A 210,224-nucleotide genomic window follows, 5' to 3' on the forward strand; every position below is an offset into this window, starting at 1 on the left:
ATATTGATAAACAGTATTTTTTGAAAGTAAGAGAGGGAAACTACACTGAAAGTATTAGTGCAGCAAGACTTAAGAAATGACAAGAAGAAAAGATAACCTAAAAGATGAATAGTAAATGATAAAAGAGACCCAGTGGGTTTTACCTAATACCATGATGATACTCTGGATCTGAATCAGTTTTTCCATTCTCCTTAATTCAGCTTTGAGAAGTATATTACCATATTTCTATAACAAACCTTTCTGAAATATGCCATTTTTTAGATTATTTCATTAGTAATACTCTCAATATCTGATGAAACAACATATCATGACTAGCTGTTAGAACCAGACATGGATTTTCTGATATATCATTCCCCAGATGGAAAATGGTTTTCTGTGAAAAAGAAAGTACTCATAGGAATACTCTGATTTGATTTGAAATGAAAAAAGATTTAGGTTCAGATAAAAATATTCTGATCAAACATTTGCAGACTAAACAGCAGGTTTTTTAATAATAAATGATAAAAGGCTTATGATCTATAAAATTTAAAGTAAATTTTTTTAAAGTATATTCTTCTATTTTAAGTTTCCAGAATTGTGAAAGGAGATGTTGTTCCATTAGATGAATTTCCATATGTCCTTTTATATACCTGAGAAATTCTCATTTAATTTTAGAAGAAACATTGCTGAGCTTGGTGCAATTCTAAAATACGATGCTAAAGAAATATCAATTTATTACTGTCTTATTTTCCAGTATCATGCAACGGTCAAATATGTCACAGAAAATTTGGAAAAACTATTGAGATATAAGAGGGTTTTTAACAGAAGTCTAGTGTTAATTAATAGAGTTAGGAAGTTAGGATATTGCACTATTTCAAAGGAAAAAGGAAGTCAGCACATTGTATATTTGTTAAAGCTTTGAAATTTGTTGATATTATTGATATTAGGTTGAAATATGTTGATATTTAATATGTTTATAAAAATATGTCTGTATCCACCTCAATTTCAAATTTTCAAAAATACATTATCATGCATTAGCAAATACTAATGAGGACAAATGTTAACATTTCAAAAGAGTTTTGGTCATTCAAATTGTCTTGCTCCATCTCCAAAATCCACAGTAATCGCTTTTACAGTTCCTTTAATTGCAAGTACAATAATCACATTAGCAGCAGAAAATAAGCACAAGCAGGCTTGTTTCAAGGTTAAGAAAACAAGGCACAACATAATCATTCTGAACGTGATCCAACCCTCATTAGGAATTGTTATGTCAAAGAATTCTTATCTGTGTGTTTAATACAGCACATATCAGCACTGAAGCAAGTGGCAATATGATAGTTTGGGGACTGCACTGTCTCTGTAGAACAGGAGCTAATGAGATGCTGTGAGAGCACTTAGAGAGAGCACAGTGATAAAAGAGGCCTGTAAGGTGTAACTTCCTCATTACACCCCGAGATTGCACCACATTCAGTGGCATGGCTGCTAGTAAATCAAAAGTCACACCTTGTATTTACCTGAGACATTTGTTACCTTCATGTGTCGCTGTTCTATCACTCAGCAATCCCCTCTCCTGTGGGTAGGCAGGGTCTAGGAGGACTGCAAATCAGGAACTCACTGTTCCAGCCAAATCACACATGATGTGTGCTCCTGCAAGAACCAGACACACAGATGCTTCAGCTGCACATCCCTGTCAGTCCTGATCAAGAACAGGTGATTTCCACCCCTCAGTACACCACAAGAGTCACCTCACAACTTTTCTTTCTCTCTCTGTATCTGTGCTGAAGCCCCTAGTTTTTAATGAAGATTCTTCCCCTATCAGACCATTCTTCAACTCTGTTTCCCTTCATAATGCCAACAACAAGCATCCCTAGTTTGTCACCAAGTATCTCACCTAATTTAGGGTCAGTTTGTCTCATGACAAGAGATTGTTTTATTTCCTTTAGGTGTTTAACAGTCCCATCTATTCTCCAGGAGAGAGGGAACTTCTTGCTTGAACAAAGATGTAACTTTCTATATCTTTCCTGTCAAGCTAATTCCAACCTTCTTTCCATGGCAAAAAGTCATTCCATCTTTTTGTTCTTGCTTACTAGCTTTTACTCACCCTCACAAAACCTGCAAGTAACCACAAAAAGGCCATTTTAGTGGACCTTTTCATAGACCTCAGAGTGGGATTTTCCATCTCGTTGGTCTTTCCATTTATTACTTCATCATTCTCTTCTGCATAAGGTGTAATGGCTCATCCCTGTCCATCTTAAAAATGAGATAATGAGAATGACTTGTAATTCTGACCTCCAAACTGCACTGCTCTATTTGTACTGTCACATACATCTGCATTTCTCCTTAAGCAGAAGGAACTATAACCTTGCATTTTCAGTTTAGAGCTTGTTTTCCTGCTTAAATCTCTTCCTGAATCAACCAAAGCATTTGACAATGCTTTGCCCAGACTAAGAGATGCAACTTTCATTGAGTTCCTCGAGGTTTTGTTTTCACCTTAGCCCCAAGTACATCCAGCATTACCATATATATGCACAACCTATAGAGGGAACATCCAATTTTACTTTCTGTAGTTCAATATACTCGGGAACAAGAAAACAATAGTATTCTATTGTTTTCAACTATCAAGACAGGCAGTTCTCATTTAGTATAAAATCTCACTAGATTTTCTAGAAACCCCCAGAACTCCTGAAATGCTTCCTTTAATCTGTACTCCAGAAGCTGATGTGCTGTTTTTTTTATATCTTTCTATCCTTGGGCAGAAATTCTCTGTATGTTTTTTATTCCTGCTTTAACCTTTCTCATATTCTGCCATGTTATCTTGGAGATTATTAAATACCATCTGAACATTTTGCTGCTTAAACATCATACCACCCATTTTTTTATTTGAAAGAGAAGAAAAATCAATCAAATAATCAAAATATTCTGATGTGCTGTTTTTTAGTCTTTGCTTACAAGTTTCATTTTTAATTTTGTTATAGATAAGGGTGTTTTCTCCCAAGTAATGATACCCTAAAAAAAAAAAAAAAAGTTATATGACAGCTTATGAGGAATGTTTAGACCACCTAAAGACATTCTTCCTATCAATCCTTATCCAATGACTCTATTGAGATACATAACTACCACAGTCTTGAAAAACATTTTGAGAGAATGGACTGGCTTACCACATTTAAATATTTGCTTAAATAATAATATTCTGAGACACAGAATTAGCCCATGACCAATGGTATATCAAGTAACCACCGTTTCATTATTTATTGGAGCTTCACATCATACATGCAGTATTCTGGTTTTGTCTCTGTCCATACCTAGTATGGTTGCTTAAATCTGTACAGACTAAATATGTAAAGTTAAGCAATTTTCAGATGTTTTCACTGGGTGCTGACATGCTGATCTCTCAGGTTCCGTATTTCTGTTACTTATAGACAGAATCATTATAAAAAAAAAGAGGGGGGGGAGGCTTTTCTAAGTGATTTTCTGCAAGACAACCTAAACTAAAGCCTAGGAGGTAATGTAACTGGCGGCTGCATAATAAAGACTGCATCACAATGTGCACACAAGAAAAAAGGAAACTCAGGAGACCAGTTTAAACCTACTTTTTCCAATGTTAAGGCATGGTTATGTAAATTCACTGTTAGATTAACACTAAAATTAACTGTGTTTTTAACTTTAAAACAAATGAACAGTCAGAGAAAGTGAAGAATCTGTCATGTAACAATGAAGCTGACTGCTCAGGAGCCATTTACACCATCAAGAAAGAAATAGCTGGGACCAATAATAAGCTGTTATCCTTCTTAGTGATTAGCTAATAATTGACAGAGCAGATGTATTTAGGAGTTTTGGAACCCAGTTCTAAATTCTGGAGGTCACAAGTCTCTTACTGAGACTCTTCGGAAAAACACATCTGGATCTAAAGAGGGGCTTGGGGAGCCATCAGAAACTATCTGGAGTTCTTTTCACTAAAACACCCTTCCAGCCTCCCTAATCTCCAATATACCCCCATATCTTGTTTCCTGCTGTATTTCCTTTCCTTATGGAGGAAATACAGCAACTGATGATAAATGTGGGGGTCAATATGCAAATATGCTCCTCACACAAACCTTGAATTCACAGGATCTGCTTACTTTTCTTCTAATTTAATTAGCACCAAACTTCACTGAGATAAGGATAATTGAATGAATAATTTTGTCTTCATTTTTAACTTCAGATATGAAGACATTTTTATCTTTCTAAAATGCAAAAACAATTTTTCAGAAATTATGACAGTTTCTAGATGGGATACCTGTGGTTTGCAATTTCCTTTGGGTAGAATGTTAGGCTGTATTTTGTAGTAGAGTTCAGTTCAGTAGTAAATTTTATTGTGGAAAAGTATTTCCTTAAAACAACTGTTGTTTTGAAACCATTGTGTCAGTGTTTCTATTTCACTCTAGTGGCTAGTATTTTGTCTTTTTATTGCATTAATAGTAAGTAATAATAAGTCATGGAAGTTTTATTCAGAGAAAGATGCTAGGGAGTACCCACTAAGGGATAACAGACTGGAAGCACTAGGGACTCATTTATTTCAAATTTCTCTACCAATTCAAGATGCCAGAAAAATGGAAATAAAAGACAAGAGTAAATGTAAAAACAGGTATTCCATTATTCCCAGATTTTCTAAAAAGTCAGTCAGGTTTTATGAAAAGAAGAAAGATCTGTTCAAATAAATAAGAATATTTGATATTGAGCTATAGGAGTAACACAAAATGTAATAGGGAATAACTACTAGAGTAGACCATGTTAATTTAGTTTGATGAAATGCCATCTGATATGGCCTATAACTGAAAATATTAATAGAAGAATAATAAAACAGATTAGTCTGAAACAAATTTTTATCTGAATGTTGTCATAATTAATCTGCACTAATGAAAAACAGTAAGCAATGAAAAAGCACCAGCAACACCAAACTCTTCCTCTCCTTTCCCCCTCATGCACAGAGTCTGTTCTGTCAGTTAGAAGACAGAACCATGCTGCCAGTTTCCAGCAGGTCACACAATGGAGAAATTCCTGTGTTCTCTGCCTTCTGCATTGAGAAAATGACAAAAGGTAACACTAGCCATTGGGACGTGCAAGGCGGACGGCAGAGGCGGGGTTTGGGGAATTCTTTGACTATAGGCCTCTTCCTGCTAGGTAGGATCTCTAAAAGCAGGTTCTCGGGAAAAATGCTGGTTTCTTTATCACCTGTTTCAAGTCTAGAAGTTGCAGAATTTGCAAGAAAATTTCTCTGTGAAAGAGAGATGAACTTGTTTACTACACTGAAGCGGCGAATTGCTGGAATGAACTTTCAGTTCCACTTTATGTTGACATTATCCATTTCTTTGCTGAGTCTGAATGTAACATGTCACTGATATGAAACCACTGACTACCGGCTAAAAACCTGTGAAAAATGAGGAATTTTTTCAGTCATGGAAATATGACTTCTCTTCTTTAAGTTCTCTAAGTTCCATTGCACATTGGGTCCCTCTGAATCATTGTGTTTGAACCAAGAGCTGGGAAAAAACATATTCTATCCCACATATTAATCTAAAAAATGTACACAGATTTCTTCTTTTTCCCAAGTCAAGAATTTCATGGAATAATTTCTCAAAGATCTTTCAACATCAACAGTGCATAAATGAAGGAGATCATAGAAAGAGAGCTGTAGTATAATGATGTAAGAATGACTTTTTCACTACTTAGTCGTCCCGTACAATTCAACCATCTGAGCTGCTTTCTTTTGACATTGCACAGCAGGCTCACCTTTATCCTTGAAGAGCAAGCCTGCTGTGCAATCAGCATATACAGCCCTCCAAGGCTTGCATGGCCTAGAAGGCAGCCTGCATTACCCGTCGGATAGAGCCCTCAGAGACTATTTTCAGCCGTCATCAGTCACAGTAAGTTCAGGTCCACATTTCTTAAGCCAAAGAAAACACAAAAAGGTGCATTGAATCCTCCATTAGTTAAGGATGCAACTGACCATGAATACCATCAGAATTCTGAAAGCAATTTCAATGACCAAAATTCAGTTTGGTAGACTGACAATTTCTCACTAATAATTTCGACAGATGCATTTAAACTACAAGAAGTTATCATACAAAAAATACTCTCAAATTATTGATGAAAAGTACATATTTTCTAGAAATAATACTGTAAAATGACCATCTTTCACAATAAAGTAAAATTACTAATTTACTGTTATTAATGTCATTTCTTATCCTTTAAAATTCAAGTAATAGATAGATCTTACCTTAAATCAATGAAGATTTTTCTGTATTGTCTATCTGTTTTTGTTTCATGTTCCATAATTAACTTAGTTTTTTTACATTAATTCTTTAGGTTTTCGATAGTGTGATAGTTTTTAGCAAATCAGCTAGGAATTTAAAAATAACCAACCAACCAATGCCATCAACAGCAACAAATCTCATACCATGTAAATTAGGCAAGGCTAGATTTCCAAGTACTGTGTTTTAAGCACATGCATATATGTGCAAAAATTCATGACAATATATACCCAAAGAAAGGGAAAATTTTTCAGAGAAGGCACTTAAAGTACTCAATGCAACTGGCAAAATTGCATTTATGTAAGAGAATAGATTCACAAATCTAGTCAGGATTCTCCAGCTTGTCGCACAGTTCTTGTAGTATATATTAGCACAGATAATAGCACAGATTTTGTAGTATATAAGAGCACAGATTTTTTTATAACACCTGTATTATTGCAATTGCCCATGTTGCATGTGGATTTATGCATATTTGTAGGCCACTTTCTTCAAAAAATACACACCCCTTATACTTTTTTCCCTTATATAAATTCTTTGTAATTAAACTCTGGCTTGCACAGCAAAATCTTCGCTAATGACAACAAAAAGTAACAATATTTGCATGTGATTCAAGTGTGGGATTATTTATTTCAGCATGTGCAGTCAGTATCAAGCTTTCAATGGTAGACTACTTAACTACTTACAAAATAAAATGCTGTCTTAGGATGATACCTAAACCACTTGGATTTTAGGAAAAATCAGTATTTTGTTGCCATTGCCCAGAGCATTTTTCATTTAGTTGCCTAAATAGAGAGTTGCCTTCTTTCAGATGTCAAGTTTTTCATAACATTTTTGTCCATACTCCACAGACAGTGGAGGATTAAAGCACAGAGAATGACTCCTTTCCTCAGCTGCAACTTGAAGTGATGCTGACATTAAGCTGCTGAAAACCTTTAAATTATAAAGTGTTTTCACTAAACTCCCTGCTCTATGGAAGAGAGGTTAAATTGCACTGTCTTTCTTGTACCAAATGTGACAGATGGTCACAGGACCCAAAAACTGTGAGCATTCACAACACAAGAAAACACTGCTTTCAAGAGCAAGAGTATCTGGCAAACAAAGCTGCAGCTTCCCCACAATGAACAAGGTAAACATAAAGCACTGTAGCAGTTCAGCAGTAATAAACAGGTGGGAGTCTTCTATTTCGTGATACTTGTAAAGTGGTCTTGCTGCATTAGATTTTGTAACCCAGACTAATGGGCTGTAAGCAGCTATCTAAATGGGTTAAATTAAGAGGGAGGAAAATACCTTTTGATTATCCTTATATATACACATAAATACACATATAAGTTAAGTGCACACATGTAAAAATACCAGATTTCAAGACCTCATCATAGGCAAAGACTACTTCATAGTATTTTAAAATCAGTGTTTTAAAAATTTCTTCTTTAGTCACAGTCCCATTTTCTTTGGAGCAGTAGTATCATGCATCGTCTAAGGATATTTTTCCTTATGAAAGGTATACTTAAAAGGTAGCTATAAAAAATAACTAGGAATCAAAACTTTTGTAACAGATGTTAGCACAGATATATGAAGTAGTGCAAGGATATCAGATTTTTAAGACCTTCAGACTTTGTAAATGTGTAATAAGTATCTGTATGGGATTAGATGAAAAGGTCAGATTTCTTGCAGAAACATAGAATCATGGGAAAGAAAATTAAGGTATAATAATTGATGTAAATTCCTATGTAAATGAACTGCCAGTAGGGAGTCTCAGGTTTTTTTTCCTCAGGAAAAGTTTTAGGCTCAGTACCAGGAGGGCCTGATGCAAGGTGATGCCCTGTCATATATGGAATTTCTGTATGATCTGTCCTGGCCTTAAACTTTGCAAACCTGAGATGATTCATATATCGTGTCCAGATATGAACATGCACACAACCTGCCATGGCATGTTTTGTACCAAAGACTCAGGTTCATGTTTGAGCTCAGTTGGAACAAAACTGCCAATGAAATAGAATTTAGCATCTTTGACTTCCTGCGCTTTTCTCAGGACTTTTTAACCAGGGCAAGCAAAACCTGAAAATGTTGGCTTCTGAACATATAGAATGCTAGCCATTGAGTCAGTGCAACCTGGTACCTATTACAGAAGAGAGTATTCACCTTCAGCTTTTGGAATAAACAAACAAGAATGGTGAGATACTCTAGATTCTGTGATCCAAATATCAATTGACTGAATATCTGCCCTTAACGGCTTGCTGTAGTGGATAACAGTCCACTGTCCTGCCTAAGCTGAACAAGTCCCTTGGCACTGGGTCATTCAGCTGTTCAATATATGCACAATATTCTTCATTCCTGCTAGTTGCTGGACAAGACCACTTGTGCTTTATGAGGTAGAATTCATATGCTGTTAACAAGGTATTTAGCTTTTTGACATTTAAATGTCAGCTGACCAAACTAAGTCCCTCCAAATTCAATGGAATGATGCAGTAGCCTCCTACTTGCGATTCAGCTTGACTTAAAATAGGCAATCTATGAAGCACTGGGTGAATTGCTTGGTCAGTTGAAAGCAGGAGAGTCTACACTGCACGTGTAAGGAAAATCCTATAAAATCATAGCCATTCTTTCCATAACATCATGTAAGCTACACACTAGCTTTAACAAGACAATGTCTTAATCACAGAAGAGCAATAACATCTCTGAATACAACTTCAAAAAACTTCTTCTGAAAAACCAAAGAGCCTGATTAGAGGAATTATATAATATAATCCTGCACAACTAGTGGTAAGAGTTATTGTTAAAAATAGACAGAACATTTTATAAAACTTTAATTTCTACAATCAAGGAATTGTGTCAGGCTCTAAAAATGCAATGTTTAAAGTATCCAAGTGCTGTTACCAGTTCAGAGCTCTACAAATCTCATCAAATAGGCTTTGTACATTGCTTTATTCCACTTAGCAGCCCTGTGTTCCTCCAGAACACAAACTCAAATATTACTCAAGTAAATAATGGATGCAGTTATTTAGAGTTACTAGGAGATGCAGCATTAAAAACAACAATAAAAAAAAAAAAAAGTATAGGAAATAAATGCCCTGGAAAACATTGTAGAATTACTGCTTATCTGCATGCTGATTCATCAGTCATTCCCACATGTTCTAAGATCTCCTGGTAGACCTGCAGTTTGATAGAGCATCACCTTTAACAGAGAGGGATATATAAACTTCCTCTTCCCTGTCAAATTTAGAAACCTATGTGAATCAATGAACTTCCCCATGCTTAATTTAAGATTCTGTGATATATAAGAAGTCTTGGAATTTTCCCATAGAAATTACAGGATTCCTAAAAGCTATTCTGAACAACATGAAAGCTTTTATTGTTTTATATATGTATGTACATGATTCATCTTTGATGCTGTAATATCTAACAAGTTTATACAAGATGGAAATAAAAGAGTAATAAAAATTAACAGAATCTTAGGGAAAATTTTTTGTTTCTTCTAATAACATGTTTATACAAAGCACAATGTTCAGTAATGAAATTCAGTAATTCACTTTCGTGGATTATAGTTTAGCAAGTGATACAGCAGATACGAGCCATCATTTACAAGAAGATGCCATCTGCTGAGCAAACATGCAATCAGCAGGCACTTCCTATTACACTGGAATCTTTTTTGTCCTTTATTGATTTTCTCCCTTGCATTTCTAAAGCCCCTCAAGCAATCTGAGCCAGTGCAGCAAATGAAGAAAGCAAAGGACTTCTCAATGACCCCAATATCAATTCTGCTTTGTGCTTCATGCTGTCTCAAGGCTATGGACCTCATAGGTTAGTTCAAAAGAGACAGAAAATAGTACATAAAGTGTATGTATGTATATAGTTCCAAGGCAACTCTGCAGAAATGACAGCCTAACCTATGAGATTAAACACACTTCAAAAAAGCTTTACAACATTAAGCATACTTCAATGCAAGCATTAAATTATTCACCCCTACTCCATTTAATTGTTGCTTCATAATACTTCGCTTTTTTTGTTCCACTTATTCAGTTTGCTTCTGCTCTTTATCTACTTCATGTACACTCTGATGCAAATAGGAGACCTTCTGAAAAATGTATGCATACATAGATGTGTTAGTATTCAAAAGTTATTGTCCTACATCTATAGATGTCAGAAAAAAAGCATTAGTCATTAAATACTTTCACAGTTACCATTCCTATGCTTCTTTTCGTTTTCCCTTCCATACTTATTTTGGCATCATGTATGTTTATATACTGTATGCTTTGAATGATAAAGTCCGTTTTAAAATAGAAAATACCTCCACTGCTTCATAAAACACTTTTCATCTTGCAGAAAAACAAATTAAATAAAGTTCTGAAGTCAAAATATATCTCATGTTTCTCTTTTTCATTAATCCAGTTTATTATTAATTGGCATCTCAAGAAAAACAGTTCTTGTCTATTGTGTAATTTCATTTGCATCATTAACACGAGCACCAAATATTAAATGGAAGAAACTATGATTAATACATGTAGTAAGGAAAATTTTGCATTATTAAATATGCTTAAATGAATTGCATAATATTTATACTATTCAAAGTTTAAAATTCCATGTAGAAATATAAGAAATATTAAAATAGGTATTCATATTTCCATTCTGAAAAGCTTTATACAAGGAGAAAGTTCTCCCTGGAAATTACCACTATCTTTTGGATTTCATTTGCATACCAATCTGCTTGTGCAAACTCTCTCCAAGCTTTTAACACAGAATCAAATACACAGGTGTAGACCATGATGTATAACTCTTACCACACCTCTCTAGCTTTCCACAAAACTAATGATGTGATCTTTGTCACATTGTTTCTACTTAGTTTCAGTTGGGGAAGGGCTAACAACATTAGTCACTGCCATTAATGCCTTGTTTTGAAAATACTATTAGGTATTAGAAGAATCTTCTTTTTTTTTAATTTTTCAATTTGACTTATTAAGTCTGCATTAAAAATAAACTACCATATAATCCATTATGTGAACTCAAACCATTCAACATCCCCCATCTCTCATCCAAAAGTGGGGAAGTATTGCTGCATGCAGATCATGTCAAGAGCCCTTCAAATAGAGTAACACTAAAAACCTGAAGATGATATTCCATGACGAGCTGTGTACTAGCAGCTGGATAACAGAACTATGAACCTACAGACTGATTCTGAAAAAAAACACCCTCCCTGCTGATACAGTAGAAATTGTTGTGTCTGGGCTTTGAGAAAAAATAAAAAAATACTGTATCTAAACTTAATAAACTCAATAGACGCTGATACTTCAATGTTCTCTAACAACTACATGGCTCACAGAAAACTCCTTGTCTTAATTAATAGCTAGTTTTTCTACTCTGCTTCACATATGACATAAGACTGAAAACAAATTAAATTTTTCCCACATTTCCTGTTGCTTTCAGAGCCAATTCACAAAAGAAGAAAAGGAACAAGCCCCTGCCGAAGAAAAAGACATTCCAAAAGTCTAAAGATCAGAGTCTAAACTGTTGAGTTTTTTAACAATGACAGAAAAAATGCCAGTGACTGGTCTGGACTCTACTACTTTTACTTTGTGGCTGTCTTGAAATGTATCTTCATTTCTAAATCAGCTACTTGTCTCTCAGTCTCTTCAATGCTCCTCCTATCTTCATAGGTTCATCAAATGTTAATGGACCTTAAGGATCACCTAGTCCCAATTTTCTATTTTCAAAATATAGTGGTTGGTGGTAAACATATCCATTTTGTGTTTTAAACCATGGTCTACAAACATAGTTATGCTTACTGCGAGTCTTCCAAGCAGGAAGGACAGCATAATTTCTGAATCCCTATAGAACGGCACAATATTAGGTAAAGGTACAGATGTGACAATTTGGTTAGCAGATGGAATGGACAAGCTTCCCAGAAAATCACTAACATTTCTTGGTCTCTGCTGCATTATAAGTTCCCCTTTGGCTGTCTCAGAATAGAGTTTTATCGAAACCACTCTGCACTTTGACCACCACTAGTAAACGATAGCTTTTGTACTTTCCACAGCCTTTGATATCATTATTAAATTTAGTTCTAATAGGAAGAAAAAGCCTCTTGACATCAAGGATATGAATGTTGTCTAACACAGAGAAATAAGGCTTTGGAAGAAAAATAGGAGAAAAAGGCTTAGTTGAAACAGATCTTAAAAACCACCCTAAAAGAAGCACAACAAGCATCTCAAGGAGCCTTTATCATGACAAAACATGAACTACAATTAAAAAAAAAATATCTTGAGAACAAAATTTAATTCTGATTAGGAAAGTGTTCTCTTGCTTTTGTCTATAAAAGGAAAAACAATGGGCTGAAAATGCCACTTAAGGATCTAGCTCAATAATCCAGTGAAGACAAAGGAGCCTTTTATTTTCAATGAGTAATCCAAAAGAATGAGTATTGAACAAAAAAGGGAGGAAGATATTTGGAATCAAACCTATCATGTTGTGTCAGTCAGGCTTAGAAATGTTCCTTTCAGCCTTCTCTAAAGCAAAGCCTGAGAATCTGAGAGCAGCTCTGCATCAATCACAAATACATGTAATGGAGACTTTGTGCATCACCCAGCTTAGAAGAGGAACATTCAACACTTTCTGCTAATGTCTTGGACAAACAGGAATTTCAGGATCTCTCTTAGGCTTATCTTTCTATAAATGGGACATGTAGATATCAGGTTCTAGTCTGAGTTCTTGCGCAGTTCAAAGTCACAGAATGGAAGGGAACATGTTTTGTAACGAAAGCAAATGGAGATTGTCACAGTTCAGAAGAAAATAAAAAAGGTTCAGGCTTCTCTCCAAAAATGGGGAGAATAAAAATCTTAGGAGGACTTCTGGTCATCACAGTAAATCCAACATTCTTTTCTAATGCAAAATAGCTTTTGATAGCTCTCAGAGTAAATCTCTCCTATCTGAGACCACTGCAAAAGGATCCAAATGGGGTTCTAACTCAAGGACTTGTAGTAGAAGACTGAAATGGCTCCTTCCAGTTTTGTCTTGCTCTTCTGATCCCATAAGATGTTGGAATCCATCAGAACACTCACAGCATGGCTGTGTTCATTTCAGGATGAGCAGGAAGGAACAATGGAACCAAAAAAATCCTTTATTACATAATGTTAAGTGTGGGAGAATTAATAATAAATATATTTCTTTCAGAGGAATTATAGGTCTCCTTTATAGGAAGAAAGAGCTGACGAATCTCAATGGCACCCACCTACCAACTGTGAGAAGTCTCTCAGGATGTCTTTCTTACACACTGGTGTGCTAACAATGCATCAGAGGAGATCTTTTCCAGCCATTAGGGAGAGTTTGGATGAGAAGAATGTATTTAATTTTACTGTTTATCTGGTATCAAATTTTATATAAGAAAAAGGCCATGCTTTTACTTTGTGCAAGGGTTCTGTATGCAGCCAGTGTTGGCTGAACAGCCACTGTCATTGCATCCTCCTCATCTTCCTCTTAGGAGATGCCCAAAAATAGCAGCTGGAAATCTACTGACTGCCCACAGCTTGTTACTGGGCAGTCATCTCTGATAACACAGTCAGTTCAGCAGCTGCTGACTTTTCCATGTGTGTTGGGTTTGCATGGTAAGCTTCTGGCAACAATGGGGCCAGAAGCTTACCATGCAAACCCAACACATATGGGAAAATCAGAATGAACTGAGAATATAGGAGAACAACAGCTCGGTAAACATCAAGGTCAATGGAGAAGGAGGAGGAGAAGGTACTCAAGGTGATGGGGCAGAAGTTTCCCTACAGCCCATGGAGGTTCATGTTGGAGCAGATATACATCCACAGCCTGTGGAGAACCCCATGTTGGAGCAGGTGGATGCCAGAGAGAAGGCTGTGAACCTGTGGGAACCCTGCACTGGAACAGGCTGCATGAAGGACCTGTGGAACTGTGCAGAAAGGAGCCCACAACAGACCAGGTTTGCTGGCAGGACTAATTCTGCAAAGAACCCATCCTGGAGCAGTCTGCTCCTGAAGGACCGCACCCTGTGGAAAGGAGCCATGCTGGAACAGTTTGTGAAGAGCTGAAGCCCATGGTAAGGACCCATACAGGACAATTTCATGGACAACTGACTCATTGCCTCCTGTGGAACACTGTCTACACTGGAACAGGGGAAGAATGGGAGGAGTCCTCCCACTGAGGAGGGAGCAGCATCAGAGACAGCGTGTGATGAACTGACCACCAATTCCCTATCCCCCTGTGCCTGTGCTACTCTGGGGAAGGAGGTACAGAAAATTATAAGTCAATCAGATGCCCAGGAAGAGGGAAGGGATGGGAAGAAGGTGTTTTTAAGATTTATTTTACTTCTCCATGTCCTGTTAGGAGATTTAATTGTAAATAAATTCAACTGATATCTCCTTGTTCAGTCTGTTTTGCCTGTGACGGTGTTCAGTGAGGGATCTCTCCCAGTCCTTATCTCAACTCATGAACCCATTGCTATATTTTCTCTTCCCTGTCCAACTGAGAAGGGAAGTAAGAAGCTTGGTGGGCACCTGGCATGCAGCCAGGATTAACACACTAAACTTGCAAAGACATCTTAAAGAACAACAAAATCCAAAAAGTAACACTGTAGTCACAATAAAATTTAAAAAATAAAAGAAAAAAAAAAAAGAGGTTTTATCACAATTATTATTCAAATAATTAAATTAAATTAAAGTTTATTAAAAACTTTATGGTCCAACATCTAAAAATAAAATACTTGCAAGCCAAAGAGAGATTACTTACAGATACACTATTGGAGGCTTAAAGGACATGTGAGCCAAGCATTGACATACTTTTTGGAAATATCAAGAAAAAACCCAGTGTTGCTAACAGAAGGGGAACTTTTAGTAGAAGACAAAAGGTTGAAAATATGTCTAAAAGACGAAAACAGAAAACAACCTGATCTTTGCTTATTTAAATATAAAAACACAATCAAGCAAAGTAAACAAGAGTATTTAGAAATACCAGCAAGAGACATAAACAAACTATTTCTTCAAATACATCTCTGACAGGAATTCTGCTAGAGGCAAAGGAAGGGCAAACAGATGATCACAAGGACTTAGAAACACTTATCATGAACACTCAGAAAACCAAGCATGATAGAGGGGAAAAAAGAACCCAAATTCTAAAAAAGATAAAATCTATAAAGTCTTAAGAAGCAATCTCATATTATTGAATTATTATGGAATAACTCATTAATTATTGAATTGCTACTAAAAAAAAAAAAAAAAAAGAATTTGCTTCCAAATGGACAACTTGATGCACAGGAGAGGGATCAGCATGACCAGGCAGCAGTGCCTCAAAATTCATCCATTTTCTGAAGGATTCAATTAGAATGTGAGAAGGGATATATGGGTGATAGAGTCTACTTGGACTCCTAAGTGGTATTTGATAAATACATTTTAATAAAAGATGTAAGACAGCAAATAAACAGAGGGTTTTTCTGAATCACCTCTAAAATCCTAATTTCTAAGACTAATAATTAACAGTCCTTACATACTTAAACCATAAAATTCCCCTGATTGTACAGTGGAGCATCCATTTGTGTAAATACTTCAGCACACAGCAGTGGACCCAAACTGACCTTGTGCCACTGAGCACCACCTCTGGGCTTGGCCGTTCAGGTAATTTCAGTTCACCTCACTGTCTGCTCACCTAGCCCTTGGATCAATAGCTTGTCTATGAGAATCTTAATGGGAGACAGTGTAAGTCCAGGCAGACAAAATCCACTGTTCTCCCCCTGCCTACCAGGCTAGTCACTTCTGTTTGATAACTGGTCCAGCACGACATTTTTTTGGTGAATCCATGCACACTACTCATGAAGACTTTCTTGCCTTTTTGAAACATGCCTGGAAAATGTTTTGCAGGATTAGCTGCTCCACCATTTTCTGTGGATTAAAGCAAGGCTGACTAGCCTGTAAATCCCTGATTTCTCCTTCTTGCCTTTCTTAAACACAGGAGTGACATTTTCCTTTCTCTAGTCCAGCAGTACTTCTCCCAGTCATAACCTTCCTCAGCATCCCGGTAGCATCCCATCAAGGCCCACGGAATTACGAATCTCCAGTTTGAATAAGTACTGCCTGATCTACCCACAAAGGGTATGCATTCCTTTCTCCAGCCTTTCCCTTTGGTCTCTGGGACCCAGAATTCTGGAAGGTTGGCCCTTGCAGAACAGACTGGAGAAAAGAAGGAATTCACCACTGCAGCATTTTCCTGTGCCATCAGGTTTCCTGCCCCAAGCAGCAATGGGCTCACATTTTCTGCAGTCATCCTTTTGTGATTTCTGCACTTACAGAAGTCCTTCTTGTCGTCTTTGATATCTCTTGCCTGATTCAATTCCATTTTGGCTTCAGCTTTTCCAACTGCATCTATGCATGCTCATACAATGGTGCTGTATTTCTCCTAGGTTGCCTGTCCCTGATCCCACTTTCTATATTCCACCTTCTATATTCTTCCTTTTTACATCTGAGTTTTGCCTGGAGCTCCTTGTTCATCCATGCAAGCCTCCTGGCATTTTTGCCTGACTTCCTATTCATTGGAATGGACGGCTCTTGTGTATGAAGGAGATGATATGTGAATACTAAACAGCTTTTTTTGGCCCCTCTTCCCAAATATAATATAAAACTATCAATTTTGGATGAGAAGAAAGTGTCAAGGACAGCCCTTATATCTGAAAGTGTTAAATTGGTCAAAGACTCTCAGTTCATCTCTTTTATGATGAATGCTGTGTATAGAATATTTCATACCAATGCAGAGGTATGTTAGTTATATGGTTGATAAGTTCAAATTACAAGTAAGTCACAATTTCCAGAATTCTTAGGTCACATAAAACAATTTATTTGCATAAAAGCAAACTTTAAGTAGAAGTGAACTCTTTAACAGAAGCAATCTAAAAATACCACTCTACACCGTTGCATTACACACAAAAAACCCACGGCAACTCAGTAGCCCTGCCCAAAATTCAAGCAACAAAACACACAAAACAAAAGACAGAATATATTGCCAAAACACACCTTCATGACTTCCCCCAAACCTGTGGTTGTGGTACACTGCACAGGTTGGAAGTTAGGAATTTCATTGCACCAGCTGGGAATTGAACCCAGGTCACAAGAATGGGAACCTTGCATGATACCACTACACCACTGGTGCTTCCCTGCACTAGTCTTTTATTCAGTTTATTTCACTCTAAGCAGAGGCAGGTCATAATAAGGACTATGCAGGAAAAAGAGTTTTCTACCTGAAAAACATTAACTGAAGAACATAACCCATATCCTAAAATACTGACAAGAGGTCACTGGACAATTAACTACTTTTTCCTAGGAAGTTTTGAAAAAGTAAGCATGGAAAACCCTAAAAAAGTCTTCTGTTTGTTTCTCACAATATATATGAATAGTCAATCTTCTTTTGGTGAAGGCAAAGCTAAACAGCTTCACAGATTCCTTCCAAAATGTCTATGGTTATAAAAAGACTTACATTTCAAAACAGTAAAGCCAAGACAGTAATTTGTCTCAACAGTGCAGAGTAAGCAGATGTGTGCTGAAGCTGGAAAAAAATGAAAAGAACCAAACAATAATTGCTCCATTTTAACTGCTAATACCTTCCATGTGGAGCAAATTTTTTTTCATGAATACATGGCTACCCATGACTCTGGAAGTCAAAGCACTTCAGGATGCAAGAAAAACATAAATATTCGAGGCAGAAAACCAAGTGGACTGCAGCTGAAAGAAGTTCTTTAGTGCAATGTCTTCCATGGTCCACTTCATGTACAGGTGCTGAAACTTTTATCACAGCTTCTGCAGCTTACTCAGGAACTCTGCCCCATTTGAGAAGCAATACTAAGTGTTTAATTTTTGAAATGAATTTATTATTAATTTTAATTAATTAATTAATTAGAATATTTTCCAAATATTTCATGCATTTAGCAGCTGTACATAGCATGAAGACCTGAGATTTCCTGGTCAAATAATACCTGTAAGATGTATTCAGTCTTCATGGAAATTGAGTTAATATCAGGTTAAATGCACTGCTTTTCCTCAGCTCCTTTTATTCAAGATATCTAACATAATTTGAAGGAAAGGTAACACAAAGGAAGTAATTAGTGGAAGACCAAAAATTTAAAGGTTTCTGAGCAGAACCAAATATTCTGCCTCTCTCATAGCATTGAATGGCAACTCCTCAACCATATTTATTTACAAGCTTTGTTTAAAACAAATTTCTTATTCGGTAAATAACTCCAGAAAAGATGAAAGGCGAATTTTAAATAAACAGACCTACAAAAAACTCTCTTTCTTTGTCCTTGCACTCAGTAATATATAGAACAAATGGACATAACTTTTACCTTTTAGGAGAGATTAGCAATTGGTTTCTTCCTAAAGATCAAATATGTCAGATGCCAGGTTGGTGGTTTTTAAAGTAAAATCGAGAAAATGGAGGGGTGCAATAAAACAGCATTCCAGAAAGTCCATGTAAGAGTTAACTTACATTGTCATAAGAAAGTAATAAACAGAAATCTGGGATTGTATTAGAAGCAAAATCCTGTTTTTACACTAAAGCAAGATGTAGAAAGCATTTCTTCTGAATTGAATACTACATTTAGCCTACACTCATTATTTCCTGTGACTAGATTAAATGGCACAGACTATCTGAGGAGATATTTCCTTCTCAAAGGATGGTTTCAGATCATCCTTTGAAGACATACATAGAGCTCCTGGAATCCCTCATTACTGGGAACTTTTCAGAATTTGTCATTCTCTGGGACTTGAGTCTGAACTTTCACATGCACTTCCTGAATTCCCAAACATGTGGAAGGACAATGACCAGGACACACACACAGCAATACCAATTATATGTGATATAGACAATACTCAAAGGGTTTCTCTTGTGAATGGCCCCAGTCTTTCTATGATCTCTGTAAAGTTTTAGTATACAACATGGTCTTAGCACTTCTCAAATCTGCTTTCTGACAACTCGCCTCTCAATCCTGATTCTCTCCATTTGTCTCTAAAAATTCTTACAAGCCTGAGTTTCCTCTTTTAGCTTATCAGTTAATACTTCCAAAACAGGTAAGATCTCTCCCCATTATTACAGATACGATTAAATAAAAATTCTGTCAATCAATAAAGATATCTATTAAATTGAAAATAATAAATTTGGAAAGCTGTCACTGATTTCAAAATATTCTAATAATCCCAATAAGTAGTTCCATCAACATCAGAATTAATGAAGCCTGGTTTATTACTCATTTGTGTTCCATCATTGATTTACATTGGTGTGTTAAGGCATGAGCTCTGACTTGAGCCATTAATAAGGATTCTGGACATAACTCCTCCTTTCTTTCGTCTTTTGATCCCCTCTCTTTTCCCACACCTCTTATATGGCATTTTTGGCATCTAATAAGGAATGTTTTCATGCTGACAGGATGTATTTATTCAACTCAGTCATCAATTTCTAAAAATACCTTTAAGAATCTAATTATTTTCAAGAACTTTTTTTCAGATGTCTTTGTTGCAACCAGACAAAAAAATCCAAAGTTTCTGGGGGGATAAAGACAACAAGCTGTCAGATAAGTAAAGCCAGCATACAATCGGAGCTCAAAAGAAGAAGGAACTAAAAACATTTGATTTTTTTTCTGTACTGAAAATATTATATACAGTATTGTTTAAAGTACAGATATTTGTAATCAATAAACTGAAGAGCTAAAAAATATATGTGCATATCTTAAAAGAATTCACAGAAAATACAGAAAAATAGTATTTCAGATTCTCTGTTTATAACCATCACAAATGAAAAAAAAAAATTATAAAAGCTTTTACCAAAATGTTTTGTGGACTGAGGTTTCTGTTAGCAAAAAACCATTTCAGAATCTTCCTCATTTTCAAGGTATGTATTTTCTTTTTGCATAATTTTAGCTTTTTTTATTTCAAGTAAAATCAAAAAACGTTAGCTGATAAGTTTCAGCCTGAAACAATTTGAAATTGTTGAAATGTGATTTTACAGACAGACTTACAATAAAAGTAAGGTTCATTTTGTAGGCATGCTTCAAGTGCAAAATATTTATATTTATCCTATATTTATATTGCTGGTATTACCTATTTCTTATTTTTTGCACAAACCCTCTATTTTTTACCCTCATGTTCCTAATTTTTATATTTCAAACTCCCCAATGCTTCATTAATATTTAGAATCCTTTGATTTATGGCCAGTAGATTGCTTTCTTGATGGATTTCTAATGAACATTAAACCATTAAGACACCTTAAAATAAGCTGAAATTATTTCAGGCCAACACAGTCGACATAAGTATGCAAGTATTTTTAATTAGTTTACATTAAAAAAAGAAAAGAAGGTACTGATTCTTCCACAGTTTTTATCATTTAAGAAGCAGCATCTGATAATTCTACACTCTCATCTCCTTGGGCTGCTATTTGTTATCCAAATATTCTATACAAGAAATATTTTGTAAAGCAAGCAATACAAATTTCTCATGCTTTATTGTGATAATAAAAATATTTTAACAAAAAAAATTAAAAGGAAGACTATTAAAGAGTAATTAGGGATGTTTTATGCTGTTGTGTGCATTTGTGCATTGCCCTTGCAGGATATCCATGCAGAATCTTTAGGCTTCACAGTCTCAGTGAGAGCACAATGACTGCCTGCTAATTCACATATGACATATGGGGTATAACTAAGCAGAATACCTCAAGTTTTTCTCAGCCTTAAGATTTTCCTTAATATGTCAATACCTCTCTGCATTCAATTCATAGGGTCACATAATGGTTGTGGTTGGGAGGAACCCTGAAGATCATCTGGTTCCAAATCCCTTGGCCACAGAAAGGGACACCTTGCACGAGATCAGGTGGCTCAGGGCCCCATCCAGCCTGGCCTTGAACACTCTCATGGATGGAGAATCCATAACTTCTCTGCTCCAATCAATGATGGATCAATCAATAGAGCTTAAGGAAAAATGAGGATGTTAGGGAAGCAACCATCTAGAGGATAAGGAAATAATTTGCAGTGGTTTTAGGTGGAAAAAGGCGTAACTTTTCACATGAAGCCTAATAAACTTTGTTACCTTCTCTCTCCTTCCTCTGCAAAAGTTCAAACAACTCCACATCCTATAAAATTCACATATTGATGAGAGTCCAACTGGAAAATGGCAGGCAACAAACATATTGGTTGATCTAGCGGTATCAGTATCAGTACTCATCTAGCAGTATGAGTAAGACTCATAAGTCTTAGAGAATAATACATGTGAGAAAATCAGGACAGAATTAGGATACAGGTACTTAAAATGGCATGTAATTTCCTACTGGTATCTCAAGCATCTGATGAAGAACAGATTTACGTAATAACCTTTGTGACTATGTCCCAGCAGCTAAGGAGGGACTTTTTATCTTGACCAGAATGTCACAGCTCTGCTTTACTTCTCTAGGGTTCTCTCAATTGTCCATGGATGGCTGTACCTTCCTAAATAGTTGGGGACTGAAAGTCCTAACCTGAATGATTATGGATTGCAAAGCATGATCTGAGAAAAACCTGCAATGAAGCACTTTTACTAACATAGAAAGGGGAGATTAAAACCAAAATATTTAAGCCTCCCAATATGTAAAATACTCTGAGAAATATAATGCCCCAACCCTGAAAATGTTCAAGGCCAGGCTGGATGGAGCTTTGGGGAACCTGGACTAGTGGGAAGTGTCCCTGACCTTAGCAAGGGGCTAGAACTAAATGAACTTTAAGGTCCCTTCCAATCCCAGCCATTCAGTGATTCTAAATATAGTTCAGTGATCTGTGAGAAAGACAAAGAGTTGGCTGTATATATAGGGGAAAAAAATCCAAACCAACTGATTAAGTATGAGCAAAATGTCCTAGTTTTCAAATTGCGAGTACATAGGAAAAACATTATTCAGAAATGTTTTTCACTCTTTCAATGCTTTTAGAGCAAACATTTTGACAGGAGTTACTTGAAATAATGTCACACTGTGCAGGTAATTAATGAAAACAAAAGAATAAGAGTTAAGTATGTGAACAATTTTAAAAGAAGGGTTTCTTCTAATCTTTCAGAAACAAAGCCCAGGTAGATACATAAAATAGGTTTAATCCGTACAGATACCTTTTGTAATGTAAATCTGAGTAGCATGATAAAAAGAAAACTCACAATTGTCCTGACTATGTCAAAAGTTGTAACACTCCTAATAGATCAGATATAACATTTAAAATCAGCATGAATTAACACAGAAAAAATATCTACAAGAAACAATGCCGAAAAACTGAATACAAAGCAAATATTTTCCTAATTCCTAAAATAACTCAATTACCTCTGAAATATTTTTATGATGGTCAGAAGAATAACTTTGTTTTTGAAGGAAGTTTGCAATAACAAATCAGATTTTTGCTAAACTTAATTTGGCACACCTTTAGGAGCAGTTAGGAGTGGTCACCTAATGGAGCAGTTCCATGCTCCACATTATCCCTGTTATGCATATCTGTCTTTGTATTGTCTTGTTCTTAATAACCAGGTGGTACCTGCTGAAGTACATCTGGTCATCAATCCCAGATGGAAATATATGTAGAAAGAAAAATAAAGGGACAAAAAAGGCTTATTAATAAGTATTGGCTGTATTGAATATACCTGTGTTCTCAATATCTGTTGGTAGCAATTGCTGGCACTACTAATAGAAAAAAAAACTGTAATACACAGCTGAAAAAAAAAGGGCAAGAACATGCCCATTGATGGCTGTAATATCACTGTATCTTTGCTTTTTTTTCGGCGGGGGGGGGGTGCTTTGGGGATTTTTTGTTAAATTCTGGGCATGCTTGGTACATTCAGCTTCTCAGAAATCCTCCATATTGTATATTCTGGATTCCAGTTGATCGTTAGCAGAACTTATTTATCAAGATGGAAAGCCCACAATGGCCCTGAGCACATACCAGAGAATGAATTTCATATTTATTTGCACTGGTACACACACACACACACACACACATATATATGCACCCAAATTCTGTTGTGAGCATCTACATTTTCTAGGCATTTTCTACTGGCTCAACAGGAGCTGTCAATTAAGTGAAATCTCATAGTCAGGCTCTGTGAGGAGCTCCAGTTCAGATTTTAGACTATAAAGTACAAGATTTAAAAATTAATTACAGGAAATACAGCAGAAAAAGGGGAAAATTGTAAATAAAATAGAACAAAATTATGCATGATGTAAAAGTGTATCACATGCCATCTCAGATTAAAAAATCTGCTAACTTCAGAGAACAGTTATGCTGTCCCAATACATGCACACATCACTCCAGATGGCTTAAGAAGATAAGAAATATAAGGCAGATATCTGCCCTGAAACGAAAAATATGTTGGTAACATACAAAACTGTAAAATGGCTATGATTTTTTAATAATTAAAGCAGAAAAATAATACTAAAACAAAATAATGAACAAGAGATCTCTACTGAATCTACCACCTCTAATTTTAAAATCCATATTTTTATTTTTACTTTTACAGAGGATCTTAACTCTTAAACATACAAAATATTTAGGCATTCATGTACTTTTCAATAACATATACTCATTTACTTGCTTGTTTATAAATATTCAAGACTCACTTTGCTGTTCCAACATTTTACATCTTCATGGATTTCTGCTTTTTGCTTCACTAACTCCTCAAGGTGTTTTTCATCCTTTATAATCTTCTCTTCTGTTTCTTTTAACTTCATACAGTATTTGGTCCAAATAAATTCCGAATGCTTTACCTCATTCCTAATAGAAATACACACAAAATGAATCTATCTATTTGGAAATACTCCAAGGTAGTCCCTCTCCATAAAGGAAAATGTAAAGCAGACTTGAATTAGTAAAGATTTATTATGATTCTCTACTATGTTCCTTGAACAGGTAAACATGAGATAATTTCAAAATTCCCACCCTGGGAAGTTCATGCAATTTCAGCCAGAACTACTCATGCTACCAGTTCACTCTCCCTTAAAGCCTGCCAACAGTTCAACTTCCAATTGGACCTCTGAGCAGGTATTGGAATAGTCAAAGAAAGGCTTTTTTTCATACCTCACATGTCAACTAAACAAAATAGGAGTCAGCACTCTGCTAGTGGCTGAATCTAGTTCAGAGCCATCCTCACTTAATCAATCCACTGCGCTGTAAAAAAAATTTTGTAGACAAATGGCATTTGTGAATTAAATTTTTCACTGACATAATTGTTCATGCTGAAATGAACTTGAAGGCAAGGTCAAAGGAGGGGTTAAGGACTTTACTTTCACTCTGAATAGCAGATTTAAAAGCATTACAGGAAGGAAAGCTTGCCATAATTACAGAACAAGACACTAATAACTACAACAATTGTCAGGAAAACACTCCCATGAGACATGGTTATAGACCTCATTATAGGCTGCAAAAATGCCTTTTTTTTTTTACATTTGTGAATGGATTTGACAAACAGGCAAAAGAAATAGAGGCATATCAGGTAAAATTTTTACAATGGCTGCTGGTGTTTGTCCATTATTTTTATCATTGTTTCAGCAGGCAGAAAAAAGTTTCCTCCATGCTGCCACGAAAACTGTTCTGGTCAATAACATATTCCAAAGTGTGTCATATATTGTAAAAGAAATCCACCACTGCAGAAGTAAGACCAACAGTACCTGAGTTTTAGAGACAACTATTGCAGTACACCCCAAAAAAACCCCTGCAACAAGACAAGAGGAAACAATAATAAAGTTGCTTCATCACTAACTCAAGAGCATTTTCTGCAAAATTGTTTAAGAGACATTCTTCATTTACTTGCTTCCAATATTTCATCTAATGCTGAAGTAGACTTGCCAGGTGTCACAGAGTATGTATAGCACGAGCATGAAGCCCAGAATTTTGAACTCCTCCACTTCCTTAGGTCCCACCACTCATGAAAGAGACATATAAATAGTACTTGGCACTATTCTAACAACAGACATGTAACAGTCATAGGCTGTAATTTTCTTCTCATATTGCCTATCAGCTACAACTTTCTGAGTCGTAGCTGTCATGAAAAATTACAGCACCATCAGCCACAATGCGTGTGTGCAAGGCACAGACTGTGCCGCGTGATTTATAACAGCCTCGGTATTTTCGGTTTCGTGCAATCTTCATCATTTTCTCACCGATGGCACTGAACATAAAGAAAAGAGTATGAACTGCAGAGCAGTCTTTCCAGTGTGTGCCACTACAAATCTTTCTCATGCCTATCAACTCTACGTTATTCTAGTCCCCCCCTCAGATGGCAGCTGAAGGGATCTACTTTCTCTGTAATGTAAGCATGACTTTTGTTACTAGTTTAGCAAATGATACCAAAAAATTAAAATTAAAATATTCAGTAAAAAAACCAACAACTAGCCAACCAACCAAAAAAAGCCACCCAAATCTTCCTCCCAAAAAAACGCCAAAAAACCAACCTACAAACAAAAACCCCAAAAAATCTGAACCTTTCAAAAACCCAAAAATAAATGCTTCACTGAGGGATAGAAAAAAGAGTTTTCTACTTGCATTTTTCTGAAAATACTGATATTCCTAAAACCACTGGTATCATTAGCATTTTCAGTTTAATTCACAGTCAAAAAAAGCAAAGCAGGTTACAGGGTGCACACAAGTCAATGTCACTGTCATGTGATATGAAAAGGAAATTGTATAGTTAGATGAAACAGAAGATATACATGGCATATGTATGCCTGTATGCCTATTCTGTCAGTATAGATGACTAATTTTGGTACTATTTGCCTATTGCCATTATCATGGGGATTTTACTTACATAATGACTTCTTTCAAAAAACCAAATTTTAAAGTATCTCAGAAAAAAGATTAGCTACAGGAAAACACTGCACCTCCTCTCTTGCACATCAAACAATCTCAAGCACCCCAATCTCCGCCAAGACTACCAAAACCCCCAGAAAAACTGCCCATGCTGCCCTACAACTACTAAGCAAGCTAACAGCTGTAACATAATGACAGAATTTAGAGGGAACTGAACAAAATCTTGCACAAAAAACCATTAAAAAGTGAAGTAGTCACAAGACAAGATGAAAAAATTCTAATATTTATTTAAAAATGAAGTACAATCAGATTACCAATTTTCATTGAAAAAATAGGTTGGAGGATGGTATCTCAAAATCCTATATCTGTTGTTTTGATATATTTACAAATTATGTGAACGGGCAGGAGCAGTGAAATTAAAAGTTTGCATATAATGTGATTACAATAGGAAAGGTCAAAATAAGCTAAAAAACTTCAGAAAAATTTTAGGACAAACTAAGCCACTGGGGAACAAACCAGCACATACCATTTTGCGTCCAAACTCGAAGTAAAAGATCAGAGAAATTAAGTACATCATAAAATTCTAAATTAACTGTTTCTATTTGAGAGAAACGTGTACATGTTTCCACAAACATGTCCACTCAACATTTAGCACAGTTAAAGAAGCTAAGAAGATTAAATTAAGCAAGAAATGGGATGGAAAATATTAGAAGAAACAAAAGTAATACCTTCCTCTTAAAGTCAGTGTCATGGCTTAAGTTGGAATATTCTTTGTATTACCTTTCAACCCATTTCAGGAAACTATATCACAGAAATGAAAAGAAACCAGAAGGCATCTTAGAAAGGTCCTAAAATACAGAATTCTTCTTAAAGGACATTGAAAATAATGAAAATTTCTTTAGAAAAAAGAAATGAATAATGAACAAAGAAGTCCAAAGTCACAGACCATATAGCCTAGTGAAGAAACCTGACAATACACAGAAATATTTATTCGTACATACACCTTAAGACTTCAAGCCCTAAACTACAGCAATTTTTCCACAAACTTTTTTTTTGGGGGAAAAAACCTTACAGCTGCTGATCACACTCTATAAATATGAATCAAAAAGGAAAAAAGTTTAATAGTATGTATATGACGGAAGGGTAAAAAAAAGAGAAAGAAAATAGGAAAAAAATATAATTTTAACAATATTTTTCCTGGTGTTACATGATAAAATCACCTTCAGCAACCGTTACTATAATCAGAACATCTGAATGCATAGTAATAAATTACATGACATTTTGGTAATACATCTTACTCAGTACCTGATCTTTACCATAATTAAAATCAACATGAGGTTTGCAATGAACTTAACAAGTTACAGAATCAAGGTCCATGCTTTCTGATTTCTCTCTGCTGGAACCCACAAAGGAGCTAATGAGTATTTGATCCGTTTTTCTCCATATACATATTTAAACAATAATCAAAATTCCAAATATTATGAAGACATTGTGAAGCTTGCATTCCCAGACTCATGTACACTAAAAACAAGTGTTATTTCTTACTCTTCACATACCTCTTCTTTTGCTTAGACATACATTGTGATGTTAATTGAAGAATTATGTGGCAATTTTCAGAAGTCACTCGAGCTTTGTCAAGTGTTATTACAAGATTCTGCTCTCAGGTTTTTTGTAATAAAATACTTCCACTTTAGCTATATATCTGACCACAACTTTAATTTTTCATGTACTAATATTCTTTTCAGACTGTAAAATAGGTTCTGAAATTAAAAAGTTAAACCTTAGTTAACTAAAACCAAATATGTTGACTGTGGATCTACCTTAGAGGTAATAAAATATAATTAGCAAAAATATCTCCAATATAATGTCAAAATTATCCTGACTCAATAAAACCAAGCCTTAGAAATTCACTGTAAATGTTACGATCGAAATAGGAAAAATTTAAATATGGTGAAAAAAGAAACAAGTCAGTCAGAGACACTTAGATCTCCAGTATTGCTAAGTTATCCATCTTATAGAAAAATACAGGTTTTGATCCTACACTGACTCATCCTTCCTGAAACATGGACAATTTGGATCATATTACAAGTGTACCACCACTTTGCAAATGCAATGCTAGAACTCCTCAAACAGCAACATTATTTGTGTGAATGCATGTTACCAAGATGCCTCCTGTTCCTGTACTAGGGGTGAACTTGTTACAGACAGAGCTGTGATCCTTCTTTAGTTCTGCTGTTTAGTGCCAATGACAAAGAGATCCACAGTGATGTGATATCTCAAAGAAATGGGATTATTGCATCTAGGCAACCTTCCCTTGCTCAAAAATGTGTCGGTAAGGTTTCTGCTGTGACCTGCAAGCACAGATCTCCCTGTTCAGCAGACATCAAAAGCACCCATCTTATTAGCTCAAGAAATGAGTTCCTGATGTTGATAATACCTAGGTCAAAATATACTGTAAGAGTGCCCTGCTTTTCAGGGTTACTTTCTGCTTCAAGTAGAAGTAACTTCTAAGATTCTGAGGCAGGCAGCAAGTGCTCCTGTGGGACTAAAAGTGGTGTTTCAAGGTCCTGAGCAGTAAACAGTTTTTGAAATAAAGTTACTGATGCTTTTAATCTAAACAAACTGAAAATGACACAACCAACTCACATTATTTTAATCAAGTACAGCTCTTAATTATGGCATATATAGTACCATAAATAGTGAGCAAAACAACCACAGTTATTAATTCCAATTATTTCTTGAAGAAAGAACTTAAAATTTAAAACCAAGAGAAAATGTCTGCAGCTACTATAACATCTTCTTTATATATCTCTTAGAATAGGTCCTTTTACAGAGGCGGCCAGGATACCTTACTCCCAAATTATACTGTGCATCTTGTTTTATTCAAACATATCTTATTAGAGATGTTGACATACAGTTTAAATAAAATAAATTTTTTTCCTATTTGGTACATCAAATGGAAATGTCACTCATGGTACCCTCTACTCTCTCAGTTACTTGATTTTGTTTCATGGTAGACACATTTACAAAAGAGATTTCACAGACTGAATGCAGGCATTACAGTGGGCAATGTGTAAGTATACTGGTTTGGGCTGGGATCCAGTTAATTTTCCTCAGAATAGCAAGCATGAGGCTTTGTTGGGGTTTTGTGCTGGAAGTGGTGCTGTTTCCACACAGGGATGTTAGCAGGGCTTACACAGAGTTAAGCCTTTTTCTGTGCCTCACCCTAGCAGAGAGCAGGCTGGGGGTGCATGAGGAGATGAGGGGGACACAGCCAGGACAGCTGACCCCAACAGATCAAAGGGATATCCCACACCATATGGCATCATGCTCAGCATATCAAGTTACAGGGAGAAAGGGGTTGTTTACCAGTGATGGTGTTTGGCTTCTCAAGCAAATGGCAGACATGATGGATCCTGGCTTTCATGGAGATGGCTGAACACCTGCCTGCCCATAGAAGTGGTAAATTGATTTCTTACTTTGTTCTTCTTGTGTATATGGCTGCTTCTTCTTCTCTTAAACTGTTTTTATTTCCATCAGTGGCTTTTTTCATTTTACCCTTCTGATTCTCCACACCATCCTGGTTCAGGGGAAGAGAGCGAGATGCTGTGTGGGGCTCAGGTGCCCACTGAGGTTAAACCACAGCAATCAATTATTCACATTGCTTACCTTTTGTCTTTTTAGAAAGTCTGGCTGTGTGCTGCTGGCTTGTAGACAATGAAAATGACAACATTTATTTCTGCTAACAAGCTCTGGACTTCAGTGGTTTCTTGGCAGAGATGGGTTGGCCTATGGCATAAGATTCTTAGGGATATACAGATGAGAATGAACTTTGGCAAATAAGGATTCACTGAGCAGAAGTGAATAAAAGCTCTTACAGGTTTCACACCTGTGCTGATGGAAAGAGGAGCTATCATAGCTCTCAGTCATATTTAAATGCTTAAGAAAAGACTGTCACAGCATTGTGGAATCACCCAGTTGTCTCACAGACACAGATAGCCCATCTCCTTGAGGAATCTAATGCTATTGCCAGGAGCTTCATGAAATTCCACTGTTAGTCCAATAAACAGAATTCTCCTCTACAAATGATCTCTACAAAACATCAGTATGTTGCATTCACAGCACCTCCTGTGAGCAGAATGGATCAGTGTATGGAAACAGAGATCCTGCAGTAAGAGAACATCAGTGCCTTCATTTTGAAGAGTCATGGCAGTAACCTGAGATGATACATGGATCTGTAGATAACAGACACCCTTCAAAGTCCTCGTTTCTTCAAAAAATAAGAAATTCAGTAACAAGAAGTATTTCTTCAGCTCTGTAAGTGCTCCTTTACAGCTCTTAGGTAAACTAACGAGGCAAATTCTATAGTGACCTCAAATGAAAATGATTCTTTAGAAGAAACAGAGAATGGATGATGGACAATCCCTTGCAATGATTGTGCTGAATGGGAAATGGACATTTACTGAAATGGGGTTAACAAGGACACCAGTTTGCACATACAACTCAATCATTAGCATTAGAATTACTGCCTTGAATGAAGCATCAGCGATCAGGACAGGTTTTCAACCCCTGCTGTAAGTGAGGCACTTTTTAACATCAACACTCCAGAATATCAGAACAGTGAATGCTGACTCAACTCAGGGAGTGCAGAGCACAACCTGAATTATGAAACTGGCCAACAAATTCCTAGTGAACCTAGGTAGTTCTGAATGAATAAGATGGACCAAATTTCATTACTAACTGAGAAATTTATATACTCCATAATTACCATGCAAAGTTTTTTAATACCTGATATTTGAAGAACAGGTGCTGTCACATCGCTGTGGTACTGAAATGTCTGCTTTGGTCACTCAAGATATTTCAAAAATTTATTACTGCCTTTCAATTATTCCTGTGAGCTTTCCTCATCTCAAGTGAAAAAAAGAGGCCACTGTGTCACTTGCTACATTGCCAGATAAAAGCTGGCAATGAGCCATGGGCATGTGCAGCAAAGTCGAGTGCAACCTCCTACCAAACATCAAATACTTGATATTCCTGTTCTGTGGCACACTTATTCTTGGAGCTGACTCTTTGTCTGTATATTCAGAGATGGAAAGGAAGGATTATTTGTCAGTGACTGGCCATTAGTGGTGTCCAGATGTTACTATAGCTTTACTTGATAATCCAGCAGTTAATAACCTGACAAGAGCTTACGGCAAGGAAACTCCAACAAAAGCCACTGACATATAGAAGCCACATTGCAATCCAATAAAACAATTTTGTTGGTTTGTTAAAATAACAAAAAAAAAAAAAGGCAGAAGAGGTATTTTGATAAATTCCAGTAATTTGTGCAGTAAATAAGAATGATAGCACAATGTTGTGTCAAAGGGATTAAAATTATTATTATTATAATTATAATTCTGGATGTCATGTCTTCCTTATTGTGCTAATGCAGGCTGAGACAAAAGAGGGAAGCACTTACGTATAATTCTATTATTTTATTTGAAGAAAAAAACAAAAGAATTTAAAATAATTTCTACAAGTAAATTTTCTATAGTTTGGTTGCCTTTATTAAAACCAACAGGGAATTATAATGCCATAGTGGAGAGCTCTTACTTCTATTGACTCAAAGCATCTCAGGATATTTAATTTTCTCATACATACATGCATCTTTAGATTATTTATCAATCCTTTTAATTGTCTTTTGTGTTTCTATGAGTTCACAATAAACATCACTGCATATTTTTGACGTCAGAAAACAAGTTTTCTGAAAGTTTTTACATAAAAAGCATACATAATGTTCGAAATAAAAAAACCTCCAAGATTTATCTGATCCTTGTCAGTTTAAAAATTGATGTTTAAATTTGAAGTGCCAGAGAAAGACAACAGAATGTGTTGGAAAATTGCATAATTAAAAAAAAAAAACACTAGCAAGAGGGCTTTCATTCTGTTGGAGAATTTTGGAGTTATTTTGAAAAGGTGGCTACTTTCATGGGAAGATAGTGACCTCTGGAGCAGAAAGAAAGAAATTATGTGCAAAGAAGCCACTGAGGTTTCACTCAGTAACCTGACAAAATCATTACTGAAGCATCTCCTAGAGGCTGTGCAGCCTTTGCAGACAATTCAATGACCATATTTTTTAATGGGATAGATAATATTGGGGCACTCAGCTTTTAACAACTCTCAAAAAGAGATATGCATGTCTGTTTTCTCTGCTTTTTAAAATACTACAAATATAAACAACACAATATAAAATTTTTATTAGAATCTAGCTTAACTTTGCTGCTTAAATTAGTTCTCTGGATATTAAAAACTAGATATTAAAAATTAAATAATTATTTTAACTGCAAAAGTAACTAACTATCAGCTGCTTTTTTATGATCATGGCAGGAAACCCCAAACCTGAGTAATAAACAGTTAAATCAGAGCACAATCAAAGTCACAGATAATTTACTTGACATTTAAAAATTCCTTTGAAATGAAATATATAAATAAGATAAATACAAATCTGTAAAGACATACAAATACAGTAACAAGAAGTCTATCTCCTTGTGATATGCAGTACCAATTTTTGGAAAGAAAGAAAAAAGTGGATTTTAAAATAGCCTTTAAAAAATATTTTAAGTCTACTTCTAGTACATCTCAATATTTTAGCTGCATATATTTTAGGACATCAACACACAAATAAGATATCCAACTTGAAAATGTTACCAGCTTGATTTTTAATCAGTATTTCAAACACATAGCCCTGATAGAATGGTGATGTGTTTCATAACTCAGAACTAATTCATGATAGTTCTTATATTATTTGCATAATAGGCAATTAACTTTTCCATTTTAGAAGTATTTTGACATGACTTCAGAGTTCCCCAAAATTGAATTAAAAATAAAACAAAAAGACACAACGTTATAAATCACTTACAAAAAACCTCCTAGACTGTAAGACTGTAAGTACCTTGAAAAAGAGATTGTGCTCTAGATTTGCACTTAAAAGATATTATAGAAAGTATATTGAAAACATTATAATTGTTCCTAATATCTGAAGTAACAAAGTATCCATCCAGCTTTAGAAATCAATTTTAAGCTACCTGCAACTTTGTTCAACTTTGATTCTTTAGACTGGCATCCTCCACATTAGGCATTTACCATAAAAAAATATTATACATATTAAAATCAATAAATACCTTAAGTAAATACATTAGGAAAAATGCATATCAGCACTAAAGAATAACTGAATCTCACAAACTTCTGACCTCTCCATAATCTGCAACACAGATGTCTGCGTAAAAAAGTGAAGAGAATCAATGGAAATATCCCATATGTGGCTTCTACCTTTCTCAGGGAAAACCCCACATGAAATCATCTTACAAAGTCAGAATTACATTCCATGTTTGCCTCAGAGACATTCATTAAAGGCTGGCAGCATTGTCTTCCCCAGGCTCTGCTGCACTGAGTGCCTGTATGTAGTGATATAGGTGTACAAAATGTAAAGCCGACTTTTGTACTTCCAGGACATTGTTATATTCTCCAAAACGTGGAGAATATATCTATTCATGGCGAAAAGAAACTAAGAGAAACTTTTGTGTATGATCTGGATTTACCTTTCCATGCATCCTCCACAGCGGTGCCCTTGGATTCAGCTTTTCTTCCAGCAGAGGGCTGTGTTTCTTCACGAAGTCTGTTCCCTCCTGAATCTCTCTGTTGGCTCTTTCTTACATATTTGGTTCTGTACCTGCAGCAGCTGACAGCTTTTACTATCAAAATGCCTCCATAGCTCCAAGGTATCTTAAACACACATGTAAAATTCTGCTGAAAAGATAATTAGCATAACAAAATATGGGTATCTGAATGAAACCATGAATAACTAGTGAGATTAGGAAATATCTTGTCATAATGCTAAGGCTTGCAAAATTTTGCTATAAGTTTCTTTGAAGGCCGAGAAAGGACATTGATGAGAAAAGATCAGCAGCTATTGCATTAGGAGTGGATCTGGTTTATAAACTCACACTTAGTTATCCCAGTATGTAAGTCAAGCAACTGCTCAAAGCTGGGGTGGTTTTGTTTTCATGGAGGAAATGAAAACACCTCGCCTTAAGGCATATGTAGAGGAGGCTATTATGACACAAGAACAGCTCCGCCGAGCTGCCTAGCCTCCAGCTATGTTGATGTATGACATATGTTGGTGCAGAGAAAGAACAGGGCAAGCACAGATCCAACATCCTCTTGAAACAAAAACTATTTTCAGTATGAGGACTCTTCCCAAACTAAACATGGTTTCAGGAAAGTTAAACTAAAGATACAAACTCAAAACCAACAAACAAAACGTTCTCACTGTCACACAGGAATTATCTTGCGACTGCCACACAGTCAGTCTTAATTCAGTTTGCTGCATTTTCTTTTCTGATTTGGCATAAATTTCCTATGGGTCTTTATAAGAAAATAGGTGACTAGACCACTGTTTGCTGAATAGCAATATGTATTTTATCTTATTTTGCCTAGGGAAAAAAAAAGTTTATTACAGCTGATGGGAAATTTATTGGTATAAAACTACAGAAAGTAAAGTAAGAATATCAGATGAGAAAAAAAATCAGATAATATCTCAAGAACAGTAAAGTTTGCCATAAATCTGAGAGAAGCACATTTTACTGATGTAAAAAACCCTCCTGAGAAGTAGCTGTGAAATATTCAATGCAATCCCTTAAGTCAATAAATCTTACTGTGTTAACAAGACATAAATCCAAAATTTGCAAAATTATTATTGCATTGCTACTGAAAGTTAGAAATATTGCAAGAAGAAGTGGATTTTCTATTTTGTACAAAGTGATGCCTAACATTAAGATGAATAAAATGTGGTTTATATTGGATTTTTGTTCTATTTCAGAGAAAGTAACTTCTGAAGATTGGTTACATCATTGTAATTACCTGAGTGTGCTACAGGACATAGATGCAGCAGGTACTAGGAATAATAGAAATCAAGGTAAGTCTGAAGACATAACTGGATTCAGTGTCTAATCTGAATGGGTCATGCGAAATCTTAATTAATCTCCTGAGTTTGTAATAATTAGATTAGAGATAATTGTAACATCCCTGAATTCCTTTATGCTCAATTCTATGTTAGTATATATTTTTTTTAAGATAATACTATGAAAAGTTATAATCCTGAAAAATGACAGTATTTACTCCAAGGACATGACATCATACTGACATAGCTCGCTGATAAATAAAGGGAGAAGAAACTGGTCAATTTTCACAGCTAAACTTAATACTGCTTTATTTCACCTTTAAAAAATGCTGCATCACTGCTTACATTAACAGACCAGAAATGTGCTAATTATATTCTACGATTCTAAACTTCCGTTATTTATAGAAAATGCTAAACACGAAAGAAAAAAGCAACAGAAATGTATAGCAACACACAAAGATAATTCACAGCTACATCATCATAGGTAAAAACATCAAAAAGTTAAAAGTAACACCTCTGCAGCTCAAATCTTGAGCTACTATCCTCACAGTTCTTTACTTCTGTAAAATTGACCTTTCACTGCCACAGATTTGCTCCTGAAAACATTCTCTAACCTGTCAATGATTTTTAGTTCAGAGGCTTCATTCAATCTCTTCCTCTGTTTTCAGGGCATCATAAACTGTCTGTAAGAAGCAATCACTTTTTAGGGTGAGCAACCTGAGCAGTCTGGGAGCACCTTAACACAGGTTTCCAATTTCCAAGTCAAGAGTTAGCCACTGACTAAAGCCAACAAACATTTTTCTCCTATGCTGTTGGGGGTGTGTACTATTTGACACTGCCTTCAGGGAAGGGGGCAGAAAGGATTTGGACTAAACAACTGGCTCATCTCCATTACACACTGATCTTCATGCAGTGCTTGCCCATCCCCAAACACAGCCATGGAGGACTCTTGCACTGCCACCACACTCTGCACTGTGAGATTTTTGTCAAAGACCTTTAGGGGCTTGCACCAGACTATCCACAAATTCAACCTCGATTTCACATCTAGCAACTTCCTGTGACAAATTATGCTACCTTCCTAAAGCCTAGGTGCAGGCAGAATCTGCTTTTTGCCCATAAGCCAGAATAAAAACAACAAACTGCTAAGTAGCTCCATTTTTACTTATCTTTTTTTTTTCCTTTAATTTTATTGTGCAGATACCTACAAAAGGTAATGCAAAAGTCCTCAGAATCTGGGGTTTTAAGGACCCAATGGTTACATCCAAGAATTTGTATTAAATATGTGAGAATTTTGTTGAAATGTATTACATTTTAATTTTTCTCAAAACAATTTTTTTTAAATTTCTGGTTTAATCATTAGTTTAACCCAAATGTACTATTTTATAATTATGTTTCAGTTTCTCACTTCTTGCCCCAAACTAAGTACTTATTATCATCTAAAGTGTCTACTCTTACATTATTTCTCAGAAAATGCTGAACATTTCATAGTATTTCCCACTGTTTTCCCAGAAATATATTCAAGTGTAGAAATATCCAAGTTCAGAAATGTAAATATTGTGATATTTACCTTTTACAGTAAACACAACTATAATCATGTCTGGATTTTTACTCTTGGTAATGAGCTGACTGAAAAATTACAAATATTCTTAGTTTCAATATCAGTACTCTTTTGCATGGCTGCAAGGAGTTGCTGAAGCCTCCGAAGTGACATACAGACAATTTTCATGCCAAGCTTGTTCCTTCACTGTTTCTCCAACTCTAAAGAATTTTCTCCCTCATGATCAGCCTTCATCTGCTTAATTAGCTCAGTAACTTCCAATAGCAAAGCTTCTGTTTCCTGCTTCAAAGTTAACATCTTCGCCGTCTTTAAAAATACATTAGAAATATTTTTTAATGAAAACTTAATCATATTCTCTTTAGTTGAGCTTCATTCTCAACACAAAGCTGGCCTGCTCGCAGTAAGCACAATTGGTTACATTTCTGTCTTTAAAAGTAGATTATAATTGTTCCTTATGAGGGCTTAAACACACACTCTGAATTCCAGCTCATTTCTCAGGATAAAGCTGACTCTTCACATCTATCAAGGCAAGCACAACTGGTTACAAACACAACTTTCATGTTCCCCAGCTTATTTCAAATGCAAAGCACAACAAAAATGTGTTAATATAGATGGCAGAAAATTTTTTATCTTTGCGTCTTTCCTTGGGTAAGTAATATCCAAATAACAGTACAAGTTCCTAATTATCTCAATTTTGTCAGGAAAAATTATTTAAATTAATTTTTCTACATAAGCTTTAATTAATTAAATAAAGTCTTTGGCGCTCTAAGAATATTCAGTATAACACCTCAACAGCACTATTTTACTGGTGATACACCAAACAATCATTGCATTCTGTGGCATTTGGTTTGGGGTTTTCTTTGGGATTTTTATTTGGCAAAAGATTCTTAGAAATCATCATTATTGTGCTGATCTACAAAAAAATCGGAATTATACAAGCAAGGTTCCAAGACAATTCTCTTTTGATTTCACAGTCAATAATTCCCTAAATTATTTGGATTAAAATCTGCAAGCACTTAAAAGAAGGAAAAGTACTTAAAATCTGAAGTGAAATTTTAGCCTTACTGTTATCAACAAAAATTTTATCACTCAATTTACTGCAGATGGGATTGCCTCAGGCTAGTACTACTTAAAAGGTTGCACACTGGTTTAAAAAAATGCACACAATCTCTTTAATATTTAAAACTTAATTTAAAAATGCATAGTCTGACTAAAGATGCAAACCATATGAAACAGAATTCTTTGCTGGGAGTATATTACAAATATCCTTTAACAGACTGTAGTTATTTTTTTCAACAAAAGAAATGAAATGAAAAAAATTCTAGAGTTCCAATGCCCAACATAACCAGCTTAGTTGGCTCAAATCCAAGAGAGGTTAAAACAAGGCATGGATCTAAATAGAGAGATGTAAACTATCTTCTTGCAAATAGGATGACTTAACAGTACTTAATATATCATTTAAATGTATGTGACTTTCAGCTTGACAGATGATACACACAGATTTCAAAGGATACTCACATCATTTACAAAAGACATGGACCAGGGAACAAAATTAATCTGCAAGCAAGGATGGGAAAGAAGTAGCACAAGAAGTCAAGAACACAAGCAAATCATTGCAATGAGCATTTAAAAGGCTCATTAGCCTATTGGAGTTGAAAACCAGGGGAGGAAAGATAATTGCCACCCACTTATGTCCACATGTGAGGCTTAAAGGGCACATAGCAGTCCTTCATATGCAGCTAAGATGGAACAAAACCTCTGGTCACAGGGTTACATCACACACACACATCCCTAACTTGAGCAAACATCAATTTGAAAGAACTCTTGGAAGAGCACCACAAAAAAAATCTCTTTGTCATGAAGATACGGCAGATAAAAATCCTACACCAAAAACAGACCAAGAGAAATGCTATGGAAGATTTCCTAGCTCAACACAAAATACAGGGAATAGGAAAAAAAAAGACCTGTGCAGTAATGGAAAACTGCAAGACATTGGACAGGAAAACTGGGTCCTGAAAAGGCATCAAATTAGTTACCGAAACAGCAGTTTGATAAACAAGAATTAAATAAGTAGGCAAACAGAAAATAACTCAATAGGAGTATCTGACATGAAGTAAAAACAGTCAGGTTAATACAGGGTTTATTGAGCAAAACAGCCAAGCTTGGTGCATGAGATACAAAGATTAATAGAGGAGCTTGAAGAGGAGAATGTAACTAGAACTACACCATAAGGTACTCTGCATCATGAAAAATTTAAAGTGACAGATTCCGGCTTATTTCTTGTTCTTTCTGAGTTTCTGCCTTTGAAATATACCTGTATTGTATTGTATTACATATCTACTGAACACATGGCTAGAAATAATTTATTATCAAATGTATAAATAAATTAATCTATAAACAATTAAAATCAAGCCCCTCTGTATTTGTAGTATAGTTATATCAATCTATATGCCTAATTCTTATTTTTAAGTGGATTAATGAGACATTCTTACTATAGCAAACCTAAATTTCCTCCTTTTAACTTGTAGTTATAATAAGGCCACCATCCAAAGACTTCAGAATATTTTAAATCTCTGTATATAAAGTAACAACAACTTAGAAGAGATGTAGAAAATGTACACAAGACTAGCAGAAAGAATTTAAATTAATAGAAGGAACAAACATCTGGACCTGATAATGCTTATCCAATTAATGCATATTGATGAGAAATTATGACAGTGAAATAATTTCACTGTTCTAACATTATTTTAAATAAAAGTGAATGAGGCAATATAAATTTTCCAGTAAAATTAATGTCTATACTGTAAATCTACATGTAGTTCATGCACCTTGGATTCTTGTATCATCTCTACTTCAGTTGCAGAAATTTCCCTGCAGAGTATTTAACAGCATTTGTGGAATACTAATCTGAGACAGCTTTCCTGATGTGCTGCTATGATGACATTACTGCCAGTATTGCAGATAAATTATTTAAATATAACTTGTCTGTGCAGGCAGCTATCAGATCTTCTTGCTGCAGTATAGACATATGCAAAATTTATTAACATTTGGAAAACACTTTTCCAGTAAAAGCGAATTATTTAAATTACACTAATCATGTTCTCAGAGAGGTTAATGGGAAGACTTTACAACACTGGAAAATTATATATATATTGGATTGTTTCTTCCTATACCTACCCATTTTTTAAAGTTTCCTTTATTCTTGTTTCTATTCATTTCTATGAATCCATATAGAAATGGAAAAGATCATGTGCTGTTACAGAAAGAATCACAACATTTTCAATTTTGTCTTTCTACAATAATGAAACTTTTCAATCAAGGAATCCTTAAGTAGTATTCACGAAAAAACATTGCTCACTATAAATGAGAGAAAATGTCACTCAGCTCCATTTAATGCCCTATTCAAGACAAGTAACAAAAATTATTTTACAGATGATATCACTGAATCAGCTTGACTCTGACTCATTATGCATGAATCTATTAATCTTGATGATATATGGATATTGCATTATGATATTGTGCTATACTGATTGCAATAAAATATTTTCATTTGCCAAAACTGTTAAGTAGATGAAAAACATAATGACTAGTAAATTAAATTCTCAGACACTATTTCAGGGAGTACATATCATATGAAATTAATATTTTTATAAAAATCAACATAGTAATTCTAATTAATATATATCTGATCCTATAAGGATAAAAACGTACCCTGAATGTCCCAGTAGGAAGCATATTTCCTACCTTAATTCTAATTGTTTAATATGTGAATAACTTTGTTAATTCAGGGTAACAGAGTATTTACAAAAGCACAGCAATGTTGCCTTGTGGTGATCCATTTATTCTTGTCTGGAGAAAGCAAGATAATACAGAAGGCAGGCTGATATCAGATTTTGTCATACCTGATTTTCTTCCTTTAATTTGCAACTTTACTAACTTTAGTCTTGAAAGTGACTAACCAGAATGTAACAGCTATGTCTATTACTTTGCTCACAATTTGCCCTCTTATTCCTTTTCTAATACAATGTCAACCACAAGGAGGGAGATTAAAAAATTCTTGAAGAATTTGAAGGAATAATTTCAAAGCAATGAGATATGATAAAGAGGGCTAGGGTCAAAATACAATTCACTGTAACTAATTTTACATAATTAATCCCAAATGAAAAGATTCTTGTGATTTTACATTAGTCCTCAGCAAGGATTTTGTCCAAACAGAAAAAAAATCACAATCCAAAAAGGCAAATGTGGCAGCTACTAGAAAAACACCCAGAGCAAAATCGAAAAGGTCACAAGGACTTAGAGACAAGCTTAGACTACTCTTATGTACACAATACTTAGTTCCAGCAAATGTTTGCTTCCACCTTATGAAGGGGTGAAGTTTCAGAACAGTAACTCCTGTGATGGGAATTTAAAGCAACGTAACATAAATGAACTGTTTTATGAGAACAAGCGGATTTCAGAATTATGTTTCCTTTAAACTCTGTTAGCCTTGTAGCTACTTAAATAAATGATGCTGTGTCACACTATTGAATGTTAACTATTGAGTTAATACACAGCACAGGATTTTGATTGCAGAGGTCGCTAATGAGAGGTGTCAGGAACCAGAACAAGACACTGAAACCTAGCACTAGAGCTATTAAAAAATCTAAGAAGCTGTCCTACAAACATGAAACATTAACCTAATTAAGTTCAGAGGGATACAGTGCTTCAATGTGCCTTGGAGATGGACCAAAAATAACAACAGTAGTAGAGATTAAACTGTAATAGAGAACCAGACAGCCTTCATATACAGTCTGTAGACTTTTTTTTTGGTTAGGGTTTTTTTCAAAGAATAATCTCAGTATTTTAATTAATTAAAATGCCAGCCGAAAACATTAACAGCCTGTATGTTACATAAGGCTCTTTTAACATAACTTTCTCATAAACAGATGTACTGGAATGGAGTAAAGGGTTTGCACTATTTTGTTTAAAAAGGCAGCCCACAAAAATGGATAACAAATCCCATTTTCTAGACTCTTGCTCTGCCTGTTTTTAGACCCAGAAACCTTCACAGGCTGCCTGCACAGCACAATCCTAACAAAGCCTATTTAGGCTTTGCCCAGCAAAGAAGTTCAGATTTTAAGACCAGCATTAATTTCATTTAGTTTCTTCTACTGTTATGTAATTATATTGATTCTGTTTGCATCACTAGAGCACCTAACAAAATAGCCACTTAAAAAAACCCTAGATTTTTAAAAAGTTTTAATTAAAAAACATTGTTCTTCTACTGCTTTGGTCTTCCTTGGTAAGTGTAAGCAATTTTACATGCAAGTCTTCTAATCCCTTTATAAAAGCAAGCTGGAAATATAAAGTGGAATTCATCAGTGATAAGTATCAGGTATATTCTTAGAGGTTAGCAAATCCACTTTCATTTTTTGTACTAAGGGAAATGCAGCAACTAAACAGTTGATGTCATTACAAATTACAAACTGGACCCCATTTAAGTAAGGAAATTACAGCTAAAAAACAAATAAGAATGAAAACCCAATTTCAAACTATGTGACCTGGCTTTTTAAATTATACATGTTTTTTGGGATCCTATTATAATAGTGGTAACAAATACTAACTGTAAAAATGTGGAAACAAAATGGATAACCTATGAGATGAATTTTAACTATGAAACTGCTAGTGGAAGGGAGGCTCATAAGCTTATAGATTGAAATATTGTTATTTCAGTGCACAGGAGACATGTAAGAGAGAAAAAAAATCAACTTATTTGCATATAAATGTATAACTCAAATTTACTACAATAAAAAATCCACATTATTTATTTGTAATTTACATAATTCAGAAAGTAATACTGGCTGAAAACTTAGGTAGTTAAATCTAAGGACCACAAATTGAGGTATTTTACAAAAATACTTCATCACTTTTCCAGGCAGGCACCTTCAGAATGGTATAATTAGCATATTAGAAGTTCCTAGTAAATTGTAGTTTCCAACTGAATTATCAACCTTCAAAACATGACTAGTAAAAAAGCAAAAAACCCACATCTATATTTCAGTCTTCATCAACACAAAATATTGGGGGAAAAAAAATCAGCCAGATTATAGATTTTAGCAATTTGTATGCTTTTAAGTAATACTGTGAAAAAAATAGAGGTATGTTTATTCCAAACTGTCCGAAATGGAAAATAGTTGCCTATGAGATGGTCAGAGCAAGCTCAAAAAAAAAGCACTTCACATTCTCCACACCTCAGTTTATTGATCCCCCAAACTCAGACTCAAGCCTGTTCCAAAGAAATGCTAGAGGAATGAATGTAAGTGTGCCAAGCTTGCCAGAAGAAATGCTGAGTCCATGTCTGACCTCTGACTCCCACTCACTGCAATGCAGACAGCATTATTGTTCTGTTGCCATCACAAGCTAACTGAGGCTCTGGGCAATACCAAGAAATTTAAATATCTTTCAAACTAAAGCTATGGAAAAGGTATTTTTGAAAGAAATTTATAATATATATAACAAAGCTTCAAGTCACCATATTTTCAACTATACAATTCTCAATTTTCAGCTATATAATATATTCTCATATTTTCAACTATATAATTCTCCCCAGGAATTATAGAAAATGAATTATATGAGTCACTCTCGCATGTCATTTGCACATTAATAACTTTGTTTCGAGTTTGGTGGCTTTTTAAATTTTATGAATCAATTATTTTCAATGGCAGGACTCAATGCTGTTCAAAGAAATGCACTGATTTGTTAAGCAGGAATTTTTAACTGCATTTGTGACAGGATGTCAGCTTCTTGGACTCAGCAAAGTGAAATTAGAATCTCCTAAAGGCTCATCCTGACAGTCAGACCAGATGGACCATACCAGCCTCAACAAAGAGTACAAAAGAATCTGAAATTCTTAGTAAGTAAAACAAAAAAAAAAAGTTATTGACAGACAGAATTGCTCTAGAGAAAGGAGGAAAAATTCGAAGTATCCTATATATGAAAGGATGAAATCCAGAAGAAAAGCTTAAGATAACAGTTTTCATTTGTTGCTCATAATAGAGCCAGTAATACATCCAGGACAAGGTATGAACAGATATTACCTGATGTATGAGCATGTGTTAAGAAAAAGGTAAGAAAATCACTTTCCTGATGAGCAATCAGTTGCACAACACTGATGGATTCCACTGTGCAAAACAATACACTGAGAAAAAAAGATATTGGAAAAATCCACCATTGATGGCAAACACATAATTTCCATGAGGAATGCAAAAAAAATTAGGCAACACACAGCTCACTTCATATCTCTTGACAATCTTAGCCTTATATAGTGTAATATAAATATTACACTATTTTGTTTCACAGCCATAGCTATCAAAATACAAATAGAAAGCGCACTACATTGTCTTACACATAAAAAATACGACAAATCCAGTGAGTTAGCACTCATAATTTTGTAGCATATAGCTCTGACCTTAGGAAATTTTTATTCTGCACAGCATTCCAACATTTTCACTCCAATGAATATAACCAGTACTTTGATCATTTTACTACAGTATAACTTTTAAGTAATTCCATGCAACTCTGTAAAGAAGAAGAAAAAAAGGAGTTGTGAATCTTTCATCAGATACAGACATCTATATATTTTTTGACATCTTTTTACCTCATATTACTAAATATGAATATAACTAGAGCAAACACATACACCATTTTAATTACTTTCTTGGTACTTTAATGTAGAAGAAATAGTAATTCAGCTGCTAAAATAAATTACAATATCAACATCTCAAACAGAAGAATAAGAAACTAAAATTGTGTGTTAAAAGCAAAATCTGTGATAAAAATGTTTCCAATGAAAGAGAACAGCATCCAGATTTTTCTATTTCTATTCACCTGACAAAGAATAGTACTACTATTCTTCAACCATACATGCCATTCCTGAAGCAGAGACTTAGGATATTCATAAATATGCTTCATAAAAAGCTTATTCTACAAGAACCTTTTCTCCATCAATTCCCATACTTACCCCTTCACCAAAAGTCTAGTTCACCATGAAGTAAACTAAGTGAAAATTGAGATAGTCTGCCTCATAAGAACAATTAGTATGCCTTAATATTTGTTGAAAATGTTCTCATTGATTCCTCCTTCATTGTGACTATGCCATTTGTGTTCAAGTTTTTTGTCCTTCCACAAAATTCAGCCAGCCTAAATAGAAGAGATAAACTAATCACAGTTAAAAGGAGCTAACATTCCATGAACAATCTCCGCTTTATCATTTCCTGACCTCCAAATGCTCACTTTCTGAAAATGCAGGACGTGAACATATTTTACCATTTGATTTTAGGTTTCTAGAATTTAGTGCACAATTTTGCCTGTCCTAAAGTGATTCAGTGAATCCTTTCAAACACTGAAATGCAACCCAGGTTTATTACGGAATACATAGAAGAGGGTTAATCTACCTGAAATTCTTGCCTCAAATTACATTTCGTGCAGATATTCCAAAACAGTATTTTGTGGTTTTTAAATAGCAATTTTAAGTATTAAAATCTGTCATGGTAATAGTCTGGTCTCCCACTGAAAAAAAAAGCCTCTATGCAAAAATTTTATAGGATAAGATAAACCATCAAATGTAAGAAAACTATTAGAATTACTATTAAATCAACAAAGGACAAGAAAAAATTGTGCTTTCTTTCTTTTGCAGGAACAAGATCCCAAGAACTAATCCCTTACTAGCAACTTTAAGCTTTAAGCAAGGAATTAAGATTAAACAATATACTCTCACAAACTTCTAAACAATACACAAAACTGAAAATATTACAGCCAACATCTCACTGCTGTCATGAAAATACCTGAAATAATTCTTCATCAAAATAAATTTGATTTTTTCTGAGTCTTCCACTAGTATTGTGGTTCTTTCCAGCTAGACAACCTGCACTTCAAATAAACTTAACACCTATTCTTCTTCCACACACCTTAGTGCAACTCTGAATTCTAAACAAATCAACCTGGAGACAATGACATACAATGAAAATCAAGAACACAGGAAATTTATAATATATAAAGGTACTAAATCCAGATATTTGGTGACAGAGTCATGAATGTCCCACTCTTCTTTATATATTCTTGTGTTCCACTATTCTGTCATGAATTGGAAAAGAGGAATTATACTTCTACCAAGTTGTACTGAGAAAATAAATACCTTAAGACTGAGAGTACATTCTGGAACTTGGGTTCACATAAAACATAATTATCTCTGACTAAAGATGCTACCTAATCTTCTGTTTCAGTGTCCCTCATACATTTCAAAACCAGAAACCAAACAGGAGAACCACTGTCCTCTTCCTCATTCTTGATAGGTCAAAGACACCTGACAGTAGCAGGAGAAAACTCCATGTTCAAGCAAAAAAATGTGATGCAATTGTAAGAAATGAGCATCCAAGATGCCACTACCACAAGAATCACCCAAATATGTTTTAAACATGGTTAGTACCAATGTTCATGCTACTACGCATGTTAGTTATTTGATCTATGTCCTTACACATAAATAAAATATCATGTAGTGTCACACAATATTTTTGAAAATATTATTAAATCTTAAATCTGCCATCTTCTATTCTATTGTATATGTCTAAATGAAATACAGTGAATTTTTGTTACCATAGTAACCACAGAACTGAAGAAATTTAGTTTTGGCATAATTGCTGCATATGTTCACACAAATCACATCTCTTATTCTGAGCATTAGAAATGAAGACACTTCTTAACTCCATTTTTTAAAAATAGAGTAATGAAGAAACAAAAAATGAGATCAAGTATTTATAGACATAACACAACATATTCTTGTTTAATTCACTCATTTGCTTTTCTTTTATAATTAGAGTATATTTTCTTGCATTCTATTAAACCATTAGATAATTACTGTTTAAGTTGTGTTTTTATGTTAATAATTATGCCAGTTCTGTTGTAGTCATTAAATTCAAATTATTATTATAGAATAATAAATACGTTATTAGTCAAACATCCAGGAAGAGCTATAGAAATTTTATCAAAAATAAACACACACAACAGTCTGGGATACAGTTATTTTGTTTTTACCATTTGCAATGAGGTTCACATTGAATAAGGATAAATTTATGTGTGTCTTTAGTTTCAAGAAATATTAGAAAAGGAGAAAGCACTCTAGGCATGCTGACACTCAGTCTTACAATAGCATAATTTTCTCAGCAGCATAAAAAAACATGCATTCAGCAGGAACAAATTAAGTAAATTCAGCCAGCCTATGAGTTATCTACAAATTCCTTTCCACTTCCTTATCAGCTCCCAGAATGAATCTTAAATGTCTCATAAAATCCCCACCCATAAACAATCCCATAACTCCATGGGGCAAAGAAAGAGTAGGTCAGGGGAATTTCCATGTTTTCGCTTCAGAACTAGAATTCTTTCATCCTTTCCCTTCCCTAGCTTTGTTGGCTCAATAATTCAGTACTGATTGTGTTGCTCCAGAGCTACTTAATGCTTATCAAGTTTATTATCATCAGTACCTTTCATTTTAATTTTCAGAAATACAAACAAACCTGGTAATACAGAACAGAGACAAATAAATCATAGTTAACATCAGCACAGATCATCCCTGTTTGAAAACTTTAAGTCTTCAAAACTCAGAAGTTTTTCTATTAAGCCATCTCATACATTGAATGAAATCCTACAATCATACAATGCATTGCCACAAAGAAATGCAAAGTAGAAGTCCAAGAATTTGTTTAGTACACAGTGTAATACTTGTAATTTGAAGGACCAGCAATATAATTTTCAGTTTACCTTATCTCCTCAGACTCTTCCTGGCATGAATGGGCCAAGATTTTCATGAAATTGTGGAAATGATCTTCAAAAAGTTTGAGGAATACAATGGGTTCTCCAAAAAAAAAAAAAAGAAAAAAAAAAGATCAATCAAGAATAATGGACAGATGAATGAAAATTCATATTATTTGAAATAATCACAGTTTTTAACGAGATATCTCACAGATGTTTCAAGTAATAGAGAAACAATGCTAAAAAGATTTTATAACATCCCCATGACCATTAGAATCAGTGCAGGCTGGTGCAATATTTCCTCACAGAAGCCCAGTGTCACTGAGTGTGACCAATCCAGCTTCCCCTGGCATTCCCTTCTGGGCATGTGCATGGGACTGTTTTGGCTGGATGCTCACAACGCGTCAACCCGTCAGCTGACTGCACCCTACAGAATATGCACAGGGCTAAGTTAGAACTTCTTCCTTTCAGATAAGGAATTAATTTGGGCCTGCCAATTTTCATGCAACTTGGAAGAATTTGACGTCTTGGAGACTCCTAGCCATCTGTCAAATCTGGGTGGAAGAGACAAAAACTACCAAAGTACGGGCACTGGCAGACCATATAGAGCGATACCATATACTTTGTTTTCTCAGAAATCCAAAAACCCCACTCCCTCTTTACTTGGAGGATCCCTACAGTAAAGGCTTCAGTAGGGACTCTTTACTGCTGCCATTTGTCACATTACCTTCCCATCAAACTATATTTCAGGATCTTAAACTTCACTATTTCATCAGTAAAAAAGATACACATAAAAGAGAAAAGGATCAGATCTCGTACATACTAAAAACAAAAGAAAAATATAGAAAAAAAAAGACCAAAAAAAAGTGAGAGAACAAAGCAGGGGGTGCTGGCAATAGTAAAGAAAAGCAGGTGGAATAGTGCATTCAAGGAATGAAAGGTGCTTGCAAGCAAAGCTAGACAACATTACACAGAGTAAATACAAAGATGACAAAGTAAATGAGAGGTAAAGGGAAAATAAAGAAGAGACTGACAAAGCCTGTGTGCCAAAACTGGAATGGGACAATTCAAGTAAAAGTGTCAGAGCAACTGTCAGAATAAAAAAGAAATTGGTTACTTAATTAAGCATTTACAGAATTCCATGACAAAGCAAAAGGGGTCAAACTAGGTTGAAAAATTATTTTCTCTTTAGTGATAACAGAAGTGTAGAAGAATGTTAAAACAGACTGCAAAATGATACCTCAATGGATTGAAAGATCTAAGGTAATTTCAACTAAATCTCTATCCACTTCTGACAGATGCATATCAAATCTGTTTTAATATCTTTTACTGACAGTTTCTACCAGATGTCCAGGCAAACTTAAACCAAGGTTTCTAACCACCTTTGTCACTAGTTAGCCACTCTAATGGATAATATGCTCTCCTTGTCACATCTGTATGGACACAGAAAATAACAGATTGAATTCATCGTGTAAACAACTTCCTAGGGATTTGAGAACTGCTATCGCTTTCCTTCTCTACACTAAACAGACCAAATTCTTCTAAACTTTTGCACACACACCCTCCTACCCCAGAGATTTTGCTTTCCAACTTTTTGCCTGGTCTCTTTCTCCAAGTTCTCCCCAGCTGGCCCAGATGGACATATACCACTAGGAGGCCACAGCCTTCCAGCTGATGCCTCACCTGAGAAAAGTGGGTAATGCTTTTGGTTTCATATCCTGATAAAGCTCTTGTTTCTATTCAAACAGCATGACATGGTTAGCTTGTCAACTTACAGACATTTTCATTCTTTATCTAGCATTTTGTTGTCCTCTGTACCCATTATTACTGCTTACGGATAATACTTAGTGCCTTTTCTTCCTGATTTATACCCTGTTCTCTGACTTCTCAAGACCATTTAATATTCAAAATGATACTGCCCTTCAGAATGCTTGCAGCTCCCCTCCACCAAGACTGTGTCCAAACTGGGAAAGAATTATGCAGTAAGGGCTTGCAGTCAGCACTATTTCATTGTTCTTCAGTGCCATGCATAAAATATGGCTTTGCTGGTTCAGTGTTCTTTCGAAGAAAAAAAAAAAAAAGAAAAAAAGGAGAAAGGAACATTTTAAAATGCTGATCCATCCCTATTTGATTTCTGCTTCCCTATTTGATTTTAAGCTGTATGTTTTTTATTACTTTATGTTTCGGAGGGGCTTGAAGTTAAATAGTAATTTTAGCCATTATGCGTATTATATAAATAGTTCACTTGCAAAGATTAGAGAAACAAAATGAGTTGAAAATTTGGCAGGATCGTGCAATCTATTTAAAATAAGAGAAGGGAACACAACACACCACCAAATAACATGAAATTGCATCTGTGTGTTCTCTAGCTTAAGGAGAAAATCTTGCCAAATTCCATATCAAGTGCTGAGTAACTATATTCTTATTCAGTTGAAATAAGATGTATTTTGTGGCACTGTTCACATCTTAGCAGCTAGTTAAGTCTTGATGTTATATAGAAGACTTGTTTAAAAATAAACTTAATAGAAAAATATTTTTAAATTATATAGTCTCAGACTCCATTTTTATAAGGATTCAACATTAAAGGAATGATTAATTTACACAATTGGATATAGCTACATTGAGAGTACCCTCCTATACCTGACATGCTCATGACCATAAAAAAATTACTGCTCTAAGACAACGCTGTATATGACAGGAAAATTAAGAAAGAAAAAAAAATACAGAAAAAAAAAGACTAGAGAAGAAATTACAGATAAAAATCCAGTAATATCCCAAGATAACTGGAGCTGCTGCTCACTCAAGCAAATTCTTTCTCACCATTGTCCAAAGTGACACATCATAAACCATAAAAATTTTCTATAGGAAATGTGATCATTACGTTTACTGGGTGTTTTTGCTCCACCATTTAGCAATTTGAAGTTTAATTTTCAAACAATGCTAAAAAAAACACCCAGTAAAATTAACCCGGAAATAAATTTTTGACATGGTATACGAAATTTTGCTACATATTTGAGCAAAAAGAATATATGAGAGATGTCTTGCTAGATTCAGTCTCTATATAAATTTCTTTTTTATCACAGATTTTTTCTCTAATACATAATAGCTCACTATGTACACAATTAAAAGTTCATGTAAATATCCATTTTTTGTTAGAGAAAGTTTTAAAGTCTCATCCATGAACAGACTGGCATAATCCTTAGTGTCTTTACTTTTCTTGATGGGAGTGAAGCCAGCGCAAAGCTCTTTTAGATGCATACAAATAGCCTAAAATTTAACATCACCCTTCACAAGGGGATGCCTTCCCTCATTCTGTCTTCACACCAACAGTTTCAGACCTACCTGTCCTATTATGCAAAATATCAAACCTGAAACACTCACCTAGAATGCAGTTACTGCTACCATGTCCTCATTTCATTTAGCTCCATCTGAAGTTCTTTAAAATAAGGCATATATATGATGCTGACTATCATATCTACATCTAAATACCACACCTTAGAGTCAGGAAAACTCAAACCACACAAAGGCTATATAATCTGAAAAGATGAGGCCATTTACAAAATTTGAGATGCCCTCAGTAGGGAAGCAGGCTTAGGAGACCCAAGTATCAATTTTGTACATGATAGTGGCACAGTGGCTAGAGGCAGTCAGGCTGCAACTCCATGAACAATAATCTTAGAGGAGTACAACTCAAACACCTTCAAAACCTTAGTCAATTACCAAAAGCATGCTAAAATTAAAGGATCACATTCAGGAAAAAAATAGTTTTCCAATCAGTTTGAAAGAACATGACCAAGTCCCTCAAAGATGACATTTCGTTTGGGATTAAAAACAACACCTCAACTTTCAATGTACATCTCAATGTGATCAATACAGAAACACAAGAAGGAATTTCTGCTCAGTCTGTGTCCTGATGGAGCACTCAGTGAAGCACAGCACCCATGAGCCCATCCCTAGCAGTGTTCAAGTCCAGGTTGGATGGAGCTCTGAGAAACCTGGTCCTGTGGAAGGTGTCCCTGGCCATGGCAGGGGGGTTGGAACTGGGTGATTTTTAAGGTCCCTTCCAAACCAAACCATCCTCAGATCTGAGGAAACTCACAACCTGCTCCATGCCCCTCTTCTGCCTGATAAATGCTTTCCAACTTCCAGTGCTTGCATGGCTAATGCCCTGAAATCACCTTGATTTTTAATGTTTACAGTTAGAACTTTGCTACTGACATTGAATTTGCAATGAAAGTTTATAATGGTAAACAGTACTCCATCATCCAAAATTTGGGAACTAATATTTTAGAGAATAAAGCCAACCTTTGCCTCTTTAATTCTTCCATATATACATTATTAGTTACTAATAAACGTGCTCCAGAGCAGTTCCCATGGTTGCTACCAGTCCTGATTATTAAAAAAACCGTCCTGGAAATTATTGCATGATGTAAAAAGCCTTTTCACAAAAATTTAAGAAGAGACTAAGACTCATGGAGGGCTCTTAATTAAATCTGGTTCCCTCATGAAAAGTATATGCCCAGCTTTCCATAGTTCTCCTCTACTTTAATGACAGATTAAAATTAAGTAAAAGAAATATGCAGAAGGTGCCTCATTTGTATTTACTCCTAGATTGCCCTTTGCTTCCACTTTCAACACCTTATACTCTACCAGAAAACAAGACATTTAGGGGACAGCCCAAAAATCACTTTCTCATGTATTCTGTGTCCTTGTCATCACTTTCTGAAGACTTTATGTGAATTCTAGTATATTTGACTTTATCCTGAATGTACTGAATGAGAAAAAAGAAAGAGGGGTGATGAAGTCTTTGATTTCACTTTACTTCCTCAGTATAATCTCGGTGAAGACAAGATGTGGTACCTCTAAAGTACTCACATAGAAGCAGTGAGTTTTAAAGTCTCCAGTTTATTAAATCTGTCTCTACAGATATATATATATATAAAATATGAAGACTAACTATATCTGCATTCTGTTGTCCTGGCAACATCTGAGCGGCTGCTGAAATACCAGACACGAATAGTCCACAAACATCAAGGAATATTGTCCAGTTTCTGTGTACTACTACTATCATGCCCATTTACACATCAAAAGGATTAAAAAAAATTATAGATGTGTAACTAAAATTACTTTTAGTAAACATATACATCATGCTACAAAGCAAATCTAAGTGCTATTGTGGCAGCTGTTACAACGTCATCTGGAAAGAATGAAAGAAAGAATCAGCTTCCTTCATCCTTCTGACAGGCTCCATCAGGGGCATGGGCCAGTGCCACCACCAATCCCTTGTACTCTGCTGTAGGTTCAACATTTGCAGCAAGAATCACTGAACAAAGGAGCCTGTAAAACAGACACCAACTTCAAAGCCAGTTCTAACAATGGTGTTTCCAAAGCCAGCTCCTCCTGGTAGATAGAGAGGCAACTTGAAAAGCAGTTAAAACCACACTTACGTCTCCAAGAATGTTGCATTGTGGTAAATATCTCAAAATAAACAGCCTTTTATAGAGAACAACAAAAAAAATCTTTGGTACCCAATAAAACTGTGGGACAACAGTTACCAGGAGAATGAATACCGTGTTCTGATATTTTATAGGCTTTGAAATCACAATATTTACCTTTGCCAAGACTGAAGAAAGGAGATAAGTAAAGGTGAAAGATACTGCATTTTTACTTTTCCAGGCTAAATTCAGGACTTCAGATCCCCAAGCTGTTGTACCTATTTCTCATATTTTGATTAATCACTTCTTCTTTTGCAATACAGTTTTCGCTTTCTTCTGTGCTTTTCCAAGGAAAAAAGAAACTACTCTTGAAGCAATAAAAGTCACTCCTTTGAGTCACAAATATATGACTAGTTTCATCATTACTGTGTTCGATCTAGTGGAGGAGTTATTGATCTTAGTAACCATTGTGAAACAAAGAACGTGTTGTCTAATCCTCTGATCGCTATCATAATAGTCCTGTGGCCATCCTTAGTTTTAGATTTCTCAAACAAATTCAGAAAAAAATAATTTAGATAGCTACCAGCTAACTGGCACTTTTGAAATTTTAGATGGTAGTAAAAACTAGATTTATCCAGAATTTGAGTGCCTTTGTAGTTAGCTGCATAATTTATTAATAAATGGGACGACATCTTCAAGAGTGTATTAATATATTAATTAGTCTCATAAAAAACATTATCTGGTGCCTTTTTTTTCTTAAAATAGCATTAAGATTATTCTTGCAGTTAAACACTACAAGTAATGTTTTAAAAGTTACTGAAAAGAAGCAGGACTGAACACATAATATTTTGTTCACAAATGAACACATAATATTTTATTCACATAGAGATATATTAGGGAGCTTTTTAAAATTTTGCAATTGTGGATTTATAAGCATATAAAAGATTTTAAAAACCCATGTATATCCTTAGCTCCTAGTTAGCACATTACCAGCTAAGTATTTCCAGTGAATGTCTCTTTGGACCTTTCTTATAATCTTTCACCCTTATTAAAGAACAACTAAGACTTTAACAGAACTATGAAATACTGAACATCTGCTAGATCTTGCTGTTTTGTGAATTTTTTGCAGATTCATCTCATAGTCCAGAGAATGTAAAATGACACAATACAGAATATTACAAAAGCCTATTCCATATGCTAAAATATAGATTATTTTACATCTTTGTAGGACTCTTCTGAACCTGCTTTTCCCCCTTTTGTTATTGACAGCAAAATATATGCTAGATCAGTCCATAAAGGAAGTGCAGATGGTCTGTACGGTGTGTGTTGCAGAACAGGAAAATCTGAAAATGGGGGACCAATTGTGCCTTTTTTTCCCAGCCTACACACAAAGCATACACTGCAAACAAAAGCTGCAAGAAGCTGAGCTCATAGGATTGAATGCTGAATTGTGATCTTGAAATTCAGGCTTTGCTTCCTTAATCATCCCTTCTGCAACACAAGTGAGAAATGGCAAAAAAAAAATTTACAAGAGCAGACTTGTATCTTTTTGAATAATGAAGGAGAGAAAAGACCAAATATTGGAAGGATGTTAAGCCACATCAGAAGAAGCACCAGGCCCATATCCATAGCAGTATTTCTACACCTAGCTGCTAACTAGGATCTCAACTCAGTGCTTTCACTTAGAATGAGGTGCCTAAAATCATCTACAATTCAAAATTTCAACATTTGAGTTTATACTTCTCCTGTGCCACCTCTCTGGTCTGCACCTCAAGAAATGGAATGGAATTGCCCAGTCTCAAATTGTCATGGACCAGAGTGTTGGTAAAATAATGCAGATTTTATTATCTTCCTTTTTTTCCTTCCTTTTCATACTTCAGCACAAATAACTTATTAGATGTCCAAGTTTTGGCTTTAATTACATATATGGGAGCATAACTGACTTAACACAAATTTTGCATGGCCTAAAACAATAAACAACACAAATTCTGGTTGCAAGAAAGTGCTACTAATCCTGCAATACTAGGTGAAACACATAAAGCTAAGACTCTGCCTCAATTGCTCATTAAATGTACTAGAAGGGTTTCAGCAGACTCAAGGAGAAAATTTATCTGTTTAGCTGTGCACAATTTTTATTAGGTACATTTTCAGAACACAACTATATGCTGAGGTTTCCTTTTAAAGGGTTTTTGTGTTTTCAGCCTTTATGCTGAAATTATTATGCTGAATATTTTAATAATCCAGTATTGTCTAAAGTGGGAAAATGGAATGTGTGTCCCAGATTCACTTCATAACATCTGCTTTCTACTAATCAAGTAGTGCAAAATTAATTGTATTTAGCATGATGAGTTTCCCATTCTGCAACTTTGAGAAACTCCTAGGGTGATGGAGGAAATTTTAAGTTCCTCCTCTATCACATTTAGAGCTTGCCATGTAATATATAGGGTGGGAGAAAATTAAATGTACTGCAGGATGTACTACTGCCCCATACACAGTTTTTGCAATTACATTTCAGGGCACAATTTGAATAGCCCCCAAAGAAGCAGTGACACTGTTTTATAAAAGTTCATGGAAAATCATGAAACATAGATGTTGTTGAAAGTTTTTTTTATTGAATCTTACAGAGTATTCAGTGAAATGTATTTGCAAATTGTATAATGGTGCGATACAATTATTCAGATCGCATTCATAACTGAAAAAAACTAGTCAGATGCAATCATTCAGATCAGTACTCTGGCAATGGATAAGAGCTTCATATGAAAACTGGAGGGAGAAGATTTTCTGTCAAGTTAGAGACCTCACTTTTTTTTATTATGATGTCAAAAATGTGGTATTTGGTACATAATACCCCCTGTATTGAGCATGGAGTAGGACCAGATGACCTCCAGAGGTCCCTTCCAGCCTCAACTATTCTGTGATTCTCTGTGAAATGCTGAAGTATTTGAGGTAAATTTGATGAGACATAGTTTTAATCCCTCAAGGAATTGCACACATAAGTCAGAGAAAGAGTAGGTATTGGTTTCTTGCACCTGGGTTGGCTGCTTCATTACTGGGTTACTGAATGGGAGCAGTCAACTGTATGTGGATGTCTATAAGCTTTTCTTTTCTTTCAACTGCCAGGAAAAAAAAAAAGTTATGTTACAGTACAAACAATATGTTTAATTTAGCATGATTTTTTTTTTCTCCTAGTGTAAAAAGCCACAAATTTGGTTCTTTATGACTCATTCCCACCACATACATTTTTCACTTTGGCTGAGAAGGCAAATATTCAATTATTCATGCAACTCTCTTTAGAACACACTGCAGCTATGACAATGCTGGAAAGCCAAATATTATGCTTTAAAATGGTGTCCTGGCTGCCTAAACTAATATCCCTATATATGATTTTTATCATGGCCTGTCACAAAACTGCAATGTGTTGTGTGTTAAAATGCAAGTTTTGTGACCATCACGTACTTTTTTCCAGGGTTTGCTTGCCTACAATATGAATGCTGTTTCTGTTCCATTCTCTAAGTGTAGCGGGGATTCTGGTGATACCTATATATCTCTTTCTAGGCAACCAATTTCTTCATAATTCCTGCAAGTCTAAAGGAAACCATCACTAAAGCAATAGAGTTTCTCACTCGAGTCAAGTAGGTTTGCACTGAATAGCTGATAAAGATCATATCTAGTATCAAAATACATGGTACAGGGAGACAGACATTGTCTTCCAACCTCTATGAGGTGAGAGATGCAGATTTTTGTGACAGAGCTGTTGATAACTTAGAAGCTGCCGCCATGAATTTAAAAAGAAAAATTCCCCACTCAGATCTGAGCAGGAAAACAAGGTGAAGGATGTGAAGATAATGCACACAAAACACAGGCTTACAGGCACAATACACAGGAAGCAATTTAAAGGAGGATAGCAACCAAGGCATTAATAATAAATATGGAAATGTATCACTGCGTGGAAGGATATAATACTGTTTGTAAAACTATGTTTGACTTTATATTCACTTAAAAGTAAGTAATGAATGGGAAAATTCTGAACCAAAGGCTTAAGAATGACATAAGAATCAATTTTTGAAAAACAAGCAAGAACAAAACATTGATTGAAACCAACTGAGCATTTCTTCTGAAGAAATGCATCTACAAATAAGAAATCGTAAAATATGGATCTGTGTTTCTCCACGATCCAGACCATGTACATTAATTCATGAATGTCAGCATTCCTAACTAGGAATTGCCCATTAGGGAAACCACTACCTATTTGCATTAATTGCATTAATTCAGTGTCATTACTTTTGTATTTTAAATTCTTACTTTGCAACAACATAGATCATGAATCTTTATCTGAAAAGGAATACAAAGCCCACCCTGGACAAAGACAAACATTCCACAGGCTTTTGTTGAGACTAATGTGGGAATTAACTTACACATACCTCCAAACACAAAAATAATGCATATCCTGTAAACAAATTTTTTAACCTAGAGGACCTCATTACCTCATTACAATAAATGCAAAAGAACATATGTATTGCTTCCCTTCTTTTTTTTTTCCTCCCCAGGATCCCTTCCTTAACTAAGCACTCCTATAAGATAATACTGAGCCAGAAGAGGCTCCTGAATATATCTTAGATTACCATAATTATACACAGCAAGTGGCTGCGTGGTACTTAGTTCCCAGCAGGGGTTAAACCATGACAATATTTATACACTATATAATAATAACAGCAGCAGCAGAAGGCAATGGTGTAAATTCGAGATGCTTTTCCACTTTTTAAAGTAAAATTTACAATCCACTTCACAATGAGATAAACAGCAAATATAAATGCCTCCCAAACTGTGCTCCTGGCAACAAAAAGTATTTATTCACTTGGAAGCTTTCTAGAAGCTGAAGTCTTGCCAATAATTTTAATCTTATCTCTCACATATGGCAAATTATAATATTTTTCATTATTTATAATATAGCTTAAATGTAGCTTAAGGAAAACACTTTAGGATAGGTAAAAAGAATAATTGTTGTCATAACATTCTTCAGTTTTTTTAGACTGCAACTGATACATTCAAATATGCCTCTCCCCTGTCAGAACTGTCATTCAAAAGTTGTGTCACAGAAGCTCTTAGATCTCAAAATTTCGTAGCTTTGATTAGCTTTCAAGAATAAAGCAGATTAAACAGTTTACACCTTTGGTGAATATTGAGAGAGCAATTGTCTTTTATAACTATCAGCATGCTGCCTAGATAATGCAAATAATTAAATTATATGTACTGACAATAGTCCAGATACAGCAGTGATGCTCTTAGACCTGTAATTACATTTTTTAGTTTGAATTCTTATTAAAATCTCCCTCATAGGAAATGTTTTAAGGAATCCAATAATGAGACTTTTTCCTGAATTTTGAAAATCTACAATGAATATAATGAATTTTTAATCCACTGAACATTTCAGATAAGTCTAAAATGCATGTTATCTGTTCATGTTTGTTTTACTTGGAGAAAGTGGCACTCTTATTTCACATCATTATCTTCACAGATATTACTGAATAATAAAATCATGTTTTGCGAATCATTTCTATTTTCACGGTACATTATCTCATGAGAGCACAAAACTGAAGATTATATATGCAATGGATTTTGAGAAAGCATTCTAAAAGATTTTGTTGCATTGGGAACAAACAGCAGAAGAACTTTTATTTTACTTTTTATGGTCATGAATGGTCACTATCTAAATTGTCTAGAACTACATGTAATGAAAGAATAAAAGAAAAAGTAAAAAATTGATCCCTTACTCATATTGGTATGTCCAAGTATGCGAACTATTAAGAAGCTCTCTCACTTGAAATACTTGTAAAACATCTTAGATACTTTCAGAAGTAAGAAAAACATATGCTTATTTCAAAGGTGAAAAGAAAGCCATGTGAACTTGTCAAGTGACAGCTCATTAGATGTTAAAGAAATGTTTCATTTCTTTATCATAATTAAAATGACCTCAGTAGTTTGAACATACCATTGCTGTAGTTTCCCCATATTTCAAATAGAATTCCTTTTCTGGATTCCATTGCAAGATCCTCTGAGGACTTTTCATTTAAAAAATACTGCAGCAGATATGGGTTATTTAAAAGGTGTCATAGATTGAGTAAAATAGAATTATCTGACAAAGATTAGAGTTTTCAGAAAGTGCTAATATCACTTGGACTTTGAAAGTGGAAATACTTTTTCCAGAAGTTCTCTAGTGGTCTACCTACAATTTTAATTCCATTAAGATGCACTGCTTTATTATCTGGATTTTTAACTACTTAGTTGAAGCACAAGTGGGAACTCAGAAGCTTCCTGAAGGTTCAGTCTACATAAAGCATAGCAGAGTTTTGGGAAGAGCTGCTTGGCTGTTGAAGGAGCTATCTGAAAGAAAAAGGGAAACTAAATGTAGCTGTAATCTGAAATTTTCATTTCAAATAAAATGTAAATTGGGGAGGGTAAAGGAAGGGGAGAGTGTGTCACTCTAAATCAGAATTTATAAATGCAGTGTTCATATTTTCAGCAAAATGGCATTTAAAAATACAAGTCAAATTGAAACCTTTTCCTTTGATAAAGTCAGTTATATTCTGTTGATGATGTAGATGTCCTTTGCTTCAATGCCAACATGATATTAAGTCCCCAAAATATTCCATTCCAAATTTATCTTTTCTTTTCTCTGAACAGCTCTTCTGCTTTTGTCACTGTCTACAAAAGCAATATCTACACAAAGTAATGCTCTACTGGTTACATGAACATTCAGAAAGAAATACATTACCTATCACAACTTCATTTGTAGGTCTTGTAATTTACTAATGATATTTGTTCTTCAATTTGTTTCTTAAAAAGGCTGCTGTTAATAACACTGTCCCTGCTAATTTTTAGAGCTGTTATATATATGGAAGTAATCTAAAATATTCACTGGTACAGGACATTTATGTATTTCTATATTGGATACATGAAGTGCAGATATATTTCTGTACTGCCTATATTTCTGTTACATTTAAATAATGATCAATGTCCCAAATCAGAAAGCCTCTTCTATGGTTTTGCACAAGAAAAAGTTCTAGCCAAAGACAAAAAGAAATAGAAACAATTCCTAACACATATCCCTACCCTGCCAAATTTAGTAAGAGTTTTGTCAAATGGTATGTAACTATGACAGTAATCTCTCATTCTTTTATATATGTTTTATCTGAGCTGAGGCTTTAATCAACAGTCAGGCACTGATTTTTCTCTTAATTCTGTAAATAACCCAGTAGCTGTGACAAGATATATTTTAACAATAGTCAAGGTTTTAAAATATTCCCATATTATTGGAATACTCTTGTTAATAACTGAAGGTAATCCAGTATTCACACATGATGGAAGAAAATGAGTAGTGCACAAAAAAATTAAAAATGCTAATCTTTATCTGCAAATGATCTGCATTTTTATGGTACCATTATGAAACAGTAACTTAATAATTAATACTTAATTTTCATGAGGAATTTGTTTAAATAAATTATTGATGGTCTCCTAAAGAAAATAGTAAATTTAAACAAAAGAGAAATTGTTAATTAAGTTGATCACTCTCAATAAAATCAACAGTGATATTTTAGTCATATTTTCAGTTACTCTGTTCAGTCAACATGACAAATCTGCTAGTCTAGAACTAGCTGTTTTCATTATGTGAATAGCCATGTCCCTGCTGTTGGAACTATGCTTTTAGATCATAATGAAACACAACACAAAATGTAGGTTTTTAGAATATTACAGGTACTGACAAGTATTAGTTGTGCTTTTTACCTGTTAACATTGCTACTCTTGGAAATTCTAAGGCTTATGGAATGATGCCCATGAGCTATGTATTATGGAAACGTGAATTTCAATAAAATCTGTAAAATCAACATTCCCAGGTAATATAATGGGGGGTGGAAAATTCCGGATCTCATGAAGTCAATGGTAACATTTCTACTGATTTTCTTCTCTTGAGTCCAATGCCCCATTTTTAAATTTCTACTAACGTCAGTTGAAAGTTGTCTGTGTTGTTCTTTGAAATATTTTGTCTCTTTCAACATGACTGACATTTTTTAAAGATTAAAACACTTGCAAAATGCAATCATAAGGAGAATTATCACCACTAAAGGGGAAATAACTTTATATCTTTGTGTAGGTTTTTTAATTAAGAAAGTTGAAATCAGAGAAAACTATGATAGGTAAGACCAGATGTTTGTAGAAAATTTGGCTAAGCTATTGAAGATTTATTTCCTTATATGTACAATGCTGCCTGTCACTCACTTCCTAAAATAAAGCACTTCATGCATGTAACATCTGAATTCTTCAGAGGCTTAAACAGATTTAAATAATGATTCAGTACAAATTATCATTTGTGGTCTTGTGCACTAACAACAAAGGGTAAAAATGCAGAATTCTTTTATTACCAAATAAATGTAAAGGTCTCATGGAGAAAGTGAGCTCCAAACAGATGGTTTACATTTTTAATGTATTTGTCTGGAGCGAATTGCCTGTCTTTATTCAGTTTGTACAATACACATGAATTACAATAACATTGTCAAGATGTATTGGAGGAGGACAAATCAAAATGTAGAAAACAGATATATCCCAAATATGGTCATAATTATTCCATAAATTACTAGAAGGCATGTCAACAGCACTATGAATAGTATTGACTTTCATTCCTGAGTTACAAAATGTAGTACATTTTCTGAATTATTTATTTGGAAGAACAAAGTATCAGTTTCCAAACAAAATGTAAGGAAACTTACATTTTTGTTTGAAGCACTGCATTGAGTTTGTGTGGCCAGATTTTGGTAGCAGGAGGCTGCAGGGGTGGTTTCTATGACACACTGCTAGAAGCCTTCCCCGTGTCCTAGAGAGCCAATGCCACCCAGCTCCAGGACAGAGCCACTGCCAGCCAAGGCCAAATCCATCGCTGATGGTGACAGCACCTCAGGGATACCAGAGTTAAAAATGGGAACAAAAACCTGTTTATTTGCAGTCAGAGGGAGATATGAGATGAGAATATGTGAGAGCAATAGTTCTGCAGACACCAAGGTCAGTGCAGAAGAAAGGGGAGGAGGTGCTCCAGACACCAGAGGTGTGAGATTCCCCTGTAGCCCATAGTGCAGATCATGGTGAGGCAGCTGTGTCCCTGCAGCCCATGGAGGATCACAGGGATGCAGAGATGCCCCTGCAGCCCATGGAGGATGACAGGGATGCAGAGATGCCCCTGCAGCCCATGGAGGATCACAGGGATGCAGAGATGCCCCTGCAGCCCATGGAGGATCCTGTGCTGGAGCAGGCAGACAACCAAAGGAGGCTGTGATCCCATGGGAAGTCCACGCTGGAGCAGGTTCACTGGCAGGACTTGACAGCCATGAAGAGCACACACTGGAGAAGGACTGTCCCCCATGGGAGGGCCCACGTTAGAGCAGAGGAAGAGTGTGAGGAATCCTCCTCCTGAGGAGGAAGGAGTGGCAGACACAGCGTGTGATGAACTGGCTGGAGCCCCCATTCCCTGTTCCCCTGAGCCCCTGCAGGGAAGGAGGTAATGAAAAGCATGAGTAGAGTCAAGCCTGCAGATAAGGGAGGGATGGTGGGAAGGTGTTTTAAGATTTGGGGTTTTTTTCTTGTTTTCCTACTCTGATTTGATAGCTAATAAATTAAACTAATTTCTTCAAGTTGAGGCTGTTTTGCCTGTGACAGTAACTGATGAGTGATCTCTCCCTGTTCTTTCCACAACCCATGAGCCTTTTGTTATATTTTCTTTCCCTTGTCTGCTTGAGGTGGTGAGGGATAGAGCAGCTTTGGTGGGCACCTGGCAGCCAGCCAGGGTCAATGCACCATAAATATAAATATCATAAGTAATCCAAACTAGCTACATCTCAATCTTTTTACATTTTTTATCAACCAATTATGGGACAGACTGAGACTGTTTGTAGGGAACAAATATACTTTGTGGATTACTGAACTCCATAAAGCTATTGAAATCTGACGTTTAGGAATAAAGGTCAAAACCTGTAAGTTTCAGATGGAATAATATTCTGTAACCTAAAATCCCCAACTGTACAAGATAGAACATTACTGCCAGTGTTCAAAGAACATTGAGATTTTGCATTTTAAAAGAATAACTATCTGGGAGAAAAATAGAGGAGTGGTAGCTAAAAGAGTCAATACATTACATTTTACATATAGTTACTTTTATGAATTTCTGTTTAGTCTCAAAAAATATTTAATCTGGCAAGTGTTTCTTACCTTTTCATGCTCTCTGCAGATGAAGAAAAAAAACCCATCTCTTTGCATAGTAAAAGTGCATATATTTACTCGGAGATAAAACAAACAGCAGGAATAGTGTTGACAGAATAGTGTTGGAATCACATAAAAATAATGTAGACCTAATCATTAGCACAGCTTGTGCAGTCTTAATATTGCAAAGCAGAAGCATAGAAATTACAGAAGTAAGGCAAACCTTGTTGACTCCAGTTTCTGGTACTGAAAGTAAGAAAATCCATGGCTGAATTTTTCTCCAGTAGTTCATATTTTAAGTAGTAAAGAATAATTTTTGAAGAGTAATTTTCTTCAAATTGAACCTGACCAACTTCAAGTAAATTGAAACCTTTTGACTATGTTTTATGATGTTTGGTATAGTGGTTTTCAGTCATGAAATTGCCAAACCTGAGGAGATTTGAGTTCAAGGAATCCTTTGAAAGTGAACACAGGTATGACAATTTATCTCACCATTCTCAGAGCCTCAAACTCTTCAGGAAATGGAATTACTAGAAAAGGAAAAAATCCAAGCATACAATTAATATTTCTTACTTCAAAATAAACAGGGGAAGAGAATTCTCCTTAGAAATTATAAACAGCCACTAGTACAATAATTTATTCTTATGTTAGCATCTGTGCTGAAAACTCCTTTGTACAGAACTGCCAAATTCATTCAGTTTTTCAGTCTGATAAAATTATCACTGCTCCATATCTTTGTGATGTTCCATTTGCACAAAATATCCAGAAAACCGCTCTTATTGGCCAGCTGACAATTTTCTCCCCCTCCGGCCACAGACTGGACTGCTCTCATGTGACATTTCAACATTTGACATTCATTAGAAATCTTTATGAAAAAAAAAAAAAGTGCGACAATAATTTTTCATTGGAAAAAGTAATTTTTTTAAATATCATACAACTTACCTCAACATATATAGAAATATATATACATTCCTTCATATGGTAGCCTGAGAGACCAAACCAAGATCAGGTTTCTTCTTTATTGCATGATGTGTACATACCAAGAGATTTTCAGTCCCTGTTCAGACAAGCTTTCAATTTGAATAAGCAAGGAAGACAAATGGAGGAAAAAATTAAATATTAATATCTCTAGTTTGAGTTGGAAAACTGTGCTAGAGAAAAAGCAACTGACTTCCAGGGGATTGGAAGAAAGTGCAGAGCCAGGATTTGAGTGTAGAATTTCTGTAACAGTGCAGCATCTCAATTTGAACATTTTCTTTCTTCTGTGCCATGTAGGATTTCACATATGATACTTTTTAAACCAAATCTGGTTTGCAGTCCTGACTACAGCAACCACAGTTTTGCTTGTTCAGACCAGAATAACCATCCTCCATTTATTCTGGAACCTGAAACTCTTGTTCCAACCTCTTCCCCACAGAAAAAATGCCAAAGGAAAAGAATGTTTTAATAACGTATGGATAACCACAAAAGTAAAGCTAGAATAATTTTATGTGAAAATTGATCTCATGAAAGAAAATCTGTATATTTTAGCTAGCTTATTCACTCTTTTAAAAAGTATAACTACAGCATTAAAGTAAGTAAATAAGAGAATACCTTCCTACTTTTCAGAATCAGAGATGGAGTATTAGGCGCCTTACTAAATTCTTCGATTACAAGTAGACTGTTTTCTTTCAGTAAATCACTAAATGTAACCAGATGCCCCAGCACACACTGCTTGCTACCTTGAAGGTAGAGTTTCAGGTGCCTTGCCTGGCTGCTCACAGCAGACACGCACACAAGCAGCGTGGTATCAAGCATGCACGGAATGGGCAGCTCAACAGGGAGGCTCCATGGGACTTGGTACATTTCCAGGCAAAGAAAATCTAGGGGAAAAGTGTTGGGGTTTGTGACTGGATTAAGGCATTTCTGCCTGAGCCTAATCTCAGGCATCTCAGCCTTTCCTTGGCTTGTAAGCATGAGAAATATTTCTTAGGATCACCTCATGGACGCATGAAATAAATCCTCCATGTAAAAGTTTACAGAACTGGTCTTTGAAACAGTTAATTAGAGGAACAGCACTGTACACATCTTAGTAACCAAGGACTAACCCTGGCGTGGAAAACGAAAAATGAACTATTTTTCCTTAAAATTGCTAGGACACATTCACTTGGGATAGGATGTGTTTGCAGTTGATGTGGTTGGGCTGCTTAGTGAGCATCAATCAACTGAAAAATAGCAGTGATCTCTGTCACGTGTAAGATTAAAAACACATCTTGATATTTCCTCTGTAGTGTGCTCCTGCATAATAGGTAACGTAGACTGTCATGCATCATGTAAATGATGTATAGGCTGTGAACTGGCTCCTTCCTCAATGGCAAATTTGCATCTAAGAATTTAGCATATGTTGTGTAAGGAAGTTTTACACTAGGCCTTTTGCTGCTGAGCTGTAATGCTGTAATTTGCCTACGTAAAATATCATTATAACTGGACTGGCATAAGTGATGTGTTATTCCCACAATGCTTATTAATGTAGAACATTGTCATATGCTCTGAAAAACTGCTTGTAATGCACTCCTTGTACCAGTTACCTTCCTTGTTTAAAAATAACCAATTAAGATCTTTTAAATAAAATAAAGGCAACTTCTCCTTTTTTATAAAAAGTCTTATTTTTGATGCATGCAAATGGCTGGCCTTTATAAAGGCAGGTAAATGCTATGAATGCAGAATATTATTCTTTTGCAAGCACTCTCAGTAATTATGCATAACTATTTTCTTTCCTTTTTCATAAGTTGTAGCAGGATGAATGCAGCAAATTACAAGGTTATTTTAATCATCTCTTAAATGCAAATTGACTAAAGAAACCGAGTCAGCTATAAAGGCAGCTATCAGAAATTACACTCTCCTGTTAAAAATATATGTTAGATTCTTTCATTTCCCCAAGTAACTTCCTTACAGGTTTTCCCCCTTATAATTGTTGAGTGTAACTCAAAAGGCAGCTATTTGAAGGACTGATCTAAAAAGCTCACAGTCCACAAACCTTCATTATGAACCGTGCACACACTTATAATCCACCTTGTAACCTTTACTTCCTGCCCCTGCCCTAGCCTCAGGCTCTAGAAAGAGTAATTTGCCAAACAAATCCTTACATTTTTGAAATGAGCTTTCCAGTAACTTACCATAATTTGTTGATAGGGTTTCCTGTCCACAAACTTCACAAGGGCCATATAAAACCCAGTGCAGTTATGCTTTCAATGTGCAGTTATGGCAATGAACATCCACAGGTGTTAATTCTGCTAGAAGAACATACAAAATCATCTGTGTCTGTGTTTAATTATTTTTAAATGGTTACTTAAAATTAACTTTCTTAACTTCATAAACTCTCATATTTAAAAGGATACTTTAAAAAATATGGAAAATAGAGAATTAAAACATTAATTTCTCTAAGTTATTTCCATATCTTAGTACAAGATTTACTAGGCATAGTAGGAAAGTGCTACACTCACTTTTGATTTTTCAAGAATTTACAAAGAAACAGCAGATCCAGATATTATAGGTATGTGTCTCTTCCACGTGCCCTCTGCAATCCAGCCAAAGAGTTTCCAGTATTACATGTTGCCATGCTGGGAGCCTGGTTCTACTAATGTTTAAATATTTCCTTAACATGATAGCCTCATGAACTTCAGAGGGCTACTCACATATTTTAAACTGAAAAAGGTATAGAACTGGGAATAGAAAGAGATTCAGACTTCAACTTCCTTTAAACTTTGAAATATCACTGGGTGGGCAAATACATGCCAACTAAACTGTGATGTATCATATGCTCAGTATTGATAAAATATTTTAATTTAATTTTGTAGCCTAAAATGAACATGATGAACTGTATATATGAATGGAAATGAAAGTTTTACTTCTTAACTATAGCAGGAAATTCTTTCTTACAAAAGGAAAAAGGTGGTATCAAATACTAATTTTCTTTATTCCTTTAAGGTCTATGTGATCTCTGGTTGAATGGCTGGAGTATAGAAAATGGATGACTCAAAGGAATAGAATTGTCAAAATATGGGCATAAGTTTATCTGAGATATAGCAGAAAGTAGCTGAGTACAAAAACAGAAAGATGACTGAAGAAACCAAGTGCTGAAAACTGACATTAAAAATTTTAACCTTATAGTTCTAACTAGCATGTTTGTAAGTCTTGGTTTCTTGTGTGATATTCACAGAATGTTTAAACTTATTATTTATTAACAGTTTAAAAAGAGTATATAAGTCAAATGTGCATAAGTTCAACTTATACATATAGATATATATGTATATACTTTTGCTGTTATGATGCCTAAAAACTAATATCTGATGTGGTTCCCACATTACATTCACACTTACAAGGACCAATCTCTGCTGAAAATTATGACACATACCTTTTTATGGTTAATAAGATATTGTCATTTTAATAACTATGGTTTTGGTCATTATTTGGCTTCTATTATATTATACTTAAATAGCCAATATACTTAAATAGCCAATGGCACTGGCATTGCAAGTATTGGTGTGAATGGGGTGTCTTGCAGAGCTGGGGCCTCAATCAGCAGAATTACAGAATCACAGAATCATCAAGGTAGGAAAAGACTTTCAAGATCATTGCGTACAACCCTTGAGCAAACACGACCATGCCAACTAAAGCAGAGCACTGAGGGATATGTCCAGTGGTTTCTCAAACACTTCCAACGATGGTGATTTCACCCCTTCCCTAATCAGCCCTTTCCAATGCTTAATGACCTTTCCATGAAGAAATTCTTCCTAATGTCCAACCTGAACCTTCCCTAGCGCAGTCTGAGGCCACGTCTTCTTGTCCTGTCACTAGGTGACCGGGAGAAGACACCAACCCCTGCCTTGCTACAACCTCCTTTCAGGTCGTTGTAGAGAGTGATAAGGTCTCCCCAAGCCTCCTCTTCTCCAGGTTAAATATCCCCAGCTCCCTCAGCCACTATTCATAGGATTTACTCTCCAGATCCTTCACGAACTTGGTTGCCCTTCCCTGGACACGCTCCAGCACCTCAATGTCTTTCTTTGTTCCAGGCATTCACAGATTTGTCTGCTAACTTCAGGAGAGAATATGTTGTTCTTCCTGCAGAACTGGAACAGCTCAAATAGAGAAATATAATATAATACATCTAGACCAGATTTGGTTATTGATCTGTGCTGAAGCATCATATGATATGTGGTATAGCTGATGGTGGTTTTCACAGCCATAAAGGAGCAGCAAAAGAGAAAACCCACTACCACTTCTGCAGCAAGAGCCTCAACTAAACACAAGAAAAGGATTTCCCAGACTGAAGTTGCTTTTTCACATCAGTGTACCTGAAAAATGCCCTCTGCCAGCACTGCATCCACTCCATTCTCCTTTTTAAGAAGTCTGTGGTGTTAATAAACTAATCTTTTATTTCTCTCCTATTTTTGTTATGGTCTAGAAGTCACAGATGTATGTAGGTAGATACCTGCAAGTAGCAGAAGGCTGAGCAGACTGTGTTGTTCATTTATCTTGCAATGCAAAGAAAGTAAGGCAAAGCAATCCATTATGCACAAACAATTCAAAATATTTCCAAGTTGCCCTTGGCAAGCAGGTGCAAGCAGGTGTGTACTTATCCCAAAGACAGCTTATATGTATGTAGTCCTTTCCCCCAACAAGCTAGAGAGACAACTTATATTCTGAATTCTCTTTTCATAGGATTCCAGGCTTTTGAACTTACAAAGGCAAATTTAAATTGCATATCTGTAGTACAACCATGATCTTTATTACTTTTCATGCTGTTGGACTGTGTGTTTTGTATCTGAATCCCAACACAGCAACATTCAGTTCAAAGTGTGTAGGACTCCATGCATCAGCTTAGGAAATTATTTATGTGATTACATGTACGGTATTTACTCCTGAAATTTCAATTAATCCATTGAGAAGGTCTTCATTATTTGAGTTTGTTTTTTTTTTTTTTGGTTTGGTTTTGGGGTTTTGTTTATTTGTTTGTTACTTTTTTATTTTGTTCTGTTTTGTTTTAATTTTTTTGTATTTTTTTCAGGTCATCTGTTTCCTCATCAGCTTTACCATAAATCATGATTGACCTGATGATGACATTTTATATATATTCTCTGAAAAAAAAATTATTCATTGTAAGAAGTTAAATGGTACTAATTCTTACAGCTTTCAACTATGGATGAAAACAGATCAGAAAACAAGTGTAGCAGCAGATGTTGCACAATGTAAATACTCTGTTGGGTCATTTTATGGTTTATGTCTATTACAGAAAGATAGCTATATAGCTGGAATAATTGCCAAAAAATATGTGATTGCCAAAATTGACTGTGATATCAGTTATTCACAGAAAAAAAAATGTAAGGGGTAGGCTGTAATGGTACTCTATGAGTCACTTGTCTTAATTTTGGTAAGTGGTTTTAGTATTAAACTTCAGTTCTTCATATCAGGTTCTGGATGCCAGTATTTGTCCTGCAATCATTGGTTTGCTGTGACAACTTGAGACTTGCCATGAGCACATTGTATAAATTTTGCCTGTAACTCCTCTGGGACACCTTCACAATTCCTTGAAATCCTATATAAGTTGAGGTGATATTTCATCACGTGTCTATCTTGTAGGTGAAGTTCATTCTGTAGGTTGAAATATGGTATTAGAATAGCATTCATACATTAGGAATTCTGGAATCTCTTTCTAGATAGGAACATATGTTATTTCTGTTAAATCAGACACTACAAGTAAACAGTTTTAATTTTTTTTTCTCTTGTAATTGCATATTTATAATCCATGCAGCAACTTCCATATAATCAACTAGATAAACATCTAAAAAAGAGCAGATGAGATAAACTATCAGCTGCTCTGGTTTTGATTTGACTAAACTGTGTCATATAAAAATGAAAGTAATCTTGTCAGCCATCTGCAGACATTTCCTTCTCCTCTGAGGTTTACAGAACTACCAGGAGGTGTGATCTATATGCAGTTGGGGTGTAATGCCTCAGAGGCAGGTTCTCCACTCTTCTGTTGTGTATGTACAAAGAAATATTTTCTTTCCAACATTTTTATGGCATCTTGTAAACTGTTCATCGTTCAAAGACAAGAGCCTTCTCATAGAAATTGTCCCTATGGATTTGGGAAAGGGCGGTTCCGCATCCCTAGTATGAAAAATGACGGCCAGCATGGCCAAGGGAAGTGCTGCTGGAGGTGGCTTGGAAGGTGACAGCTTGGGAAGCTCTCTATGCTGGGTGTATCACTTCTCACGTGTTGGGAGGGCAAAGTGGACCACAGCTTAGCTGCAACCATGTTTACTAGTTCAGCTGCAGTGCCAGAAAAAAGACCTGAGTGTTTATCTGCCCGCTGGAGAGCAATAGGAGGGAGAAAAGGAAATAACCCTACATTTATAGTACTTGGCCATTCCTGGTCTGAGACAAAAGTAATGACAATTGTGATGAACTCAAAAGCCAACAGAATAAATCCTCATTACTTACAGTCAAGTTATTTGAAAATTTGCTAAGGTGAGATAGGTCTCAGGAAAACTTTAGATTTCAAAGTGCACTGTTTCTAATAGACCTCATGCATTACACATTTAGGAATAAATGTACATAACTTAGTTGTACCTAAATAATGTACACCTTGATTTGAGAACTGAAAAATACGGTTGAAATTTTTCCTTTTTTTTGCGGGGGGCGGGGGGGAAGAGTGAGCTCTTCCACATATTCTATGACCTCTACAAACCTCAGAGAAGAAATGGCATGCTCAAGAAAAGAATACTCTGTGCATATGAATTAGTATTTAGCAAAATTTAACTTTCACCCTCCCGTATAAAGTATAGACTATAGGATTTGGTTTTTTTCATCAGCTTCAGGAGACTTTCCAAATACAGTAACATCAGCCTGATAATACTAGATTCTGAGCTTGTTATTATGACTTAGTAATATAATTGAAAAACTTGTTATGTTGATTCAGGTCCATATGGCATATGATTAAAAGAGAGAAGTTCCTTAAAGTGTAATAAATGCTGTGAAGCTCAAACTGTCTGGATACTTGGCAATAGCCATTCTTTAAATCAATGGTATAAAAAACACTCTACGACTATGACACCAGTATCTGTAAATGGTTCGCTGTCAATTGTCAATCCCAATGGCTTTGGTTTCCCGTAAGTCCACACAAACCCATAATTTATGGTTTTCTTTTTGTCATCACTGTGCTAACAATAATTTAGGAAATGCAGTGAGTCCATTAGTATCTTCTGGGATATTTTCTTAATTATCTTGTAACTCAGCATCTCTTGTTCAATTGTAGAGAATGTAATTTCCATTGTAGAAGTGGCACATTAGATTGAATTGTCATGCTGTGAATAAATCATTCTGCACACATATGGCATTTTCATGTAACAGCTGATACTAGTTCTTTTGTAAGAGCTGAAACTGGAATTTGTATTGAAACAGTGCTTCACTGTATTGAAGCAATACATATTTATATATATATAAACACTTGCATAAGAAGTCGAGGTCACGGATTTCAGCTTAACAGGAGTATTACTGTACACAAGAATAAAAATTGGCAGTAGACATCAAAAGTAATTTTTCTATGCAGGAAACAAGAATAATGTTCTTCAGATGGCCTACTACATAATGTCAAACCTAAAGCTTCTATAGCAATTCAGTCTGGGTACTGAAGCTAAGAAATCAGCCTCCAATGTTGTCGTAGTATCATTTGGCCATTCTATGGATGCTAGAAAATGTAACTGAACACAAATACATCCATAATAAACAACTGATTCCATCCATGGTCAAACCAGTAACATCTGGTATCATAACATCACATAAATATTGCTTGGGTAAAAATTAATTATGTATTTTAATGCAACATCTTTCTGCAGTATTTGCAGGTTATCCAATGTGGTTTACAATACTCTGTAAGTATTTACACGCACACACACACACACACACACACACACACACACACACACACACACACACACACACATATACATGTTAAATATGCTGAGCTTTTAGCCATAGTTCCAGTGGTTCCAGTTGGAAGGCAGCTCACCATTTCTCAATTCTCCTATTGCCAATTCAGTTAGAGAAGCAGCAGATATGATCTCCTGTGGGGTCAGGTCCAACTCATGAAGTAAACAGTATCTATAATCAATAGCAAATGTCTTCTTTCATAAGAAGAACTTGACCTTTTTCTGCTGTACTTCTAGACTTACAGAAGACTTTACCCCCTTAAAGCAGAAGTGTATTGCTCTGTTGAGGCACTTGGTTTCTGTGTATGCTGACAAACTTTACTGGATTCAGCTACAACATTTATTGCAAAAAAAAAAATAAAAATCTATTTCAGGAGTACAGATTCCTTTTTTTTAATCCCATCATGAAACACAGAGAGAACCCCCCAGCTCTCTGTTCTGATGGGTACTCTCCAGTGGGTCCCCCAATAGCATAACAGGTTTTCTTTCTCCAGCAAAGACAGTGCCCCTAATTGTCACTACATGATTCCCAACTATTTTCATGTGAATAAAGGAAGGAACTTTCAAGGCCAGGCTGGATGGGGCATTGAAGAACCTGGTCTAGTAGGAGATGTCCCTGCCCAAGGCAGAGTGGTTGGAGTTAGATGATCTTTAAGGTTCCTTCCAATCTAAACCATTCTATGACTTAGGAACACCTGGACTGTGTAAGAATGATGCAAATAAATTAATGACAGCATGACACTGTCATTTAACCATTGTAATAGAACTAAAAAGATCACTCCAGGGGTCCACAGAAATACCAAAAGAAAGTCTAATCCTGACTGCAGCAGACATTAGAAACCATGCAAACCAACCAAAAAATCCACAAAGTCAGATTAGCTTTAGGGGCTCACTGAACTTTTTTTCCCTACAGTGTCCTTTTCTGTCCAACACCACCATTGCAACACCAGAGGTCTTGTAACAGAAGTTCGTGTTATGTACGTGAAGCAGCCACGTATGAAGAGAGGGGAAATAATGCAGAATATTTCTTTCTGTCTTCCAACACTCAGCTATGATGGCAATGACTGATAAATGTCCCTATATTTTTTCTATTTTGTTGTATTTTCAGTACTGAAAACAATGAAGGTATTTCAAAGGCAGCTTTAATGAAGTACTCGATTACTACAGACTTAGGCTTTTAGCATGGGCGATGAGATGTGAATAAAAACCTGCATGATTTGGAATACAAATTCACTAAAGGTGAGGAAATGCAAAGGTAAAAAAAAACCAACTAAAGTATGGCAGAGACATAAAAAGGTGGAAATGAAGTCAAAACCACAAAACATAGAGAAGTGATAGTAACAGCAAGCATTTTCTTTATAAATGTTACTAAGGTGACAAAGGCAGCATTCAGTAAATAACAAAGGCATATGTACCTATTTCAACAACTGGCTGATTGTAAAAATTTTTGCACAATGTCAAACCTGAAACATTGCAGCTGCGACATTTTTCTCAAGAACATTTCTGAGGCATACCCAAATCCTCTGCTTAATATTGTATAGACAGGAATCAAAACTAAATTTAGAAGCAGCTGTTTAACAGAATTTTGTTTTGCTCATATTTTTAATATTTTTACATAAGTGGGAGTGAATAATGAAATCTGGGAAGGTGCTATCTTCCATGCCTATTTTCCCACTAAAATATAATTATGAGGAGGAAGATCCAAACCACCAGATAATGTGAGTGCTCATTTAGAGTGTTTGAGGGATGCTATCAGGTTCTTCTGTTTCCTTGAGAGGTTGAAGGTTCTCAGGGCTGTCCTGGTCGTTTTCTTGGTAAAACAGGCTAAGCACTGTGGTAGTTGGTTTGGCGTAGTTCCTTCCCCCCCAAAACTGTGTATTTATGGAGAAATAAGGTTTAATGTTACCAAAGGAATAAGGCAAGGCGTAACACGGGTGCTACTGAGAGGACAAAGGAAAGCAGGCACTGAATAGATGGATACAGAAAACCTTGAATAATTTCTAACTCGTTTCATTTCGAACAAAAAAATACCTAATGTATTTCGATAATATTCCTAATGTAGGCTATAATCTGGGCGAAGGGAGGAAACAAGCCCCGCATAACAATATCCTGCAACTCAGGAAGGTGTGCCAAGTCCCTTCGCTCCGCATTTCGTGGGTATCTTAATCCTGGGTCATCCAATTAAAGAAAACCTCCTTCGGCGGTTTTACGAGCGCAGCACATCAACTCCCTTTGTTTACACACTGGAACAAGATGTTCTTTCCTGTTCCGACAAGAAGAGGAGCTGAATCGCGAACGCGGGGTCCCTGCGCGCCGGCCCCGGCCCGCCCGGGGCTGCCTTCGCCTCGGCACTCCCGCAGCGGCTCCGGCCGGAGCCAGGAGGGCACCGGCGGGCACCGCCGGGCCGGGGGACCGCCCCAGCCGTAAGTAGGGGCCAGCGATCGGCTCGCACTGCGGGGGAGGGCCGGGCGGGGTGCTGGGCTGGTTTCACGGAACGCGGCGCGGCGCGGGCACAGGGCGGAGAGGGAGGGGAAGGGGCCGAGGGGGCCGCCCTCGCCACCACCTCCGCCCGCCGCCCCCGCCCCGGCAGCGCCCCCAGCGCCGCGTCCCCGGGGAGCCGCCGCGGAGCACCACGGGAGTTGTAGTGCGGCGGCGCCGGCCGGCCTGCCATCCCGCTCCCCTCGCCGCCACCCCCGGCCCGCGGCCGCGCTCTCGCGAGGCTTGGGGGGCGGGCGCGCTCTGGGGCGGGGGGCGCCGCCGCCGCCGTGGGGATGTTGGGCGCGGGCGCGGTTCCCCCGCGTGACGTCACAGCGCATTGTTGTGAGCGCGGCGGAGCATCCCTCAAGCTGTCACAGCTGTGCCGCCGCCGCGGGGAGCCTCTGCCCCCACCCTCCTCCTCCTTCTCCTCCTCCTCCTCCGCCCCCGCCCCTCCCGCCCCGGGGGCTCCAGAGCTCGGTGTCACCGTATCATTGTCCGTGCGGAACCCCTCCGGGCCCCCCCCCACTCCCGGTCCGCCCTCCCCCCGCTCCCCCCCCCCGAACCACCTCAATGAGATGCAAACATGAAAGACAAGAGGAAGAAGAAGGACCGCACCTGGGCCGAGGCTGCCCGCCTGGTAGGTGCCGCGGTGGCAGCGGCAGCATTGTATGTGTGTGTGCGCGTGTGCATGTGTCTGTGTGTCTGTCTGTGTCTGTGTGTGTGTGTGCGGGGCGAGCGCGTCCCGCCGCCGCCAGCCCGGCGCGCTGCCCGCCCGCCGCTTTGTTGCCGGCGGTCGGGGCCACTGCGAGGCGGGACGGGAGGGGGAGAGGCAGAGAGAGAGCGTGTGAGCGAGTCTGGGGCACGGAGTGTGCGAGGGGCTCCGGAACGAGCCGGGGCGGGAGCGCGGCGGTGCCCGTGCGGGAGCGGTGCCGGTGCCGGCTCAGCCGGGCTGGCGGTCCGGGCAGCCCGCGGCTCTGCCGCCCGTCCCTGCCTGCCTGGAGGAGAGGAATACCTACGTCCCTTCTGCGCTGTGTGCGTGAGGAAATGCCTCTATTCTTTTCTTCTTTCTGCATGTGTGTGTGTGTGATTAAGTGTGTAAGTAAATACCTAGGGACCGTGTCTATATCTCTGCAAAGTTCGTGCATCACATATCCCGAGAAAATCCCTCCTTTTAATTTAGAGAAAAGTGAAATAGCCGGGATTTGCCTTTCCATCCCTTTAGTGGGGAGAGGACACGGGTGAGGGGCGTTAGAGACAACTCTGACCTGGGATTTCGCTTCACCCTCTGTACTTCCACCACGGAGCTGGGCAATGTCCAGGGCAATGTAAGCCGCTTCTGGAAAGGCTCCGTGCCTCTGGAGACTCGGTCCATTCCCACTTCATTAAGAAACTGTCTCCCTTACCCTAGTGTATCTGTTCTCATGATTCTGTATTACTGTTCGCTAAGTGTAACAGAGTACGTCGTTTATGTTGTTTTCCCGTTTCGGAGTACGTCTGGGTTCGTTCTCTTTATTCGAGGAATTTTACAATAAATAGTTACGCACGGTACAGCACGTATGGTTGTACACGTCCGTATGCGTGTCTCCTGCAAAGTTGAGTCTGGTTCAGCTCCAGCTGAGTGCATAGAAAGATGACAAAGCTGGAAAGATAGGCTGCTGGCTACGCTGCTTTTTTGTATCTACACGAACTTTATCTTTTATTCATCTCTGATACAGATTGAATTGTTTAAGTAACATGCTGTTACTAGTCTTGCATCTGTTTCTGGTAGAGGGTAATGCTATCTTATTCCTATTATTTGTTTAGTGTATTTGTGAAGCACTTTCCTTGTAAAAATGTTTTCACCTCGTTATATGAATTCCTAGATAGGAAGTTCAGCCTCTCTCTCCTACGTAAATAATTATAAGGTATTAGACAGACACTACCTATAGATGTCTCTGTAAGCTGTATCGAGGTACTCTCGTGGGCTTGGGTAGTGCTAAATTCTGATGTGGCTCGTTATACATCCCCCAACATTTTGTAATAATGCAGCGTTAGTGAAGATGCTCTGATATGGTGTCGCTACTGTACTCTCTTATTTCTCGTGATTGTAACAGAAGTTTCACTGCAGTAAAATACTCACTTTTGCCAAAGTTGTTTTGGCAGCAGATGTTGCTCTGGTATTTGTTTCTCTGTGCTCTAAGCTGATGAACATACATTCAAAAGTCTATAAAATACATCAAATTGCTATCCTAACTTTACTCTTTCAAGCTGCTGCTACAGTTACCATTGTAAGCCGTATTTTGTTTGACAAATGTGCATAAAGGATTTTATTGTGTATCGAGTAAAATTGCTGTTCCCATGTGGTCTAATACATGGAAAAGTTTAAAGCCTCTGGAGAACAAAGGCTGAGCCACTGCTGTGAAGAAGGGCTAAGAGTCTTATTTTCACGATGTCCTATTGCTGCACCTTTCCCCCTAGAAGAGTAATGATTTGCTAAAATCAAGTAGCATGTAAGATGATACACTGCTGTATATAAGTGGTGGAGATACACAAGGTCCACAGTGTGGTTTGTCCAGCCTCCTGGGGTTGCCAAGTTCTGCAGAGCTTGTCCCAAGTCTGTTATGTGAATGACATGTGCTGCTGCTCAGACCAACTACAGTCTTGCATTAGTCTTTGCTACTTGTATACAGTCACATATGTTTGCAAATCACTAGGAAAGACTGAAGCCGAAATTGCTGCTCCTTACAGTGTTTTATGTTAGGACCCTGATGGTTCATTATGACTTTGTTTTCTTGGGATACATCAATAATGTATTACTGCATGGTTTGATTAAATCAATTTCTTTCCACAGACAAGTAAACAATGAAGTGATTGATACCTACTCACAAAAAATGACTCATGACTTACCTAGATCAATATGTTGTAAAATTGTACTGCTGAATTATTTTTAGGAAAAAGAGGATGAATTAATGTATAGAGCACTGTATGGATATATACATTGTAGATTTTCTATAAAAGCTCTTACATTGCAACAATATTAGGCTTTGAAAGTGAAATGCTAAAAGGTATGAAATTATACAGATAACATTGCTGGCATTGCTTTATCAGTCTGTTTTTCATGTCTATGTATTACAATGTGCACTTTCAATGATGTACTTTCATGCCAGTTTCCCAACTATTTTAAGTTCACTCATAGATCTACAGAATTTTAGTTATTCTTTGTTTGTTGTGAGGTGCCGTACTTAATTTTTTGTACACCTTTCAAACAGTGCTGAAGCAGATTTTCATTTTATGTTTCAATTGTACATACACAGCTATTATTAGCAGCACCCAGTAGCTTCCCAAATGCAAATGTTTCTATACTTGCAACATGCCTATGAGGTTAAGTATTTTGACCTCGGCTTTACCCATGCAGAGTTGAGACATGGAAAGATTAAGTACCTTACTCAAAGCTGTTCAGGAAATCTGTGGGAGAGGTAGTTATGATACCAACAGTGTCTCTGTAGTAGTTCTGTTTCACAGTCATAAAATCATCTTCCTTCTGTGGCTACACTTCTGCCTCATTCATTCTCTGTTACTACTTCTCTCACAGTAATTATGACAGAAATTGATATGGCTGTGTCTCTGTATTCAATCTATATTGAAGCTCGTAATGTACCGTATAATAGTTATGGATAAAAAGGAACACAAGAACTGGACTTCAGCCTGGAGTTCTTTCACAGCTCTCTGTTTCCCATATTCACAATGAAAAAAGCAGAAGTACTTTGGAAATATATATTACATGACTGTGTTGAAACACATTGTAATGTGTAAGCACTGAGGCTCCAGACTGTCAGTGTTGTATTTACTCGTTTTCAGTATTTGATTAAGGAGTTTTTGAAAACCTCCTGCAATGCAGTGTTTTTTCAAGCTGTTCTCTTAATTTTTAAAACATAAGCAGGAAAGGTCTCCCATTCTATTAATCTCTTACTGTAAATACCATGTATGTGATACAGGCAATAAAGTAGGAGCCACTGGCATGCCCTCTATCAGAACTTGCATTTTATGGAAGAAGTCTCCTGCAGAGAGTAGAATCTTTCTGTCTGTGACACACTGCTTTTTTTCTTCATGCAAGTCTGCTTATCTTAGGGCAAGGCATAGCCCAGCTTAGAAGCATTCCTGAGAAATGAACACATGTGCAGGATCAATGGAATGGTGGCATACCACTAACAGTTCATGTTACAGAGCCCATTTTGTAGAACACACATTTTTATGGACAAAATTGCAACTTGTCTTTACAACCTGCCAAAGGGCATGTCTTTGATGTAGACCCGATATGTCAACTCACTTTGTACTTTGCAGCAGGGCAGACTACAGCAGAGCTTATGTATGACCTGGGCATTATCTCCATGCCAGTTTTCTGCTTTTTGTGTCTGATAGACTAAGATAGAACACTTAAAAGAATGAGAACAAAAGAAAACCTTTCAAGGAAGGAGGAGAAACATCCTGTTTTTCCTTTGTCTCTTAGTTGATCCTCATTTGATGTAGCCGTATTGTTGTTTTCTGATCATACATGGAACTCATTAAAATTGTATAGAAAGGTTAAACACTTGAGTAGTTAAAGCAATTTGTAGTGATTCTTTTCAGATGAAAAATCTTCTGTTTAGCTTCACAAGGACTCTCAAGCTATTGCTGGAAGTCCTGAAGTAGTGAATTCTGCCTCTTAAAAATTTAATGTCATAAAATTCTGCATAAAAACTATTGAAATGAAAAATACTGAGAACAAAACATGCCCAAGGATACTCTGCCACATAAAAACTGATGACAATTTTAAGTAGGCTGCAATGATCCAGCTTTTATCATTTGACTTCCAGACATGATCCATTGTTATTTGTAGGACTTTGAACCAAAGGCCTGAACAGAGTGAGTGGAGACTGGTCATTTTGGGAATGCAGAGCTCAGAAGCACACACCATCTGCCTATGAAGGGTGATAGTTTATGGTAACATTTTAAAAACACTTTTTTATTAATAGCTTGCCCTTGTTATTACCCTTTCCTGTAAATGGTATTTTGAAATACAGTTGAATTAAGTCTCTGCCACAAGCTGACAATAAAGCAGAAGAAAATCCCAATAATGAGAACAGTAGTCCTTGTTTGGTTATTTGTGTGCTGGATCACTTCTCTAGTATTTTTGCTTTTTTTTCTCCAAATTTTGTTCTGAAAGAAAGGTTTTCTTAGGTTACTGAGGGCTTATGTGCTTTCCAGTTCTATGGAGAGTCCTTGTGGTTCAGGTGACATGTGCATATTGGGTGAGTAATACTCATATCTTAATTCATGTGTTTCTTGCAGTAGTCTCCTGACAGGATCCAGCTCTTAACTAAGAGCTGTTTGTTTCCTCTTGTAAACTGTAAGAAAAATATGCTAATTAATTAGAAAAACTGATGCTGGAAAAAAACATGAAAACCAGCCATTGAAATTGCTCACTTGCATACTACTGTTTAATGTGGCTGGCTGTCCAAAAGCTGATTGTTACTTCATCTGCTATGCTGAGATAATGTAGTTGAAACAGATCACATAGCGGTATGGAAGTATTTTTGTATTGCATCTTCGTATTTGAAGACCACAAAAGAAACAGAAAGCTAGAAGAGTAACTTCTGCATAGCTAGACCATTGATGATAATCCCTTTGACTTTTATGTTAAGTCTTTGATTTTGTTACTATAAATAACATTTAAAAGCATTGTGCTAAAGGAGCTTCATGTGTCTTTAAAAAGGAAAATTTGATATAACTTTGTTTTACAGTATTAAGGATTTCTTTGTTGTTGGCTTAACAGAGACCTGCTATTATTTCCATATTTGTTCTGAGTTAATTCTTTTTCAGACATGCAGAAACATTGTGGCTTGGGAAGTTTTGATGGCCTTTCCCTTTGATCCACAATCAATGCTGCTTTGAAGAGCTGTATTTTAGTTTGGTTTGTTCTAGGGTTTCCTCCCGCTTGTTTTATTCAAAGTAATTTTTGCAGTTGTTAGACAAGGTTGAACCTGCACTTATTTTTTTTCCTACCTTTTGTGGTTCTGGAATTAATATTTTATTTTGTTAAATACCATTAATAAGTGTGGGTTTATTATTTTTTTATTTAAAATAAAAATATAAAATCTACAAATAATATCATCTATTTCAGATCACCTTTTGCATTTTTCTAGGGTAGATTGAGAGAAATGAGATTGTTATGTCTTGAGACAGCCCTTTAACCCTTGGCATTGCAGACCTCTAGGTAGGCAAGAACCTTACCCAGGAATGGGACCTGTTTTCAGTAATGTCACGTTATTTCTGCCAAAGCAGGGTATCATAGGAGAAGACCCTAACAGGAACCTAAATATGAGCATTCCTCAATAGTGTGAAGGTGTTCTCAGTGCCTTAAGGTATGATTTAATGTTCCCTGTTACAGTACATATTTCCAGTGTCTTCTGGCTTACCTTTCTCCATAGAAGAGCTAATATTTTCCTGACATATTGGATATTCTGTTGAAGTAACTGTTCTAGTTTTTCTTCTTCCAAGAGTAGATTTGGTCAGTTGCATGTGCAACCACAGTGAAGTAGTTTCCACTAACCACACTCAAGACCCTACCACCCTGCACAGCTAGGTAAGTTTGGACTTGCTAGCCCAGTTCACCAAGTCCCTGTATCCAAACCATGCCATTACAGCACCTTAGTCTGGACCAGGTAGCGTGCTGTTCTGAAGGTGGAAAGCCAAACTAAACTTACTGTGCTTCCTGCTGGAGCTTCTTTTGCTCTTTATACTGTGATCAGCAAATTACAGTTATGTGGAGAATCATGTACTAAACTTGACCTCTTGACTTTAGAGTAAAAATTTTTCTTTTGTAGTTTTTTTTGAGTTTTTTTTTTTTTTGGTTTTTTTTTTTGTTTTTTTAATGTTGTAAGCTTCATTGTGTTTTCTGTGTTGCTGGGTGTGATGATGATGGTCTTGGTATTTCCTGCAAATAGCAGTAACTAAATAGAGGCCTCCTTTTGTGCTGCCAAAACCTGGGAAAAGATGTGATTAGTGGAAATTTCATTATTGGTCCATGGGTTCCAGATTTCCAGATGAAACTGAGCAAATCCTCCTCCTGAGGAACTTGCAGACTGAAGAAACCAAGTATCTTAGCCTTCACTCTGGGTCAGCTTCCAATGCAAAGGCAGAGCAATAAGCAGTACATCTTGGTACATGCCATTTGCTCATCCTGTGAGTTTAGGTAGCAAATCCTTGTGCTGCTCAGGCACAACAGATTGGTCAAAAGTGGTTCATTTAATCACTTACCAACTCTGAATGTCAATTAACATCCCCACAGAATCCCAGATTGTTGACATACTGGCCCTCTGAGGCTGCTCTCTTTCTGAGAGGTCCTGCCAGATAGTTTTCTGTTGCTGGAGTCACTGTCTTGGGAGGAGATGTACATGATGAGGATGTAAAATGGTAGAGAGGTGCCTTAGACTTGCAGCTGATCTTGGTTTGAAAGGATGACCTACAACTTTCTGAATGGTGATATGGTTCTAGCACAGACATCAAATGAGTGTCAGGAGACAGATAAACCATCTGGCAGTACATGCTGGAGCTTTCTTGATGTCAGTGCACTGATTGTGGTTAGGGGTGGCACTTAGTGTTGAAGGGGTCCAGAGGAGCTCCATTAACTTTTGTTCAAGCAAGCTCTGGTGTTTGTGACATTGGAACAGGAACATCTGGGTGATCTGATATTTTCATTCTTTGACTTAAGAGTTCAGCTCTGTATAATTTCTTGAGCTCAGAAAGACAAAATCTGTGGACCCTGCCATGTGACTTTACTCAATATTGGAGGACCTTTTACTTGAGTTTTTTAACATATGGCATCCAGCTTTTGCATTGCAGCTTATGACTGACGTGGCCTCTTGTACCTCAGGTATTTAAGATTTGCTTTGTAGTGTAGCATCGAGTTTTGTTTCTGTCTGACAGCATTTGCCAGGATCAGCAGCCACAGTTCAGTCTGTTGCTCTGGAGTCATCAGACTCATTAGGCTATTTGGGCTGTAGTCCTGTGTATAAGGTATTCCAGGTCACACCCTAGATTATTGTTAATGATTTTTGATCACCAGAAAGTAATTTGTTTAGAAGGCACATATTACATGCTGTGTTTTGAAACTTGTCCTCCTATATGCATAGATTGGTCTAGACAAGCTTGTGATGAGAATCTCCTCACTGCTTGTAGTGGGTCAGCTCTAGAAATCATTATCCTGTGGGTGACAGTTGCATCCTATAGAACATGGCCTGACTTGCAGATAACAACATTTCCTACACCTCTACAACTTCAGAAGTGTTCCTTGAGAGACAAGATCCTGAGCTACTAGGTTATTTGCTTTGGAGGCTAATTAAAGGCTATTTTCTTTCTTTTTTGTGATTTTGCTTAGATCCTATAGACAGACAGAATTAGGAATTTAATGAATCAGTCAGGGTTTATAATTGTTTTATCCTAGTTAACTTCCCATGTAACTTAACATCTAGGGAAGGAAAAGAGCCTTACCCGAAGTATATATCGAACATTTGAAGGTCAAAGTTTGATTCCATTAGCTGACTCTTAGCAGCCTGGAAAACCACCATGACTGTGTAGTGGTTCACATATTTGGTGAGATGCCTGTCTAGAGTCTACTAAATTACAGTCAAATTCATGTCCCACATGATTTGTTCCTACTTTGGTGACTTGAACCTTCTTTTTTATATAAGATGAGGCTTTACCACTATCATTGTGTTGCCAAAGTACTTAACTATTTTTCATTAAGTGATACCATCTGGTTTGATTATTTCTTTTTCTGTTCCATAAATTGAAACTGAATGTCTATTGATATCTAATTTTAGATAAATGGTAATTCTTTTTATGCCTCAAAATTCCCAGTTATCCATCACCTGCTGGCACTGCTGTATCAGTGAAGCATGTGACATTCCATGTCACTATGCCTGCCTGCCAATATTACCTAGCAAGGGTAAGAGGAAAAAATAGACCCTTATTTTCCATAGCCTGCTGTGGTTCTTCTGGACCAAGATTCTGGCAGCTATCTCAAAATCATTACATTCTCTGATCATACTAGCTTCTTTTAATCTCATTTGGAATTTCTGTAATTTAGAAAAATTCCAGACTGGTAGGATCAATGAGAACCTCTTTGGAACTTGGTGTTTCAGTTGAGAAAAGCATCTTAATTAAAGCATTACTTTGATAGAAGGTGGAGTTGGAAAGGGCCTCAAGGTCACCTTGTCTGTTCACACTTGAAAGGAAGTCATACAACCCAAGTTAGTTTTAGTTTTGTGAAATCAATAAAACTTTTGTTAATGATGGGAACTATGACTTGTCTGGCTTTGCTAGAATCTGCCCTTTTAGTGAAAATTTACATTCTGCTTTTAAAAATGGAAGAACTAAGAAAATAAAATTATTAGGAAAAGTTGTCCAAAGAGCATGATTTAGAATTTAGATGCATTGTGTTTTTTCTGACAGTGACTAGACAGAAAACATCAATTTTCTAGTACAGATTGAGAATTCTTTATCCAGTTAATGGTTCTCATTCACATTTTCTGGTTTTTGAGGCAATTTGGGCTTAGTCTCTTGATTTTTTTTTTTTGAGAGTTTGATGCAGCAATGCTGCAGCAGGTTTTTACATACAGCAGTAGTGCTTAATGCATTCTAATCTATTCCATAATTTGTAACGCAGATTTTTGAGACATTTTGCAACTACACGTCTTCTGTTTTAAAAATTAAAATGGAGAATAATATAGTGAGGCTCATCATCTAGGTGTGGAAAAAACTCAGAATTCACTGTAGAAGAAATCTTCAAATAATGGACTATTAAAGAGATGTTAATGCCTTTAACATTGGTTAAACCAGTAACCAAACAGTGCTGGTTTCAGGATGACCCATGGCTCCATAGGTATGTACCTTCCTGAAGGTGCTCTCATGGGCAACAGCTAAAGTAATTTTTGCTAGATATCCCAGGAGGAAGTATTTGGTGGGAGGGGAGAGTAAGGATTAAATGTTTTGATGTGGTCCCTTGAATTCCTGACTTGCAGTTCTAATAATATATATATATATATATATATATATATATATATATATGTATATATATGTATATATGTGTATGTATGTATGTATGTAGATTTTCAGGTATTGGGTCACAGGCCTGTGAAACTGACTGGGAGAATCTCAGAAATGAGGCTTCATGTCTGAGACATTTGATCTGTCCATAATGAGCCTCAGCATCCTTTGTGTAGACAATTATCAATAGCAAGAAATGGATGCTGCTCCCAGTTTCATCTTGCAGTCAGATTTTTCATGCTAAAATCCTGTTCCTCCAGTCAATGTTCAGGGATCAACAGTGCCAACTTCCCCTGTTGCTTTTGGAATGAGAGCTACCCATCTGAGTGCAATGTCAGGGATAACCAACACTATGACTGTCTTGGACTGATGCCCCTGGTCTTTAGAAAAAGTCTGTTACTGAAATCTGTGCTTTTTGGAGCATGGGATTGGCTCTCAAGGAGCAAACACTGAAAAAAAATGGAATTACTGCTTGGGGCCATCTTGAATGCTGCAGCTGTCTTATGAGGAAGGATCTTCCCTGTTCTTTGTAATAACACCATTCCAATGACAGTGAGCCCCACTAAGTGGTTGTGGTGTTAAAACATGCTCTGGCTTGGATTTGTAGAAGCACTTCAGAAGCAGAGGGCTGTGGCTTCACAAGGTAGACTTGCAGATTTTTATCAGTCTGTGTGTGCAAGTTCCTGCATGCCTTTGCTCCATGTATCAGTGACGATTGTTGCATTCACTGAGTGAGTGCCTCCGCAGGAGCTTCTCAGAACCTGCGCTGCTGATCTGCCCGTGGCAGTAAGTGTTTGATGCTCACGGCAGCCATTGAGGGTTGGTAATTTAGCCTCCTGCCCCAGCAGCATTGGCACTTGAGGAGGAGGCTTCAGAGCTCTCCCGTGGCTGTCTGGGCCAGAGTTTTCCAGTGAGAGGGAGTATGGGAGAAGTGTGAACAAACAGTTGCATGACTGACTGGAGGATGCAGGATATGATGCAAGAAAGTAATAATGATGTGAGCGAGCAGAGTGAAAGGCCTTGAGAATAAAGTCAGTGTCTGAGCAGAAATTGTAGCTATTGTGTTTCATGGACTCCAGAAAGACAGTCTTTGAGGTGGCCTGTGAACTACACAGTGAAAAAATCAATAAAAGATGATTTTAAAAGATGGAAGATTTTAAAGATAAAATATTTTAAAAGATAAAAGAGCTATAAAAAATTTGGAGCAATGGAGTCAAAACAGTTTATCAAAAATATTATGTATATCCATACATAATATCTGAGAGTTAGATAAGAAAAGCATTGTCTTACTGACTTTTAATCTGTTTAATAAAAGGAACAAACCGAAAAACAATCTAAGATACCTTAGTAAAAATGAATAAAGTAATAATAAAAATAATTTTTTTCTTCAGGGACCTACCTGTTTTGTTGGGTTTTCTGGGTTTTTTTTGTTTGTTTGTTTGTTTTTGTTTGTTTGTTTGTTTGTTTGTTCAGGGTTTTTTGGAGATTAGTATTTAAGTAAATAATTGTTATTTTGCATAACAGAACATTTCTGTCTCCTGCAATTCATAGGGTTAGCTATGTGCTTGGAAATAGACTGTTTGACACATTATCAAACCTTTCTAATCATACAAGAACAGGTTGCTTGGAGAAGCTGTGAATGCCCAATCCCTGGAAGTATTCAGTGCCAGGTTGGATGGGACTTTGACCAATGTCATCTAGTGAAAGGTGTCCATGCCCAAGGCAGGGGCATTGAAACCAGATGATCTCTAAAATCCCTGCCAACCCAAACCATTGTATAGTTCTACAATTCTCATAATCTGTAACACTTCCATTAAATAAAAATCTAACATGAAAAATAATATCTCTGTCATTGTTAGTCAATTTTAGCTGTCCTTGATGAGGACAGACTCAGTTTCATACTGTAATTTTCTTGTGCTAGTTCATTTTATTAGTGTCTGAGCTGTAGGAAAATGTCTCAAGCTATTTAAAGTAATGTTAAATAGAGTGAAATAATGCTTCTGTCTTCATTTTGAGCCAGATCTGCAGAAGTGGCAGCTTGGATAAGTGAGGCTGGTATATATGCATGGTGGTTGGGGAAAAGAAAGGTTATGAAAGAGCTGCAAAGAGAATAAAAGGCTTAAGAAAATTTAAAAAACAGTGCACCTGTTTGCTGTTATCTGCATTGTTGGAGCTGTTATGGCAAGAAGCTTAATGTGTGAGTTCAAGTGTTGTTAAATGTTGAATTTAATTTTATAGAAAGATATGTGTGGAGGAAGAGGGAGGGGATCTGAGAATTCTGAGAATTAATGTTCTGAAAAAAAAAGAGGTTTTAAATGCTCTGTCCATACATAATAATACTTAAGGAGCTTATTACTTTTAGCACTTGCATACATTTTCTGTGATTAGTAGGAGAGAATGAAACTTGGTTTATGTCTGTTAGCATGTCATGTAGTGAAAAGAGTGTGTGCCTGGGTTATACTGATGTAATCCTGGGGAGGTAAATTACAGTACTGCATTGGGCAGCAATGGAGAAAATGGAGGTGTTCTTGTACCAATGAGAAGTAGAATAGCAAAGATAGTGGAGGAAGTAAAAAAATAAATCTGTCTGACAATGAAAAAATGAGGAAAAAGCCCCAGTTTCTCAATTCAGTCATAAAATCACATATAATTTGTTTATTTATTAAATTTTCTACCATTTCACTTAATTGTATCATCAGCTAAAGTCCCCAAATGTTCATCTTTAAAGTTTGAATTTTTCTCAGACTTTAGGAGTAAAAGGATTTCAGTAAAATACCAAGATTAAAAAAAACATAGTCTGTCTTTTCTCCTTTATAAAATGCAGGGCCTTTGTCTTGGAAATAAAATACTATGTTTACATGATGTTACATTCAGTTTATTTTTAGAACAAGTTGTACTATGGTCTGTCTTGGCTAAAGGAGTGTTGTTGAAATTATAAATAATGCCCTTGAAATAAATGAAAAAGGAAACCAATTTGTCATCTGAAATATTTTCTCGTTCATTTGGTAGTAAGATCTCCTATTAGAATTTTCAGAATCGGTTTGAGATTATCTTGCCCATATTAGTACTAGAGTAACAACTATAAAAAAAGACCTAGAGTCCCCTATTGGAGAGATTCTCCTGGATTCTCCCACTGGAGACTCTAGGTCTGAGGCCATCTTGGGCACAGTGACCACAATATGATGGAGTTCTCAGCGAAGTAAGGAAGGGGTTCACCAAAACTATCTTGGACTTCTGGAGGGCAGACTTCAGCCTGTCCAGGACAGTGGTTCAAAGATCATCTTGGCATCGTCAAAGATCGTCTTGGGAACCAGCCCTTGAAAACAGAGGGGTCCAGGAAGGCTAGACGTACTTTTAAGAAAGCCTGCTCCTGTGCCTATAAGATTTCTATCCCTAGGTGCTGAAGGATGAACCATAAGGGAAGACTGGCCTGGCTGAACAGGGAGTTTTCACTGGACTTGGAGAGAAAAAAAAGAGTTTATAAACTTGGGAAATAGGGGCAGACAACTCAAGAAGAGTACAAGGATGTCATTAGGTCTTGTAGAGGGAAAACTGGATTGGTGAAAGCTCAGCTTGAACTCCATGCTGTCAATATTGTCAAAGATAATACAAAGTGTTTTTATAAATACATTAACAACAAAAAGAGGGCCAAGGAAAATCTCCATCCTTTATTGGGTGCAAAGGGGAACATTGTAACCAAAGATGAGGAAAAGGCTGAGGTACTCAATGCCTTCTTTGCCTCAGTCTTCAACAGAGAGACCCAATACCCTCAAGGCAGGCAGCCTGAGCTGGTAGGGAGGGACCGGGAGCAGAACAGTGCCCTGCTGTGATCCAGGAGGGACAGGGAGCAGAACAGTGCCCTGCTGTGATCCAGGAGGGACAGACAGTGCCCTGCTGGGATCCAGGAGGGAGCAGAACAGTGCCCTGCTGTGATCCAGGAGGGACAGGGAGCAGCAGTGCCCTGCTGTGATCCAAGAGGGACAGACAGTGCCCTGCTGTGATCCAGGAGGGACAGACAGAGCCCTGCTGTGATCCAGGAGGGACAGACAGAGCCCTGCTGTGATCCAGGAGGGACAGGGAGCAGCAGTGCCCTGCTGTGATCCAGGAGGGACAGACAGTGCCCTGCTGTGATCCAGGAGGGACAGACAGTGCCCTGCTGGGATCCAGGAGGGAGCAGCAGTGCCCTGCTATGCCAGCTGACACTCACCAGTCCATGGGGCCAGATGGGATCCACACCAGGTACTGAGGGAGCTGGTGGAAGAGCCAGGCCGCTCTCCAGCATTTGTCACCAGTCCTGGTCAACCAGAGACCTGGAGACTGGCCAGTGTGATGCCCACCTGCAAGAAGGGTTGGAAGGAGGATCTGGGGAACTACAGGCCTGTCAGCCTGACCTCAGTGTCTGGGAAGGCACCATCTTGTGGCCTATGCTGGACAACCAGGGGATCAGGCCCAGATAGAACAGATTTAGGAAAGTCATGTCCTGCTTGACCCAGCTGATCACCTTTTTATGAGCAGATGACCAGTCTATGGGGTGTGGGAAAGGCTGTGGATGTTGTCTACCTGGATTTCAGTAAGGCATTTGATACTGGCTCCCACAGCATCCTTGTGTAAAAACTGTCTGCTCATGGCTTTGATGGGCACACTCTTCACTGGGTTAAAAACTGGCTGGGTGGCTGAGCCCAGAGAGCAGTGCTGAATGGTGTTAAATCCAAATGGTGGCTGGTCACCAGTGGTGTTCCCCCCAGGGCTCAGTTTTGGGGTCAATATCGGAGCCAGCCATTTTAGTATCTTTTTAAATTATTTGGAAAAGGGAATTGAGTGCTCCCTCAGTGAGTTTGCAGATGACAGCAAGTTGGGTGGGAGTGTTGATCTGCTGGAGGGCAGGGAGGCTCTGCGTGGGGATCTGGACAGGCTGGATCAATGGGCTGAGGCCAATGGTGTGAGGTTCAACAAGGCCAAATGCCAGGTCCTGTGCCTGGGTCGCAGCAACCCCAGGCAGTGCCACAGGCTGGGGGAAGAGCGGCTGGAAAGTTATCCAATGGAAAAAGAAGGGATGGTGGTTGACAGTGGCTAATCATGAGCCATTGTGTGCCCAGGTGGCCAAAAATGCCAGTGGCACCCTGGCCTGTATCAGAAATCATGTGGCCAGCAGGATCAGGGCAGTGATTGTCCCCCTGTACTCAGCACTGATGAGGCCTGACCTTGAATCCTGTGTTCAGTTCTTGGCCACTGAATCCAGGAAGAACATGGAGGTGATGGAGTGAGATTAGGGAAGGGCAGTGGAGCTGGTGAAGGGTCTGGAGCACAAGTGTGATGAGGAGTTGGGGTTGTTTATCCTGGAGAAAAGGAGGCTCAGGGGGGACATTATCATTCTATACAGCCACCTGTTTCCCAGGAAACCAGCAGCAGGACAAGAGGAAATGGCCTCGTGCTGCACCAGGGGAGGTTCAGGTTGGACAATGGGAAGAAATTTTTCACTGAAACATATTTAGGCATTGGAATGGACTGCCCAGGAAAATGGTGGAGTCACTATCCCTGAAGTGTTCAGAAATTTCCTGGACATGGCACTCAGTGCTGTAGTCTACTTGATGAGGTGGTGTTTGGTCAAAAGTTGTACTTGAGGAGCTTGGAGGTCTTTTCCAACCTTAGTGATTCTGTGATTCTGATTGTTTCAAAGGTAGAGTGTGAAGTCAGTAATTACACCAGAAACCCAAACTGAGGCACTGTAATTTTTTCACAGATAAAATGGATTATTCTTCCACAGACGTAAAACGTATTACTGTCAACTTCTAAAACTTTAAATACAAAATTATGTGCCCAAACCCCAAAGACGTTGAATTTATTTGCCAGTAGCATTTCCTAGAACTGACAATTTTTAATCTTGCGTTTGCTGAGGCGATGTGACTTTGAGAATACTCAGATCTTCTTGTGTATCTGTGTTGTTTCTCATAGAAAAAGCAAAGAACCCATGGCAGAATATACTGTGTAACAGCCATGTTTTACCCTCTGTTTTTTTGCTTTTCTTGGGTTACAATTACCACCCTGTAAGGTAACAGTCCCTCTGTTCAGTGTGCAGTGAGGGGTGTTGGGATAAAAAATGTCCAATGATATTAGGGACCTCTAAAAGTAGAAGTTTGTGTTGAACTGGAAGCCCAGCTTTATGAGACATCTCTGCATTTATATTCCCTAGAAACATCCTCTATGATTCCCCTCTGTTGGCCAACGACTTTGCTGTGGTTCTGGTGTTTGAAGATGGTAGTTGCTTGATGTGTGTGGGTGATGGCCATTTCACACTGTAACCTGGTCAGTCCAGTCCTGCTTGACTTGGAGGGGTCAGCCACTCTTGCAGCTTGAAATAATTCCTTTAGGCAGAGTCAGGAGTTTGGAACCTTCGCAACAATTGCAGATTATACTGAACAGTTAGAGGTTGTAATAGCCCCGTGGGGGAAGACGTGTTCTGTATTTTGTTTCGAGATCTGATTGCAAACTTTTGGTTTAACAATCAGCATTTTGTCTCTTCATGAACTCTTTGAATTCACTGTTCACTTTTCTCCTTTATAGACTGGAGGTCCTATTGAATTTGTTCACCTGTGCCAAGTGATTGCTCCTATTGGTTTTAATCTCTAAGGAAAATCAGCATCCAGCTGGTAGACAGTTGTACTGATGAGGACCCATTGATTTTTCTCTCCTATACACTTACCATCAATAAGAAATGTCCTTAGCTTTCACAATACTTTTTCCTTGCCATAATGTTGCCCTGTTACCTGACTGTCAAGACTGGTCTCAGTTGCTGTTCACGTTGAATGTGGATGTGATTAACAGCCTGATAAAAATGTTTAAGTCAATATTTGAGAAGCCTAGATAAAGATAACACTTTATCATGAGAGCTTTTTAATAATGTGTTCTGTTTGATGTACACCAATGGTAAGGAATTGCTGTTTTGAACAAAAAACCCTTTTGTATCAAGGGATTTTTTGATTAAGCAGTGTTCAGAAAAGGAGATTTAAGAAAATGCAGAATGTTCATGTTCTGGTTTGGGGGAAAAATAATTCTTCCCTTTTTAACAGAACTTTTGCTTATCGTGTTGGTGGTTTTTTGGTTTGGTTGTTTTTTTTTTTTTCACTACAGTATTATTTGAAGTATTTTCTTCCATAAGAAGAAGCAAGCAGCATGTAAACAAAACATTCTGTATGCATTTCTCCAAAGTGATAAGCTTTAAAAAAATTATTGCCTTCAGTTTAGGATGGCCAGATTCTTTTACAAGGTCCCTGGGAAGAGGTGAGCACATATGCAGAGCCATTATATACTCTCACTAATCTGCCTGTGTTGTGACAAATGTTTCTTGGTAATAGTGTTAAATAGTGAATTTTTTAAACCTTTAAACAGATGCTACCAAAAATCAATATAAACCAGCAATATGGACTTCAATTTTACAATAAATGATGTGTTTAAGAGGACAAGTGTGGGTGGACTTAGGTGATGAGTTGGGGGAAGGGACCATGTGGAAACACTGCTGAGAAGGACTGAACAAATAAGTGACACAAAGTGGATATGAGTTACTGAGCTGCAAAATATTCTCCTATTTTTGAAAATCTTAGATGACTAATTGTCAACCATGCCATATGTAAGTAATGTAGGCTTCCAAACTTGTGGCAATTAAAACTGCTAAGCATCCCACTCCAGGCCTGTGTTATATTCTGTGTACAAGTCAGTACTGAAGACTAATCTCTTATGACATTAATCGTCTCATGAGGAGAGACGGAATAAATCACAGTAGCCCTTCCTCTCTTCACTCATGAAGATAAATGCCATAACACGATGGCTGATCTTCGTTATGACACTAACCATTATATATTTAACAGAGATAGCAAAATCTCACTGACAGCTAACAAAAGAATTCTCTCTTTATACATTCTTTGAGAAGGCTGTATTTCTTTAGTTCAAAAACATGACTTATCGTATCTATTCTCAGAGCAATTTAAGCAGTAGATCTGGATTGTGCCAGTGAACTGTAGTCTGTACATAATGATGTCATGATTTAGACTAATGAAACCTGATGTGAAGTAATTGTGCAGGCTTTGTAAGGAAAAAAAGGTGCATAACATGCAAGGACTCTTAACTCTGCTCTTTTCTATTGTCTGTTTGGACAAGAAGCAATACTCTCTTGTTTAAAATGAACAACACTTCTCCCTCACCCCCAAAATCAAGCCATTGGTTTTGGATCAAAATTTTTCATTTTGTAGAAATTTTGGTTTTGCGTTTTCCCTCAGTACTTAAACAGGTGTACTCAGGGAACTTAAAGAACTGTAAGTAGATTTCTATTGTGTCTGTGATTGCAAGGGACTTCTATTTTTTTCAGCTTTATCACTTACTGCACATCTCTCAGAAATTTAATTCTGTGTTTTCCATGCATTGTAGTCTTTCTTTCTGGGATACAAATACTAAAAAGTTATGTTCTGCATGTTCATTTGCTTATTATTTTGAAGGGTGTATCATCCTGTGAGTGAGGAACAGTCCAGACAAATGAGTTGTGAAATTTATAGACCTCCCTTCTGAGGTTAGGAGGACCGGTGTGACTTATCCTGGTTGTTCACCAAAACAGCAAAATATGCTGTAAATTTCCTGAGCTAGTTTCTTGCCATCTATCCCACACAATTAAAATGAAAGTATAATTTTTATGGTTTTGTGTTTGCTGTCATTAGACATTCTATAAACATAAATATATTCATGGTGCATCAATGGAATCAATGTCAGTTGCGGCATTAAACTTCTCCTTTTAATGAGCAATTTTACAAGGTTGAAATACTTAAAATTATCAAAACTAATATGTAAGAATATTTATGTAGAATTCATAGTTTAAAATATTCTGTGTTCTATTTTCTCTTCTGTTTTCTCCTGTTTTCTTTTTCGCCTTCTAGAGAACTTAGATCTGTGTCTTTAGGACACTGTCTAACAAGATAAGCTCTGATAGTAAACCAATGGCAAGAAAATCAGCACAACTGTCACTTCCTGTTAAATTTGGTACATTTATGGAGTAGCCAGTAGGAATTTTATTTCTCACATTAAAAGTAACCCTTACAGATTATGCTTGCCTGAGGAAAATAAAGCGATAAAAGCTTTTGAAACAAAGATATATTCGTTCTCTCTGTTGATTTTTCTGTAAAGTTTTGCTCTTTGTAATTATTTTTTATCCTGCTATGCTGAAACATAACTTATACAGCAAACCTTTCAATGCCTCAGAAAAATAAAAATCTGTATCATCTTGCAATAGACAAAACAGCATATATGGAAACAAATATGTTTAAGGTTTGGTGTTTCTTAGTTTTAAAGGGTTTTTTTGTTCCTTTAGTAGTGATGAATGTATTCACACTGATAGGAGTTCTTTCTTATCTGTAGTGTAAAGGAAGCTGACAGGGCCTCCATTCAGCTATCCATTTTTTTGTGCCAAGTAGGCGCCAATCCCTGCCACAATTAGAGGTATTTCAGGAAAATGGCCTATGTGATCACTGAATGAGTACAGATTTCAGTAACACTTTCGGATGGCAGAGCTTTTTTTTGCTCCTTGTCTCTTCTCTGAAATAATAATTAGTAGTTTTAAAAGTTTTCACTCAAGTTTTCCAGCTTGGTCAGTGCTGGTGAAACTTCTGCTGTAAACTAAGTAGGCAAGAGAATGTGGTCCGCAAGCCGGAGGAGGTGTACATCACAATTTGTCCTGTCAGCACGTGAGAGCTGCAGTTGCTGCCAGCAAGGTGCCAGTGCTGAGTACCTATGCAGCTCTTGTGTGCCTGTGTGCAGGTTTGGGGGAACCCATGGCATGAGCTGCATCTCTATGAATACACTCGTGTTTGAGGGGGTAGAGGGCGTAGGAATGTCCTGTAGGCTTGTACTGTGGTAAGGATTAGGGAAGAAAGGTATTTGGGTAGGGATGTGGGCAGGTGGGAGATACACAAGTTAGGGTTATTGCAACAGCTCAGAAGATGAGAGCATCAATTTGAGAGTAGGGAAAGGCTGGGCACAGTGAGAGGCAATGGAGTATTGGAAGAGGAAGCAAGGAGAGGAATGGCTTGCATGGCTAAGCAGAACTGGCATTGAACATGGCACTGTCAGAACTGAGCAGTCATTCTGGGAATCTGGATGCTCCATTGCTTGAACTGAAATCATTGTTAGTAATCTTGCTGCTACCAGTGGAACCCGTACTGGGATTGCAAGTTTGACACCATGCTCACTGGGGTATCTTTGATCCTGATCTTAGAAATCTGATAGGATTCTGTGTGCTCCCTAGGTTCATCCTGCTTGTCACAGAGGTGTTTATGGATCTGTCCTGACAGAGCCTGTAAGTGAAAGTTCCTGGTTGCTTGGACAGGCTGATTGTGTTGGTAAAGAGAGAAATATAAAGATTTCCATTTTTTTAAAGTATGTTAGACCAGCTCAATAAGTTATTATAATAAGTCAGTTGTTCAGAGCTAAACACTTTACCCTACATTTTCTGTAGTGATGTATGAGATCAGCTAGCAATAGCAGGATGGCACTGCCGTTAGAGCTTGTGCCTTTTAAAGGAATAGCCCAACTGTATGTTAATTTTAACTGAACTGTAATACAATTTCTTTTGAATTCAAAATGTCAAGACTACAGTTTATCTGGAATTTCTAAAGCTGCCTTTATATCCATTTGAAATATGACATTGTAAATAAATTTTGGAAAGAACAATAAAAGTTTCAGACATCTTGGAACAAGCCTCAAATGTTCCGGTTAAAGCAATGGCATGAACAAAGACATTATTCAACTTCTTTCTTGCTCTTTTCTTTCATTCAGTATTTTAGCAGATGATGATAATATCTTATGAATCTGGTAGGTTAGCAAAGCTAGATGGTTTCAGACCTACTTGCAAAGTCTGTAGTAGAAATTCTCTTGCAGGAAACACCTGTCCAGTTGTTCCCTATAGTTCACACTAAAGGAGCAGCAAAATGCTTTTCACCAAAATAGAGCTGGGGAAAATTACTTTATGAGTGTGCTTTAAACTTTTTGAGTTCTGTTGGTCAGTAGCATTACCCCTGAACCTAAAAAAAAGTGTGGACTAGCAAGTATGGACAAAACTGATGTTAAAAGTTATTATGTTTTGGTATTTTTTTATGTTATGGTATTTTTTGGTATTTTGTGTTTTCGTATTTTATTTTTTGTTATGTTATGTTTTGGTATTTTTTCATGTAATGGTATTTTTTTATGTATTCCTTCGTTATTGATGGGATATCTTTATTCCTTTTCTTGCTTGATGTTTCTTTTCTTGTTTATCTGTAGTGTCAAGTGGATTATAAAGACAAATTCATAGCGTGGAGCATACTGAGAGTGATGTCTTATGAAATGCACCTTCTTCTGCTTCGATCTTCTAATTTCCTTATTCTAATTTCAACTGCTCAAAGACAAAAGTCCTACCAAGAGAATTATTATTCCTGTTTCAAGTTCTTTTAATATTTTAGTACCTGGAAACCACTCTTTACCTTTTTTTTGATCACTATCAGCAAGAGTTCTGTGAATATGTGTTTGAGAACTTGTGTTATAATAGGTCATAGTGCACCTACCCTTATAAACATCCCTCTTTTTCATGCATGTGTTCCATCCTTGCTGTTTTCTTACCCATCTGTACACTTCCTTTCTTTGCCCCCTCTGTATCCTCCCCTACTCTCTAAACCATTTACCCATCTTTCTTCACACAAAGGGCTTTGAACTTTTACCAAGCTGCTGATAATTCCCCAATGACTGAAGCTGTTAATCAAAAATGAACACAAAAGATTTTAGTGGGGCATTTCCCACAATAGAAGTCAGTCCTCCTGTTAACCTCACATAAGCAGCTGTAGAAGACAATGCTGGATTTTTTCCAGGATGCTGTTATTTCTTGTACCCTGCTCGATACTCCATCTTTCAATTCATTAATTTAGTAATGTGTGGCTAGAAAATAATTTATATTTTCTGCTTAGGAGAAAGAAAGTTTTTGGGGTGTTTTGTTTGGTGGTTTTGTTTACTTGTTTGTTTGTTTGGTTTTTTTTGTTCTTTTATTCACCCTGCTGTCTTTGGGCAGTAAAGATTGTCCATTGTGTAGTTTAGCCTGACTTGTCTTTTAGCTGATGAGTAAGAGCACTGGGAATAACTGTACTGTTCCTTTTCCTCCTCCTTCCTAGTTTTTAAAAATAATGTTCTAAGGAGAATTGCTTCAGTTTCTGACTAGTGGCTCAGCCTATTACGATAAAATGATCCTGCTTTTTGTCAGCTACCTGACCTTCAGATGCCTGCCAGCAGAATCCAGAAGTGGAAGAAGCTCTGGCTGGTTTCAGACTATTTAGTCACACAATCAGCTGTGTCAAGCCCACTAGGCTGATCTGCCCGCTGCTTTTGGACCACAATGCAGTATCAAAACACACTTGGTTCTTGTTTAGAAGAATTATTTTCTGTCAGTGTGATAACTGATAGCTGCAGGCAAAGCTTCCCGCTTTCTGCAGGAATGTTTGTGGGTGGCAAAAGGGCCAACTCTCTGGTTTGACTTTCTTCACTTTGTCCCTCTGCTGTGTTCTCTTCAGTATCTAAAATGCAAATGGTTGAGCAAATCTGATTCAGCTAGTCACAAGCATCTGTACATAAAAATTAAACTAATAATGCCGTCAGTTACAGAGAAGTTCTCTTCTGATTTTGTACGCAAGCTGAACATTCAGGATTTCTCCCTTATGCAGAGCTGCAAGTCTTGGCTCTGCAATGGAGTCTTCCTGCTTACAGTTCACTGGAATGTGTTTTTCCCTGGTGTGGCAACTGATTTTTTTCAGGTAGTTGTCAACACACAGACGATGATAGATGCCATGGTGAGAAAAGGAATTTGTATTTCTTCTTGTTCCAAATAAGTGACATGACTTTTCCAATGAATCTGGGAATACATGTGTTTGTGGCATCTGTGTGATTATTTAATATCTTGGAAGTTTTGAGTTGATTCCTGTAGGTGACACAAATACTACAATTTGTCAGGCTGCTACCCTTTGTTGGGGGATTTGATTTCCAATATGCTTGGTATGATCTGACCCTACTTCTCCTTGAGCTGTTAACCAGGGTTTGAATGAACACTGAAAATGTGTTTTGTGCAGTGACTACTTCTGTTCTCTTTCTGACTGTCCTGATGGGTATCACATTATTTGTCCCAGTTATTTACCGTCTGTCCCCTTTTAAGGCTATGGTTGAATGGCAGGAATAAATAGAGCATATCTGATCCCCTGTGATAGTTGTTGCCGTCAGTGTAAACCATTCTTCTGCCATTGTCCCTCTTTACAAAATGCATTGAAACAGTCATGTTCTTCACGACAGTACTTTGGCATGCTTTAATTTCAGCATCATTAGTCACTGCCCATATATGATACGAGTGTTGGTGGATGCAGTGGGAGGAAGAAGAAAGATATTTAAAACAAATTACGGCTTCCTCCGCTGGTGTGCATTGCTATGTCTGACCAAGAAGCCTATGAGTTAACTATTCCTTCTGTGTTTTAGTATGTTGTTTGCCTTAAGGCACAGTTAGTTATTCAGTTTGAATTTCTAATATTATTTTTAAAAGTCTTAGAAATGCAAAAGGAATTGAAGGCTTTTGGCAGTGTAAGTGGTGAGATACAGAGGCAAGAGATACTAGCATAATTAACAGTTCAAGGTATTCATTAGCTCACAGAATCTTAAATAATATTCTCATGCTGTTTTCCATAACTGAGAGAAGAAAATTATATTATAATGTAAAGGTTTTTACAAGCAATTATTTTTATTTTCTTATTGCAATAAATGATTAGGCTAAATCTGGGGGGAGGGGAGGAGCAAGGATGAGGATGTGCAGCATGGTGGGAGGGTCAGGAAAAACCCATCCTTACTAAGGTTCTCTGTTACTTAATCTTTGTTATGATAAAGAAAACTAATTATGTATACAATAACAGGATTTTCAGCTTAAGCAGTGTTTAAATCAGAGAATTTATGCTTTTCAGTTAGGGTATGGACAGTTCTTTAAACAGGGTTTAAAGGGTTAGATGAACAGAACTAAATTTGTGGAGTATATGAACTGCAGCCCACACTGCATGTCCAGTGTAAAGCAAATCCACACAATGGGCAATTATTTACTCCAGCACTTTCAGCCTGCCTAACAGTCTGCATTTCAATTTGTCATTATACCCTGAATGTGTTCACTTCATACTGTGGTATTTGAAATCTGCCCTGTGGGTTTCATTAAACTTTCTGTAGTGGTGTTACGCATCCTACTTGTTGGTTTCATTGTTCCTTGGTGAAGATTATGTTCCGTATCCGTGTGTCTGGCCATTGTTTCCACAACCAGTTCAGTGCAGCTTCCTCAGCACAAACTGCTTCTCCCACTGTCCAGGACAGGGTGACTTCTGATGTTTGCTTAGCTTTATTGTTTCTTTCCCATTATCGTCAAACTCTCATGGTAATACTTGGCACTTTTACTGACGTTATAGAGCAGGATGTGATGTCGTAGAGAAGGGGACAGGGCTACCCAAATTTTCTCAATTGCAGGGAGGAGCTGCCCAGGTGTGCTGAGGGGCCTGTACTCAGGAAGAGAAACAGGGAATCCTCCACAGTGAGTAACCCCGCTTTCAAGTGCACACAGTTTCCTTCATAGCCGTGTCCAGTACAGTGTAGTATCCTCTCCTGTCCTTTCCAGTTTGCCCTTTGGAATGTTCCCAGTTTGGTTCTCTTTTCTCTTTATTTTGGTGGATTCTCATTTTACCTTGTACTTTGTCTTCTTTCTGAAGGTTAAAGTTTCCATTTTTGTCTCTTCACACCATTAATCTTTTCTCATCCTAGTCTTAATCTTTATACGCATTGTCATTTTTCCAATGTGTCATTGTTGTTCTGTCACTAATACATCATATCATTTCTCTTCCCTTGTGTGCAATGGCCCTTTTCCCAGCTCTGTGCAGTTTCTTCGGTCCTTGCGCATTGCTGTACATTTACTCTTTCCAACCTTCTCTTCTTCTCTTCTTTCTCCTTTCAAATCACCTTTTGTTTTTCCTTTCCTAATGGGTCCCTTTTGAATCTTGCCTACTGATGTACACGAGATAAGCTCAGTTCAGCTCCCTGACCTTTCTAGTGCAACTTTCATCTATACTTTTCCTTTGTGGAACTGAAAGATAAAGGATAAAAAGCTCATCTGTAACAAAAAATTGGAGGATTTGGTAAACTGGCTGTGGAAGAGAACCGGCAGGAAATCGAACTAAAATGGCAGAAAAGGGCTGAGCTGGTCAAGCTGTAATGAGTAGGCAGTCTTTGGCTTTAGGTGAGCTGCTGAATTACAGCCCTGGCCAGCACCCTTCACAGTTTGACTCGTGTGATATGATGTGGTGGTGTCTCTAGTTCCTAGTGTGCAGTTATCCACACAGTAGTAGCTGCTTTCACAATTGCCATTATTTGGTAGTAACTACTACAGAGAAGCTCAGGATGATTTGAATTAGACTAAACTGATTTCATAGTTGCAGAGGGTAGAAATGCAAGTTCTGACTGAGATATATTGGCAAGATGCTCTGGGAAACTTGATTGCTGTGGCCTGTGCCACACCTTTTACTGCTGATTGAAGGGTTTTGTTTTCCAGGGCTATCAGTATGGCATTTTACAGGAGCAAAAGAGTGGCTGTTTGTTCAACAGCATAAAACTGATGGGGACAAAAAGGAAGTGGAAAATCAGAAAAATTCTTACAAGATGGTTCTATCTGTAAAGAGGACTGAGTTACTTTGGGCTCAATTGGAAAAGGCAAAGGAGTGGAAAACTGAACTGAACTGGAAAAATATACTGCACTCTGTCATGTAGCATCTTGTGTGCTGTGACTGTTCTGACTACTTCATTTTTCATTGTTTTTAGAATTAAAAGGCATTTTAAAATTGAAACCCCACTGTGTCAGTTCTTACAGTAGCTTCTGGTCTACAAATGGAAGGTTTTAGCCAATTTTTTTTCTGAGGTCGTGGCAAAGCTAAGTGTAGAATAGTCAAATGACCTCAAAGAATTCTAAAGTAATAAAAATCAAAGAAAGTGCTAGTGGGTATTTTTTTCCCCTTTTGACTCTTGTGTTTTATGTATTTCCCCTCATGCCTGAAAGAAAATCTGTTGCTGTGTCATAAAATCAGTTGTGTATTCCAACTCATTTATTTGTAACCTGGTAAGAGTTTTCCCAGGCAGAGGTAACAGATGATGCACAAAAGCAGCAAGTAAATCTTTTTCTTGCTGAAGTTTCCTGGGTTGTATCTGTCCTTCCAACAGACAGAGGACTCCAGTCTCAACACTGTCATTCCCTGCCTTTTACAAATGACTGCATTAAAACTGCATGATCACATAACCTTTCTGATTCACAGGACTGCTGTGTCTTGTCACTTACATTTGTTATTTCTTTCTAGGCGTTGGAAAAGTATCCCAACTCACCAATGACTGCAAAACAAATACTGGAAGTCATTCAGAAAGAAGGGTTAAAAGAAACAAGGTCAGTGTTTATATGTTCTGAATTTCTGCTATCTCTGTAAAAATGATCTAAGAATGGTGTATAATCTTTACACAACTTCAAGTGCTGGCTTAATTAATTTCCGGTGTCAAAGTGGGAAATACAGTTGATGGGTATTGATTGTTAGTTCAGGGCTTTTGAAAGGGTTAGTGTCTGTCTTAACTTGGTATGTTACCAAAGGAGTCTGGGCCAGCTCCAGTCCAATGGCCTGTCTTTAGAAAGATATTGCCATTTCCTCAGACAGCCCAGTGCTGCATCTCCTTTTTGCTTAAGGACTGAAGCTCATCAGCTGGGTTACCTCTGCCACTGTGTGCATGGAGAAAGGGCAAGAGGAAACTTGGTGCACTTTACACTTGGGTTTATGGTGTGTCACTTAAATCACTGTTAGGACCTGCTGGTGTTAGGACCTTGCCTGTGGTAGCAGAGATTGTGCTGATAAAGGTCTGGGAATGGAAGGAGAGGGGGGTTTGGATGCTGGGAACCAGTCTGTGTCTGCAGAGAGTGGATATAGTAATAGTGATACAGCAACTCAACTTGCTTCATAACAGCATACTTTGGATGTAGATTCAAGTGATAATAATTACCCTTTTAGAGGATAGATCTGTTTTCCAGAGAGTGTGGAAATCAATGAGTTGTCTTCCATTGCTGCCTGGTTCAGATGTACATGCAGCTTTTTATTCTCAAAGGTGACTGTCTACTTGCTAGGTCCTCTAGTGACCTTCAAGTGAAAACTTGGGCAGAAAGTGAAAATAAGGAAAAACTGGTTGGCTGGTGGGGGTGTCCTACAAGATGCAATTGCCTCTTCTTCAAATATTATAGTAAACGTTTCCAGTTCAATAAATTAATACTTGTTGCTGTCTCAAATCACAAGGAGATATGTGCTTCTATTTTAATTATACTCTTCCAGTGTGGAACCTAAGGTTCAGAACAACAGAACTTAAAAGTCCATGTAAAGGTGAACCAGAAGTAACCATGGGATATATTTTTGCTGAATTCACTGTTGTTCCTAGGAAACAGAACAGAACACAATCTGTGTGACTGTTTGCACAGCATAACCATGAACTTCATTGTTGGCAGCCTCATAACAAGCTCGTAATAGCTATATTTTGATAAAATTGCAAAAAGATGGTATGGAAAGTGAAATTGAATTTGCCACCTTTTACAGATTTAAAGTGCTTTAGTTCCTGTTGAGAAATTGCTTTGAGTATATTTGGCAATGATTCCAGGGAAGAAAGGAGATGAAAACTTTAGAAAATAAATGTCCAAACGTGTTATACTGCAATGATTTGCATACAACAACAACAAAAATGCAAGAAAACACAGTTTTGAAAATCTGTTCTATTAAGATACTGTTGTCACAGCAGTGAATGAATTGCTTTCTTCTTATGTCTTGCGATATGAAGCAATTGCATGGGAGAGGCTCTAACACCTGCTAATATAATTTCTTTGTAATTAAAAAAATTCTTGTTTTCATGATCCCTGCATGAATAAAATTTTGAGTGGACAACCTATGGAAAGGAATGAAAGCAATGTTTTATATTTTAAACATAGAAAAAGTCTAAGCCCTTTTTAATTGCTGCAGAATGATAAGTAAGTGAAAGATTCCTTTAAATAGGTTCCAAACTAGATAATCTTTCATTTCTTTAGTTACTGAGAAACTGAAAATTGCAGAGAAATAAGAAAGAAATTCAGATTTGTTCTGATTTTTATTCATAGTACATGCAGGTATATGTTACAGCACAGTAGATTGCAGGATACTGTATGTGGTCATGAGTTCTGGGAAACTCAGAAGGATAAAATTCAATGTTCTTTATACTTGAAACATTTTAATCCTAAAGTCTTTAACCTAAGTATTCTAAATTCTGCAATTGTAAAATGAGAAAATGTTGATTCTGTATTGATTGCTAAGTATTTTAATTTTCATTTAACTTCTGATTTCATGTAAAAATTGCATTTCTGCTGCATTTTAATATTGATTAGGGACAAACTTTCAGAGTTACCTCAGTAGCTAACTCATTATAGGAGCCAATAAGGAGTTTGACTTCATACGCAGATTTGTTGATTGGGCCTCGGCATGTCACTAATGTTTGGTTTTCACAGTACTTGAATTTAGAGTCTCCTGTCCACTTCGTCCCGCTCTGCAATTTCTTTCAGTACCTTTCTGCCAGTTGGTGCCTTTGCTGCTACTAAAGATGGTCTTTGCTGGTCTCTCTGCTGCAGCCAGCTAAGATGAGCAAGGGATGCAAATTTATGGTGTGCAGTCACCTGGCCATAAGCAGCAGAATGGCACTAGCATATTTTATTCTGTATTGATTTGTGTATTCTTCCAAGTCTGAACTTGAGCCAGGAATATGTTACTACTCTAATACACTTTACTTATTCCTTTATACTGATTATCATTGTCAGTAGAACCTTGGCAATTACTACATTAAGTTCTTAAGAAACTCTCCTCTCTACTCTTCCATTTATAGATGAATGAGGTTAATTGTCTTAGTCATTTTTCATATATATTGTACCATTAATTAATCTAAAGCTTTTTGCTGTGATAGTAAATCTGAAAGACTAATGTATGATTTTCAGCCATCTCATTGTCATTATGTGTAATCTTTAAAAAGACACTGTCAGACTATTCAGCCTCTTTTTCTTTTTTGCCAGGAAGGCATCAAGTTGCACATTTATTTTTGTATTACTCATATAATTAAATACAAAAGGATTAAATTACTAATTACAAAGCAGATATATGTTAGAAAATAAACCAAAAAGCTCTACTGATATACCCTGTGAGAGGTTATGCACCTACCTTGTTCTTTACGTCTTGGGGAAGAAAGAACTCATTTTTGTTTCTTAAATATCTTTCCTGTTATGCTTGTTGGTTGTAAAATGGTCAGTAGGCAAGCTGATCTTCTGCTACCTAGAAGGAGTAAAAACTTTTAAGACAAACCTTTCAGGGATGTAGAAAATATATGGCTTTCTTCTGTGGGAGGGAGAAGTGTTTACTTAACTTTCATGCCTGTGCTGATGGTGAACAATGTCAGGCCAACAGACTTGGACACTGAAATCTCTTCACTAGGAAAACAGACAGCAGCACACTTAAGAGCACAATGCTCTGTATTTTCTATGCTGAAAGCATTTCCCTATCCTGCTGTAAATTTCTAGGCTCACCACCTGCTGTCTGTATACCCTAGCATGAGCTTTTGCTGATTTTGCTAGTGTGACACAGGCTTCTAGTCAGAGAATGATCTACTCTCTCGCCTCAGTGCTCCTTTTCCCCTTGCTGCTGCCTTGCTAGTTGTTCTCCATCTTGCATTTATTTTGTTACTTGTTCTTGTTAAGCTCTAAAATTTCCCCTACTGAATTGTGTTTAGGTTTTCTGCAGACTGTTTCTCAAATGCAGTAAAATTGCTTTAACAATGTACTCCTGTCATCCAGCATGCACGCAGCTTTTCCAAGCTTTAGTGGCATCTGCTTATTAGAACTTGTTTTCTTTGGAAGCATTATATTTCTTTTTTTGCTTATGGAAGTCCATGGGAAACCAAAACTTACTAAGTTGAGCTACATGGTACCTACTGCTGCTTCTCTAGCTATAGAATCTGCTGCTATGTCACAAAGAATATTTTGATAGATTTAAAGTAACTTGTTCTTGAGGCCTATGTATTAGTCAACTTATTATTGCTTATTATGGCTAAATACTTCCAAATGATTTTTATTCCAAATTTTGTGGGAATTGAAATTGAGTTTCTGCATCCCTACTTCTTTGGACCTGTCTTGTAAAGCTAATCACTGAGTGTTTTCCATTCTTTTGGAATCACTGATATCCTCTACAAATTCTCAAAAATTTTTATTGATAATTCTAAAGGCTGATCCATTCAGCTTTAATTATCTATGGTGAATTTCAGCACATTTGACTGACGTGAGAATACTTAATTTATTTAATTGTCATCTAATCAATTTTCCCATGTTTGTTTCTGGTGTTGGTTTTAGCAGCTGTCTAATCATATACACATTTCTGATTAGGCATTAGAACTCCTGTGCTTAGAGGGTAAGTGCTCAGTGCCAGCCCCTTCTTGAAAGAGCAAGTCAGTTCCCTTTCTGCTCATATGCTTACAGAAATTTCTTTGTGCATGTTGTGTGGGTGAGTTTGAAGTTTAATTTCCTGAAGCCCTTTTTCTTCTTTTTGTGCTCTCCCTTGTTTTCCTAAAAATGAAGAATCATCCTTTCATGAATGCTCAGTGTTTTAGCTGCTTTTTCCCCATGGGTTCAAGTCAAGCTAGTACAGTCCCAGAAACTTGCCCGATGATTTTTCTGACCCTTTCTTTTCTCTTGGTTTTGTCCTTTTTTGTCATTACCTGGAAATTGCCTGGAGAACTAGCAAAAGTAAGCTATCTGTTTGTTGCATTTTCTTTGGAGCACTGCATCTTTGTGAGGAATAGGACCACTTGAAGCCCACTTAAAATTATCAGGGAGATAAAAATAAGACAGAAGCTGGTATGACTTAGTTATTTGGATAAAGGAAGAGAGGATTGAAAATAGGCATAGTAAATCTTCAGCTACACAAAAGAAAGGAAGAATGAAGGGGTTATCCTAAATGTCTGCTATGGGCAGAACAAGAAATAAGGTCTTTGAATTGGAATAAGAGAAGATGCCGATTAGAAAGTACAAAGTGTTTTGTTGTTGTTGTTGGTTTTTTTTAACAGGAATTATTAATTCCTCTCCTGAACCATGGAAGAGATGTGAAAGATTGGTAGGTATCACCACAACCCAGTGTAGCAATGTGTCTGTCAGGAGTTAGGTAGATTTGGTTGATCCTGCCTTGAACTAGGGAAATTAACTAGTATATCCCTTGATCCATGTTTTTCTATTAATTTTTCTAGAACAGTTTTCAGTACTTGGGCCATACACATTGTTTTAGTCCTAGGGGAGAATATCCAGCCAAGCTCTGATAAATGTTTGATGCTAATAACCCTAGATTATGTCTTGGCTTTCTGTAGTTCCCTTTCTCCTGTGCAGGGTGAGGCTGGGAAATTGACTTGTCTGGATAAGATTAAAGCCAAAGATTCTCAGTACAAGTTAAAAGCCAATAAACTTTCAAAATGGGACAAGCTGCTTAATTTCTTGGAGTACAACTTTAGCCCACAGCTATGCTAGCTATTTGCTTTCCTCCTCCATTAAACTCAGGACTGTGAATGCTGGAATGGGATAATTCCATAGTGTTTTTGCTATTCAGCTGGAGTAATTGATTTCTGTATGGTCAACTAACTTGACCATGACATTATTCTGTTCAGGTAATTCATAGAAGAGTTTTTTAAAAGTTGCTTTGTCTCACTCTATTTTCCATAGGAAATAGGAATCTCAAACTTCATTCTTGATGGTTTTTTGATGATCCTTATTTCACCTATGGGAATCAGAGCATCAGTCGTATCTCTTCTTCTTTCTCTCTTTTTTCCTCTGCATATTTTGCCTTTTGCTTTGCAAGACTAAGCTATCTATTGATTTATTGTTGTGACAGTAGTCTTTCAGAAGACTAAGAGGAGATCCTTGCCACTGGCACTGGCAATAGTGCTGTTTCTTGTGCACTCCGCAGTGTTGATAATATTTATCATGAGTGATATCATAACATATTAAGTCTTCTGAGCCTAGGAAAGCAGCACAAAGTATGACCCTAATATATCTCAAAGACACTCTTACTAGATTTACAGTCTTTGTGCAAAAATATGAAACTAGTGGGTTATCTAGAATTAAACTCACTTTGAACTGCAGAATGGAGTCATCAATGGAATAAAACACACAATGCATGCAGGGTTTGTCTTTAGCTTTGAAGTTAGAGGGGACTCCTGAAAATATTACTGTCACTTGTGAATCCTTTGATCTTTTTGACAGTGTCTCTTTAAGCCTTTGCATTCTTCATCCTTAGAGCTATTGACTTAAAAAGAAATCCCTTCTGAATGCTGCTGTTTCTGTAAATAGGCTAAATGAGCTGGCAACTGTCTTCTATTGTTTATCGTTTTCAGGTTCCTTGTTTTATTGTGTGCATATAGGCAGAGAATTTTTTGCTTTCTTTCTCTGTAAAGTCATTCCAAAATGTCAATGTAATTCATAATTATTGTCACAGTTTTTATTTTTCACTTAAAAAAGAAGAAAACCAAATGCCCTGCAATTACCAAACACCCTTAAAAATTTAATAGAAAGAACCACAGTTTTTGTCTTAAGGCTGTGTTTGCCATCAGAAGAGCACGGACAGTTAGGAGGCTTCTTTGGTTGCATATGTCTGATAGAATTTATTTGGGAGCCTCTTCAGCTGAGGGAGTGTATTGTTTTGTCTGAAGGTAGTTATTCCCTGCAATGGACTGAAAGGAAGTCCTGATGGAAAGAGAAGGGAAAAGCTATTCAAATGCTTTTGCCTGGCATTATTAGGTTGATTTTCATGCATCTAGAGATGTGGCTTTTGGCTGTAAAGCAGTGAAAGAAACAAACTTTCAGTACAACCTGTCTTTCTGCATAAATTCACTTCAGACATGTCTTTGAAATGCTGTTCTTTCCAGTGTAACAACAGACCACCTAATTTGGTAGGCAATTCTGATAGCAGCAATTTGCCAGCTGAAAATCTCAGGCTTGCTCCTTCTTGCCTAGACAATTCCCAGCATTGTTGTGTGGTGCAGTTTAGCCTGGTAAAAACTAGTGGGTTTTCTATATTGCATTCCAGCACTGGAACTGTAATTTGCATAATCACACCTCTGTCACCTCTGTAATATTTTTTTCATGTTTTGGTAGTGATGTAGCCCTAGAACAGCTAAAGTATTAACTCAAGCCTAAGATCAGGATTGTGAATTCTTGATTGCATGATGCTGCATTGTGATTACCACACCAAAGCTTGCCTATATCTGGACAGCAGTATTCCCACCTTTGTATTGATTTGGAAAACTGGTTTTGAGTGAGATGTAGACCAGATGTTAAATTATAAAACCTCAAATGTTTGCGCTTAGTGAATTGCAAAGATGAAGAATTTTTTAGTGTGCTGAATCTTCCATTGTGTATACCTATATATTTCAATACAAGGCATTTAGCTACCTGGAATGTTTTTGTTTTGTTTTTTTTTGTTTTTTTGGGTTTTTTTTTGCCTGAGCCACCATTATCCTTATTTTTTTTGCATATTTTAGTACTTTTGTAATTATTCAGAGTGTTTAGTTTGTTTTAATACTGCTCTTCTTTCCTTCACAGGACACCGGAGTCTCTGTCTAGGGACTTTATTAAACAGTCCAGTAAAATCAGTCTGCATGTCAGTGGTTCTTATAAAACTATCTTTATAATTAAAGTGTGAACTTAATTTTGAGTTTCAGATGATAAATGGCATAGCTTAAGCTGTAAGCACCTTTTGAGTATGACACAGAATACGTTGGAGGGTACTGTTCTTAGTGATAAGACAGAACCAGAGTAGTACTTATCAATGCTAAATGGTGAGCTAAGAATATAACCTGGTCCTTGCCTCTTCCACTCCTAATGTCCCATCCATTAAATTGGTGCTGCCTGTGCAGTATCTACTATTTCCCATCTCTATGCAGTCCCGTGTCCCACGAGGTTCTGCAAGATGAATCTTCCTTCTTTCTCATTCGGGGTCATCCACCCCATGGTCTCCAGTTACCCTGATCTGCTGTCATCCTTTTTTCCTTCCTTTACAGAATCAAATACTACTCAGGCACATTTCCAATGTGCCTGAAATTTTCCTAAGTATTACATTGTAAACATCCCAGTATTTGTTTCAAGTTTGGACTTGAGGCCAGTCAAGCGTTCTGCCTTAGTTTGGTTCCAGGACCAATTATGAGAAAATAAAGCAATTCCATTTTTTCACCTTGTCTGGGACCTTCAACTGATGGTTTAGAAGCGTTCGTATGATTTCCTCTTTTTGTACTTAGCCTTTGATTTGTCATCATGTTGAAGTTTGTTCCTGCATTCTTGGGTCAACTGAGATTTTAGAACAGTCAATTCTCTTTCCTTTAAGATTAGCATGTTGCTGTTACTTTTCCATATGCATTTTTGCCCATTTAGTGTTTAGGACTTCAGTTTTCCATTTGGTACAATATTTCTCTCTATTTGAATGCTAAAACAGATAACCAGCTTTTCTTCTATCATATAAATTATAGGAAATAGTCCTTCTTTATTTTTTATTTTAATATTTTTGAAGGTCTGCCATAAACCTTTTTGCTTTCCGTCTATTAACAGTTCTGCAAAACGTATCTGCAAAGACTGGGAAAACAGAAATCCAGTCTGTGTGGCACACCTGTCTCCTAGGTGCTATTAAACTATTTTACTTGTGCTATTTTGGTTTCTGCTCCTTCCACACAAGCCTAATCTGTGTATAAAGCACTGTATGAAGCTTTTGTTTTATTTGGTTAATGCTTTCCTGGTAAGGGAGAGTGAGCTGTATGATTGTTAAATATTCAAGGTATAATAATTCAGAGGATATGTGAAAAATTTGAAAGTTTATTTTTTTACCTGTAATGGGAAAAATAATGATAGTTAGTTTTGTGAGGTGATAAACATTTCAAGTTCTAAAGATCTATACTGCAAAAATTTTTTATGTTTAAGTGCACCTAAGTCGTTCCTCCATATCGCACCCTAACATTCTGAAATTAAGACTTCTGTTATTTAATGTTAAAGATACTCATTTTTTTAAATACAAGTGGAAATCCAGCAACTTAAATGTAACAAATAATGTATAGCTGTGCACATCTTAAAATATTTACTAGTTTTGTGCAGTCATGACATCACTTCCTGTTAAAGATTGTTTTATTTTGAAGTATGAGGTGGACATCAGCTGTGACTAGATAATGTAAATTTGTCAGCTATTCCAGTGTTGCTTTTCATAGTGTAGTGATTTCTTTATCAATATATTTTTATGTTTAACGTAAGAATTTAAGTTGTTTTGGCCTTTTCCTATGTTGTGTCTCTCAGTGTAGACTTCTATGAAAAGAGACTGAAAAGCAACAATGTAGTTGTTCATCAGCAAGGCTGATGAAAAGAGAAACGTTCTACATTATAAATTGGTGTTACCGAAAGAGTATATTGTGTCCTGTCTTCCCATATTTTTCCTAGACAGTGTAACTACACTGTATGCTGCAGACTTTTTTTCTATAATGTTTCGGTATTTTGAAGAGTAATTCTGCAATTAAAATAGTTTTTCTTTTTCAAAAATAAAGCTATCCAAGAGACCTAAATGCATTCAAAACAATCAGATACTCTCTGAAGTCACATCAGCAAAGTTTCACCATATCTTCAATCCATCCTCCCAGCAGTGGAAGTTTTAGGGTTGGTGTATTTGTTTGGGTTGGGAGTTTGGTTTGGTTCAGTGGTTATTTTGTTTTGTGTGTCTGTAGTATGTTTCCAGTAGTGTAGTGCATTAAGCCTCAATTTTTAAAAAATATGACTGAAGAGATGCAGTTTTCCAGTCTATAGACTGTTTTTCTTCCTTTTTTCCAAAGTCTGGCTACAGTTGTGTGACTGTGTGAAAGGTAAGTAGATTAAATGTGTTCTCTGATTCTACTGCCTTAATCAGATTGTTTTGCCAGCATCATTTTAAGAGAAGCAAGGACATAGAAGAGCTTTCCAATAATAGTTGTCCAGACACAAAATTTTGAAAGATATTCTAGGGAGACTGAAAGTTGACAGAATGTGTTTGTCCTTTTATCATTGTTCTGAAATGAAGATCTGCCACATACTAACACTAAAGTACAGAGGTAATAAACCAGTGGTTTTGAAATAAAAATCAGAAGGAAGAGAGCTTAATATCAGTGCAGTTGATGTAACTAATAGATATAACTGATGCTTGCTAGGGGCAAAATGTAAGAGTCTTGCTGAGTAGCCAGAAACCTTGCTCAGCTCTCTTGTGCTTGGAAAAGGCAAGACTAATCTACTGGATTTACTTCAGGTAGTGTTTGGACAAATGCGATTCAACGCATAAGCCTGTCAGGAGCAGCCATATATATAAAAACTTAAAACACAGAAGGATACAGACACTAGCTAGAAGGAGTCATCGTTTGAATGTACACTCTGGTAAAATATGCTTAGGAGAAGAGTTTAATCTATTGAGGGCTTAAAACCTGCATTGAAAATTGAAGTCTGGCTGAGAACTTGAAGACATGCCTGTATTTAATGGATTTATGAGCTTTTGTTGCACCATACAAGTAACCTAAGAAGCTGCTTTTCCTTGCAGGTGTAAAATGAATTACTCTAGGTTTCAACTTGCTAGTTGCTGATTGAGATTTACTTGTTGGGCTTGAATTTTTTTGGCATTTGTTTTGTTCTCTGTATTTCCCTTTTACATTGAAAAGTTAGTATTTAAACCTTTTATTTATTACTGCTTTGAATTTCATTTATCCCGCAGCTGACTTTTGTCTTTATTTCTAAGCATTCTGTCTTGAGGGACATGCACAACATCCCACAAAATAGTATAATCTTCTTTATGCTATTTCTAGTATTCCATAGCAACTGAGGAAAAAAAAAAAAAAAAAGGAGACTAAACTGAACGCTACAACACAGGCAATTCATTACAGATTTTCCGCTTAGTATTCAGTAAATTGTCAAGTCCTTATTTTCATCATTAGCATATTTTTCACAGAGCAGAAGCATAGCCATTTCTGGCAGACTGAATTAAATCTGTTTTACTTGAATGTGAAAGAAGAAAACATTGTCAGGCTTTCTATGAAAGCATAATTTTCTAGTAATAATTCATTTCTCTGGAACAGTTTGCTGTGGATGTCTTTATGTTTCTATAAAGATATGGGTGTGTATGTTTCAGTCTACCTGTAATTAAACCATTTCTAAGCTGTAGGGGAAAAACCACAAAAAAATATGTGAGGGGTTTTTTTGTTTGGTTGGTTGTTTTTTGGTGTTTTTTTTCCTGTTCATATTGCATGAGCTGAGAAATTTACTAGTTCTCTTTTAGAGATTGATGGCTATGCACTGGCACATTTAATTTAATTTTTCTTAGTACATTTTTATAGGAACAGGCCCCTCAAAAAGCATCAGAATTTCACTGTCTGAGGACAATGAAAAAGATCAGGTGTAACTTTCCAGAAAATGTTTTACATACGTGAATTTCCTTTCTTTGTAAGACTAGCTGATAGCAATTCCATTTGATTTGAGTCTCACAGGTAGTCTTAATTACTGTAAAATTAAATTATGTGCATCCTTGTCATTTCAAAACAGAATTTAAGAAGTGCCTGAACATATTTTGCTTTCTTATGTACTGTCATGTAAAGTAAAAATGTTTTATTCAAGATATGATTTTTCTTTCAGCAGTTTAGAAAGCTGTCTTCTATTTCTAATCCAATGAACTTTGGATTGGTCACTGAGTCTGTTTTATGATAGCTGTATGCTAGAACCAGTCATTGTGTGGCTGACAGATATTTACAATATTAAAAGAGAACTGGGGACCAAAATGTATACCTCAAGGGAATGTATATATAAAAAACCTAAAAATCTACATGTATGAAATTGTGTTTATGGGCTTGAACATGTAAATAACACCTACAAACACAAATTCATGACTGTACATGTACACATGCCCTTATATGCATATAAATTGGAAATCATATTATTATTATAATTATAATCAAATACATTCTTTGCTCAGTTATTCCAAGAGCTGAGTATGGGAAAGAGCTCAAATGGTCCTCAAGAACTGTTTTGCTGTTTGCCCTCAATAGCTAAAAGAGGACAAATTGATTTCTCCCTCATTCCCTTTGGTTCTCATTGTATTTGTAATATGAGGAAAGGAAAATGCATTCTAGTAGCTCTTTTCAGTAGGTACTACCTCCCAGCGAGAAAGAAACAAGTGCACATAGCTGAGTCACCCTATTTAGGATCTTGCAGCATCCATAGCTACTGCTGCATTGTTAATGTTTCAGTAGTCTTGCTTAAGATACAGATATTTGCTATCAGAATCCATGGAGATACACTATTCAGAGATTTACTGGCATGCTTTTGTAGTTATTTAGCAAATAAAATAAAACAAGTGTGGGATCCGGACAACTATTCTCTCTTGTAAATGGCCCCTAATATTTGCTATTCCTTCCTTTCTTTTTTTTTTATTTTGCCAATACACCTGGAGTTTTTGTTTTCTAGACTGCTAAATACTTTAGGGGTAAGCATTATCAAACATGAAATCATTGTGTAAAAAATAATGTGTCCTCTACAGTCATTGCAAAAGAAAAAAAGCTATGACCCATAAGTGACAGCAAGGAGGTTTTTGAGAAGACACCTTGAAGAATATATGACAGGCAGGAAGTTTTGTTTTGCTTTTATTTGTTACTTTATTTTGTTAAAGAATGCTTGTTTTCTGTCAGGGAATCTTTCCTTGGCCAGTGAAAATTCGGCAGTTTCAAAGTGTATTTGTACTCTTTACTGTCTCTCCCATTTCTCCAAAGCCAACATCACTAAACCCAGTACAATCATTGACCTTTCTCTGTTTACAGTAGTAGCTGATATAAATGTAAAATATTGCATCAAAATATGATTCAGTCAAATGATATGAGCTATATAAACTAGTGTTGGTCTAGGATTATTTGTGTCCAAGGTACAATCCAGGAATTAATGATATGATTGGTACTGTTGATTAATTTAATATTCTATTTCTCATTCTGTTTTTATTAAAAACAGAAAGCAATTTTAGGCTACAACTGAATTTTCTTTTTGTGATCCATGTTATTTTAAGTTTCTTTGGCATGTGTGGCTCAGCTCATTCATTCAAAGGGACTTTAATAAGGACTTCAGCAAGCTTCCTTTCAGGTAGAATGATGTGGTTATCAAAAATGACTAGTCTGAAATGGGTTTTTTTTGTTATCCATGCTATATTTTCACAAAATATGTGATGGTTTCTTTTGTTATAATTTGAAAACATTGTATGTGACATTTTGAAATCGAATTGACTTCTATTTATAAGTTAAATAGAAACTTAAATTTCCTAGTTCCAGACTTAAGGGGCTGTCTAAAGTCAAAGAAGAATAAGGAGATCTACTAATAGACTAATTTGCAACAGCTGGAGTAAGTTAAAGCACAAAAATAAAAGTATCTGCTTGGTCCTTTGAGGGAAGGAAAAAAAGTTTTACTATGCTGTTTTGCCAAGTTAAACTCCCTTACATACTACAGGCGTAATTTAACATTTCACATCAACACAAATATTTTAATTTGACACAATACAATAAATCATACATTGCTATATTTTTTAAGGTACAGGGTGCACTGTGATTGCCTATTCTGTGTTTATTTTTGGGCTTTTCGTACAGGCAAGGGCTCAGCAAAAATATTCTATGCACATAATTGGCATGTATTAGTCAGCAAAGTTGTAGTAGTTACATTTATTTTAATATTTAGGGTGAAAGTATGGTCTTGCTTATACAACTATTTTTCTAGGAACAAGTATTACTAGAAAACACTAATTTGCTTCAGATTTAATTTTATTCATGATTACTCCCAGCTTCCTTATTCTTTGTGTCAGTTTGATTTTTCTGCCTCTTTTGGTGATGGACAACATTCTCAAGTTCTACTTGACTCTTCAAGTACAAGAGTAATGAGAAAAATCTTCTGTAAGGAAGGAATGATTCTTTTTATTCATTTATTCTCTCACATGATATGACAGACTTTAGAATTTATTATTTTTTCAATTGAATGTGAATTGAGGGTGTAGAAGTAGGTTGTTTGTTTAAGTCCTAGCTTTCTCTTTTTGGGTTGGTTGCAATGTTTTGGATGTTAAAAATAAACATATGCTTTCTGCGTAATTGTGCCAGAATTTGACACTTAGTTTCAAAATTCTGAACTCCTTCACTTAGAAGTTATGTCCTGATTGAAAATTGGAGAGAGGGAAAAAAAGAAACTGTGGAGATTTTCCTGAACTTTAGTGAATAAGAAGGCACAAGATATGCTGCACTTTCTTTGGCTTTGAATAGAAATGGACAAAACTAAAATTAAATTTAGGGATTTCAATTGTTCTTGCTTCATAACAAAAGGTTTAGCATTATTTTATATTTCTGCTTTAAAAGAAATACGATTCTTTTATCAGGACAGGAAGTCATAGGATGAGGGTAGGGAGGACAGGAGAGAAAGAGAGAAGACACTGGGAGAAGAATAAGGAAGAGAGAAGATATAGGAAGCAAAGACAGAAGATGGGAAAGTAGAAAGATCAAGGAGAGAGGAAAGGGAAATAAAAGAAGAAGACAAGACAGAATGAAGAGGTGGTTATGACAATGCCCTGGCAGTGTGGGGTTGTAGGGCCAGACACAGCCTCATGGCTGAGATAGTGGTGCCTCTGGGGTATCATATTTAAGAAAAGGCAAAATCAGCACTCAGGCAGAAGAGAAGGGTAAAAAATAAAGTGTAGAACCAAGGCCAGAGAAGAAGGAAGGAAGGGGGTGCTCTGGGCACCAGAGCAGAGGATCCCTTGAAGGCTGTGGAGGGCCACCCTGGAGAAAATATCTGCTCTGCAGCCAGTGGAGGAGACAACACTGGGACATTTGGCTATTTCCTGAAGGAGGTGTTGCCCACAGAGCATCCAGGCTGGAGCAGACAAAAACTGAGGAGGAGGCAGTGGCAGAGAGGAGCAGTTGTGGACTGAGTGTAACCCCCTGAGTGCAATTCAGAGTGGGAAAGGTTGAGAAATTGAGAAGGAAGGAGGAAGGATGACTCTGTAAGGGTAAAGCTGTTGTTTGAAATTCTTTTGGTCTTTATTTCTCTCTACCAAAATCTTTTTTTAATGGCAATAAATATATTTTCATCAAGTCGACTCTGCTTTGTCTCTTACTGTAACTTGTAAGCAATCTCCATGTCTTTATCTCAACCCACAGGTTTTTCATCCCCTCTTCTCCCTGTTTCCTGTTGGGGAGGGAGGGAAAGGCTGGGTGGGCATTTGGCTGCTGGCCAAAGCAAACCCACCACAGGAGGAAAGAAATGAAAAGCAAGGGAGAAAAAGAGAGGAACAAATAAGGTAAAGAGAAGAGAAATGAGAGGAATAAAGCTAGAAGGAAAAAAAAGAGAAGGAAGAGAAAAGTGAAAATGCAGCAAAAATAAAACTGAGAAAAGAGAAAGTAAGAAAGCAAGAAGAGAAGAGGGACAAATAAAAAGAGAGAAGAAAAGGAAGAAAGAAAAGGAAAGAAAATAAATACAGGAAAACAAAATAGAAAGCAATGGAAAATAAGCAAGTGGAAAAGAAAGAACAGAACATAGAAGAAGGGAGGGAGAAAAGATAAAAAGGAAAGAAAAGAGAAATTAAAGGGGAAAGAAAAATGTACAGTGGGAGAGAGAAAAGAGAGAAAAAAGAGAGGAAGAAAAATAAAAGATTGAGAAGAAAAAGAAAGATAAGGGAAAGAACTGAAGAAAAGCAGACAGGAAAGAAAATAAAAGCAAAAAATAATGAAAAGGAATCAAGTCCGAGCAAGTTCACTGTGGTTGAGGAATCTGTAGCTGAATGCTTTTAGCAGAAAAGTTAAAATTTTTAACTGACAGAAAAAGCTCATATGTGGTAACCAAGACCCTGGAAATTATTTTCCATCAATTAAAAGTGGTAAAATCCCTATATTAAAATAACTCAACTTTGATTTCAGCATTGCCATTCAGTGAATAGATATTTTCCAGGTAAAAATTTCCAAAGAAATTCTAAAAAGCATTAAGAACTCTCTTACTGATTTGGACTGATTACTTTGGGTGGGTGGGTGGTGTGGCTGAAGTGGCATAGTAAACTCTGGCAGGCCAGCATGTTGGCATACATTGGTTTTCAAGAAGAGTTCAAGTTACTGAGCCAGTTTAATTGGGATAACTGAGTAGGATTTTTGATAGTAAAAAAGAAAAAAAATATGTTTAGGTTCAGCATTGCAATTTACTTCCATGCTGTTGTTTCTATCAGGAAGAAATATTGTTTAATAAAGTAATGTCATATTGCAGCTCAACATTCAGTAACATATTAAAGATTTAAAGATTTCTGATATGAAAAAATAAATCCGTAATTCTCATAAAATGAAAAGAATAGTTTTAAACTGTGCAGTACTTAGTAAAGTTCTTTATATAGTACTTTGCTTGGCAATCCTCTTTTATTATTTCCTTAAGTGGTTAAATCTTGCCATAATTTCAGCGTTTTCGCTGACATACATCACATACCTTTTCAAATTTAATTTGGATATGTCTTAACAGCAAGTTGTGCTTTGCCTTTTGTGTTTTGTTTTCATTACTGGGGGAAGGTAGCAGGAGATGTATGTTCATAGACCCATCTTGGAGTTTTATAAATTTAGTTGCAATTGTTTTTAGTGGCAGCGACTGGGAAATTGCACTGAAATCGCGCGAGAGAGCCAAGAACATGACAAAGGCTCCGGCGCAGGAGCACGTGGGCGTGCGGGGCTCCGCCAGGCTCGGTGATCGTGCTCTCCCTCAGCAGGGTGGTACCCCAGCTCCCCTCCTCGGCCTCCTCTGGCGCCAGTGCAGCAGCCCAAGGGGTTAGGGCTGAGGCGAGCCAGCTGCATCTGGCACTGGGGCCGGGAGCGGCTGCAGGGAGCGCGGTGCCTTCGCTGACAAAAGGTGAAATACAGGCCTTGCTCCGCCGGGTCTGAAATGGGAACCAGTTGTGTCAGGCTGAGGCCATCCTTCTCCAGTTACTGTAAACCAATATTGTAGCCGAAAGAATAATCCTCTTCTCTCCAAGCTGCTTTTCCTGTTCTGGGCTGCCCACCTCCCTGGATGCTGGCACAAGCATTCATATGGCTGTTTGGGGAAATAATCAAGTTTTAAATAAAGAAAAAAGGGGTGTGAGGGGAGAACATGCCATGGATACTGAAACATGTGGTCTGCCAGAGAGGGTAGCCACTCAAGCTGCTATTTTGAGTGACAGAGCTGATAGAAAGAGACATGAGTCCAGTATTAGTCCTGGTGTAAATCTTGCTGGTGAAAGCAGCCCTACAAAAAGGTACAGAAATGCACTATTGCTGGCATAACTGCAGGGTGGTGTCTTGTAACCATTACAGCTGTGGTAACAGAAATTCCTGCTGTGGATGATAAGAAGGGCTGGAAATTCTTCTAATCAGTCAGGGGAGAAGTTTGGCTGGAAGCTGTGACTTGCATCTGGATTATGGTCCTGGTATAGCATGATAAAGTAGGAATCCTACTCGGTCTTCTGATCTAGGCCTGGCTCACAGTGGTTTTCTGGCAACACTTTCTTCTTCCTTTTTTTTAACTTTTTCATTGTGCAACAGAGTTCATGAAGCCACTGTCAGATGCTGCACGGGCTTCTTCTGTGGGTGGTGCAGCAGCTCAGAAGTCCTGTTGTTCTTTTGCAGTGTATTTTTTCACTTTGTTGCAGATCTCCAGCAGAGGCAGCTAATCAGAGAATGAGCAGTTGCAGCAGTTTCCAGGCTTCTTGAGCAAACTTCAGGCAAAATCTCATGGAAGCTCCTGTTTCTGGGAAGTTTGGTGGTACACTTCAGCATGTCAGGGGACAGCTTATGGAGGCATTTGGCTCTGTCAGTTCTGACAGCTTTTGTTGGCTGCTTACTGGTTGTGGACTACCTGTGTGGTAGTTGTAAGCTCACTGTGGACAGAGACTCCTAAGATGGGCAACATGGAAACTTAGGATTTCTGGTAATAGAAGAAGGCTTCTCTGCCCACAGAGAAGGATAGGTGTAGTGCACTGGAGGGAGGTCAGTAGGATTGTCAGAGGAGACAGTCAGAGCCAACTGAGGCTCAACCATGGTGTGAACATGAAGAGGAAAATGAGGGTGATAGTTATTTGAGATCATATCAAGACAGTCACCCATCTTGCAACCTGGTGTTCTTGCTGTAGCTGGAGGTTTACTTCTTGTTGGGTACTTGAATCACAGATGGTGCAGATTGACATCTCTGAGGGTTGTCCAACCCTCAGACAATCCATGGATGAAGCCTTGGTGTTCATCCATGTGGTTTCCATGATACTACTGAGGCGAGCCCAAACATGTTAAAAGTGACTGCACGGCTCTAGTGACAAGGGTGAAGAGCACAAATGCTCAGGTGGTGTTTTTCTTAGTCCTATAAATGAGGTGGAAATTCTCAGGTGACAGAGGACACATCCATCAAGTCCAAGTCTGGCTGCATGACTGGTGTTACAGGCAAAGCCGTAGCACCTTCTTTGAGGAATAAGGACTACTGAATAGGGGCAGGATTCAAAACATGGAGTGTGGTAAAGGCATCTTTGCTGACAGTCTCAGTCTTCTTTTCTGGAGGGCCTTGAAGTAGCTACTTAATATGAAGGTTGCTGGAATTTGAAGAGAAATAAAGGCATGGGGAGCATCATGGAAGTATCTAGGGAAAAACATAATTGGAAAAATGTTGCACTTGCTTTATGCAGTCTCTGCACAATTTCAGAGCACCTCAGGGATAATGCACAAAATGGGATGCTACTGTGCATAGATGGAGGGATGCAGGCTGACAAAGAGGGGCAGTGCATGCAAAGGAGGGTGGGTGTGCACAGTGCTGTGCCCTGGAATGAGTACTGAGGCAGAACAACATGAGTAGTGCTGGGGTAAACATCTGCTGCTGACCATCTGGCCAAGAAGTAGATGAGGCCTTGAAGTAACTGCTGGGTGCCTTGCACTTACTGCAGACCATAGTAGTTGTGGGGAATGCAAGCAAGCCAGGACATTCCTGAAAGACAATTTCTTGATGCAGGCGATGTGCTTCTTGGCTTGTTACATGTGAAGGTCTGGTTGAGTGTATGAAGGTTGGTGACCGCCCTGGTCAAGCTATGGACAAAAGGGTCCAGGAAGGCTGTTTTATCTCCCTGGGTGAATGACAATGGCTCATTATAATGCACAAAAAAATCCAGCTAGTGTGGCAGAAAGCCAGTCTGAGTGAGAAGAGGCAAATCATGCCTGGCCAGCCACTTCACCTTCTATGTCCAGATGACTGGTTCTGTGCATGAGATGATAGCAGTGGATATCTTTTACCTTGACTTCAGCAAGACACTTGGCATTATTTCCCATAGTATCTTCACAGCAGATCAATGACATAGGAGCTCAAAAAGTGAACCATAAGGTAGATGGACATTTGCTCTGACTTCACGCCCCAAAGTGTTTTGATCAAAGGTGCTAACTCCAGTTGGTGACCAGTTATTAAATGGCGTTGCTCACACATTGATACTGAGGCTGTTAGGTAATGTTGCTGTTAAACACCTAGAATATGGGACAGTGCACACTCAGCAGGTTTAGAGGAAGCAGTTGGTACATTGAAGAGTGGGCTGTTATTCAGAGGGATCTACACAGCAGAGAACTGTGCTAACAGGAGCTTGTGAAATTCAACACAGCCAAGAGCAAACTTCTTCACCTGGAACACAGTCATCTGTGGTGGTATAGGCTGAGGGGCTAACATGGCAGGAATCAGCACTGCAGAAAATTACCTGTGAGTCCTGGTGGTTAACAAGGCAGCTATTTGTCCTTCCATGTGCCCTTGCAGCAGAGGAGGGCAGGCCCATGTTGGGCTGTGTTAGCAGGACTGTGGCCAGCAGGCCAAGTGAACTGATCCTTCTCCTCTGTTCAGCACTTGTGAGACTGCATTTGGAGAACCATGTCCAGTTTTGGGCCTGCTATTCCAGGAAAGAGATTGATACAGCGGAGTCCAGTGAAGGTTCACCAAGATGGCTGGAGGCTGGAGCATATGGGAAATGAGGAGAAAAGCTGGGCTTGTTCATAGAGCAGAAGAGAAGGCTCAGGGGGATCCTGTGGCCCTCCACTGCTAAGTGATGGCAAGGTCTTCTTCCTTGTCATCTTCCCTCTTCTTCTGTGGGGAAGACAGACCCAGGCTTTTCTTGGAGGTTGCACAGTGACAGCATGAGAAGCAAAGAATGAGAGGCAGCCGATACAAATTGGAACATGAAACATTCTGATTTGATACTAAGAAAAATGCTTCTCTAGTTAGAGCAATTAAGAACAGGAGGAAGGTGGTCCAGGGAGGCTGTGCAGTCTCCATTCCGGGAGATTGCACAAAACTTGAGTGGACGAGGCTGAGATCCAAGTGGTCCTGCTTTGAGTAGAAGGTTGGACTAGATAACTTTTGGACTAGAAAACTTTTGGAAGTTCCTAGCAGTGTAAATTATACGAGGCCATGAAACTTGGTGGAGATGAATGTTCTTAAAAATAGCTGTAACTTTTTTTTTTTTTTGAAGGAGGAGAGGTGGGTGGGGTGGGTTGTGATGTATTTTTTATTTTGCATTTGACTAATGTTATTGTGTATCAACAACACATACACACACACACATAAGATATTGTTAAAACACTAAAGGGAAAGTTATGCAGACTGGCCAATTAGAAAGCCAAATTAAACAAGAGAATTTGGGGTAATTTCATACAGATCTCTTGTGTGGAGTGTTTAAGTTTTAGAGGCCAAAAGGCATTCAGTGATTATTGACTATGTCTTGTTCAGTATAGTCACTTTACTTTCCACCTTAACAATTTTTTTTTTCCTTGAGGAGTAAGCTTCTAAGCTTCACCCACCTTGAAGCCAAGAATATTTGGAAGGGTGGGGTGTTTTTTTTCATTTTATACATTGCACATTTTGTGGCAATGTTTTTCTTGGGTTTAGTACATTTTTGACTGTAGCACAGTCATTACTTCATTTTTCTAAGCATATGTATTTAAAGCCCACATGGGTCTGTGAAATTTGATACTAAAATAAGACATCATATATATAAAAACCATGCTTTCTTTAAGAAAGCCATTTTTTAACCTCTACTCCAGAATTCCTTTAATGTGGTAGGAATTCATTTGTTTCCTTTATTTATAGTTTTGTCCTTCATGGTGATTATTGATATTGGAGCAGAAAGTGAAAAATGTACTACTGCATTTTAATGAAATCAGTTAAAAGTATTAAAAGGAAATATTTTATTAAAAGAGAAAAGGACAAAAAAGTACATTCTTGGATAGGAAGTAGCTGTCAGAGAGAACTGTGTTATTTAGACAGCATAAGAATTTGTTACAGACAAAAAAAAAAAATAAATTTTAAGTGGTGTTGAATGAAGAGGGTGCTTTCAGTCCAGGGGACACCCTGGCTGTCATGACTCTCTCTGACACATGCTGATTTCTTGTTCTTTTGGGACGATTTTCTTTCTGAAACACTTTTCTTTCAGGATGATTTCAAGAGGTACTCTTTAATATTTGCTTGTGTCTTTCAACAACACGTTCAAAGTGCTCTTTTTTGTTAGTATTGCATTTTTTCTTGTATTATTTGTACTACATTTAATGAAATAGTAAGGATTCAAAGTTCAGGGATGCATTTACATATATCCTTTCTTTGAGGTTTTTCTTCACAAAGAAGAAAAACCTGGGGTTTTCCCAGGTGTTAGGGAGCACAGAGAAGTGTAAACATTTCTCTATAAAACTTGTACTCTCATTTCCTTTCTGGTTGAGGAATGCTTGTTGCCATATGTGAATATCATTTAAAGAGGTGTCATGGTGTTTCAAACATACTTTATGGAAAATTCAAAGTTATTCAAGGAGATCTACTCAGAGGCATGGCTGGCAAAGGGTAATCAGCAAAACTAATAGCTAGGGGTACTTGAATTTCAGGAAAATTGTTAATATTTTTCAGTCCATAGTATATAATGTGGCATTGGTATGATGGGTTTGTGTGCTTTTTATTTTCTCTTCTCAAATTCACCTGCTGTACTGAGAGCATCTTGTTTTCAGATACATTACAAATATTTTTGGGGGAAAATACATAACAGTAGCTCCATAAAATTCTGTTCAGGAACCCTTAAATTTTACACAGGTTCTGGAACTTTTATAAATAAAATTTTTCATGTGACAGATATTGGTTTTAAAAAAAGGGGGGAAAAGCCTGGCTGGCTTAAGGAGTACTGAGATTTGCAGTGAACTTTAGTTCATGGGACTTTTCATTTTATTGTTTTAGAAGAGAGGTAATAAAGCTCCACTTTCAGCACGGATGAACTCCATTTTCTGTTTTGTTCTGAAACATTACTGTGGCTATTGTCACCAGATTTGACACCATCAGAAGTTTTCTCAGGCTGCCAGCACCATGAGATAAAATAGATTTTGCTCTAGATAGCAAAAAGATTCATTACCAGTGTTATACAGTATAGAACTTTATCTACCTTGGCCTCAGACCACAGAGCACTCAAAAGGTAAGGGTGGAAATGCCAAACCTGATTGAAATGTCTATGAAAGGCCATTGCACAGGGCAGAGGACAGGATCAGATGTGTTTTCAGTAATCTTTACCCCGAGGAAAAAAGAAACATCAGATACATGACAGTGCTGCAATACAGCTAAAAGGTGAAAAAATGCCTAAGACTATGGCATCATTTTCAAAAGTGAGTCAAACTCTTAGCTACTTAGAGGGAATTAGAATTAAAACGTATGTGTAGCCATGTATGAGAGCTTTGCTTTCCAAGAAGTATCTTGGACTTTGTGGTCAGTTAGTCACTTGCAACTGACTGTGGGTGAATGCACCCAGTCTGGCAAATTCATAAGGAAAAAAGCCACATTTTCTTACCAGCATGCCCTGTCTTTCTGTCCTGTTTGCCTTCAGCCAGCAGTTTCATTCACTTGTCCACCTTAGTTTTGACATGATGATGTATGTCTAGATGTTTATTACATTTGTGCTTTATTACATATGTGTTAATGCTGTGTAATCACTGCACACAATGACTGTATCTAGATGTACAAAAAGTCCAGAGGGAGATTGCTTCTTGCAAGAGGATCCTGGGATTAGTAGAACTAGGTCCTAAAGGTAGTGGCATAAGCTCCAGTATTTGTTTATTATGTATATTCTTCATAGAAGTCTTGAATAGTGTTTGTACGTCTCTCTTCCAAGGTGAGCCAGTATTGTTTAATGGTTCAAAGGCACTTTGGTAATAGAGTGAGGAAACTGTTCTATGAAAGCAGCTTCACTTCTGACTCCTTCCCTGATTAAAGTTTGGGCTCATTCAAAATGTGAAACTAGATTTAGGTGAGACTGTAAGTGAGAATTCCTGCTGAGAATGCAAAAAGAATACCTTTTCTTAATACCTAGCTTGAATTTAGGATCCAGATTGAGTTTTTATACATTATTGCTCCAGATCATTTTGTATTTGAAGGATATTGGTAAGGTTTAGTTTCTTGGTGATGTATCTCTTTAGTCAGCTGTGATTCCAGCTGCTTGTAACTCCCTCAAGGCTGCAAAGGGTAGGGTTCAAGTTCATTGCTCAGTTCTTCTGGTTTGGATATTTGGGGTTCAGGACTTTGGTTAACTTCAGTGAAAACTGATAGGTAAGTGCTGTTTGTGAGACACGTTGGGTATCTATGACAGATATGGTACATCTGTACTGGTCCTTGTTTTTTTCCGTCATACTATCAATAATCATACCTCTATCTCCATCTGATTTAGAAAAACAAGAAATCTCTATGACAGTTGAGGATGAAGAATGTCAGTAGTAAAAACAATAGGTCTTTTTCTCTAGCATCCTGTGGTAGTTATTTGCATTCTGTGAGCCTATAGACAAATGAGCTATACTACTTTGTCTTGTTGCCTGATAGCCTGGCTTATTTGCTCTGCCCAAGAATAGCAGAATATGTTGGTGATACTGGAAGGCTGAAAGTCAGGCACCATGTGTGAAGCATAAGTAGGACCAGAGATGTAAAAATTTTCTTCAGGGTGCTGCCCAAATGAGAACAAAACTGGTGTTAATTCTGGTTAATGTGGACAAAAATGATTGAAAATAAACTTTAAAAAACATATTTATTTTAAGAATTGTCTTTTAATCCTTTAAAATACATTTAAATATTCAAGTGGGAGAGCTTATTTTAGGAGTAAACCTGAAGTATGATTTATTCAGACTATATAAATAGTATTCAACCTGTATGTACTTCAGTTCCTATAAAACTTAAGCAAATAACTTAAGGCTTAAGACTTTATTTATTATGACTTTATTATTTAAATGGTTAAGACTTCAGAACATAAATAGTTTTGACAGTCATGTCAGTTGTTCATATTGAGTATTCTCTGTAGTTCTCATTAGTAGTCCCTTTAAAATTAAAAAGCCAATTGGAAGCTCAAAAAGAAAAATGCTTTTTTTATTGCTCCAATTTATGAATAAGAACTTTATGTGAGAGGCTGAGATCTTCCAGCTCTAGAGTTTCACTAGACTGTATATATAAAAATAGTAGATGGTTCCCTAGCTACCTACTACCCACATATTAAGAGATGGTTTTATTGTTTAATAAATCATGTTGGATATGTGATATTTTGGAAAGTCTCTCCTTTTTTCCTTTTATATCCTGCACATCCAGTGTATTTTCATTCAGCATTTAAAAGTCAATCTCTTAATCAAATTGAGGTTCTTCCCAGAAATTATTTGACAGAAATAAGTACACTTGTAAAGATTTAGTAAATACGGTGTCATTGCTGTTTTAACATTGAAAAATACGAGATGGATTAATTTCTGTACAATAAATTAGATAATTGATGAATGCATTTGTAGTCTCTGAATAAATAAAAAGTGAGATTACATTAAAGCTCTATTTATTGTCTGATTGGGGTATTTTAATTATTTCAAGCAATGAACAAATTAGCCTTGCAGTGGGAAAATAAATGGAAAAAATCAAAAGCAAGATTTTAATTGATTGTTCAAATCAAATTTTCTGTTTGGCAATTTAAATTGCTTTAGTTTGGATTATCATGTTTGGTTTTACAATTTTGCTACTGAAATAAGGATGGCTGAGTGCAGTTGTACCCGGAATACATGGTCTCTATATAACAGTGGCTGAGAAAGCAAATATACTGCTGGCAGTCTTGCTGTGTCTTTTGGGTTTTCAAGGGCAGGTTTTGATAGTGGGGGGCTACAGGGGCGGCTCCTATGAGAAGCTTCCCTCATGTCCCATGGAGTCAATGCCAGCTGGCTCCAAAACCAACCCCCTGCTGCCCCAGGCCTGTCAGCCATGATGGTGCTGCCTCTGGGCTAACAGAGCTAAGGAGGGCGGAGAACCCTGCACAGCAGCAACTACAGCTGCAGGGAGGAGGGAGAATATGTGAGAGGCACAACTGTGCAGGCACCAGGGGCAGTGAAGAAGGAGGGAGAGGAGGTGCTCCCCATGCTGGAGCAGAGATTGCACTGCCGCCTGTGGTGAAGACCATGGAAGGACTGGTGGTGAAGTCCTGAAGGACTGCCCCCTGTGGAAGGGACCCACCCCAGGGCAGGGGGAGAGTGTGAGGGGTCCCCACCCTAAAGGGATGAGCAGCAGAGACAATGTGTCGTGAGCTGACCACAACTCCCGTTCCCCTGTGCTGCTGGGGAGGAGGTAGAGAAAAACATGAGTGAAATTAAGCCCAGGAAGGAGGGAAGGGAGGAGGGGAGGAAGGTGTCTTAAGGTTTGGTTTTATTTCTCATTTTTATACTTTGATTTGATTGGTAATAAACTTGATGCTTATTCCCCCAAGTCAAGTCCATTTTGCCCGGGGTGATTATTTGCTGAGTGATCTTTCCCTGTCCTTACCTCGTGAGCCTTTCCTTATATTTTCTCTCCACAGCCCAGTTGAGAAGTGTGAGTGATAAAGCAGCTTTGGTGGGCAAGTGATGTCCAGCCAGGGACAACTGGTTGGTTTATTTAGACTAACTTGATGTGTTTATTGATGAGAAAGTTGTAGATGCTTGGCAGGAAATCTTGCACTCACCAACAGCTTTGTTTTCCACTGTTTACCTGTGCTCTCTGCTTCCCTCTGTGCCAAGGGAATGATCCTGTGCCATTTGCGTATGTTAAAATATCTGGGTCTTTTATTCAGTCTTCAATTCATTGGACATCTTCTGGTTGTTCCCCCTGAGCCCAGGCTGGTGAATGTGCCTTGGCCCCAGCACTGACTGCTGCTGCAGCGCTGCCAGCTCCATCAGGCCTGGCTGTGGGAGGAGAACAGCTCTGGACTGCTCAGCAGCACTTGGCCTGTCACCTTGAAGAGCACAGCTATCTTCTCTTTTTGGTATAGCTGCTTAGGTTCCTGGTGGGTTTCTGTGTCACTCCTGACACAGGTCACGGCCGCAGCCTTGGGAGGCAGGGTGGGACATTTTGCTGACGCTTGAGAGCAGGACTGTGGGAACATGGCTCCTTGAAAATTGTGGGAGAGCTTTTAAGAGGAATCCAAGGGCCTCATCACACCAGGCATGCAGTGCTGTGTGGGACACTTCAGCAAACAATGCAGGTCTAGACATTGAGTCAATTCTCCAGCATTTCTAGCTGCTGAACATATTGGACCAAGTATACTTAGGGCACATGATTAACCTCAACCTTAACCAAAATGTAGAATTATTGAAGAGGTATAGCAGGTTACAGTGCTGGATGGGTGCTCAAGAGATCATTCAACACAAACACTGGGACAGGTTTCAGTCTATGTATCATCCGGGACTGGTGTTTGGATGATCTGATGAAGGTCATTTTACAAACTCCCCTGCTCTGTTTTGGTGTTGATTAAAACATGAGCAGCTACATTCACACTTCTGGCTATCCATGAACTTTCTTTTTCTTCCCACAGTGGCCATGAAGAACATTCATCTCCATTGACTTCAACAGCTTTTTACATATTTCTGGAAAATTACAATTATGCTTTCTTTTACTTTTCCATTTACTGTACCACACAAGTGGGTTTTCTGTGGCCTTTCCTGATCAGTTTTATTTCCTTTATCTGTTGTCACTCTAAAATTGATGTAACTTACATGCATTATGAACATATTGTATTCTGTGTGACTTCAAGTCATGCCTAGAAATTAGTTCTTAAGCCTTTTGGTTTTACTTCATTTCTAGCAGTGAGTAAAAGTTGTTGCTCCCATGTGACTATTTATGGATGTGTATAAAAAGAGCAGATGATTCAAACAAATAAATGCTGAACAAATTTATGACACCAAGATGCTCCTCTTACAGCAGTCATCATTAGATCTGGGGATATGTCAGGCAGAGGAGGGGGTTGCACCATGTACAGTGGGGCTGAGAGGCTGAAATGCTGCTGCTGCAGGACCCAAGGTGCCTTGTCTGCAAAGTGTCAGGGAACTTTCAGTCTGAGACACTATATTGCCTGGACAAGGCAGCTTTAGTCAATTTATTTTCCATATTTAAGACATCTTTTTTTTTGCCAAGATCATAATTTTTGTCTCTTGGCAAGCAGTCTAGCAAAGTCCATTAGAATTATATGAATAACCACAGGAGTTTTCAGGGTTTTTCTGACAGAACCATGTGTTTGAGAAGTTTCCAATATAAAAATAAGTCACGTTTTTACGGGTGTTTTTACAAATTTTTAATAGGGTTTTGGGGAGGGTGGCAGAGGAGGAAGTACCGGAAATCTGTACTTCCCCTACATGTTTTAGCAGAGACTGGTGTGTGGAAAGTCTGGGATTTCAATTTAGGTAACACTGGCTGTGTGACCAGTAGAGGGAGCCCAGAATCACAAAATGTTGGAGATAATTTTGACTGGGGGAGTTGGGGGTGCAAACTTTTGTTTGATAATATGCAGATATTTTGAAGTACTACCAGTATATAGTGATTTTGGGAGAGAGAATTTATGAAACATTGAAATACCTGATGTCTTATGAATGATGAAGTTGTATTAGCAACCTTTTTATTGGAAGGTTAATGAGTGTTTTGTTTTCTTTTCTTTCCTATGTTGCTGGTTTTTGTAACATCATAACATCACTTTTACAGAAAGTAAGTAACTTTTCATCTTTTTAACTATTTTTCAAGTGTGTGTGGGGCAATAGTGCTTGTATATGTGTATAGATGTATAGGTATATAAAATAAACATACGAGCTGAAAAATACCAATCTTAAAGACATAGTGCTGCAGATTGTAACTTCTATATATAAATGGCTTCTAGAATACTGCAGTGGTTTAAAGCAGTCTCACCCAAATGATGATAAATAGTATGAAAGTTCTGCATCTCAAGACTGTAAATGGTAAACATATTTCTTGTGTGCAGACTATGGCAATAAAACTTGCAGCATATCAATTTAAAATATATTATGGCTCTAAAAATTCACAGATATCAAGTTACAAAGTAGAATATTATTGTGTCCAACATCATTTAACTGAATCAAAGTTGAACTGATTTGGAGTGTTTTAGGAACTGGGGTCAAGCTGTGCCATTTTTGATATTCAGAGATACTCATGCCTTGACTGCTGTATTGATACATGTCAGGAGCTCTGAGCAGAAGGAACATGTCCTCAGGCTGTAGGAGAATTTAGAAAGCATGCAATAAGTAGTACAGATCCCTCAAAAAGTGCTCTATGATTCAGACATCAGTCTGCATCATGGGATCTATGATTGCTGGCTTTTTGAACCACAGTCCCATGGTTTGTGATAGCATGTCTTGCAAGCATTTCCAACATCAGTTGTGTGTAACAATTGGGATTTTTAATACGGTGTTTTACTGATGCCAGTGCTGACAGAAGAATAGGCAAGTCATTGGTTGACATGGGTCAAAGCAGAGCTGACAAAGGACACCGTGGAACTTCAGTTTGATCTGTTAGCTCAAAATAAATCCCACCCCTCAATGTTCCCATATTATTTTTATTTGCATCTTAAGTGTGTTCTGTGTGGTTGGTTTTGTGCTCCTTACGGACATAGCCAAGTCCAGTTTTCAAGAAGGGTGGATGTGGCCCTTTGACTGCATGCCATTAGGAGCTGCAGATACCTGTAAGAAACAAGCATAGCAGTAGTTAAAGTGCTTGTTGGCTCAGTAGCTGATACGGGTTTCTTTCTGAGTCAGAGAGTAGTTTCTGTTGTCCACTTGCCAGTTGTCTAGACTTTGAAGATTAAGATATCTGCTGTGAGCACAGTAGTGATCATAAGATGTTGCCAAATCCTCTATTTTGGGCTCATTCATCCTGTATCGTTTCAATTGGTTAATGATATCTAAAAATAAGTGTGGAGTCCAGCGTATATCCATCAGAATAGGAGGAGGATACAAATCGTGCATACATGCACGCACAGTTTTGCTTCTTGTTGACATACCAAGTTTTTCTTCTGCTGCAGAGTCAGCAAGTTCGTTCTGTCTTGCAGAGAAAGCCTTAATCGGTGATAATGTTTCACTAAAAAGATCCAAGTCTGAGAGAGTTGAAATTGCTTCACGTTATGTATGTTAACATATGGAAGAAATTACACAACCGTAACTACTGTATTAAATGCTTTGTCTCTTTGCTTGTCAAGCATTAATACAGTAAGGAAAATGTGTAAAGAGAAGTGTCCTACATATTACAAAAGTGTTTAAGTAATCGTTAAACTCAATGAACTCTCCTAATGTCTTCTGTCCCACTGCTAGCAGTATCATTTTATTTCCAACATATTTTGGTTTGTATTTTGTTAAAGTATTATATCAAAACCAAATGTGCCGCTAGTTTTATTTGCAGGGAAGCCAAAGAAACCACAGAAACTTGTCATCATTTTCATATTGTGTGATGATCATGTTTAGAATAGCCATAAAATAAATATCTACTGCATATCTGATGTGTTTATCAAAAAGCAGCATTTTTACCTGCAATTTTTAATTTTAGATGTAGTAATGTGATACATTAGGTGACCTGCAGTAAATAAATTGTAATAGACAGGACTTCCTGGCCTGAGGGCACTTTATAGTTTAATTTTTACCGGAAGAGCAATTACCACACTATCGATCTTGCCATTTAAATAATGATATATGTACAGTAAGGATGAATTTTGTTGTAACAGAGCCATGGAAATCAACAGAAAGCATAATCATATGAAATACAACAATTTTAATCCAGTTTCATGTATTAAAAAAAAAATCAGACTTGCAATTTTCAACCAAGATTGGATGTTGTGTTATAATACCACAGACTAAGGAAGAATAATTTCTGATGAACTTCGAAGCCCCTGCTCCTGGTTTATAGTTGAGTATATAATTAATCCTGAAATACTTTGCAACACACTTAATTTAATGCAGAGGCATTGTTCCACTTAACCAAGTGGAATATATTTACGTGGCTGAAGATAAGCGTGCGTGCAGGCTGGGGACCCCAGGGAAGAAGCACAGTTTCAGGCTCAGTCCCTGAGTACACCGTGTACAGTAGCCAGCAAATGGGGATAAAGATGTGACAGTACATCTATAGATCTTGTACTTCAATTTTTAAATTAAAATAAAATAATTTATGACTGCCTTCTTCCCCAGCATTTTTTAGATCAACTTTTCAGAATGGTATGCACCTAGCTAGGGTAGGAATATTTGCTTTCTTTTTCTGATGTAAACATGTATATAGTACAAAGATATCCCTGTCCAAATGCTCATTTTTTTTCTAAGTGTGTTGTGTTTCTTTTTAAATAGTCCTTTAACATGCATTCCACAGTGGTATTAAAATTATTACCTTGAGGATGTCAGTCTCATAATCTCTAAAACAATTCTAATTAGAAAAGATTATGTTTCATAAAAGGCACAAATGTCCTTATATTTGTATATAATCATGCGTGCTGACCATGTTGAGCCAGAAGAAGGCTTTACTATATATCACTTTTAATTTTAAATGTGTTCTTTCTGGGCTCTTTATTATTCTTTTGTTGCCTTTCATCCTATGGGATGCAGCTGCCCTTGAACTTGGTACTGTTTTGATCATTCATGTGCAGCAGCCACATTGTCTGTAACATTTTAAAAATGAGGCTTCATGGTGTTATTTATGAAGTAATTTCACATAAATATTTGGACTTTGGTTCTTTCAGAATGTGGAGCTGGTTTCTGTATGAAGAAAAACGTAATTATAATTCACAGACTTTTTGCCTCAAGCCTAGGGGACAGATGCATATGATTAAGTTTGAAACTGGCCTGTTATTGTAATGTAGATGTTTTCAGGGTTGAGAGAATTAAAAAAAAAGGCGGGGGGGGACGAAAAAAAACCAGGCAAGCATGAGTTTTTAAAAAAAATAGAACGAGGGAATAGTTTTACAAGAGGCACTCAATCTTAGACTGCACAATTTTATTTTTCAGTGGAACCTCTCCATTAGCTTGCCTGAATGCAATGCTTCATACTAACACTCGTGTAGGTGATGGAACATTCTTCAAAATCCCTGGGAAATCAGGACTCTATGCTCTCAAAGTAAGTTTAAATTTTGTATATGGATTGTACATAGAGCTATTAATCCATTTTATGAATGTCTCAATAGATATAAAGGTAAACAGATTAGATTCTTTGGCAAGGAAATGACCTGATAGTCCTTCTAACTGCTTTCAGATGTCTTTTAAAAGGATTTATAATGAAAGTAAACATTGAATGTTTTATCCTAGAAAGCATATACGTGTTCTCGAATTTGGCACATGGTATAAAAAACACGTAGCTTAGTTAAAATGCTGCTTTACTGAGTTGCTCACAGTAAGGCCTTTGTTTTAGGACTAGTGAGCTCAAGAGGATCACTGACTTTCTAATTAAGTAATTGTATTGATGTTTGATTTTTGAATAGTGAAAAATTATTTGCAAGTCTAATATAAATCAGCTTTTAATTCAAAGGTTGCATCATTGCTTTTGAGAAGGAATATAATTATAATGATAGAATTTTGCCTATATTCTATTTATATTCCTTTTTAATTTTTTTTGTTTTGGTATGAACATGATGTTTATTGTGGGTGGAAATTTTTTCTTGTTGTACATGATCAAACTTAAAGGAGTTTCACAATAGAAGTAGAATAATGTGAGGCAGAGATGAGAAAAAAGAAAGTGAGGTTATCTGCTTGGCAGTGTAAATGTAGTCAACTGAAATTTTAGGCAGGGGCGAAGGATCTTTTGTAATTTATGACAGATGTATTTGATGTAAGGGTATAAAAATATAAAAGTATATAAATTTTTCAGCTCCTGTTAACTAAAAATCCTGAAATAATTGAATATTTGAAATTGAATTAATAGTTTTCAGAAGCTGTCTTTCCTAATTTACTAGAACAAATGCTGTTGTTTTTCTTTAAATCGGGAGATATTCTTGGCACAATTCCAGGAATTCACAATCACTCCCATGCTTGTGAGCTCCAGGTTGCTTCAGCTATTTGAATTCAGGAAACAGGCAAAGGCAGAAAAGAAACATTAAAGGATTTGTGTTTTGCTGCAGTGTTGTAGACACTCAAGTGGAAAACTAGGATTTTTAACAGCCACACAAGTCTGTTTCTGTTAAAAAAAACAAGAAGGAAAACTGGAGTATCTTGCATTTTATGTGACTTTTTGGTTTTAAAAAGAGCATGTTATGACCTCACAAAACAGCTTTTTCGCTTTTAGTTTGCAAGTTTTTTCATGAAAGTCTGTTTTTTATGGCTCTCTAGAGTAACTCGCAGGCATATTTTATTTTATTCTTGGTTTTTCTGAAATGTAAGCATGAGAGTACACTGCAGTAATCTATTTTCGGAGATGCAGCAGGATCATGATTGATTTTTTTTCTTGTTAATTTTATTTTTATTTTTATTTTTTAACTGTAGAAAGAAGAATCAACATGCCCTACTGATGGAACATTGGATTTAGGATGTGAATCTGAGTTAGATGGCACTGAAATGGCTGAGACAAACAATAATAATGGAGAAGAAAATGGTGGTAGGTGATTTAATCTCAATATTAGAGGGCATATTTTGGGGAAAAAAATTGTTTTCTTCAGATTTTCATGGTGTGTTTTCTAAGCAGTATAAATAATCTTTTGTACTCAGTGGAAATATTTTGAGTAATTCCCTCTCTTTTTTGGCCTTATGAAGGAATCAGGAACACTAAATGCTTTATTTGACTTAAGGTTTTAAAGGACAAAGTGTAATGATGTTGGGTGTGTTTTCAGCAGGTAATTTTTTGGCTTACATTTTTTTGTTTAGGGCTCAGAGCTGAAGTATAATTTGCCTTTACCAGGCTTCAGACTGGCAGTTGTCAGATTCAGACATCTCATTGATTTCAGTGTGGACATGCAGGGTTGGTCCCTCAGTAGAGTTCTGGGCAGAGGACAAAGGTTTGTATTTTTTTTCTTTCAGGCAGAGCTACTCCTGTTTGCCATCATCACATAATGACATCTTAAAGTATCAAATGCTGTGCATTTTTTTCCTCTAAAATAATAGCAAACTGAGACATTTAAATAACTTTAAAATGGCAACCTTATAATTTTTTTTTCATTTTTGAGAGTTAATAATTATTCATAAAGAGGACATCAGTCACCTAAAATTACTTTGCAAGTAACAGGAGGAGTATTATAACTACACTCATAGTGATTATAAAGTGAATGCTTTATAAAAAAAAATCAGATTGTCCAGGACTTCTGAAATGAGCCTTCCCTTGATCAGTTCTCTTCTGCTGTCCCATCTCAACCTGTCCCACTGGGGGACTGCTGCCTGCTGTTTTGGCTTACTTGGTATATGGTGAGACGGTGTCCTGTCTACAACTAGGGCATGAAAAGGCTCAGCTCATGTTGTTGTTCTGCTACAGGCTTCCTTTTTTAGCTTGAGCAGCTTACCTAGCTCCCAGGCTGCACCTTTACAGGACTGATACTGCAGTTTTTGTATTGCTCTCCAGCAGCATTGGAAAATCATAAAGTGTTCAGTGATAGGTGTAACAGAACTATCCAAGGCATGTTGTGGGTCTGTCTAGCACTGAAGTTTTGAAGCTCTGTGGAAACAAAGGTCCAGAGTTATTAACTGTCTCTGCTTCTTCATTTTCTTTGATATATGATGTCTATAATTTAACAGACTCTGCATGTGCAGTGGTTTGATGTTTATGTAGTGTGTGATACATGTGTAAGTGAACTTACGTATTCTTTAACAATTCCTCTTTGATACTCAGAAAATTTGTTGATTGCAGGAAGAATAGAGCAGTAAAAAGCAGTGTAAATACAGTTACAAATACAAAGCAAAAGTTGGTGTTACTTGTTATAAACAAAGAAAAATCATGGCAAAAAAAAAGCCAGGCAATTATTTAGGAGTGTTAGGATGTAAATAGGATATTATAGAATGTAAATAGGATGTCATAATTCCAGAAGTAGAAAATTGCTGGGTTTTGACTGGGAGCAGGCTATGTACTATTTTCACGGTTCACAGTAATAAAAATAATTATAGCACTTGTGATGACATAAAAGAGAAGCTGCAAAAAATTTAACATTTTGAAATAGAGCATTAAATTACACCTAGATTGGTTTTAAAGCTGAGAATTTTCCATCATTTTTCATCTTTAATGAATCTTGGAAAATTGCAATATATTTAACATTTTGAGAACAGGACATTTTATTTTTTTTTTTTTTGTCTTGCAATGGATCTCAATGGATATATTTTTAAAAAGAATGTAGCATGGCAGTAGTGAGTGTCTGTTGCATATAGAAAAGCCAATGCTTGACATGATCAATTAAGAATGAAATGCAGCATATATTTAATGAATAGCATATCAGTCAGCTAGTACAGGACATAATTTTGTCAAACATTTTTCTCAAGATATGATATTATTAAACATAATATCATTTCTTGAGAGTGCAAGTTTGTTGTTAAAGATATCGTTTATATACATTTAGAATTCTGATTTCATTTACTGTATAGAAGGCTTGGCTTAAAATAGGACCATGCCCAAAAAATACGTCCAGTTTTTGGTGGATTGAAATTACAAATTATTTAATCTGAAAAGTCATAGGAATCACCTTCCACAGTAGGCATTTTGCTTTGGAGGATGTGATTTGACCACTCTTCATTCAATATTTTTTATGTCTATAATTTTTTGAAAACTATCAAGTCTTTCTAGTTAAAATTTATTTGTAATAAATAAAAATTGTGAGACTTCTTGTGATTGCCTTGTAAATTATTGCAGTTGAACAGCATGAATTTTTTTGGACTTTCAAGCAAAAGAATAGGTCATATTTATGCAGCAGAAAAATGTGTTCAATAAATCAGTATATCTGAAAAGCATTTAAGAATCACAACAGAAAATAAATTGAACATGAATGAGATGCTTTTGCTAATTAGTCCAATGTAGTTCTTAGACTGTAATTCTGATAGTACTGATTAAGGAATATAGGCAGAGATTTTCCTTTGGGTATAGCACTAGCTAAATGATTACCAGTGTATTGCATTCATTATAGCTGTAAGAAGGAATTAAGGTAAACAGGAAAGGATTTATAAAAGACACATAAGAAGTCCTGAGTGAACAAATACCTCCTTTGTTCTGGGGAATTTAATAGGGATGGTCTCATTAGTTTATGAAAGGTGAAGTGGTGACTTGATGGGTTTGTAAATATTCGAGAATAGTTATTTCTATAGAAAAGATTTGGTCTAACAGACCAATTACACTTTTCACACTAGAGCTGGGGATTTTTATTTCTTTCCAGGAAATTATTCTGTGGCATAAAAGTAGCATTTAGTTCAGTGCAAAAAACACTTCATTAAATTCTCTGGCTTGTTTTAGAATATGTGTGATACCTATGAGGATGGGCGTTGCTTGCACATTGAATTCTTAATTGCCCAATTGATTACATTTTTATTTGCCCTTTTCCACTCTGATAGAGTCCAGAAGCCACAGTTCTGACAGATTGATCAGAAATTGTTTAACAAGAGTTTAAAAAATGCCTCTTTAAATGTAGCTGGAAGCAAAAGGATGAAACTGTAAGCAACAGCCTCTGCCCATTTGTGGGCTTTTAGACCACAGTCTTTCAGAATAAAAACTACCAGCTGACACTCAGAGAAGAATCACATCATTCCTCAGCAGGCACATTTTTTGCAGTATAAATGCAGGCTACTGAACAATTTTTCTAGCATAATAATGTAAAAATTCCTAACCATTATGAAAAAAATACTTGGCAAAAGCTATTACGCCACATCAGTATTGCTAAGTAGACAAGTGGAATGGTCACATCTCAGGATTTTGCAGATGCTGTGGAGAATTTTTCTTTCCCCACCTTCTCCAAAGACATATGTTAAAGAAACTCTTTATGCTACAGTTGATTTTGTTTGGAATGGGATTTCTAATTGAAGCTCTGTAGCAGTCCCATATCTTTAAAATTCCATTTTCCTCAAATACAGGGGTAGCATGTAAAGATGCTGTGGGTAAAAGAATTAAAATCCCAATTACTGTTGCCTGGGAAAATGATGACTATAATATCCTTTTGCCCATCAATAGGATGTTCAGTTCTCAAAAAGCATTTGTCCCTAGGGTTTCTGAAGCCAGGGCTAATCCATCAGCCACGGAGCACAGTTGATTAAAAATGGTCTTCGTGTGAGCCAATGGAATGCACAATGATGTACGTGTGGAGGAGACAGCAATTCCTGCTGCAGCGTGACTTCCCTCCCCACCTCAGCCCCAACAGGGCTTCTCATGTGTGCCCAAACAGCAGCAACGTGTGTCTCCTCTTGGAACACTTTGGCTTTCAGCACTTCCTACAAGTGTATGTTCTTCAACTATGAACATGAAATGGCAGAGTTAATTCCTTAGGTTAATTCCTTAGGTAATTTTTTTGGAGATAGCTGACAAAATGATAGACAGCAGAGGATTATGTTCATGCTGAATCCTGAAATTTTGCTTTGTAGCTACTGTGCTCTTGAACACCTTGTGCTTTTTAGACTAGGAAACCCTATAGCAAACAGTGTATATTCACCACTGTTTGAAACATGAGTCCCCATATGGATATTCAGTTCCTTTCCAGGAATGGAATTCCTGGCGATTCAGTGAAACCTTTTACTGTTAGCATCTTGTCTCTTGGGAATAATATTGCATGGTTCTACTGAAAATGTTTGTGACACGTGGCAACATCTGGATGTGAGATAGATTCTTCTAAAAGCAGAAGAGCAGCAATGAAGTAGCAGCTCAAACATAGCATTTTGGGTGACACATCAGCAAGTTTTTCACCTTGCTTAGATTTTTTTTTGTGTATTTTTCTTTCATCTTCCTGCAACTATAAAATGAAAATATGGTACCTGGGATTGAGTTTAATTTCTTTTGTTTCATTACTGCTTGAAGGGAGTCATAAGAATAAGAGAAGATACTGTGAAGCTTGAGGATGTTTCTCATCTATTTGTTTTTTTTTTCCTGTACATTAGTTAATGAGGTCTAAGAAATTGGTGGCTTAATGATGACAAGCTGTATATTTTCAGTGGAAAATGTTGACTTGCTTTGGAATAAGGATTCACAGTTTTCTAAGTTTTGTGAAATGTTTGGGCTCAAAAACGTGCTATTAATAAATGGGATTCAGTGCAAGCTACAAAGCTGATGTGGTATTTGATGTATTTTTCCAAAAGATACTATTCAATACTGTTTATTAATTCACAGTGCTAGTATTGCTTTTCAGAAAGAATATTGCAGTCACTGGAGTACTCTTGATATATACATCTGTTTTTGCTTGCTTTGGCAAACTCGTACAATTAACTAACTCCCAAACTGGTTTTCATTTTCAAGAACTGATGGCAACAGCCGAGTTCTGAATTGTTCAGTTTTGGCAAGTTGGGCTCTAGAGATCAAAGAGTGATGGAGGTGAATTACTCGATACATCTGTGCTGGCAAAGTGCAACTATTTATGTCAATACAAGTATAGATCTGTGTCACCCAAAGAAAATATTGAATTTTATGGATATTTTAGGGAGAGCTATTGTGTGTGTGTTTTCCTGAGGGAGTTCTCTCTGAAATTTCTTATCTCCAGAGCGTGTGCATACATTTTATGCTTGAGGTAGACTCTAGTCTTTAGCATATGGCAACAATATTAATTGATGTTTTGTAATGTGGCCATTAGTAAACAATCCTTCTCATCTACTGTGGTTACTTTAAAAAAAAGGGAAGTGGACTGCTGTTGATTTTGCTTGTTTGATTTTAAATCAAGATGATCTGACTGAACTAAAAATTAATTGTGCTGTTGATTTTGGGAAAATAAGCCCTTTACTGGGCAGGAATTTCTCTGTCCATCTAGTTACATAAATCTGTTTACAGTTATTTCTAATGACTTTCAGTGGCAAGGAGACACAATAATTTTTTGTTGTGTTCCTCAAAAAATTGTTTCTTTGAAGAAACGTGTTCCAATATGTTTTACATGGGTGTCATTTATTGGGTGGGGAAGGTAAAAGGTAATAAAAATAATGGAGATAGCCTGTCAAATTTGAAATTCAAAGGCAGCATTGCTTATTTTTATAAATTATAGCCTTTCATAATAATTAACAAAACTAGTCTTGGAAAAATGGAAGAGAAGAAGTTATTTTAAATGGAGCTTCCCAAAAACATTTTTAACATACTCTTTTTGCTGCATAATTCTAATTCTATCGTTCATGTTAACAGTCTCTGAACACTCACTAAGGAGGTCTTATCTTCAGAAACCCAGCTGCTCTTCCAGCTCATAACCTAACAGTTTACAGCTTAATAGTTGCTTTTGCTTTATTCCTTCACTCGGTCCTGGCCCTTGAGGAAGCCGATTTAAAGAATGGAGCCTAATTATTCTCCACTAAATGGAAATGCCTCCTGTAGGCTTAAAACCACTCTTGTTTCCTTTTTCTACTGTAGCAATAATGGTGAATCGTCTTTATTTGCTACCCAAATATTTTCCCTTGATCTGTCACATTCTCTCAGGGCTTTTTTCCCCCCTCCCCAGCACCCAGTTTATTTTGAGCATTCTTTTCTGATACAGATTTTCAAGTGAACATGGATCTGATAATATTCATGGATCTTCAGTTCTTATGGAAAAAGTGGTTGCAGCTTTCCAAAGTTGTATAAATGTACAAAGAACACTTTAAATTTGTTTTTCTTTTACTGTGATCTTTGGTTTCCATAGGAAAAATGTCTGTTTTGTTCTTAAGGCATTGAGTTTTTCACTAGGATCATCAATGGTGACTTTACTTATATATCTTTCTGTCATATTTTTCCCTTTCTTTATGTCTAACCCATTCAGAGAAAAACAGTTGGACTTTATCCATAGAAATTAAGAAATAATGACAATTTCATGTGGTCACATGCATTTTAATGCAGTCACACTTTGGCACAGATTGATTTAAATTGCTAAGTAGCAGAACATGTTTTAAAGATTAAATTTATTCATTGTCTCATATTTGTATTTCATTTCATACAGAAAAAACAATTATTATTGTTTTTTAACAATATCTTGATTATCTTCTAAATAAAGCTTGTATGTCAATTTTAGTATTATTTTTTGCTAATAAAATCAGTAGACTCTATAAGTTATTAAGCAATTGTATAATTTAACACAATGTATTTAGATTTTTAATGCTTGTGTCTTCTGCTTTTGGAAAATAGGCAATGGCATCTCTTACTTACTAGAGAGTTAGGTTCATAACCATATTTTCTGTCAAGCTGGTTTTAAATGGAAATGGAAATTTAATTAAAACATAAAAAGTGAAATTTGAAATAGTTTCCTACTATCTTACTATTTTAAGCTACAAGATATATGAAGAAAAATAGAATGTACAGAATAAGTTTTATGAATGAAGTATAATTTGTTATAAATAAATTGAGTTTCTCTAATCACAGTGTCATTTAAACAGCATATTTCAACCTCATGTATCTATTTCTTTAATCATGAACTACAGAAAAAACTCAGGATTTTTTTCAAAACTCTGAACAAACTAGTTTTGGGTTGCACTAAAGAACCCAGCCTGAAGTGAGTATTCTTTCTGTATCTGTAGAAGAGATTGCAGTGATGGAAAGCTATTTATTGTTTCAGTGGGTTTCAGTTCCAGTTGTTTCACTCACTAGAACAGCCCCTGTTTCTTGGTTTAGCACTGTTGTAAAAGATTCAAAGGAACAGAGGCAAAATAAACCAATACACCAAAATTATTTTATGCAAAACTGAAGTAATTGTAGGAATTTAAAGTATGGCGTCTTATAAATTCTGTCACAACTCCAGGTTTATTGTTAAAAGAGAAATGAATGAAAGTAAAAAATTAATACAGAGCTATGCTTATTTTTATTTCTGCTATATCATGACTTTGATGTTTTTGGTTCTGGTGTTGAGCATCATCAGATCGTTGTCAAACCTCTTGAGGATGAGCTTTATCACCAAAATAAATAGGGGAGACTCCTGGATAATGTCCTAGATCACCTTAATGAACATCTGAATTTCCCATTTCAACAAGAAGGTAATAGGAGTTGCAGTGAATCTGGGGAACAGGGGTAGGTTTATCATGACAGGTCACGTTGTATCTCTCCTATTTCAGGAGGGGCACTTAAATTTACCATTTTCCATTCTTTAGGGATTTTTGAATGTGTTCTCTTCTCCTCTTGTTAACTTTGGGGTTTGTGTGCGCATGCTATTTCTGGGATTTTTTCCTTCAATTCTTTGACTCTCAATTGCTCTTTGACAGTAAAAAAAAGTTTATTTGAAGGAGAAGACAAAATCTGGGCAATTTGAAATGTCACATTTTTATTTTTATGTAGGTATTCTTTGTTTCAGGAGCTTAGCTGTTGCAGTGATTTGGATTATATGAACCAGCTATTGTTTGTTTTCTGCTGACACTTTGCAGCTGTTTTACGTTGTCTTATTTGATAGTAAGCTTTGCTCATCATGTAGAAAAGATTGATCCAAACCGGGTGATTCTGTAAACTGAGAACCTGTTTTGTGTTGCACCTTCTTTGTGTGTTTTGACAAATCCTGCAAGTATAAGGTAAAAAAAAGACAGAAATCTTGTGATAAAATACCTGGTAATGAAAAATTTCTTTTACCTGGTAATGAAAAATTCTAATCTAATATGACAATTATCTTGGCATAACAGCAGTGCCATAGAGTGTATTCTCTCTTACTGAGGTAAGTTATAATTACTTTTTCTTTCAGTGCAAAAAAAAAGATTTAATATCACATGCATCTTGTGATGGCCATTACTTATTGATAGCTAAATTTTCTGTGTCTTTTTGGCTTACAAACACAAATCAAAGAACATTACAACGTTTCTTCTCAGAAACATTGCTAAAGGCACGGGACTTAGGTACTTCAGGTGTCTGCTCATCCCACTGAAGGATGGGCAGAGAAAATAGATTAACACTGGGCTACATTATTTCTGGCACATGTCTGTGCAGCCTCTTTGAGTGTATCCAGACTATTCTGGTGGTGCAAAGTATGGCAAATCTTGGAAAAACATTTACTGCTGCAAAACGTAATAAAGAAGGTATGTCAACGCACAAACCAGCTTTGAATGCTGCTGGAAGGCAGACTTGGACTGAGTCAGCAGAGTAGAATGGAAGAAAATCTGCTTCATTTCTGGATCCATGCTAATACTGGTTTAGCTGGGCACTCTTAGGTTACTAGTGAGAGTAATAGTAATGCAAGGCATTAAGAGTGAAAAGGTTTCTACAACCCTTTCAGTTGAGTTTGCTGACCACTGAGACTAATAGGATCCTCCAGCTATTCTCACAGCTTTCATATCTGTTTAATAAAGCTGTTAAAAAATAATATTTTCATTTATTTTTAACCAGTAGAGTTTTTTCTGTGTCGCACGCAACATTTGTTCAAGAAGCTGTTTAATGCAAGTACTGTAGTATTTGTTAATTAAAGCATGTATTATTTAGAAGGCTGACAAGTACAGCAGCATGTATTACCTGACAAGTATAGCAGCATGTATTACCTGAGAGACCAGAATTCATCTTGCAGGATATTCCAGTCTACCCATTAAACAGCAAAATGTGTTCTTAGCTGTACCAAGAGGTACTTGTAAAGTAGGTGAGTCTGGCTCCTAAGAAGACATTACAATCTGGTATGAAGTTACATATGTATGAATCTTTTTAGATCCAGGTGTCATCAGTGTCTCTTGTATAAATGCTCATTTGGATATCTTATAATCCATTGAAATGTGTTGATGAGGAAGGTAGTTTTTATCTAGTTTCTGTGTGAAATCTGTTAAACTATTTCAGTTACCTTTTAGGACCTGAAAGGCAAAATATGCAAGGCCTCCTGAACTGCATAGAAAGGGTATGATGTGGTACAAATATTAGTGAAGCAGTGCATTTTCTTAGAATATGGCTGGATTTTCAGCTAATGTGGACCTCAAGATCAGCTGAATTTTCTACAGCAAGCTTTTTGGTTTTGAGGCATTTGCTTGTGTTGATTTATTTTTCCATCCTTATGACTCTCCAAAAAATAGGGAAGGTAACCCCCATAACAGTATTCTGATATTTTATTTCTTTTTATAAAGTTTGCCCAAAGCAGACATCTGAGGAAATGTCTTCCAATCGTGATTCAAGCCTTACTAATGCACCGGTGCAAAGCAAGCTAGTATCTTCCTTCCAGCAGCACACAAAGAAAGCACTTAAACAGGTAAGCTTGTATTGACTGACCATCAGTTGGCTTCCCTTTAGCATCTCTGGCATTCCTCTGTGAGTGGGATGTCAGCAGAATTTAAAGAGTCTTCTAAGGATTTTCAGTGTTGTGTTTAGTGGCGTTTTGTTGGGGGTTTTGCTATGTTTTTAGCGAGGGTGCAGTCCAATTTGTTGTGAGTTTAAAGGGGTTTTTAGTGTACTAAGCACTTAAAGTCAATTTCAAGTAAGCAGAATTCTTTATATTATCACACCCCTGCTTTTCCTATGTAAGCATTTGTGTTGAAAATTTTATGTGAGGTTGATAATAAATTTTAAAAAAACTTTGAAAGAAGTGCTGCAGATAGGAAACACTCTAGGTGTACTTGTTTAGTTTTTCTTTATGATCTGTTAACTAATTTTTTTTTCATACTGAATTTGCTGCTACAGGATGTAAAAGTGGGGTTGGGTTATTTTTTTAAAAAACTTAGGTTTTGGATGATTTAGGTTCCAGGATAAGTATTAAAGCATGCAAAAGCAGCTGATTATTCAAAGTCACCTATTAGCTGAAAGCATAATAAGGTGAAAATTATTTTCCAGCATTGCCAAATTAATTCAGCTTACAGCCAGACAAATGAAAAATGAAAACTAAAAAGGTAGAATTCAAAAAACCTCTATCATGACCTCTTCTCCATTTGGAGTTGTGACTTTTCTATAGTGTTAGGATAATGAGGTGATGTTGTAATTTTTCTCACAACTGCTCTCCTAGTTATGCTTAATGAAGATCATGTATTTAATGGGGTAGTTTGTTGCTGAGTTCTTTGTTTAGGCTTAAGTTAAGCAAAGCCTGTGCACATCTCCTCTAAACACTTTAGTTTTTCATGCAGGCTGAGTTTAAATCCAGTAAAATTAGTAGATGTTTATCTTTCACATAAGGTTATGTTGTATTTAGAGGCTTTGATGACTGAAAAGGATTGAGGTCTTACATGTATTTCTTCAGGAAAATTGAACAATTGACACAAAGCAGCTCACTAACCATTAGGATAGTTGTGAAAAATTTACACTTCTTGGGAGCTCTTCTATACAGATCTTTTGGGATCTGTGAATTTACCTAGGGGTGGAGGGAGTAGGCAAAGGGGAAAGAAGGGAATAAAAAGAGCAAAGCCACAAATGTTTGAACTTCTGTAATTGTTTAAACTCTACCATTTGTCATTTAGCAGATATGTAGCATTGAGAATAATTTTAAAAGGGCAAATTAATCAGAATAGCTTAATTAATATAAGAAGTCATAACATTGATGTGAATCGTTGAAAACATTCCCTAAGGCAGTAGGGTTAAAGCAACATCAGAAAGTTAAGTAATCGATAAAAAGAAATTAGTTTTAATTAAGTTGATGGTAATTAGATCCTGTACTTCAGAGTATGAGAGTAGCATTACAGCTATCAGCAAAATGTTTTCTCTATGCACAGTGTGAGACAAATGGGCATTTGTACAGTGGAATAGTAGTTTTTTTCTTTATTTTCTCTTAAAGTTTCAGGTTTTGGCTACTGCCATATATACACATTGCAGGTTTGATTTGGTGTTGTAGTAGAGGTGAATAAACCTTAACAGTGATTTTATTTATAAAATTGCTGTTGGAAATTTATTCTTTTGCTTTCCAATCTTTCAATTGCTCTTATGGATGCACAGTACCTAAAATTCATACAAAGAACCTGTCAAGCCTTTGAATACAGAAGAAACTTTTAGACACACTATGTAACACTCTTACAACCAACACAAACTTACTGATTCCATGCTAAAATAACAGAGGATAAGCCATCCTCATACTCTCAGCAAGTGCTTATATGCTTATAATATATAAATGTATATATACTGTGTATAATATACTGTAATGGGGTCTTCCTTAGCTGTTGCTTTTTATCTACTGCAAAACGGTCTTCAAAGAATGAAAACCTGCAAGTCAGTTTTCAGTTTCCTACTCAATTTATTTAAAACCAGTTTGTTCTTCACATTACTTTGATCTTGTATGTGTTTGTTTTGTAACCTCTAAAAATAAAGTGAGAGGGAAGTCGATAATGTGCAGTTCTGCTTGAAGATTTGAGCTGGAAATAGAAGATTTTCACTACTGTTTATCTACTTATTAACCACTCATATGTAATTCTCTTTAAATTATTACGTGCTGGATTTACATATGATTTGATTTTTAAAATTAATTCTGGAGATATATTCCTGGGTTTAGATTGCAATCTCCTGTTTGGCTTGTAACAGCCCACATTTCAGGATGTTCTCATGAATCAAATTAGTCACAATGCTGCCTTTCTTGAGCTCTGCAAGGAGCATGGAGGAAAGGGAATTTTTTGGCTTTGGCTCTTGGTTTTGATTTCTGTCAGGTAGCAGTGGATTTGGGGCGTTTTGCAGAGACTAAGGAGGTTTGCAGTTGCAGTGGATTTTCATAAGCTCTGTGTCAAAGATCAGCCCTTATGTCCTCACCTTTCAAAGGCTGGGCTGCCATTTTGGTCTGGAAACTTTCTAGCTTCACCACCTTCCATGGTGTCCTTGTTGGGAAAGAGATTTTGAGTGTTTTACCACTGAGTGTGTTTCGTGCTTCCCTTTGGTTTCTGACAGAGTTTCAGTTTTCTCTTGTAAAATGCTTACAAGTTGGTCTGTGTGTGGTGTCCCCACAAACCAGTTCCTGTTCATGAGGGTATAGGCAAGAGCCTATGGTGTAGAGCTGCCTTTTATGCTTGGCTTTCTGATGGCAGATTTTACAGATTTCTGTTTCCATTGAGCTGTTGGAAGTGCTTGGTTATGTGTGCCCAGCTGTTGCTGATCTTGTACCTTTGAAAAGAAGGCTTATGGCACGCTGATTTCCGATCAGTACTGATCAGTTCCATACTGATTTACCTCATTTTCACACTCGAGAGTTTTGGCATGTAAGGACCTCTTCCTGGGAAGGTACTGAACTACTCCTGCATCTGCTAGCAGTGGTACATGGGCACACTACTGTGTGCATTATTCTTGCTCTGGACAAGGCTAACTCCAGTATGGACATCAAGTCATGGCATAGTACCTACATGCTTCTGTCTGGTCCAGTTTCTGTTCCATTGACTTGAGCTGATACTTTTTTGTGGAAGTCTTCGCTGTATACAGATTTATCTTTATCTACCAAGATGTTCTTGGAACATTTCTCAGAAGAAAGGATCATACCTGCAAACTGGCCTCACATAGGTAACACTGAGAATGTGTGAATATCCAGGACATTGAGGTGGTGTTAGTGTCTGTTGGACTCTGATAGCCAAGTGTAAGAGCACCTTGCTCATCAGTGTACCAGGTGGTCCCTGGGTCAATACCAAGAGAGGAGAAAGAACTTGAAGATGCGCTCTCATGGTGTCTGGGATGATAGTAGACCTCCCAGACATGGAAGAAAATCCTGCCTCCCTTTTGGCACTTTGGAATCAGCACCAAGAAGGGTACCCATAAATTTTCTGTTGGGAGAAGAGAAGGATACTCCATTCAGACTCAGGATCTGAATACAGAACCAGGACATGTCTGAGACTGTGCTGGGCATCCAGATCTCTTTGTAGAGACAGAAACTCCAGAGACAGCAGCCAAGTGGGTTTGGGAGGAGAGAAGCTCAGGAAATAAGGGAATCAACACAAGGTATGTCACTGCCATGATTTGTTTTGTTTTCCTTAACTTTGGGCTTTGTCTGCATGCTTGGTGGCTGGGTTCATATATGTGCCACTATATAGTTCATAAAGTGGGTAGATGCAGTTTTTTAATGAGAAGGAAAGCACCCATTTGTAGGATTTGTTCTTATGATAGAAATGGCGACTCCACACCCTTTTTTTTCCTGCGGATGCTGTCATGCCCCAAGCAGTAATAGAGCAATGGGGAAGTTAGGGTTTAGCTCATATATTGCTTCCAAATTGTAGGACATTAGATCTGACCAGCTCCAAATAATATGACATTTCTACCACAATGTAATTCTTATTTAGAAACCAACCTACAAGAGACTAAATTTCAAGATGGTTAACACTGTAATTTAGCCCTGATTTAGCCAAATTCATATAACTAGTTTACCAAGATATGTTTGTTTCCTTTTTCTTTTTTTTGGACACAGGTGTCCAAGTGTCTAGGTTGACACTGAAGGTAGAATCCTGATCTCCCATGAGGGTGGTGTGAATTTGCTTTCCTGTCTTCAGCTCACACTGCTTACTTTTCTTTGAGAGAAGAGCAAACTCACCAGTCTTGCTCCCTCCACACTCATTCTGTTAGGACTTCTTTCCTTGACTACAGCCAGATAGATGCAGGTTATCTTGAAGCATTTTGCTGTCCATAGGAAGTAATCCAGTATGAGTCTGTCTGTGGTGTCTCTCCTTTGACTCATTTGAGCAACTGCTCCCTCACATGCTCTAATATAAGCCTGATACATTTGCCTGCCCTGCTTTCCCTTCCTCACCCCAAAGAAGCAAAGGTGACAGAAGAGATCATTATGATTTTGTCCTAATCACTTAGAATTTAAATGCAGGATGTCTTCCTGAAAGGCTCTGAAAATCCACTGTGAACTGAGAGGTATTTTTTATACTGAATTCCTCGTTACAGAGAGTTTGCTGTACTTGCTCAGTGTTTCTCTTAACCACTTTCTTATGTTTCATTTCAGATGCAACAAATGTACCAATGCCACAGTCGGAGAATTCTGGCTCCCTAGCTGAAGCATTTGATCAGATGTCTGGCAACATAAGTGATGATTCTTGACAAATTTTCCTGACAACAAATGGAAAAGAAGGAAAACATGTTGCTTTTTGACTTCTAGAGAGACATGGGAAGGGACACTGGAGTTTACAAAATGCATTCCGGAAAATGGAAGTTCGAAGATGATAAACTAAACTGATTTTCTGATTGCCAAGACAAGTCTAGGGAAGAGGACAGAGAAGCTATGGCAGGGAGACTGCATAAGGGGGAAAAGAAGCTGGGAGAGCAAGAGTTCCAGCAGAAGCTGTTCAGGGAGTACATGCATTGCCCGAAGGCTGGCTGCACGGTATGTCCCTCTAAAGGTCCCTATGCATGGGCAGCACGCACCAGCTGCTCAACACAGTGCTTTGGTAAGACCCAAGACAATGTTTGTGAGACTTTCTTCTGGGTCATCCCCAGGGTCCTCAGCCCTTCCCTGTGATGGAAAGAAGGGGACAGGAATCCACACAATCCCTGCTTTTTAGTGCTTTTGTTATAACCCTCCCAGTTGCTGGAGAGTTCTGCTTGTTTCTCCTCTGGGGTTGTTGGCACAGCTTTTTACTGTGCTCCTGCACATTTTCTGTTTTACTAAATGTATTTTAGAGAACTTCTTAGTCTGAGAAATAACTAAAGAATTTTAAAGCAATTATAAGTGTTGAAGCGTAGTTTCCCCTCTACCTCAGTGTCGGACAGTATCCCTCATTCAAAATATGTCCTGGCATGAGCATTGCCTTTGTTTAAACCTGCCACTGCAACATAGTGAAATCTTCTTCCCAAATATAGGTTGAAAGTGTTCTCTTCTGTTCTGTAGATGCAGTGGCTTTTTCCAAGTCTCAGGTAGTCAAGCTGAAGATAGCAGCCTAGTTCTAAGCATTGCATTTATCTGTCATGTGTTTCTGTAAGTAGCCTGTCCCTTAAGTAGCCTGGGGAACTATTTCAGATGGATTGGTCATTGCTGTTGTGTTATTGAAAATAAAATCACTAGAGACTGGAGTCCCAGTTAAGCTTTTCCATTGGAGTTATGTGATTTTTCCTTGTAGTGACAGTGAATATCTAAGTACCTTCTTTTGGGCCGTGTGAAAGGAACAGCTTTTGATTTGAATAGTTTGTAACATGAAATTAAAACCAGGTGTCAATGAATCATGCCTTGTTTTTGAAGTGCATCCTAGAAAGTGTTGGTCTTTTCAGGGAAAGGCAGGATTTGGAACAGCTCACAACTCTTCAGAGCTCTAGAAAACCTCCTACAAAATGTTGACAAGCAGTTTCTGCAAATGGTGTTCCAGGAGCTGTTGGGCAGGTCCCCAGAAGTCTGTGTGCTCAGGATGTGTGGGCAAGCAAGAGTACCCAGGCTGAAACAGGGTGTCAGGCAGAAAGACATTAACTGCTTACATTGGTGCAATGTAAATTCTCTGAGTGGTAATATGAGAAGATTTTTGATCTGCAGAGTCTAGCCATTAAGCCCCTGCTGTGTGCTTTGGCCCCTGTGCAGAGGGTGCTTGAAAATCAACACATCATGGAAAGTGTTGATTACTGTTTTAAGATTTTGTATTGACACTGCTATCTGTGTTTTAATTTGTTTTTAAACTGCTTTCTACAAACTGTTTCCTTACCTACATGTGCTTTGTTGTGCCAAAGAACCCATTTCCCCATAAAACACTTTTCAGCTGATGGATGTTGTTAATTTAATACTACACAAAACATTAAAAAAAAGCCCAATTCTTCTCTTTGTTAAAAAGCTTTCCCTGTGTTGATGCATATGCTATCATCATTCCCATTCACATGCAAGTCAAAACAGACATTGAACAGATCACATGTGTTTTTTGTCCTTTTTTTCTGTGGTTGGGAAAGCACCAAAAGCATTTACTCTGCAGTCTGTCGTGATCTGCAGCAACTGTAGCTCTGACTGCATTATTGTAATCCTGCAGAAAGTAGTGCTAGCTTGCAGGTGTACAGACACACATGTGAACAGATAAATCTCCTTGTTCTGCCCCACAAAGGTCCAAGCACTTCAGTTCAGTGTTGGTTAGCACACAGATAAATGTTCAGTGGTAATGTGTACTGTAGTCCTACAGAAAGCCCTACTGAAAGCCCCTGAGCCCTTCTGAAACCTAACAAGCAAATACATTTTTTTATTCCAAATACAGATGTAACTATCACAAGGTAGGAGGATGGCATGGGACAAGGATATATGCTTATTTGAGAAGGTGTTAGCAATTGTTTCAAAATAAACCCCAGGTTTCCAAACTTCCATCCTGTTGATTCTGACACTACTTTTCATCTGTAGATGACCAAATGTGTACTCTTGGCATCACACCAACACGTTTAGTGTACTAGTATGGTTGGAAGTAAATTAATTTGCTTTGGAAATGGCATTTTGTGCTTGGTAGTTGTTTCTATAGGACATCTATATTGTGTTTTAATCTTATGGTGGCATGCTTATAACTGAGTGCTTTGTGTATGTTTAATATAAGAATTAGTGGCATCTAGGAAATAATAATGGGTTTACTCTTCATGATTTGTGGTGCTTACTGTTTTAGTTTAACTGCTCTGTCTGTCTGTGAAACAGGTTGCCACTGAGAAATTTTAATTTAACTGAGATGTGGGAATTAAAGGCTCTTAATTTTACTAAACAAAATGGGGGTGACAGAGAAGACAAAGACTGAATTTTGTGCTGGTGTTAAGTGAATCAGTGATAAACCATAAGTCTGTTTCATCTTTGTCAACTTGGGATCCATAACCATGATGTGGAGTTGTTACTTATTTTGTGCAAGAGACTTTGCTCAGTGTATCATAGCCGCTGTTTTCACATGGCAGAATGGAGGCATTCCATAGCTTTGCATTTCTGATCCATAATGTGTGAAATTTCAAAGGGTATGTTTCATTACATGAGTTTCAGAATGTAGACTTGACATTTATGGAGCAAGTAGAAATCTGGGACGATGTTGCTTAATGCAACCAAGTGTTACATGTCTTTGTTGATAATGACTTAATTTTTAACATTCTCAGTGTGTCACGCATTTAAGCTCAAATGAAAGTGGTTTTCTGCATTAATGGTTTATCTTTGTGCTCCATTTTTTCATTCTGAGTTTAAAAGATGTGGGAAAGAAAAATAACAAAAAAAATTGCCGAGCAGCAGTAAAATCAGAGCACAGAGGATGACATTTTGCTTCTGGTGCTCTTTTGGGGGAGTATTTTGCTCCCATCTCCAGTTACGTTTTAGTTTATGTTGTTTCCTTTCATTCCTACTTGAAAGATGACTTTGAGTTTTTACTGAAGACAGTCAAACATTGTGTCACATGGGTGAAGTCCTTCCTGTGTTAAGATCAACTAAACATGAAATTACTATTCTTAAGAGCATATAATGGCATTCATGAAACCTCCAAAATACTGCTATACTCCAGTAGGCATAGAAACTCTCTGAAAAGCAGAAGGAGTCTTGCTCTTGTCACCTCTTTATTTAAAAAACCCACTTGGAACTAGAAGTTCACTGTTAATTTCATGGTGTTTTTCTTTTGTCATCTATCTTCAGTGTTTATGTTTTCTTAATTTTCATCTTTTTTATTTTATTTTGAATTCTTTGGATGAAAATGGATTGATAGTTTACTTAAAGATTTTGGCAATAAAAATGACTTCATTAAACCAAATAATTATGCCAAGCACTGTATAATGACCATGGCAGTGTTATTCAACAGATGGTCACAGGTTCATTTTTATGAATGGGAATACTGGGAATTCTCCATACTCATTATGTGCAAGAGATTCACAGATGTCCTTTGCAAATCTGCTTGTGAAAGGCTGGATGTAAGTATTATGTTTTGGTGGTAATTTTAAGAGAGCTTGTAATGTTTTAACTTGTATATTACATGAACTTTCATTTCCTTTCATTTTTTAAAATGTATTTGTTATACAAATAGGATGGTAGTAATGTCTTACAGAATACTACGACAGTGATAAGTTCTAGGTATTTAAAACGTGCAGCTTTTTTAACTCAAGCATTTAGCATGAAGTGATTGAATGCATTTGAAATGTAAACGTAGCATCTCATTAAAGAAAAATATTCTTTATTTGAGCTATCATATGCACTACATGTGTTTTTTTCTAATTTACCATAGTGAAAATGACACCTTATCATTTGATAAAATCATCATCTGTTTCTTGCAGTTCTGTAGGAAGTCCAGCTAGGAGGTTATATATCTCTAAATATGGATGAGATGGAAAAGGCTGTGTCTGTGAAAGATGACAATGTAGTATGTGTTAGTTACTGTTTCTGTATCTACAGGGATATCTGGAACCATTTTTTCCGTGGAATAAGTTACAACATTTCTCATTTTCTTCAGTGCTAGTTATAAATTTGATTTATTTGGCCGTGGTGACTAGGAAAGCACTAAATTAGCTTGGCGCACTAAAAGCTCAGTATAGCAGGCATTTGGTGCATGTTTCACTTGGAGTAATCTCATTGACTTCCCAGCTAAGTAGAATTAATCTTGGGTTACAAGATTCTTGTCTTATCCTACAGTAGTCTTGTATTCTAAAATGAATGTCCCTCAGGCTAGGTATAGAGAAGTTATATATTTGTCCTCAGTGGAGACTACAGGGGTTGTCCTTCTTTTGTACTTAACTCTTTCTGGGGTTTGGCTTCCCTTGTAACTGGGTGTCAGTCAGCAGTTTCTCCTGCTGCGCGGTTGTCTTGCAAAGACTTGTCTGCCCAAAAATGTCAGATCCTGCAGCTTCAAATTCAGGGAAGAAATTACCACAAAATTGTTGTGATTAGCTGGGTGTATCACAACAAAGATGTCTGTGCAGAATCTCAGCCATCTCTTTACCCTGCAAATATATGTTAGATTATTTACTTGTTATCTTTGTACCCTCTTCCCCCATCTTACATCTTTCATTTCACAAATGAAAAGACAGAGAGGCATGGGAAAGGTTATGTTTCTATTCTCTGTACTCAGGGTAATTCACTGGTAATTCATTAACTTTCTGTTAAAAGTTTTGCTTAGATTTAACATCCATATTGTGAGGGATTGGGTTTTGGGGTTGTGTGTTTTGGGGTTTTTTTTTGGTTTTTTTGGTTTGTTTGTTTGTTTGGTTGGTTTGGTTTTGATTTTTTTTGTTTGTTTGTTTGTTTTTTGTTTTCTGGATTTTTTTTGTTCTACAGACTGTCCTTCAGGTGTGTGTAGCTTTACTGTCAGCTTGATTTTCAGACTTCACTTGGGCCCTTTTTGGTGATCAATTCCTTGCGCTGTGAAACTGGAGGAGCTGGGGAAGGGCCTGGCAGTGAATCAATGCATGTTAGGGAAAGAGAAACCCTGAAAAACAAATGTTTTCAAAGGGAAATGGTGTCTTTAAGGTTTTTGCTTGACCCTTGTATATAGAGGTGCTTAGGCTGTAGCTAGAGAAGTGCGCTATGCCTTGAAGTAAATAGTTCTGGTAGCTTCGGCTGCTCCCAGCTGTATTTCCTCATCTGATTGTCCAGGGAGTGTCTTGCATTAGTGCTCCATGGGCATGAGTTGGCCTGTGCTTCTTGTAAATGCCAGATCAGTTGCATAAATATGTTCTTAAGGACCACAGGGGGCCCTGCCAGTAACAGAAAAGAAGGTAAGTGGTGCCCCTGTCAAATATTGGGTACCGCTGCCCTCGCTCCAGCAGCACGTGTGTCAGCTGAAGTGTATGAACACTGTGTGCCTGTCACTGGTGGTGGATACACTGCTGGTTCCTTTCTCTCCTTCATGGGAGTTCAGTCTAAGCATTGAAAATCAACTGTGGGGCTTGACAGAGAATCTGCCTTTGCCACAGTGGCTGTATAAATCATTAAAATGGTGTTTCCATGGATGCTGGCTGCAAGGTTGTGAAACCTTGGTGAGGGTGGAAATTGTCTTGGAAAGTCAGGAGGAGGCAGGAGGACAACAAGGAGCATTGTTTGGGCTCTAACCATTTGCCTTGGGTGGAGGAAATGAGGATGACATGAGGCAAATCAGGCAGTGGGGCACCATGATATGATGTTGTGTTATACTGGTATATTGGTGGTGCAGACATTGCCAGTCTTTTCAGTTAATTTTTAATGAACTTTTTCCCACTGTCTCCATGGTATTACTGTTAATTAAGGATCACATGATTTGCCACTTTGATTTGCAGGGTCATTTTGAGGAATTTTGAAGAAATGTTAACACTTTAGAATTTTCCATCCACAAGTCAGACTGTGCTTGCTTGATACCAGTATGAAATTTCTGTCTCAAAAATGTTTGAAGTAACAGCTGTTCTTTATGGCTTTCTGCTGCTTCTTTGGTTCAGTGTAGATCTGACCAGCTTCCTCTCTTTGTTTGATTTCAAGTGTTCTAATTTGATTTTTATTGCACAGTGCTTACGCGTCCTTTCAGAAGTACAATAAAATGGGTTAATCCATGAAATAGCTTCTCTGTGGCCTGGTGTATTTTATGTTGTGTAGAGTGTTATTTAGAGGAATAGACCAATATCGATTTCTTTCTTCTCAGAGGTTTTTTTTCCCTATTATTTAGCTATGTGAACAATTTGGAAAGGTATTACAATCCATTAAAGTTACAGACTTAAACCTTATAGGGCATAAGTCATTTATGCTCATAAACCTTTGGGATAATTCATATCAAATATGTACCTTGTTGATATGGTATTACTTTAATAAATCTCTCAAGTTCATAACACAAATCACAGTTGTAAAAATAGAGTGCACAGTAAGAATGGAGAAAAATAGACAGGAGGCTAGGAGAAGTCTGTATTAAGCCCAGCCCATTCTGATTAATTCCAGAATTTTAATGCTTGCAGATGTATTAATTGGCAGGTATTCATATTTTTATGTTTTAAGACCTTTTGAATGATATATAATTTTCCATATAAAGCAGTCTGATGGATATTTGCTATTTCTAATCTGTAGATATTTTATATTACATTATCAGCCCTGTATTTGATACATTTATGAAACACAAAGCACTACCATTTGTAGAGATTTATTCGTGTATCATTTTCCCCCAGATTTGCCAGAACACCATCATGTTCGTGTTCTGAAGGTTAATGCCCAAAGTCAAACAGACAGAAGCCAAATGCTGCAAGGTTTCCAAGATTAGGACTGATTCCCTTCACGAAAATAAATGATTCCTGCCATGTTCAGTGATTTTGTGCAGCACTACTCACGGCTGAGTGAGTGCATCAATACTGTAGTCCTTACATGCTGTACATACTGATGACACTCTGTGTTAACTTGATTGACTGAGCAGTATACTGGAGAGGATGCACCTGCGAGAGATGTGCAGACATATATATTTTTATTCTGGTTTTGAAACATTTTGGGTTTACTTTTTTTTTTGGAAGTCTTAGTTTCACATTTCATGAGTTATCATGTTGTGCTGTTAAGGTAGAGCAAACAGTTACGTGCTTCTTTGTTGTCAAAATGGATTGGAAAATGATCTAAGGTGCATCTTCTTTCTCTATAAAAAAAGGAGAAAAAGCCTGATTTTGTATTTTAAAAGAAAATGACATAAAGAGGACGAGTGTGAAGTCTGGCAAGTCAGTAGCTGTGTAAATTATGCTTATTTTAAGGGATTCAGTTTAATGGTAGAGAAATGTCATGTGTAATTCACTTATAAGCATTATTCTTTGCTACAGTTATATGTTTTGTTATCGTTTTTGTAGGCTTTGAGACAACAGCAGAAAAGAAGAAATGGAGTCTCAATGATGGTAAACAAGACTGTTCCTCGTGTTGTTTTGACACCATTAAAGGTGTCCGATGAGCAGTCGGATTCACCTTCAGGTAAATAGCTAAAGGACCGTTTGCAAGATCAGCTCTGGTCACAGAGCCTTCCTCTGAATCAGATGTGTAGCATACAGAATTTGGAATTGCTGAAATACTGTTTCCACTGGGTGGCTTTGTTTAACGTCTTTATTTCTTTATCAAGACTCGTGTCTCAAGGCTGGAGATTTTTCTTTAATAAAGAGCTGAAGGCACACAGTAAAATGACAATTGGTAATAGCAGCAGCTTTAAAGGAATGCAAAGTAACATTTTGTTTGGCTCTGGAGCTCTAATAGAGGACCACATGCTGGTATTCAGTGCCATAAAAAGAGGAGGGGGGGGAAGGCAAGCTTCTCCGTGAATGTGAATTTGTGTCTCAGTTCTGCATTGCAATACTCAAATCCTTTTGTTAGCTTTTCTTCTTATACCATGCTTATCAGTGCAGCATAACCTTGACCTTTAGCTCTGGTGATTAAGTTACTTCATTTTAAGAGATTTCTGTGTCTATGTTTAACACAAATTGACAATTGTGTTTCCAAACATATCTTTTTTTTAAATGTTTCTTCAAAAAGCAATTATCTTTTTTTCAGCCTTAGGTTGCTTTACTGCCCCATAACTTAAGGTTAAAATATTTTTAAAATATCTCCTGGGCATTATAGAACTATGTTATTTTTATTAGATCGCTGAACATCTTTATTGACTGCAGTGTTCAGTAAACTTTAGTTTTCAGCACTTAATTGATTTATTGAGCTTTTACATCCAATTCCTCTGATGAGGAGGAATTGTATTGTGACCAGAAAAGTATATTGCCTTTCAGCAAGAAAATGTCAATTTTTAAAAAATCCTATTTTTGTTTTGTTTATGGTGTAGGGGGTGCTGAGGGGATTGTTAGTAAAAGTGCAAAAGCATCATATTTGAGGGATTTTACTTTTTCCAAAGGATCGGAATCTAAAAATGGCGAAGCAGATGGTTCTGATAAAGAGATGAAACATGGGCAAAAGTCTCCAACTGGAAAGCAAACAAGCCAGCACTTAAAGAGATTAAAAAAATCTGGTTTAGGTGAGTAGGAGTAAAATAAATATCTTACTTGTAATACTGATAGTTTTCTAAACTCGGTGTTCTCTTGGAAAGTTTTATTTTTCTGTTTACCTGTCCCTTTATCAAACTCAGCAGCTGATCCTTTCTCAAGAAGACATCTTTCTGTCTACCTGGAAAATCCATGGTCAGTTTTTTTTCGTCCTCAGTGATTGCTTTTTAAAGTTTGACAGACCTAAGCAATTGCAGGCAGAGAGGTGATTTAGCAATTAGATTCTGATTGTTATGTAATGATTTTTTGGGGGATGGGGGCGGTGTGTAACAGATATTCTTTCTTCATGGTGAATTTGCTTCCCTAATGTGCAGTTGTTCCCAGAGAAAGTAGCACATTTGCTTACATCCTTGCCCAATTAGAAGTTAACATTCTCTTTTCTTCATTTGCGTTATTGCATGTCATATAGAGATTTGACATAAAGGTTTTGGTTGGTTCTTCTTTGGTTGATTTACTTCTTCAGCTGGATCTGTAACTATTTTGAAGCTACATCTCTTGAGGTGGTAGATACAGTTTCTGATTTTATTTTCTGTGGGTTTTTTGGTGAGGTTCGTGGATCACGTTCTGTAATTAACAAAGAATTTTCTCTGAAGAGATACTAAGAATAAATTCTAAATCTCCATGTCATAGGCAGATTTTCCTGCCCTGCATGAAATTTAATTGGAAAAGTTCCCTAGGGAGCACAAAATGTAGTGTTCACTAAGACTCTTGTCTCTGCTTAAGTGAAGTCAAAGAATGACGTAACTGTTTCTTTATCTTTAGAAAGTACTTTCTGCATTCAGCAGAATGCTGAATCATTTAGAGAAGTATTTTGCAATGTGGCCATGTTGGAAGAGATAACAAACAAACTTTTTGTAGTGCTAAATCCTAGAAGTCATTTTATGTCTGTCTTTGTGGGGATAAGATTGTTCTTCTTTATTAATCATCCAGCCTAGTCCTATTTTTATATATAATGATCCTGTAAAATAGCTCCAAGGCACTTTGCTTCCTAAATGCCATAGGAGAGTTGTTCAATGTGCTATTGCCAGTTCCTGGCAGTGTAAGCTATAAGCCTTATTGTATCACAGCCTCCCATGAAAGTGTACTTTGGTTTCATACATGATCTTTCTGCAGATTATCAGTCAGTCCCATGTGGATAGCTAGTTCTCTATGTTGATCCAACATCATTATTCAAAATAGACAATATTACAGTATTACAGCTTTTGCTATGTAAACTGGTATTCAATGTTAGATGATTTCCTGTCATTTTTCTCTACATTTAAGACTGAGATGCGTAATTTCAAGTATATATTCCTCTCTATCTTCAGTTATGACATCAACTGTTGGCTCATGATATCAAATGAATTAATTAAGGGTTTTTGGTGGATTTTGGTAATTAAACCTATTGGCCTTTTGTGACACCACACATGAAGTGCAGGGAACTTTGTGTAAGATTTAAGGGTTTCTGTTCTTGTACCTGTTGAAATGTTTCTCTCATGACACAGCATTTCTTGGGATGCTAGAAGTGCAGTTGTAGAGCAGCTTTGAGAACAGGTCCAGGGTCCTGTGTAGTGCACAGTTCAGGTCCAGATATTGTTTGGTTGTCTGAAACTCTGCTGATGTGCCCAACATTCACGACATGTTGTGTTTAGTAGACTTTCTGAGCTCTGATTTAATAAGATTACTTTTTTTTCCATTTTAGTTAACAGATTTTGCCAACAGTGTAATTTCTGTCCTTTTTCTGTTTTCATTTTCATATCTTGATGTAGATTTATGGTGCTCCCATCTCCTTATGGTTAATTCTCTGTGTTGAGGAGTAAACTCTTATTTTCAAGTCTGCAAGCCTGAGTTTCTCTCTTGTCTTACAGCTTCTATTTCTGATTTGGACAGTGATACCCTTGAACTGTATAAGGGTTCAAAATGTCTTTCTGTGTGGAAAACAACATAAAAAGCCCTGGCACATGTTTTGTCATAAACTCTTCTCAGCTATGATTAGTGATGCAGTAGTGTCACACTTCCATGCTGCTTCCAAATACTTCACTAAATCTTATTACAAACTTGGGACCTGCTATACAGAACCTAAATTAGCCATAGGAAGGGTGCAGGAGACAGAATTTGTTGTTTTTCTGAACAGATTTTGAGAGTTTTTTTTAAAGTAGAACTGTGGTGGGCACCCACAGTTTGCTACACACACAGAAGCAATATGCACATTTCTTCCAGAAGCTGATAAAACCCCCATAGTACTTTGTAAGTGATAGAAGGCCAAATAAATCAGAAAATGTAGATTTGAAGGCCAAATAAATCAGAAAATGTAGATTTGACTCTTTGTCTTGGGCTTTTAATGCCATGAGAGTATCTGCCACTGAAGGATGTTACTGATTTTGCAGTCATGTATCTTATTTCAGTTTGAATTATCTCTGTGTGTATGCCTTCCCAAAGGATATGAAGCTCTAGCTGGGGAAAATGTTACTCTAATTTGAAGTCACTTACAAGATGAGGATATGTATTTTGTATTGATTAAAACAAAGAATATACATACAGGCATTAAAATTCAGTACATCATACAACTTGTGTTATGCTCAGGGACTGTGTTCTTTTTACATTTATATTTAGTGGGTGGAACAGATGGTGAGGATAGTTTATTGTGATGCATTCATGAAAATGGGCACTTCTTCCATGCAATTGTCCTGTGTAACAGGGCATTCATTTGTTGGTAATGGAGTCTTAGCTGTACTGAAATAGAGTATGCTAGAAATATATGTTGGAAAAGGTTATTCTGTGCTGAGTGCAAAGTAGTTCTTGTCTCATTCAGTTATATTCAGCTGCTGAAAAATAAAATAAAATTACAAGAATGTTTACAGGAGGCTGTGACTGAAGTGGAGCTTTCAGAATTTACAAGTCTTCATTTTCTTGCATATGGCATATATATATTTTGGAGTTACAGACTTTCAGGGAAGAGACCACCCACCATAGGTCCTCTAAGAAATCCAAAGCATAGTTGCATTCCATCTATTGTGATTACTGTTAAGTTACTACTTGTTGCTTGTAGCATTTGAGACATTCCTAATAACCAGTATGCCCAAATTTTTTCATTTTTAAAGCATATTTAATCTTCTTAACATGTCAGTTTTAATTGTTGCTGAGAGGTCCTATGTAAATGCCAAATGCCATCATTCATCATAGCAGTGGAATAATCTTTTAATCACTTTTTTAGGTATTCTGATGGAGTTTTTTATATAGTTCAGACCCCTCTTACACCATTTTTGAAATATTTGAAAGTACAACAAACTGAAACCTGAAGAAGCTTCCTGGGAGGGTTTAGAAGCTTTTGAGAAGCTTTTTCCAGCCACCTGAACTTTGATATGTTAAGACTTAGAGGAAAAAAAAGGATTGCAGCAGTATATAAGCACCTTGAAGCACATAGCTCTTTAGGAAACTTTAAAAAGTTTTTTCTAAATATTATCCTAGAAATACTAACAAAATAAGACCAGACAGGATCTCCAGTGGTCATCAAATTTGTTCATCAAAGGTCAAAATCAGATATGCATCTGTTATTAGTGACAGGTATTTGTCTAACATATTCTTAAAGCATTTTGATGGAGGCTGTAGTACCTCCCTATGGATTTAATTCAGTATCTCCTTGTTCTTGGTGGCTGAAAGCTTTCTTTTCCCAGCATCTTAACAGATATATTTCTTACTGTGCAAGAGTTTAAGATGATAGCCTTTCTGTCCACTGTGTAAAGTAAGAAGACATTATTCTGTAGTGCTGTGCAGGAACTATATGTTTGTTTCCCTTTCCCTCTGCTTTGTCTTTACCTTACTCCTGTGTTTGTATCGTTCCTCTCATACCTTGTTCACTGATCTCACAATTCCTGCTGCTGCCTTCTGTGTTTTGATCATTTTAGATCTTAGCTCTTAGAAAAATTCTGAAAAATTCTTTTGATTTTTGTTGTTAATGTTTTCAAACATTAACATATTAAATATTCTCATCTCTTTGATCACTCTCTATTCACACATGTTTTAGCCGGTGCAACGGGACAAGTTCTATAGGCCATAGGGCGCTGCTGATGGCAAAAGAGAAGCTGTCCATAATTATTGATTCACATCAGCCTCATCAAGCAGCCTTTTGCTTGGAAATAGGTGCTGGTATAATTATTGTTGATGACATGACAGGATTATTTTCTGCAGTGGTTGAGTTGGTCTCAAGCTGGAAGTAAGAATATGTCAGTTGTGATGTTTTCTGAAACATAAGAGATTAAGAGACAAATGCATTTTGTCTCTTTATTATAAAATAAAAATACTTTATCTTCAAGAGACAAATATATTTTTTTTTATAATTATACAAATATAAAAGCTGTTAAGACACCTAGAAAAGGCTGTGTTACCCTTCTCAGAGTACCATTTCTCTAGAGCTTATTGTATTATACAGTAAAAGCGAAAAACTTAAAAAGAAGACTTATTCCTACTCTCTTCCTTTATTTATGTTTAAAGTTATTTCTGTTTATTTACTCCAGGACATTTGAAATGGACCAAAGCTGAGGATATTGACATAGAAACACCGGGATCTATTCTAGTGAACACTAACCTGAGGGCTTTAATAAATAAACACACCTTTGCTTCTTTACCTCAGCATTTTCAACAGTACCTCCTGCTTTTGCTTCCAGAAGTAGACAGGCAGGTAAGTAGCATCATAAAATATTTCTATTTTTAATGAGACTTTTTTACAGCATGTTTGTATAGGCTGATTTGACTGACTAGGAATCGTTCCAGGAAAGAATTAGAAAATCTCCATACTTCCTTAGGTAAAAGTGTTAGATGTAGAATGACTGTAAAGTTTGTCTGTGAAAACCAGCTCCTGCTTCTTTGCTTCCTGAAAACTCTGCAGGTCCCTGATTTGTCTGAATGGAAACTGGGCAGCAAATCTTTCAAACTTGCCAAATCACTTAATTAGCTTTTCTACCTATGGTGTTGAAGATAAACTTCTCATTCTCAAGACTTCCTTTATTTTGAGTCTCTTTTCACCTGTGATCTTTCTTGGTGCTCTGCCAGCAATGTCCAGGTCAACATTAGTCAATTAGTCAATATTTGTTCTCCTGCTCTTCATCTTTTGCACAAGCCTACAAAAGCTCTCTCAGCTCCAGTGCACTGAATCCACTTATTCACACCTTTTATAAGGAATATCTTCCCCAGAACTTATGGCTGTGTGCTCAGATTGTTGAGAGAATGACTTGGAGAGGAACAGGCTGGAAATAAAATTTCAGTTTTGTGATCTTTCCTACAATGTCTGGTCCTTCCTGCATTTATTGGTCAGATTGCAGGGTTTCTTAGGGAGAGGAAAAAAAAGAGTCTAGCATGTCTAGCAGTTAAAATAGATGAGAGATTTCATTTACTCACTTGCCTCACTTAGGGATTCAGTCTTACCAGTTTCAATGGGGAATACTCATGCACTTAATTCAGACTCATTAACTTACACAAATAGGGCATTAAATTTTTTGCAGATGGTCAGTATCCCTCTTTTAATATAGTAACTAGAGAATGCAGATTACTTAAATGAATAATTAAAACCTGCATCTTAAATCAGTATTTAATTTCAGTATTGCAGATTTTATTGCTTAAACTGTTAGCAGTTAGTCTATCACTAAAGCAGGGAGAACTGGTGCAATGTGACATAAAAGAGAAAAAAAATTGTATTGATGTACATTTACTCGGCCTCTTATCAAATTAGATACTGTATGTTGTGGACCACAAGTATTTAATAACAGAATGTTAGAAAGAACATCAGAACAAGATCCATAGGAGAAACAATATAAATGTATTTATTCTCAAGCTCCCACAACGCAGTCAAAGTCAGTATTGACAAGTCTTAAGAAAAGTTTTTTCCCTGCTGTCAAACAGATTTTAACTTAGTGTCCAGCAAATATTTTTCTGATAGTTTTGATTTTTTGTTCTCTTTCTAGTTATTTCATCAGAAAAGATTAAAAAAAATATACTAGGTAAAATCATGTTTTCTCTCCAGCCATCAAAGACCCAATGTTCATAAATTACATTTCAAGTATGGGGTCTTTATTTAGAAGTTTTATACTTTAAAATTTCTTTTTTAAAATGGAGTATCTACAACTGACAAGCCGCTTACCTTCTTATCAGCGTTCTTACAGCAGAGTTTTTTGGCAAGAAAATCAAGAGAATATTTTTGAATTTAAACATGCTTCACTAGTTAAAAGCATTGCATTTTTTTCACTTTTATTTCAAAAACCATTCACATAATGCATAAAATATGTTATTTCAGAGGCCCAACACTGCATAATTGGACACTGTTACTTCACAAGCAAATGTTGTGATGAGACATTTGCAGGTGTCCTTCTCTCTGTCATCTTCTCACAGCATTCTGTGGGTTTGTGTAGCATCCCAGGTTTTCACCTGCATTTGGAAGGCAGGAGTCACCTGTCATCTCTGGAAGTTTAATGGAAATGTTTGGCCTCTAAGTGTGAAAGTTGGAAAATAATGTTCAGGTGGAGAGTGGAATAGCCCTGAACCCTCCCTTTGCAGAAATCTTGGCAGAGGAAGGAATGCATCTCTTTTCTTGATGTCTGAGAATATGTCCTCAGCTATGCCTCAAGTATGGCATCCCAGATACAGACTGGTGAAAGCAATTGAACTGATGTTCTTTTCCTTCCTGTGGCAAGTGGAAAACACCAGTGTAATGCTCAAGGATCAAATAAAAGGATAGAGAATTTTAGCCAGGGAGTTCTGGTGGGAGTCTGTGCTGTTGGTCACTCTGACTGAACAAGGCAAGAGTATTCAGTTTTCCTCTTTTATTTCTACTTTCTAAATCAAATAGGGCATCAGGCAAGCTATACTATTCTTCAAGTTAGCTGCACATCTCTTGGGGTTCAGTTTTATTGTTTTATATTGGCCTTTCTTTGATTAATCTGAAAATTCTTATTTTGCTTTTCTGGCTCAGAATTGTTTCCTCCCTGTGTGCTGCTCTGCAGTTGGCTGCTGTTGTCTTCCCCAGAGAAAGCTGCATTTCTGTCTTGCCATGTGGATAGAGTATGTGAAGTACTGTAATAAATGGCACTATAAAAATGTAATAGAGTTATGCTATTTGTGTATATATAGTGATCTGTGAAATAAATTACTAATGAAGTGCAGTTTCATTTAGGCTTTATTACTGCTTCACATAGAAAAACCCCGTGATGAATGATTCTTTGTCATTTCTGTCATAAACACCATTTTTCTGGGTGGTATAACTCCTCCTCCTTAAATCGTACTCAGCCAAAACTTGTCATGCATGTGTCACTTGGAATAAGCATTTTTAGAAACCATTAGTTAAGGGAGTTGAGGTTTTCTGGGTTTTTGTGTGCAAGTGTTTATTATAAATAAATGACTTCTTTCTCAACCTTGGTTAGTCTAATGTGTTCAAGAAAAGTTCAGGGATAAGTTAGGAGCTTGTTGGGATGTGTTTTCTGATCATTTTTCATTTTCAAGTGTTGTGATTGATATCAGACAGCTATTGGACCCCATGGAACAGAAGGCCTTAGGAAAGATGTCCCAGAATGGAAGAAGTCAAGAACTATTCTTCTGATGTTCATGCTGTCCCTACTCCAGCTAGATTTTTTACGAAGTGGAAGAATAGGGTCATTGCTATTTTTTCCCCTTGGGAAAAGATAAATTGTATCATGAGTTATAATTACAATTTAAATTGATTTCAGATGGCATATTAGTTTAAATTCTATTTCAGTAGCAATGAGGCCTTTGTGTAATTTTCTGTATTAAAAATGCCTGTAAAAGAAGTTGGAGCAAGTTGGCAGTTATGGTAGATGCATTTTATCAAGGATTTTTTTTGTTTTGATTTGGATTCAGAGGGAATAAGTATGTAGACATTGTTCAAATCATAGAAACAAAGAATGTCCTGAGTTGGAAGGGACCCTTGAGGATCATCCAGTCAAACTTCTCACCCTGCACAGGACAGCCCCAAGAATCATACCATGTGCATTGTCCAAATGCTTCTTGAGCTCTGTCAGGCTTGGTGCTGTGACCACTTCCCTGGGGAGCCTGTTCCAGTCCCCAAACACCCTCTGGGTGAAGCACCTTTCGCTAATACCCAACCTAAACCTCCCCTGACACAACTTCAGGCCATTCCCTTGTGTCCTCGTCACCACAGGTCATACCTGAGAAGCAGCCATGTCCCAGACTTGTCTGTTCAGCAGACCGCTCCAAAATCTTGCGTCACTGCATACCAGGAACCTCATGACTGAAATTTGAACATCCAGATTTTCAGCTCCTCATTAATCTGTATGGATTCAAAGACTCAAAATCCTTGAAGCTCAGCTGATACAGAAACCTGTTGGGTGATTCCCTGGGAGACCCACATGACTGAGCTGGAAATATAGAAAACATGCAGGTATAGAAACTTTATGGAAGGAAAAATCTCTGCACAAGATATTTAAGTTATCACAAATTCCAGCAAGGTATTTTGCTTTACAGCTCTAATTAGAACAGTCTACAGCTAAGGAACAATGGATTTTTCATCAAATACCTACTTCTGACATGGATACATCAAGCTGATCATTACATGTAACAGAAGCCTTCTTGACTGCCTCTCAGCAAATACTCACCTTCAAAGCAGGAAATTTTTCTGTATATCTAGATTGCTGTATGGCATCAGTGAGTCTTCAAATATTAATTAAACAATGTATACTGTGCAAGGATGGGTAACAGGTCTGTACAACAGGCTGCTGAAAATGAATGGCAGTTGGCAATGTTGTGTCTACACCAACTTTCCATGTTGGTGCTCCTGGGAAGTCAAATTCCTGCTCTTAACACGGGGGAATGGGCAAAAGGAAGGGAAACACACCCACCTAGTTAGCTTCCAAAAAGAAATGTAACTTTATCTGAAGAGCAGCAGAAAGCTGAAGTGATTTTACTAATCCTTAGAGTGCTAAACAAAACGTTCTCTCCTGAGTGCTCTGAAAAAAAAAGTGTGTCTTTCCAGACTCCATGACTGCTTAACACCCTTCTGATCTTTGAGAATTTAACTCTGTCTTGCATTTTCTCTTCTGGCAATACTGGGCTCATTGAGTCTCTTGTGATTTGCACCTACCCTGCCCTTTCACATAGGATGTGAACTTCTTCCTACAAAAATACTTCAAATCCTCCTCAGATGTGTGTTAAGTAGCCCTGCCATTTTATCAGACCAAATCTCTTCTGGAAGAGCATTTAAAACAGTAGAGGGAATCACAGTAATAATTACATCTTGTCTCAGCTTTACTTGTTTAATGAAAGAAATTTACCAATTATCTACCTTTTATCTACAGTTTATAGATAGTCAAGTTAGTTACCTAAATTTAAAACTTCAGTATTCTTAAGGAATAACTTGAGGTGTGTAGTATTGCAGAAGGTCGTGTGAATATTTCAGGTTTGTAGCAGGTCAGTCCACTGAAAAGAAAAACATGATGTACAAATCAAAGGATTCTAAAATGGATCAAAACCCACCTTATTCTCTTTCTTTTAATTTCTAAATCAGCTAATCCCAAAATAATTATTGCCTCTTGGGTGAGTGCTAGTATTGATATGTAATCACATCACATCATCCTTTTATTTTAAGGTCAGTGCAGGTTCTGTGTTTCTGTCTTGGCCTGTTCATTTTAGGTTGGTGCAGTTTGAAGCTGTCACCTTGTAAAGATTCCTTCTCCCCCTGCACTGAGAAAAGGCATGGGGTGATGTCAGCTAGTGATTTACTCTGTTCCTTTGAAAATATTAAGAAGTAATTTTGGGGAAGGTTATCTGCAGAATTCCAATTCAAACCTTTGTTTTCATGCAGTATGAATCAGCTTAATATTTGTTCCTGCAATTTGAGCAATGATAGCAAAAGGTAACCATTGGACTGATGTGCACAAATTACTCCCACTCCCAAGCACATCAGTTGGAATTCTGTGGTGGAGGGTGGGTAATGAATAATACAAAATATTACTTCACTTGTAAAAGGCAAGAAGAGAAGTCTGGTATCTGACATTCTGAATGCTTAGTACTTAGTAGATACCTCACTGTATATTAGTATTTTAGTATTTTAGAAGAGAGTGAGTGAAGCTTGATTTTCACAATTTGCTTTTTGTAGCAATGTAACCATCTACCTGCTTGTTTTATTAACTTCATCAGTGCTTGAGGATTATATGTGCCATTGGTATTTTGCAGAATTTCATTTATAAAAAGACCAACTGCAGAAATTAGTGCTGCATGTATTATTTGTTTCCAGCTTTATTTTAGGTTTCTCTCCATGGAATTATTGTGCAGTGTTAGTTAAACGGTTACCTTATGTTACTTTGCTGCCTTTTTTGCTTATACTGCAATCTTTTAGCTTTTTACTTTTCCATTCTCTATCAATCAGTAGCTTTCCAATATTTATTGTTATGTTCCTGTAAATGTTTGAGTTTTACACTGAAATAGTTTTAGGGTAATGACAAAAGCATTTAGTTCAGAGAACATTTGCAATTGAAGGTTAAATGTAACATATGTCATCTGCACCTAAGCAGATTTAAAAAGCTGTTAAATTGGCACCCCTGTGTGTGCAGTAATTGAAGGTCATTTTATGACACATTTTTCCCTTTAGCTGACATTTTTTCTTTGCTTTTACTGGATAATGTGGACAGCATGGTGTTGTTGTAATGTGCCTTATTTGTACAGCTTTATTAAGGTACTTCTAATGCAGGTATCTTAGATAGATACTTGTTAAAACTACCCTAATAAAACTTTGGAATTTATTCATCTATCTAGATGATAGATATTCATCTACCATCTAGATAGATGAATAAATTCCAAAGATTTAAGCTGCCTTTTCCATAAAAATCTGGGTCTGATTCCTGAGCTGAGCTAGCCAAGGGTTTTCAGACAGATTACTACTCCCAGCTGACCCTCTGTCCTTATGCAGCAAGTTAATACTCATTTTACCTAACACACCTGTATGGATGGTGTATGTGTGTATTTCACAGTCGTGTATTAACAACAAACATCAGTTTCACTTTATGTGAGTTGAAAACTGAAAGATTTTACATCAAAATCCCAGTTGTCTTTAGCTACAAAAGAGCTACTCTTTCAGCTTCCCTAGGCAGTCCAGAAAGGCTCACTGCAATTGCATTGCAATCTGGCTGCTCTGATTGATGTGGTAATGGAATTCTTGTTTGCTTGTTTGCAGTAATCCCCAGAGGTCCTCCTCAGTATCAGAATGTCTACATATGTGAATAGGAAGCTTTACATTTTTGATTAGGTGTCATGGTTTCATATTTCTACAGGCTTGGTCACTGTATTTCAGAAGTGTGAATCAGTGTTTTCCACCCTGCCACATCCATGTTGTGGAAGTTCTTTTTTGATTTTTAAAGCCTAGTTACAAGCTCTTATCACACTTAAAACATGTCTCACCTTTTAAGAACACGTTTTGCAGAGGTGTTAGCAGAACTATTGCATTTGCTTTTGTCTGTAGCAAGGCTAAACTCAGTTGGAACATCTAGTAGGACACAGCAATGATGCTGCGCCCCTTGAAAACTAAAAAATACAAGATTCACAGCTGTCTCTACAGCATCCTTTCCCATAAGTCCTTCTGATGTGTGAGGGGCCCTTCACTCAAGGTTGTTCTTCTGATGCAGACTGGTGAAGCTTTTGTTCCCCTCTTGTTCCCTTCAAGCAAGTTTTCTAAAACACAGTGCACAGCTGTTAGGACTTAAAAAAAAAGAGGACTTTGTACGCAGAACAAGTTCCTTTTACATTTGACAGAATTATTAGTACTTCAAAAAGAGAACTGATAAAGCACCCCCCTGTCAGTGGGAAAGTGCGTGCCTCACATAAGTGCCTTTTTAAAAGACTGTTCTAGGAGCTGTGTTATGAGAGCATAACTAATGTGTGGACATAAGTGGTAATGTGTGTGGACACAAGAGACTGGTATGCTGCAAGTCATGTAGCTGTTGAGGGTGCTCTGCAGCACTGCAGCGTGCAGTGTGTTCCAACTGCGCCTCCCTTGCAAAGTGCTCATGATTGAGTGGCGAGTCGGTCTGCAGTGCCTCCAGTGTTGCCACTGTAGGGCTGCACAGGAATTAGATGGAGAACTGAACGTTCCTTTCCATTCTGAATCTGAAGACATTCGAGGACTTGAAGCAGGATGTTGGATGCAGGTGCAGCAAAAGGAAGAGCAAGCAGAAGTGATCCACCTGTGCTTCTGCAGCGCTCTCCTCCTCTTCTCCCTTACTCCCACCCTCTCTCTCTGCTTCTCCCCTCGCCTTTCCCTCCCCTCACCCTTTTCCAATATATTTGTTTGGCTTAAGTACAAAAGCATAAAAAAAAGTTGAGACTTTTTTCCTTATTATTTCAGAACATTACTATCCTTTGAATTATTTAATCTCAGATTTCATTTAGTTCTCTCTTGTGTTAAGGACATGCAGCCATTTTTTTGCATAGAAAAGCAGTGTTTTCTAGTGCCTAGAGAAAAGAGATTGTATGCAGGATTTTCATTTTTGACAGTCATCAAAAATGACAGACTAATTTTAGATGCTTACATGTAACTTCCCCTCACCTTCTGCTTCTCAAAGGTATATGTCTATAATTTTATTATTAAAGGCTAAGTGAATAGACTCTGGTTGTTTATATCCCTTTTCCTGTACTCTCCACAAAATGTGAACATTCTTGGATAATTCAATAATGTTTCAGTTTCTCAGAGTCTCTAGTCATCTTTCTTTAAACAAGTTCCATACATGCTTGCCTTGGTCACAATCCATATATGCTTTTCTGCCTATTTTTCCCCCAGGCTTATGTGCCTTTTCTAGTACCTTTATAAATACTTGGTTTTTTCTGTGTGTTCTGACATGCTTGGGTTCACTAATTAGGTGAACTTTGTATTAGGGGTTTTAATTGTAACTTCTAGAATTTAAATGCAGTGACATGGTACTATTTGCTGCATGCTCTTGGGGTTTTTTTCTATTTTGCATGGATTTTGCTTCATTTTAAAACATGCCTTATCTTTTCATTTTGCCAGATTTATTACTTGCCTAAAATTCTTCATCTAATTTCTTGCATCTGAGCTCAAACAGATTGGATTCTATTGTCTTTTTTGACGCTACTGTGTATTGGAATGAATATAGCTATCCCACTTGTCTTCTTGATTTAGACAAGGTCTAAATTAACAAGTCACATTTCATTTTGAAAACATATGTTTGCAATTCTTCAGTTTTACTCCGCATATTTCCCACTTTAGTGAAGATGGAAAAGGTCTTTGTTTCCTTCTCTCAAAGATGCTTCTTGCTTTTCTCCCCATGTCTGAAGCAATTATTCCTGTAGTAGTAGATATTTTCTTTTTCATCCTTTGATGTTTTATTTCTCAGTTTAATCTGGTTATTTTTATATGACTAAAGTAATACTCAGAATCGCTTTCACCATCTGTCTTAAAGATCTGTCTTTTCATTTTGTATTTGAAGGCAGACTGTTCATGTTATGTCAGTGATCAGGTAGAAATGACAAAGAGCTTTTCTTATAAGAATTGATAACTTCATAATCAGAACTAAAGAAAATGAGCCATAATCTGGGTCATGTTACCCTTTACTGTGAGGAGGTGAGACCCATGGAAGAGAACTTACGCAGAGTGAACATGAACACCCAAGCTGAGGTACATCAGAATTGCTGAGAGAGCCATGGAAGGAGTTGGTACCTATCCATGTCACCTCCCCAGACCTGAATTTGTGGTAGCTGACTTTGCTGTTCTTTCAGCAGCTCTTGAGTCAGACCATGTATTTCTGTCTGCTGTATTTATGTATGTATATAGTGTTGGTTGTATCTCTTACCAGTCATGTATCTCTCAGTGTTACTGTGGATGTTTTGTGGTCACAACAGCAGAAAGGCCCTGGTAATTGCATCTTGTCAGAAGTATTTCCTTTATATTCCTGTTCATATACTTCTTACCCAGAAACTCCTCCTCTGCTGGTTGTAAATACATGGCAACTGGTTAAAGAAAGGATAGATTTTTCATCAGCCATGGCGCTGTGTAAATGTGTGCATTTTTCTGTTTGAGATGAGCTGCTGAGTGTTCCTTATCTTCAGGCAAAGAAACAATTGCTGTCCTATTGTGTCTGTGGGTTTTTGCAAGGCTTGTCTATTTTTTTTTTTATGTTCTGTGTCTTCAGCTGGATTACTTCTTTCACATTCCTACCATCTATGTCCTCAAGACCTGAAGTCATCAATGTTTTGTACTAAACTTGGTGATTACTGACTCCTTAGCTATTTGCTCCCCTCCTTTTTTTGCTTCTCTCCAGGATTACACTGTGCCTTTCTCTGCATGTTTCTCTTTCCTTTTTTTTATGTATATCAGAACTCTTGACAAGCTTTTGCTTCTCTTGAAAAAAAAAGGCAGAGAAGAAAAGGGTTGTTGCCCTCAAGGGGATCAGCATGTGTGTAGACCTCTCCTATAGGCTTGATGACAGTCTGGTTCAGATTTTAGGGGTCAGGGTCAGAGAAGAGGCATGAATTCCATTCAGTGGCACGAATGCCTTTGTGATGTGAGTTTAACAGACCATCCCATCTAACTCAGCACTCAGAAGGCCACACCTAGAGTACTTTGTCCAGTTCTAGGACTTTGCCTAGATAAGAGAAGGGCCAGGAGCACTTTTATCGGTGTGTATAAAAGGGTATGGCCCTAGCAGAGGCAATAGGTACAACCCAAAAGGCAGGAGCTTTCATGTGGACATGAAGTAAAACTTTTTTTTAGTAAGGGCATTGGCTGCCTAAAGAGGTTGTGAGTTCTCCATCCTCAGACATACTAAAAATTAATTGATTTTTATTTCCATCTGAAGTGTGCTATTATATAGTTCAATAACATGACCATGTTAATACTTTCAGTGTCGTTCTCTCAGGTCTGGCAGATGAATGATAACTTTGTGCCTTAACTTGATAGGTTATCTATCATGTTCAGGTACTGCCTTTGGATGTGGTTTTGTGCAACCTGGCCTAGTGGAAGGTGTCCCAGGCCATGGCAGGAGGTTGGAACTTGATGATCTTTTAAGGTCCCTTCCAATCAAACCATTCTTTGATTTACTGTAGGATTTGCTGTTTGGTACTGGAAATTAGGTGGGTTATTCCATTTCTAGTTTCTAAATCAAATTTGAAAAGAAAATATGGTCATGATTATGGACAGCTCAGCAGAAACATCTGTTCAGTCAACCTTTAAGCAACAACAACACCAGGGAGGCTGCACTAAATGAAATACCCTTTTCATCAAATAAATACTATTAAGTCATCATCTTCAATATTAAGCCTGGCTGGTTTAGTTCAGAAGCTGTGGAAAGAACCCAGAGGAGGGCACTAAAATTTGCATGAGCCATAAAAATGTCTCAAGAAAAATTACTGAACATGAGCTTTTTAATCTACTAGAACAAAATTAAAACTGAAAAGCATCAAATGTAATACAATCAATTGCTGTATTTCATACAATAGACAACTAACCCATGAAGTGTTTTGCATACTAAAAGTTAGTATTGATTGCTGCCACAGTTCAACTGATAAAAATAGAAGATGATGGATGCACATATATGAGTAGTAGCCACAGTTATATCAAAGAGACTGAAATATTTATGGACGTTAAAATTTCCCTTTTTCAGTCTTATGCCAGCTAAACTAAATAGAAATAAAAAACTTTTATTTGACAGCTTTCCTAGTAACTGGCTATTATGTGGTCTTTCACAGGCTTTATCTACATGATCTGTTCCTTACAATTATCAAGGTTAGTTCAACCTCTGCTTTGATCTGATATTTGTTACCATATGGTACCACTCAGATATGACTAAATGCTGAAAAATACAACATCTTTGCTTAGCGCTGAGTAGTGTAGCAGAAACATTACCATCAGAAATGCAGCCATTGTTTAACAGAACTTGCATATTTTTTGTGACAGCTACAGCTGCTTTTCCTTTTGACCCAAGTGTATTCACACTCATTCTCTATTATAGACTTGCCAACTGTTAGAGCATCCTTTTAGTTTGGTCCCATTTATCACAATCTCTTTTGAATAGTAGTTGTATAAGTGGAAAAATGACTTTTAGATAGGTAATGGCATACTTGAACAGTCAGCAGTATTCTATAGGAAATGGAGAAAGTTACTCAATTATTTTCTTACTAGAAATACATGCAAGTTCTCTTTAAAGTATTTTGCAGATGGATAGAAGTTAAGTTTTATAATTGCCCTGTATTATTTAACAAGGAGAGCTCTAGCTGTGGATAACTCCTTGACATAATTGGTTCCCAGGTCATTAGCCAAAGTAGTGAACAGGATAATGATTGTTTTGTATTCTTGTAAAGAATTTAGGCTTTTATAAGTGCAAGCAGATCTTGTTAGTTTCTGAAGAATGTGTCAGTCAGAACATGAGCAGTCCAGAGACTAACAGGAGCACACATAGTAATAAGTTCTGTTTTACTTTGTAGTACCTCATGCTAAAATATCAGCATGGACAAAGTATATGGCTTTGTAATACTAGTCTCTGCAGCCATTCAGTATTTCCCAATGAGAATTTCTGTCTTTTGGGCTTAATGAGAAATCTCCTCCACAGGGTTGTCACACTCAGCCTCAAGGGAGAAGGTATCTACCTTGACTTTTAACATGGCTCAAGCTATCAACTGCTAGTAAAAAAGTTGTTGATGAATAAGTAAGGGTCCTTCCAGCCATCATGAAGCATAACTGGTAACAGATACAATGAGTTTGTGTTTGAGAATGATGATTCCAGAAACTGAGTGTAGTCTAAGGTTTTAATTGTATGCAGGCAAGCTAAGCCATTGTCTTATGAGATCACAGTGCTTCCAAAGGTCACTCTGTCCAAGTGAGGGGCTCTTTCAGATACAAATCATGGGCTGTTATGTTAGACTGCATAGAGTGACTCACTGGAAGGGCATGAAGAGGTTAGAAGCCTGGAAGCTAGAATACAAGAACTGACTCTTGAGCACCTTTCTTTGAAATTGGAGGTTGACAACTGGTCAGAAGTTAAGTATCTGCAAGAACACTTTTAGGGTTTTTTTAATGATATTGTAATAGATGGCAATTTGTTACACCATCTTGACATAGAAAACATGGCAAAAAAGGAAAATTTATCTCATCTTCTTTACACTAAGGCAAAATCAACATCTGCTTTTCTTTTATATTGGCTAAAACTTTTTCTGACTGTTCAGTGGTGGATAATTCACAGCCTCTCCCAAGGAAATCTAGTGCTTCATTGTTTTCACTGATAGAAAGCTTTTTCCTCAGGGTCTGGTCTGAATCTCTCTTGTTGTAATTCTGACTGATACTCTTTGCTCTTTTTGGCGTGTACATGTAGAGTGTGGAGATTGCTGTGTTCCTGTTTCTTTTTCTTGAGAAAAAGCCCATAATAATGCAGTCTTTGTAGACCTAGGGCCTTAAGTCTGTTCTTAGCCTCATTTATCTCCTTTGCATTTTGTATGGTTTCTGAGTTGCATCAGTCAGAATTTAATGTATTGCTGCAGTTCAGCTGGTAACACCAAGGAAAGCAAAACTAATTTCTCTGCTTTTGCACAGTACTCCTGTTTCTAACTTAGAGTTGTGCTCACCTTCTTTGCAGTTGCAAGGTCGACTTATATTCAGTTTGTGAACAATTCATCAATACAAGTACTCTTTTAAAGAACCATTGCATAGACACTTAATTTCCTCATTTTGCATTTCTCTAGTTCTGTGTTATACAAGTGTCAAACTTTGCATTTGCCACTATTGCAATGCCCTGCTTATCCCTGTTGTTTCCAAAGTAATTCACAAAACCATCAAAAGAATTCTGATGCTCTCTGTACATGCTCTCTGACTGATAGTATTTTCAAATTACTTCCATCTTTTTATCATGCCTCTGAATACACAGACTCCCAGTTGATAATAAATAAACAATAGTTCCCTAAGTAGAGTTCTGAGTAGTTCTTTGGTGACCTAATTGCAATTTATATATCCTGGCATTGCTTGAGAAAATGTTAAGCAACACTGCATTGTTATGATCAAGATACACAACTTGTGCAGCTTCTCTTCTATCACAAGGCCATTTATTCTGTCAGAGAGAAAATAGACTGATCTGAGGTAACCTTCTCTTGACAAATCTACATTGGCTGTAGCTCAACTCTTGGTTAATTTTCAGGCAGTTGTGTATGGTGTGATATTTACGTGGGTTAGTGGTGGGCTTGGCAGTGCTGGGTTAATGGTTGGACTCAATGGTGTTACAGGTCTTTTCCAACCTAAGTGATCCAATGATTCTATCTTGTGCTTTAACCATTGCACATATTTTCCGAAGCATGAAGACAGAGGGAAGAAGCAAGGTATTTAAACACAGGTTTCTTGGGTCAGCTGAGAGGCTAACACCTAACTTAATCAAAATGTTTAAAGTGCCATAGATTCTGGGTTGTGTCTGCTCAGAATGTGTCCACATCAGTATCTTAGGGCAGCCTAGAGTATCACAAAAAATAATGGATTGTCTGTTCATAGGCCATGGAGTTCTGAAGCTGGCTAAGTCTGTAAGTCCTCATCTCTTCCTATTCCCTTCTTTAGACAGAGGTGATACATATGTGCTATATATGTATAACTAGCATGTATAAGTTTGTATTTGTACTCATCATTTCTTCAAAATTTGTCTTTTAACAGTTCGGAAGTAGATTCCTATCTGGACATTTAACAGGCTACACTATCAAGCCCACATCATTTGAAGGCATTTAAGTAATATTTGTTGAGCTCCTTGCCTGTTCAAGATCAGTTCTGACTCTTTTGCTTTTTGTTGCTGGTGTTAATTGTATTAAGCACCTCAACCCAGTAGATTTGTGGTAAAGGTTCATGCAAAGAAAGAGGAAGTTTTAACATTAGCCTTGTCTCTGTATTCCTCTAGTATTCCCCATTGTTGCACAGTGTACTTTTTCTTTCATCCTCTTCTTGCCTTTAATGTACTTACGCAATTATTTCTTCTGGAGTTTGATGTGTCCCTTTCCAACTGTGTCTAATTTTGGCCCATTATGCCATGTTCTGCTGTGGTATTCTTCCTTAGTAAGTTGACCTCGTTTCCATTCTCTACATGCTGTGAGATCAACAGTGAGATCCTAACTAAGACAATGCAGTCTTATTGTACAATCCCCATTACTCCTTTGCAGGAGGCTTTGCACTCCATGTGGTCAGCATTGTTTATTTAAAGAACTGTGTCAGTTTTTTTTTAACTCCTTTTTCACTAGCACCATATTCTTCAGGATTCTTCCAACTAATTCTGCATTTAGGGAAGAATGCCTACTTAAATCATATTTTTAAAATTCTTTTGTCATTTCCTTCTTTTCTTCTTTTTTCACAAACAAGCCTAATCTTTTATATTACTATCAGTCATGAATTATCAGATAATCATTTTGCCACTTAAGTCAAAAATGTCAATTGTCAGCTAAATCTTCCAAGTCCTCCTACATACCATTTGCAGTTCTTGCACTAGTGTTCAACCATCAAAGACTGAAATAAATGTACCACTTCCATCATATTATCCTCTTCTTTAACCCCCCGTTTTATAAATAAATTTATTTTGGTAGTGGATAACAGAACAGGATTTATTTGAATTTGATTTGCCCATCATATTGGGCTGTGTATATAAATATAGCATTCAAATTCTGAAGAATCAAGCAGGTCTGTCTATAGAGCATGTTCCTTTTCTCCACAAGGGATGTTTGAAATCACTGCTTACCTATTTCCATATCGCCAAACTTTCTTGGGGCATCACCATGTGTTGAAGATGACAAAGCCATTCTGCCTTTAGCATCTATTAAACCACCACTTCATTATCAGTATATGTCTATCACTGCTGATAAAAATATCAACAGATCCCTAGGTTCTGATGAATCCTACAGCCTCCTTGTCACTTCTGATCCACTCAGTCTGATGTCTGGATATATTCTTAAGGTAAAGGTGGTGGGACATCATAAACAGTGAAAATTGTAGTTTTTGCACATGTCATACCTACCAACACCTTCCTGAGGCTCATCACACAGTCTCTATTGTCCTCATTCCCTCATTTCAGATGTAGGTCAAGTCAATACTTGAGCATAAAGCTCTGCAATGTGTCTGCCTTCAGACAGAATGTCAGTCACTAAAATTGCTGTATCTTCAGATGCTCCATCTGCACTGTACAATAATCACAGGTCAGTGAAATGCTGGTGCCCACTGCTAGAGAATCAAATTTGTTACAAATTCATATTACAAAACAGCAGTGGTGTCTCTTTGCACACATAAATAAAATGTTACGTTTCCTGTGTGTGATATAAATGCTCCTAAATTTTTCATTTGTAATATTTTAGAATCTTTAATGCAAAAGCATCAAAATGTATTTTCTCATATCTTCCATCTTTTGTAGATACCTTTGGGAAAGTATGTGAATTATGGGATTGTTCCCCCAGATAAAATATAGAGTTAGTAGCATTTTTTAGAAAGGGTATAAAAAATGAGTACTGGACCCTTCATTTAGATGAATCTTCACTTCCTTTGCTGACTTTTTGATTGCTTTTGTATTTGTATTTTTGGTTGGTTAGTTTTGGTTTTGTTTGGTATATTTGTTGTAAGGCTGAGAGAATTGGGATGACTGGGCCTGTGAAGAAGATGGGGGAAAACTTTTTTGCAGAGCCTGTTGCTGTGGGACTGCAGGGTAATGGTTTTAAACTGGAGGAGGGTTGATTCAGATTAGATATAAAGAAGAAAGGTTTTTATGAAGAAACCTGGAAGAGGTTGCCCCTGGAGGTGGTAGGTGCCTCATGCTGGAAACTTTCAGAGTCAGTTTGGATGAGGCTCTGAGACACCTGATGGTGAATGTATCCCTCTGATAGTTCACTGTGTCCCTGCTTATTTCAGAGGGGTTGGACTAGATGACCTCTAAAAGGTTCCTTCCAACTCAAACTATTTTATGATTCTAGTCAAATGGCATGATATTAACACATAAGCTTCCATGTAAGAAACATGGTATACTACACAAGAACTGTGTACAGTGGATCATTGGAAATTTTATAAATACATTAGGAGAATCTTGAGTCATTTGAAAGAGATATAGAAACAATAGATTGACTAATTCCTTGTCTTTCTAGCCAAAATCAGATAACCTACCAGTATACACTTATGCAGTAATTGCTGTATACTCACTAAACACCAATGTGCATCTTCAGGTTGAGCTAAAAAAAACAACCCCTGCCTTATCTTCAGAAGAGAATTTTCAGTGGAACTTGGAGGAAAATAATTGAAGTAGTTGTTCTAGAAAGGTTACTCAGTTTGTTCTGATAAGAGTGTTTGACATCTGCTTTGTAATGCAAATTGATGCTGGGTTTTAAAAGATATGTTTTGGGGTTGGGTGATTTTTTGTTTGCTTTCAATAAAATGAGGAACTTTCAAAAGCCATTGTGAATTCAGCATGAACGTATTAATTAGAAAACATAATTCTAGCATTGTGCTTAATCAGAAAAACCCAGAAATTTAAAGCCCAACAGAATGAAACATGAATTTTCCAAGAAATGTTTGTTGTTCCAGCTCATTAACACACTGTCTCTGTTGGACAGCATTTTTTAAATACCATAAAAATTAACAGTGTATTTAAGAACTGCTTTATTGGCATGTTTCTCCAAATTCTAATTTAAAGCTGGTGGTTAATTGTGCTGTCTCTATCATCAGGGCTTAGAGAAGTGAATACACTCCATGGTTTCAAAATTTCCACTTTAACTTGTTTGATTCAGGTGAAAATGCATTCTCCAAGTGAAGTACGAAAATATTTCAGTGGAGGTTGTTAGCTAACATTATAAAAGGATGACCTCTTAGTCCTTCAAAGTTTAACAGAGCATAAAAGATGTTAGCCTGATTTCACATTACTAGGGTATTGACAAAAAGCATAAAACATCTTTTTTAGTTTTGTTGTTTCTGAGGGACTTCTTCAAAACAACTAGACATAAAATTACTTGGGTTTTGTCTGTTCCAACTTGTTCAAACTGTTTTTCACTGTGTAGAAATCTTTAAATGAACTGAAAATGGCTAAATTATTGAACTTTTTGTTAACTTAGTTTGGGTGGCGGTATCTGCTGTCTGCATAGTGCTTTATTCTTTCTATAACATTTCCAAAATTTCTGTTTCATTTGCTTTATCTCTTTGGCCATTATGGGTTTCTTTAACATTTTTGTCCTCATCCTTTTCTCTTTGAGCTTTTTCTCGTTGAATAAATCCTTCCTGTTCCGTTCTCAGCAAATATTTTCTTTGATCTCAAATTCCTAAGCAAGTTGGGCGAAGTCACTGGGGCTGCACAACTCTTTATTTCTTCCATTTTTGATATTAGTGTCCATATGTGTACCAAGTCTAGATAATGATATCTACTTTCATACTCTCTACAATATTTAAGCCTGATTCTTTCATGTCATGTTAAAATAGATCATTGTAATCTTCTCCTCTAATTAATTTGTGCGTTTCCACGTTCTGTATCATTAGATGTTCCTGTGTTTAGATTTTGGTTGTTCTAGCTACATAAATCTTCCATGAATTATGTAGACCTGTGAACACAGGTCTCTGGAAAGGCCCTTCCCTGCCAGTTAGTCAGAGGCAATGACTACCATGCAGTCAGTCAGTGACTTCATGTTTAGTTTGTTGCTCTTACATTTCTTAACGTAAGCATCTTACACATCATCTTTTCAGTCTTGTGGACATAGTGCCCCAATATTTGTAAGCTGCTGCTGTTCATGCCTAAAGTGGTCAGCAAAGTGTGCATCTGGTTTTTTATACAGTTTACAAATGGACTGTTATTCTATTGTTAGTTGACCTATAATAATTTCTCTTAGGTAATCAACATAATTCTCCCTTTTTGCTATTCTTTTGGGAGTTTATTTCCCCTTCCTTTTTTTCTTTTACAGATACTTACTACTTGGCATTTTTTCTGGTCCACAAGAACTAATGACCTTTACCCATGACCTTGCTAACACTTCCTCCTTTCTGTTCTGAGGTTCCAGCCTGTGCTTTTTTCTCAGGTGAACTAGATCACATTTGAATTTGTTTGGACCTTTTCCTAGCATTTAGCTTGGGATTCACAGTTTCTTTTTGAAACTTTGTTAGGAAATTCTTACCCAGAAACTTGGCACGTTTTTTTCTGAAGTATATTAACCAACAAAAATAAAAGGTGGGGTAACTCTTCCTGCAAAGCTTGATTTTCTCCTGTCCTTACAACAACAGGGTTGCAATGAAGCTAATACTGTTCTTCTTGTATTCACATGGTAATATAACTTGGCAGTCTTTATAATGCTCTTCATTTATGCAGTCTGGTGAAATAGCTCAATCACACTTGGCTGCAGTTTCAAATTATGTTTAATGCAATCTGATAGTGGATTGCTGCTGACAAGTGGCAATCTCTTTCCACCTATTGTGGTACATTTCATCTTTGCATGAAATCTAATAGAGGTGTGACCTTAGAATAAGTTGGATAATTTTGCTCATTTAACAGAAAGTTATTGTCCACAAATCATTACTTTCCTATGAGATCTTTTCATGTGGCTGATGATATGGCTACACGGTTTGTCATCAGTTGAGCCATAGAGTTTCAGGAGGCCCATATCTTTGAGCCTGCAGTTAAATGTGGTTAAATATTATTAGAATTTAATATCTGTATGACTATTTTTTGCAAAACACTTCCAGGCTTAGAGAAAAAAATCTTGAATTTAATGAAGATTGGAGTAGAAAATATATTGGCAAGTGAGTGTTTCCATTTCATCTCCTTTTATGTTGAAACTTAAGGTAGCTTCAGCACCATTCTTAGAGGAACAAAGCGTTGTTTGTTTAGTAAGTTGTGATTCTTTTCTTTGTGACATTGCATCTCACCTTTCTAGAAAATTGTGTAAGTGCTGGTTTTGACCCTATACTGGTTTGTTTGTTCAGGTGCAAGAGGGACTGGTATTTAAAAGTCCCTGTTTAATATATTAATTGTGCAATTTAAGTATTTCTGGCAAAATTCATTTGTGCAGGAAGAGGATAAAGTGTCATAGTAGTTTGATTTATACAATAAGTACATGCTTTTTATCACCTTTCTCACCTCACTGGTTTTATTATCTTGGTCCTTCTGCTGCATGTTTCACTGTATCTTTCAGTTTTCTTCTAGTTTCAGCATTAGTCATAGCCTACCTGTAATTAATATGCATGTGTTCCATAACCCACATCATGAGATGTATAGAAACCTTACATCCAACCCACTTAAACCCAACTTCTGTGACATGTTGGCAAAACAATGCCATGTAGCAGGAAAGCACAGGCAGCAGTTCTGTAAGTTCATATCCTGTGAGGAACTCTGTACCACACACATATTATTTCCTTACTATAATCAAATGCCTTTAGCAATGCCTGTTTTTCAGAGTCCATGCTAATTGCTATTTCTCTGATTACTACTTAACATCTTTCTGGTTTACTTCTCTGAGTTAATTGTGGGACAGGATGTCAGCTAGGCTATGAGTAAATTAACAAAGACTTCTTGAAATAGGGCCTCTATTATTAGTGAAATATAGAGCTCCATGAGGTAACTGCATCGAAATATCATTCAATGTTTCTGGTATGCCTATGTCTTTCTGGCTCTTGTTTGAAACAGGCACTGAGAACTAGGGGATATTACTTAGCTAAATCATCTGCTAATATGCTGGAAAATGTGCTGGATTTCACTGCTAGATTACAAATAGTGTTGTCAAACATTTATCTCTTACTTACCTGGAAGGATGTGAAATAGTGAGAGTGCTTGTTCTAGCAACATTACCTCTGCTGCTGTTTCCTTTCTTTTTAATTTGCTACTTTTTGTACTGTCTATTTATTATGCTAAAGGTGATACCCACTGCTAATTTGTTTCATATAATTACTTTTTTCAATTATAATTCTTTTGGAAACAGAAATATCCTCACAAGCCTGAAAATATACACTAAGTTTTTTGGTAAAAGACAGCTCAACAGTCAGATTGCTTTTAAAAATTATTGTAGAAAATATTGTGATTAAGACTTTTAATGTTGTCTGATCACTGCATATTTGACAGATGTAGGAAGCACAAATAATTCTAATGTTCTTTCACAGATTTCACTTTTGATGCCTATAAAACTATGTGTAGAGCTGTTTTCAGTTTCAGTTATGAGTTTATATCAGTTCTTTTGTTAAGAAATGCCTGCCATCCACTCTTTGGCCAATACAGCTTATTAGCTAACACGAGTCTTAGGTTTATTTAGAAACACCGAAGTTACTGTCTTCATTGCATTTAATTAATTTGTTTTGCACCATATTATAGGCAGATGCACAAGTACAATAATGATCTTGATTTTTGATTACGTACAATGCCTCTAGACATAGTCTCAAGACAGGGCTGTGATTAAAGCACATCAATCAGTTGCAAACTGAGTTATCATCAGTAACACTTATGACTGAAGAGAGCACATTGATGCTGGATTGGTTCACTCCCATTTACAGTAACGACTAGCATGAAAATGCTGTTTTAGTAGTAGTCATTTTGTGTTCTTCCCACTGCCTACACTTCCCCCATTTCCCCTAATTGAAACTGTGCTTTGATGTGATCTTAGCTGGCGCTGTTTCTGACGCTGTCTTCTGCTACCACGGCTTATTTTCTAGATGGGGAGCGATGGAGTTTTGCGCCTCAGTAGCTCCGCTCTAAATAACGAGTTCTTCGCGTACGCGGCGCAAGGGTGGAAACAGCGGCTGGCAGAAGGTAACTCTCTGCTTGCTCTCAGGTCTGCCCAAGGTTAATTGTTTTTATGAAGAGTGTCTCTTTTTTCTACATTTGAGGAGTACTTTTAGAATAGAAACTGTAATAGACCAGTAATTCAGCAAAAGAGAAATTGCTGATTCCATTTTGAATTTAGAGTACATTTTTGCAGCTTGCTGTGGCAGCTTATTTTGACAGTTAAAAAAAAACCCAAGTATTTTCATCACTGTCAGCCTTGGAAACATGAATGCGTGCAACTAAACCCTGCCAATATACCCTTGAAATACTGATGGTATATGGTAAATTAAATCTTTCTATATCACTCTCCATTTTGATTTTCATTAATTTCATTTGGCATTGTTGGATGATTGTATCAGAAATCACTGTATGTCATCTTTGTATTTACAATTTATAATTATCCATATTAAATTAATCCTTGACAACTTTTATTCAATATGTTAGTATTTGTTTTTTAGGAGAATTTACACCAGAAATGCAGTTGCGCATCAGACAAGAGATTGAAAAGGAAAAGAAAACAGAACCTTGGAAAGAAAAATTCTTTGAAAGGTTTTATGGTGAAAAGTAAGTACTGAAGCTAATAAAAGGATTTTTTTATATTTTCTTTTAGGAGGAAATGAAAATATAATTCTATGCTTCACATAGCACGGTCATATGCTGTAAAACTTAATAAAGCAGTTATCAAGAGCAGTCATTCCCCAATATAAGAAGTTGTGGGTAGAATTATAGTCGTGTGTCTGCACTTGCATTACAATTGCATTTTTAAAGAGTCATAAGTCATCCATAAAAATTCATTCCAAAGAGAGCTTAAGACACAAGCATGTGAATATTTTTTAATTATCTTTTAAAAGATAGCATTAGGGCAATTCCTCCCTCCTGCAAACTATAAATACAGCTTCTACAGTTGAGAAGACCAGTAGCAATATTTCTGTAATATGTTTTAATTTGTTTTATTTTTTCTAAGCTAGTTGCAGAGTTACTGAAATCAAATAGTTTTTGATTTTTTTACTGAGATGTCCCATTGGCCTGAGAAGAATATATGACATAGAAAAAATGTTAGCAAGAGACAAATGAAAGTGACAATGACTAGTTTAATTTTAGAAATGAGATGGAAAGAATAAATAAACACTTTTAATTGACTAAAATTAAATATAGTATCACTCCAGGTGCACAACTGGGGTGAGTCAGCACAATTTCATTGATGATGATGATGCAGCAATGGCATTCTTCAGCAGCTGAGGATTCAGTGTTTATCTTCATTTGTTTAAAAAAAAAATTAGGAGATTCACATCTTCTTAAAATCCAAGAATTTTCCTTTTAGAAATTATTTTTAAAAGCTAATTCATCAATACTTAGAATTATACCTCTGTTTTTAAAAATACTAAGAATTTATTAGAAAGTATAAACTAGCTATTTAACAATTACTGATTTTTTTCTTTTTATTTTTAAGTGGTTTTAATTACATCCCAGAACCACTGAGTGGTAAGGTTGGAAGGGACCACAGTCGCTCATCTGGTCCAAGCTTCCTGCTCAAACAGGGTCATCTCAGAGCACATGGCAGAGGATTGTATTCAGGCAGTTTTCCAGTGAGAGAGACTCCACACTCTCTGGCCAATCTGTTCCAGTGCTCAATCACTGCATAGTGAAGTTCTTCCTCACATTCAGGTGGAATTTCCTGTGCCTCAGTTTCTGCCCATTGCCTGGGAAGAGCCTGACCCCATCCTCTTGACACTCTCCCCTTGGGCACTTAGAGAAATTGATGAGGTCTCCTTTCAGTTGCCTCTTCTCAAGGCTGAAAAAACCCAGCTCCCTCAGCCTGTCCTCCTAAGAGAGATGCTCCAGCCCCTCAATCATCTTTGTTGCCCTCCACTGGACCATCTCTAGAAGCTCCATGTCTCTCTTGTACCAAGGAGCCAGAACTGGATACAGCACTCCACCCGTGGCCTCACCCGGGCACAGCAGAGAGGCAGGAGCACCTCCCCAACCTGCTGGAACGCTCTTTGTAATGCTTCCAGAATAACCATGGCCATCTTGGCCCCAAGGGTGTTGCTGGCTCATGGACAGCTCATTGTCCACCAGGAACCCAGGTCCTTCTCTGCAGAGCTGCTTCCCAGTAGGTCAGCCCCCAGCCTGTGCTGGTGCCAGAGTTATTCCTCCCCAGATGCAGGACCCTGCCCATCTCTCCCACCTCTCAGGCTCCTTCTGAAGGGCTGCACAGGCTCTGGTGTATTGGCCACTCATCCCAGCTTTGTGCTGTCAGTGAACTTGCTGAGGAGGTGTCTACCCCTTCATCCAATTCATTGATGAGTAAGTTAAACAATATTGGGCCCAGTGTTGAACCTTGGGGGACACCACTAGTGATGGGCCTCCAAATATAGCCTGTGCCACTGATTACAACCTGCTGGGATTCAGTCAGTTCTCTATCTGTCTCACTGTGCTCAATCAAATGTATGTGTTACACTTAGCAGAAAAATTGTTCAATGGGAAGCATCATTACATAAGTTGTCTTAGTTTTGCTGTCAGATATTTTTCACTTGAAAAATCCAGGGCACACGGAATCCTTCATATAATTGATTATCTTAAAGAGTAACTAAAATGTTTCTGTAGTAACAGTACTACTTCTCACAATCAGCTGTCTTGGACCACTGGGAAATGTAGTGAAAATGAGGCAAGAAATGGACAGATCCATGTTAGTATTTTATTTTGTGCACCATTGCTAGATGCTTTTCCCCCAGTGTATTTTTTCTACAGCACCTTATCTTTACATATAATGGAAATTCTAGGCTCTAATGTGTCAGACTGTCTTATTGTAAAGTGCTTAATTTCTTAGTCAAGAGCTTTGAGACTTCAGTTTAGTCCAGATGTTGATCCTTTTAGTATCAAAAAATACTAGTTAGGTTTTCAGATAAAGAACATAATGGCTTTTCATTATGCATGTCAATAGAAGAGTTGGTGACTAACCTTTCATGGAGGAAGGGGCTGTGTAAGATCCTGGTATAGGGCCTTCCACAAGAAGTAGAAGTTTATTACCAGCAGTGCAGGAGTTCTTCAGTCAAAAATTGCTGTCACATGCACAGAGAATGATGCTCATAATTCTGCAGAGCCAGCAGTCCTGCTGTGCTGGCTGAATGCTGGATACCATGGTGCTTGGCAGATAATTGCTCAGTCTGTGATGATACATGTCATTTGGTTTCTTAGGTTTCTGACATCAACATTGTTATGCAAAATGTCATATTCCACATAATTTCCATTTTGACTGAAGTATTGAATCAGGTCCTCCCTGCCCTATCCCCTGCTTGCACTGTTTCACTTGCATTCTTCTGCTTGGCTGTCATGTAGTCAGATGTACTTTGCTCACTTACTGGTAGCTTTTACTGTAGATTCCACCTTGTGTTGGTTCATGGGGCAGTCCCGTGCCAGGACAAGAGCTGGACTCGGTGATCTTGTGGATCCTTTTCAAGTCAGGATATGCTGCGGCTCCGTGATTCTCTTACCTTTTTTCACTTTGGTTTTTAAACTAGCTTTCAGTATGATTGGGCTGTGTTTCTTTTCAGCCATGTTGATTTGACTGAACTAGCAGAATTTGTAAGCTTCCCCGAGCTGTTTCTCACATTCACTATCTGCAAAATGAATCTGTCTTGCAGGCTAACTTGCACACTTTACAGAGTAGTATTTTTGCTCTGACTGAAGTGAATTTGATCTTCTAATATTCCATAAGTAAATTCAAGTTTCACCTTCTACTTAGGGAAGGACTATTAATAGATGCAGAATCTCTGTAAGCATTTTTATGCACTCCAGTTGATAGCAATCAAAGACTTTAGGGTGCCTTTTCCCTGTTGGCTCTCAGAATTGCATCTTTCGCTCTTTTCTGTACCCAGGCTGTTTATCATGGCACTGTCAGTTGCAGTTTGTGTCTATCCATTTTGTTCTTTTTCCACTTTCTCATATTTGTTCATTTTTCCCCTCTCTGACTTTTTTCAAAATACAAAATATTATTCTGCACTCATTTATTTAGGATCAGCTGATGCATCTTGCTAGAAATCCACATTCTTCTGGCTTGTTACCCCAAGATGGCAAGGGTTATATCAAAGCTTTAATTTTGGGTAGACCTCCTCCAAATTTTATTGCTGATTTAATCCTTTTCTTACTTTGGTTCTTCCCCGCCCCCCAACTACTATTTATCAAAGCACTAGGATATCAGCATTCATATATCCATGAGTAGCTTTTTGGGGTTTTTTTACTGGATGACTGAGTGCCCTTACTTTACCAGTTGAATCCTGTCCTTAGCACTTTCACTGAAATCTGCTTGCTGCTGCACTCATATTTTTTGTGCTGTTTTGCAAACTTTGGGTGTCTTTTTCTCTAAGGGAAAAGACAGATCAGCTGTTTATTTTGCAATCTGAGATTGCTTTAAACATGCTGATCTTGAGCCTTCTTTAGAAAGCCTTTTTCTTCAGTTTCTTCTTCAACATAGTAGTATTTCCAATACTGAAAAAAATTATTAAGATTCAGTACGTGTTCTGCTGGCCTTAATCTGCTTTATCTTACTTCCCTTACAGTTCTTTATCTTCAATATGTTAGAAGAATGTGTGTATTTGTGTAGTGTCCACGTGACAGTTTCATTCACCTTTACCCTGTCCTTCATTCCTTTGCTGATTTTCAATCCATGAAGATAACCATCAAGCAGTATCTTTTCATGATTTAAACCAGCTAGAGAAAATGGACCATTGATTAAGTTTTCAGTGATGGAGCGGATTTTTTTTTCCTTTCCCGTTTTCCTGAGATAACTTTGTCTCCTTAACACAAGGAATTCTAGAGGAAGTTACTTACTCACCAAAAGCCTGGTAAACTTACAACCTGAACTTAAACCACGTGGGGAACTTATAGTTTATACAGAAGAAAGACACATCTTCTGAAATGCATTCAGTGTGGGAATTGTTAATTTGCTGCTCTGAATTGCTCTCTAGAGGATCCTTCCTCAGCGTATTGATGGCAAAGGGAGACTTTGTTCATTATTAGTGTCTAGTTGTAGGCAATACTAATAATTAAGTGTGCTTTTTGGGATGCCAGTTCCAGGCTGGGTTGGTTTGGGGTTTTTTTCTTGGGTTTACAGCTCTCACTGTAATGTATCTGTTCAGTGTTTTTAAAATGCACAACCACAGATTTTGGTTTTTTATGTGTTCTGTACTTTCATCTGAATAGGGCTTTGTATCTCTGTATCCTCTGGCTACACACTGACAAGCAATTTTTGCTTCCATAGCTTCTGAATATTTTTTATGCTTGCTTGTTTCCATTTTCTGATTAAATGATAACAGAGATCTGTTTAGTAGATTAGAAGATCCTTAAGACCATGAAATTTCTTTTAAGGCCTCCCACCAAGCTTTTGTGTATTTTCTACTATTATGGAATTGCTGAGGCATAAAGTCTGCTTGGAAAATCTTCTTAAAGGTGCTGAGCGTCTGTACTCCCACTGGCCTTAGAAGGAAATGAGGATGTCAGAGCACATATATTTTTTAAAACAACCTTTTTTTTCATCTCTTGGTTTTAGTTCTGTTTTGGGTTTTTTTTGATGTTTTAGTTCTGCTGAAGTAATAAAACTTTATTTAAGCTAGTATTTTCAGGATCAAAGATAAGAAAATCTTCAGAAGCACACGTATACATGGTTCCTTTGCACTTCATCCCTGAGAATGAATGCATAGATTGTAAATATGTATCTTTTAGCTCCTTAAGAATGTTAGACTTCTTTCATATTGTCAGCTGTTGACCCTAAAAGCAAGTGAAGGAGGGGAAAAGCCCCGAGTTCCACCCCTTAAGGTAAACTGCTCCCACTAGGAGATGATGCAGTTGTGCATTTCTTCTGTAATGGATGCTGTACCAGTGTTGCAATATTGTGCTGGTATTTAAAAAAATAAAAAAAAAAAAAATTAAAAAAAAAAAAAAAAAACAACCACCAAAAAAACAACAAACCCAAAAAACCACCAAAAACCAAAAACTGGAATGTAGACAGAGAGATTACTTATATTAAAAATATTCATGGTTTTTAACACTTCTAAAGAAATCTCAGTAGTTAGGTTTCCAAAATACATAAAACTGTATATAAATTAGTTACCTACCACTTAAGCAAGCCACTATTGTAAACTTGAAAATATGTATTTTTTGGAAATAAAAAATGTGGGTGACAAAGGTTAGCCTATTCCCTTACCCTTAATGTGATGGAAATACCTATTTTAATTTCTGCTTTTCTTTAGGTTGGGAATGTCAAGAGGAGAGTCAAAGAAGCTCACTGCAGTGCAGAACAATGATGAAGATGAAAGCAATTCTTTGTGCAGATCTTCTGGCACACCTGGTCCTTCTAAGCAAGCAACCTTTGAGGATCAAGAGGAGAAAGGTGCTAAAGTTCAAGCTTTACCAGAGAGAGATTATAGTCCATCTCGTTGTAGTATGGAGCAGGTTCCTGTCAAGGATCTAACAGCAGATTCTGAGGATATACTGATACCTGAAGAATCAGTAATTCAGGAGGAAATTGCTGAAGAGGTCGAGACAAGTATTTGTGAATGCCAGGAGGAGAACCATAAGCCAGAGCATGAGTTTTCTGAGGAGTCTGTAAGTCCAGCTGGCACAAATGAGGAAACAGAGGCAGTACAGCTTGCAGACAGCACTGAGTCCTGTGTCATGATGAATGATGTAACTGATACTGCATCTCGCATTGAAATTAAAGTAGAGTTGAAGTCAGAATGCCCTCAGGAGGAGATGTCAGTTGTGATAGATCAGCTGGGGGATTGCATATCACCAGCACGATCAGCTTCATCCACAAACTCTGTCAGCGGTACAGCTGACAAGGATTCTGAGTCTGCAAAAGAGCTAATTGTGCCAGAAATGCAAAGTGCTGCTCTGGAAGGCTCCTTGTTCACTGGTGGAGGAATTGCAGTGGATATGGAGCTTCATAGTGACCCTGAGGAGCAGTTGTCTGAGAATGCTTGTATTTCTGAAACTTCCTTTTCCTCTGGAAGTCCAGAAGTTTGTATTGCCTCTCCTGGAGGAGACACTCAGTCGACTTCAGAGGAGCCCTGTACTCCAGCATCTCTTGAAACAGCTTGCTCATCTGAAGTGTCCAGTTCTGAAAATATTGAAGGTGATATTCAGCAGAAGGCCAGTGATGAAAACTTGAACACACCCTTAATGTCGGAAATCTCTCCGATGTCCACCTCACCTGTAACCTCAGAAGCATCTTTGATGTCAAATTTACCTTTAACATCAGAGCCATCACCAGCTTCTAATTTACCTTTAACATCAGAAACATCTCCAATGTCTGATTTGCCTTTAACATCAGAAACATCTTCAGTATCTTCTGTTCTTCTAACTTCTGAAACATTTGTGACAAATAGTTTGCCTCTTCCATCAGAGATATCTCCAGTCTCTAATTCCCCAAGCAGTGAAAGACTTATTCTGCAACAAAGGAAATCACCTTTGTTGGAAGACTCCCTTCCCACTCTGAAAGAAGAAAGCTCTGTCATTCCTAAGGTGGTTCAAGAAGAGAATCTTGTTCAGCCAAAACAACTTCAGAGTGCCCCTGAAAATATGAAAGTTGGTCCACTAACAATTATACCTGATACTTCAGTATTGGAAGAGTCCCAAAGTAAAAACCTCAGTCATCAGCCATGTAAGACACATTCTGAAATTGAGAAATCCTACATTGCATCCATCCCAGAACACACTCCTCCAGAGGTGATCAAAAATAAAAATCACAGTGTTCAGCAAAGAGGTGACAAGAAAGGTACGCTCTTGCCCTCAGAGGTGTCTGTCTTATCAGAAGGATCACTTGGCAAAAATATCGAATTGCTTCCATCAAAGGCACACGATAAACTATATACCTCATCTCTAGAGAAAGCTACATTCTCTGAAGTGTGCAGAAGTAAATCTCACAAGCTAACAGGCAGCACCCAAAGTCGTCTAGAGAGTTCACATTCTTCCAAGTCTTTAGAACCCACAAAATCACCAGAAGCAAGAAATGAAAGTAGAGACCCAGAGATCCCAAAGAGGAAAACAGCAGAACAGCACAGTTTTGGAACCTGTAAAGAGAAGAGAGCTAGGATAGATGATGATCTGCCTACTCGCAGTGCTTCCTCAACAAGTCCATCTGATAAAGAACAGCCTCCCAGAGAGGAGCCCCGAGTTCCACCCCTTAAGGTAAAGTAATGAATAAACAGGGTGGCTTGGAAACAAAATGTTTATTGTGTCCCTCTATGAACTGCATACAGGCACAGTACATGGTATATTTTTGGGGGATGTATAAGGGTTGTTAGTACTGATGGTTTTGCTTTACTATTGCATTTCCACCATGCCAAATTACTTCTGGTACAGATATGTATACACTTGTTCAGTAGGGTTCTTTGCTAGAAGATTGATTTTGTTTGTGGCAGAGCTCTCCAGGATCCGTTGGTTTAATCCAATTCAAGATTTTCCCCACCACTCACATGCAGCACTTGTTTTTCTAATTTTGTGCTTGTTCCCATCTGTATTTTGTGCTTGTTCCCATCTGTATTTTGTGCTTGTTCTTCTGTGGATGTCTTCTCTAGCAAGCATGACAAATAAACGTTATCATAACCATTACTTAGAAAAATAACCAGCACCTTTATCCAGCAAGAGAACCAAGAGCCAGAATAGTTGAAGATCCTTTTGCAAGCCCAAGGCTTGGGGTAGGCTGAAATATAAAATTTCCCTGAAGAATTAACTGGAAACAGACCTATCAGGGGGAAGTATCTGATTTATGTATATATACATACCTTTGTTAATGGCAAAGCAAAGGGCAAAAAAATATACCACCTAAGTAAGCACTTGTGTGTGTATTATACTGCTATGTAAGAAAGTATATTTCAGTTGAGAAGGGTTCTTTTCATAACAGAGAGTTCTGTAGATTCAGTTATATATAGGTTCAGTGTTTTGAGCCTTTTAATTTCGTACTTGATGACATCAGCCAAGTTTAAGATCCAATTTACTGTATTTAAGCCATTGACTTTGCAATACTAGTTCCTGATTATTCAGAAATGCCCTTTTCTGCATTTATTTTTAACTTCTGCAGTCACTGAACATTGTTAATATGGCCGGGAGGGCAAATAGACTAATAGGCTTTAATCACTAGTGCAGAAGCATATTTCAGATAATTTATTTTTAAGAGCAGTGATGCAATTGGAAGTTAGCCCCATTCTGAGTTTAGTGATATTCTTTCATATTTGGAAGGTTCTATCTAGCCTAATAAATTCTAATAACTCTCTAAGCATAAAGGAAATAGATCACTAGGGAATAAAGAAAGGTCATTACTATAATAATAATAAAAAATAACCAAGTACTTAGAGCTCTAGGAGTTCTGGTAATGCAAAGTGGAAACTGAAAAGAGTTGCTGCTGAAACTGAAAGCAGAATGTTTTGAAGAATTGTGGGCAGTCAATTCTAGTATGCTTTTTGTGTAAAAAAAAATTGGCTCTTGTATCATCTCACCAACAAACCCCTATCATTTGTAATTAAAGGAGGAAAAAAGAACCCAGTTCTTCTAAGTCATTCTGTTGTATGGCTGTCACTTCCCATCATATCTTATGACTACTTTTTCTACAAATACTACTTAGTTTTCTACTCAGTTCCTTTCAGAAGATAAGTCATAGTATTAACCACTAAGTCCTATTGCTAGAGACAGCCAGTAGACATATGTCCATTTTAAGAAATGGAATTTTTCTTTTCCAACCTTGAGGTATCCTGAGAGAGTGTATGAGTTACAAAGCGGTTCCAGGATTCTTAATCCTGAAAAACTATATGCCTAATTGGAAACATCCTAATAATTCCAGTGATTTTACAGGTTATTGTTTTGCTTAAAGTGCTAGGTATTTAAATTTTTTATATTTGTGGGTTTGCTATTTATAGTCTTGAGGATTTAATTTTTGAAGTGCAGTAATGTAAAAGTTATCCAGGAATGTACTAAAGTGAGTCTCTTAAAAATGCAAGTGAGGAAAGAAAAGACATATCCTTTAGTGATTTGCTTCTTTTACACCTTTTAAATCCTCCATCATGGAAGTTGGAAAACAGGCTCTGTGGAGATACCACTACATCCTGTCTAATGGCAAGATTTGTTGCCAGATTTATAAGCAAAACACAGCCTTGATCACTGGTGACCAGGGAGAAGGGCACTATGTGATGGTTACTTTTTCACATGTTTGCAGGAAGGGGTTTGCTTGCAAGTTCTTGTCCAGTATCACTGCACGAGGCTTGCTGATCATCTCAGGTGGATGCACTGAATATAAAACAGGTCTGACAAATTGTATCCGATAAACATCATGTTGTCATCCAGTTCAATCTTTCTTCCTGTCAGAAGGATCAGTGTGAGTAGGCTAATACAGGTGTCAGTTATTCACGCTGCAGGATGATAAAATATTGAAGCATACATATCATTTAGTTTTAGCAGGTTTTTGTCCACCTGCATTGAACAGTAATTCCTTTCATTATCTTTCTCTGACCCTCAAAGAGACAGCTGGTTATTTTAGTGAGTTGATGATCTTATTAAAATTTACTGGGTTTTTTCTTTTTCTTCCTTTAGATTCAGCTTTCAAAAATTGGACCACCTTTTATCATCAAGAGCCAGCCTGTTTCTAAACCAGAACCTCGAGTTTCCCCAAGTACATCAGTCAGCAGTGGGAGAAACACTGGGGCTAGAACTCTGGCAGATATCAAAGCAAGAGCTCAGCAAGCAAGAGCCCAAAGAGAAGCTGCAGCTGCAGCAGCCGTGGCAGCAGCTGCCAGCATAGTCTCTGGTGCAATGGGGACCCCATGCGAAGGTGGGAAGACAAGAACGCTGGCACACATCAAGGAGCAAACAAAGGCCAAGCTATTTGCAAAGCATCAAGCCAGAGCTCATTTACTCCAGACTAATAAAGAATCAAAGTCACAGTACAGCTCAAAGGAAAGTAGTACCTCATCTCTGGAGATACCAACGACTACTGACACGAAGATTGAAGGTTCTACTGGTGTCATTATAGTTAATCCTAACTGCAGGTCCCCTAGCAACAAGTCTTCTCATCACCGTGAGACCACCACTTTATTGCAGCAGTCCCTTAACACAGCTACATTACCAGAAACTGCTACTGAGATACCTGTGCACAGTTCTGATGAAAATATACCTGTGCCACAATTGTGTGAGAAAATTATTTCATCTACCTCTACTGAAAGTAACAGTGTGCCAGTGCTTTATAATAAAAGTTCAGTCTCTGTGTGTGTTTGCAGCACTGCTACGTCTGGAGCAGTTAAAGAACTTCCTTTTGCAAGTTCTGTTGATAAATCCTCTGTGTTAATGTCTGTTGACAGCGCAAACACAGCAATTTCAGCCTGCAATATAAATATGCTGAAAACCATCCAAGGGGCTGATACTCCATGCATAACTGTTGGACCAAAATGTATTGATAACAGTAATGTACCAGTCTCCATAGACAGCACAGTCTTATCAAACACCATCGATGACAAAAGGTTGCCAGTGCCCAGTAGCAATGTGAATAACACAGTCTCCGGTCATTATGCCACTGTGCCAGCTTCATCAAGTAACTTGCCAAATCATCTCGCTGGTAGTTCTGTGCTGATTCCCCCAGTGGGGGCTACCAACAGATTTCCTTCTGATAAGATAGCCATAACCAGGTGTAGCGAGCAGAGCACTGTCTCCATCCACACTACCGTCAGGTCAGCTTTAAGTTGCAGTGAGGCCCTTGCAGCAGCAGATTCTGTTGCAAGGCCACCTATCTCAATGTTTACTGGTAACATGGTGACAATAAACTCTTATGATAACACTACTAAATTGAATGCTGATCTCTTAGAAAAAAGCTCTGGAGCACGAAGCCGGATGGATCTCTCTGGTAAATCTCATCCACTGAGCTTTACACAAACTGCTATGAATAGGTCGATACCTTGTAAAGTCATTGTTGACCACACTACGAACCAGAATTCCAGTCTGTCACTTTCTTCCTCTATTGAAAACGCAGAGAACAGCATTGACCTGCAGAGCAGACCTGTAAGGACAGAAGCTGCCTTACAAAGTATAGCTTGTCCTCAGGTGTCTGTCATAAGCAGGCCCGAAGTGGTTGCTAATGAAAACCTTGAGCACAGTTCCAGCTTTATCGCCATTACAGCAAAGCAAGACAGCAAAAACTTGCAGGCAGGTTGTTCAAGTCTTCGAGAAGTGCCTCTTGCTCCTCAAGATAAATTAATTGAGGTGGTTGCTACCAGCCAAGGCTTTGCTGAGCAACTAAGAGGTCCTTCAGCACTGAAAAATGAAGCCAATGCTGCCTGTGCCAATCAGTACAACACTAACAATAGAATCTGTTGGCGTGATGAGGAGGCGATGAATACAGACCAGCCGGTGGTCAGCCATCTTACCTCTGGTAAGCATAATGAGTACACAGAGCAAAACTGCTTGAAAAATGTCAAAAGCGAACCTTCCAGTTACACACAAATGTCAGAACTGCAGTCCAGGAGTCTTTTGACAAGCATTGCTGTTCCCGTTAAACTGGAAACTAATGAGACTGACAAGTGCTTCAGGATGGACACCGAGGATTTTACAGTTCCTGAAATGCCTGCCCAGAGTGCAGAAATAGCCACGAGTGTGCAGCCACTGCAGACCTCCAAGACATCCATCGCGGACTCCATGGAAGACTCCCTGTCCCTGACAACGGAAACCCTAAAGAGAGTTACGAGTGCCGGGGGCTCCAGCTGTCGCTTGTCGTCAGTGGAGGCCAACAACCCCTTAGTGACACAGTTACTGCAAGGCAATCTGCCTTTAGAAAAAGTGCTGCCGCAGCCCAGATCAGGAGCCAAACTAGAAATTAACAGGCTTCCTTTGCCTTTGCAAACTACCTCAGTATGTAAAACAGTAGTGGCTGAGAGAAATGTCGTTGAACATGCTTCCAACTCTCCTAATCCAGATGGTAAAGGATTTACAGCAGGCAGCATAGCCCCACTACAAATCAGAAAGCGTGAAAACCATCCGAAAAAGAGGATGGCCAGGACTATAGGGGAACATGCTCAAATTAAATGTGAGCCTGGGAAGGTGTCAATGGACACAGATGTTAAAGTGGCTCCTTGTGTAATTAGTTCCAGCATGAATCAGCTAGGGCACGGACAGCCATTTAAGCAGGAGTGGCTTAACAAACACGCCATTCAGAGCCGGATCGCTCACAGCCCAGAGATCAAGCAGCAGAAGAGACCGTTGCCTTCATGCAGTTTCCAGCAGAGCTTATTTCACATTGATAAAAATGGCAGCTTTCACGCAGAAGCCAGTACCTCACATAGACAGCATTTTTACCAAATGTCCATGGCTGCAAGAGGCCCCATTCCTACGGCAGCTTTGTTGCAAACTACTTCAAAAGGCCCACCTGGCTGCAACTCATTTCCTTTTAGCAGACACCTGGAACAGAAGGGTTTGGGAGACGTGAATATTTCTACAGCAGCTCACCAGCTGAGGCTAGGAAGTGTGTTTTCCCCTAATATTCAAATTAAGGAAGGTGATGACATTGCCAGTGCCTCTCAAACTCTGCAGAGTAAAACATTAACGCATCCCCCTGCTCCCCCTCCGCCCCTGCCACCTCCTCCCCCTCCTCACCCAAATGCAGAAGTCCCCTCTGATCAAAAACAACCGACAGTTACTATGGAAACCACTAAAAGACTTAGTTGGCCTCAGCCAGCAAGCATCTGTAGCAATATAAAATCTGAACCTATTTCTTTTGAGGAAGGTTTAAGCAGCAGCTGCGAACTGGGCATGAAACAAGCTTCCTATGATCAGAACGAAGTTAAAGAACAGTTAAAAGCTTTTGCATTAAAAAATGCAGATTTCTCTTCCTATTTACTTTCTGAGCCACAGAAGCCTTTTACCCAACTTGCTGCTCAGAAAATACAGACGCAGCACCCACAGCAGCAGCAACAGCAGCAGCAGCTCTGTGGAAATTATCCAACAATACACTTTGGTAGCACAAGTTTCAAAAGGGCGGCATCTGCAATTGAGAAATCGATTGGGATTTTAGGAAGTGGTTCAAACACTGCCACAGGCCTGTCTAACCAGAACGCGCAGATCCCGGTTCAGAAATTTGCTGACAGCAGCAACGCCGACGAGCTGGAACTGAAATGCTCCTGCAGGCTGAAAGCCATGATCGTGTGCAAAGGCTGCGGAGCCTTCTGTCATGATGACTGCATAGGGCCTTCCAAACTGTGTGTAGCTTGTCTGGTGGTGCGGTAGGAGCTCAGTCAAAGATGCAGTATCCCTTATAAACGTGGGGGAGCAGGACAAAGGAACAGAGAAATTGGAACAGTTTAGGCCACTAATGGTTTGCAATTAGTGGATTGATTTTTTTAAATTTTTTTTTGTTTGTTTATTTGGTTTTTTGTTTTGCTTTTTTTCTCCTGCGTGGTGCTTTCAGAAATTAGTTATTCTGCTTGAGTGCCATTTTCTGGGAAGAAGAGGAAACCTGTAGAAGTAGTTTAAATAAAGATAGCCTTGTTACTGAGGCATCTATGAGCTCTCTTGCTGTGCTAAAAAGAAAAAGAAAAATGCATTAATGCATGTAATTCGTAGCTTCTATTTATTTGCACAAAGTGCAGCACATTTTTTCTCCACTGTTTGATATTTGATATGAGCTGCAGGTTAAAGATCAGTGGAACAATAGCACTGTAAGAAGTGGAGTAACTATGCAGAATGAATAACACACTGAATAGCAGCTGGTGTGAGCGGGGTAGTGGCAAGGTGTGGGGTGCCGACCATTGTAGATTCTAAGTCAGTTTGCAGTCTTTCTGCTGACAAGATTGTTTTCTTCAATTGACTTTCACTATCTAGGGCTAAAATATAGTCACTTCACCTAACAAAAGAAATTTTAAAAAGGAATTTAGATGGTTAGAGAAGTTTCCTTATGTGCCTGCCAGGGACTGTGGAACTCAAATCTTACTCATCATCTCTTCTTTGTTGATTCCTTGAGAAAGATTTGTGGTGAGTTAGTGGGACCAACACTGGAAACACATCGGCTTCAGTAGAGTCTGGAGAAGGTAACTTCTCTGCTGGAGATTAGAAATCTCTTTTCTCTTCCTGTTTCTCGCTCAAATGGTCTTTATTTGTATTTGCCTCTCTAATCTGTCCACTAGGTTTGTTAGTCCCAAATATATATAAAATTATGGTCAGACATAGGTCATTGGTTCTCGAGGTTGTAGTCTTTTTGTGGCCTAAAAATAATGCATTCTTCTGATGAATGAATAAGGAAAGATTTTAATTGCATATTGGTTGAATGTCAGCTTATCATTTCTTTTTCCTCTTATGTGAGTTACTGTATTTAAATAACATCTGAGAGTTTTGCCATTTAAAGTAATTCTTAGAAGTATTTGCAACACTGACTTTTTTTTCTTTTTTTTCTCTCAAAGAAAGTCAGACCCCTTTTAGAAATTTGGAAGCAAAGTGTATTTTTAAAAGGGATACTGCATCTTTAAAGTAACCTTCAGTAGTTATCCAGTACTGTATTTACATTCAGGACTATAGCTGCATTTCAGATGTGCTAGCCACCCTAACAGCAGAAAAGAAAAACGGTGATTTTCGAGTCCTATTCACCTAATAGGAAAATATTATAAAGGGATAAAGCACATGCAGTTGCTGGGGAGATGAAAACACTTTGGGTTTTTCTTTACTCCCACTTCCAAGAACACAACATGTGGAGTTCAAGTCACCTGCCAGTATGTGGTTGGGTCTGCCCAAATGTCAGCATCAAGAGAAACAGGTTTTTTTACCATCACAGTAGAACCTCACTAATCCAAAGACCTTACAGCCTGCCCAAGAAAACTGATTTTCCTTGCACAGTTTTAAGAGAGCAGTGTAGTAAGAATGTGTGAGATGTAAGACTGCTTGGTTTCTTCATGCAGCGAACTGTTGCATTCTGAAGTACCAATGTGAATGATAGAGCTACATTTAGGAAATGACAAGAATGCTGTATTTAGAGCATACGTTTTTTGTCTGATCTTTGTTTGTGTGCTTTTCATCAGCTGTAACTGGTCTCCCTGGCTCAGGGGCATATAGTGAGGTTCTGCTGAGCGAAGGAACCATATTTATTTTCTTGCGGGACCATTTTCACAAACATGATAAATGCCGTTTGTTGTCTTAAAAGTGAGCTGGAATATCTACAACATACATTCCTGTCATAGGAAGCTCTATGGTGCACCTTGATGTTCTCTTTTATTGTAATTAGCAACATATCAATATTATTTTTGACACTGTGTGGTACAAAGGCCATTTGTAATAACTAACAAATTTGTTGCTAATACAATAATATTTTCTTTTTTCTATACAAAAGTGCTCCTTAATATGACGTGTGAACTAAGGAACGGCTTCTCAGCACTTTCAGGTCTTCTGGTAGGAAAATAAGCCAGCCAAGCAAAAACCTAAAAGTAACCAAGTGAAAATTAGCATCCACTGCTATGCCAGCTGCGAGTGAAACAGCAACTGGGCAATACTCATGAGTAAGCATGAGTGTAGTCAGTTAATGTATATCAGATTCATAGTTGAGGAGCCTTTGTATTGGAATTGTATTGCATTGTATTTATACTTGGTAGAGCTAGGATCTTCTATTTAAAATAAAAAAAAAAAAGAGAGCAACCAGTCTTAGACTTCTATTTACCTATGTTTATACAAGCCTGCTGGGAATCCTTATTTCTAGCTCAGGTTTTCCTGTCCACAGCACATAAGTCAATATTTGTTTGTACTTGCATCTTGAAATAGTTCTTGTATTGACTGACATAATACAGAAATAAATTCCGGCCACAGCATAGTTTTCCTTTGTTCGGAGGGTAAGGGTGTGACTAATGTGGTAGGTCACTCATTCGTGTCATGTTGTCATTTTTGTATCAGGATTGCAACTTGCATGTGTGAGGTCATGACAAAATGTATTTTAAATGGCATTAGACTGGATGGTGCTATGTTACATTATATGACTGACCAAACTCTTCCATAGTGCAGTTCCACTCCTTTCATTTTGGAGTCATTGGAGATGCACCAGGAATAAATTCAAGCAATTAGTTAGCAATGGTGGTGAAATGTTGTTACAGAATACGTTTAGGGTATGAAAATACTCAAAAGCAACCGCGGTGATGCGAGAGCCTGATTGAATCCTAGCGTGACTGAAAACCTTACGTGGATTTTGGTATCACACAAATGCCTAGGGGAGAGTGACCCTAGGCCTTTGGTAAGAACACAGTCACATTTAGACATTAATTTTGAATTACTCCTTTTTTTGTTGTTGTTTGATTGTTCCGGTTTCAGGCTCAATGTCATTGTGTTTTCTGATGACCAGGCCGTTTGCACCGTGGGTTGTTAATAGTTTATGCACTGAAAAGTGGTGGAAGAATTACTTAAGAACACACTGCTCTGTGTTTGTGTGTACGTACGTATGTGTCCCAATGTCCAGCATGTATAATTTACCTTTTTTTTTGTTTTTAAATCTCAGAAATTGTCCCCCTACTCCTACCCCTGGAGCAGCACTTTTGGGTGAGAGGGAGAAATGCTTTTTTCTTTCCTCCCTCTTTGTTGTTTTAATTGCATACCTGTGAGATATGCAGATAACGTTAGGGCATTTGCAGTGAGTGTGTTTGTGTGTTTCTGTTCCGAAATAATTTTCCAAGCAGAAACTCCCTTTGAAATAATGTTAAAAAATAATTAAGAAATGGTGAACTGGATGCTCCCTGTTTGCATTTTATTTATCTGCTGAGATCTAGTACATGAAATAGCATTTAAAAGACAAAAATAAAGGTTGAGCCATAAAGCGAAAGGTATATTCTCTGTACTATGGACTTTCTTCTTGAGGGTGGTGCATGTTGTCAGGGTAAGCTACAGAACGTGCAGATGGTTTTTCAGGGCCCTGCAATTCCTTGCACAGTTTTTAAGCTGGTGCATATGGTGCTTTATAATGCAATTTCTGAAGTAAAATTACCTTATGCTGCACCCCCTTCCCCTTGTGAACACACGCACAATTTCAGAATCGTTATTGTAGCCTCTGGTTTAGCAGTTTCTCCAAGGTGTGGTGAAGTACCAGGATAAACACTCGAGATGAGCTGACAAGTGTCACCAAAAGGGATCATTTTAGCTGTCGCACATGAAGGGCCCTGCTCTGAACACTGAATGACTTCTGCAGTCTCCTGGCAGCAGCGCAGCCGCTCATCTTCCGTGGCTCTGCGGAGCACCGGGGGGGAAGCAGCCAAATATTCAGTGGCTTTATCATGGACCTGTGTGGCTAAATGTTTCTGGATCTGTGAAATCCTGTTGTCTTCGGTCATCATGCTTTGTCACTGTAAAACCAACGAAAAGAAAAAAAAAAAGCATTTTTTAGTCTAATTTAAGGAGCTGCTTCTTTTATAGCACATAATATTTCGCTTTGTACTATATTTGATAGTTAAAGAATAATTTAGTCCGTAGAATAACTTTGTTGTATTTGTACTGTTCATGAATGTTACAAGAAAAGTGCTTTACTTTGTTGCCATAATTCTCTTGTACTGCTGTAAAATATTTTTTCTGCTTTATGGAAACTTAACTCGGTTCACATTTTCAGTACAGGGTTTTTTGTGTGTATGTAATTTTTTTTGTCAGTATTCTGAATGTTTACATCTGTTCAACATTAGCCATTCTATGCCTTTATGGGGCAGTATTACTCCTGCAGTATAACAGCAATGTGAAATCCACTCGTACCTAACATGCATGAGAAATACAGATTTATTGGGGAGATCCCTAACGTGCATAGATACTTTTTCTATCTGCATTCAGTGAAGTAAATACCCTCCTTCAGTCCTCTACCAAAGAAAATGTTATCCCCACAGGACAAGCTTGGAAAGTGGTTCTCTGAATTTTCAGAAGGGGGTGTAGTTGGTTTCAGCAAGATTGCTACAGTTTAATGCTGTTATGCTTTGCTTTGTTTCCCCACCAGATGCGACTGGGTGAAACAAGCATTTTAGCAATTTTTTGTGTGTAAAGGCAGTGTTTTGTTTAGAATTCAGGGATCATGCTTTCTTTAATGGTGCTGTTTGTTTTATTATTTTTTTTAAGAAAACAACCTTTTGTTGCCTACAGAAATGACCATTCACAAAACCATAAATTAAATAAAATAATTTGTCTTCATAACTTTTCTCCCTTTCCTTTCCCCCTTCCCTGTCCCTTGAAAATAACAACTTGGGCTTCAATATTAAAATATTCTGGAAAAAAAAATAAAGAGATAAAATAATATTTGTCATTTGTTTATTTATTTTATGTTCAGTGCCTTAGGCAGGAGATCCTCCTTGCACGTCCGTTGTATGTACAGGTTGATGGACTAGAAATGGGAGAGATAAATCATCCCTTTGTAAAGGATTTTTCAATTACTATGATGTAAGGCACAGTTTGAATGAATTCTGATGTAATTTGAGTATTAATCGTCTTATATTAGTAAAATGAAACTAGATGTTGTATACTAAGTTGTTTAAGTAGAATAGTTTGTAGATGAAAGGGATTATCTTACTTCAGGTAGTTTATGCTGGGTGTATTTTAGTGCTTTGCCTCTGTCTGCAACCCCGTCCAGAACATGCTTCACAACAGCAGCCATCCCAGTGTGCACTTCCCTGATCTCCCATTCCCACCACAGAAGAAATTAAATGTCCATGGTGCTTGAAAGGCAACCAGTCCAAGTTATATTCCTCAAAGCAGTTATTTCCTCAGGTCTGGAAGGCCTTTCTGAGAGGGAAATTCAGTAGCCATTATATTAAATATTAAAAGCCACAACATTTTCATCATGTTAATCTGCACAGAGATCTTTGAGTACTGATGGTGAGGGTGTAAATGTTACAGGATTAACAACAAGCAGCTTTTTCACAAGCTTGCTCACAAATATCCTAAACACCATCTTTTTTCTAGCCTCCTGTCATTATTTCAGATGTGACACCATCTGAGGGTCTTGTTAGCAGCAGATGACAGCCCTGTTTGCCAAAATCTGTCCAAATGCTGAAATAAGGCACTATCAACCTCTGTAATTTATAATTCAGTGATCTTTTATTCATATCCAATAGCCATCTAGCAAACATCTACTGTCATGTAGATAATTTACCTTTGTTCTGGTTAGAAATGGTTATTTTTGCATGGGCCTGTGCCAAAGCAGGGACCAGCTCTGTTTCTGGCAGTAACAGCTTTTTAAAAATTATTTTATTTTTCATCTAAGCATTGTAAATAATTTTTTTAAGCTGTACTAGCTAAAGATTAACGTTTGTCCTTTCCTTAATTTCAAGCCTGCAAAATAATTTTGTGCATTTTTATTCCATCTTAAAAAATAAGTATTCGGTTTTTCTGAGGTGTTTTCCAAGGACCTTGCAGGTGTTGCGAGGTGAAGCCTTGTGGTTGCTTTTATGTCAGCGAGCCCAGCCTTACCCTGGCGGTTCAGCCAGCAGATGGCATCAGGAGAAAACAGGCTGCTGTGGTCTCCGAGCATTCCTGTCCCCCGGCAAGATGCACAGCACAGAGAAAGCCTGCTGCGAATACTGAGAGTTTCTAGCTTCGTCTTTGCTTTAGCTGTAGTGAAAACAAGCCTTCCTTCCCCCTCCCCAGTCCTGGAACTTGGCTTTCAGTAAAAATTATGCCCTGAAGCTCACATCATCCTTTCCTGCTCTTGGCACTGTCTGAGTTGTGCAGTCTGGAGTTGAAGTAATGACACACTGGAAAAAATTCTTCCCCGGGCCAGAGACACAGCTTTTTTTTTTTTTTTTCCCCCCACCCCGCAGTTTCCTTTGTTACTCGTGGATGAAGAGTGGCAGGACAAAGCTCTTTGTATTGAGGGGCTCCACAGAATAGAATATGAAGGTACTGGCACAGCTTGGTGTGCAGAGGATGTGCTGTTACCAAGCCTGGCAGTGCTGGATGGCAGGCTTGCAGAGGAAGGACCATCAAGCATGGAATGGGATGGTTTAGGTTGGAAGGAATCTTAAAGACCATCTAGTTCCAACTTGCCTGCCATGGGCAGGGACAACCTCCACTAGACCAGGTTGCACAAAGCCCCATCAGCCTGACCTTGAACACTTCCAGGAAGAAGAACATCCACATCTTCTGGCAATCTGTTCCAGCATCCCACCACTTTCACCCTATCAGCCTGACCTTGAACACTTCCAGGAACAGAACATCCACAGCTTCTCTGGGCAATCTGTTCCAGCATCCCACCACCTTCACAGTATAGAATTTCTTGTTAATATGTAATCTAAATCTACTTAAATCTAATCTAAAGCTATTCAGTTAAAGTACCTTGGAGCACCACCACCTGGGAGACAGCTTTCCGTGCTGAGGAAGGTAGATAGTCACATGTTATCTGCTGGTAACTGCTTGTGGAGCAGAGTACATTATTTGTACGGCTGGGTTTTTATAGAAACTGAGCTAGACATAGAAATAAAGCCACATTCTTTGAGATAATTCAGGAACCTGGACATTGGCACTCTGCAAATACATAGAAGGCACTGATGAGTGAAGCTTTTATCTCAGTTAAATGTCAGGCACTTGCTTTTAAGTATTGAAGGTTCATGCTCAGAGCTTGGGAGATGCCTCTTGATTCACCATCAGTGATGTTATCAACTGTTGTTTCACATAGTCATGTGGGAAAAATATCTAGATTGTACTTTTTGGAAGCTGATGACACTGGATAAATGTGAGTTTCTGTGTACAGGTCACCTTTATGTTCTGTGTCTTTTGTCCTGATCTTGTAGACCTTATTCAATCCATCAGTTTTATCTCCATGTCTTTCCAACAAAAACTGAAAGCTTTCTTCAAATATCTCTGGCATCCTCACACATCTGCCAGCAGGACAGAGAATCGTTTAATATCCCACATAGAAAAAAACAGATTCGGAAATACACTGATTATCCTGGATAGTTGGCTTCTATTAATAATAAATCATTGCTATATTGAGAAAAATAAATGACTGTTGATATCAAAATAAAGGGGAAGATGTGAGGTGTTGGTCAAATATTGGTCCTTGCTGTAGTCTTTTTTGCTTCTGATTCCCAACTGCTCAGATCCATTCAGCAAATCACTTTTGCATTCCCCTTGATTGGGAATTCTCAGCCCAACATCTGTTGTGTAGAATCTTGGCTATTGCTGTTCTGTGCATTTCTGGCATTTAAAGGGGCAAGTCTGGACAACGGTGGAGAGACTTGTAGGCAGTGCCTCAATCTTCACTCATTTACCACTGCATGGCGCAGAATAAGATGGAGGCTTTGGGAAAAATAATGGAGTAGCTGTGGAAATGCAGTAACACACGTTCCTCGACTTCCTTAATTGAGTGAAAATGCCCACGCCTCAGATTTTTTTTAATGAGGGTGAGCAGGAGCTGACCTGCAGGAGTCAGAATAGACCATCATCCTAACTTCCATCCAGAAGTGAGCATTTACAGTTCAGCAAGTCCAAAGTGTCCTCAGAATATTAGGAAAATAGAACCAACAAAGATAAAATCATTGAATTTTTAAGGTTGGAAAATATCTCTAAGATCATCCAGTCCAACTCAGTGTCAGCCTAGTTTGTCACAGGAAAGAAGCATGGATAATGATATAGCATGAGACTAGAGAAAAATAATCTTAGTTGCATTTTTGGAACAAGTGCTCCTGCCAATTGATTTAATTTTTAATATCTGCAGAATTGCAAGCATTAAGAACAACTTTTGTAGCTCTAAATTCAGAGAGAAATTGAAATATTTAAGGAAAAACAGGCCCACATCTAGTTGATAGGATAAAATTACGAAAATTCGTGCCTGGTTTCTTAAAAATACGATTGAAGGTATTTTTCTGGTTATAAAATTTAAGTTACTGTATGATCAACATTATTCTAATTGATCGGCTTTGTTTAGATTTTCTAAAATAGGAATTTCACAGCATTAGTTTCTTGGTTATAAAGTTGCTTGCACTGCCACACAAGTCTGTTCTTTGTTGCGTAGGACAGCTCAGAAAGTAATGCAAAAATACATTCAGTGTCACCTAGTTCAGATAAGTGCATCATGTTTCCTATAAAGAATTAATCTAAGTTGGAGAGGAAATCCTTTTTGTCTTTTCAGCTCCTTCAAAATCAAGTGAAAGGGCAGTGAAAATAGCCATGGGATTCAAGGAATTTGAAGGGTATTACTGGATTTGGGGAAGGTACCTTCTCCATTCTGCATCTTCTAAACTTTTTGAGCAATAATGTCATGACCTTTATGAAGTGTGGAGGTGACAGCAAAGAGGAATTATATGTACAATGGTGCCAGTGGTACTCGAATACTTAATAAAAAAGGATTTAGAGAAGCTTGGGCAGAAAATGAAATCACTTTTGTGAGGAATAGAAAGGAATACGTGTGAGGTGTCAGTCACAAGGGGTTCTTCTCTCTGGCATCTGATAATTGTGACACAGTTACAAAAATAAAAAGATTAAGGACAACTGGAGCAGAGCAAAGCATTAGAAAAGTGGGCTATGAAGTACATTTAAATCAGGATTAAGTATTACAGAATTTCTTCTGCTGCAAAAAGAAGGCTGATTTTATTCACATGATTTAGATCTTAAGAAATAGGATTGCCAGAAATCCAAAGGCCAGTTTGTCTCTGGTGCTCCTCAGTAGTCTCACGCTGCTGAGGGTGGTGCTGGTGGTGGTGGTGAATGTCTGCTTCACCCACCTGGCACGGCCTTCACTCATGGGCAGTTTGTTTCAGTGCTTCACTGCTCTTACACTTAATTAGAGGGCTTATCCTAATGTTTAACCCAGATCTTCCTTGCTGCTGTTTAAGCCCATTCAGTCTTATCTACTTTTCACAGGCATGGAAAATAACTTCTTCCTAGACTCTTTCCAGTCTATTAGATATCTAGGCAGCTAATTTTTCTCTCTTGCTTTTCCATTGTTTAATTGAAATAATCCTGATAATCAGCCTTTCTTGATAGGTCATGTTTTCAAAACTCCTAATATTTTCATTGAGCTTCTGTGGACTCCCTCCAGTTAGTTCAGATTCTTTCTGTTTTCAGGTGCCAAGAGTGAACTCATTATGTCAGCTTCAGGCCAAGCAGAAAGGTGGGACTGGTCTGCAAGCCCTAGAGGCTAAAATTGTACCCTGTGTCCCAGATCAGTGTTTGGTTTGTCAATGACCTGTTTGACTTGGGTTCAGTTTGGGCCCAGTAACTCCCTGCCTCCTTTTCCGTAAAGCTGCTTTTAGCTTCTTCTTCCCCATACTGTATTTGAAGAATTATTTCTAAGTATAGAATATTCTGTTTATCAGTACTTAGTGATATCATAAGCTTTTAAACCATAACTTGAACTTGTCCAAATAATTTTAAAATCCAATTCTGTGTCTCAAGAAGCTTACAGGATTTCTTGGGTAGGTATCGTCTGCAAGTTCAGAAAAAGAGGACCATGCTATCACAGGATAGCTCCTGTTGAAGGGCCCTCAGTAAGCCATCAAGCCGAGTCTTCTGCTCAGAACTTGGTGTCTCATCACTCATCTCATTGACTGAAATGCTTGCAATGACCAAGCCTGAACTGACTCTGCTGCAGTTGCTGCCATGACTGTGTCAGAATGGTTTTCCCCCCATTTCTGACTAACTGGTTTACAGTCTTGCCTAGTTTACTTATGAAAAGGTCATGGAAATAGTGCTAAAAGCTCTTAAGTCCACAGAGCCTGTTACTCTGTCAGAGTGGGAAATGAGACTGGATTGGCTCAGCTTCTTCTTGACCAATTCATATTGACTGTAGCTGTTTTATTTTTTTTATCTGTGGGGGTGCAATAAACCATAGAGTTGTGCTAACACTCTTTCAGAGGATTAAATGAAGCTGATGAGACTAACTCCCTGTCACACCTTCAGTTTGTTTTTTTTTCAATCTAAGTGGTTATTATGTTCATCCTTCCCCAGTTTTACCTGCATCACCTAATTCCACGGGTTCTGGAAGATAAGTCCCGTGGCAGAATCAGCCCCACTTCAAGTGCTCCCCAGGGACAGTCCTGATGCTCACATCAGTATAGAACATACAGCTCATAGATGTTCTCCCTAACTTAAGACTGAGATGTACCCTTTTCTCACTGGAGCCAATTATGCTAATTATCTGATAATAATCAATATTTTTAGGGCTGGTTTTCCCTCTCCTTTAAGGAGCTGACCAGCTGGCACTTTGCTATTCCTCCCAACTGCTGATGTCCATCAAGAATGCCTTTTTTGTTGTTGTATTTAATGTCCTTTCCTGATCAAACTTTATTTTTCTTTGGCATTTCTGACTTCAGCATTACAGGCTTGTACTGTAGGTTATAACTTTTTGTGCACTACTTTTCCTCAAGGAAAGAAGTGCTCCAGAAGAGGAAACATTGCTAAAAGTTGTTCTCTGGCTATCACTTATCACTTCTCTGCAGTAAAAATTGACTTGCTTCTTCAAAACCTTGTTTGAACTGAAAAAGAAATGCCAAAAAACTTTGTGACAATTGAAGCCCATTAGGTAATTTTAAGCTAAATTTTAAAATACCTCCCAACCATTATTGTAAATTTCCAAAATTTAGAATGTGAAATTGGTTTCCAGGTGTTCAAGATCAATAATGTACAATAGACAAGAGAGGAGCTATGATATTCAGATCATAAAGACAAACTATGAAGAAAATAGTACCTTGACACAGCATATGCTTTTATCAAGATAAAGCTAGTCCTGAAACAAAAAGAAGGGTCCATACTGAATATCAGAAAATGAACTGTAATGCTAACTACAGAAAAACAATAATGAAATAGTGAGCATAATGTCTATTTGTTCTAAAACATTAAGAGCCCAAGGGATTAAATCCCTTTTATACACCCCACAAAGATCATTTCAAAGGACTAATTCATCTGTCATAAACATAAAATCAGCTACACTTCCTCACTTTCTTACACATTTTGCAGAATTTAGTATTTTTTGACTGGTTTTCTGTGGCTATACAGCTGGTAGTTATTTGCTCCAGTGTTAGGCAGTGTAAATGGGTACCAGTTCACTATTACAGGGTTCTAAATCAACTTAATGTTCATTTTACCTGTGAAGAGATCTCTGTCACTTGTCAAGAAGAAAGAATCTATTTCCTCTAATGTTAATATATGGTTTGGACCCTCCTCATGCAGAAGCATTACATGTACATGAAGTAAAGACTGGTTCAAAGCATGCACACAGAAAGTCAAGGAAACCACCGGCATTATTTATGTTTTGGTCCTTTTTTTTCCTTAGAATAGACTGAGATTTGTTTGGAACTGAAATGCATATGCAGAAGAATTCCAAAGTTGAACATCCAACCAACCAAAGTGCAGCAAAACCCCCCCTGCAGCTGCCACTATCAGCCCTCTGCAGTGATGTCCCCCCTGTCACTTTGCCAAGAAGGAGCTGTTGCAGAAAATAAAGAAATTCTCTATCCTTCAACCAAGCAGGAGAGGTCTCAGCTTTGGCAGATGCAGGAGTGTGAAAAAAATAAATAGTAATCAGACATTTAGAAAGGAAAAACATTTCTTCTTCATGCCTCAAAAATAATCTTTCTTCTGCTTGGTGCAAAACGTTATTAAAGAGTATGGGGTTCGTACACACAGAACTTCTCCTATCAAAATCAATGGCATAGAGAAGTGGGCTTATTATTGCTTAAATTATAAGGTTTTATTTAAAAAGTGCTTGGTATTAAACAATAACCTTTCCTTATAATTCAAAATTATTATGTTTTAGTTGTCTCCCTACTTGCACTCTAAAATTTATTCATTATACTTTATTACCTTATTTACTCTAGAACTTATTAATGTACTCATTCTCCTACTGAAAGTTGCATGAATTCACTGTGTTCACTCTGGAGCAACAGGGAATGAGCAGAGTTATGTAGCACAAGCACATAAAGTGCCCCAAAGTACGTGGGTGGAGTAATCCTGATTATCTCTTAGTTACACATGCATTTGTGTGCATTATGCGTGCAAGTTTCATTGTAGTTTCAGGGTATATCTGCCAAAGACTTTTTCTGCTGAAATTACTGTCCTGGTAGGCAGGAGGACCTTGCCCTGCAGTCAGTGTGGACAGCAGGCCATACTGCCTAAACTGCTGATGTCTTGCTGTACTGTTTGTACCTGTGTCTGGAAATGTTTGTGAGCTCCAAGGCCAACTGGCAGAGCCAGCACTGGGACATTCCCTGGAATGGAGCTTCTTGGAGCAGGCCAGAACCTCAGCAGAAGTTGTTCCTACAGAGCATTAGTAGGCATGACTGTGTTTAATTGCTGAAAAAAATCCTGGATGCCTCTTAATTTACAGTCACAGAAGAAGCCAAGATGTCTGTCAGGATGCACAGGGTTTATTTCCTGTGTGTGAGCTGCTCACATGGTAAAGCACAATCAGACAAAGAGTCTGAGATGTAACACTTTTACAGGCATACCTCAGCCATCAGGGAATGTGGGCATATCAGAGTTGCTGCACTAGAAACACAATTTTAGCCTGAAAATTTCAGGCACTAACATGGTAACCCTAAGAGTGGGGCTGAGTCTGTGCAAAGAATTGTTTTAACTTTTGATCTTATTCTTTCTTCTATCGTTTGTTGCTGTGCTTTGGTGAAAAGCTGTTAAGTGTAAGATTAACATAGTTGCAGATTTCACTCATGATCTCCTCACTGTTGTGTTTCTCAGTTTTTTCTCATTCAGCAGCTTAACAAGCTTATGTTCCCAAAATGAAAATACAGACGTAGCTCACTTAT

The 210,224-nt window shown here is 37.3% G+C and overlaps 1 protein-coding gene and 1 non-coding gene across 4 annotated transcripts; one reads left to right on the forward strand and one right to left on the reverse strand.

Annotated features, from left to right (window-relative positions):
* Positions 1-17,343: 17,343 nt before the first annotated feature.
* TRNAG-CCC (transfer RNA glycine (anticodon CCC)) lies at positions 17,344-17,414 on the reverse strand. The gene has a single exon. It is a non-coding gene; the product is annotated as a tRNA-Gly (tRNA).
* A 57,607-nt stretch (positions 17,415-75,021) lies between these two features.
* ASXL3 (ASXL transcriptional regulator 3) lies at positions 75,022-197,386 on the forward strand. Of its 3 annotated transcripts, XM_063168192.1 has the most exons (13): positions 75,022-75,097; positions 100,935-101,017; positions 101,776-101,778; positions 131,995-132,103; positions 133,462-133,573; positions 143,104-143,225; positions 155,600-155,717; positions 156,637-156,756; positions 161,278-161,441; positions 182,394-182,490; positions 182,964-183,069; positions 188,754-190,692; positions 193,087-197,386. In XM_063168192.1, exons 1-13 carry the CDS (start codon positions 75,044-75,046, stop codon positions 196,759-196,761), a joined length of 6,702 nt encoding a protein of 2,233 aa, XP_063024262.1. In that variant the 5' UTR covers positions 75,022-75,043; the 3' UTR covers positions 196,762-197,386. The 3 variants fall into 3 exon arrangements, with proteins under 3 accessions (XP_063024262.1, XP_063024253.1, XP_063024244.1); XM_063168174.1 differs by lacking the exons at positions 75,022-75,097; positions 100,935-101,017; positions 101,776-101,778; positions 131,995-132,103; positions 133,462-133,573 and adding exons at positions 145,966-146,863; positions 147,867-148,244 and having other exon boundaries at positions 143,142-143,225; XM_063168183.1 differs by lacking the exons at positions 75,022-75,097; positions 100,935-101,017; positions 101,776-101,778; positions 131,995-132,103; positions 133,462-133,573 and adding an exon at positions 147,867-148,244 and having other exon boundaries at positions 143,103-143,225.
* Positions 197,387-210,224: the final 12,838 nt, after the last annotated feature.

This window comes from Melospiza melodia, chromosome 1 (genome assembly GCF_035770615.1).
Source record: "Melospiza melodia melodia isolate bMelMel2 chromosome 1, bMelMel2.pri, whole genome shotgun sequence".
Lineage (NCBI taxonomy): Eukaryota > Metazoa > Chordata > Aves > Passeriformes > Passerellidae > Melospiza > Melospiza melodia.

Excerpts from the sequence above, each read along its gene's own strand:
- ASXL3 (XM_063168192.1), top strand. The coding sequence starts at position 75,044 with ATGAAAGACAAGAGGAAGAAGAAGGACCGCACCTGGGCCGAGGCTGCC. Across the intron at positions 143,226-155,599 it reads CAAAGAAAGCACTTAAACAG|GCTTTGAGACAACAGCAGAA; the intron begins GTAAGCTTGTAT and ends TCGTTTTTGTAG. Across the intron at positions 190,693-193,086 it reads CCCGAGTTCCACCCCTTAAG|ATTCAGCTTTCAAAAATTGG; the intron begins GTAAAGTAATGA and ends TTCTTCCTTTAG.